The 239,056-nt window shown below is 43.5% G+C and overlaps 1 protein-coding gene across 1 annotated transcript; it reads right to left on the bottom strand.

The window, feature by feature from the left end:
- Positions 1-14,466: 14,466 nt before the first annotated feature.
- On the bottom strand, positions 14,467-189,415 carry Sv2c (synaptic vesicle glycoprotein 2C). Its single transcript, XM_057790024.1, has 13 exons — positions 189,340-189,415; positions 150,173-150,850; positions 109,632-109,812; positions 97,095-97,246; positions 49,934-50,067; positions 49,378-49,467; positions 46,023-46,133; positions 45,125-45,213; positions 41,844-42,008; positions 38,297-38,430; positions 36,588-36,791; positions 35,997-36,156; positions 14,467-21,877 (listed from the first exon to the last, which is right to left on the bottom strand). The coding sequence occupies exons 2-13, from the start codon at positions 150,750-150,752 to the stop codon at positions 21,694-21,696; spliced, it is 2,184 nt and encodes a 727-aa protein (XP_057646007.1). The 5' UTR covers positions 150,753-150,850; positions 189,340-189,415; the 3' UTR covers positions 14,467-21,693.
- Between the last annotated feature and the right edge of the window lie 49,641 nt (positions 189,416-239,056).

Raw genomic sequence — 239,056 nt, 5'->3', positions numbered from 1 at the left:
AGGAGGGCTGGGGGGGATGGAGCTCGGTGGTAAAGCACTTTCCCAGGATGCTCAGTTCTCAGTGAGACACACACACCCACCACACATACACACACAACACATATACACACACACAACACACATGCACATATACACACATACACACACACCACACATACACACATACACACATACCACACATACACACACACCACACATACACACACACACCACACACACACACACACACTCGAAGCTCAACAGGAATTTCACATTATAAGTGGTCTTGGGGACGAAAGGAAGATGATTTTGTCTTTCATTCTTGGGAATCCTCATATTCCCACCTTCCCGCTTCTTCCCTCTTCTCTGTTTCCTAGGGGGCTGAAGGCCTGCAGTTTATAAAGCTATTGTGAAAATTCTCCAACGTCATTCGTTTTCACTGCTTTATAATTTGAGCTGTGTTTGCAACACTGGGAACTGAACCCAAGGCCTTGCTCCAGCCGACCAAGTGCTCTACCATGGAGCCGCTCCCATCCCTTTGCTTGCTTTTTGTCCCAGGTTTGGAGATCTTGTAGCTGCGCAGTGTACCCTTGTTAGTTTTGCTGTGTGGATCACGATGGTAAAAACTGCTTAAGCTGTTTTTCAGGAACTAGTAAGAAGCTTAGACCAAATGGAAACCGCAGATCCTTCACGTTCCCTGACAAGTGTCTGATAAGCGACCTTTTGATACCAGAGGGCCTAAACTACATGCTCAGAGCAGGTAATGCCATTTGCTATGGAGAGCTGCCTAGCACACATGTGTAGGCCACTAGTCCTTTACTTTACCTCTGGTCCCCTGTCCCTGTCACATCAGCCTGCTTCTTTACCCCACAGAGTAGCTTGCCTGGTTGTAGACTTGAGGCCAGCTCTCCTGTCTCCACGTTGGCTGCTGTTTGGAAGATCAGTTCAGTAACAGTGCAAGAGGCAGGGCATTTTCTTATTGAGTGTATTTCCCCCCTCTGGCAGCCACAGGGCCCCAGGAGAAGAAAGCCACACACATGGAGAATTGTAGTGATAAGAACGGTGGGCTGCATTCCCACCCGGCTCCCACACGGCTAGCTTAGCCCTGGAAATAATTACACGGAAACTGTATTGTTTTAAACACTGCTTGGCCCATTAGTTTTAACCTCTTATTGGCTAGCTCTAACATATTGATCTAACCCATTTCTAATAATCTGTGTAACACCACAAGGTGGCTTACCAGGAAGATCTTAACCTGCGTCTGTCTGGAGTGGGAGAATCATGGCGACTCACTGACTCAGCTTCTTTCTCTCAGCATTCTGTTCAGTCTACTCCACCAACCTAATTTTCTGTCCTATCAGGGGCAAGCAGTTTTCTTTATTAATTAACCAATGAAAGCAACAGATAAATACAAGACCCACCTCCATCAGAGAATGGAATAGGGGAAATAGTAACTCAGGACGTGCGTGCAGATTTGTGGTTGTTCAGATCCTTCACCATTTTAAACAGACAGCTCACAAGAGGAGGAGCTTCACACACTGGAGCCTAGCATCTGAACAGCAGCAGAAGTCGAGGCTCTCACAATGCCGTCAACGAGAAGGTGGTTTCTGTTGGGTGTGTGTGGAAACTCTCTTGCTTGTACCTATTAAAGTAAGTCTCCCACTGAATCCACGAGGTTATTGTGGACCGCGGATGGTAGCACTTGTCTGTAATCCCAGCACTTAGGAAAGTAAAGCAGGAGGACGCCAAAGGCGAGCTTTGGCTACGTTACATCTTGTCTTAAAAACCAAGGACTGGGGATGTTGCTCAGTAATAATATAGGAGTGTTTGCCTAGCAAGCCCCAAATTATTGCTACCCCAGCATTAAGGGGTAGCGAAATCTACCAAAGTGAAGGCTAAAAACATATATCTTTTTTTTTTTTTTTTTTTTTTTTTTGGTTTTTCGAGACAGGGTCTCTCTGTAGCTTTGGAGCCTGTCCTGGAACTAGCTCTTGTAGACCAGGCTGGCCTCGAACTCCCAGAGATCCGCCTGCCTCACCCTCCCGAGTGCTGGGATTAAAGGCGCGCTCTACCACGGCCCGACTAAAAACATATATCTTTTTCTGTGTGTTCTTGTTGGAAGTCTTTGAAGAATTCGTTTGTTTGTTTAGACAGGCTTCTCACTCTATAGTCCAAGCTACCTACTATTTTCTATGTGTGCTCAGGATAACCTTCCACTTTAGGTAGTCCTGCTGCCCTGTCTTCCAAGTGCTGGGCCTGGCTTTGAAAATTTAGTGGGACATAGAGTCAAACTCTTCATGTTTGATGTCCTCTAGGTACAGCTATGTGTCAAAAGGACAAAGGTGTTCTGGTGTCAGGTAGAAGAGACAGTCCTCATGCATTTTTAATCCAGTAAACCCCACTCTGGATGCCATAGTAAGTCAGCAACAGAACAAATAGAGGGGACATCAAGGCAGGTGGTCCAGGTCCGCCTGCAGGCCAGAGGCGCTCATTCTGTTTCCTAGCAGTCTGGAATGTTAAATCTAATGTCTCATAGTTGAGTCCCTCTAGGATGGCAGCTCGTTCACCCAAAGTCATCCCCTTACTTTCAGACTTTCATCCAATAAGGTCCAAACAGGGATGCAAAGAAAGGCTCCACTCCTTACTTCCCTTGGGACAATTCCAAACTTTCTCCATCCCCACCGAGACTCCTAGTAAAACACAGTAGAGATTTTCCTCTGCCATGTCCTTCTCTTTTTAGGCAGCTATTCCCAAGAGCACTTATCAACACACTGCTTGTGCTAAAATCTTTCTTTTAATCTGTTTCTAAGGAAACCTGACCTAAGAAGGAAGCATGGTGGAAGGCCCTTACAGGTAAAAGGGACAGCAGGCTTGCAGCCCAGCAGCAAGCTCTGTCTAGTTGATGTCTGTGTGGTTGGGTGTAGAGGGAAGGGAGGCAGAAGGAGGTTGCAGGCAGCAGACCCTAGATGGCCTTGAACGTGTACTGAGGAGTCAAGTTTCATTCTCAGCTTGTTCATTCATCTCTTTGTGCAACAGATGCTGATCTTGGGTCCGCTGTGTGTAAGGTGTGGCCCAAGGTGCCTGACAACCATGTGACAGGGACCAGGGCAGACACAGTGGACTGGGGATTAATCTCTTTACTGTAAGACGAACGTGAGCGGAAGTGAAATTATAACCCCAACTTAACTGTGGGCCACAAACTGTCGCACAGAGGATGCTGGTCTAGAATAACAATACTTTACTGTGGGTCGCAGAGTCTGTCGCACAGTGGGTGCTGGGTTGTCATGACCACGACTAAACTGTGGGACACAGTCATTGTCACACAGTGGGTGCTGGACTTCCTAACTCTTCTCTCTTCTCTTTTCCCCTCTGATGGTGGCATAGCAGGGAACTAAAGATGCCACGTGGAGCATAGGGCATATTTACTCATTAGAATCAAACCAAAGCCCTCAGGGTTACTGTCAGGGGGCTGCTGGTCTACCAGCTCTAGAGAAAATTGCTAAAATTTCAAGATTTCTGCAATGTCATTTAGTCACTACCAGTTGTCAAAAGTTAAATTATGGAAATTTCAATGAAGTGAATTAAGTATTAAAAAGTGAAGATAGTGAACCCTCAGAACTTACCACTTCCAGGTTATTTTGGCTACCCTGACTGTTAGTGATGCCCTTGCAGTTGTTTCTACTTGCCCCATAGAAATGCGGTGTGAGGATATTGGCCATCTCCATGTTCAGAGGCTTCACACTGCTGGTTTGAAATCAAACCCGGCAGGAGTTAGACTGAGGAATTCACAGACGAGGCTGCTGAGTATCTACCCATCCGTGTCTGGCTCCAGCCCATTTGTGTAAGTAAAATGAATTAGGAACCGAATGCTATCACTGCTCAGATTGACAGATGCTCCAGAGCTCTGATGTTAAGCTACATGACTGGCATTTGTGAGCAGAGACAACATCCTCCGTCACTCCATTAGAGATGGCCAACATGCTCGGAAATACGGAGCTTTGAGTCCAAGACTGGCATGAGGATCTACATCCTAGAAGCCTGTCCAAAAAAAGAAGTTTTTTTGTTTGTTTGTTTTTTTACTTTTATGTTGAGTTTTTTATTCACCTAAGTTTCTTTTCTATTTGGTTGTAGAGGTGCCGTAACTCTCATCTGAAATGCTTAGAGCCAGAAGTGTTCTAGATTTTTCTTTGGGTTTTTGGGATATCTGCATATATGTAATGAGATACCTTGGGACTAGTGCCTAAGTGTGGTTACAAAATTCATTTCAACTATACGTCTTGTTTTTAAGGGTATTTCTTTATTATTATTATTTTTTCATCTATTTTATATACCAACCACAGTTTTCCCTCTCTTCTCTCTTCCCGTTCCTTCCCCCCACTCCTCCATTCAGAAAGGGGCAGGCCTCCCATGGGAGTCAATAAAGCATGCCATATCATTTTGAGGCAGGACCAAGCTCCTCCCCCTGTATCAAGGCTGGTTGAGGCATCCATGCATGGGGAATGGGTTCCAAACAACCAGTTCAAATGCCAGGGACAGGTCCTGATCCCCCTGCTAGGGACCCCCCCAAACAGACCAAACAACAGAACTGTCATTCCCATGCAGAGGGCCTAGGATGGTCCCATACAGGCTCCCTAGCTGTCGGTTCAGAGTCCATCAGTGAACTCTCATTAGCTCAGGTCAGCTGTCTCTGTGGGTGTCCCCTACTCCCCCCACTCCCCTGCCCAATCATAATCTTGACTCCTCTTGCTTATACAATCTCTCCTCCCTCTTGTCTGCTGGATTCTCGGAACGGCCCAGTGCTTGGCTATACACAGATCTCTTACACACTCAGTCAGGAGATGACTATTTATTTATTTATGATTTTTCAGGATAGGGTTTCTCTACATAGCCCTGCCTCTCCCAGAACTTGCTCTGGAGACCAGGCTGGCCTTGCATTCAGAGATTCTCTTGCCTCCCCTAGTACTGGAACTAAAGGCGTGTGCTGCCACTACCACATGGGCCTGATGATGATTTTTTAAATAACCTTTTTTGTTTCTTCTTTTCTCTTTTCAGGCTGTGGCCTGAAACAAGGGCTTAGTGTATCTAAGCAAGGATGTCCCACTGAGTCACACCTCCACTCTTATTTCATCTTTATTCAAGATGGACTACAAGAGCTAGTTCTGGGACAGGCACCAAAGCTACAGAGAAACCCTGTCTCGAAAAAACCAAAAAAAAAAAAAAAAAAAAAAAAAAAAAAACCAAGATGAAGTTTCATTATGTAGCCAAGCGGACAAACTTCTCCCTGGTAGCTCAGGCTGACCTTGAACTTATGATCCTCCCGCTTCAGCCTCCTGAATGCCCTGACTGGAATTACAGTTGTGCCCTATCATGCCTAACTTCTACTGTTACACAGTATTTTAAATAATTTTGTGCACTAAACAAAGTTACGCAATGTGAAATTTTTCACTTGTGACACATCAGGTCAACACTCCCAAAATGAAACTCTGGAACCGTACTGGTTGTTTTCATGTAGCATAGCTGTGACCCAAGTAACTTACTGATAAAGGGCTTATTCAATCTCACACTTTAGGACATTTCAGTCCATAGTCCTCGATCCTGAGCCTGGTGTGAGGAAGAAAAGTATGGAGCCTCTGGTGGAGAAGGGTTCTTACTTCATGGCCAACAGGAAACAGAAAAAAAGAACAGGATTGGGGACCACGCGTGACCTTCCAAAGCAAGCCTCTCAGTGGCTCACTCCCCCCAACTAGACCCTTTTTCCCAACGCTCCCACGCCTCCCCAAATAGCAGGCACCAGGGGGGACTAAGTGTTCAAAATACGAGTTTGTGGGTTATGTTTCACTTTCAGTTCCTAATTCAATCCAAAGCAGGAGTGTTTTGAAATTTGGTTCAATATGCTCAACTTGGATTAATTTTATTGGCTGGTAGGAGTTAACTTCTCTGGATACAAATCTTTTGTTGATCGAATTGCCAATGTCTCTGTAACTGGGAGGATCACCCTTTTACTTTGGGAATGCTGTCTTTTTTGACTTGCTGATGAATACCAAAGATGCGCAAAATAAATTCTGCAGAAGACAGATGGAAATGTGACATTAAAAGAAAAAAACATCAAAATTGCTAAGTTAAGAGCGATTTTGATCTTGAAGTAGACAAAGACTTATGATCTTTACGGCACTAACCTAAATGGTAAGGTTGGTAACTTAGAGTATATTGATGCTCAGAATGTTGATGTGTGTGTATGTGTGTTTGTGTATGTGTGTATGTGTGTGTATGTATGTGTGTGTATGTGTGTGTGTATGTGTGTGTATGTGTGTGTATGTGTATGTATGTGTGTGTATGTGTGTGTGTGTGTATGTGTGTGTGTATGTGTGTGTGTGTGTGTATGTGTGCGTGTGTGTGTTTCTGGGGATTGAGCCCAGGACTCCGCACACAGTAGGCAAATGCACCTCTGAGCTATGCTCTTGTTTTGAAATTAGGAATTTCTAAGCATCAGAAGACACAATTAAGAGAATATGTCCTGTCGATATAAAAAGTCAGGTTACATGGGGGATTGAGTAGGTGACTTTATGTTTGGATCCCCAACATCCACCTAAAAATCTGGGTGCAGTAATCCCAGTTCTAGGTGGGGGTGACAAGACAGGAGGATCCTCAGAGCTTGCTGGTCAGCCAATCTAGCCAACTGACAAGCTTCAGGTTTAGCGAGAGACCTTGTTTCAAATAACAAGGTGGAAAAGAGATTAAGGGAGACACAGAATGTACAACATTGACATCTAGCTTCCACACACCCACATTCACACATAAGCAGGTCCTCCCACGCATGTGTATACACAATAACACACACACGCACATGCACGCATGTTGTATACTTTAAATGCATGCAATAAAAAGTGTGTGTTGTGCACTTGAATTTTATTAGGAAATATGCATTCTTATTTTGAGGGGTGGGTTGACTTGGGGGGGTGTGGAATAATTTGTTCCTTTAAACAAGGTCTCTCAGTTTAGCTCAGGCTAGCCTGAAATTTGTGTCATTCCTTCTGCTTTAGCCATTTGTAAATACTGAAATTACAGGCAGAAACCTTCCTGTGTGACTGGGAACTGGACTGAACTTTTATTTGAACCGGACTGAGTTCATTTTAAACTAGAGATCAAGATCCTATCTCTTAGCCGGGCAGTGGTGGTGCACGCCTTTAATCCCAGCACTCGGGAGGCAGAGGCACATGGCTCTCTGGGAGTTCGAGGCCAGCCTGGTCTACAAGAGCTAGTTCTGGGACAGGCACCAAAGCTACAGAGAAACCCTGTGTCAATCCCCCCCCCCAAAAAAAAAGATCCTATCTCTTGGTGACACTGTCCTTCCTTTACCAGCCCCCAAATGCTCTGAAGGTTCTGACCACAGTGGGCTCCAGGCATATCACCAGTGGCTCCCTGGGTTGTCTTCACATCCGACAAGATCCTGTAACACTGCCTTGGATGCTGTTCCTCTCTGTAAATTATTTCTTCCACTCCTACCTTGTTAACTTTGCCTATTGTGAGGCAGTTGATCTTTGGCCCTTTTCTTGGCACATTTTCTCCCAGTGAGACTCACGCAGAGACTGGGGAGGACCTGAGCATTGTTCAAATGCTGTATCTAGCACACCTTTAAACCCATAGGACAAATGGCAAAGTCTTGATTAATAGGGGGAGGAGCAGGTTCACCAAGCCTTGTGCTGAACTGCAGGATGACTGGAGTTAGTAAGCCCCCCATATGTGTTAGGCACTCCTTTCCTCCCCCACTTAGCTGTCAGAGCCATGCCCCCATGCATGCCTATCCTCCTGTCTCAGGCTCCTAGGTGCTGGGACAATGGACACGTGCCACCACACCTGGCTTGCCATGGTTTTGGAAGCATTGGGCAATACCAGGATTCCACTACAATCTTGCTACCCTGTGTGAGCACTCTAAGGAGACTTGGCTCCCTGTAGTAGAAGCAGAGGTGGGTGGGGGTGGGGTACAGACAGCGACCTACCTCCAGAAGCAGATTTGCATCTGTACTGATGATTCTGCGCTGCCCTTTGCTGGGTGGGTGTGCGCCAGGCGCTCTGCTAGGCTTTTTCTGTACATGTTCTCCGTCTTCACACAGGCTCCAAAGAAATACAGACTGTCATCATTTCTAACACAGAGCTGCAGAAATGGATTTTTCAAAAGCGCTAATTTTCACTTCCTCCCAGCATAGCTGCTAAGTAGCAAGGTCAGGATTCAGACCACCATCTGCCCGCCCGCCTTCCAGACGCAAAGGGATGTTTACTCAGAAGCAAAGGAAACTTAAGCATCCCGCTCCTCCATTCGCGAAGGTTCCTTCTAGGGGCTTCAAGAAACCCAGCAGTTCACGCAGTCATACGTTTTTGATTAGTTTGCACAACTGGGAAGATCACAAGCAATAAAAAATTGTTTCCTTAATTGGCTAAAATTGCTTCTTAGTCTCACTCTGCCTTACTCCTTCAAATCTTGTCCCAGTGTTAGGCAGACCTGGACATTTTGGGGATAAGCCCTGCGGAATGAGTTGGGGAATAGTCAGTTTGGGTTCAGGGGCATATATGTTTGTGTTGCTCAAAGTCTCTTTGGTGATTGGAAGGGTTTTCCTCCCTGGCCTGGCTGGAGGAGTGATTTTGAGGCATACAAGGCTATCACTACTCATTTACCCACGTCCTGACTCAAAGGTATAGTGTTCCAGCCTGAATGACAAACACGAAAGGGGCCTAGAAAGTGTGTGGGATGTGGGGAGAAATGGGAGAACATGGAAGATTAGTAGAAACTGTTAACCCCTCTGGTCAAGACTAAGACCATTGCCACCATTTAAAGCCAAATTTAAAGCAAGCTTTAATTAAATATTGACCAGGTAGATGGTTTCTGGCCAGGTCCATAACCCAGTTCCCAGGAAATGGACCTGAGTCAAGGTTTGCAAGGGCTTAAAGTATTTCCCATCAGGTCAAATTAGGGGCAAGCATCCTGATGTATTTCCTCCCAGTGAACCTCCTGCCCACACGTGATCAAACAGGTCTAGTTAGTAGGGTCAAAGGAGTGAGAACCTGTGACTTGTTATCTCCCTAAACAAAGGCCTCCAGCATTTCAGGTACTCTCTGTCCTTGGGCAAGGGGCTTGCAGATCATGGATTTTTGTTTCATGGATCTCTTAGACACAGTAATTAAGACTTAAAATGTAATTTAGGCTCCCACAAAATCTGTCCAGGCACAGTGCCTCACACTTTGTAACCCCAGCATTTAGGAGGCTGAGACAGAAAGATTGCAAGTTCAAAGTCAGCCAGAGCTACACAGCAAGATTTGGTGTCAAAACAAACAAACAAAACAAGACTAGTAGAAAGCAAAGTTGAACTTTCAACATGGATGACAAAGTTATTGCTACATGAAGTAATGCAAAGAGTATATAGCCAAAAGTACAGAAATTAATTATAGAGGCATGTCAGGAAGTTAATGCAACTATTATTATTTGTATGGGTTTTTTTTTATAGTTTGCTATGTCTATTAGCTATTTGTAAACTATGGGGATTTCTTTCCACATTTTAAACAACTACTTTTACAATTAATTTTGTCTTTGTAGTTTTCTGGGAATTCCCCCTGACTCCCCCCCCCCATTTTTTTTTCAGTGTCAGAGGTTGAACCCAGGGCTTCAAGCATGCCAGACAAATGCCCACCTACAGACCTGTATTCCCAGCCCTTCTGCCGTTTTTATTAAAAAAGCACCCCCCAACACCACCAAACCTCACCCACAACCAGTTAAACAAAACCAGCCCCAGGAACTAGCATTGCCCAAACTGCTGTTCTTTGAAATGGAGACCACCTCCGAGTGTGGTTCAGAGCACTGAGGTTCCCAAAGGCATAAGCGTTCAGATGTTTGAAAGATGCTGCAGGTTTCAAGAGGGGTGCCCAGCGCAGCAAGGCTCTGAGAGAGGACAACCCACAGCCTGCAGTTGGGCTGTGCATGGCCACCGTTTTCGAGAATTAAAGAAGGAGCTGGAGCAGCTTTGATCACTAAACTTCCCTTGTAAGCATTTTAGCTTTCCTTCCAAGCCCACCTAAGCCTGAATTTGCTGATGGGTTTTCCTTTGAAATCTCCGTCCAAAGGGCACTTCTGTCCAAAGTGTTGCTGAGGTGAGAGGATGCTACTGAGTGCACATGAGTGATAACACTGTAGACACAGTTGCCTCTTTTGTCTTCGCTTTGGCTCTGGAGCAGGGTGGATGCGGACATACACTGGAGGCGGGGGTTGCAGATCTGCTTGGTGCATTGGACTGTGACCTCAGACTGCCCTACCTACCTTACTGTTTTCTGGCTCTAGGAATCCCTGAGGTGGCAGGAGCCTGACTGACTTTCTTCAGGAACTTGTCTCCTTTGTGGGGTTCACTTCTCCACCTGGTGTTGGGATTGCAAACTACAGGAAGAGATGCTGCGTATGTTGTACCCACGTAACAAAGGAATTGTATAAGTGGTGGCAACATGGTCTTAGCCATGCTCCAAGACCCCTGCTTTTCCTAGCTCTTCTTGTAGCCACCAGGGCTCAACCGCCTTGGAGGAAGCTTTTCAGGACCAGGGTGATGTGGGAGTCTGCGGGGCTGTTTTGCTCAGCGGCTGTATGATTCATCACTAATGTCTGGAGCAAGGAAAAGTATTCTATTATGGAAGCATGGTTTCCTGTGGAATTATAAAGAGGAGAGAGGCAGAAGGGGACAAACAGCCATGGCTGTAAGAACAGCCCAACACAGGCTTCACAGACTGGGGTCTGCCCTAGTGGTGTCTGTCTCTGGGTTTGTGAGTGCAGGTGGATTGCCCTCTCTTAACCTCCCTCTGCGTATTAACAGCTCATTACAAGTGTAAATACATGCGCAGAGCTTTTATGTGGCCAGAAGCACATTGAATCACATTCTAAACACACGTGGAAAAGTGTGACCATCCACAAGGACAGGGAAATCAGTAGCACTTGGGATAGGGAGATGCTCTGAAAGTGTGTTCTTTCTGAAGTCATAGGGTCATCCCCTCACCCACAGGACCTCAGAATGCAATTGTATGGAGATAGCATCTTTAAGTAATACCACAATGAGATCATTTGGATGGTCCTCGCCCAATACAGCAGACCAGTGTCCTCATAAGAAATGAGGACCCAGAAATATACTGATGGAAGCATATGTGAAAACACCCTTGGTGGTGATTTGTTATGGCAGACATAGCCGACTAATGTGTGAACACGAATGATCTGGTGGCTCCATTTAATACACATCAATAATCATGACAAGGCACACTTTCAAGACTATGCTGCCTTGTTGTGACCGATGGATTGCTTAGACACACACAGTGACAGTGATTTTGACACTGACCTGAATTGGGCTTGCAGACACTCTCCTTAGAACTCAGTGAGGACAGAGGATCTAACTTAATGGCACAGCACCTGCCTAGCGTGCAGGAGGTTGTGGCTTCAATCACTTGTAATGGTTGAAAATTAGAGAAGCCAGGCCATGATGGCATGTTCTTGTAATCCCAGCACTTGGGAGGTAGAAGCAAGATGATCAGAAACTCAAGGCTCACTTGGGCTACCTGATACCTCATCTCACAAAGGGATGAGGAGCGAGAGATCAGTGGATAAAGCAGTCACTGTGTGTCTTGTTAGGGCTTCTATTTCTGTGAAGAGACACCCTGACCACGGCACCTCTCATAAAGGAAGGCATTTAATTGAGGCGGCTTGCTTGCAGTTCAGAGGTTCAGTCCATTATCATCATAGTGGGACATGGCAGCATGCAGGCAGACTTGGAGCTGGGGAAGTAGCTGAGAGTCCTACATCTTGCAGGAAACAGGAAATGGACCATCCTGATTGCCTTGTGGCTTGACTCCTTCTTAGGCTACTTCTGAGAGTCCCAAAGCCTAAACCCTGTTGGTGGTTTTGTCAGTCAGCTGGAGGTGTGCAACGCCATTGAAGGGGTGCTCTGCTGTTGCATGGTGGGAAGAGAACATCGGGTCTTTGTTTTCCCCCAGATCCCAACCTTGTTTTCTCCTGTGCCCTTTGGCTGTTCTTAAGTGTAGACAATGGGGGAGATAGGTATGAATCCTGGTGTTGACTGAGGACCAGGTGCTAACCATCACCTTTTGCTTAGAAGGTTCCAGGTGTTGCTGCTGGTTCATGTCAGATGCTCACAGATGAGGCCATCCCAGCCTCCTTAGGCAGAAGGAGTTAGTACCACTAAAACATTCTTAACGCCTCTTCTATCTTGCCCTTGTCTTCCATGCCCTGTTTTTCAGCTGCTCCCCTAAGACAAATGTCCTAGAGCTGGGGGGCAGGGAACTTGAAGGTAGTTTTAGTTCGTGTTTTAAGTACTTCTCTTGTAGCTGATTGGCCTCTAATGGTTCTCTTGGTTTCTTTTCCTTGGAGACCCACACATCCCTCAGCCCCCTACAGTTCAGAGGAACTCCAGGGCAAGGCAATTCTCCTTCTTAATAAAAGCAAAAGGGGGATATGTTGGGCCTCATGAGGACTGGGCATGAGGCCCAGTGTAACTTCCTAAGCCTAACTTGAGTTTGGAGAGGCCTAATGTAACTTCTTGAGACTTGTTCGAGTTTGGAGACCTGTTTCTGGCTACCCAACCTAGGCCCATCTCTGCCTAGCCACCTATAATGTGGCAGAATACTATTGGCCCTTTTTCCTTGCTCCACCTTGACCCATCCCAGGTTTCTCCACCCCCAACACAACCCTATATAAGTCCCTGCTTGATACCATTAACCGAGCTCCTGCTTTGACAGACTCCAGACTCAGTGGGTATGTTTTTCCCTGGTGCCCAGGGGGGAGGACTGAGTGACCACACTCACCATCCCCGTTCAACCCCAGGGAGAGTCCAGCCATTCTGGGCTCTGCCCCAGCTCTTTCTGGCAGAGAATCCAGCAACCAGAGTCACAGGTGACAGTTGAGTGCCCAAAATATGGTTAAGGGTGACTGAACAACTGAATTCTAGACTGTAGTTAAGTTTAAATATAAATAGCACACATGGCTACTAGGATTTGACAGCCTGGCTCTAGTACTCATGGGTCACTCTCTAGTTTCTCTCAACTCCTTGCTCATGGAACCCTAAAGTGTCAGAATCCCTAGCTTCAAGGGAGGCCTGCTCTTCTCAAGCCCTGAGGAGACATGAATCTTATCTGCTCTAAGCAATATGGTACTCACAATCCCATTCCCCGGGACCGGTTTAGGAGTGTGCAGATGATGCAAATCCAGCCAATGAGGCAGGGAAGTCTACCGAAGGACTCACAATATTCTTCTCAATGTAAAAAGAACTCAGGAAGACGGAACAGTTACCTCTGCCCCTTCAATTATTTTACCAAGATGTACTATTTAGAGCTCCTACCACTATTTTGAACTCCTATGGGGATGAAAGCCAGCATACTACAGAGAGCTGTTCTAACAGAGGGAAAGAATCTGGGTCATCATTAATGTCAATTCACATTGAAATAACTTGACTGTTTGTAAACATTTCCTGGGACTGGGAAGAGCATTAAGAGTGCTTGTGATCTTCCGGAAGACCCAAGTTCAGTTCCCAGCACCCATACTGGCAGCATATGATGGCCTGTAACTCCAGCTGCAGGGGATCCAATGTTTTCTTTAGTTCTCCTCAGGTACTTGCATAAAATTGGTATATATTGACACTGACATATACTCAATTAGAAACCCAAATTCTTTGTGGGATGCCATGATATGAGCTGGCAGTCATGGCTACCTTGGAAACAGAGGTAGGAGGATCCCTTGGAGTGTAGCCTACCAAACTCAGCAAGACCCTAGATTAAAGAACAAGGGGAAACATAGGTCTTGTGTTAAAACCAGTAAAGTCTTCTTTGGCGAACAGTAAATATGAGCTTTTGTCGTCTTTGCTTCTGCCTCTAATTTGAACATAGTCAAATATAGCTTCTCTCCCCTCATTGTTCTCAAATGAATGTTCTAGCAGTCAATATCAATTAATTGGAGGCGATGTGCGCATAGAAATCTGTTAACTGTTCTTGCTTTAGGGTAAAATAACACAAGCATCTGTCTCACCACCACCACCCCCTACTCCCCCCAAGCATTTTCTTCACAGTGGCCCTAGGTAACCATTGGAAAGTATTCCTATAAAATCAACAGCACAACAGTACCCATGGAACCAGCCTACAAATGCAACTAAAACTGGCCTACACCAGAAGAACTGGCTTTCTCTAGTTCCAAAGACATAATGTGGTTCATATTTGTTCTTTTATTTTGCTCCTTCCCCTCCCTAGGACAGGGTCTCTCTATGTGGCCCAGGTTGTCCTCAAACTCACAAACCCTCTTCCTTCAACCTCTTGAACGCTGAGATCACAAGCTTGCCCCACCACACCCAGCAAAAGATGTGCCCTGACGGTTGTTTGTCTGGAAAGAAAGGCAGCCACACAGCAATCTTTATTTGAATATAATGGAGCAAAAAATGCTCTTTTATTCATCTGATGTACATTAAATATCTTTGTAGCTGTTACATGAACGATAGCTATCCAGCATATAAATGTATACACACTTTCACATGTGATAGATTTACGCTGTACACGAGCCATCCCACACGGAGCATGCCCTTTCACAAGGATACACACATGGCTGTCTTGGGACATTTGTGAAAATACACTTGGCCCAACATTTTGGCAATCGGAAATGAGACACAGAGGAGCATACCAGAAAGATGAGTTCACGGAAGGATGAGCTGAACTCGAGAAGGGGGCTCCAGAAACCCGAAAGGGGAGTTACTGAGGATCACACATGCAGCACATATATACAGTACAACAAGAGGGACTGGACCAAACAGCGGGACATCAGACACAGCTCCGAAAATAGAAATGGGAAAGACTACAAAGCCAAAACACCCGTACACCCTGACCAAGGACAGGACCACTGCCAGATCTCATTGCCAAAAGCAGGGTGGTGGAGTTGTAGCCTGAGCAGGCAACCTAGGTGGAAGCATGCCTGGAAGGACCTCTCTAGGGATTTCCTTTTAAGACATCGATAAAGAGCTCACAGTCCGTTCAGTGTGCTCCTGGGTCAAGCAGAGAATATACAACCACATTTGGGGATGCGCACTTAGCAGCTGATTTCCTTGAAGAAACACCAGCATGATGTTCTTCGCATGGCTGGTCCTATTCTGAGCCAATATGGATGCGGAAGGACGCCTTTGAGAACTGGCGTGAGTACTTGCTAAATCTTTCCTTCCCTTGGACTCATGGGTAATGGAAGCCCAAGGGTCTGTACCTTGGGAGGCCCAACCTCCCCCTCCCCCACCTCCCGACCTCTGTGAACACAGGGCTCTGTGCAGGCTAGCAAAGCACACTCCTGCTGAGTTGCAGGAAGCCAGGTATTCTTTAGGGCTTCAGACAATGATTTGATGGTAAATGTTTACCAGTGCCTGGGGTTATTGTAGGGGTAGGAGGAGTCTGACCTAAAGCATTTGTTACTTTCCTTGCTGTAAATGTGGATGAACTCAGTATAATGTCATTGACCCTGTCATCAAGAATATACATCCAATAGGACATGGTTCCATAGTACTTCCATAATAGAGGTATAGAGGCATACTAGGCATATATTACCTCAAGGGCATGGCTAATAGAAAAATGTAGCAAAATAAGTAGAAAGTGATGAGTTTTAAATATGTATTGCTTTAAAAATATAACTGATTTAATATTATTTAACTTTTAATGATGGCTATATTTCTCGACTGGCTTTCTTAAAATTTCTAAAGCTTAAACAACTGACTCCAGGGAACTGGGTTGAGCCTGTCCCCAGCCTTGGCTGGATTTAGATGTCACTGCCCCTTATGTCCTGGCTGGCCAGTCCTTCTCAGAGCTCCTTGAAGCAGCGGCTTAGGACTCTATATCCTTGCTGCCAGGGAAGGTTTTTAGCTTGGCATAAAAACTTACCTGAGTCTGAACCAAAGGCAGAAAGCTCTTGTCTCTTTTTAGTTCTGGATGTTCTTGGCTCCAGGGGCCATGCAAATATGGTAGGGCGGGCAGAGGACGGGCAACCTTTGTAGTTTAAGCACCTGACCTCCAGTACTGAGTTGGGATTTCTCACAGAATGCTATGCTCCTAGAGAGGAATGCTTTTTTTGTAAGCCAAGGGATGTCTTCTGACCCTCTGGTTCTATGCTGATCTTGTTAGGGTGTAGGACCAGGAGGACATCGGAAATCTAGACCTAACACCACAGAGAAACCCTGTCTCGAAAAACCAAAAAAAAAAAAAAGAAATCTAGACCTTTCCAGGGGGCCCATGGATCCAGCACCATTGTCACTACACTCCTTTCTCCCCAGGTTCTCCATCCTCTGTGTTCCAGAAAGGTAAGGACATGTCCATTCCTGAGTCCTGGTGCTTTGGGAAAGCTTACCCTCACCTTGGATGCTGCTAGGGTGAAGAGGGGACAAGAAGACCGAAGAAGGAAGATTAATGAAAGAATGAAAGTGAACATGAGCTGCCCAGAGGACAGAGAGATGAGAGGAAAGGCACCCATGGCTTTCAGAGGGCCAGTGACTACACTCTCTCTTTGCCCTGCCTACTTGAAGGCTCTAGAGCCCCCAAGATCCTCTGCAACAACCCCACACTCCATTTCAAACTGTAGCCTATAATCTCCATGGCCTCCTGTGGTCACAACCTGCTTTCTGCTGAGGCTAGAGAAGGGGAAAGTCGCTTTCGCTTTTGGATGTCCCCAAGACCGTGTGACTCAGTCACGAATCTCTAACACCAGAAAGGAAACATCCCCTGGGAGGGTGGGAGGAGAGGCCAGAGATCAGCCGCCAGCTGACAGACTTGCTGAGGCTCTGGAGAGAGAGCCTAGCATGCCCAGAGGGGAACACACTTACTTCCTAGCTCCCTGGAATAAACTGTTGTGGAGAAATGAACAGCTCTAGAAAGGCACGGGCTATCTTTGCTGTCAGCTCTCTTCTTTATATGATAGCTTAGTGCAATTTCCCATTGAGACCCTGTGAAGAAACACATGCATGAACGTGTCTTGTGTTCCCAGGACTGCTTAGTACTCCCTCCCCCAAAGACCGGCTAAAGAAGGTTTTCTTCTGTCACGTGTCACCCCGGCACTGCATAGTCCTTGTACCACCTGTTGTAGGCTATAAGTTGTGTAAAACTTAGAGACAGAAGACATTGACAGAGGCCTAACCCGAAATGTGAGAAGCTATGAGATTGTCTTGTCATTCTCCTGGCTCTCCCTATTCTTAAAGAAATACTGCAGAGGGTTAAGTATCCGCACACAGCCCAGTGCCTGAACACGTAGCACAATGGTAAGCCAGAACTTAGCCAATACACTCATGAAAGAAGAGACGGGCCTATCTACCCAACTCTCTTTTCTCCCAGCTCCACCCACTTCAGTCAAAGACCTAAGCAGACCCACAGGCTGCCTACCCTGAGGCTCAAACTACAGGGACAGCTAAGCTGCACCTGGGAGCCGAGAAAAGTGGAAGGAAGCCCTGGCAATGGCTTGCCTGTCGTTGGTGAGAGGTTGTTGAGAGGGGCGTGGCCAATAGTGACAGCAACAGCACAGTACACAGAGAATTGCCAGCTTCCTGACACAGGGAAAGGACCCACAATGCATCTAAGATCCTGACCACTTCCTTCTGTCAGATTACAGGAGACATTTTAACTAAAGTAGACACTTTGCTCAACAGAAGAACACGACGGAATACACTGGCCCCTTCAGGGTGCTCTGCCGTGTAGATGTGCTTTTGCTGTCCCCGCATGACTTTTTTAGGGGGTGAGGGCTGGTTGGTAACTAGTCTAAGTTTGGCACAATATGGGATTTAAAGAAACCTGATATACAGCCACTAGGCCCCAAACAATAGGTCAGTTGTCTACAATTCCAGGTGAAGGTCAAATCTAGACATTCCTGGCTTCGGGGCCTTTTGTATATGAACAAATAAGGCATCTTGATGAAGAAATAGGTAAAAAGCCTGTTTGATATAAGATAGAAGCAAACCGGAGAATATCATATTCTGTTTTGGTTGGCAGAAGACATCAGAAAGTATTCTCACGGAATGCTCTGGAAACAATCCTGGAGTTTAGAATGTTTCCCAGGTGCACTAATCTCATTGCTAGAACCCTATCGACGGAACACTGGACTCTCCCGCCATCACCACGCCTCCCACTGCCCCTCCCTTGATGCCCAAAGAATTCTGAAAACAAATAAGTTCTTGGTACAAACTTGAGCTCTGATTGGTGAGATTTATAAAGGAGCGTTTCATCTACCAATTTATGTCAAGTCATGGAGAAACATTGCTCCTGATAGCCTAGATCCGTTTAAGGTGATTTCAAGAAAACAGTAAAGTGGATGGATGGGGCTGGAGGACACAGCCTTTGCGGGTCTACCTCCATCAGGTTGTTCTCTAACTGTAGTGTGTCTTCCGGGGTTGTGCATTCCCTGGGTGGATGGCAATGGCAGTAGAGGGGCACTGAAATGAGCTACACTTCAAATCCCCAGGTGTGGGCAGCACAGACAACATAAAGACTGTTCTAGCCTGTGATACGAGGTCTTCCCAAGCCAACTCCCGCTCTCCTTATAGACTTGGTTATTGCCTCATTTTCAGAATGTCGCTAAGGTGGGCTTCCCATCGGTAGAAGACAGATACGATGAAGCTACTCTCATTTTCATTCCATAGAATCTTGGAGAATAAAATAGTCATCCTTTTTCTCTACAGATGGGGGAACTGAGGACCAATATGTCCAGTGACTTAATTCTTGACCTTTTGGATAAGATCATATGGATTCGCCCCAGAAAGATCTCTGCCCCCATTGATACTGTGTCTTGGGTTAGTACTCAGGAGTGAGATGGATCAGGAAGCAGGACTGAGTGTGAGCCTTGAGACCCAGTATGTAAAATGGAGCATCTTAGAGGAGTCACTGTGCCGAGCAGCTGATTCGCTATTGATTGTTTTGCTTTCTTTCATATTGAGAGGATTCGGTGATAGTAAAGCTGGGGAACACTCTGGACTGATTCTGAAGAGCAATGGGGGAAATCTTAGAAACGGAGTTCCAAATACAGGTACAGATGGGGCTGTTCCCTTTCATTTTTGAAATAACTTTCAGTTTCCTTTTGCTATACATTAAACAGGAAGGCAGATGCCTGCCCTGGTGCCATCTAACACTCATATAACGGGGGCTTCTGTTGACTCTGATGATTATGTCCTTTTAAGCTCTAATTAAACCCAAACAAGCCGCACCACATGCTTGGGAAGAAACGAGGACGTTGTCATGGACAATAAAGGTGATGCACAGTGAAAAGGCTGAGGGAAACAACATGGGAGGTGGGAAAGGTGGTGACCAAGAAGGTTTGTGACCACTGATTGTCCAGAGATTAGAAGAGTCCCTCTTAGGCCACCTGGGAAGCTTGGGGTAGATGGACAAGAACAGTTCTTCTGAAGGAGATGATGGCAGAGGTCTTACAAAGCAAGGTTCTGCTGGGTCATCTCATGCTGACCCAACCCAGCATCCAGATAAAGTTCTGCATAACTGTGTCTTACAGTTTGGAATGTACTTGATGTAGTTGGACTATAAGACAGAGAATAGAGACAATCTGATTATGCAGTAAGTTCACTACCACTTGAGAGTAGAGAAAGCAATTCCTTTGTATATGTCGGTATTTCCTTTGCGTGGGAAGATAAGGGATTCTTATTTTGCTTTTGTAGCATTGTCTTTACAGGCCGCATTCATCCAAAAGATCTGCTCTGGGCCCCAAACATGCTCCCCCCGCCCCCCGCCTTTTTAAAAGAAGACAAATCACGGGTAACTAGGAGGGGGGACCGAACCCACATGGACAACGAAGAATGTGAAAAATACTTTCTGAGATTTTTAAAATATGCATTTGTTTCCCAGGGATGGAAAAGGAAACAGAAGTGACTTCTGTTCTGGTCCCTGCTTTCAAAGCAGCCATGCCTAATCTTAAAGGCTTTCCTTTTTCTGGCACCTTTGCAGATTTTGTTCTGATATCCTTGGTGTCCTGGCTCTGAGTATCTAAATTATCTCCAGGGAACTACTCTCTGAGACTTTCCATCTTAACTCTAGGCTGTCCCCTCCACCAAGCCAGACTTACTTGCTGGGGACAGTGGATTAATGGCTTATGTTAATCAAAGAGCTTTTCACAGAATTCGAGCTCCAGGAGGGATCAGGGAATGTGGTAGGGGAGGGGAGACAGGGGGGCCTCCAGGGAGCAGGGCCATCTTTGAACGGAATGATTCGTGGGAACAAAAATTTCTCTTTTCTGGAAGCTCCAGGGCTGTGGCCAAGCAGGAATAGCAGGAAAGAAGCAACAAGGATCATCCTCCAACAAGGCAGAGGGAGTCAGAGAGAGAGGGGCATTTAGATATGGGACACATACTGGCTGTTATCACAGGCCGCGCATCTACAAGGAGCCTTCAGATTTCCAAGATGGATGAAAGAATGGGCTTGGGGGAGGGGCAGTCAGTGAGAGACCAGAAGGTCATTTAGCTGACAGCTGGCCCGTGGGAACGTCCCGCTAACCTCTCCTTCCACGCTCATGAAGATTCTAGAGGTAAAACAGACAGGCATCCACCAGAAGATGCTGTCCAGCCTGCTGGAGGGTTGCTCAAGAGAGAAGGGGGGCAACCCAGAGACAAGGCTGGGCTCAGACAAGGCTGGGAGCCCATAGCCGGGGAAAGCTGGAGGGACAGGACCTGCTGTGGAGATGGGGATTATACAGTGACAGTGGACAGTTGACCAAAGGAGGGAGGATGGTTTTGACCCTCAAGAAACAGTACTGAGAGAAATACCCTTTGGCATTTTTAAATGGCTTTGGTTGTGAATTTCTTGCCAGTTTCTAATTTCTACTGCCAATCACTGGAGCAGAGACCAGACAAGTGTAACAGAATTGAAGAGGCAGATGTGGCTTTTTAAGAAGTGGCTTTCTTTCCCTGCATCTGCTTTCTGGCCAATTCCGGGGCAGCTTGGGAAGGAATGCAAAGAGGGCAGAGGATCTCGGATCTTCAAACACTGCAATCCACCTGCCAAGTCCCAGATACTGTGGGGGCTGCAGCCTTCACATGTGTCAGGGCTCTTTCATCTAAAATCTGGTTTCGGCAGCTCAAGCAGGCTTTTGTTGCCGTCTGGGGTCAGACTTTAAATTTTTCTTGTTAGGAGAGTCACCTTGACTGTCCTGCCTGAAAGAGCCCCACGCAGGCATGCTTGGGGTCACACCCTGCTATAACAGCTAGAGTGTCTGGGTGTCCTTTTTTCTAAGTAAACAGGAAACATCATTCTGTATGGAAAAAAAAAAAGAAAAAAGAAATCCCTTTCCTCAGCACAAACTCAATTATGCCAGCTTGAACTTCCTGTTAGTCACACATCAGGGGCAGGGTCTATTTCTTAGGCCAGAACAGGCTTTTTAGCTTCTCAGTGTCAGTGATCAGAATCCCCAGGAAAACCTAACTTTTTGGGACATTTTAGGAACACTTCCACGGGACACGAGGAGGCAGGAGTATCACAGTTAGGAAAAGATAACAATGCCTGGAAAAAACAAAACAGTGCAAAGTCACATTGGAGGGGCAAGACGATACGCACGCAGCTACTCTTTACGTCACAGCAAAAGTTTGTGTTCTGCTACTCGGCTGCTTTTCTACACACAAAAACCCCTGCAGCCTTGAATCAGGCAGGAGGACCGACCCATGGTGGGAAGAGATGGCTTTTGTTCCTTTACATCAGAACCTGGGTTCGTGTGTCGGGCAGGCGCAACCCCACGAGTCCTCCACACACAAGCACGGTGGAAGCCAGCAGGATGGGGATTGCTTTGGTAATGCTGACCAAGGAGCCGAATATTAGGTTTCCCAGGACTGCCGCCGCTTTACAGAGCGCATTCAAGAAGCCGAAGCCCGTTGCTCTGCAAGAGAAAGAAACACGGACGAGGTTTAGAAAATGACACGCTGGAGTTCGGCGTTAGACCCTCATGTCCCGTGCAGTCATTTTCAGCGGTCTTTTAAGTAGATTGTGTTGCATATCGGTGGTGCAGATAATTAAATGCTTGTTAGCTAATGTGGAGGCAGAGAAGCCAGCTGTAGGGGGCGTGTCCAGTTTCCTGTGGACCTTCTTCCTACTGTAGGGACTCTTATTCTGGAAAGGAATTAAAAAGGTCGGTCTTGGTCCAGTGAGAGTTGGAAGGAAGGTTCTACTAAGTAAAAGTCAACGTCATTCTATATACACCCTCGCAGGATAGAAGCTGGCTCGCCCAGTTTCGGACACCTCCTGTGTCCAGGGCAAAGGTCCCAGGGAGTAAGACTGGGTGATCTAGCAAGTTCTCAACTCTAAATCAATCTCTCCCTCTCCCTCTCTCTCCCTCTCCCTCTCTCTCTCTCTCCCTGTGTGTGTGTGTGTGTGTATTGAGACGGATTTTCTCTGTTCTGGAACTCGGCTCTGTAGACCAGACTGGCCTTGAACTCACAGAGATCCGCCTGCCTCTACCTCCCTCAAGTGCTGGGATTAAAGGCATGTGCCACCATAGCCTGATAAGTTCTCACCTCTTTACAAAAGTGATTTGCTATTTTGTTTTATTAAGTGTCCATAATTTCAGTGATACCTGTATTTAGAAGAATTTTCAAATTTTGTCCCGGAATGAAATACAATGATATGGCAATGGGTTTCTTTAGACTTATTTTTTTCCCCCAATTTCGTCCTATTAGTTTTCTAAATGAATATTCTAGATTTTATTTTTTATACTTATTTATCTTTCATTCATTCATCTAGTGTGTATGTTCATGTGTGTTAAGATGAGCAGGGCAGGCTACCATGAAGTACATGTGGCGATCAGAGACCTTGTGGGAATCAGTTAGCGTTGAACCTGTAATCCTCCTGTCTCAGCCTCCTGAGAATTGGGATTCTAAGTATTTGCTCCCAGGTCAGTATAATGAGCTAGATTTTTTAAACAATTAAGTCAACTGAATTTTCAGGCATAATGGAGGTGTGTTCTCCTCTCTGAGGTACCAAGAAGGAGAACTGCCAGACTTTCATCCCTAATGCTGTTGGTAGCAGGAAGAAAGCAAAGACAGTCTGAGCATCTGTATTGTGGCGTGGCTGGGACCCTAACCATTTCAGAGAAGAGTCTGGAACATGTGTGTAGACATTCCTAGTAGAACACCTTTCATTCAGAAGTTTGAAATCCCAAGTGCCTTCCAATCTGAAAACTATGAGCACACTGGCTTTCCCATTAGTCGTGTCCATGGTAAGCTAATGTGGGGGGTGGGCAGAGAAAGAAAGGCAGATGTAGGAACTCTCTGGCCAGCCTAGCCAAAATGGTGAGCTTCTGGTTCAATAATAGACCCTGTGTCCAAAAGTCAAAAATAAAAAAGGAAAGAAAGCAGGGGAGTATGAGGAAATATGACACCCAATGTCCTCCACGTGTCTATGCACATAACATGCACACATCCCCTACATCTCTCTCTCTGTCTCTGTCTCTCTGTCTCTCTCTCTCACACACACGCAAACACACACACACGCTCATATTTTCATCAGAATTCTCCGTGGAGACAGATCTGAGGAAATGCTACAGAGATCGTTGTGGGGCCTAAAGATCTTGTCTGGTTTTTGTTAGCACTTAAGACACTCAGGCACTTAAGGTTTTCCCTCTTCTCTCTTCTCATTCTGTTCCTTCCCATCCCCCACCTTTTCTCAATTCTTTCCCCCCTTTCTCCCTCTGGGAATTGAACCCAGTGCCTCAGACCCACTAAGCCGGTCCTATCAATCACCTAGCTTTCCCCTCACTCCTGACATGTATACTCTTTGGAATACAAAAATCTTCATCTATTTAGCATTCATGTATTGGGTGGTTTTCTGTGTCCTAGGCAGGAAACTTGAATTCTGCTCGTGATTTTGTCTCCCGCTGACACTGAGAGCATGTGAGTTTTCCTCTGACATTCTACCAGTTCCTTGTGTTTTGGCCTCTCACCGAGTGTTGGCAGGGATTAGAAGCAGACTAAACGTACAGCAATTTTAGGATTCTTTTTCTTTTAACTCAGAGAGGAAGCTGAACCTTGTGTGCTGCAGAATGAAATGGTTAGTGTACACTGTGTATCTGTGACCGTGTCTTGTGTCAGTCTGTAGGTGTGGGGCTTCCCTTGACAACCACTCACCATAGCACATACAGTAGTGAGATTTTCTTCACTGTGTGTTTTCAGAACCTGAAAAGTGGATTGCGGCTCCTATGGAGCCAGTCACCTGCTCCTCCACTGAAAAGGAACCCATATCCCTAATCCCTTCACCCCTGAGCTCAGGAGCCCAGACTGGGTGCTAAGACACTTTACCAATGAGTTTGCTGGCTCACACACATCTAAAATGGAGCAGCAAGCAACGAAAACAAGCCCAAAATAAGTAGAGAGAACTCCTGCATGCTCAATGCCCGCCCCCACCCCCCGACCTAAAGTACAGGTGTAGAGAGAGCAAGGGTTTCCCTTCTTTTCTCACCCAGCCATCACCCAAAGGGAAGAGGGATATGGTGTGCTGCCTCTCTGCTAACTCCACCCTCTGCATGCCTCTCCAGCCAGACCTTGTTCTCAGTCAGTGCTTAGACACATCTTTAACACATCCGTCCTTATCCTATACAAACACGGTCCCTTCAGAAGCCAGGTCCCCATTCTATCCAAGTGCCTTGATGGATTAGCATTAACTAACATCATCTTTAGTGGACACTCACCATCAACACCCGACTCACTCTGGGTGTTGGTCCTCCTATAGGGATGTACAAACAGATGATGACCTTTGCCACACAATATGGCAGCACTCAGAAGACTGGTTCTATTGCCCTAAAAATCTGAGTGCCACCTCCCAAGCCCTGGCTCGCCTTGGTCCTTGTTTGACAAACTGTATGAACTGTCACTTCATCTTCTGGTGTTCAGATAAAGTACATCCTGCCAGGGAAAACAGCTAGAATGTGTGTGTCGCTGATAAGAAAAAGGAAAACATCCCCCTGCTATGATGAAGTCTTGGACACCGATGCTTCAGAATGACCCATGTAGGATTTACATCTAGACTAGAGGAACCATATGTCACCAAGCCATGACCCTCTGCTGTGACCCAGAACAGGGTATAAAAAGTGGAGGGCTGTCCCTTCACATCACTGTAACTGGAGCTGGGAACTGGATGACTTCTGGAGATGTCTGGGTGGCAAAGATGATTTTGGCACTGGGAGCATCTGGTCCCCAAGGAGTCTAATGGAGATGATCAAATCCTTATTTCTTAACAATCTCCATCTTCATTCCCCAAGCCGAGGCAATGCTTCAGGGGAAAATTCAGTGTCAGCATTTAAGAAATCGTGCCTGCCCTTCTCTGAGAGCATAAATTATTCCTTCAGATATCTGCAGCTGGAGAGTGGGATGCTTGATGCATCCGAGGCCCAGCTGTGTTAGGAAAACCGTCTCCAAAGCAAGTCTTCCTAGGGGCTATCTGCTTTCTCTGCAGTACAGCCTCCACTCATTTCATCTCTGCTTCTCCCTAAAGCAAGGGCATTGCTTCTGCCTGTCATCTCACGTTTACCACGTCCCTTGAGGGCGAAGGACTTGAAGCTCAAGGAGCTCCGCTTAACTTCTTAGCAGCAGATTGGCCCCCGGATTCTTTCTCAAACCAAGATGTTTTTCTGCCTCTTCTGGCCCAGCAAGCATCAAAAGTGGAGAGAGAACTCTCTCTCTCTAAGCCCTGCCCTCTGCACTTCTCTCCTGCCAGACTTTGTTCCTTTTTACTGCTTACACACATCTTTAACACATAAATCCTTTCCCTACGCTAACCACATTCCCCATTCTATCCAGGTGCTCACCCCCAAGGAGAAACGTGGCTGCTTCTTTGGAGGATTTCACCATTGAGTGGGTTCTAGTTTATCTACATTGTTTTATGATTCATTTAGCTAAATTTTATTGTATTATTTTATAATATATGGACACTTGGATGCAACAAGGAAGCCAGGAGAGCATGTCTAAACCTTTGGAACCAGAGTTAAGGCCATTGTAAACTATGTGTTGGGCGCTAGGAATCAAAGTCGGGTCCTCTGGAAGAGGAGCTGGTGCTCTTATTGCTGAGCCATCTCTTCAGCCCCATTCTATGTCTTAATGGAGATTGTGAAGAGATTGTGGCTCCATTGTGGATGGAGGGGGACTAGCACTGTGCTAACAGTCAGCTCCTTTCTTCGTACTTTGGTGCAGAGGGCTGCTTATGTTTCAGATGAAAGGAAGACAGTGAAGAACTGTAGGACTTCAGGCCACGGCTAGCATGCTTCAGGTACCAGGGTTAGCCCTGGCTTTAACATGCTAAATGCCCGCCCCATCTACTGATGAAATTATCAGGGAAAAAGTAATTGATGCACTTCACCAAGGTCTGGAATAGTGGAGTGCAGGCTCTGTTCACAGATGTCACCGGCTAAAAGGGAAAGGGAAGCCTTCTAGGCTGAGCTTCTGGAAGGAGCTTTTTCCTGCCGGCCCAGGGAAATGATCCATAGACGTTATAAAAAGAATATTCAAGACTCAGCATGGGGCATCTGGGAAAGTACAGGCTGTGCTTAAATCAAGGCTACATTTCGACGTAAACATTCATCTGGAAACACACAAGGATTTCATTTGTCTCAGAAACAATACTGTGAACAAGGGCTAGTTTCCCAGGTCAATGCCAGAGCGATTTTGACACTGAACCTGTTCGATTTCACAAACTGTAATGCTAACTGGCCTAAACACCCTTGAGTATTTGTAAAGCAAATTCATCTTAGGTGCACACACACACACCCCTATGTACATATTCTCCTATGCATTTATTTATATTAATTTAATTATCACTCATTAAGTACTTTTTAATTTCATTTGTCTATTACAAGGCTAGTCTTGAACTCCATCTTCCTGCTTCCATCTTTGAGTGCCGAGATCACAGGTGTGCACCATCATGCCAGGTATCAATCAATTGAGCGTCTCTTACATGCCAAGCACTGTCCTATGAGGCACTGACCACAGAACTGAAGGCTCTCTTTTCGCTGAAGCCGGTGAGGGCAGATGGTGACAACACACACACACACACACCATGTGCATACTTTGAAAAATGCCATTGGCATAAGGGTCCGGGCAGATGGTGGGGAATGTCTGACTTGGGGTGGGTGCAAACAGTGGAGATGTCCCGGAAGGGATGCATGAGAACAAGGCCAGCCTCGCTGGGACAGGTGGAGATCTTCCGGTGAAGGACAATATGAGGACAGGGGACTCTCTTTCTCACACCCTTCATTTGCTTTATCTCGTGGTACCTATTCAGTCCACCTTACCACAGCCCCAAAGATTTCTTTAATGCCAAATGGGCTATCTCTCTCCAGCCCTAAGCTCCTGTTTCCTGCCTTTGTACACAGCTGTTGCCAACCTAGGTTTAGGATGGCCGAATGACTGATCTAAGGTATGTGGTCAGGTATGAACTCTCTCTGATACCACTCAAACTTGAGCGCACTTGGGAGCTTTTCAAACAGCCACGCCACCAGGATATGGAGCACATGCCTATAAGCCCAGCACAAGGGAAGCAGAGGCAGGGGAACTGCAAGATTAGGGCAGCCTGGGCTACACAACAAATGCAGGACCAGTCTGAGCTACATAAGTGATTTCCTATCTCAAAGCAGAAACATAAAACAAAACACAACCACAATGACAAAGGCTACACTCACAGGGGCTCTGATTTTATTGCTCCCTTGGGGTTTAGGCACTGGTATTTTTCAGAAGTTCTATGACCACAAGGTGTGTCCAGGACTGAGAACATTGTTACTTTCCCAGGGATGTTTACATTTGAAAACTGACTTAGATGTACAATTAAACAATAAAGGAAACTAACTAGGAAAGAAAACATGCATCGCTCCTCCCCTTCGCCAACAAATCATTTTTTTCTCTCTGAATACACTTTGCCCCGTTTCCAGCCATACAAATTATCACAGACAAAGCTTTTATACAATTGATCTTTCTTTTTAAAAGTCACTGGTATGAAGTTTTGTCTCATGTTGTTTATGTTTGAATGTAGCACGTAACCATCATTTCTCTCTATGTTCCTTTGGCTAGTGAGGCTTTCAAATGTGGGGTAACACCGATTATCCTGCAGCTAACACTCTCAGATACACAGCAGACTTTGTGCTCGCTGGGGAGCGTCAGGCAGTATAGAGCTGCCAGGATAAGCACTGAGGATGATGCTTCGAGGACACTGGGAGCTCATGTCGTGTCTATGAGGTGGGTGAGAGGGGAGAGATGGGTGAGAACTGAGAGGGAAGGACTCCTCCTGGTTAGTGTAGCCTGTGCTACAATATATTGTGATCACCCCCACCAGAGCCTTCCCACTTTGTTTTGTTTGGTTCGGTTTGGTGTTTTTTTGAGACAAGGTCTCTCTCTCTGTAGCCCAGGCTATCCTGCAGCAAACCTGTCACAGCTTCAGAATTTGAGGACTCCAAGACACGAGCCACCACACTGGCTCCTGTTGCCATTCAGCCTCCTTTCCACATATCATAACTAGCTTATTCTGCCATGCACGGCCAGTTTCTCCCTAACTCAGTGTCTGCTCTCTCCTAGTTCCGCATGGTTGCTTTCTTGAGGCTTCTGCCTACACACTGCTCTCTCACTGCCCGCTGCAACCCTGGGCATTTCACGATACAGAGTTAGCTCGGGTAGGTCAACTGCATCTGGAGGGGGCTGCACAGTCTTTGCAGCTGCTCACTGTTAACCCTTCTCAAGGGTACGAGGACGCCTGTGATACTTGGAGAACGAGCAATTTCCTATGCTTCCAAGTATGTTAGAAGTAGATTTTTGAAGCATTCAAATGGACAATTTTGGACATTTCAATGGGTACTAGTTGGAAGATGTTTGTATATTGATGTCTTGTTTCTTGCAGAGAAAATCATCAGTCTGTATTCTCAAGTCAGGAGGCTAGGTTAAGTTGCTTATTCTTTGTTTCTTTATGAGTGGTGGGGATTAAACTCAGACTCTGGTACATGTGAGTCAGGACTCTACTGCTGAACTACATACTTGTCCTTTTTCTGCTTTCTGATATTTTATGGAGAATATTTGTTTTACTGAGACGGGTAGCATCTTCCTCAATGAGGCTACACGATGTTCAGCCTGAACCCCCCTCAATCTGTTTTCCTCACTCCCTCAGGTGGAAGAGAAAGTTCCCCATACGCTGTGGGCTGAGCAGACTCCCTAGGCTCAAGGTGGCTGTCCATCTCCGCCCAAGTCCCTCCCCACTCAAGAGGCTTCCTGTTGCTTGCACCTGCCGAAATAAAATATTACCATGAAACCTAGGTAATAATGAGAGCCTTTGTGTCTTATCACTGAATCCGATAAACTTGGCTAGAAAGTGTGGGCCTGGGCCAGGGGGAGGAAGAACAGAATGACCAAGAATGCTGGGCAGCAAATGGAGGTTCATCCAAGGTCAAGAGCCATCCACGCTGCTGTGCAGCCCAGCAACCCACGGATTTCTGGTTTGTTTTGTTTTGCTTTGGATTTGAGGGTTTGTTGCTGCTGCTGCTGCTGCTGTTGTTTTGATCACTAAATCATCCAGACTGACCTGGAACTCACTCTGTAGCCTCGGCAGTTCTCAGCATTCAACCTCTGATCTCAGTCTTCCAAGGGCTGGGACAATAGGCATGTGCCACCAACCCTGCTGGCTCCAGGAAAGCTTCCCGCACACAGACCCCAGACCTGTGCCTTTGAGACCTGTCCCTCCTGAGAAGGCAGGGACCTATGCCTGTCACCTGGCCTGAAACGGCACTCCTGAATATGACATCTGGGGTCGAGACTAAGGTACCCTAGACTTACTCTTGCAGAACACTCGGTAAAGTTAATGTGTGAAATACTCAGCCCAGCACCTCATTGTTGTCCAGTTCACAGATGAGAAAAACAAGGCCCTGGAAGGCAACATGACTTGCCCCCATCGTTCAGCTGATTTCTAACAAAACCTGCACCTGGGTTCTGAACATCTTTCTTTCCTCCACATGTAGTGGTAGCTTGAAAGGAAATGGCTCCTAAAGGTCACGGTGTCTCTTCACAGCAATAGAAACCCTAACTATGACATGACCGGTGCAGTGGCGGGAGCAGGAACACGTCCCCAGCAGGCAATGCTGTGTGAGGGAGGAAGCTGACAACCACAGGTGCAGAGATCAAGGACTACAGTGGTGTCAGTGGAACAGGGACACTGAGGGGTCAGCGGAAAAAGTCAACCAAACTGGTTTAAGTGAATTACTTCAGAAGTGAGGGAGCTTGGCCTCAGGCGTGGGGGAACACTATAGTCTATTCCCAGGTAAATTTTACAAAGATTATTTCCTTCTCTTTTTGTATGAGTTTTGTTTGTTTGTTTGTTTTCTGAGACAGAGTCTATGTAGCCTAGGCTGGCCATGAACTTGTGCACCTCCCCCACTTTGACTTCTAAGCTCTGGTATATGGACCACCACGCTCAACTTGAGAAGTGTATCTCATTCATTCAGCGAATGAAGAAGGCAAAGTCCTATTCCCCAGAAACCAATTCCTTCGTTAGTGTCAGATAGTAAACAGTAAACTAAAGTCCCATTGTCATGTGCTCAATGGTGTGGTTCACTAAGGAACAGCACAGCACTTAAAGGCAGTTCATCAGAAGTCAGCGGGCAGGCAAGGATTGCAGTAGGTGCATCATTCTAGAAGCTGGCATGGGGAGGGTGGGTTTTCATTGGTGATATGAGCAGGGCTTAAGACATGCAGCTGATTGGAAAGAATGCCCCGCCCTCAGCACAACGGGCAGTCAGGTATCTCCTGAGTCCAGCAGACTCAGACAAGTGACATGGTACTCTTGGTATGACTCCAGGTCCTAGAACACACATGCTCGATGAGCTTACAAGCCGGTGGTTGTGCTGTTACTACATCATGGTGTCTGTGCTGTGGCCCTTTCATGCCAGGACTTGTTCAGTACCCGGAGAAGAGAGAGGAGACTCCCCAGAGCTCACGAACTGGCTCGATGGATGCTTCCCTCATTTGCTTCTCATCCATCCCGTTTCCACGCATCAGGATTCGCTGGCACTACGCTGTGGTAGTGAGACTGGTAAAGGCAGTGTGTGCTCCCATCCCCTCACGTTCCCCTTCCTGAGACGGGTTTTGCTGCGTAGCTCAAGCTGGCCTGGAATTTGTATTCAGCCCATGGTCTAAAATTTGCAGTCCCAATCCTCTTGCCTCAGTTTTCCTAGTGCTGGGATTATAGACGCAGGCTACCATGCTCAGCTCTCCAGTGCTATGTTTAACTGCCAGAGACAGAAAGAACCTGACTTGTCTGATCAATGCCAAAATGTAAATGTACGGAAAAATGCAAACAGATATAAGGAGACGATATGGCGCACAGAGAAAAGTCAACCAGGAATACGTAAGTTGGTTAGGTAGCTCAAAGAGTCCTTCATATCAAATCTAATAAATAAGTAAGTAAATAAACAAACAAACAAACAAACAAATAAATAAGAGGCCATTATAGACCAGCAGAGGATGGGGTAACAGAGAGAATGCTGCAGTAGAATGACCCACTGAGGCACAGCTGCCTGAATGAATGGTCTCCCTACAGGCACCCATGATCAGTAAAGATCAGGGTTAGCGGTTGGCTGTGGGAAGGAAATGAAAATGCCTGTCTGAACTGGAACCGTCCCGAGGGGAGGGAGTTAGGGGTTTAACTCTGGCCGGTGGTTTGCGTTAGCCCACTGAGATCGAGAAAAATCCCACAGATCTGGGTGACAGCAGGGACCATCAGTACCAGCAGAGGTTAACCGGTGTGAACTGCCAGGGTTTTCCTTTCAAGCCTTTTCCGGGGTCATAGCTGAACTGTGCACACGTGAGAGCGCAGGAAGGAGGAGGCTGGGGAAAGGCAGAAACCCAGTGCAGGACTGATCTGTACTCTGAAGACAGGCCTGCTCAGGGACTGTGTGAGCCTGGAAGACATCACCTCCCAGGTGTGGCTCCCGGCCTGAGCTCCAGGGAGGGAAAGGCTGAAAGACTAGAAAGTGTGAGCAGAAGAACTCCGCCATGGTCGGCCACATGGTGGCAGCAGAAAGCCACTGACTAGATGAAAGACCAAAAAAAAAAAAAAAAAAAAAAAAAAAGGAAAATGTGCCAGAGCACACAAGGCCACATGGCTACACTTAGGACTTGTTTTGACAAGAAGAGAGATTAAGAAGAGAAGGTGAGGATGGGGACATTGAAATGTGGATATGTCCAGTTCAGCCCCTTCTCTAGCTGATTCCTTCTCATACCCTCGGGGCCTTGTCACCTGTGCCATGAAAGCTCTCTTCCAAAGTACCTACTCAAATGTCACCTACATTTCCTAGGAGGCAACCACAGCCTTCCTCCATCCCATCGTTCTCCATGCCCCTGGGTAGTTTTGTTTTTCTCTACAGCACTCGGCACCAGCTGATATTCTATGTCTACTTTACTTATCTAGTAGTTTATTGTTTTTTCCCAACCAGAGTGTAGGCTCCATCAAGCCTAGGCTTGCAGTCTGACCACTACTGGACCCCGGTGACTGACACCACTCTGGCCCATGATATGCATCCCCTAACTGTCTGTTGGATCAATTCGTCAGTGGCTCTATCCCCAGTTGAGGTATCTTTTTGCTTCCCATGTAAATATTCAAACGCCCATTGGACAGCTCTATGAAGCCACGGCAATTCAACCTCCTCTAAATGGAACTCATTATCTCCCTGACTCCAGTCGGAATGCTCTGCTCCTCCAGAGTGTCCCTGCTTCAACATGGTACAACCATCCGGTCGGCTGTGCAAGCAGAAACAGGAGCCTCCCTTGACAACTTCTTTCCCCCATTCCAATATATAGCCAATTATACAGTTTTCTTATCCTTTTTCCCCAGGATCCATCAACATGTGGGATTCTGACTTCTCCTTTTTCTCATCTACATTTTCTTTAGATCACATCTTCCTCTTTGGAGTGCAATGCAAGTAAGATTCCTGCCTCCTCTCTGGGCATTAGCATGAGCTCCCAACCCATGCCTGATTTTGTCTTTTTCTCTATAAGCCCCCTCTTATTGTCCTCAGGGCATGATCAATGGGTTGATCTCTGCGACTGAGTTTCTGCTGAATTTTGCTAGCTCTCTTCCTTGCTGTAGGATAATCCTTCTGTACACTGTGAATATATACTACTCCTCACTGGCTAATAAAAACTTGACAGGCTGTCAGCCAGGCAAAAAGTATAGGTGGGACAGCCAGACTGAGAATGGTGGGAAGAAGTGCAGAGTCAGAAGAGTCGCCAGCCAGATAGAGAACAAGTCGGACACACAAAATAGGATAGAGGTGAAAGCCACGAGCTTCGGGGCAGCACATAGATTAATGGAAACGGGCTCAGTTGTAAGAGCTAATTAGTAACAAGCCTGAGCTAAGGGCCGAGCATTTATAACTTATATTAAGTCTCCGAGTCAGTTATTTGGGAAGCAGCTGAGGAACAGGAAAACCCTGCCTACACAGCCTTCCAAGGCTTTTCCCTGCCTACACAGCCTTCCAAGGCTTTTCCCTGCCTACACAGCCTTCCAAGGCTTTTCAGGTGGCATTTCTCAGACTACCCTGCTCTTCTCATCTTCAAGTCAGACACTAGTCTTCAAAGAAACCCTCCCTGACACAGCAACCACCATGTCCTTTCCTCCCAGTGACCCAACCAGACCACACTGTAACTGTATACACAGGTAATTGTGCATGTAACTGACAAGTGGCTGTCCTCCATGGAGAGGAAACGTCACGCAGGGCTTACCCAGTTCTTGTACATCCAATTCCTTCCTGCCCTCTTCTGTCCTGGAGGACCAAGTGAGCACATGCAGCAAGCTCACCTTCTCTTTACTTGGTCTTTTATCTTTCCAATGACACAATCGGGGCAGGCTGGTCACAGGAAAGGTCTGCCCGACTCTTGAGTTTTTCTTTTTTCCTTTTAAAGTCAGTGCCCCTCCCCAAGAGAATGCTCATCATGCATCCTCCTATGAGTTATACGACCATAGAATTCTGTCAAACTCAGACAATGCAAAACAAATGGGAGGGAGTCTCTTAGAGCCTTGCTTTAACACAGAGAGCATGATATAAAATGTAGCAGTTAATGCCCAATGTTTTCATAGTGAGATGCTGATGAAGGAAAACTCAGTGCATTCACTACCCAGAGAGTGCACATAGGTTGGCTGGGTCAAGGGGATGCTGTGTGCAGCTCGTATGGTTCTTCTCAATGCCTAAGAACACGATAGAGAGTTTACTAAGAAGGTGAATGGCAATGTTTGATAAGCAGTATCTTAGGTTCTTGTGTTTTGGATGTTCTATAGGAAGTTAGGCATATGGGTACCAATACAGGTGTTATAAGCCAGGAAAGAAGTAAAGATGCTCTGAGGAATAAATTCGTGAGTCTGCCTTGTACCTAGGGGTGGTTAATAAGTGGAGAGAATGAAGTCAGAGGGATGACATAGGATCAGTAATGATCAAGACTGCAAATGTCTCCATGTAGTTCTTTTGGGGGGAGGGCTCCCTTTCTTTTCAAAAGCTACAGAATATTTCAGTGCAGAGGACTTTCAAGGCGATAAAACATGAGAATTTTGCATGAAATAAAAGATGGCATAGGGCATGTATTCCAGCTCATGCCAAATGGCAAAACAGGACTTCTAAGATTTAATATAATTATCGACTGCTGAGGTTCTACCCAGCCCTCTCTGATATGATGTCCAAAGTATCCATGTCTATTGTGGAAGCCTTCCTTTTAAAAAGAGTATGTGGGGGATGCTGGAGAGATAGCTCAGTGGTTAAGGGCTCTGGCTGTTCTTCCAGAGGATCTGGGTTCAGTTCCCAGCACCCACATGACAGCTCACACTGTCTGTAACTCCAGTTCCAGGGGATCTGGCATGCTCACATATACACACATGCAGGCAAAACACCAATGCAGATATAAATAAATCTTTTAAAAGAGCGTGCGCCTGTGTGTATGCACAAATATGAGTAAGCTACAGTACACTGTGGAGTCAGGGGACAACCTCAGGTGGTGTTCCCTCTTTCCACTTTGTTTGAGAAAGGATATCTAGGTTGTTCCCTGCAGCATGCACCAGGCTGGCCAGCCTGCGAGTTTCTGGGGATCCTCCCATCTTTGCCTCCCATCTCAAGCACTGGGTTTTCAGATGGGTGTTACTGTGCTTACATTTATTTATGTGGGTTCTAGGTCTTCACACTTGGCATGGCAAGTGCTTTACCCATTGAACCATCTCTCCAACCTCCTTCTTATAATTATCAATATATCAGGCTTTCTTCCAACAGACTAGAAAGATCAAGAGACACCTTCTACCTCTTTATAGTTGCTAGTACAGGTACCTGCAAATCTAAGGTAATGACCCTCACAGGACTGATAAGTACTCAAAATGAAGGCCAAGACAGGCTATTAAACTCTAATGTTCACTGTGACATTACAGCTCAATGTTATTACTAGCCAACATGTGAAATCATGGACAGAATTACATTTCTGTAATGTCCTATTAACTCCTGCTAGGAATCTTTTTAAAAGATACAAGCAAAATCTACAAGTTCATAAGCTAGGTATTTTGTGGATTTTCACTGCCTTGTGAGAGACAGTTTGCTTATCTCTGTAATGACCTTTTGATGTAGGATTCCCCTCTATATGCTATGAATATGTTTTATTACCATCGGTTAATAAAGAAGCTACTTTGACCTATGACAGTGTGGAATATAGCAAGGTGGGAAATCCTAGCAGAGATAGAGGAGGAAAGAAGGCTGAGTCAGAGAGACATCATGTAGCTGACGAAGGAGAAGGACGCTCAGAACCTTACTGGAAGGGCACTGTCACATGATGATACACAAATTAATAGAGACGGGCTAACTTAAGATGTAAGAGCTAGTCAGGAATATGCCTACATCACTGGCCAATCAGTGTTGTAATTAACATAGTTTTTGTGTGATTATTCGGGTCTGGGCAGCCAGGAAACCAACGCACATTCTCCGTTTACAACCTGTCAGTGGTCCCGCATCAGCCTACCTCCGGTCTGTGGGATACAGTTCCACAGTGACCACGTCGAGGGAATTCCACGCTGAGATGGTCAGCCCATTGTACAGACACAGCATGCCTATCATCATTGATTCGCTGGTGCCAAACCACAGGAAGAAGCAGCTGATCCCCGAGAGCACCATGGAGCCACCTGCCAACAGAGGACAAAAGATCAAGTGTTTCCTGTCATCCCAGTAGAGAGAGGACCTGTGGGTCTTGGAGTGCTCTCAAGCAGATAGTTCCATGGGGAAGCTGTAGACTGGGCTCACTAGGACTTAAGTTCAAGGGTATCCACCTGTTTGAATGTGACATTTACCAAAGGCCATCATTCCTTACTCATCTACTTAAATGGAAAAATACACACTAGTTACACATAATGAGTGTTTCAGTCTGTAACTCATGGGGATTGCTCATATGAAATGTAATTAGACACAGTTTTTACTACAGGTCAGTCCTAACGACAAAGGTCTAAGGGATTTTCTATGGATATGCATTCTAAAGGGACAGGGAACAAGGTAAGACACAGGTTCTCTCTAGATCACAGGGGCAGCTCTTTTTCTTTCCAGGAATATATGCACACACCTAGCATGGTTAAACGCCCAATTCTGTCCATCAGCAGAGCAGACACTATATTGCCTGGCAACACTGCCAACGTCCCAAGAAAGTTGACAAAATAAATCCAGTAGGCACTATAGTCATCGTCAAAAGTAATCTGGCATCCCGTCTTGTTGTGAAGAAATGAGCAGTTTTGAAATTCACTGTCGATGAACTTATATGGCTCAAAATCTGTAGAAACAACAACGAATAAAATCTATCAAGCTCTTGCCAGGCACAAGTGACAGATCTGGGTGGCAGCAGAAAGCCCACTGAGAGTTCAGCATAGAATCACAGTACTGCCAGCTCCTTGATGATCCCACGGCTGAGTGAGGCTGGCTTGACTTTTTGTGTCTCCTTGCTGGAGCATGAAAGCTAGTCTGGGACCTCACATTACAAAGTAGCAGCGTGGAGCTCTCCATTGTTGGATAAGGGACTGAATTAACTAAAGTTTCCAGTTATCTCCATTCCCTATGGTTGGCCTTTGCCAACCATATTATTGCTTACACCTTTACAATGTTACTTTACATTTACCATGTTACACAAAGACCAACGTCTTTAAAAGTAATAAGTCCTATATAATATGATTATAAAACAATTTGTCTTCAATTATGCATAGGCTGACCTCATCACTGCCATTTTTAGGAGCTCTGAGGCACACAGAAGGAATAGGACTCTCTTTGAGTCCTTGAAGCTGCGTTTATAACTTAAGGTCTATGTAAGATAAATTCACAGAAGATTGAAGGTCAGTGTCCAGTGAAGGTCACCAGCATCCCTTCTTTGCATCTTATTGTTGTTATTGTTGAACTTATCTCTCCAAGAAGGATTTTACATGTTGCTAGGTTCTGCTAAGGGAGCTCAGGGCAAAACCATCACCTTCCTTGCTGATTAGAAGTTTATCCTCTGCTCCCTCAGAACAGCTGGTCTTCTGGGGTCAAATGGGTTAGAAGACAACACTCGGCCTTATTCTTATTGGAGTTGGGGGTAGAACTGGCTCCTGACTGAGCGCCAAAAGGTAGGACTGCTCACAGGGAAGGCATTCATTCATCTTCCTTCAGTGTTCATGTAGGAAAGGGAAGGCATGGACAATACAGTCACATAGACCAAAGCTCCAAGGTTAGTTGTAACTAAGGTTACTAGGTCATTTACTGTGACCATATCACTTAGCTTTTCTAAGCCTCAGGTATTGGGAAAACCATCTGAGATTGCGAGAGTCTGATGACCTAGACCGGATTGTACACTTCCTTTATTTTTCTGGGAAGTTTCTGAAACTCCATTTCACACTTGGGGCTAAAGCATTCTAAGTTACTGAGCACAGCCACACACTGTTACCTCTGTGAACTGGAGAGCTAGACAGGTTTACTTAAGCCAAGAACCAGATTGTGAAATCAAGATTATCAAAACAAATAAACCCACAGGTTGATTCTTTGCTTTAAGAATTAATTATTCCCCCAGAGGCTATTTTCTTATTTTGTCAGCTTTGAAGGTAGCCTCTATATTAAATCCAAGAAAGCTAAACAATACCAACTTGCTTTTGATTCAACCTGATATGGGAAAAATCATTCATTCACACACACTTAAATCTCCACTTCTCAAGCTTCTGGCCCCAATGTCACATGATTATGACATCTCTGCTAAGACAGAGGCCATTTGAAGGCTCCCTGCTGCCGCTGTAAGTAGAGAAAGCTATACATTACCCGTGTTCTCAAAAAGGGTATCAATAAATGTGCAGTTCCTGAAGTAGGTGTTGACTGAGGTCACGTCGTCAAAGGTGCAGGACTTAAACACTGAATCTTTGAAAGTTACAGACTTGAACTTGACTCCGAGGAATCTGTACACACACAGATACAAAAAAATCCCACAAATGAACTGACTTTCATCTACTCGAGTTCAAAGCCAAGTCAATGGACTTAGATCTATGGTACCCTGCTATGACCATCTGTAAGTTATAGAGGGCACCTTGGTTTTTCTAGGCAGGCTACTTCTGCCCTTTTGGCTTTTTGGCTGCACCATTGTTCAATGTCATTTCCTGTCAGGAGAAGCAATGACATTTGAGTTTGTGGGTTTTTCACAATGATGGCAAAAGTCTTGAGAGCTGGAACTGTGGCTCTGGACTGTTGGATTCTGATCACTATCCTCTCCCCAGATTTTTTTTGAAAAGTCTCCATTGAGACTTGTGAATCTCACTTGAAGATGTGTTAATATCTGAACAGTATATTTTTACCTATATTTATATATTATAGCTGAAGAGATTAGACCTAGGAACTTGCACATGCTCAACAAGTGTTCTACGATTGAGTTATATCCCTAGCCCTCCAAGTTTTTTTTTATAAAGTCTGTTTCCTAAGTTTAGAACCTTACATGGATGAGCATGGGAGTTCTGCTTCTTTGTGGGAGGGATGGCTGACAAGGGTGAAAAAATGCACACTTATTTCCAGTAGTCTTTTCCTTCTAACAGTCAAAGATATTCCTTGAGCCAAATCAAAATATAAGAGCCCTGCTGACCTTTGGAAGCATGCAGAATCATGAAATGGGGTCAGATACATTTTTAAGGGGACTTAAAATACAATGGGGACTTCTCAGTAGTGGAGATGATAATGGGCTTTAAAAAAAAAGGAGCCTAATGTCGTAAAAGAGCCCGTATGGACTCACTGAAGCCATGGATGAGTGTGTATCAGTGAGCCTGATACCTTTCTTAGAGACTCAGGGTATTCCCAGAAAGCCAAAGAGAAGGGAATTCTTGTTGCCCCACCCTTAGCAGAGAAGGAGACTAACGTTTAGAGGCTTGTGAGCTGACCCAAAACAACCCACTCCGTGCTGAGTACACTCAAAGTCTATTCGCATCCGCATGCCCAGTTGCAGTTCTCAACTGAAAATGTACTGTGGCCTCACAGACCGACCACCTTCCCATTCCCCACTCCAGGAGCCACACAAAAGCTGTTAGGTGTGCTGACGGAGGCTGAAAGGGTTGTGAAGGTCGAAACGCTTAAAATGAACCTGAATCAGGAAAGGGAAAGCAATTTAAACATGTGTCACACACGGGGCATTCCTGCTGTGACATTCAATAGTTGGAGAAGGGGATGGTAAGCCTTTCCCCACTACCTCATGTTGTCTAGGGACTTAAAGAGGCCTCTGGACTCTCCCACAACAGCCTACATATAGAAAGGAAGGCTCCCTAGGTATCTGTGCAGGCCACCCAGAGAGTGTTCTGGGTCAGGGTGTAGAGGGTCCCCACTGGGGAACACACAGGGAAGCTGTCATTTAAAAGCCAGTCATCAGCAGGAGTTCAAATCTCTTTTGAAAGACAAAACCCTTTCATCTATCTTCTAAAAGAAATGTTTCTAATTCAAAATATATGTTTGCAAGGTTTTTCCTTGTTTGGGGATCCTAAAAGAATCCTCCCTATGTGTGCGCATGCGTGTTTGTGTGCATGAGGGAATGTGAGCATGTGGATGTCATGGCGTAAGTGTGGAGGATGGAGGAAGACCTCCGGCGCTGTTTTAATTCCTCCACCTTGTTGGAATAAGGTCTTCTTGGTTTTCACTGTACATAGCCCAGGCTAGCTGGCCAGTGAGAGTCCAGAGGTTCGTCTGTCTTCATCCCCATCTCTCCAAAATAGTACTAGGATTATAATGTACATGCGGTCATGTCTGGCTTTTTTTTGTGGATCAATCAGGCTTTCGTGGTAATGACTTTAAACACAGAGTCATCTCCCCATCCTGGGGTTTGGACTTCTGAGACAGATTTTGGGGATGGAGCCCAGGCTAGCCTCAACCTCACAGTCTTTCTGCCTCTGCCTCCCAAGAGCTGGGATGACAGGTGTGTGCCATCACATCTGGCTCAAGGAATTTACAGTAGAATGGTTAAAATTATCAATTATAATATAACCATTACACTGAACATCTAGTTTAGAATGTTAACAAATATTACTAAAATTATGACTGTCTCAGACACAAACACTATTTAAAAACATCCCCTTTTCCTGTTGTTGTCGTTGTTCTGAAACACCATATTATGTGGTACGTACTAAACTATGTGGGGTGCTGGGTACAAGCTCATTGTCTCCTGGCTCCCCACCCCCAGGGTTGGGATTACAGGCACCATCGCACCCACTGTATCTTAGAAATTTCTAATGGCAACATTTTTAAAATCAAATGTTTATTCCATAGTTACAGAATTTGATGCTCAAGGTTCTCGGAAACGCACATGCAGCCTATCAGTGGTTCAGGTGGGTGACTGAGGTAAACACTGTGCGGCTCGGGCTGTGAGCAGGTCTCTCCCTGTGGTTTATGTCTCCTAACGTGATGGTCCCCATTCATTCAAGTAGTATGCTTTCTTCTTTCAATTTCATAAATTTCATTATTGGAAAACTTGTTATAAACAAAGTCATTATACACACCCCTGAAAAGATGATTGGGCTTCTTATTAGATTGCTAATTAGAATAATGATTTCCCCCCACCATATGGGCAAGTATCCATTATCTAGGCCACAAGCATTTCACAAGTCTTTTTCATCTCAATGAACAGGATTTTGCCTAGGGCAATTTTGATTATCTTGGAATTTTTAAAAAATTTCAAAATTTGGCCCAGTGGTGGTGGTGCACGCCTTTAATCCCAGCACTCGGGAGGCGGAGGGAGGCAGATCTCTGTGAGTTGGAGGCCAGCCTGGTCTACAAGAGCTAGTTCCAGAACAGGCTCCAAAGCTACAGAGAAACCCTGTCTTGAAAAACAAAAAAAAAGTCATCATTCTAAAAATTAAGACAATTTTCTAAGCATGATGAGCTCCTATGAGTTCATATCAGCGGTTTCTGCTCAGAGGATTCATACATGACCATGGTGCCCTTGTCCATCTGTCTTTCTCTCTGAAAAGATGAAGCGAACCCACGCCCTGAGCTCCTGTCTCACCTAACGCTAAGAAGTAGCCTGGTCCTGTGCTCACCCTCGCTAACCCTCCGTTGTCTTCACAGCCCTTCAGGAAGCAACACAGTTTCAGAAGTGATTCCGTTGTTGTATTTTATTTAAATTCCAAGAGGCACACGATTGATTCAATGCCAGTTCTGAAGTAGTTTGAAGTAACTGAACTGCATCTCTTGAAAGTAGACTTTCAATGATTAAAATACACCCTCAAACAACTAACAATGCAATTGAGAACCCCACAGGTGTTGGTTATTAGTAACTGCACACCACTGTGAGGCCAGTGTTTGTCATGAGCTAGCACGTTATATTATGTCAAAGTTTCCTGACCTGCCATTGTCGTACTCCATTCCAGTGTGGATCTGGTTCTCCATGGTGAAGTTGATGCTGAAGTTTGCGTATTTATCTTTTTGCACGTTTTTCGTTAGCAGGGCATATTCGTCAGACTGCAGATGTTTAATGACATCAGGGAACCAAACCGACAATCCATAGTACCTGCAAAGGCAAAGAAAGGTGTGTGTTTAGCAGTGTACACAAGGCCACACGGGGCTCCTGACATAGCAGGGCGGCAGTGGCTCTTAGAAACACTTTCAGCTATGACGGTCACCTTGAAACAGTTGAACAAATCAACACACAGTAATTGATACGCTGCACTCTCCCCTTACAAAAACAAAGTAGAAAGACAGCTGGACCCTCCAGTCTGTAGTTCCTGAAGCCTGTAATTCTGAAGGGAAGCTGTATGAATCTCATCCTGTAACCACAGACAGTACTATGGTCTGAGTGTGTCCCCTTCAACACTGGGTGACAGTTGTGTGGCTGGGGCTAGCTTTTTGGAGCCCATTCTTTTTGGAAGAATACCTTGCTCAGCCTGGATATAGTGGGGATGGCCTTGGTTTTGCCTCAAAGTGATTGCTCGACTGTGTTGACTCCCCATGGGAGACCTTGCCCTCTCTGAGGAGTGGATGGGGGTTGAAGTGGGGGGGGAGAAGTTGGAGGGAACAGAAGGAGGGGAGAGAGTGGGAGCTGGAATTGGTGTGTGAAGTGAGAGATACGATTGTTTTTCAATAAAATAAATAGATGAATCAAAAAAAAAAAAAGGATCCTAAATCTTATGTAATGGTATTAAGAGGCAAGGCATTTAGGCTGTGGGACGTTGTCATGGCAACATAAATAGGTTGAAAAACATGGCATGTTGGCCCCGATGTCATTCATACCAACCTGGGCTCCGCCAAGAAACTCTGTCTCCTAGCCTGGTAGAAGAGAGCTCTGGGGTCCAGGAAGAGCTCCCAGGATCCCCTCTTTGACTAGTGGAGCATCAGTTTAGCTTCCAGCACGACTGTGACACTACTAGTCTGGAGTGGGAGACATGTTTCCCAAAGGGGCTCAAGGCAGCAGAAAGGGACTTTTGGGATTTCCTTCTCCCCCCCCTCTTTTCCCTCCCCCACCCTTCTCTCCCTCACAGGTGTCTTTCATCCTGAGACCAGGTCTCACGTAGCCCAGATGGCCTCAGATGTTCTATGTTGTTGTGTGATATTTTGACTGTATTCTGTCATATAAAGCTTGCTGGGAGTCAGAGGGCAGAGCTAGCCACTAGCTGACCTAAATTAACCATAGAGGTTTGGAGGACTGCAGACAAGAGAGGAGACAGGGAGCAGTAAGGTGGGGCGGAGAGAGGATCTTGGCCCTTTTGGATAGAGGAACGGCAGAGGTAGGAAGCGACTGGTGGCTGCTCTGCTTCTCTGATCTTTCAGGTTCTTACCCTGCTATCTGACTTCCGATTTTTTACTGATAAAGATTAATTAGATTAACACTTCACTATGTAGCTGAGGAAGGCCTTGAACTTCCAATCTGCCTGCCTCCACTTTGCCATTGGTGGGATTACAGGCTTATGCCAACCATGCTTGCTTTTCAGGGGCTGGGGGTCAAACCCAGGGCTTCACACACACCAGGCAAGCGCTCTACTAGTTGAGCAGCCCGAATATCCGGGTTTTCCCCGCTCCCTGTCTCATGATCGCTAACTGTGACTGTAAAAGCTGTGGCATGCAGGCAGGTCGTTCAGCCTGGAAGCCACTGACCACGTGTAGTCACTAAGGCCCTAAAATGTGGCCAGTCTGATGGGGGCTGTGTTGGTGACACCGTTTTCAAGAGTTATGGAAAAGGAATGTAAAATCATTTATTAATAATGTTATATTTATCACAGATACTACTTTGGACACAATGAGTTGAATAAAAGTCTTAAATTTAAATTTATCCATTCTTTTTCTTTTGCGGGTATCATGACCAGAAAATATCAAAAGGGATAAGTAGATCAAATTGTGTTTGCATCAGACAGTACCACTCTAATGTAGTGGCTTCCAAATTGTGATCCCTTTGCCTGGATCCATGTCCATGAAGCTGATCCAGGACATCATGAATCTGGAGAGGAGTGCACCAAAGGATTGTTCTGCTATTTGCTCCAGTTTTCTTCTAGTGTATTCCAGTGATACTAAGAGGCTGAGGGGAAGGAAGTGATTTGGAAGCTGACTGAATTCAAGTCCTGGTCTTGTCGTTTGCCTGCAGCATGAACTCGGGTCCTTTGGCTCAGTCTTGGCTTACCACACTTATGCTGACTACATAGGATCTAGGACTTCCATAGGCAGCTTCTCAGGTATAATGGGATGCAAAGTGCCTACCACACCAAGGGTACCCAAAAGACCAAATGAGTCATTAGAATCATCATCATCATCGTCTCCAGGACTCCCCATAGATTTCCGCCCCCATGCTCCTCACAGACTGTGCATCAGTGAAGTGTGAGGGTGTGGGTGGTCACTGGGCAAGCGATGACTCAGGGCTCCAGCACCAGTGCACTGCTCTCTAGTCAGAGTCACAAGGCAAAGACTTGAGAACAACAAGAAAAACACATCATCTCAGGAATCTACCACCAGCGATGCGGCATTTTAGCTGACGGTTTACTTATTCAGCAAACATTCAGTAGTAGGCAGCCCTGAGATATCAGGAAAGTGACGAAACTTAGACTCTGGCCAGCAATGAGTAAGTTACTCAGATAATTCACAGGGTACTGGCTACGTTGAGGACTTTCTTTGTTTATCTTTGCCGTTTTCATACGGAACTCTGTGTTAAGCTAATGGTAGGAGCTCAATGCTATTCATTTCCATCTCTCTTCTAGAATTATATAGTTCAGAAGTTGGGAGCGTTTACTTGACATGCCTCCCTTCTCCTACCTCCCAGAACTAGGGACGGCACCCACGACCTCACACATGGCAAGCGCTATACTACTGAGCTATGCCTCTAACTCTAAGCCTCCCAACCTAGAAATAGAGAATGGTCACATGGTTAACCAAGCTGCATAGAATGAGCTCCTAGGATCCCTGCCCAGAACATTCCCCTTTCCCTTCATCACACCTTGCTAACAGTAGGCAAGGGACCTCTGTGTTTGCTGTAGTTTACAGATGCGGAGAGAGGGAACCTGTGTGGTTAATACTGGACCCTACCAGGCATCGAGAGAGAGAGAGAGAGAGAGAGAGAGAGAGAGAGAGAGAGAGACAAAGACACAACTGGGAGTCACAATGTGACAGTTGATTTTGTCCACTGAGAATTTAAATGTCACTTACCCAAAAGACAGGGTGAACCAAACAATTGTAAGCTTTATGGTGTTTTCCCTGACTGGGTAGTTGAAGCATCTCATAAAAGTCAACCAAATCTGTGAAATATTGTATGGTTAGCGTTCTTACACAGTTACAGAGTGAACCCCACTCCCCATCCCTTCCCATCAAATTATAAAAGAGCCAAGTTTGCAGGGTTGAACGAATTTTAACTATAATATAAAGTCTTAGCATCAATACAGAAGCAAAGGCTGGAATTTTCTCCCTCCCTCCCTCCCTCCCTCCCTCCCTCCCTCCCTCCCTCCCTCCCTCCATCCCTCCCTCCCTCCCTCCTGTCCTTTCATTTTTCTTGTAGTACTAGTGACTGGACTTGGAACCTCAACTGTGTTAGACAAGTGCTCTACCATTGAGCTACATCCCCAAGCCCCCTTTTTTATTTTGAGACAGGTTCTCATCAAGCTTCCCAGGCTGGCCTTAAACTAACTTCCTTCCTTCCTTCCTTCCTTCCTTCCTTCCTTCCTTCCTTCCTTCCTTCCTTCCTTCCTTCCTTCCTTCCTTCCCCCCCTCAACTCCCCTGCCTTAGCCGCCTGGAATTATACTACCTGGAATGATAGGCCTTCATCACCAGGCCTACCTAGCAATGCTCATTTTTCAGCTTCCTGGAGGCCAACAGATACTGAGACAGACTTTCATTGCCCTAACTCCTGGCCCAGCACTTTCCTTCTTCAGGATGGAACATATTGGCTAGCCTCTGAGATGAGAGGGGTTCAGTTGCCTGGTCCTAGTGCAAGAGACAGGTGTCCTTGATAGAGTGGACAAGTCCTCCTTGTGGGACAGGCATAGTCAGTCTCTCTGTGACTACCCCCAAATGTCAGAAATTGACATGTAGAAACAAACTCATACTTACCCCATACAGTTCTGTGCGGATCCGAACAAAACACCTCCTATACCATGTTCCTGTGTCGCTCTCAATCTCAATCAGCTCATCAATTTGCTTGGGAGTTTTGATTTTATTTACCTGTGGACAGCAACAGAGTGCAAAGAGTTGAGTTCTCTTCCCCGAAGTTGCTGAATATAGGCTATTTATTTTAAGTGAGAAAAACAAACTCGGAACAGAAAGTGGTACTTGGTAAGAACTCTGCCTGCACACGAGAATACTGGCAGAGATCTACAGACCCAAAGGGCATCTGAGGGAACTGAATATGACTTAGTGATGGGGATCGCCAGAGAGAAATGGAGAGGGGGAGCAAGTGGAGATATGGGTCGACCAGAGACAAAATGCCCCCCTTTGCATCATCCCCATAAAGAGCCATGTCAGCAGGTGAAACACCAGAGACAGGAGCTTCTGCATGTAGAATTACTTTGCCTGGAGATTATCTTTTGTGGGGGGGCACTATTTATTTGATGAATTTGGCTTTTAATTGTAGTTGTTAATACTTGCTCATGCACCATTTATCCATAGAACATCACTATGACCTGTTTTTCCTTCACCCATAGGCTAACCCAGTGGTTGGCCAACAGACACTCACAGATGGCTACAATGGGAGATGTTTCCATGGTGAACATCAACCCTGACTCTTCAGGTATGTAAGAGAAGGAAAAGATGAAGATTCAGAGTAACAATGAATGTCTGTGACTTAAGGTGGCCGTTTGGAGCTAAGGAAAAAGAGCCACAACACAGGTGAGTGAGGCTTTCAATACAGGGAAAGAATGATTGGGGGAAAGGAGTGGGGGAGGGAGAGGGGGAGGGAGGGAAAGACAGGATCCTTGTTTTTGGATAAAGAGGACACAATAGTATGTATGATATTTTTCCTAGGGGCTGACTGGGTTTTTCTTTTTTTCCTTTTCATTTTTTTGTTTTTATTTTTTATTTTCAGCCTGCCCATATCCTAAATAGCAATTTTATTGAAGATACTGTTTGGAGGCTGGGTATCTTGCTGTCTTTCAAATTGTACTAGGCAGGCAGTAGTCCCTTTTGACTATATAAAATACACTGTCTCTAGTTAGCAAAAAACACTTCTGAGTTAACTATGGGGTTTCAAATAAAATATATGGGGAAGTTGGTTTTCTTTTGGAGACGGTATCTTACTATGTTGCCCAGGCAAATCTTAAACTTGAGATCCTCCTGTCTGAGGCTTTTAAGTGCTGGGTTTACAACAGCGTACAAACAATGTTGACTTTAGAGTTTTAGGTACCTTGGTGACATCTGGAGACTTTCTTGGTCTTGTGGTCCTTTAGTTTTTGCTATTATTTTTAACATTTTTTATTTTATGCATATGGGTATTTTTTTCTGCATGAATGTCTGTGAACTACAAGCATGTCTGGTACCTTTGAAGGCCATAAAAAGGTATCAGAGCCCCTGTAATCTGGTCACAGAGGGTTGTGAGCTACCAAGTGAGTGTTAGGAGTCAAGTCTGGGTCCTTGGAAGAACAGCAAGTGCTCTTAACCATGAAGCCACCTATCTAACCCCTTGTGGTTCTTTATTTTAAGAACAATGTTAGTTTGGGGGGTAGAAGGGAAATAGCTCAGTTAGTAGAAAGTTTGTCTTTCAAGGATGAAGACCTGAGTTCAACCCCCAGAACCTACATAAATGTCCTGGGTATGCTGACACACATGTAATCTCATTGCCAGGAGGTGGGGATCGGATTTGGGGATCTGGGTCAGGAAATCTAGCTTAACTGGTGTTTTCCAATGAAGGACCATGTCAAAAGATGAGAAAGGAAATCCTGAAGCTGGCATTTGAGGTGTCATCTGGTCTCCAAATACATTTGGACACACATGAACATGCACCCCCCCCCACACACACATAAGCACACTCTCACAATCATACATACACACAGTAATGAAAATGGAGGGACTATGGTGATGCCCAGCAGCCAAAAGCACCTGTTGTTCTTGTAAGGATCGAGGTTCAGTTCCCAACACCCAAATGGTGGCTCACACCATCTGTAATTCTAGTTCTGGAGGAATCAATGCCTTCTTCTGGCCTCTGCAGACACTGCACACACACAGAGCACACACATACATGCAGACAAAACACACGTAAACAAATAAGATGAAATGAATCTTAGGAAAGGTATTTGCCATTACATGAAAGTGCTATTGAGGATAATATGTAATACTGCTAGGTCCCTTACAGTCAGGTCTATAGAAAGGCTCTGCAAACCAGAACTGAAACTGACTTTTCCTGAAAAACATGTGATCCACTGAATTTATTTTGCTTGCTAGGAAACCTGGGGGACAGTCTTATGCTTAGGTTGCTGTTAAATTATTATTTATATATTGGTGTATACTTATATATCTATATATTTAGTGTGTGTGTGTGTGTGATACAAGTGAGCATTTGCAAAATCACTCATGAGATGAGAAACCCGAAGGTGTCAGGAGAAAGTCAGGATGGCTGGTGTGTCCTGAGTTTACAGGGTGGGACAATGCTATCTTTGTCTTCTTACTGCTCCTTCACACTCATACATACATACACACATTTATATAGCTTACTTTTATATATATATATTGTATAAACAAGTATCTATATATCACCATCTGTTCTTTATGGGGTGCTTGGGATGTGCTAGACAGGGGGCTACATAGGAGCATCTCCTGAGACCCTCACGGGACTGTATCAGCAGAGTGCTATTATAATTACTTTGTAGGTAAGAAGCTGAATGGCGGAATCTTGGCCTTATTGCTTAGGCTATGAAGCAAGCGAGTGATAGAGATGGGCTCTAAATTCAGATACATCTGCTTTACCTAGGAGACCCCAGGGCACCCTGAATTTCCTGGTTAAGCCACATGGACAAGCAAATTTCAGATGAGGTAGGAACAGTGGCTTGAGAGAGCAGAGATGGTGGCCCAGCAGAGAGGCCACCCTTCTGTGTCAGTAAGGTGAAGAGAATCTATTGGTGATTCATGCAACAACACCTCTGGTACTGAGCCAGGGGGTCAGAATAAATCTGAGACTAAATCATGGTCTTCTTGCTTACATTCTGTCTCTCAGGTTAATATTATTACTTAACCAACCACAGAGGCTTGGAGTTTTAGATAGGTGTGGGTAGGTGGGACCCTCTGCCTGTCTGTATAAATAAAGTTTTATTGGAACACAACCAAGGTCCCTGGTTTAGACATTTCTCTATGGCTGCTTTCTTTTGCACAGCAAAGACAGAGCTGAGTAGTTGTGGCAGAGACTGGCAAGGCCTTAAAAGTCTGGCCCCTTACAGAAATCATGTCAGAAACTCAAGGCTTCTCTGAGAAACAGACTCACCGTGAAGACCTTCTCGGGCTGGCCCCGGGCTCTCATGTTGGTATCGTGAATGAGCTTTAGAATCATCCAGGCTTCATCATGCTTTCCCACCTAAGAAACACACAGGCAGTCAGGGCTAGGAGCCAGGCATTAGGACCCTTTGCCTTTCAGTAACCAACCACTCTGAGTTTTCAGAGCACCGGGAAGGCCACTATGCAAATATGTTTAGCTCTTCTCTACTGAAGCACACGGGCCAAAGATACCACAATAGAACAGCTGTTCAAAGAATGTGCCTTCGGCTAGAAACAGCACCTTTTACAATAATGCTTCTTTTATTAAACAGTGAGCAATAGCCCTCTCATCGAGTGAAAGCTGCTCGCTGAGGGAAGCGCATGCGTGGTTTTGGCTGTGAGCCCTCTTTGCTTAAAGCAGTCTCCATGAAATCAAACCCTGCAAAATCCCATGGCAAGATGGGAGAATGCACCTCTCGAAGAGGCAGACATACTTCCCTGGAAACGGCAAAGATGCCTTGCCAGTGTGCAAGGATCACTCGTGATTCTGTGACAACAGGCATTACCTCCAGCAAGAAGCGAGGGCTTTCCGGCATGAAGGTGAGGGCCACCACAGAGGAGACGCACGGTAGTGCACAGACGATGACGAAGACCCGCCAGCTGTGGAACTGGTAGGCTGAGCCCATGCTGAAGCTCCATCCTGGAAAGGGACAGAGGAGTCAGAGCCCCTGTGCACTGCAGCTGGGCAAGTCACCATGTGGGGCCCTCGGGGATTCATTGGTCAAGTTCTACTGTCCACAGAGGGGTGCGCTGATCTACGAATCAGTTACAGTGGCCGGCTCAATTTAAGACCCCTTTCCCCCAAAGCAGTGCTGAGGATGAATGTGCCCAAAATCAAAAGGATCAAGATCTAAGCTTGGGGTACATGTAGGTTACTAAAATTAAACTCCAAAGACCAATGTGGGAGAACCATAATCCACTCTTTCCCATCTGTCTGTCAGGAAATGGCCTGCTGTGTGGACTTCATCATTCAGTTCCCAACCAGGTTTGGGGGTAGAATTCACATAAGCTTCTCTGTGTAGCCAACGCTGGCCTTGAACTCATAATCTTTGTGTCTCAGTCTCCTGACGACATTATATGTGTCTGTTGTTACCACACCAGATTCCCAACTAGGTCTGAGTTGGACATCTTTTCCTTGTCCTCCTTCTCCCTCCCCTGGCCAGGCAGAAGAGTGGCCTACTTTGGTGTCCTCAGCTGGTCACAGCCAGCCCTCCCACTGCTGGCCTTTGGGCTTGGGGACTTCAGGACTCTAGCATGTCCTGCTAATTTCTCTTTCAGCCTCTGCAGCTCTGCCAACAGTCCTTTCATGATAACACTTTTAATGGCCATTTGGGGGAAAGCTGACTTTACAGTGCCCTTATCAGAAACAAGGACTTATATCTTTACTCATAGACATCATAGAGAATAGCAAGGTGAATCTCAACTTTAAAGCAGCCAGTTTAATGTTGGGATTATAAAGATGGAAATTCTAATACAATATAATGAGACTATTCACATGGGCTAGATAGGATAAATAAAAATCCCTTCAGCAACTGGTGTTTGCCTGAATACTGAAAGTAGATCTCCAACAGGGTTCCAAATAAGACAGAACGAAATACATCAAATCTAATGGGAGCCAGAGCAGGCCTTAAAGATGGACAGAGGAACCGTGAGAGGTAGAACACCAATCTCCAGCATAGCTTGGAGAGTATAAGGCTTCTGTGAACAAAAGTGAGGTAGGCTTTGTCACCTCCCCAGGAGAGCTGTATGTTTGCCTTTTGTGGGAATCCTGGGAGACACTGGAAGTGACATAATCCCCAAAGCTACAAGCTAAAGTCACAAAATCTTTTCTGCTAGGATTCAAGATGGGATTGAATCGTGAACTGTACACTCACACTTATGCAGATGACAACTGGTCCACTGTGCTGTTGACAAGGGCCATCAACACCAGTGACATGCAACATTAGTTTTGTCCCAAGAATTTAAGATGGGAGACTATGTGGGTTGCTGAGTTAATTATGCCATTAGCTTTCAGGAAGCATGATTACTTTCAACGTCTCATATAACCTATATTCAAAAGTCTCACATATCCAAAATGCAGAAGAAACTCTAGGACAGAACAAAGGGACCATAATGTGCACATTTCACATGATCTTAGAGCTTCATATAAAGACTCTTTAAAGATCTCTAAACCTTATTATTCTCAACACTGGGAAAAAAACCCTTCGGTGACCGAGTTAAATTTCAGGTATAACACTTTCCACAGAATAGAGGGAGGAAGAACAAAGACAAAAGACGGAGGGCTCTGGTGTCACAGTTCAAAATTAGAGCTCACAAGGTGACCCTTTCAACGGAAAACAGGTCAAAGGGACTTAACTATGTCACTATAGTGGGTGGAGCAGAGCACTTCTGTGATAGCCAGAAAAACGACCTCACCCCCCATCAGAGCTTCTCGCGCTGACCTGCAGAACCCGAGAATGCAGATATTATAGGCTAAGGGAGTCATGAGTGTTCCTGAGTCAAGGATCCCGAGAGAAAGAAGCTGTCCAGTACGGTAGAGCGGGACCATAAGTAAATGTAAGCACCTTAGAAAGACAGACAGGAAGGCAGGGGAGACAGAGCATTCAAGTTTGATTCTATTACTGTGATAAACGTCACGACCAACAGCAACTCGGGAAAGAAAGGGTTTATTTATTTTCAGAGCTCACAGTCTATCAGGAAGGGAACTCAAGCAGGAACCTGGAGGCAGGAACAGAAGCAGAGGCCATGGAGGACCACTGCATACTGGCTTGCTCTCCAGGTCTGGCTTAGCCTGCTGTCTTATACAACCCAGGACTACCCACTCAGGAGTGGCACTGCCCATCGTGAACTGCGCCATCCCAAATGAGCCATTAATAAAGAAAATGCTCTACAGTCTCCCTTGCAGTTCAATCTGAAGGAGGCATTTTCTTAGTTGAGGCTTTCTCTTCTCAGATGATTCTAACTTGTGTCAAGTTGACACAAACAAACAAACAAACAAACAAACAAGTAACCAGTACACAGAGTGAGACAAAGAGAGGAGAAGATATGAGGAAAGCAGAGACCAGAGGGTCCAGAGATTTGAAGGTGCTGCATTGCTGGCTTCGAATACGTAGGACGGGGCCACCAGCCAAGGCCTATGGGAGACTAGCAGAAGCTGGGGATCTCAACAACTACAGTTATCTCCTGGAACTCCCAGGAGGCTGCAGAGGCTCCATTAGCAAATTCAAACATCAGACCACCAGAAATGTAAAAAATAAATTGATGTTGTCCATGGTCAATGTTTATTTTAGTGGCAAGGGGGACATGGCATACTGCGTTAAGTTGGAAAACTGTGTGTCTGCTCTCCTGAACTCCCATGGATCAGTGTCTCGGTTACACACCTGTCTCACAGCTGTGACAAAGCACCTGACAGACCAACTAAAGGGAAGAAGGATTATTTGGACTCGTGGTTGGAGAGATAGGTCCATTACGGTAGGGAAGGTGGGCAGTGGGAGCGTCTTGGGCTACGGCCCCACAAGATCTCTGGTTCCACTGTCGCTGCAGTCTGGAAGTAGACAGGGAACCTAGGTGGGAATCAGTCCAGACTGTAACCTGTGAGGCAGGCCTGGCTCCAGCAAGACACAACCTTTGGTGAGGCCCCACCTTCTAAAAGTCCCGTAATCTCCTGAAACAGCACCACCAGGCCTGGACCAAGCGTTCAGATGCATGAGCCTGTGGGGCCATTTCATAGCCAGACGATGACAGCCCACACCCGCTATGAGCTATGTTTTAAAATAGGGGTGAGCGCACTTTGCTGTCTCCCACAGCTTGATGTATGTGTGGCATGCAATGGCAACCCAACGTCACCATGGCTCTGTGAGCTGTCTGAACTGATCCCTGCTCCTAGCTGAGCCCACCTTCTTCGGTTGTTTTCCTTGCTCACTTAGTCCAGCCCACTGGCTTGTCTCCAGAATCCCAACTGTGCATTTGAAAGGCGCTCTGTGTGTGAGGTGAGTTGTTTTATTTTTGTCTCCGTAGTAATGTAGTAATCTTGTCCTAGCATTTGTAGGGATAAGCCCCAACCATTGGGGGCGTGTTCGCCTTGGGCTAATGTTTACTGATAAATCTGCCGGGTGTGATCCCAGCAGCCCCTTTTCTCTGCTTTTCCTGTTCTCCGTGGGAACCTGTGGTCCTGTAAGTCTATTTCCCTATTAAAGCTGTATATATTTTTATAATCTGTCTGCATTCATTTACGTCGTCACAACCATTGATATTTTCCCTTTCTGGAAGGCTCTGCCAGGATGTTCTGCCTGACAACTGCCTCCTCCATCCCTTCTAGAGCTCAGGTCAGAGTCATCTCCTCAGAGGAGCCGAAGCACTAAACTTACTCTGTCGTTTAGGCCACTTTATTGTCCAGATGAGCACTTGCTGTTGCCAGCACAGCCACGTTCCTGCATTCATCTCCATGTTTATTAACTAGCCCACTTCATGCCAAGGAAATAGGAACCCTACTTTTCTGACTCACCAAATACCCACCCAGTTCCCCTTGTCCCAAGTTTGCTCTGTGTGTGTTATCTGTGTGTGTTGTCTGTGTGTGTGTGTGTGTGTGGTGTATGTGCGCGTGAACATGTGAAAAATCACTGCAAGTTGGTGAGTACTCGGGTGTTGTCTCTTCCTTCCTTCCTTCCTTCCTTCCTTCCTTCCTTCCTTCCTTCTTTCCTTCCTTCCTTCCTTTCTTTCCTTCCTTTCTTCCTCCCTGTCTTTCTTTCCTCCTTCCTTCCTTCCTTCCTTCCTTCCTTCCTTCTTTCCTTTCTTCCTCCCTCCCTTCTCTTCCTTCCTTCCTTTCTTTTGTTTCTTCTTCCCATGCTGTTTCCTCCCTCCTTTCTCTCTTTTCCTCTGAATTCCCACTAAACAGAAAGTCAACTTTGATTTATTTTTGTCAATGTAGATAGAGCACAATATATTTATATATGTCTATGAACTTGGCAAGAGTGTTCTTCACCCCCAGATGCTCCCTGGTGCTGCCTATCCTTTGGTGGGGGTCATCTCCCTCCATCTAGGATCCTGGTGACCACTGCTCTCTCTGTCTCTTCTGCCCTGATGGTTTTGTCTCTTCAGAATGCTGTGCTAATGCAATTATACTATGGATTAGCTGTTTGTTTTTTGAGGTAGGGTCTTGCTGTACAGCCCAGACTGGCCTTGAATCCACAATCCTGCCTCGGTCTCCCACGGGCTGTGATTACAGGCACATATGACCACACTAGGCTGTATGTAACTTTGAGAATGTGGCTTTTATACTTCATATGATTCACTGGAGATGCATACAAATTGTCACATATGTTAGTGGGTTATAGAATGTTGGATGGTTCCCAATTTAGGGTATCAGTTTATTATTTATACCCTATATTAATTTATTATACTCGATTTATTAATAAAGCTGCTATAAACATTTTTTGTGCCTGTTAAAGTTTTGGTTTTGAATATATAAGGTTAAACACTTGACTCATATGTTAAGATTTATTTGTAATTTTTAATTATATTTTATATTTGTTTATTGATTGTGTATGTGTGCCTGTGAGCACTCACTTCTCTCACTCTCCCTCTGACTCGGGGGCTCTGGGAACTGAGCTCAGGTCGTTAGGCTCAGAGGTAAGCAGCTTTATTGCCCAGTCACCTCACTACCCCCAAGTATCTGGTTAATTTTACAGGAACACATTGACTTTCTCTCCATGGTGTGTTGCAGCTCTGGCTGATGCAAGCCTTCCCACCACTGTTTGTCTGTTAAAAACACCTTTATTTTCTGATACCTAATGAGTGTCGTCATGATTTGAATTGATTTTTCCTAAGATCTAGTGATCTCTTTGTTTCTTTTCACACTTAGACGTGGTTCCTACGTGTGCCGGTCACCACACATGGCACGGGGAGCCAGTCACCTCATGTGGCATGGCTCTTGCTCCAGGGAAGGTAGAATCCTGAGAAAGAGGCAGATTTGGTAGGAAACACGATGACACACGACTCCTGCTGGACCAGCTTATGAAGAAAGCAGAGAATGCAGACCGGATGGATGGAGTTGTCTGTTCTCATGAGGAATTTTTTTCTCAAGAGCTCAGGCCAAATTTCTTTCCTCATTCTGAACTCAGCACAAAGCAAATTTGGGAGTTTCTAATGTCCAACTGAGAAAGAATTAAAGTCTGTGCTTATGAAGTAGGCAAGGCCATCCAAGACTGATTACCCTTTACCTATTATTTTATAACTGACTGACTTAGGAGGGCGTGTTCTGGAGCAGTAGGAGGAGTCCTGGCAAGGGAAATGGCCACCCCTCTTCCCATGACTTGCTTACTTGAGTCAAAGATTCATAGAAATACCTTGGGGCCTGAGAGGAAGGCAGGCACCACAGAGGCCTTGAGAAATGACCTTGTGGCTGCCTTGCAGACTAGAACACCACTCTGTACTTTAAAGACAAAAGGAGAACGAAGGATTGGACCCCTGAGCACCATGGCTGCTCAGCCTTGAGTCCTCAGCTCTCCTGAGTACCATTTCAAGGAAGCTTAAATCTGAATTCCAGCTCCCTACAGAACCCTACACCGTGATCTCAAAGGAGGGCGAAGATGAGGCAGTGGAGTCAAACCCCACTCCGCTGAGAGAGCGGCTCGTGTGTCGAGCATGCCTGCACTTAATAAAATTGATTCTTTCAAATGAATCCCTATGTTGGCACCATGCTCTCTATTTTGTGTGTCTTAAAAAATGATTTTGCAAAGTTGATGTTTCTAATCGTCCTTTGGAGTTTGCTAAAGTACCCATTAAAATGTCACCCTGTGGGATTTATCTACAGATAATGTAAATTCCATGCAAGGGAAGACCTCAATTAAGGTGTTATGGAAGGCTGTTATAGCCTGGCTTTAATCAGTGTGGCACTAATAAAAGTGAGATGTCTCCTGCATAATAATCCAGGCCCTTGCCAGCTTCTGCCTGTTGCTGCTGCAGGGCCCTGTGGCTGCCTCCTCAGCTGCCTGCTGTTCAAGGAATACAGGCAAAGCATGTGAGACACACACACAGGACCCTGAATCCTACATTCTTTTCTAGGCTTTATCCTGGAAACTCTGGTATCTTGGTACCTACTTCACTGACCTGTTTTCTGGTCAAAAGTTATGTAATATAATCAACAAATCTATCTTTGTCCAGAAGGGAGATTTCAGGTTCAAGACTCAGATCCAATGTACTAAAAAGAAAAACTTTCAGTATTGTATAGGACATCAAGTAAATCATCTATGTATTTTCATCTTGGTATTCTCTCAAGGCACGGAGCAGCTGAAAGTCTCTATTAAAGCGGCACCAAGTTCATTTTCTCCAGTGAGAAAAAATGTGTGTGTCTGCGTGGAACAATGATCAGGTGAGTTTCTGATACTATTGCTACAGAAATAAAAATTCGTACCCTTAACATGTCACTGACTTAAAATAGAAAGTCTATATAATCAGCATGAAATATGAATGTCTGGCTAGCAACTCGGTTGTCAGGCAGCCAGTACCATCCGGGATGCTAAGGTTTAACAACTTGCAGCTGGACAGTCCTGCAACGCTGTTCATCTCTCATTTGTAGCAAAACCAAATAAAGATGAACAGATAAATCAATGAGGATGCTAGTGGGCAAACAGGGAGATAACCTACGGTGTAGCCATCTGATACAAACCATGTGGGTACTGGGCAAAAACGAGGCAGATCTTTCTGATGTAACATGGAAAATGTCCAAGTGGAAAGAGAAACGTCCCCACAACAGTGTGAATAGCAATGGTTTCATTTTTATATGCACATAAAACATATCATCTGGTCTAGAAAAGATGTGGGCTGCAAATGCACGAAGTTGCTTTGGGTAGTTACTCAAGGCAGGAAGCCGCTCATGGGCACGTTCTCTTCTGACGTTATTTCTTTAATTTGTAAACTTTACATAACCGTCTGTCGCTTCTCACTTAAAAAGGAAAACAAACCACAGTTGCAAGCCTTTGGCATTTGAGTGGCTCCGGCGCTGGGAGGAGGGGAAAGGAAAGCTGGAATCACAGCCGTGCCGTTATTCAGGGTTGGCATTTCTCGAGAAAGGTATGGATTCTAGTTGTGATCGACGTGAACACTGAGAAACACAAGAAAGCGCCAGAGACAACCCTGTGACTGTATATGAAAGAAAACTGTTTTTACTGACCTTTTAGTCTTGGGGGACACAGGAGAGGAGAAGTGGAGGTGATTTAACCAAAGCTAAGTATGTATGAGAAACCTGTATGGAATGCACTTTGTAAGATCATTAAAAGTACAATTTAAAAAAGAGCTCGAATACAGATACCCTGCGTGACTGGATGCCCAGAAGACAAGAGTTTTACTATTATTACTGGTTTTCATTTGGTATCTCAGGCTGGCTTCGAACTCACTCATGCTGGGATGAAAGGCATGAGGCACCACACCTGATCCAAATTAAACAAAATCTCAGTATGGGGTATGGGGAATGGGGCAATTCTGAGGAGCTACTGGTCAGGAAATCCCCAGAAATCCCAAACACAGCAGACTTTGGTTGTAGGACATGAGGAAATCAACATGTATCGGGTGGGGGGTGGGTCTGGAGAAATGTCTTAATGGAGTACTAGGTGCTGTTATACAGGATGTCACATGGATGCTAACAATCATCTGTTAATTCTAGTCCCAGGCACTCTGACGCCCTCTTCTGGTCTCCTCAGGCACTGCAATCATGTGGTGCACAGACATACATGCAAGACAAAATATACATACCCAATAAAAAATTAAATAAAATGAAAAAAATTAAAAGAACAGTTAGAGTTGGAACTGACCTAAAAACTTCCTGCTGGATAGCTTTTGGAGTGCTGGGTCTAAGAAGCGCTATGTAGGCAACCTGGGAGGAAGATCATCAATGTGTTTACCCAATGTTGAACTCTGAGCGTCACAATACTGACCTGCAGGGCAAGGTGTGCTCACTGGTACAATTGTGGCATGGATGTTATGGGGGTCGCCAGCTACTTTCTAATTGTCTTTGAGGCATGCTTGGCAGGAAACAGCACAAGCCTGGTATTGTAAACTGGTCAAAAGCCCATGGTCCAGGAGGTTACAGACCTCAGAGATGGGGGTAAGGGTATGTTGTAGAATATTATTTTAAGGTATGTTACCTTGGTTTATGCTGTGAAATATTTGTTTCCATGATGCAAAAATGTGTTGCATTCTTTTCTGTTGCATTTGTTTAACTCTGTGATGCTATATTGCTTTGCCTGACTAAAACACCTGATTCATCTAACTAAGAGCTCAACAGCTAGTAGCAAGGCAGGAGAAAGGACAGGAGGGGATGGCTGGCAGAGAGAATAAACAGAAGGAGAAAAAGAGAGAAAAGGAGATCAAGGAATGAGAAAAGGAGAAGAGAAGGACACCAGGGGCCAGCCACCTAGTCACCCAGCCACCCAGCCACCCAGCCACCCAGTCACCCATCCAACCACAGAGTAAGAGAGAAAGTCAGATTACAGAAGTAAGGAAAGAAAAACATCCAGAGGCAGAAGGTAGAAGGGATAATTTAAGAAAAGCTGATTAGAAACAAGCCAAGCTAAGCCTGGGCATTTATAAGAAAGAATAAGCCTCTGTGTTTGATTTATTTGGGAGATGGGCGGCAGGCCCCCCTAAAGAGCCAGAAGAATAAAAAGAGAAAAAACAACCAACAAGGGTACCTATTACTGTTGCTTTGCTAAGTAGACATATTTAGTATCAGACTGTTTCTAAGTATGTATGTTCGTACCCATAGATCCCTGCTGTTCTCAGTCTCAGCCAAAGAAGTTGCTTTTTGCTGTGGAGAGAAGTTAATCTGAGATTCATAATCGATCCAAGTGCCGGGAATAAGTGACTTGCCTTGCCGACCAGAACTGCGGTGGTAGCCTCCATTCCTTCCCTCCTGGTTGTGTCAACTACTGAACAATGCAATTCTATTTTCTGCTTTTCTCTAAAACATGTTCCTTTATCTCCCTCCCTACTCATATCTTGCCTGGACCACTTTAATAGACAAAGGCACAGTTGACCTAGATCTGCATGGCTGTGCCTGCTGATGGCGTATGTACTCATGCATATTATGGCTATTGCTCTGAGACCTTGAGCCCTGGATCAGTTCATGGTCCTCGGCTGAGGTAACACCTAATGTGGAAAGGGACCCATTCCTCTACCTTCCACTTCTTAGGACTGACCAAGCTCCTGCCATTAAGTAATTTGAATGCTGCTTCTCTCTAATGGAACTCACAACTTCTAGTTGGCTTGTTCTAGCTTTACTATATAATCAGGAGCATTCTGGGTAATAAAACTCAGATGCCAGGGGCTGGAGAGATGGCTCAGTGGTTAAGATCACTGGATGCTTTTGTACAGGACCTGGGTTCAGTTCCTAGCGTGGCACCTCATAATCATCTGTAACTTCAGTTCTAGGAGATCTGATACCCCCTTCTGGCCTCTTCAGGAACCACACACACAAACATGTGGTGCACACATATGCAGATAAAACCCTCATACACGTAAAATACAAATAAATCTCTTTTTAAAAAACAGATTATTTACCTCCCTAACTTAAAATCTTTTAAGGTGAGTTTACACAATCTTAAAGAGCTGGCCCTTTCTATCCTTCCTGTCTTCTCTAACAAGTTCCTCCAAACCCTTTGCTGGATTTTGTGCTCACACACTGGCACTGTATCTTCTGTTTGTTTTGGTTTGACTGAACAAGGTCTGGCTAAGTAATCCACACTGGCTTTCAGACTCACCATCCTGCCTCAGCCTTCTAAGGGCTGGGATAACAGGTGTGTACCGTCACATCCAGCATGCCCACACAGGTTCTGATCTGTGGTCCAGTGCCTAGAAGAGCGGTCATGTACTTCTCAATGATATCTAGGCCAATCCTCCCTTCCGGGTGACCTGGAAATACTCCTACACTTCAGTCTTCTATTGGCCAAGTAGGCAGAGCCTCTGTGAATTCTTCCTGGCGTACTGTGAGAAGTCTCCTCCTTCTCAGTAGCTTGGGTGGTCTATATATTTCCACAGCCCTTAGCAGGTGGCATAGAAGAAAGCCACACTGAAAGTCACCCAGAATCTATCTGGTGTCTGTTCCTTGAGGAGAAGCCCCATGCCTTATTTATCTTCAGTATGGTATACTCAACAAATTCTTCTTTAAATGATGACGAATTCAATACTGGATTCTTTTAAAATCAGAGTTTGTCTAGAACATTCCAAGTGATTTGCATGTGCGTGTGTGAGCATATGTGTGTGGGGTTGTAGAATAGAGATCAACCTCAGGCTTGGTTCCTTAGAAGCCATCTGTTGTATGTGTAATATATTCATATAATATGTAATGTATTATATAAATGGAGATAGTGACAGAGAGAGAGACAGAGACAGAGAGACACAGAGAGGGGGTCTCTCACTGGTTGGCTTGGAACTTGCTAAGGAGGATAGTAAAATGGGCTGGCCGTTGAGTCCCAGGGGTCTGCCTGTCTATACCTCCACAATGCTGGGATATGAGTGTAAACCAACATAGCTGGGCTCTACACGTGAGTTCGCACTGGTCAAACTCAGCTTCCCAGGCTAGCAAGGCAAGTCCTGTACCACTTGAGCTACCTCTCCAGCCTCAAAAGGAATTTATTTGGCAACATGTCTATTATACTTCTTCTTTTTCAACCACATAATTTTTCTTACTTTATTTCTAGTTTAGTTTCAAGGTGATAAGAAAACATGCTTGATAGGTTTTAAAATATTTGGAACCTGCTTTATAACATAGCATGTGGTCCAATTTAAAATTGTTCTATGAGGGATCAAAAAGAATGTTTGCTCTGTAGCGCACTTCCTCACGCCCTGAGGGCTGGCAAAGGTCATCAGCGGCCCATACAAAGGTGGGATAGTGTGACTTTTTAAACTAATAGGGATTTAAAGAATATGAATACCTTTCTGTGCGGCGCCACAACACAGCCGCAAAACCATCTCAAGATACCCATTTGCACATCAATGCACACACAGCCCAGTGAGGCACACCCCAAATGCGGCTGTGACACTTGTGTTTGCTGTAACTTTGTTCCGAAGAAAACCCTTTCCACAAACTTGCAAAATTTTAAAAGTTGGATAACTTGAATGTGGCCAGTGAAAAGTTACTAAGAGGACTGACCAGAGGAGAGGAGGTTTCCCAGCTGCTGGTGACTGGAAGCTGTTCTCCCGTCCTCACCTCCTCACCCGAGCCAGTCCAAAGCTCATCTTATCTCAGTGTGCGGTCTCTGAAGAAAATGGACTCCCTATGGATTGATGGATTTATTTTGTCATGGACATAATTAATACTTCCTCGAGCATGTATTAGTCTTCCTTTTAGAAAAATAAAGAATTCACAAGTCAGGAAGTCAGGACTGAACTCTAAGGTGCAGGGCCCTCAACATGTCTCTAAAGCATACTTTTTTTAGACTGTCTGAAGTAAAACCATAGTAGCCTAAATCAAGTAAATGGCTGGCAGAGACAGATTCACTTTGCCCATCCCTGATTTACGACTTTGCAGTAGACATTCAAGAGCTCTTTCTGTTCTTTCCACCCCTCTTCCTTTGGTTTCAGTATGTCGGCATCTACCCAGAGTAGAATTTCATCTCTGCTCTCTGGAAAGGTTGGCTATGGGAGCCATTAATCTTGGCCCTCCAATACGTTCCTGGCTGCAACCAACTGTGGAAATGATTGGTCCTGGTACATCCTGAGGAATGGTTTTCTAGGGCTACGGCGCCAGAAAAATCAGACCCAGAGTGACTTAGTCTGGGATTAATGCAGCCATCGTTCATTTGGCATCACTGGCTGCTGTTTATGAGGGATGATCTAATAACTCAGGGAGCCTGCAGGGAGAAAGCACCCCAGCGGCACAGGCAGACCGGTTCCCTGGCAGGGGAGACTGAAGCCAGCATTGGCTGAAATGCTAATTCCCAGTATATGTACCCTCCTTTCTTTGCAGACTGATCATGGTTTTGGGAAAGAAGCAGAAACCTGACCAAAGACATGGGTGGAGCAGACAGGCTCTGAAGAGTATTGATAGTACACCCATCACGTGCTGGACATCAAGGACATAGGTGGAGCAGACAGGCTCTGAAGAGTATTGATAGTACACCCATCACGTGCTGGACGTCAAGGACATGGGTGGAGCAGACAGGCTCTTAAGAGTATTGATAGCACACTCATCACCTGCTAGACACCCTCATGTCATTTTGTTCTATACTCCAACAATCCTTAGATGGTGGGCAGATAAAATCCAGGACATTGTTTAAATTAAAAAAAAAAAAAAAACAAACCTTAAAGCTCCCTCGCCCTCCCCTTTCTGTATATCTGTGCACTTGAGTGCAGATACCCACAAAGGCGTCAGATCCCCTGGAGCTGGAGTTACAGATACTTGTGACTTGACATAGGTGCTTGAAACCAAACCCAGTTCCACTGCAAGAGCAGGGGCAGGGTGTGCTTTTAACTATGGAGACAACTCTCTAGCCCCCAATTTTTTTAATGTGGAGAAAGGAAGCATGAGTATTTGACATGTAGTATTTGGGATATGCTTATACTAAAAAAAGTCACTTATCTGAAATTCAAATTTAACCAAGCATCCTATACTTACTAAAGCTGCTAACCATAACTCAGAAGAATCTCTAAGTTTGAAGCCAGCCTGGTCTACATATCAAGTTTCAGGACAGCTTAAGTTTTGGGGGTGAAGGAAACCACTGGAAACAGAAAGCGATGAAGATGCAATTTAACAAAGGGGGCTGTGTTCCAGTCCGAGCAACAGCAGAACTTAGCAGTTTCAGCCGTCTGATTCTGGCTTTGAGTCAAGGATACAAAGGGATTGTGAATGCTCCCTCAGAGACTAAGGAAAGCTGCTGAGACCAGGCTGGTGACAGGGATATCCCTGCCTGGAGGCCTAGAGAGACCACCTCGTGAAACTGTGAAGATGAAGGAAGCCTGGATTGTGCTGGAGATCCCAAGATGTTGGAGATGCCAGAGCCGTGGGATGCCTGCCAGGGAGAGCTACTAAAAGGGAGTGGAACCAACCCAAAAGAGCGGAGTGTGTAGTCAACAAAGTTGCCAGGAGCTGGGGAATCTGCATAGCACTGTGACATCAGACATGGAGATGCAGAGTTTGGACTTTGCACATCCTGTTCCTTTGGTGCAAGTATTTCCTCATGTTCCACCCCGATGGAATGGTAACGGATATCCTGCGCCATTGTATGTTGGAAGTATGTGATCTGCTTCTTCATTTTGATTTTACAGGAGATTACATTTAAGAGATTGTATAAGTCTCAGAAGAGACTTTGAACTTTTACAGACTTGAGATTGTTATGGACTATGGGACTTTTAAAGTTTATGACTCAGCAATCTCTGTCCTGGGTACCAATGTGAAATAAACACATGAGCAGCCTTTGGAAGACACTTGGAAGAGTGTTCAGTGAGCAGACCCTAAAAAGCAAAAGCTGGGAACAACCAGAACAGAATGTCCATTCATAGGATCATGGAGAAATAAATAGTGACTTATCTACACACCAGAATGCCATTTAATAATCAAAGAAAAGAATTACTGATAACGTGAATGTATTATTTTAAAAGCAATACATTGAACGAAAGAACTCAAAAGGTTCTATAGTTTATCTGAGTGAAGTTTTGGAAAAGACAGAGCTCAGCTTTGGTTACAGAAAGCAAACAGTGGCTCGTCTCAGGTGGAGGAGGACAAGGAGTAGAGTTGGGAGTCAGAGAATTGAGGGGAAGTGAGAATGTTCTACACTCTGATTTGGTGGCAGTCGCATGGAAGTACACACTGTCAACAGCCATTTACTCTCACATGTGGGATCTTTGTGTTTTTTGTACATAATTTATCCAGCGTAGAAGAGCAGCCAGGAGAATGGAGCAGCGAGCCTGCGCTCCCACAAGCCCACCAGGCTGCGAGACCAGGACGCCACACTTCACAGGCTACTCTGACCTGAAACATCATACATTCTATCTCTTTGAGTTTAGCCCTTTTTAGTTGGCTAGTCAAGTTTGCTTAGACTTGAAAAGGTATCCTTTTGCTTTTTACAGCAGAGGAAAGCAAAACTCAAGTGTCTCCCAGGCCCCATTGGCCATTGTCAGGCTCCCTACTGGATCGAGCCAACTGCTCAGGACAGCGGCTGAACCTGAAGGACAGACCAAGTTGTGGCTAGTTCTCCTAGCCGTTGCCTCTCTGACCAGGACATTCTGATTGGAATTGACTTCAGCAGCTTCTAGATACAGTTGATACAAAGAGTTCCTTCCCTGCTTCTCCAGAGTCACCCAGGGAGGGTGTGAAGAAGGATTCCTGCACAGGGTTTCTTCAAGCACAAGCAAGCTGTTCTGATCCTTCTGGCCTTTGGGAGTTCCGTGAGTGCTCTACCGTCAAACACCCACTGCACAGGCATATTCCTGAGATCACACACACACATTTTATATGCATAGTACATGCAATATACATATACCACACGGCACACATAAGCCTGCTACACACTATATACACACTATATCCACACATGTACCTTCTACACATATGCCACACAGTCACACACACAGTTCACTCACAGCACAGGCTACACACATACTCTGCACACATATAATACATAAGGTACACTATATATTCAGCATATGCACCATACATGTTATATGTAACATGCCACACAACCATACATTCCACATATTCTTCACATACATACAGGGCACGCTATATATAACAACACAAATATATATTATAAATATACAATATATAATCACAACACTACACATAGTATATACCACACATTGTGCATATGGTATGCACACACATTATAAAAACCGGGCACACACACACACACAAAGTTGGGTGGTAGTGGCGCACGCCTTTAATCCCGTTATTTGGGAGACAGAGGGAGGCGGATCTCTGTGAGTTCGAGACCAGCCTGGTCTGCAGAGCATGTTACAGGACAGGTTCTAAAGCTACACAGATAAACCCTGTCTTGAAAAAAAAACACAGGACACATGGTATACCAACATTCACTGCACACACATGTTAAACACATACTTCAACATTTGATAGTTGACACCACACACATACCACACGTTTATTACGCATGTTCAACATACACATACATGCACACACATGCACATTGTACAATATGCCATATCACTACATGTAGAGTGGAAACAACAGATTTGACACACAGTGTATGCACACACCAGGCACCAATGCACAATATATCACACAATGTACATACACACACACCACATGTGCACACATGAGCTACAGAGAATATTTCACTCCAGCAGCAGCTGTGAGTGTGAAGATTGATTAACAAGATCAGATATTATTTGACAAGATTAACCAATAAGCAAGAACAGCAAGGAATTTCTTTGCTTAATCTTGTGGCTCTTGAATTTTGGGGCACATAAGAACTGGCAAAGGCTTCTGAGTATTTCAAGTGCCTAGTTTGACAGCTAGCCTAAGTGACAAATAGGAGGCATGCTTTGATACAGACAGACCGAATGAGACTGGAGAAGAAAAGAAAGAAAGGGGGAGGCTTTTGGAGCCATTCTGTGGCTGGAGGGAGGCAGAAGTTCAAATGTAATTTTCAAGAGCAGGGAGCCGCTCTGTGAGGTAGCGTGTTTGCTAGTGTTTGTTTCTAGGAAGGTCTAAAAACATAAGCACTTTGTCATTGTGTGGGAGGGGGTGCAAATCTAGAAAGCTTTGGGGACAGGCAGGTTTTCTGTTGAGCAAGCTAGGCATGGTGGCTGAGGTCAGCTTGGGGCTGAGAATCATAGTGAATTCTAGACCAGTTTAAGTTTGGTAGTGAGACTGTGTCACAAATGGGGACAAAGGAGAGAGAGAGAGAGAGAGAGAGAGAGAGAGAGAGAGAGAGAGAGAGAGAGAGAGAGAGAGACAACTAACCAAATCAAAAAGATTTATGCTGGGAAATAAATTTCCTGGAAACCGTTTTCCTCTCCATAAGAGCTCAAGTCTACATAGAAGCAAATCCAAATGTCATTTAAAAAATACCCAGGAGACTTAGCTGGCCAGAATATTCAGAAATAACAAATAGAGGAAGCTCCTCACAAAGCTAAGTGTGAGAGAGAAGAACCACAAGAGACAAGATACCGATTAAGTCCTTGTAGGGCATTTTAAGGGACAGTGAATGGTGATGAGCTCTAACCAACACTGGAGGGCACCCCGAGCTCACAAGATACTCCCCCAACACTAGAGGGCACCCTGAGCTTACAAGACAGCTCCCAACACTGGAGGGCACTCGGAATGCAAAAGACATCCCCCCAACACTAGAGGGCACCCCGAGCTCACAAAACACACCCAAACACTGGGGGGCATCCCAGCTCACAAGACACTCCCCCAACACTGGAATGCACCCCAAACTCACAAGACACTCCCCATGAGTCTTGAGGCTCTTTAAAAGCTCCTCTTGATAGCTTTTACATGTAAACCCGAGAAGTCCTTTAAAGTAGGTCAGGCTTTGTGGATCTAAATGGGAAAAAATTAAAGGCAGAGAAACCCCTTCCTCTTTGGTTCACCATCATTTCCCAGGCTGTGTGCTTAGCCAGTTGCTGTCTCCTTAAATTCCTTCTCCTGGGGGCCTCACATCTTGTCTTTCAGCTCTGAGGCCTGGGCTCCACCTTGCTTCTAAGAATCTAAAGACCAAGCATATACTGTCAGGAGCAATGAATGCAGATACAAAACTTGGAGTGGGAATTTTTGTGCACCATATCATAAAACAACCAAGCATATCTGTGTTCCTGTCTTTTATGTGGTTTCAGCTAAACACACACACATACACACACACATACAATGTGTGTATACATGTATGTTCCATACATATGTGGAACTCAGGCTGATATGTGACAGGACTCTAAATGGCTCCAGTACTCGGGTTGATGAAAGGGGGAGCTCACATGCTGGGGCAGAGGTGAAGGGTTTCAAACCACGAGAGACAAATAACATGAAAAGATGGTCTCAACACTATTAGTCTTGCCTGCAAGTGTCTGGAAAGATTCTAACCACAGTCCAGAGACTACTTCAGGATTTCCTATCTGGGGAAAAAAATGGCTAAACAGGAAAAAATAAGCCATCATCATATCTCAGGGAAAACATTGTGGTTTTGCTAATCACAGGCAGAAAGAAACTTTAATGTAACTGGAATTTTACTATTTATTTATTTATTTATTGTTTTTTCAAGATGGGGTTTCTCTGTGGCTTTGAAGCGTGCCCTGGAACTAGCTCTTGTAGACCAGGCTGGCCTCAAACTCATAGAGATCCACTTGCCTCTGCCTCCTGAGTGCTGGGATTAAAGGTGTGCGCCACCACCACCCGGCTATTTTTCATTTTTTTAGACAGGGTCTGGAACTTACTCTGTATACCATGCTAACCTCGAATTCACAGAGATCTACCTGCCTCTGCTTCCCAAGTGCTGGGATTAAAGGAATGCACTACCACATCCAGTGGGGCTTTTTTTGTTTTTGTTTTTAATTTTTTGTTTTGTATCTTGACTTAGTGGAGTTAGTGCCAGGGCTTGATAATGATCTCTAATCATAGGACGAGGGATTGCTAGAATTTTAGTCTTCTGATTGCTATCTGACAGAGCAATAGGGAAAATGTCAATACCCAGTCTCTGATTAACAGAGAATTTTCTGGCAGTGAGTATTAAAAAGTGTAAGTGCACTATGGGCTGGGAAGACAGCTCAATGGGAAAAGTGTTTCCGGTCTAAACACGAGACCTGAGTTCTGGTGCCCGGCACCCTGCAAAAACGTTGGATACAGCAGCACATGAACCTCTAATCCCAGCCCTGGAGGAGGAAATGGACAGGGTCCAGGGGCTTTCTCACTAGCTAGGTTAGCTAAAAAGATAAACTCCAGTTCAGTGATAGACACAGTCTCCAAACAAGGTTAGGGTGGAGGTGGAGAGAGACTGAGGGAGACATTCTGATGTCAACCTCTGACCGGCATGTAGGCGTGCACTCCTTGATCATGTGCACAAAACATGTGGAACATACACATGCATCAACCACACACACATAAATACCGTAGGCAAAGTAAACATACACATGCATCAACCACACATACACATAAATACTGTAGGCAAAGTAAACATACACACGCATAAACCACACACACATAAATACTGTAGGCAAAGTAAACATACACATGCATCAACCACACACACATAAATACCGTAGGCAAAGTAAACATACACATGCATCAACCACACACACATAAATACTGTAGGCAAAGTAAACATACACATGCATAAACCACACACACATAAATACTGTAAGCAAAGTAAACATACACATGCATCAACCACACACACATAAATACCGTAGGCAAAGTAAACATACACATGCATCAACCACACACACATAAATACCGTAGGCAAAGTAAACATACACATGCATCAACCACACACACAAATACCGTAGGCAAAGTAAACATACACATGCATCAACCACACACACATAAATACTGTAGGCAAAGTAAACATACACATGCATCAACCACACACACATAAATACTGTAAGCAAAGTAAACAAACACATGCTTCAACCACACACACATAAATACTGTAGGCAAAGTAAATACACTTAAGATGGGGAGGCAGAAGGCCTTGGAAAATTTCAAATCAACCCCGAGTTGCACTTGCACCAGGAAATGGTTTGGACTGAAGTCACTGCGCCCATTTAGAGCTGCCCATCATTTTTCTTCACTCGGTAACAGTGGTGCTTCCCTTTCGGGTAACAAAACAACACGGGCAAGCATGACGAAGTGGAGCAAGACAGACAAAGAAATGGATCCACCCAATTTCATCACCCAGAGGGAAACACAAGCACATCTTGCATGTGATACAATTTTTAGCACTGAATTAATTAACGAGAGATTTAGCGACAGTCACAGGAGTTAGCTTCATTCATAAATATTCCCTCCCTCTTTCAAACACTAGGCATCAAAGCCAGCCTCTCACACTTGCTAGGCAAGCATGCCACTGCCGAGTCACACCTCAGCACACGTTAAGAGGGTCTTGCAATCTGAATCTTGGCTCAGTCTATTAAGAGCTCAGGTCCTCAGGATTTCCCACTGAATGTTTGCATTGCATAACTCTGACTAGGGGTTTCCCGCACAAATCAGGAAAGTCGAAAGTACTGGAGGAGTGAGATCAAGTGGGCAGTGCTACTGGATAGCTAAGCGAAGGCCCAAGGACTAGGGATTTAGGATTGGCTCCAGCTGGGCCTCTGGACTCAGCTTCCACCAAGCTCTCTCAAAGCACAGAACTAAGAAGGGTACGTCAATGCTCCTATTCTGCCTTGCTGAAGAGAGACTGTATTTCTACCTCCTGCAGCAAGATTAAAAGCAAACAAACAAACAAACAAACAAACAAAAAACCAAAACTTCCCATAAGAAGAAAAGAAAGTGGAGCCATTTGTACTCCTTTTAGCACCTGGCGATAGCTGGCTGCATATTATACCATACCAGTGGATACAGATATAGACTCTCACTTGGTGATAGTAAAGTCAGGAAGAAACATTTGTTTCACAAAGACAAAATCGTCATAGCAAGGATTCTGATTTCTGGGGTGAAAGGAGATGTGGGAAAGAACTACCTGAGAAGCTGTCCTGAGGGGTGGCCACAGGTGCTCATCGGGGCTCAGGTCGGAGGGAATGGCGCCCAGCTTGACGCTCAGCTAGTCCAGTCCCAAGGATTTAGCACCCCCCCCCATGCCACATTTCTAAGATGACACTAAACGTTTTCACCACAACTCTGGGTCTGTTTGTAACTAGATGAACATCCTCAAGTAAATCCATGATGCCACTTTTGTAGATGGGTCAGTGGCACCTGAAATCAGCCATTCTGAGCTGGTCACCAGCCACTTAACCATGGCGATTAATTCTTGAGTCAAAAGAAATTTATACAATTCCCCTTTCTCCCAGAGTTTCAAATTTCCACCTCCCCCCAGAATCTAACCGAAAAAAAGTATATTTATAGGCAAAAAAACCATATTTTAACAACTTTATCACACAACCTTCTATATTTTTCTGCAACTGACACATTTATCTAAATTTATGTAGAATTGTGTCTTGTTTCCACAGGCTTTCTAATGATTAAAGTTATATCAATCTAGCTATTATTATAATTACCATTTGCCAATTAAGCAATATATCAAAATACATTATATAATTGTGACAAGTTTTGAAAATAAGTTTTATGGTAATATTTTTTAATGCTGTGAGAGGGAGGATTTTTCCAATTTGTCTATGAATCCAGGAGTAAATATTAATTACTGTTAGAATGAGTGTTTATCTTGAACTCTTATTGGAAAAAGTGCACACAGTGGGAGGGTCTTGACTTGCAGCTACTCCCTTTGTTCCATTATGACGTCTTTAATGACATGATGCACCAGTTGATTTCATTGTGACGCTTTCTTAAAAGCAAAATTTAGAAACTGCTTGGCGAAAAGAACTCATTTACTGCGTATTAGAGGTGATCCCTTCCCACCGCTTGTCCCAACCTTATCCATGCCCCAACCCACTACACCGCCCCCCCCCCCGCCGCTTCCCATGGCTGGAGCCCAGCGGTTATTAGCCTGACGATGTGCACCTGCGCTTCTCGTGGTTCCACTTAAGGACAGCGTGCGCGGCAGCAGAGAGTCAGAAGATACACTTCCCTTTCCTGCTGTATTTGAATTTTGTTTGTTTGTTTGCTTGAGACAATTTGACTTTGTGGCTCAGGTTTGATTTTAACACACACTCCTCCCTCGAGTGCCAGTATTAAAAGCCATTTTTTGAGATGGGGTCTTATTGTACAGCTTACGCTGGCCAAGAATTCTATAAGTAGTCAAAGTTGTCCTGAAAGTCACAATCCTCTTGCCTCAGCTTCCCATGCACTGAGCTAAACTTGACTTTATGTTACTCTATATTTCTTGGTCAGTGAGTTTGGTCACTATTTTAAGGACCTAAACTTTCTGAGTTAACCTGGCTAACAGTCCTAATCCTGGTACCTCATGCCCTTGAGCAAGTTGCTCATTCTTTTGAATTTGTTTTCTCCTGTGTAAGGCGGAACTGCTAATGACATTGTTGTCTGGAGGCCTCAAGAAAGAAACAGGAGTGAGAGTGTTTAGAAGCTCCGTGTGGTGGTTCATGTCTGTAATCCCAGCACTTAGGGTGCTGAGACAGGGGAATTGTGAGTTTGGAGCCAGTCAAGGCTACTTAGTGACATCCCGGCTTTAAAACAGAATGTTCTGTGTGCTGGGGAGATGGTCCGGTGGTTAAGAGCACTGGCTGATCTTCCAGGGAGGCTGGGTTTGCTTTTCGGCACCCATGTGTTATCTCATAACCTCTGAACTCTAGGTTCAAGGGATCCGCCCACTTCTGCCCTTCTGTTGTCCAAAGCACTGCATGCACATAGTTCGCAGACATACATGCAGGCAAAACACTCGTATACAGAAAGTAACATAAATAAATGTTACAAAATCAAAGGTCAAGAGTCAGGTCCATAGTGATGGATGTCACGGGGACGGAAAATCCTTGCTAGTAAGATCACGAGATCTGAAGATCCAGGGGTAAAATACTGAAGGTGTGCATTGTGCTCTAATACTGCACAGTGCCTGCTCCAGAACCAGCAGCAAAAGCATTGGCTGGGAACATCTCTGGCTCTGTCCAGATCAATCCAATAAGAAATTAAATTCTGGAGAAGAAAATCTTTGCCGGCTATAAATCCAACAGAGGATTAGTATATAGGATATATAAAAGAGAACTAAAAGATACACTGGACTCAATGGGTTCTTAAAAAAATAAAAGGGGACTAGAGAGATGACTCAATGGTTAAAAGCACTTGTTGCTGTTGCAGAGGACCTAAGTTCAATTAGCACCCACAGGGTGGCTCCCAACCATCTGTGTGTGCTTCCAGTCCCAGGGGATCTGACACCCTCCTGACTACCAAGGAAACCAGACATGCATATAGTGAACATAACATACACACTGGAAAAATGCTAATACAGACAAAATAAAACAAATAAATCTTTTTTTTTTTTAATTAAAAGGACACGAAGTTGGAGAGGGGCAGGGATGTGGGAGTGGAGCAGGGGGCAGTTAGAGTGAGGAATTGGGGTGAATATGTATCAGCATGCTGCCAGATGTCCCTCTCTCAGTGATGCCTCTGCTAGCAGGAACTGAAGTTAGTCAAGACAGGGAAGGCTTCAGGGATGAAGGCACAAGGCCTATGAAGTAGTTGCTAGAGGGTAACTTACAAGCTAATGACTGCCCTTCTATGGACCAGGTTAAGAAGTCTTTTTGTTGTTGTTGTTGTTGTTGTTTCTTCTTTTACAGAAAGGAAACGGAATAAGAAGGAAGAAAACCCATCCACTGAGATGCTGCAGGAGATGAAGCTGTGCCAACTTTGTTACTAAGGACAGAGTTCTACTCTTTATCATCTAGTCTTCTGTTTTGTGCTATGTCAGTATATCCAAAAGCATCGCTCCTTCCTTTATTCCAGACTCCTTACACTGACCCAGAAGCCAACTCTAATGATATTGATCAAATGTAGGGGTGGGGTGAACCCCAATTCATGTGGCTCACACAGGAAGAACGCCTATAGTTGTTTTTCTCATTTCTCATCTAGTGCCTTTTTCTTCCAGTACCACCTGTTCAGGACAACTAGAAAAGGGGGGGAGGTGGTGGTTCCAAAACACTGCATTCTCATGGGGCTTGTGGTCTCTTTCCACAGCAAGTGGAAATTAGTAACTATGAAATGATTGTAGTCAGGTAGATCGACAGCAGCAACAGTAAGTCCCCGTGTCCTCAAAGACAAGAAGTAAGCTACCAGTCTGTGCACTTTCGTATAAACACCTGTAGGAAATGGCAATCATGCACGTAATACACTGCAGGTATTTTATTAGGTTTGTGCCCTTCTTGATCATATTTAAAGAGAGAAAAGGGATGTCAAACAAAAGAACAATGAAACAACATGGACGAGGGAGGCAAAGGGCTGGACATGTGTCGCTTGTTTCTCTATGAAAGAGGCAACCCTGTTTGATTTTTGTGCCTGACTTCTATATTTTGGAGGAAGTGACTTTGAAAGAACTAGAAGAATGTCCCACAGATCCAGTGTTCAGAATAAAAACCTCCCAATTGTGCAGCAAATGCCATCATAAGCCACCGAATGTTAATATTAAACCACCACCATAGGAAAAAAAAATCTCATTATCAGGATTGTGGCACAAGATTGAGGGGCTGAATGGCTGACTGAGCCGGCTGTGACTCGGGAGATTTATGGACCCCGTGGCTCTGCAGAGTCTTCGACTAGACCTGGCTTACCACTGCTACAGCCACTGCATGCGAACAGTCTGTGCACAGCCTCTTGCCTGCCACCAGCATTTGGATCACAGCAGAACAAGGCAGTGAAAGGCTTGTACTTCTTTACCTTCTGGCAGAGAAAGCTACACACGAGCATCTTCACAGCAGGAGGAGTCTGTGTCTAGCTCATTTTGTTATGGATATTAGTGATAAAATTAGTCATCTTACGAACCAAATAAAAGCAGCTGCTAGGATCAGCGTGATTATCCGGGCCTCAAATCTTATTGAGTTGCCCCTCAAACTGGCTCTAGATCACAATGTCACAATATTTTTCAAACCCAATCTTGACTGTTCAATGGCTAATGTGACCACACCATTCATTTCCCCAAATTATTTATTCCCTAATGCCTTCCTCCCTCTTTCTCTGAACTAACGCTGTCACTGTGGGAGGATGCAAAACAATAAATATTCCACATCTGGCATAGGTATTTCTCATTTGTGTGAATACTTTAAAAAACAACAATGGACCTGGAATAAGCCAAATCTGTGGGAGCAGGTGACCTAACATCACCACAAATATGGAATAGATGTTGACTTCATGCCGTCAGCCTTGAATCAGAACAAATGATGGAAGCCATTCATAGTGAAAATCAGGTTTCCATAGACATACATATACATGTGAAAAAAATGTAAAAATACTGCAACAGGCAAGGGGGGCGTAGCTGAGACCCACCTTGAATTTCATACCTGATTTGTTCATTTATAAAACATTAGCAGTCGTGTAGTCTCTCATTTGCATGTTTAATCTTAGAAGATAATAGTAATGGCGTTGTGGGGTGGTTAGAAGCTAATGTTTGGGGTGGTTTAATGGTCTTGAGGTTTTTAAAAATGTATTTACATTTTGCATATGAGTGGTCTGCAAGTATACTTGCACGCCAGAAGAGGGCCTCATACCCTGGTTGTGAGCCATCATGTGGTTGCTGGGAATTGAACTCAAGACCTCTGGAGGAACAGCCAGTGCTCTTAACCACTGAGCCATCTCTCTAGCCCAGGTCTTGAGTTTTAATACAAAGGAATAATGCTACTTTTGTTCACAGTTTTTAAAAAATTGACTTAAATTTAGAATTCAACATTACAGATTGATGACCCTTCTAGCAGACTTAACATTGACCCGTTCCTCCTCTCAGCACCTCTCTTCAGTCTCTGTACTCAGGAGTAGGAGCTGTAGGAAGGAGATGTTGCCGGCAGTGCTAACTCACAGCGTCCAGTGAGCACAGACCAGAGACAATCCCCTTGAGGAGTACACTTCTCTAGGTCTCTTCGCTGGTTCCCAAAGTCCACTTGGGAAAGTGAGCGATAGCTTCAGATTAAGGACTGTGCAGGAGTCACACCAATAGCTACAGTCCACGGACAATATAATTTAGCGAAAACATTTACCTCCAACATTTTAGGATCACATCTGCCACACACAACAAGTCCTGAGACAGTTGTTGTGTGGATGTTAGTTCCTCTTCTCCCCAGAGCTGGGTTCTGTCACCTCATTGTGAGGACTTCTGGTTAATCCTGCAGGTGTATTAGCTCCACTGGCCTGGCTTTTACCCAGTGGGGAAACGGGGACATCCTGGAGCAAAAAGAGTCTAAGTTTTTTATTTTAATTAATTAACTAACTAACATATTTATTTATTTTGATTTTTCAAAATAGGGTTTCTCTGTGTAGCCCTTGTAGTCCTGGAACTTGCTTTGTACACCAGGCTGACCTTTAACTCACAGAGATCCACCAGCCTCTGCTTCCTGAATGCTAGGATTAAAGATGTGTGCCACCACTGCCTGGTGTTTCTGAGTTTTTACATTTTCCTTTATTTACATTCTGCAATGGTCACCAATGCACATTTTGGTAAATAAATCATTTTTAATCATTTCCTCAGCCAGTGGTTTCAAAAGAAAACTAAAGATGCCAACTTCAGTCTCTTTGGAACTCTATCAATTTCACTCATCTGTGGCTATTTTGAGGGTATTCCACTAGTAGAAGCCTTAGTTTGTTTTAAACCATAGAGTTGGCACAGGTAGAAATTGTCATTGGATGGGAGAAATAAAAGTAGATTCTTATCCTTTTTTATTGTAATGGTGGGGACTGAACCTAGAGTCTTGTACATGCCAGGCAAGAACTTTACCACTGAGACACATTCCTAGCCCATGCATGTGTGCGCGTGCGTGTGTGTGTGTGTGTGTGTGTGTGTGTGTTGTGTGTGGGGGAAAGAGTCACAAGGTACAAGTCTTCTTGTCCCCAAGCAGGGAACTCAACACAACACTGTGATGTCTTGCTTTACTGAACACAAGCTGAGTCTATACAAGGTCCCCACACCCTGTCTTGTGCCTCTCGTTTCCAGATTTCCAGTTCACTGCTATTTCCCAGCATTCATCCCCATGTGATTCCAGGGTAACAGTGAGTCAGAGGAGGCCTATAGCTAAGGATGTAGCTGGTCAGCCATTTGGACATCCTGGAGTTGGAGAAACAGGTGTGGATGCTTGGCAGAGTGGGTCACTGAACAACTACAACAGTGCCCTGGGCAGAAGGAACACATGACTAGTACCGATTATTCAAGAGAACTGCTTACATGTCACTGATAGCTTTTTTTCCCTTAGAGAGACACTAGACAATTCTGACATGTAATAGGTTGGTCAATGCCAGTAAGTTTTGCAAAGGGAACTCTACATCTATAGGCTGTACAACATGAAGGAGGTGAGGAAATATTCAGAGAAATGGAAAAATCAAAACCCACATAGAGTTGTAAAATATAAATTCGTAAAATTGTATTTTTTTTCCTCCCTGTCCGTTTCACAGACAGTCAGAAAGCCTCACGATGGAAACAGAGATAGGAACTTGACCACTGCATGACAGATAGCTTTACGAAGAATGTAAGAAAACTTAAAAGATAAATATATTCCCCTAGAATCCCGCAGTCACAGTCATCTTTACAGGCTGGAAAATCATCTGTTTGAGCCCTATGTGTGCACGTTATCTCTTGTTCTAGTCCGTTCACACATGCACACACCCTTGCCTGCCTCCATGGCTGGAACAAGAGTCCTGGTTTAGCATTTACTGCAGTGTTTTAGAGAGTCATTTAGTAAACTCTCCTTGGTGATGAATCACATCTCTCCCTCCTCCTGGCTCCAATAACTCCATCCTTTAAGTATCTTTAGATCAAATGTCCATAAATCACTCACAGCCCCAAGTCAGCTCCAAATAGCTCATCATTGCAGTTGGTATGCAGACAAAGGAGCTGTCGTTTAGGGGACAGGCCTTCAGCCTCCATCTGCTCACAGTCACAATGCCTAAAACTTGGAAACCGGCCTTTTAAAGAACTTATGAGCTCATGAGAACACTTGTGAGCATGTGAGGTGTGCCTGAATGTTCCCGATGACCGCCATCAAAGCAGGCCTTGGTTAAACATAATAGGTTTCTATCTTAGCTTATACCCGCGGGACCTTTAGGAGCATCTGACGTGATAGCTTGTACAAACGGAGCTTGTGTCTTTGTTGCTGTCACTGCGTCCTGGTTTCCCTTCACACCTTACTTCTCTGTTCTAATAGGGTTAGTCCTTCATTTAAGGTCGGCCATCTATTTCATTCATTCTGTTCATTCATCTTATTCCCAAACACTCAGGGAGGACTCAGCACTGGGGACTCACCAATGGCAGTTTCTTAGCTGTACAACATTTATAAACTAATGAGAAACGCAAACAGAGAAATCTAGAGACTAATTAGAGCACAGCACAGTAGCCTAAATATGGGAGCTGGATAATGTCCTAACAGCGTATAATTGAGGGGAGCTAACCTAACTGAGAAATCTATGGGGAAAGCTGGCATGTAAGCTGAATCCTGAGGCGTGAGATGAAGGAGTCAGGGCCAAAACAACATTTGGAACTTGGCTGTCTTCTCTGTGCCATTTTTACACGAGTATGTTCACTACCAAGTGTTTAAGCATCTTGACTATCCAATAGAGCCATGCCATCCAGTATGCCATCCACTAGCTATCCATGGCTACCAAAACCCTGAAGTATGGCCAGTATGACTAAAGGACTGAATGAGAAGGTTTGGTGAATTCTAGTGAATTTATAGCTAGAAAAATGGCATTAATTTGGTTGTTTCAAAATTATTGAGAATGGTTGAAACACTTGCCAGAGATTGTCTTCCACCAAAAGGAATGTATAAGTCCAAGGCCTGAGCAGTAGAGGATGCCAGGGATGCTTTGAACTGTAAAACCTAAATACAAATGAAAGTTCGATTCCAAATTGAGGCAAGTTCAGTAAACTTGCCAGATTTGAAGACTTAGTGGCATAAAAATATGTAAATGTCTAATTTTTTATACTAGATGTACGTTAAAGTGGTTATATTTTAGATAACCAGTGGGCTAAATAAAATATTGTCATAATTAATTATATATAGCTTTTACTTTTAAAAATTCTTTAGTGTGTGTGTATGTGTGTGTGGGGTGTGGGTATATGGGTGTGTTATGACATGCATGTGTAGAATCAGAGAACAATTCTCCTTCTATGATGTTCACAGAAGTTTCTGGGACCAAACTCAGGTCACTGGGATCAGCAAGAGCCTTTACCAGCCATGTCATTTTTCTGAATCATTTCTTTTTACTTTTACCATGGTAGTTAGGAAACTGTAAAGCATAATTGTGGCCCTCACACATTCCCATTGGATGATGCCAGTCTGGACTCTGTCTCTTTGACAGCAGGAACTGGACCTATTAAAAGTTCTGTTTGACATTTTGCTCTATGTGCCTCAAATGATTGAGACTACAGTGGACAATGTTCTTGTTTGATGTTAATTCCACAAATATTTTCCAGAAGTCCATCACTGCAGGACCCATTTTATATCCAAGGGTCATATAACCGAATGAGACTAAGTTCTTGACTTCGTGGGGCTTTATTCTAACTGGACATACCCAGAATGTGTATTATAAATCAATGTAAGGGAACAGGGCCACGGGCTGGGGATAGGCTCACTGCTTTCGATAGGGTGATTAGGAATGGTCTCTTCAAGGAACACAGAAGGCAGTTCCTGGGGATGTCTGAGAGAAGGACACCGCAGAGGGAAATGCTCTTGGCATGCACACTGCAGAATAAGGCCAGCAAGGCTGCATCACCACATGTGTGTGAGAGTAATGGGTAAGAGGTCTGACCTGGACCAGATCAAGGAGGGTTAAGGACTTGACGTTCACTGCTAAGTGTAATTAGGAAACACTGGAGGTGGGGAGCCTGAAGCAGCAGAACAGGCAACCTGTATTTGTGAAGGACCACTCTGGTTTCTTTGTTGAGAAGGGCTATAGGGGACCAAAGTGCACCACAGAGAGACATAGGGGCCTTGGCACAGGTCAGTGGCATTTTATTGAGCATCTAAGGGTTACTCCAGGGAAAACAAAGACAGGGTCAGTTAACTGGATGATAGTGGAGAATTATCTCCAACTATTCGGAAGCAAGATGTCTTTGGCTTCTAATTCTGTACCTAAAGGTGGTCTGGTAAAGGTAAAGGCAGTGAATCCTTTCAAAGGAAATTGTCAGAGATTGTCCTCCACCTAAAGGGGGCATAAATCAAAGTTCTGGATATCCTGTGAATAAGGAGTCAACTCACGTATGCAGCAGAACCATTAAATAGGACCAAGAATTCCAGGAGAATGTCCTTGGTAAATTGTGGTATGAGGACAGGCCACCCAAGAGATTTCACTGTGTTGCCAGCGACACTGACAGGTGGGGACTATGGACAGAATCTGTGGCATGCACTGAGGAACATGGGCAACTAAAAACACAGTTACTAGCTTCAGGAACATCAAAAATAAACATGAAAATTCTGCTTAGCTCGACTGAAGCAAGAATGATGCAAGTTCTGATTAAATTGATCACTCCTCCCCCCAGTGCTGTGATGTAGTGACCGAGAGAGCAGGATAAAAACATCTTGGGGTGGCATGGCACAGGAGCACGAGTTTCCAACTTCTATCTCTGGTGCATAGAATAAGATTGTGTGTGACAGGCACATGAAACGAGAAATTGCCTGTTCACAGAAATTACTTATTTACTTGATTATTATTAGTGTGAAGGGTGTATATGTGTGTGCATGTCATTGTGCATGTGTGCCACAGCACATGTATGAAGGTCAGAGGACAATCTTTCAGAGTCAGGTCTCTCCTTCTACCTTTGTTTAAGTGGGTCTTGGGGATAGAAGTCAGGTTACCAAGTCTGTGCCTTTTCCCACTGGGTCTTTTTGCTGGCCTTACATAATTTACTTAAACAATGAGGCAAACACAGAGAACAAGTCTGAGATAAAAGCTGTCACCATCTTGAGTACGAAGAGGAAAGGGCAGAGGCCTGCTCATTTCATTGTGATCTCAATGAGGTGCTGGATTTTTAGGATGATGGACACATTTGCTTTGATTTTTAAAAATTAATTAGAAAGAGATAAAATGTACCTGAAGAACCTTGGAGCAGGGTATGGTGGTAAAGACATGTAATTATAACATGTAATTAATTAGAAATGGGTTTACTCGCCATTACCTCACTGTTTGTTAGTAAATCAGACCCATGAAACAGAGGCAACAAAATGCTTCATAACACAAGCAGCAGCCTCATAATTTCTAATTAACTTGGGAGGCTGAGGCAGGAGGATGGAGGTTCATTTTACCCCTGAGAACTGAACCAGCTGGAAAGCAAGGACTTCGTGCCTCTAAGAAAATGCAGTCTCCTTCGCTGAAGGGCAGCAATAGCTCTAGTTTCTAGGTTAAGAACATTTTGTCTTCTAAATACGCGTTCTTCAGTTTCAGATGGGACTGATGAGGAATGGAGGCAGTTCAGCTGTCTCCACTTTATTCATCTGAGGTGCAAAGGACTTGTCCTCAGATGTGAAGACACAGTGAAAGATGTCAAATGTGACTGGTGCGAAGTGAAAAAGAAACAAATGTAGATTTGTAGAAAGATAGTGTTTTTCTTTGGATCTGAAAAATACATCATTAGACTCATTATTGTTTTATTCAGCTTGTATATTTTTACCTGAATAATCATTTTCACTAAGCAAATGTCTGGTAGAACTGGCAGTCTGAGGTTTCGACATAAGCCACACACTGCACTTGAAGGACAGACTTCTTCCTGAGTGTAAAGCACACTGTAAATAACACCCATATTACAACATTGCTTGCATTTAATGGTTTATACTGATTTAATTTTGTTAGTTTTCTTTATAAGCTCAACATCTCCCCATAATATATTCACCATTTGATCATAAATGTCTCAGCTTGAAAAGGTTTTCTCTTATCACCATTGTACAGAAAGCTTTGCCAGTCAAGCTATGCCATGCCTTAGAAAAATCCACATGATAACAGCAAAGACACCCCATGCAGCCTTGCTCATCTTGCTGCCAGGACATGTCATGGTTATCTCCACATTCCCTAAGGATATTCATTTATCCCTTGGCTGGTGTTGTTAAGTTATCATTAAATGTTTTCTCTCTATTCTCTTATTTATTTTTGTTCATTTCTCTATGTATAAATCTCCTTCTGTCTTTGTGGACTAGTATTAGTCAAATTACACCTAAGTTGTTCATAATTTAAGAGCTCCCCAGTATATAATTTAATATTATAGAGAGAGGAATAGTTATTGAGGCTACTGCTTGTGTTACGAAGCATTTTGTTGCCTCTGTTTTATGGGTCTGATTTACTAATAAACAGTAAGGTAATGGTGAGTAAACCCATTTCTTTTTTTTTTGGTTTTGTTTTTTTTTTTTTTTAATTAATTAATTTATTTATTAAAGATTTCTGCCTCCTCCCCACCACCACCTCCCGTTTCCCTCCCCCTCCCCCAATCAAGTCCCCCTCCCTCATCAGCCCTAAGAGCAATCAGGGTTCCCTGCCCTGTGGGAAGTCCAAGGACCACCCACCTCCATCCTGGTCTAGTAAGGTGAGCATCCAAACTGCCTAGGCTCCCACAAAGCCAGTATGTGCAGTAGGATCAAAAACCCATTGCCATTGTTCATGAGTTCTCAGTAGTCCTCATTGTCCACTAAGTTCAGCAAGTCCGGTTTTATCCCCTGCTCAAGGTCCAAATCAGGAGCAGAAGGAGAGAGAGCACGAGCAAGAAACTCAGGACCGCGAGGGGTGCACCCACACACTGAGACAATGGGGATGTTCTATCAGGAACTCACCAAGGCCAGCTGGCCTGGGTCTGAAAAAGCATGAGTAAACCCATTTCTAATCAAATTCATATTAGAAGGAGACAGGAGTTCAGTATTGTGACCATGGGACCTGAAAAAAAAAATGGTTATGTAGGTAATAATGAGGGTTAGAGAGTTAATTAGTACAGGAAGGGTTTAAGCCAACATTTTTGAGGTATGGGACTGACAGCTTAATTTTGGCCTCAAAGGGCAAATCAGAAAGTATAGCAATGTTCACTGGCTTTAGGTACACAGTGGAACACAAACACACTGCTTTCGACTATGCTGGGTTTTCCATCTAAACTGATTGGCCGTCCTTGCCTCAGGAAAGACAATGAATAATTCTGATGAGGTCTGGCCAGCACATTGCAGCGGGCTGCTCAAGCTTTTCTCTGTTGATTACACTCGCTGCAGGCTGAACGGTGTGAAATCCCTCGCCCACGTCACCTCTCATTGTACATCAGGTAAACACAGGCTGCCCTTCTCATTGGCCATAATATACTGCATAAAGGAAGCTGCAATTTCCCACTAACGTGTGGACCAGAGAGAAAAGGGAACACAAACGAGCAAATCAGTAGTTTTCCCCTAAATGGAAACCATGATTTATGATGCTCGTAAGAGGCAAGGAAGCTTGTTTCTCAGGACAGTGGCGGAGATGCTAAGGGCAATCAAGGGAACAAAGCCTCAGTCAGGCTGGGATCTGCTGCTCCCATCTCTGTCCTACTGCAGGACAGGACAGCAAATGGGAAGGAGCCTCCCCTCTGTGGAGCTGTCCATTAGGAAGTCACAGCAGCAAAGGCTAAAACATCGGTCTCCTTGGAAGCTAAAAGCGCTAGCAAACACCTTTGCTCCTAGCGTTTTCCAGATCATTTTGTGTAAAACCACTACAGGCAAGCTTTGAACCTGTTGTGCTGCCTTTGATAAGGGGCAGGTTATATGGAGGTGTTCTTTAGCATCTGAGTTATGATTTCCCTCAGAAACACGCAGAGACTGGTATAATAATGGCTGCATTACTCGGTGTGAATGTTTGATACATATGGTTAATTTCGCTGGAGTAGAAAGGGCAAATATTAAAGTGCTGGGGCTGGGTGGTTTTAGAAACATACCAGGGGTTCTTCTAAACTATAGGTTTCAATACATTTAAATATCCATTGAATAATGCATTACAGTCCCAAAAATCCAACCAATATGCCCATATACACCCTGGATTATAACAATGCATGGTATGCTAAAGAAATAGGCATTTGCTTAAAAGAATTACATGTGCAGCTGCCTCTCTAACATAGCTTGTTTCTTGCTGTGAATTAACGCAACTTCACTGATGTGAAATAAAAGATTTCAAATACAAGATCAGAGGAAAAACCTTAATCATGGCTGCAGAAACACTGGCATCTTTTGAAAACTGACAAGCAATGTTACATATATTAGATTTAGGGGACACAAAGATTTAATGACCCCCCCCCCCGTCTCTGTAGTGGGTATATCTATGTCTTTTTCTTTTTCTTTTTTTGGTTTTTTGAGACAGGGTTTCTCTGTGGCTTTGGAGCCTGTCCTGGAACTAGCTCTTGTAGACCAGGCTGGCCTCGAAATCACAGAGATCCGCCTGCCCTGCCTCCTGTGTGCTGGGATTAAAGGCGTGTGCCACCACCGCCAGGCATCTTTTTCATGATGCAGATGAAACCCAGTTCCTGATACATGCGGTTTCCCACTGAGCTATAGTGCCTGTGCATAACATGATTTCTTTTCAAGATAGTGTTTCTCGGTAGCTATGGAGCTACTGAAAGTTGTTTTGAAAGTCCTGGAAGTTGTTTTGCAGGACAGAAGCTGTTCTAGTCAGGAGCAGTCTTGAGCACAAACCATCATAGCAGAGGCAGACGGTGCATGGCCCTGTAAGGAGCTGGCTCTACCCCCGCTTCCTGCAGTCATCCTCTGTCTGGCTAGTCTCTGAGGACAGCACATGGTCATGCGGTTTGATTTTTCTCGGCATCATAAGGTAAGGCCTCTGAAAATCTTCACATACCACCAGGGTCATTATCATGTAAGGTGTTTCGAACACCTCTGAGTGGGCCATCTCTGTCTTAAACTGTGGAGCAAAGTGAAGCCAGGACTCCTCCGACCCCCCACACTTCAGCCTCTCTTCCTTCCTGGTTCCTCCGACTCTTAAGTGACCTACAGGTTATGGGAACCTGCCTCCACTTAGTAACACCATTCCCATTGCAAAGAACAGAGGACTCCAAGGTGGTTCCCATGAGGCTTACTTCCTAATTCATAAAGCACCTGATGAAGGCGTGCTTTGTAGCTAGCGGATACAGTAGGGCTGATGAGCATCCAGGCCTTGACCCTTTGCTCTTACCCCAGATGAGCTCTTTTGCCACACTCCTCTCTTAGCCCAGGAGCTCTGCTGCTTCCAACCTCTGGCCAGGCACAAATGGGTTGCTCAATAAATTCTTTTCAGACCCAAAGCCCAGTGTTACATGATTATCAAATAACTTAAGCAAAGACCTCGCCCCATTATTGGCAAGGGACGCAGTTCTAGGATCCACTTCTTCTTTGGATGATTTGAAGATTTATTTTTTACACTTTGTGTACAAATGTGTATGTGTGGGGGTACGTGCACATGAGTGCCAATGTTCATGGAGGCCAAAAGAGGGCATCAGATGCCCTGGAACTAGAGTTGTAGGCAGCCATGAGCTGCTTCGATGTGAGGATCGAACTTAGGTCCTCAGCAAGAACTGTGTGTACCTTTAACTGCTGACCCATCGGTTCAGCCCCCATTGGATAATAGATAACTTAAAAAGGAATAGACTATATGTATGTATGCATGCATGCATGCATACATGTATATATGTTTGTATGTGTGTGTTCATTCTAGGGCCCTAAACCAATTTCCACATGCCAGTCACGTGGTTAAGACAGTCCATTAAATCACAGGGACGCCTAGGCAAGGAATAAGTACACACATGGCTCAATTATTCAACCCTTTCTATTACAAGATTGCACAAGAGCATTGTTTAAGATCTGACACAGTCACCCCACGCTGCTTCAACCAGATTTCCTCTTGTCATATTCTGTCTCCTTTGATTGTTGCCAGATTTTGAGCCTGACTTCTGCCACTTCTCTATCGATCAGGTTTACCGCCACTTTCCTGGCAAGTGTACCATCAGAACCTCAACCAACGCCGGTGTTTCTTACACAGCCTGCAGTAAGATGGGCTACACATCTGGAGAGCCCACTGACGGTCACACAGAAGAATAAGGAGTAAATGAGAAATGCGCTTCAATCTGTCCTCAGAGGAACTGTGAGGAGGTGTTCCAGAAAAGACCAAACAACTGCTAAGAAAGAAGTACCTTCCAAACTTGAACAGTTCCATCCCCTGCCATACTTTTGACCTTAAACCCTGTCCCATTTAAAGATCTCTTCTAATAAGGCTCCATTCTGCATGGCTAACTGCGCATCTCAGGCAATCAGTCACATAAGAACACTCACGAGTGTGCGTGTGTCAAATGGCACATTTGCTAAGATATCCTTGTATTGCCTTGACACCCTCTAAAAGAAACTCAGGACAAAACTATGGTACCTTGATTTTGACAGACAGCTTCGTACAATGTAATCACCAAATCAGGTTCACACAACATAATCACCAACTCAGACGATAAGAGAATAGCTCACTTGGCACCAATGTCTCCTAAGTTATATGAAAAAAAATTAGTTTTGGCTTTAGTTACATAAATGAAAGAATATTATGTGGCTCCAACCACCAGAGATGGGTAAACTCTGCAACTTTTTACCTTACCAACCTGGAGTAGTTAAAAGATAATTAGAATTTCTGAGGACCCCACCACAAATATGGAAGAAAAATGATATCCAAAGTTCAGCAACTTGTACCCTAAAGTACAAAGAAAGAATTCTCTGCTCTACAAAATTCCATTTCTTGCTTCCAAAGACAGCTCAACAACATTCATGAGTGTCTGAGGAATGATCGTGACTCACAAAAAGGGGCATTTGGGGATGGGCTGGCTCTTTATGTTCCTCCAGGTGGAAGTACACTTAGAAGCAAAACGGTTAGTTACTAGGACTTGATAACAATGCTAACTGCAAGCCTTGGGTGAGGGATCTAATTAGGTTAATGGTGAACTCAACCTAGTAAGGGTATTTTTAAAACACTTCTTCCCAGAGAACGGTGCCCTAACTTCCCATGTGTCTTGTCTATTTCAGAATATGGAAATATGCACAGGAATGGGGCATACCTTAGAGAGAGAATTATTAAGTTAGGCTTAGCAGTTTGTATTGAAAAATATTAGAAAATAATAACTCTAGCCCAGTGCTTTCAAAGGGTAGAGCTGCTTTCTAATGGCTGGCAGGTTTTTTGCTGACCCCCTTCTTTCTTTCTTTCTTTCTTTCTTTCTTTCTTTCTTTCTTTCTTTCTTTCTTTCTTTCTCTTTCTTCCTTCCTTCCTTCCTTCCTTCCTTCCTTCCTTCCTTCCTTCCTTCCTTCCTTCCTTCCTTTCTTTCTTTCTTTCTTTCTTTCTTTCTTTCTTCTCCCCCCCCTCTCTTTTGCTAAGATACAGTTAATGAACTGAATTGTGTTTTCTCAAATCCATAGCTTGAACACTGTATTATCATACGATTATATCTGAAGTTAAGGCCCTTAAGGCTTACCGAGGTAATAAGGATGAGGCCCTAAGCCAGCAGGATTGTGGTTTTATAAGAAGAGGAAGAAAGAGCCAGACCTTGCCTACTCTTGCCATGTGATGGTGCAGCAGGAAGGTGCCTATCTGCAAGTCGGGAAGATAGCTTTCATCAGAACCAACCCCCTGCTCCACTCCAGCAGCCTGCCTTGGACTTCTAGCCTTCATAACATGAGAGAATATTTGTTGTATAAGCCTCCCAGGCAGTAGCATCCCCCCATAAGGAAAATCAGGAGGCTGAGCTGACTAATAAAGAACGCACATGTAACCCACGATCAGAAGCTGGCAAAGCTGGATTCCTCTGCATAGTAAGGAGGATAATGTGAGAGTGGGGTCAGAGTCCCAAAGGAAGGAGAAAGCAGTTTCCGCTCTCATGCTGTGTGTGAAGGGGACCAGAAAGATCTCACGATGCTTTTGAAGGAAACACAGGTCAGGGGAGGATTTCCCACCTGTAGGCTACGAAGAGTGTGATACAAAAGCCTTTGTGTTTCTTATGAACTCTTCAGTATGATAATTTTTTAAAAATATTTATTTATTATGTATACAATATTCTGTCTGTGTGTGTGTCCGCAGGCTAGAAGAGGGCATCAGACCTCATTACAGATGGTTGTGAGCCACCATGTAGTGGCTGGGAATTGAACTCATGACCTTTGGAAGAGCAGACAATGCTCTTAACCACTGAGCCATCTCTCCAGCCCCCCAGTATGATAATTTTTAAAATAATAAAGAATCCTGCAGTTATCTAGATTTTCTTATGCAAAATGAAGCTTAGACCTTAGAAGGCTTGGCATGGAGCTAGGACAGCATCACTTGAGCAAGGGGACAGATGCCACCAGCCAGATATATACACTACAGGTACAATGATGCCACACACCTTCTGTGTCATCTTTTGGGGAAGCCTCCTAACTATGTTCCATCAGATAAGAGTTTTCACGCATACACACAGATCTGTGCTGACAGCTCATAGAGGGGAGTGGCTAGTGCACATCTAGTGAGTTACTTAATGAAGAAAGTTATTTAAGAAAGGAATTAAACCATCAGGGAATTCTAGAGGAGAAGGTTAGTGCACTATGCTACATTTTTAGGTGGTTAGAAAGAGCTAAAAGGTTTATTTTCAGTAAAATTATGAGTAGGGCACAGATTGTTTAAATCAGCATGCCACTTCTTTTCTCCCAGCATGGATAGAATCGGGTAAGCAAGCAAGCTACATAAATAGTCAGGGAGAAGCCATGGTTCCTGATCAGATAGCACATATACCAGACTACATAAGCAGTCAGGGAGAAGCCATGGTTCCTGATCAGAGCGCACACACTAAACCTATGAGTCTAGGTCTGGAGTCTTGCTCTAGGCAATAGAAACAAAGAAGGAACCCAGGCCTCTAAATTATCAGTTTCTGGGTATGCTGTTTTCAGCCATTCTGGTCATGGGGTAAAACCAGAGCAGCAGTTTGGAAAAGCAGTAATCCTATATCCTTGGATACCCGTGGACACCTTAAATGGAACGCTCTTTCCTAGACCCCAAGCACTTACCAAATGCCTGCTGATAAAGATAATCACAGGAAGGCATATCTCTGCATTTACCTTGGAGAGAGGAACAAAGGCCTAGCAGTGGAAAACTGTTTTCATATGTAGCTAGGGGGAAACCTATGATCTGAGGACCAGGTAAGTCTGATGCACTCTGAAATGCTGCGGAGGGACCACTGGCTGGAGATCTTGAGAACCTAGTATCCATCTACTCTAAAACCAACATACAAAGTCCTTGTTCACTCAAATGATACCCATCTTTCAAATAGTACCTGGTTCCTTCCTGGCACACATCACAATGTACAAAGCATCTTGTCTAAAGGAAGACATAGAGTAATTTATCCATAATGAAATCTCCTGGCAATAATTGACACACTAAAGCAAGTGGTACCTAGGAGGTTTCTATCTTGCAAAGAAAATAACTCCCCATGACTTATGAAGAAAAATAAAGCCAATAAAACAGCTAATTTTGACACTAGGTAATGTGGAATTTGTGGTAATTTTTCTTAAATTGCCTTTTCTTTTGGTCTAGGAAAATTTTGAGTTTTCTGATGGATCATGTTGGTTATTTAAGAGAAGATTCTCTTGGCTCCTGTTGCTTTCTGAGCCTGGTTCTCCAGCCTTATTGACCACCTACTAGGTACCTAGTAGCTTTCCCAAATATTCCCATTCTCTTCTGGTTAGTTGCAACTCCATGTTGGTCAATAGTAATAGATTCTAAAATGCAGGAGCATCCAAGATTTCACAGAGAAAGAATAAAACACTACAGCAGAGATGGCTCACTGTCTTCCCACATTCACTACACTATCCTTTTTGCTTGGAGACTATATTTCCCAGACTCTCTTGCAGCTAGGTAGGGTCATTTTTGATAGGAGCACAGGTATATCATATCCTTCTAGGTATCTACTATTTTGTGTTTCCCATAATATTGACTAGCAAAACTATGCCAGGAATGGTAGAACACTTGGAAGAAACTGGAGTCTTTGGTGATAACTATTGAGCTATGATAATGACTCTGGATTGCTTGCAGATAATCTTATGGAATAGAAAACAAGTTTGTTTATGCCTCCTGTTAGCTGGTTTTTCTTTACGTCTAGTCAATTCTAATTTTAACAAATGTGAAGAAATAAAATGTAGGAATTTGGACCCAGGGTTCAATGGCATCTTAAAGTTCTAAAGGAAATACCCAGTGATTTCTAGTTTATGTCCTCATGCCCATTTTAACTTTATGGTAGTGACCATCCCTGTCACCTGTTGCCCGATATTGTTACATCTTACTAACTGTACTTGACAGGAATTGTTTCATGTATAATCCTATCTTTTTCATGCAAAAGCATTGTTCTAGAAAGAGGTCTGTAGACTTCAACTAACTGAGGGAAGGATGACCCCTGGTCACAAAGCTGTAGTGCTACCAAGCAATGATGGTAGCACAGGAGCGTACAGTCTTGCATGTCGACATCAATGCAGATAATCACCATAACTTACATGCTTGCGTTTTATGTGTCCACTGAAAATAAACTTATCCAATGAGCATGAGTGGAGGATGAAGCTTCCAGGTCACTGGCATTCTATAATGTTATGTTCTCCAGATTCACTTCCTTAATTTAACTGTTAGTCCCACCCCCACACCGTACTGGACAGTGTCACATGCTTTGGCTCATTCTTGACCTTTCCCTGTAGTTTCTATGCTCACAGTAAACATAAACAATTTGAGTATCTAAGGTAGGAAGATAATCACACAGTGAATGTCACTGCCACTTTGCTTGTTTTCCTGTGGTGCTGAGGATGGGCTCCAGGGCTTTGCTCATAGAAGACAAGAAGTTCTATATCTGAGCTATATCCAGAGTGCCTTTATACCTAAATATTTCTGAGACAAGCCTTCATTAAGTTGCCCAGGCTGGTCTTGAAGTCACTATGTAGCCCAGGGAAGTCTTGAATGTACAACCCTCATGCCTCAGCATCGAAGTAGCTGGGATTACAGACTTACACCAACACACTTAAAAGTGGTTGCCACTTTTGAAGATTGGATATCTTCTGGGGGTTACCTGACTCTTACTGGAATGCTGACTGGAAGTGACACTGTGTTTATCAGAGCTCAATGAGGCAGTAGTATAGAGACTGATGTTACTTGTCACAATTCCTTTCTTCTGCAATCCAAGGGATGCCTCCTTATCCTCCCCCCCATCAGTGTGGTCTTCTCTCCCTTCCTCCTCAGTAAGATGTATTGATCTCATCCAAGCACAGTGTAATTTGGACAACATTGGGATGATGTGTGTTTTTCAGGCCACCGTCTCTCTGAGGCCGAAAGGGGCTGGCGTCCAGGATGGACTTGGACTGTGCTGTTTAGTTCTATTATGCTCACAGTGAAAGCATGAGCCAGACACAGCCTGGGGGTTATTGGGTGCTGAGTACAGTGTGAGTGAGCTCCTCATGCTGAAAATCCCCTCCCTTAGTTGACTGAGCATCCTTGCTCCTCACTGGGATGTACACCTCATCATCCAATGCACAGTCAAGCAGAGTGCCAGGAGTGTAATGGAGTGGACGGCACAGCAGGGAAGCAGCAGCCCCCGCATCCGGAACTCACTAAAAGCTTCAGGTGGGAGGACCAGAGTGATGAGTCAGCCCTGTTCCCATTTTCCCTGGAAGGTAATTGGGTTTCCATTAAATGATGATGTATTCTCATTGCTGGAGAGTGTGGAGGGAGACAGAGAGAGAGGGAGAGAGAGAGAGAGAGAGAGAGAGAGAGAGAGAGAGAGAGAGAGAGAGAGAGAGAGAGAGAGAAGCAGGGGAGTGTTGGGAGGGCTTTTCCATCGGAGCCATGTCTGCTTCTGAAAAAGCTGCTTGTTTCCACCCACGTTCAGTGGGAGACCACCATCTCAGCCAGAACAGCTGCCCTAAAACAGACAATGCACGCCGCCAAGGGTGGAGAGAAAGAGGAAGCTCTTGAACTCTGTTGTTAGGAACGTTGTTAGCATGGCACGGCTACCACAGACAACAGTGTAAAGATGCCTCAGGAGGTTTGGAGTTGGCTCAGCTGGTACAGAATGCCTTTCACCAAGCCTGCTGACCTGGTTTCCATCTCCATGACCCACATAGTGGAAACAGAGAGCAGACTCCTGTAAGTTATCACCTGTGCTCCGCCTGTGTGCTGTACTACACGTGTGTGCACATGCACACACATACAACAATAAATGAAAAAATAAACAAACAAACACAATATCTAAAAAATATGCCTCAAGGGTATAAAACTAGGTGAACATGGGGTCCAGCCTCTCCTGGGTTTACATCCAAGAAAATGGTATTAGCATAACAAATAGCCACCTGCCAGTTCCCATTTGTCACTGTGAGATTCACACAGGTGCTGACAAAATCAACCTGGGGCTGGCAGGATGGTTTAGTAGGTAGAGGAGGTGCTTGCTATAAACACTGGAGTTTGATTCTCAAAATTCATATGGCAGAAACAGAGAAATGATATGATCATTATGAACAGTATCAACATGAATATTGTAGTCCACAGATATAAACCATCATGGTAATAACAGCTTCTGAAACACAGGGTAAGCTGCCATGTTCCTTTATGTGCTGGTAGCCAGTTTCCACTGAGACCAGAAACCTGGGTTTGAGAATGGGTGCCCAGGATAGTCACACTCCCTACACCTAGTTAGTTGGTCCGGCAGAGGGAAGTGGGGCAAGGGGAAGAGGAGGGGATGGAGATCAAGGCAGGGCTTCATTGTGTAGCCCAAGCTATGCTGAAATGTCCTATGTAGCCCAGAGGGCTTTGAACTTACGGAAATCCTTCTGTCTCAGCCCTGCTTAGTGTTAGGATTATAGGTGTGAGATTTTATGCTGGAAACCTTCAGATATTAGCAACTACCCATCTCTGGGTAAGGTTTCAACTTTACCAAAGACTGATAATGTGAGGGAAAGTTCCATCATTATTTGATGCTGGAACAAAAACTAGGCCAATTCCATTATCTAGCATTAGCTTCCAGTATTAGCTCCCAACATTAGCTCCTAGCATTAGTTTCCAGCATTAGCTCTTAGCATTAGCAGCTCGTATCTTAACTCACCAGGCCACGAAGCCATCAAAACCCCTGGTGGTGTATCTAACTGCTCAAGAATCCTTTCAGAATCCTTGGACCAAACATAAGGTCTGCTTTGCTTGGAGACTTGTGTGGAGCCACTGTATCTCAGTGACATCAGGCTCAGGCTCCCTACTGATGGTTGTGCCCTGTAGGCAGGAAAGAAGTACCTGACATAGGGGCCGTCAAGAGAGTCTTGTGTGCATGAGCCACCCTAATGTGTGCTCTCATCCACCTGAAGCATATCTGCAACGTGGGAGCCGATTATCCATACTTTCCCTCCATCTGAGAAAGCCAACACCAAACTTCAGGTCACTGTGCTGTGCTCTCAAATGCATCCATACCCAGCCCTACAATAATAGCGGTCCTCAAACATCTCCTCAGTGAGAGAGGATGGAGAAGCGGAGGAGGAGCAAGTGACCTGCTCCTGTTTCAATGGGCTTCTGGATCATTCATACAAAACAGAAAATAGAGTGAAAAAACAGTGAAAATATAAAGCTTACCCCTAAACATTTAATGCTCTATTTTCTTTAAAACTACTTTTTGCATTTATTTATTTACCTTATGGTGTGTATGTCTGTAAATGTGTGTGCACCTTGGTGCCCATGCTGGGTTCAAGGGTAGCTTTGGTCAACTCTCTCTTTCCACCATGTGGGTTCCAGAGCTCTAATTCAGATCACGACAAGAGCTTTTATTGGCTGAGCCATCTTGCATGTATACAAAGTTAGGTTGTGAATATCAACTATATATAATTTGTATTTGTCAGTCATACTTACTTTATGCTAAAAAGAATAAGAATAAAGACAGCACTGAGTCCTTAGCCTGGAGGATCTGATTTGATTGTGGGAAGTAGAAAACTTACTGAAAACATTTCCAGAAAAGTATATTTTCCATAGATGTAGACAATTCTTAAGCACCTGGCTAGGGGATTCTGGGAAGGAGCGCACTCGAAAGAACCCATCCATAGGACAGCAGCCTCACTGGCAGATACCTCAACATAGGAGCTTCTGGATTTTAACTTTTCAAAAGCAAACAAGACTCTACCATCCAAGAGCACAGCAGTGACTCCGGCAAGGGTGTTTCACAAGATTTCCCCCTGCTGGTTCTAATCTGCAGACAGGGCTGACTGAGGTGATATGTTGTTGGCTCTACACTTCTGGCCATGGAAAGACTTCAAGAAAATACGGCCCCAAGATTTTAATATTCCGTGATTACTTTACTGCCCAGGTCGTTACTTCTTAAGGTTCCACCCACATCATCAAAATTAAGGTCATCCCAGACATTTCATTTTGTTGCATTCTCACTTTTCACAAGTGGCTTTGTGATATGTGACCTTCTACCATGACAGTCAGAGATGAGTTAGTTAGAGATGGATTAGTTTTGATAGACAGGTTAATTGTGGATAAATCAGTTTGTCCTTTTTGAGATTAAAATGACAGAGCTTGCATTCCTGTATATTAGGCACCGATGCATGGCAAAGAAAGAGGTCCTCAGGCCTTCAGGCCATGCACAATTGCAAGACAGGGAAGTATAAGGGCAAATCAGAAGAGCCGAATCCTTAGCAGGGAAAGCAAAAGAAAGGCAATGAGCAGCTTGCAGAAGTTAATACATGGCGTCAGCTGCATGGCCAGCAGATGAGACCCTGAGTGATATGATGGGAAGGGAGGGCCAGGAAGGGACCCAAGGAACCAAGGAGTTCCAGAGAGGTTTGGCTATAGCCAAGGAAAGGAGGTGTCATGGGAGGATAGGACAAAGGAGAGGCTGGCTTGGAGAGGGTTAAGTGGGAGCAGAGGAGAGGGAGAGAAGAGAAGAGAGAAAGAGGAGAGTGAGTGAGAGACAGAGAGAGAGAAAGACAGAGACAGAGAGACAGAGAGAAAGACAGAGAGAGAAAGAGAACAATCTCCCTGGAACCCATGCAAAAATGATGAATGGGGCTATAATTTTGCCCACCTAGAGGGCACCTTACTTTTTAAGGATTTATTTATTATTTTTAATAACTTGTATGTGTTTGTGTGTACTTGTATGTGGTGAGGGTATGTGCACGTGAGTGCCACCAATGCCCATGGAGGCCAGAGATACTGGGTACCCTTGCAGCTGGAGTTAACAGGCAGTTGCGATCTGTCTGATGTGGGCTCTGGCAACTGAACTCAGGTCCTCTGCAAAAGCAATATATATGCTTAGCCACTGAGCCATCCCACTGGCCACAAGCACCTTTCTCTAATGGCTAAAAAGGCTGTGCGTGGGTGGACCAGCAGTAGCTCTGAGAACCATGGTGAGTAAGGCTGGACTTGGCAGAGGGTCTGCGTTTACATTTCGCCTTCTCTAGTTCCCACAGAGTAACCTCTCAGGGGTCTTTCTTTCCATGTTAATCTGAGCTGAGAGGGGCCTGGACCCAACGCTGCTCTCCAATCTAAGGTTCTGAGGGTGGCTGAGGTCCTGAGGTCCCAGGTGAAGGAGACAATCTCTGCTTCCTTGGATGGTGACTAAAGACAGTTCTGAAGGAACTGGCCACACGAAGGCACCTTTGGCCCAGAATCAACTGGAAACCACTTGGGCCAGAATGCCATTCACAACTTCAGCACTTGGCAAAGGGAAGCTCTCTACAGACCATGATAATCCTTGTCTTGATTTTTGTTCTTGTTTTTAAATACAGTTTTGGCCTTTACATAACTTTTCAGGCTTATCAGAAGGAAGACTGAGACAACACAATATCTGTGCTCAATACGGCAAAGCAAACAACAGCACCTTGGGATACCCACACCTGTCTATGTGTGCTGGGGACCTCTCAAAATTATGCTTTATCATGAGAAATTGTACTGTTCTCAAAAGAAATAAAAATAGAAAATAAGCAAATGGATTTAAAAAGTAATCTAATTTGGTCTGGTTTATCAGATTTTAAGAACTAAGAGTAGGCCGTGCTTTTGTTTGTTTGTTTTTCAATCCAGGAGTCTGGATCCAGGTCCTTGGGCTTGTCCGACAAGCACTCTGCCCCTGAGACACATCCCTGGTCCCCCAGTCTGAAGTCATGTGTAGTTTTAATTTATACAGTATTTCTACTTTACAAGCATTAGCTTGTTGAAAGGGGTGGGAGAGGAGGATGGGGGGAGGAAGAAAGAGAGGGAAGAAGGAAGGGGAGTTAGTTTTCCTTCTTCCTGCACACTGAGTTTGATTCTTGTTGATTTCTGTACTTCACTGTTTGTAGATGAAGCAACTTGAAACTTGTGTTTTCTGAGACTGAGAGTATTGCTCAGAATGGGGCTTTTTATTGCCCATGGAAGCAGGCATGGCAATGGCTGAGGAGAGACAGATGAGAGGGTCTGGAGAGTGGCTAGGCAGTGTCACCACTTATGTGTGCCTGTCTATGAGACACAGTCTTGCTCCTCTCCCCGTTGAGTTGCCTGAAGACAGACAGGGCCTGGCTGACACAGAACTGACGCCTGTGTGCATCTGAAGTGTATGACAGTCTCAAGAGAGGTGGGAGGTCACATCTCTATAAACGCTGTTGATGGTTGATGTGGTCACTCTGGATAATGCCCTATGGAGTGTCTGTGTCCCTCCTGAATTGTGGGAATCTGACTTCAACCCTAAGTCAGGCTCGATAGCTACAGCAAATACATGAGAATGAGTGTGACAGAAGAGAAAAATGTTGGCATTGAGTGTACTATTGTGATTCCTGGTAGCGACTGTGGCGGATGCTGACATTGAGTGTGCTATTGTGATTCCTGGTACAACTGTGGCGGATGCTGACATTGAGTGTGCTATTGTGATTCCTGGTAGCAACTGTGGTGGATGCTGACACTGAGTGCACTATTGTGGTTCCTGGTACAACTGTGGAGAATGCTGTCATTTGATGGTACTATTGTGATTCCTGGTAGAAACTGTGGTGGATGCTGACCCTGACTGTACTATTGTGATTCCTGGTAGCAACTGTGGCCGATGTTGACCCTGACTGTACTATTGTGATTCCTGGTAGCAACTGTGGCTGATGTTGACCCTGACTGTACTATTGTGATTCCTGGTAGCAACTGTGGCAGAACTTCATTCTCAGCTCACAAGAAGAGACCTCACCCTCTGGAGTTATCTGGGAGATAGGGGCGTCTTTGTTTAGATGAGCCATGTTCTGAAGTGTTTCTGTGTAGAGTGGGTCACCAGAAAGACATACCACAGTTATGCACCCCATCCTCCGGTTAAAACCTGGGTTATTAACTGACCGTACCCATGAACTATGAGATTTGGAAGCTCCCTGCTGCTGAATGCATGGAGAATGGTGAACCTGGAGGAGGTGTGGTTCTTTGCTCTCCCCATATGTCGGCATCTGGCAACTCACTTGTATTCTCTGTAATGTCCTTGATAATAAATTGAGAAATTCAAGGTAGGCATATCCCTGAGATCTGTGAGCCATTATAGAAACCAGCTGCACATGAGGAGGAGGATTGTGGAAAGCTCCAATTTCTAGCTGGTCACTCAGAGGAGGCCTGGACTTGCAGTTGTTACCTGAAGCATCAGAAATGGGTCAGTCGTGTGGACCTGACTCAACCTGTGGGACCTGACTCTGAACCTAGATAGACAGTGTCAGAGATGGGTTAGCCCGAAGGAATCGCAGCTATGTGGAAAGTGGAGGATGGGGTGACCACCAACTCTTACTGTGCAAGACCAGCACTAGAGTCCTGCCTCTTCTAGCCACGTGCCCAAAAGACCATTTGACACGGTCTTTATACAGACCTCCCCATGGAGAGGAATACCCCCTGAGCATTATGAGTGGCAGACACCTGACGAGGACAGCACTGTCCCCAAGCCAGAGCTCAGGGCAGAGAGGAAGCGGATGGAGAGGGAAGCCGAAACATGGCCAGTCCCTTACCGTAGTGTGGGATGATGGCCCAGGCCATGGCTGACGCGTAGATTCCACCAATCATCCAGAACATGCAGAGCCAACTGAGGTGCTCACCCCGCTTCTCCCGGGCTAGGACTTCAGCGAAGTAGGAGAACACGGTAGGAATGGCGCCTCCAATTCTGCCAAGAGGTGCAGAGAACACATGAGATTGGGTCTGGGATAGCTAAGGTGAGGTGGGAGGGGCAAATCCAAAGCCAACTCTAGCAATGCATATTCTCTCCCATCCCTGGCACAGCAAGTGAGGTGCATTTTCTATCATTTTATAGTAAGTGTCCATGGCGAACACAGGTGCGTTACTGTCTCGCCCAAACTTGGAATTGCAATTAAGCTATGTGGGCAGAAGGTGGCAGTGGTTTCCCACTAATGTGGTTGACAGCTTTGCTTGCACTTTAGATAGGGGTTGTGCTCAGTGCTGGACAGTCTACGTGATATTTATTAAAAATCACAGCATTCTGGTGTTTTGAAAATAAGTACCCTAATTGATTCATTAAAGCGAAGAGAAGAACTGTGATGTGTCTCTCATCAATATGACTGTTGGGAACTTTGGGCTCTGCTGTAAATACCCCTAGGGGGCTGTCTGTCCCTGTTCCCTCACAGCAGGGCTGATGTGCTTTGCTGGCAGACAAATGGACAGGCTCACCTCCTAGATTGGTTCTAACCTTTATTCAGAGACAGGACAGCTGAATGAGCACAAACATAAGGGTTTGTAACAAGTATGGTATTTTGTTCATTCCTCTGTCTTAAAAATATTTTACTATATATATTTATTTGTGTGTGTGTGTGTGTGTGTGTGTTTGTACATATGTGTGGGTACCCATGGAGACCAGAATAGAGTGTCAGATCTCCTGGAACTGGAGTTACATATAGGTGCTTATGAGCCACACCCGTGTAGGTTCTTCCAACTGAACTAGGGTCCTCTAGAAGAGCAGCAAGCATTCTTAACCACTGAGCCATTTGTCCACCGCCTAGAAAGGGTACTTATAAGAGCCACTGACTGACTTGAAGCTATAGTGTGACTAGTGAGTAAACCATTCAAGTGAAAGACTCACTCACGTGTTGACACTACACAATGAAAATTTTGTCTACTTGCTGGGCAGTAGTGACACACGTCTTTAATCCCAGAACTCAGGAGTTCGAGGCCAGCCTGGTCTTCAGAACGAGTGCCAGGAGAGGCGCCAAAGATACACAGAGAAACCCTGTCTCGAAAACAACAATAACAATAAATTTTGCCAGAAGCAAAGACCTGTATTTTGAGATCTGCGTTTTGTTTACAGCCATCTTAAATTCACAAGTAAGATATTCACCTTTGCAGGCAAGTTCCAGACCTAGGACATTAGCCTAGTGAGACCTGCAGGCACCAGGCTTTTAGAAAACATTAGCATTTTCCTTTGTCAGTGAACAATCACAGACCCCCAGTATTTACTCATCAGCTAGGGACGTCTCCAGGCCTGAACTCCAGCAGACATGACACATTCCCCCCCCCCCCGCCCGTTTGCTATATAACAACTTCCAAGGAATAATAAATGGCGGTTTGATCAGAAATCCTGTCTTGCCGTCATTTTCCTTGTCTCTTGCCCCTCAATTCCTCTCCCCTAGGTTTATCAGGGACCACCATTCGTATCTTGCTGGTTGGGATAAAATTTGTCTATTCTGGCAGGCAAATCATAGATTTCATTCTAATTTCAAAAATTCTTGACTCTCTAAATTTTGGAACAACTGCCTCAGAAAGTATTACTTATATCTGCTTCAAACTATTATCTTAAATGTATTGTTTTAGGCCAGGTCGTGGAGGTGCACACCTTTAATCCTAGCATTCGGGAGGCAGAGGCAGAAGGGTCTCTGTGAGTTTGAGTCCAGCTTATTTACAGAGCAAGTTCCAGGACAGCCAAGGCTACACAGAGAAACTCTGCCTTGAAAAACCGAATATATATGTTTAAGCAAATATATATAATATATACAATATACACATATCACACACAAATACATATATATGCAATATACACATATACATATTGTTTGATGTTGGGTTGTAGGGTACCGCACTAGATAGAGAAGCTCACCAAGATGCTAAGCCTTCATTTTCCGACGAAGCAGAGGGGTTCAGCTTTCTTGGAAAACACTGACACCCAGCTAGCTCACTCCAGTTACTTTATTCAAACATAAAAGGTTAGATGAGGCTGTGAAAGGTTCCAGCTAATAAAGTTATCTTGCTCTTGTTGCCCATGAAAGCAGACAACCCACACAGATCTCAGTCCCTTTCAATCATGGCTAGCCGGGAGTGTTTAGCCAGGGCTGCCAGGAGTGTCTTAGAACCAAGGTCAGTGCAGCTGCAAGCTCTCCCATAGCACCAAGTGCAGAGTCTCCAGAGAGACATTTCTCCAAGGTTCAAATGGTCTCAAAACAATTTTTTAGCCTCTATTGATTAACTCAAACATAGCAAAGGCTTTGCTGAAACATTTCTCCCCAAGGCAGACACAAAGACTCTACTAAACATGTCACTTAAAGCTGGACATAAAGGCTTTACTTACATATCACTACATAAACATACATGTGTGTGTATATACACATATAAAGATGTGAAACAACACAGCCAGGGTGTGGCGCTACCTCCCAGAGATCTAGCCTACAAGTATGCATTCCTCCATTTATGGTACCATAAGGTAAATTGCTATTGACATTTCAAATAATGTAATGTCAAAGAGTAAAACATGTCCATTCATCTAGCAACTGATTTTTGTTGAGCCTTTAATACAATAAAGGACTATTAGTCATGCCTTCAGCAAATGCAATTTAAGGAAAGGTCATTTCGCAACAAATTGGCCTGACCAAATGAACCGCCGGATATATAATTCTTCACATTAACTGGGAGGTCAAATACAGCATCATTTTAAGTATCTGTCCCACTTACAATGATGCTTCAAGTCATCCACTAGTGGACACAGACAGACTGCTCTGCTCAGTGCATTCAGTCTATGAGCCATGAAATCAGTTTAGTAATCTCTATAGCTTCTTAGGAAATATGATTGAAATGAAAATATTTGATGGTAATTTAAGTAATAAGGAAAAGCTTAAGTCCATTCTATGAAATGAAAAAACATTTATGATGTACATTAACATATATAATTATATTCATTATGTACATATTTTCATGTGTATCAAAATGGGTCATAGTACCTGTCTTCCTTTTATTTCCCTCTCTCCTTTTACCTCCCTCTCCCTTCCTTCCTTGCTTAGTTTCCTGGTGCTTCACAAACCCCAGGACCTTGTGCATGCTTTGTAAGCACAATACAATATCCCCAGACCCACAGTGCATTTCTCGCAAAGAATCAGCAGTAAGTTCCTTGCTTAAAGCCTTATTTCCAAAATTCCTAATGGACAACTTCAAAAAGTATTCTGATGAAAGACATGGTGATTAACATCAGCCCACACATGGGCTGCCACCAGGTCCCAGTCTACCAACCAAATCCTCAAACAAAAAACATGCATGTGGTAGGCAGTGAGAGCTGGCTGGCTCCATACCACAGTAGACTCATAATTTTGCTTGGTTGTTTGGGAAGCTCATGCTAGGTCACTTTCAAAATTCAGCAATGTCTGAACAGGTTTTAGATGGTTTCATAGCAACACACAGTTTGAGTGGGAAATAGAATATTACCCTCACAAATCATGTCATGCTGAGTACCTGTTCTGTAGCATTGCTGCCCCTTCATGTGATGTGTGTGTGTGTGTGTGTGTGTGTGTGAGCTGTGTGTGTGTGCACCCGTGCACACATTAGTGTGCATGAATATGGGTGTGCATTTGGAGGTCTGACCTGGTGTTGGCCCTTACTTTCTGCCTGTTTGAGACAGAATCTCCGTGTTGGTTGGCTTGCCATTGCATATGACAGGGTGGCTCTCCTGCAAGCTTCCCAGGGTCTCATTGCCACTTCCCACCTCTCTCGATGCTCATGCTGTGCATTCAGCTTTCACACGGCTTTGGGGGATTCAAATTCATCCCCTCATGCTTGCACACATGATAAGGGTGTTTACCCACTGGGTTGTGTCTTTAGCCCAGTTTTCAGGGCAGAAAAGAATCTCAAGTTTTGACAGACCCTTCACATCCTAATTAAGAGTTCACCAGGATTCTGGACACTCTGAATGGGACAGGTATAACTCATACTTCATGAAAGCAAAATTGCATGCCAAGATACGTCAGGCACCTTGAAACTGAGATAAATGTATTCCGACATGGCTAAAAATTTAAGACTGCCTGTTAGTTTTCATTAAGTCAGAGTTAAAAAGAGAAAAATGTTATATTCAGCAATCAAGCTCATTTTTGATGCACTACTCTTTTCTAAGGTAGTCCTTTGTTCATGGATGACTCCCAACCTGTTTGAACACCAGGCTGTAAAGAACTCTAATTAAATGAATCTGAGCAGTTAGTGTGGGATGCTAGTCAATCGTTTGCAAAACTCTCTATTCTCTATAAAACAATCCAAACACCCACTCTCTTATAGGGGGCTAGCCATATATTTTAGGGAAAATATTATCACATTCTGTAGCCTGCTCTTTTCAGAGGAAAATCATCCCCTGTGCTGCCAGGTTACCTGTCTCTGATATTTCATACTCCATTCAAGGTGAAGGTGGAAACAGCCTGGTGTGTGTTTTGTCCCCTGTACCTGGCTCAGTGGGCACGAACCACGTATTAACTCCTAAGATTTTCAGACTTTTCCATGTTGAAGTAGGCACACCAGCTCCCCTGGACTGTGCTGTTCTGATGACTTAAACATCCTGAAAAGCAAGGGCCCTCACCCCTTCCAAAATCAGTCTGACCACAAAAGAAGCCGAGGACACTGAGATGCAAGTCCTGAGCCAGCACACTTCCCAGTGTTCCCGAGTCACTGTGTGCCTTAGTCATTGTGACTGCCCTTTCCTCAAATGCCTTGGTGGTCCTTATCGCAGAAAGAGTTCACTTGGGGCAGATCAGAAGGTGCTGGACAATCCTGATGGACATTCTAGAAGATTCTAAAACACCTGATCTCTTTCATAAAAATGTGGGAACTGCAATAATTATCATCAATAAAAATTTCTTGACAAGAGGCAAAACAGGTGCACTCATGTCTTGGAAGTATAATTTAGTTTCTACAAAACCTGACAATTACAAGATAAAGCTGCCAACAGCCTTCCTTCCAATATTTGCAAATTAAAAAAATAAAGTTTTTTTCTGTAGTTGTTTTACTGCAACTTTTTTTTTTGGTCAGAGTCTAATCAGAATTTACCATAAAGAAAAACAGCAACAATAAATATGGATCAAGAGAAGGTAGAATCCTTAGACACTGCTGGTGGTAATGTGAGTTAGTCACTGATGATAGGAATCAGTACTCTTGGGTTCCTCAAAAACCCGAAAATTAAACTACCACACACAATCCAACACTTTCACTTCTTGATGTTATACCAAAGGAGTCTAAGCTGGCATACCCCAATGGCATCTGCACATGCATGTCTACAGTGCACTGTTCACAGCAGTCCAGATGTGAAACTGTCCATCAGCTGTCAATAGACTGATTGGGTGACCTTCTTTTCTCGTGGAGTTGTTCTATTTGTGAGTGGATGAAGAAAGCATGGTGCATATTCACAACGGAGCCAGGTGTATTCAGCCATGAAGAAGGATGAGATCATGTGATTTGTGGATGGCAAAATAAATAAGACTCAGGAAGACAAATATGATATGTTTTTTCTCAAATACAGAAATAAATGAACAAAACAGTACGCTTAACACAAAAACAGAAGGAAGACACTCTGGGGGAGGAAAGGGGACTATGGGGGGGGGGCAGACAAGAGCTGGTGGGAAGGCAAATGCCAGCAAAGCACAATAATACACATGTATGAAATAAACGAAATCCATTTGCTAGCTGAAAAGGTCAAATACACGGGAAAATACACCTCATATTTGTTTTTGATGGTGGTGTTTAGCACATTAGGATATAGTTTCTGAGAACACATCAAAGATAAATATTTTGGTGGGCGTTCTCACAGTTCATGTATTGGTAGCTTTTAAAAGTGGTTTTGAGCCGGGCGGTGGTGGCGCACGCCTTTAATCCCAGCACTTGGGAGGCAGAGGCAGGCAGATCTCTGTGAGTTCGAGACCAGCCTGGTCTACAAGAGCTAGTTCCAGGAAAGGCTCCAAAACCACAGAGAAACCCTGTCTCGAAAAACCAAAAAAAAAAAAAAAAAAAAAAAAAGTGGTTTTGGTTTTTGTTTTTCTCCTTTGACCCATGGCTGTCCTGAGCTATCCAGAGGCAATGTGCATTGTTACAACTCAGGATGTGCTTCTGGCATCAAGGAGGTAGAGGCGTGGAGGATGCTCAGCATCTCTCAATAAACAGGATGGGTCCCCAGGAAGAAAGAATTTCACAACCCAAAACGTTAACGGTGCTAAGGATGAGAAACAATTACAGTGAATGGAGATTTAATGTGAAAAATATAATTAGTTTCATTTTAAAAATCCATAATGCAAGGATTGAATAATTATTTTTTATACTATTTGATGGGTGAGACATCCCTAAATTTCTTACCATGGAAACTTATTGTTCATTATATCATGATAGCTGTTATTAAAAGCTGATCAAGGTCCTTTCTTTGCAGAATCTGTGAGGGAATGTTTACAAAAATGAAGCAACCAGAACAGTAGTTTATAAGGAACTTCCTCACTATCAGACATTAAATACCTCTTACGAGCTTCCAACAATGTCAAATCTTAATTATCTGTGATGATAGGAGACACAGTAGGAATAATCATTGAAATCCACATTATACAGGGAGAAAACTATCCAGTAAAAAACTTATATAAATTTGCACAAATGAACTTGAATATTGATAACTGGCAGTTTAGAGTTGGGAAAATAAAATTTTAAATAATTAATAATACTAATTTTGGTAAGTAACATTAACCTTGTTTTTTGTTTTGTTTTTTTTTAACAACTATCTCTGGCTTTATTTTTCCCAGTAACTAAGATGAAGTCACAAATGGGACACTGGCTTAGCTCATGGGTGCTGAGGATGTGAGATTGAAGTCCGGAGTACTCCTATAATCCCAACACTCGGGCAGAGACAAGTGGACTGTGGGCAAAGAATTGACCAATTTAGCTGAAGCTGTACGCTCCAGGTTCAGTGAGAGATCCTGCGTTAAAAAACAAATACAGCAGAGAAACAATAAAGAAAACATCCAGACTTCAGTCTATGGGCTTCCCACAGACACCCCATGAGTGAGTATACCCACAAAACACGCATACATGTGTATACAAGACAAAACACACACATATAAAGAATACTTTAATGACTTTAATTCTAGCTTTTCCACAATGTAATTTTCAAATAATCCTTTACCTTTACCTTGCATTCTTGTTAGGAAGTGGGAAATTATGTGAGAACGTAATTGAGCAGGTTGAGGAATAACCGTAAAGCCACATGTCCCACATAGATGATAAGCAGGGTTCAGGAGTGGGCAGACCTGGCAGCTTTTATGAAGACAAGTATTATGGGCATATACAAAGCACACTGTATGGTGTAGACTATGCCAGGCATCACAGCCACAAATAACTCCCTTGGAAAATAGCCTGTTAATCCTCTCTGAGAATCAACAGAAAGGAGGGAAGATATTATGCTGCTGGTCAAATTACAAAGCAATCCGGAAGCAGTTGGTTACACTTTAAATTGTACCCAGAGATAGAAACAATCCAAACAACAGTTCAAAAGATGTGTGTATCTATTTTTAACTTTTAATTTCTTGAGGAACCTCCACACTGATTTTCATAATGACTGTGTTAGCTTGCATTTCCATATGATGCAACTATGCTGCTGTTGGCCATATACCCAAAGGCGTCCATATCTTACCACAGGGACACTCACACATCCATGTCTATGGCTGCTCTAGCTTAGATGAAAGAGCACACATGGCAAACTGTAGAGCAAGCTAGGTTGACACAGAAGATGAGGGTGCTATGCTGATTAGAAGGCACATGCTTGCTATAATAAATCAAGATAGAAGTAAGTGGGACAGGCACAATACTGGTAAAAGATCTTCTCGGCCAGTGGAGAAATTTAGTTCTCCAATTTCCAAAACCATAATAGAAAATTTTTGACACAGAAAGTTATTTTTTAGTACTGCATAAGCTATTCTTTTGTAGGACACTTGGTCATTTGAAAATACTGATTTGTAAACATAATCTGGGCGTTTGTACATTGTTAACCAAAGATGATAACAAAAATATATCAGTGTAACTCTTCTAACTTGTTTACAGTCAGATTGGTTCCCCTAAGCCTTTACATCTGTGGATACATATACACTTGCTGAAGCAGCCTGGTGCCTGGGGGGTGGGGATGGCGCAACACAGGTCAGGATGCTGAAGCTATCTTGTATACAAAAGCTCTTGTAGCTCTTGAGAGAAGAATGCATTCCCCCAACACCTAAATGGCTCTATGAATAAAGATAAAAGGGCTTATTACAAATATCTGTGAGAAATTCTTATAAAAGCACACAGATGCAATCATCAGTCACTTTTTGAAAACACCTTCTGCTCACCCTCCCTCTAGATCTCGCTCTACTTACCTATCCTCGGGTTACCTCCTGCTTTGTCCCTTGAAGCTCTGCATGAAGCAGACCACCACTTGCTAGAGCTGTAGACAAACATCACCAGATTCCACCCACAAGGGGCTCTAAGGATGAATTGTAAAGGGTGCAGATGGCTAATGTGTGGTCATGGGATGCTCTGAATGCGGAAGCTATTTTGCTCCATCCCTTTCCCATTGGGATCAACATTACCTTTACCACAGGGCAGGCTGGAAGATAAGGTTTGCTAAAAAAGATCAGCCTTGCAAAGGGCACTGTCTAAGACAGTACCTTCCAAGAGAAATACAGAGTGAGCACAGCCACATGTATAATTACGTGTTTTCTAGAAGAGATACTAAAGCAAGGGGAAAAAAAAATCAAGGTTAATCTTAATATATGCTCATTTACTGAGTATTATTGCTCAACACGTATTAACTGTAAAATTATCCATGGGATAGTACATTTTTTACATGCTCCAAGTCTTCAAATTACAGTAATAATAGATCTTTGCACTTATAATAAATACATTACACTGGGCAAGTCACATTTAAGGTATTTGGTAGCTACTTGTGGCCAGTTGGTTACCATGTTGAACAACAAATCTTCTAAGAAAACATTAATCCTCTGCGTATAGTTTTATTTGAGATTATTTTCCAGTTAAAAATATTTCAAGCATATGCTGGGAAAAGTCTTTCCATTGAATTTTCTGAGGTCAGAAATCTTTCTGAACAGATCTGTTGAAACACTTAGCAGCATCTATCCTGTTTGGGATGTGGTGCCACACACAGGCAGAGTCCTTTCTGGTTGAGTCTCACTTTCTCAATGTGGTGAGTAAATTATTTCTTAGGGGAAAACATTTTTGAATGGAAAACAGCATAGTTCTGAATCAGACTAAAAAACCAGAAAACCCAGAAGCTGTGGACCAGTTGGAAAAAACAGCCTGCCTGCGCTTTGAATTTCTAATTAAGGGAAAAAAATTTGAATGCCTAGATTTATTTTTGAAGCAGTTGTAAAAGTAAAGCTCATGGGAGAATCCTGGTTAGTGGCAAGGAATTCCACACAGCCACAGTGATCTCACTGACACCCGATCAGGTGATGGACACCATGCACAGGTATGAAGCACACGTGGCTTGGCTCCACTCACATGATTCTTCTTTTATTCCCAGTGCACAGACACAAAGAATTTTTACTGTCATTACTGCTGCTACTCCACTCTCCTCCTGACCAGCAGGCTCAAGAGTGCCAGGCCCACAGTGAGCAGTTTCCAAATCTGACATTGCCTGGCATCCAACACATTTTCATTCCCTTAATTAACAGTGACTGGAAACAAATAATTTAATTCTGGGGCAAATGAAAATGAATTAACTGTGCCAACTCCATTTCCCAGCTTTCTAATTGTCTGTAACAAAGGATAAAGAGGGACGTGTGTTGCCTTGGTGTGAGATTCATTTGAGAAAATAAAAGGCAGATGGACAATTAGTGAGATCCTATTCCTCACCCCAACAAACACTGGTGTACCCAGCAGGAAAATCTTTTTGTACAGAATAAGCATTTCAAGTCACAAAGATTATGTTAGTTGGATTTTTTTTTTTTTTTTTTTTTTTTTTTTTTTTTTTTTTTTTTTTTTTTTTTTTTTTTAAGAAGCAGCACTCAAGACTTGGCTTGGTGAAAAGAAAGAAAAACAGAAAAAAAAAAAGAAAAACGGAAATCTGAGCTTGGCAGCACACACCTGTAATGCCAGCACTTGAGATGCTGAGGCAGGATGACCATGTGCTGGAGGCCATTCATTGAGACTCATAGTGAGATCCTACCCAGAGTGTGGGGCAGGGGGACGAGAGCACACCGGGAACACATTTGGCCATTTAGAGACAGTGAAACCACAAGCCCAGGCAGATCTCAGCCTAAAATCAAACTTCCCCTGAGTCCCTGCTGCATTCACAGCAAAGACAACAGGAAGACATCTAAGCCTTGGATTTAGGAGGTCCAGGTGACTTAATTATGATGTTGCAGGTTAACAGGACTGATTATAGCCGATCTCGGTTATAAATCTGTAACATGCAGGGTGTGGTCTTGGTGACCCAGGACTTCTCTTCGTGTTCTATGGTTTGTGATGAATGGACCTGGTAGGCAGATGCTCTGCCCAATGAGGCTCTGCCACCGCCAGGCATATCTCTTCCAATGGAACACTCTGGAACCTTAGAGTCAAGCAAGCACAAGACAGAGCTGATGACTTCCTGGCCCACTGTGAGCCAGACTTGAGCTAAAATGTCACTGATCCAACCTCCTATGCTGACTGGCAGACTACCACGTCACTTTGGTTTACTGGAATCCAGTCAGGGGCCAGTAAATTTTGAGAAGCCCATCTTCTCTTTATTTATTTTGTTCTTGAAGCATAGCCATCCCCTTTGGAGGAAGATTGTGAGAGATATTCACAATTAATTTTTGCTGACATAGTGGTATCCTTCCTCACGGGGACTTGGCTTCTCCCTTATGCAAGTTCCAGGTCTGTAAAGCGGTGCCCACTTGGAAGCTGACTGAGGAGCCATGGTTGTTTTTAATAATTTCTTTTATTTAGAGTTTTGTTCATTTGATATGAAACATCTCTGCTTATACAGATTAAATAAGAATTTAACAGTTCTCTATTTCACTTCTGGGAACCGCATGACTCACAGACATCAGTCTACAGGGTCAGGCCACTGTGATCACACCTTGCTCCACTGAGCTTTACAGAACCTATCTTCCCTCAGGCAGTTAACATGCTGACGAGCTGTCCTGTGTCTGCAGGCTCCAGCCCTTTGGAGTGTGCCCAACACGTACTGATAATATTCCGAAAACTACTTGTGTAGTTGAGCGTATGTATGTAAGAGAAAGACGTGCTGGGGTCCTCTGATTTTCTTCCGTCGAATTGCGTCCTGCTCTGTAGGTTGTGATCAACAGCTGCTGGTAACTTCCCAAACTCATAAACTATCTTGCCTTCCTTATTTCATTAAAAAGAAAGTAGCTATAGTTCCTAACGGTATCTTGAAAAGATTTACTCTAAGTTGTGAATTGGGGGGCAGAAATTTATATTTCTACCATTTTTTTCCATATTAAAGTGGAGTTTTCAAACTCTCATAAACAGACCTTTGGGTTTTACACTTACAAACGGACCCTGAGTAAGTGCGTGCTTCGATCTCCTTCAAGAAAATAGCTCTATCATTGATGCTGCTGCACCCCCTCACATGGCTAGGAGTGGACTCTAGTTAACTCTACCCAAATCAGGAATTACTATCAGAACTTACTATGTTTTCTAAAGCAGCCCCTTTGCCCCCACAGTTAAATACACACAGGCCACCTAGACCAATAAAGCCACAGTACTTTTTTTTTTTTTTTTTGAGACAGGGTTTCTCTCTGTAGCTTTGGGGCCTGTCCTGGAACTAGCTCTTGTAGACCAGGCTGGCCTTGAACTCACAAAGATCCACCTGCTTCTGCCTTCTGAGTGCTGGGATTAAAGGCATGCACTACCACCGCCTGGAAAATCCACAGTTTTTGAGACAGCCTAGTCCTGTATTTAAGAGCAGTCCCTAAATAATGTGAATCGTTTTCATAGACACAGCTTTTTCTTACTTAAATCTCTAAAAAAATATGTGTGATTCTGAACATGTTTTGCTGTGCAAACAGAATTCCAACTTAAGCAAAACCAGTCCCTTCGAGCTAAGTCACAACACCACCTGGCACAGAAGCATGGGTGTCTCAGTACCTTCTGGGATTTAAATGTCTATAATTACATTTCCAAGAATCAACACTGTGGCTTCTTAGGCTGACACAAAAATAGTAGAAATGTGTTACAAGTTTCTTTCTCGGTGCTAAGATCTTACAGAGTGTAACTCTACAATTGGGAGCAAACACATCGCTATAAAATAGGAAGGAGAAAAACCTTACCCGAATCCAGAAAGCAAACGACAGAGGAGAAAGAAGCCATAGCCTTGGACAAATGAAGAAAGGAAGGCAAAGAATCCGTTGACAGACATGCAAATCAGGAGAGACTGCTTCCTGCCCACTTTGTCTGCCAGTCCTCCCCAGAAGAAGGCCCCCACCATCATCCCGAGGTACACTATGCTGCCTGCAACACACAGAAAACAAAAGAACAGGTCAGAGGTTGGGAACAAGTAGCAAACAGGGCACAAAACACACTCCAGCATTTTGTACAGGGAAAACACCTCTAAAAATGCGTCGTTAGGGATACAGAGATTAGCACATCGTTAGGGATAGGGTGATTAGTGCATCATTAGGGATACAGCGGTTGGTTGACAGTTTGGAAGTTAGCTCTACCAGATCTTTACCACCTGGACTCCTCAGAAGCACCCATAGGAAGTTATTTTTTTTGCCATCACATGTAGAAGATAAGCCGGTCACATTCCATCCCAGCCTTTTGAGGACGGGTATGCAGTGGGTGGGCATGAGAAATCTCACAGAACAATCTTGGAGTCTGACTCCAGGTTTTCACTTCTAGTCCAAAAGTCCCGGGTGTCACCATGACAAGGACAAGATGAGAAAGTAAGTCAAGGACCCTCCAAGGTCAAAGTGGACCTCCAAACTGTTTCAAAGTTCTGCTTACACCAATGGCCTGTGTTAAGGCCAGACCTTAACTCTTCTTGAAGATTCCATGTTTTCTTTTTAGTCTAGACTCTGGCCTTTTCTGTGGAGTTGAGAAAAGTGGACTTGGTGATTACAAGGATGAGACATAATGGATTCTAGCTCTCTGGCTCTTCTCATCAGAGAAGGTCTTTGGAGCCAAGAGCTCACTGAGACAAGGAACAGTTTGAGTACATCAAGAAATGTTAATGTTGGCTTCAACCCCTAAGTAAAACAAATGAAAACTAGGAGTTAGATGTCCCCCTTGTTGTCACTGTGAGTAGACACTTGATTTTTTTTTTATGGTTTCTTTATTTTTATTTTTTCTGTGCATTGGTGTTTTGCCTCCATGTATATCTGTGTGAACATGTTGGATCCCCTGGAACTGGAGTTACAAACAGCTGTGAGCTGTCATGTGGGTGCTGGAAATTGAACCCAGATCCTTTTAACTGCTGACCCATCTCCTCAGCCAGTAGGACTCAGCCAACCATGATAAGCCTCTAGGAGCAAACCACCCAAAGGAAGTTCTCAACTTACAACCATTATCACCTGCCAGTGTAGGACCCAGCCATGATAAGCTTAATGGAGGCCTGAGTCTCAGTAGTTTACCCTGAAGCAATATCCAGTTGCAGGAAGGACCACAAACTGAGATTACCCAAGCACCACCCAACAACAGATCATCCAAAGGAAAATCCTAACGTTCCAGCCGTTGTAGATAGGATCACCTGCCAGCACACATTCACCAGGACATCCCTAGACAAATGTCAGCCAATCAGGGGTTCTGAGCCTTAGAAATCTCTCACCCCCACCTTTACTACTATAAAAACCCAACTCTAAGTGAGCTCGGGGCTCTCCGATTATTATAATACATGGAACAACGGAGAAACGGAGTTTGCAAACACACAGAGAGACGGAGTTTGCAAACACACAGAGGGACGGAGTTTGCAAACTTGTATAAAATAAAGGCTCTTTGCTTATACATATGGGACTGGGTCTCCTTGTTGACTTTTAGGGGACTTCACGGATCTGGGCATAGCACAGCCCCTTTCTAAAAAAATATTTATTTATTTTTATTTTAGGTACATTGGTGTTTTGTCTGCATGTATATCTGTATGAAGTGTTAGATGCCCGAAACAGGAGTGATAGGTAGTTGTGAGCTGCCATATGGGTGCTGGGAATTGAATCCAGGCTCTCTGGAAGTGCACACTCTTAACCACTGAGCCATCTAATCCACTCTTTCCTAAGAAAAACAAACCTCCAGTAAACATTACATAAACCTTGGTGAGGAACCTAGGTGTGGCAAATGTTAGTTCAGAAGTCTCTCTCTCTCTCTCTCTCTCTCTCTCTCTCTCTCTCTCTCTCTCTCTGTGTGTGTGTGTTATGCAATGCATGCCTGCCAGCAGAGGGCACCAGATCTCATTATAGATGGTTGTGAGCCATCATGTGATGGCTGGGAACTGAACTCAGGTCCTCTGGAAGAGCAGACAGTGCTCTTAATCCCTGAGCCATCTCTCCAGCCCCGAGAAGCCTTTCTGAAATGGTGAAATGTCCAAGAGAAAAGTCACAAGTGAAGGTTTCTTATGTCTAGAAGGGGCAATAAAGAGATTGTTCCTTCAGCTTTTCATTCGTCTTTTCCCTTTCCTTCCTCTCCCTCTTCCTCTCTCCCTCCCTCCCTCCCTCCCTCCCTCCCTCCCTCCCTCTCTCCCTCCCTCCCTCCCTCCCTCCCTCCCTCCCTCCCTCCCTCCCTCCATCTCTTTCTCCCCCTCTATCCCCAAGATCCTAATGTACATTCATGGCTGGCCTAGAACTGACTATATAGGCCAGGCTTGCCTTGGTCTTAGCCCTTCTTTCTTAGCCTCCTTGGTGCTAGCATTTATAGGCATGAATCTCTTGGTCAAATACTATTTTTAAATATACATTCCAGATAGTCTGACATTGATGTAAGAAAGCAAAAAAAAAAAGTGGAGCTAATAATTTATTGATGGAGATTAGTTTGAGAAATAGTCTCTTTAAATAGTCACGGCACATAATGAGTCAGTATGAGGCTCAGTAGGAAAACAATTGGCAAGGCCTTCCAACCACCACACAGACTGTACACGTAACCATGGTGAACGGAAAGGGTCAACTGTAAACCAGACTCTTTCCTTACCAAAATCAGCTTCCCATCAGACTGGGATTCTGCAAAGAAGTGGACTGAGCCTTGTGTGTGGCAGACATCATTTCCTCTTTCCCCCAGGACTGGCTACACGCCCCCTGCTTCTCAATAGAGGTTACTCACATCGTGAGGTCCAGAGCGAGCCCAGAAGGTGGTTTAAAGAGCACATCCTCACAAAGTAGACAGAGTCATGGAGGAAATGCATAGATAGCCTAGCCCACATTGACAGCTTCAGCAGCATATGGAGGCTGGAGGCTAAGCTGCTCAGTGGTGGTGTCTGCATCTTTTAAAAAATCTACACATAAGAAAGTGAATGTCTAATTGTAAGGACCTGTAGCTTCTTGGATTTAAACACTTGAAAGTCTTTCTTAGAGTTAGGGGCCCAGAAACAAAGCCCCTCACCTCCTTAGGTCCTTCAGTTTCCTTCTGCCTGAAGAGAAAGTTGCCATGACAGCAAAACTAATCCCATCTCTCTGTGGCTCTCTCCTTTGCTCTGCTGTAGGAAGGGAGGGCACAACAAAGTGTGCTATCTGCATTCAATCAATAATCACTTAAATCATTTTCCTTCATTCCCTTCCACCTTCCTTCTCTTCCTTCATTTTCCTTCCTTTTAAAAAGGTCTCACTATGTTGCCCAGGCAGGTCTTGAACTCATGATCCTCCTGCCTTATCCTTCTAAGTATTAGGGTTGTAAGCAGGTACCACTGCACCTAGACTCCATTTACTTTTTCAATGAGAGTGATAACCCCTGCTGTTACTCATGCTGACTCTGCATCTTTTGCGTTTTTGAAGAACATGCCACACTTTGGCTCATTTAAACTTCACTACAATTTTGAAGAGTGGGTATTAGATGAGGGGACCGAGAGATTTTGTAGTATGATCAAACAGACAGAAAAAATGGCGCATTTTTGTCAGGCTAAAACCTGCAGGGTTCTCAGGATTCATGGTGTGTTGAAAACACCAGGCCTTGTGGCTCTGGATCCTCCATTGGGACCCTTTGGACTTCTCCTTGGTCTGGGACCTTAAGGGTTAAAACCTGGTGCTATAGGACAATGCCCAGTGCTGTGGAAACTACTCTGATTCCCAGGATACCTGTTACCAGCTCGGATGCCACCACTGTTATTTCTGCCAATCTCACCTTGGAACTACTTATTACGCTCAAATCAAGAACCAGATGGTATAAAATAGACGATCTAGCTCTTGAGCTTCTGGTTGACCTCAATTTGTTCCATTTAAGAGAAGTGAATCTGAGTGCCGGAGGCAAGTGTAGCTAATCTGGGTCCTTCTTTTCCCCTAGACTCTAATCACCTGTGACTCCCCACTTCCTCCGACCGCCTGCTTATGAAGTCATTTGGATATTCAGCCTCTTAAGAGAGAATAGTTTGTAATCTAGACAGAGTGACTTATCAAAAAGTGAGTCAGAGGGCAACATCCAGGCTAGACTTTCCGTGGCCTCCTCGGGGATAAATGGCCAGACCAGAACAATGCTGAAGCAAGCAGCCATCTTGGGGGGGCCACTAGGGTCCCCTATGTGCTCATCAGGATACTCGATCAGGATATTTTAAAGAGCATGTTTAAGGAGTCGTTTGGCCTGACCCAAAGCAGGAGGTGTGTCCTTCAATAGAAGAGTCAATGGGGGGAGGCTGTTAATTCTCACACAAATCCTGGGGGGTTCCTTTAAGAATGGAACGTGTGAGAGGAAAAACTTGAGATGGCATTAAAGTCCTCCACAAGTGGCTAGTTTATCACAAAGGCATGCAAGGTCAAGCTGCATATCCCTTCCTCTTTCACTCTGGTTAAAAGTGCATACCCTCTGAAGGTAGCATCTTTTGTGGCTTATGTTTGTTTAATATTGGCATTGGTAACTAGACTATTCGACCGGGCAAGCTATGGAAAGGATTCAGCCTACCAAACAGCTTATTTGAGAGAAGAACATAGAGATTAGAATTTTCACTTGTTGATCATGAAGTCTAGTTAAAGCCAAACATTTGAATGTTTACAAGGGCTTGGGTGTGAATAAAATTGTAACCGCTCAGAATGGAAGGATACATACTGTACTTTCCACTTGTGTCCAAATTGCTACTTTGTTTTCAGGGTATTGTTCAGGGAGTCCTTGAGAACCTGCAGTAGCTGTACACTCTGGATGTGCCCCGTGCATCCTCCCTCTCCTTTCTTCACCATGCTCTGCTGGCCAGGGTTAGACAGAGCCTTCGGCCAAAGGCCCTCTTTTTAGACGGGAGAAGACCAGAAGTCGCGAGAAGGCAGAATTTGAAGTCACTCCTTTTAGGCATTTGCTCTTCAAACTATGACCTTTGGGCCAAGAACTTTGATAGGAACACAGGCTCTTGCGCTTCCTGGGTCCTACTTGTTCACTTGAGCCTGACCCCTAAATGCTCTCTTTTATACTCATGTGGGTCTAGAAGTCCTCTTGGCTTGGCAAGCTTTCCACCTAAACATCCTCGGAAATACATTTCTAACATGTCTTGGGGGGCGGGGATAGGTGGCAGGATATTCTACCTCAGAAGACACAGAGCAATCAGAGCTCCCTGGGGAAGCTGGGGATCACAAAGGGGCAAGCAGAAGGCTTAGAAAGGGCTCCTATGCTGGGCATGGCTTCTCACTCCTTTAATCCCAGAACTCTTGGAGTTCAAGGCCAGCCTGGTCAACAAGAGCAAGTCTTCTCAGGACAGACAGGGCTGCAGAGAGAAACCCTGTCTTAAAATCCTCCTTTCCCCCCCAAAAGAAAGGGCTCCTTCCTCTGACCTGTCTTCCTCTGGACTGCAGGTGAGGGTCCTGTCCAGTTCTGGAAGAGCAATAGAAAAACGCCCTGGACTGTGACTTGGGTTCTTTCATCAGTTTATTTAATCCAGTGAAGCCATCAGGAAGCTGAACCTGGCCTGAGACACAAGCTCATGATCTCCTTTCCACGGCTCTGGTAAAGGCCTTTTTATTTTATTTTATTTTAGCCAGACTGTTGTCCTAGTCTTCAGAGAAGAACCCCAAGGCCCTGAGTGTGACGTTCCCATCCAGGCATTTTCTAAGGTGCAGGCTGGTTCAATTTGATTTAATCATAGCCTTGTTTCCCCCGATAAATATCACATTTCCATTTTCGTCTCTGCTAAGCTACTTTTGATTCCTCCTGACATTCCCTGAAGGGGGTCACATCTTTTTTTTCTGACGTCATTTTAAACCACATTTAAACAAAACAGAAAAATTTAGGAAACAGGCTACAGCTTTTTTTTTTTCCCTCATAGTAACTATCAATTGCTTTTAAAAATGATTTTAAACATTTTGGCTATCTCTGACTAACGGGTGACTTTAGAATTCACTGCACCATGAATTTAGAAATTGATTTTCAAGGAAAATTTTTCTATGGTGACATGCTAAATTTACTGGGGGGAAAAATCTCCATGAGACAATAATGATCCTATTAACCTGTTACATAGGGAGGGAAGTGTTTCTTATATTAAACCTTCTAAGTCAAAATGCAATGAATCATTTTGAATAAGAACATCTCTGGAAACGTTTGGAAAGACTACTATAATGTAGGCTGTTGTATTCAGAGAATAAAGAAAATACCATTATTGCCCAATTGTGCTCAATATTTCTAGATATTACTCCTTTCATAAGTAGCTGATACGCTATTTGCACAAAGGTGGGGTTTTCTCCTGCAAACCTAGGGCGTCCCTACAGTAGCAGCTCACCGATGGAGATGCTCTCCTAGATCTAACCTATCCAGACCTAACCTAACCTTCCCTCATCTCAGGCCCTCACTTCTGGCTGCCTGAGTTCCTCTCTGCATTGCCCAATTTTAGCAAGACTCCTGCTAAGCCAGCCCCCCCCCCCAACACACATACCAACACATGACATCCCTTGATATCTAATCAGGTTTCTCACCCTCTACCACCCTCAGCGGATGTCTAGGTACCCTAGTTTGCCTTCAGGAAGAGTCCAGCTAGACTAACGAGGTAAGAGGTCCTCTCGCCCTGCGATGTGTTCTGTTAGTAATTTTCCACCCATCTCTTAGGGTCCTTGGAACTTTTCTCTTTGGTTGTAAATTCTTATTTTTCCTTCTGGTAGTAATTAAGTCCAGCTTTCCCACTGCAGCTATCCCTATGCCTACTGTGAGGGTCTTGAGTACAACCTGCGTACTGTCTTTAAACAGTAATAAATGAATAACCTTTCGTTTGATACCATTTAGCCATGATTTACTTATCTAACTCACTGGATTAAACAGCCCACCCCCAACAAGCACACCGAGCCCCATCACTGGAAGCCTTCTGTTGTGACTCATCTGTCTGTCTTCTGCTTCCACTGCTGGCGGTTTGTGACCCCCAAAGGCGGGCTGCACATGCACTTGACCTGTTTGTTCCAGTTCTGCTTGTTGTTAATTATACATCTGCCTACAAATCAATCACACACACAGGAAACGTGAGTGTGAACGGAAAGGAAACCGTTACTAGGAATGTGAGCTCAGGACTTCAGAAAGAAGACAGAAAGGACTCAGTGCCACCAAACAAAGGTGAGCCACATAACTGAAAGAGACCAAGACCAAATGTAAGACTCCGTGTTCAGATTGGGGGTAATGTTCTCACTGTACATTAAGAAATTGTGAACCTGAAAAATCAAAGCTACTGACAGCTGGGAGGATGCAAGAAAGACAAGGGTGAGTTTCAGTTTGAAGAGCCCTTTAGAGCAAAGACCGCTCTGCACTCAAGGCTCTCAAATGAATGTAAGCAGACATGTTAAACACTTCATTTAAGGACCTGTGCATATTATACTTTGTATCAACTTTTCCATTACCAAATATCAGCCATGATTTAGTTAGATATGGCAACGCTTCATGAAGACATGCTTTGTGATAAAAAGAAACCAGACATACACAAGTCACTGGGACTGCCCCTGATGGCTTACTAATAGTTTTGTCTTATTGAAGACTATCAGAAGCTAGTGGAGGTCAATCCCACAGCTTATGGTCTTCCCCTCTCCACTTCCTTTAGCAAAGATTCTGGTTTGGATTTTCAGCCTATACTGGAAAAAGCCTTGGAGTGACGTCAAAGTACTCAAGCTTAGTTTGAGTCTGTCTTTAGCAACTGGTTGTAAGGTCTTAGGCCAGTCTCTCAGAGCCTCCCTGGGCCCAATGCTTGGGCGGGGCTGGGTGTATGGTTGGTTGTCCCTGCAAAGATGGCTTAGCCTCGTGCTTTGGTCTTAGGGAGGAGCTCTCCCCTTGCTGGTTTTTTCAACATCTTCACATCCGCCCACTGCCATGGAAACATCCACATCTGCTGCCCTGTGGACAGAGTCCCCAGACCTCCAGCATGTTGTCTGAATTAATACAGCCTTCCCTTGGCCAAACACCATCAGAGTCCATAAAGGGCTGATCTCAGTGGCCCCTCCCCAGCTGCCTCAGTTTACCCCAACTCAAAGCTTAAAGGGGAACAGGTTTCCTCTTATCTACAATTTTCAATTTCTATGTTCAAATTCTGTGCTTGAAGTAGAATTAACACAAAAATGTCAATCACGTTCAGCACTTCCTTTATTAGACTCTTCATTGAAAATGCTTACAAGTACCAAGTATGGTGCTACATACTGTGATCTGTTATCACAACACTGGGTTGGTGGAGACAACAGTATCACATGTTCAAGGCCAGCCTAGCTAGGTAGCAAGGTCTTGTCTTAGAAGTGATCCCATTACCAAGGCAATGGGTGTTGAGAAGGAGGAAAAGGGAAAACTTAAAAAAAATGTATTTTTGACTTAAATGCAATATTCTCTCTCCCCAATATTTACCATTCTGAACATTGCACCAGGCAACAATGAGTTAAGTGTGCAGGCCTTGAAACAAGTAGCCTAGATCTGTCTCTCTCATTCCTGGGCCTGTGGTCCTGGGTAAGTTACTTAATTTCTTTGTGCCCCAGTTTTCTCCTCAGTATAATGGGGCTAATAATAGTTCCTATCTCACAGGGTTTCTTAGGGACTAGATGGAATAAATCAGTTTCTCATCTGGGTGACGCACAATCGCTCAGCAAGCAGCAATGTCTAATGTTTTTGTTTGTGTGTTTTGTTTTTTTGGTGAGAGGCAGACAGAAAAGGGAAAAAGGAAGGGATGGTAAGAGCTGACAGGAGGAGGAGAGGCCATGTAATGATGATATCTAGCCTCCCTCAGCTCAAGGACAGAAAAGCATCCACCTGAAACAGCTCTGGAGAAATAATTTAACTTCTAAAATCCCAGATATACATATGTACATACACATACACAAACACACACGAGTGCACGCACCCATGCGTGCACACACATGCATCATTTTTTGCAGACAGAAACTTTAAAGAACTCATCATTAATAAGCTTTACCTAACTCTAAGCTCTCACTTTGTTTCTTCTTTTTTTTCTTATTATTCATTTATTCATCATTATTTTCATGCATTTACGGCAGTGCTGGGGATGGAACTCAGGGCCTCATACAAGCTCCCTAAGTCCCCTCCCACTGAGCTGCCTCTCCATCCCTGGTCTTCAACTGCTTTTGACAGTAGCCACTGGGAGGAGCTACTGTGTGCTCAAATACATCTATGGGCTTATAGAAAAATCAAATAAAACCAAGGAAAATAAACAAAAGACATATGAAGGAAGCAAGGAAAAACCTTTTGAATTTGCACTGGAGAATATTTACAACAAAAGTCAGCTCACCTCAGCTAGAAAGAACAGTAAATATCAGATGCCACCTACTGCATGTTTCTAATTCACATTTAGAAAGCCTGACATTTAAATGTGTCTTCAGTCAGAGGCAGAAGCTGCCTGCTTATGTGGGCAACACTGCTCATTTACCCAAGTTCACCTGGGCACTAAACAGCAGATGAAAATCAGAGACATTTTGCCCAACCAGTAAACAGGGAGACTAGATGGGAGTCCTCATAAGAAAGCCCAGTTTATTCTCCACTGTCCCTGATTAAATGGCTAGGATATAGCATGCTTGTTGAATAGGAGAGGCAGGAAAAGAAAAAAGGCATGGTCGTTAGGTCTAATATCAAAGCAGGCAATTGCAATTCGCTTGGCATTTGAAGGAATAATAATAGTAATAGTTATAATAACGATAACAGCATGTATTAAGAAAGAAGATAAATGCAAGCTGGTTCATATTTGGTCCCACACCAATGGACTCCTGCTCTTCAAGCTTCCCGCACTCTAAGCTGTGATCTGAGGGAGGGGAGTGGTGACCGAGTGCACTATTCCCAATCCAGATCCAACCAAAGGCGGCCAGTAATAGCTAATGACCATGGTTTGTTTGAATTGCTGCTGCAAGCTGGAAATCTTGCGAAGGATGAGGGACAGAGAGGCAAGAGAAGCTGCTGAATGTGAGCAGGACCCTTCAGATGCCTTGTTTGTTTCTGAGACAGGGGCTATCCCGCAGTCCAGGCTTTCTCTGAAGTCTGGATCCTCCTGCTTCAGTTTCCAGAGACTGTGGCACCGTGTCTGGCTTTTTCAGAAGGTATTGTAAAAGCTTCCTCAGAGACTGAAACCTACAGAAAAGCTCCTTAAGGGGGAAGGTAAACAACTCAAAATACCTTCAGGAAGTCCCTGAAACCAACCAGATTCACTAGGCCTCTCACTGGCAGAGTAGACACTAAAAGCTGAGAGTCTCTCTCAGAAGAGCAAAGCTAAGCTGCAAAGAAGGTTCTGAGACCAGACCAGTTGCCTAGGAGAAGCAAAAACCAGCTGAGCTGCCTGGAAGAGGTTTAGATCAGAGACACTTAGATAGGACACACTCCAGCCTGTTGAGCAGTCTGCAGGCTGCGAATATTCTCCAGATTTCCCAGTTTTCATGAGCTGTCACCCATGCCCGTGTGGGCCTTGGAGACACAACTGTCTAGAGTCATTTCTGCTCCTGTTAATAACTCCAATAAAACTCATTGGTTCACCAAGTTGGACTTTGGTGGTACTTGTATTTTGGTATTTCATGGCATCCGTATCTGGGGTGGGTAGGCAGTGTGTGCTCCATCTCCCCAGGGAAAGTTCTGTTACACAACAGATGGTTGTAATGCACAGCTAGACACAAAGCTGTCTTGAACGTGGCAGTGAACTGCTGAAGGGTTTCACACAGTGGTTCTGTGCCTACACTAGGTCTAGAAAAAAGGTATCTTTAAAATTTTTTCCATGCAATTTTAATGTGAAGATGGGTCTTTAAACCTTTCTTTTCTTGGGAGATTGAAAACATGCTAAAAGTAATTACTTGAAAATCAAACATACATTGTAATTAAAGCAAGGACATTATGCTTAAGGGGGAAAAAAGAAAGATCAGCTTAATTAACTCTATGGACTTCTAAAACTCTACATGGAAGGTGGTGGTGGTACTGAGTTTTGAGTCATGAATCAGAGGTCTCCCACATAAAAGATCCCTCCCAGGGAAGTTACAAATTAAGGGAAGAAGACAGTGTACATAGCTTGAAGGTACACAGAACAGAATATACAAGAATTCCATGCTGTTCATGTGTGTGTGTGTGTGTGTGTGTGTGTGTGTGTGTGTATGTAAAATTCACAAACAATATATTATTATTCGGATTTAAAAATGCTGTCACAACATGGATGAACCTAATATTATAGAAAGAGAAAAATCTTTAAATAGCTAACACGAAAGTTAATTACTGTCCTAGGGTTTTATTGCTGTGAAGAGACACCATGACTATGGCAACTCTTATAAAGGAAAGTATTTATTTGGGGCTGGCTTATAGTTTCAGAAGTTTCGTTCATTATCATCATGGCAGGAAACATGTGGCGTGCAGGCAGACATGGTGCTAGAGAAGGAGCTGAGAATTCTACCTCTGGATCTTCAGGCAAACAGGAACTATATACCATACTGGGTGTAGCTTGAACATATAAGACCTCAAAGTCTGCCTCCACAGTGACATACTTCCTCCAACAAGGCCGCATCTCCTAATAGTGCCACTCCCTATGGGCCAAGCATTCAAGCACATGAGTCTAAAGGGGGCCCTTCCTATTGAAACCACCACAATTACTAATAAAGACACTGGGAATCATTTATGGTTTCTTGTGGGGAACTAATGAAATCAAAGCCCTTGTGTTAGAATCACAAACTTTCTATAAAGAGTTGGGGGGGTCAATATTTTGCCCTTTGTGAATCACACAACTCTGCTGTTACATCACAGAACCAGTGACAGATAACACATAAACAAATGAACATTATTGTGTTCCAATAAAACTTTATATATAGTGGTGGGCTGAGTTTAACCACTAGGCTGTAGCTTGCAGTCCACTTCTGTCTGGCAAACAGTCCCCTATAGCAGATATATAGTGACTGAGAGTTAGAGTGAGTTTCTGAGATGCCATGAGAATCTTAAAACCAAATCAGGAGTGAGGGAGTATGAAATTCGTTTGAGAGTCACAATACAATAGGGAAGTTTAAGGAGAAATGTCCATATTTGGAGGGTAAGCAGGAAAATACGAATTAAAAAGAAAGCTGGCAAGGAGAGAAGAGAGCTGAGATGGAGGAGAGTGGAGGAGAGGGAAGGCCTCAGGATGGTGCTCAGAGAGTAAGAACTCAGGAGACAGCTGAGTTTGCCCCAGAACTCACTGGTGAGGTCTGAAAAGGAAATCCCAAGCTGTTGTCAATGTCAGTGACACTCACAGAGAGCAGATGATGAAAAGCGAAGGAGCAGGGAGGACAGGGAAACCGAGGTGCACATCACAGCGACCCAGAGAAGCAAAAGCACACAGCTGGATGGAAGGGAGGCAGAGCAGATGCAGTGGAGCAGAAGCACCCAGATGTGACGAGGTGCGTGAGCACCAGAAATGAGACCCTGAGTGTCATGTGGAGCCTCCTTACAGCAAACACAGGCAAATGCCCCTTCCTGGGAAGCGCCGGCCTCTTTGAAAGAATGATGCCATCACGTGCCTTGTTTCTAGACCACACACAAAAAAGCCAAGCTTATGAGAAAGTATTAATCTCCTCAAGATAAGAATAATGGAGGCACTGTAAGGGTTTCTCCAAGAGAAGGCTCTGTTATGTCTCCACAGTGACCAAACAAAGACTAAAATTTTTAAAGGATCTGGTATTTTAGAAGAGCTGAACAAGAAAACAAGTTTTCATCTATATGTGTTCCAAATCTCTTCCATATTCTACAGCATCAGAAGTCATGGAGGGACCAGGGTCCTCATCACTTAAGTCTTAGGATTTCAGTCCCTGGGAACCCAGCTCTGCTAGCCAGGGAAACAGGTCCCAAAGTGAACTCAAAGGTTAGCATAGTGCTAGGCCAACAAAATTGTTTTTAAATAAGTTACACAGATCATCTAAGACCCATTCCTGGGAAATTACCTACAAAGCCTTTTGCTCATTTTACCATTGTTTTGAAGTTTATGTGGGAGGCATCAAAGTTTTTATGTGTTAGGGAAAAAAAATATATCATCACTGTGATTCTCTGAAAAAAAAATCAGTTCTTTATACGATGTGTTTTGATCATATTCACCAACCCCCCATCTCCTCCAAACAGGCAGATAACTAGGTTGTTAGTCCAGGGAAGTGGATGTACAGATGCCCCTACCTAACCTATTTCTGTCAAGGGACGATGAGATGAACTCAGGGCAGCATTTCTTGACACCTGAGGTTTATTTTGTCATCAGTGCTGAAACATCAAACAAGGGCTCCTCTTTCCCAAACCATCAGAGATGGTGGTTGCTGCCAACGTATGTGTACCGCTATTTCACCCTTGGGGTTATGGTGCCACGCAGGTTTGGTTGTGGTTCATAGGTGTCTTTGTAGGATAGGACTGCTGATTATATTCCTATTTTGGAATCTTGCATAATGCTTTCTGGTACCACGAAAGCTAGTCCTCCGGGAGGAGTCTTTAATATCAGATGCAGCTTGGATTTTCTAGGGCCTGCGTCCGAGGTACATGGTGTCTTCATCAATAGGAACTTACCTTCAACCCCTGGGAGGGAACCAATGAGAACGGCATCACTGAAGGTTTGGCTCAAACAGAAACTCTTCATATACAGCTATGCAATTGGCAGGGATAGTGTGAAAATCAAATTCTGACTATAAAATCTTGAGTGTCCCAAGATACTGTGATATATTACATACTTAAGACTTGTTCCCCAGGAGGTATGATTCCCAAACGGATACCAATACAACAGACATTGTGAGAAAGCTCCCAGAAGCCCATATGGAAATGGAAAAGACAAGAACAATGATATGGTTCTTCCTAAGAGGAAGTTGCTCCATTTGAAAGACGGTCTTTCATTCCAAGGGCCTCTTCTCCCTCTTGCTCTCTGTAAACCTGGTTTCTGCCTGTTGTTATACATGAACAGAAACAGATAGAGTAGTGTGTGCTGGAGTAACTATTGTTAATTTTCAATTCTTTCTTTAGACAATTAGATGTCTTCCATATGTCAAATCCTCATTTTTTAAAAGTAGACTCTAAAATCCAAAAGACTTGAAACCACTAACATAAAATTCACAAAAGTAGGAGTAATGTTTTGGAAACATTGCACTCTGAAAAAGGGTTAAAGAAAAAATATCTGCTGTAGCATAGAACAGACTAGAATGCTTCCTGCATGCACGTCAGTGACTACACAACATGGAATTTTGTGGCATCTGTGTCTAGAGGTACAGTCTACAGTGTTTCTCCTCTCTTGGATCCTGACTGGCAAGTCCTTGAGCCAATGAAGTGTGGCAGAAGTGGTACCCTGTAGCTTCCTGGATAAGGTCATAAAAGGTCATGAAATCTCCACCATCTTGAGTCAGGCACATGCTCTTGGAGATTTACGCCTGTTTGTGAGTCAGTAGCCCGAGACCGCCTTGTAGATGCTACTAGTAGGTGCTCTCTTGGAAAGCCCAATCCACAACATTTTGCGTTTTTAATATTAATCATATATTTTATAATACTATATTATCATTTTATTATATAAGAATTTCATACAATGTATTTTCATAATATTCTTTCCAACTTCTCCCTTTAACTTCCTTAACCCCCATCTTTCATATCCTCTTTTTTTTTAAAAAATAATGAATCAAGTTTAATTTGCCCTTCCATAATTCTCCCAGGTGTAAAGTTAGCTACTGGAGCATGTTCAACCTACCAGGGATCACAAGCTTAAAGAAAACCGACTCTCCCCTTTTCCAAAGCCATAAATTGTCCATAGCTTCTCAGTTAGGGGCAAAGGCTCACAAAGTCTTCTTCCTCCATACTAAAGTGTTGATTGTCTTGATCTTACAGGTCTTATGCAGGCAGCCATACGTGCCACAAGCTCATGAATACCATGGTCCTGCCATGTCCAGAAGACACGGCTTTGCTCATGTCTCCCCTGATGTCTGGCTTGTACACTCTTCCTCTTAGCCTTTGTGGGGATTTGCTAAAGATGTCCCATGTGTGGCTGAACACACCACTGACTCTAATTCTCTGGACTTCTCTGATGAGATCTGAGAAGTTCAATAGCTTATGGTCCCATTGCTAAAACCTTGCTGGATCGTTATTCGTATAATGACGCAAAGTTAGAGGGCAAATCTCAGGGGGTTTTGTTTTGAGACTGGAGTCTCACTATGTAGCCCTGGTTAGTCTAGAACTCTGCATGTAGACTTGGCTGACCTTAAAGTCAGAGATCTGCCCTCTTCTTTCAAGTTCTGGGAATAAGGGCATGTATCACAATCACTATGCCTGGAGTGTTTTACACTCTAAGAAAGGACTATCATAAAGAAAAATATGCATCATAAACTACAGATGGCTTTAATCTTAAAGTATTTATTGAATTATCTGGCACTTCATGGAAAGTTCCCTAATTCCCTAGTCTGGAGCAACCTCTGTGCCTGGCGCCACAGCAAGGAGGACTGGGGTATCCCTTTTGCATTCCCTCCATCAGCATCACACATTTCAGATTCAAGGAGAGCACATATATTCCAGGACCATCATGCTCTTGCATTTTTATGCCTTTTCTCCCAGCATAAATGCCCCAAGCAGGGAGGTTTCATAAAATGGGGCCAAGGTGATAGCTAATTGTGACATCAGTGCTCATGTAGACAAAGGCTCGTTTGGCAGTGTCATTGACAATGTTGTGCTTTGCCATTGCCCTTTTTGTTCAGTTTAATCTCTCATAGGAGCCATCCAGCTCTGCAGACTCCTCTCTATGACCCTCTTTTGGGAAATTATTCTCTTCCAAGCGACCCTTCCATTTCTCCACAAACCAATACTACTATTCTACCAGAATGCCTTCTTTTCATTTTATTGTTTGAGAATTTCATGCATGCATACATTTTTGTTATCAGCATGGTTTTCTTTTTTTTTTTTTATTGAAAAAAATTTTCCGCCTCCTCCCCGCCTCCCATTTCCCTCCCCCTCCCGCCCCTCTCCCCCTCCCCCCACTCCTCCTCTCCTCCGTCTCCAGTCCCAGGAGCAGTCAGGGTTCCCTGCCCTGTGGAAAGTCCAAGGTCCTCCCCCCTCCATCCAGATCTAGGAAGGTGAACATCCAAACTGTCTAGGCTCCCACAAAGCCAGAACTTGAAGTAGGATCAAAACCCCGTGCCATTGTCCTTGGCCTCTCATCAGCTCTCATTGTCCGCCATGTTCAGAGAGTCCGGTTTTATCCCATGCTTTTTCAGTCACAGTCCAGCTGGCCTTGGTGAGCTCCCAATAGATCGGCCCCACTGTCTCAGTGGGTGGGTGCACCCCTCCTGGTCCTGACTTCGTTGTACATGTTCTCCCTCCTTCTGCTCCTCATTAGGACCTTGGGAGCTCAGTCCGGTGCTCCAGTGTGGGTCTCTGTCTCTATCTCCATCCATCGCTAGATGAAGGTTCTATGGTGATATGCAAGATATGAAGTCAAAGTATCTCACTACCTAGCATGCTGATAGACCTTTCTCAAACTCTTGAAATTCTACATGCTGCTGTCACTACGACTAGTTTCCAAGCAGCCTCAGCCTTGTCTGGTAGCTTCCTTAATTGGTACCTGGAGCCAGTTAAGAACCTTGTTATCATCATCTGTATTTAGTTGACATGACGTTTACCCAGGCCTTTGCTAATCTGACAATGGTTAGGCACATTGGGTGGAATCCCCTGGTACTAATGGGGAATATATCAGTTTTATTCTATCTTCTCTGATCCAGATGCTCTCTCATGTTCAGAAATGAAATCCTAACTGACAAGCCTAAGATAAAATACGTCTTTATAAACCTTTCTAACGTCCTTGATTCCTGGGGTCTCATCACTCTTTCCTCCTACAATTAAAGGGTTCTTGGGAATATGACATCATGTTCAAAGGCTAACTCAGAGGGGAGAGCCATTCTTGTCACATCAGTAATCAGGAAGACAGACATTTCACCACAATGATCCTGGGAACTGAGATGCTCCTAAATGGCTCACGAGCCAGCATTCCCCAACTGCTAACCATCTAATGCTCTTGGATTAGTTCATTTCCAGTACACATTCAGAGCTTTCTTCCATTATACTTAATGCCTTTATTTTGTTCTATCTTCTTTCATTCTTAGTGGAAATGCCTGACACAGGAACCACGTTAGGTCAGCAATGCTTTCTAAGCAGTTCAGTAGGGAAGAGTGACAAACGGGGCCGTCTGCACGTTCTTATAACACACACATTAGTAAGAGTTAACTCATCAATACCCCAAGATTAATCAATCAACGGTGCTTATAAGGCAGACTGATAGGGCAGGGCAGGGCAGGTGGGGTGGGAGGATGTCCCATCAAGGTCAAGGTCCTTGCTGGACCAGTATTTTCAAACTACTAATCTCCCTATGGACTGCACATTCACAGAGAAGGTAATTCGTTTTATAGCATATGAGAAATTTGAATAAGAACCTTTGTTCACCGAAATTTCTAGTACATATACATCAGAATGTAATTTAGGAGTGCAAGGGGTAAGAAGGGACAAGGAAAGGAAGATCTCTTGGTCTCATGTCACCATGAAGGTAAAACCAGTGGGGTGAGAAAGCCAAGGGAAAGCACAGGTATTGAATTCACTGCCTGTTTCCATAGCCTTCTGCATGAGACTCCTGAAGTCAAAGATGACCACTGCTCTTCATCCAACACTCCGATTAAATTACCCATTTAATTACCCGCAAATGGATCTAGGATGAATGTTTCTAGAATTTCGTGGAAATACTCTTTCTTCAGCCTGCTTTGTTTGTGGCTGGTATGGCAGAGAAGCTCTGCACAGCCTTGTCTGACCTATACCCAAGATGGGAAGAGGGGGATAGACTAGGAGGGGTTGTGCTGACAGGGGTTGAGTCAATTCACACTCAGAGGGTTAAATTACATCACAAGAGGTAGCATCCTATAGATCAGAAAGGGGCAGGGAAGCCACTGGAAGGAGGAGCCATCAGGTAGAGGGCAAGAAAGGCTTCTGAGTTGGGGATGGTGCCTGTAGTTTTTGAATTTTGATTCTATCTAGAAGAGTTAAGAAGCCCTGCAGTTTTAGGACACTTGTGTATTTAGGAAACTAGGGAGCCGCTACTGTATCCTAACAATGCGTTATAGATGAGGGGGTATTCTTTGCAAGGAGAAAGTAGTGAGATACTACCTAATATTCCCAGCCTGGGAGAGTCTAGCTGCCCTGAATATGACCCAGTCACAAATCTGGTCTCAGGTGGAAATCATTTTGATGCTCCACATACTGAATCCTTGCTTTCTCTGTGAAGTGTTTCTTCCAGGTTGGCATTATAAAAAGAAAGCTTTGGTGTAACATAGCCGATGAAGACTTAGGAGATGGGAATAGTGCACAGGTATATAATCCCAGCTACTCTGGAGGCTGAGTCAGGGGATTGCAAGTTAAAGTTAAAGGCCTTCTTGAGCTACATAACAAGTCTGAGAAGAGCTGAGCAGTTTAGAAAAAAGTCTGACTCAGGCAATGGGTGGGAGGAGGGCTGGGGTGTAGTTTCAGTGGTAGACTGCTTGCTAGCATACTCAAGGCTCGGGATTCAACCCTCAGAACCATAAGAACAAGCAAACAAAATAAGTGGATATTGGTCCCCAGGTCTGAAAGTTCTTCATCATCACCCATATGATCCAGGTCTTTATCCAGCTTTGGACTTAGTAGCCATGAGACTTCAGGCAAATTGTCTTCTCTGGCCTCAATTTTTTTTTAAAAAAAAAACAAACATCACAATAATGTCTTCTTCATAGTGTCTGAGATCACTTGAATGTGGTCTCTCATAACTCAGGCATTTGAGTACTGACTTTGTCCCCAGTTGGTGGAATTATATGGGAAGGACTGGAGGGATGGCTTTGAGGTTTTAAAAGCATACACCACGCCCATTGCCTGTTTCCTGCTTGCTCTCTGGGATAGGAGCTCTCAGCTGCTGCTCCAGTCACCTGCTGCTTGCTACTGCTGCTTTGCCATTAGGGACTCTTAGCCTCTGCAACTATAAGCCTCAAATAAGTTCTTCCTTCTATGAGTTGCTGTGGTTGCGGTGTCTTATCACGGGAAGAGAAAATAACCAATCCAGGGTTATTCTGAGGATTAACTAGTGTATAATAACGAGCTGTAATATATGCAGAGCTTTACCTGGCACACAATGACACTCAGACACACACTGGCCACTGTTGTCAGCCTAGGTCCCCCCCTTTGTTAGGATAAGCCAGTGCTACCCACCTTCATCACAAAAGCTTTGGATACACACATGTAACTCGGAGTATCGTAGAAGCTAGGTGGCTCACCCCACCTACATACAGCTCAGTCACATCAAGGCCATCAAGACTCAGAGCCAAGGAAAATACAAAGATGGAAGGGACCTGTGGATCAGGAAAACTACTCATTTTGTAGATGAGAAAATTAAAGCTAAAACTTGTTGTGCAGATAGTGGTATGTCAACTTGACATAAAAGAGGGAACCGAAACTAAGAAAATGCCTCCTAGATGCAGTGACCCAGAGCCAAGCACTGGGCCGAACACCTGGAGTTCAGCTGAAGAGAGGGAGGAGGGATGATAAGAACAAGGAGGGGTAGTCAAGAGTATGATGGGGGAAACCACAGAGACAGCTGACCCAAGCTATTGGGAGTTCACGGAGTATGAACTGACAACTGGGGAACCTGCATGGGGCTGAACTAGACCCTCTGAATGTGGGTGCCAGTTATGTGACTTGATCTGTTGGGAGGGGGAGGTGCTGGCAGTGGCACCAGGACATATTCCAGGTGCATGAACTGTGTTTCTGGAGTCCATTTCCTATGGTGGGATATCTTGCTCTGTCTTGATATGGGGGCAGGAGCTTGGTTCTGCCTCAAATTGGTATCCTGGACCTTGCTGACATCCCAAGGAAGGCCTTATACCCTCTGAAAAGTGAATGGGGGATGGGAAGAAGGGGACGTGGGGAAGCAGGAGAAGGGGAGGGCAGGGGAACTGGGTTGGTATGGAAAGTAAATTTTTGTAATAAAAAATATGGAAAAAATAGAAAATGCCTTTATAAGATCAGGCTGTAGACAAGCAAACAGTACATCTTATTAATTAGTGATTGATGAGGGAGGGCCAAGCTCATTGCGAGTAGTGCTCTCCCTGGGCTCGTGGTCCTGGGTTCTACAGGAAAGCAGGTTGAGCAAGCCATGAGGAGCAAGTCAGTAAGCAGCACTCTTCCATGGCTTCTGCATCAGCTCCTGCCTTCAGGTTCTTGCCCCGTCTGAGTTCCTGTCCTGACATCCTTTGGTGATGAACACACAGCGATATGGAAGTGTGAGTCAAACAAATCCTTTCCTCCCCAATTTGCCTTTGGCTACAGCGTTTTATTACAGCAATTTAAACATTTGCTTTGGCCACAGAGTGAGTGCAGTGTATTACGGACCCATGAGCTCAGTTCACGAAAGTGCGTTTCCCAGCGTCTGCAGCTACAGTCCACAGGCTAAAGTCAGGACTCTGTCAGGTCAGTCTCAACGTCTGCTTATTGTCAGTGTGTTCTTTTCAGTAGAAGGCTTCGCTGTGAGACCTCCCGAGTGCTGTACAAGAAGGCCACTCTACCATGATGCTAGGCTTGGATACACGCAGGACACAGCCATGACATAAATGTCGCTGAGAAAAACACTGGCCTGGTTGGCCATCCTCTCAGAGCTCCGATTCTGCTCTGCACAGAGGAGAACTCCGGTTTGTGCCACGGAGACCCGTGCCCTCCTCCTGCTCCTTCCTTTTGGAACGGGAATGTTTGCACTGCACTGCTCTCTCTCAAGGGTATATAGTCTGTTTTCTGATTTTATAGAGCTCACAGCCTGAGAGTTACTGTCAGCAACAAAGCAGACTTTGGACTTAGATTTTAAACTGTGCTGAAGCTGTAAGACATAGGCACTTTTGAAATTAGATGGAATGTAGTTTTCATTATGAGATGGCTCTAAGCTTATGGAGGCCACGGTCAGCTTGCTATGGTTCTGCACAGGTTCATTGACTCGAACGCTTGGTTCCTAGCTGGTGGCACTGGTGTGGAAAGCCGTGAAACCTTTGGGAGGTAGGGCTTGCTGGAGGAAGTGGCAGTGCCTAGGGGAGGGAAACCTGAGGCCTAGCCCCACTTCCGGTCCCATCTCTGTTTCCCAGGGCTTTGGAGACGTGAGCAAGCAGTTGTCATACATGCCTGCGGTCACAAAGCCACAGCCACCATGCCTTCCCCACCATCATGAACTGTATCCTCCAACTGTGTGCCGCGGCAAACCCTTTCTGCTGCACGTAGCTTCTTTTCAGGTATTTGGTCACAGTAATGAGAATGGCACCTTCTGCAACCTCCACAAAAGATGGCTTTTATTGTCATTTGTTGTGAGTCTCATTCCTTCGGGTAATATGAATGTTTAACTGCTCACATGGGGGATGAGATTCTAACTCCACAGTTGCTTCTTCCTTAGAGTGAAAACAATTCCAAAGACCATGATGGGGATACCCACTGAAACAGTCTACCTGAACTAATGGGAGCTCACCAACTCCAGCCGGACTGGGAAGGAACAAGCATAGGATCAGACTAGTCCCTCTGAATGTGGTTGACAGTTGCATGGCTGGGGCAGACTGAGGGGCCACTGACAGTGGCACCAGGCTTCATCCCTACTCTTGTATTGGCTTTTTGGGAACCTATTCTCTTTAGAGGGATACCTTGCTCAGCCTAAATAGAGTAGGGAGAGCCTTAGGCCTTCCTCAAAGCAATGTGCCTCTCTGAGGATTGGATGGGGATGGGGTGAGAGGATGTGTGGAGGGAATGGGAGGAGTGGAGGGAGTGGGAAGTTGGATTGGTATGTATAATAAAATAGATAGTTTGTTTTCTATTTTTCTAAAAAAATAATTAAAAAAAAAAGAGTTAAAGCAAGGGCAGGACCCCAACATGAACATGTTTCCCTGTGTGCTAGAAGTCCCGACCCTGATTATCTGAGTGACCCAAGCCTATGTAAACCACTCCTCGCTGCCAGCTTCTCCAGAAACAATGCATATAAAAACAAGCGTGCCAAAATCCAAACTAGGTCTATATCTGAATTAATAGCATTTCAGCAATGTCCATTTCCTGGTTTTGACAATATAGCACTGTTACATGAGGTGTTGTGTTAGCACTGGGGGTAGCTGGAAGACAGGTAAACAGGAACTCTCTGTGCTAACAGTCTTAAGCTTCATGTGACCTCAATAGTTAAGTTCCCAAGTCCTCTCCTTAACACGTCCCAACAAAGGGCAACAAATGACAAAGTGTCCAGAGGATAACTCATTTGCATGCCTTTTTAAAAATGAGAATGCCATATGAAATTAATATGAAGTTAGAAAATAAGAGACCTGGTTATAAAAAAAAACTGTGCTATATTATTATCTGGAAGAACACAAACCGCAAACACATAAAATACAGATGACATCCAACGTGTCACTCAAATCTGGCTGGTTTCCCTCCTTTCGTTTGACATATCCATTTTCTGTTGTGCAAATTGTTAATTCTTCCCCACTTGGACAGCAGCCCCCACCATGCATCACTCTCGGGTGGAATGTGATTTGGAGACTGTTTGAAAAGCAACAAGGCAATTCTCTAATGAGTTTGTACAAAGTTTTGTTGAGTCAGAGCAGTGACCCTTAATGCGGTAGACAATACTACTTAAAGGAAACGTGACACTTTTACAAAGTCATTCTCAGCCGGGCAGTGGTGGCTCACGCCTTTAATCCCAGCACTCGGGAGGCAGAGGCAGGCGGATCTCTGTGAGTTCGAGGCCAGCCTGGTCTACAAAGGGAGTTCCAGGACAGGCTCCAAAGCTACAGAGAAACCCTGTCTCGAAAAACCAAAAAAATAAAAAAATAAAAAAATAAAAAAATAAAAAAATAAATAAATACAAAGTCATTCTCCTGAGACTTGAATACTTAAGGGCTTTAAGGAAGAAAAGGGTCTTCACTTTGACTTGGTGACCGAAGTGGGCACAGACTCGGCCCATCTTTGAGGAAAGGAGGGCACATACAGGAGATACACAGTGTGACAGTGGACCTTCCTGTCAGCTGGACCAGGAAACGCCCATGAGACACACTTCTGGGCTCATGTTTCCTGCGGTAGGTAGGTAGGGAGGGAAGGGAAGACATACCCTAAACCTACTAAGCACTAGCCCATGGGGTAATGACCAAGACTGAATAAAAGGGGGGGAAAGAGGCACCCGATGAATACCAGCACCCCGTTTCTCTGCTTCCTCACCTGCCCAGATATGAATGAGCAGCCCTGCACTCCTTGAGGAGGCCCTGGTTCTTGGCCCCAACACTTAGAGAAAGGAGAGTCTGTCTGTTCCACACTCCATGCAGCAGTTACTGTAGTAAGGGTACTACAGGATGCCTACCAGTGACTAAAGACAATTACCTGTGACACCACTACAAAACAGAACAGTAATTTACAAACACAGCACGGGAAGCATTAACTAAGCACTTGAAGGGACTTGAAGGGAAAATTTATACCAGGGCTAAAGCATGAGCATTGCCTCAACTGCAAGAACACCATTACCTGACAGCGTCCTCTCCCATCACCATCACCATGGTGGCAAGATTTTTTTTTTTTTTTGTATCTTCGGTATTACAATAATCTTATTAGCCTACTGGCTCAGAGACCATTCGACTTTGAAGACAAGAAATGTAGGCTGCATCTGATTGAACTGACAAACAGGTTGAATTTCAAGTTGAAGAACTTGTGATGCAAACCCAAGGCTTTCTTGGTTCTGTTCTGGATTTTATACCGTCATTAAAATGTGACTACACTGGGTGGGAGAGATGGCTCAGCAGTTGAGGGCACTCAATGCACTTCCAGAGGACTCTTCAGTCCCCAGCACCCACTGGGTGGCTCACGAAGCCCTCTACTGGCCTGTGTAGGCACCTGCACACATGTGGCCCACATACACACACAAATAAGAATAAATCTTAAAATGCCACTGATCATTTTACTTGGGTTTCTTATAGTTTTAAGACTGATGCTGTTGAATTAGTTTGTTGAAATCTTGACCAAGGACAAATATCAACTTTAGAATTCCATATTACTTTCAGAGTGGGAATTTTGTATGAATTTTAGAGTTAGCATGTTAGTTTCTATAAAGAATCTGGCTGGAGTTGTCATAATAATTAAACTGAACTATAATCTGTAGATGAATTTTGGACTATTGCCACCTGCACATCATCATCTTCCATGACCATAATGCTTTTCTATTTATTTATGACTTCAATTTCAGGAACTATTTTCAGTTTTCAGAATATAAGTTTTTCACTGCTCTTTTTGATGCTATTAGGAATAAAAATTATTTCTTAATTTTAATTCATTTTAAGTGGTCAAATAATGACCATGTAATTAATTTTAGTTATTAATTTTGATTCTGTATTGATTAGGTTATATCTCTCCGAAGACATTAGAAGGTCTCATCATAGATGCAGTGAGGTCCTAATGGAATATTGCAGCTGTCAGGACAAGAAGAGTGATATGAAGTGTGACAATGGTCACGTGACAGCACAGGCAGAGACTGGACACAAGAAACTGAGGAGGGTCACAGGCGTTAGAAGGCGCGCGCGCACACACACAGTTAGGAGAAAAACGTTTTCATTGCTTTTATTTCCCAATGGGTAGGACTTTGTTACAGCAACCTCAGGAAGCCAAGATGCTCCTAACCTTGTTTTAGAGTGGAGTCCTGAAGATATTCTATAAAAGAAATCATGTCACCCCCACTCCTCCAATGCCTGCTTTGGGCAGTCCTGTCCACTGTCAAACTACTACTTGATTACATAAATGGTAACATTTCAGCAAAGGCAACTTTACGAAATACTGTGTTACCTATAACAGACATGGTTTTCCAACCCGAAAGAATCACTAAAGCAAGAGAGTAACACTCGTCCAAGGTCGCTGGTGTTCTGCCACCTTAGTTCCTCTTTATATTCTAGATGTGATTATTGACACACAATGGCACAGAATTACTAGATAATTAATACAAATTATCATCCACCTTTGAGGAAGACGACTGATTTAATTTTTTAGCTATTCCAGTCTATGCTACAATTACAATATTAAAAGGGGTAACCAAAACAAATACATATATACCAAAGTTGCTTATAACAAAATTTAAAACAGACTCATTTCCTCTTCCTGCCCTGAAAACAAAGGCATGAGTAACATTACAATTATTCAAGCTATATTTAGGAATCCACACAACACACACATACGCGTACTAACAACTAAAAAAGAGAAAAGAGACCATGAGTTTGAAAGAGAGCAAGGAGAGGTACATGGAAGAGTTTGGAGTGGGGAAGGAAGGGAGAAATGACGTAATCATATTATGACTTCAAAACAAAAGGTGTTTTGTACATTCTAATGAATTTAGCATTCATCCAATGACAGTGCTTGCGCCCTCTGGAAGAGCGTTCTCATCTCCAATGCCAGCCCCTGCTCTCCATGCTGCTCCAGAAGTCCTCTGCAGTCATAACCACTTCCTTCTTCCTTTACTCTTTCTTCCTGTTTATCTCCAGTCAGCTGAGGCTTTCCCTACCTTCAACCCACTTGTCTGATGAAGGGTCCCTCTTTCCCTGAAAGCCTCAACTAAAGATCCATCCCTAGCCCACAGCATCCTCTGCGCTCTTGCCTTCAACATGACTTCCATTCCTGCGTGTTCAGTTTTACCTCTGTCCCGAGGTCTCCACGATACCCATCGCTGGGGTTAGTTTCTCAGAAGGCCCAGAACGGGCTTCCCAAGGTCCTGCTGTTTCTCTTAAACAGCTTGGCTGGCATCTCAAATTCAATGGAAATTTTCTGGTCACCACTTTCCAGTTAGGCTCTATTGTATGTTAAGGGTCACCTGTGAGAAGATCCTCTTAGCTCCTGCTCTTCCAGCCCAGGGTAGCAGAGCATATTTCCACGCGCACGAGCTCCCCATCCTCCTGCTAGTCCTAAAACACCGATCTTTACTGAGGTTGCATCATACGGGCTTAAGGTCTGCTCTTGGCCTAGAAGCTCACCTGTTGATAAGGTCCATGGATGAACACTTCTCCTGTCCAGTTCCAGCGTCAGGCCCTTGTCAACTATTGCCAGGGCTGTTCTGGTCTGAGGTGTTTTGGCCGAATCATTGTCTTGAGTTCACCCCTCCTCAAGCTTTTCCAAAAATAGCGGTCTCCCAATCAAGAGTTCTCTGCCCACCAGTCCCCTGCCAACACACAAACCACTCCCCGCTAGCATCAGAATAAATTTATGTCAGACTCTCCAGGCACCGCGGGTCTTTCCAATTGCTGTCTTTTGCACATGCGCGACCTCAACTGAGCTGACCTGGGGCCCAGGATCACCATGTGTTTAATCCCTTGCTTTGTTTCCTGTCTCTAGTCCCGTTCCTATATTCCAAATTCTACCCACAATTCCAAGCCAAGTTCAAAATTCAAGTTCAAATCTCTGAGGCCCTTCTTTAACCCACACCTGCCTCAAGTAGACTAAAATCTCTGTCCTGTTCCTGCATTGTTCGGAAAACAAGTGCCCGCTGTGGAGAGTCTGTATCCAGTTGAGCTGCGTATGTCACGTGATAGACTGCAATGTCTTGCACAGATTTATTAAGGACGTGGTGGACAGACGGACTGGCCCCCTGCTGGTGTCCCTTCTGTGTGAGAAATGCTGTACCGAAAGGCAGACTTCCTACAGACATTGTTCATTGAACGTCTACCCACATTACAACTTTTAAAAAAGATTTTACTATTAGTTCTTTGAGGAGTTTTGTTAAACGAGTTGAGTTTTGACCACAATCATCTCTCCTTCAGCTCCTCCCAGACCCACATGCCCTCTCTTCCCCTTTCAGTTCATCTCTTTTTTATTTTACCCATTAAGTTCAAATTGTGTTGACTGTATTCACGGCTGTGTTGCCTTCAGCTGGAGCGTGGTAGACCTACCAATGGCAGAAAGGGTACTCAGTCTTCCAGAAGCTATAGGTTACCAGCAGCTCCTCGACTGGGGGTAGGACTTTATGTCCGCCCCCTCTCATGTCACAACTAGTAAGTAGAAAATATACAATAAAATGGTCAGAGGGCCCTGGGCTGGAACACCCACTTCTCACCTGTGTGACCTACCTCCAGGCGGGCATGCATGTTTGTGCGAAGCTGACACCCACTGCTGGACTATGTTTTGTTCTGGTATGTTTTGTTTTGTTCTTGATTCATTAGCTTCCAAACAGCTGGTCTGGCACAACTGTGCCTTTCATATTTCTGGCCTAACTATGTTCTTCCGAGAAAACAAAGTTACGAAAAACTCATTTAATTTCATGTGACTGGATAGGGAAGGCAACATCCGAAGGAATCATGTTATAATTACATCACCATGACACTAACACTGAGAAGCTATGTCCACAAAGCAAAGTCCCGCTGTCCCCTGCACACATGGAGCCCACACCGGGATCTGTGGCTGTAGATAAGGTTAGAGATGTGAGATCCCCCACTGTGGAGGGAAAAGCATGGAATATATAGTCACTATCCATTAGTGCAGGAGAACTCCACATCCTTCTGCCGTTGCCACTGGCTGTTAGAAAAACTGCAGTGCTAAGACTCACAAGCCGACTCTAGATCTACAGTGCCCAATTCTGCACAGTCAAAATATCCCCCAGGACTTGTGTGTGCTTATGGTTTAGAAACACCAGGAGATGGAGTTTTAAAATTTACCTTTGAATGAGGACACCACATGAGGTGCAGATTCCCACCTCTAGCCTAGAACCAATTCCGAAGCTCTAGCATTGGCTATGTCTCCAATACAGTGCAATAAGGGCAATCAATAAGGTTAAAACAAATGCTAGTCTCTCTACTCTCCCATTGCCAACACAACTAGTCATAGAATCACCCAGTTAAATTTGAATTTCAGATGGCCGATAAGTGATAAATTATTTTTAGTATAACTATGTTCCAAATATCACACATGACATTCTTATTTTAAAAAAATCATTCTATTATTTCTGTCCTTCAGATTTAACTGGGAGTCTGAACTCTAACTACCCCTTCTGTGGACTATCTGGAGGCAGAGAGTGATTGGCAGATAGAATGGAAGACAGTGGGCTGAGTTACGTAGCTGAAGGCTACTCCTAAGAGTTCCCACTAGCCTGTATACTAACTGGTCATGGATAGAACTTGACAAAATAAGAACGGCTTTCCCTCTGCCTCCCAGGAATATCCAAACAGGATCAGCAAACAGGCTGTAGGGACAAGAGTCTTCACCACAAGGGCCCTTTAGGAAGGGAAGCTCAGAGGATAAAAAACAGCCATAGGAGCCATATCCCAGTGAATAGGGAAGTTAAAATGTCAAAGCCTCATATCTACTTTGTAGCAATCCCAAACTCTCAAATCACCAGTTCTGACTGTAGAGAAGAAGCTGAAGCTGCGATGACTTGAGGTCTTTAACTGGCACACAGCCACCAGCCTCACTTGAGATTAGAGAAGATTTAAAGTAAGGGACCAAGAGCCGAATAGCCAACGTCCTTCGCCCACGTGACCACATGTCTGAACTTCATTTTTGTGCCTCGCTGACACGTGTCATGAGGCCCTGGTGGGGAGGTGGCTCCCGTTCACTAGCTGTCTGCACTGTCAGCAGGCCTAGCCATTAGCGCCTGGCACCAGCAGGGAGCATCAAGGGATGAATTAGGGACAAAGAGCAGCAGTGGAGAAGGAACGGAGGGAAAGTGAATGGCAGTGGCTGTGCCGAGGAAGGAGGGCGTGGTCTTTGTGCGTCTCTTTTGATTGTGTTAGCATTTCTGGAAACTAAAATTACCATATTATTTATCGCTGGGAGACAATCCGACCTTTCCCACTATTATACTGCTGCACCCTAAAAGCTTTCTGTTGGTTTTTGCCTCTGTCCTTTTTTCTTTTTTTTTTTTGTGAGGAATTTCGAAATTACATAAATCACCACTGATCCAAAAAAAAAAAAAAAAAAAAAAAACAGTTCTAGCACAAAAAGCATTGGCTCTGACAGAGGTGAGCTTAATTTATTAGGAAAAAAATACCTTAGCTAGCAAAAACTTCCATCCACAAGGGACACTTTATGATTACTGATCTGATTCCAACTGAACTAATAATTAACCCCAGAATGTCTGAGGACATATGTTGGTCCCCTCTGGCTTTTAAGAAGCATTTTTCATCTTGCCCAAGTCCTTCTGTCTACTCAAATGCTGCCTGAAGGGACGACCAGAAGTCACCACTTCAGCGTACACATGAGAGGTCAGAATGGCAAAACCGGGGCCCTGAGTTATCATGAAACTGCTTTGTGGGCTTTGCAAGAGGAGCCATCACTGACTAAGAGCTGAGCCCATCCAGACCCTGAATTTCAGGGATCTTCTGGCAACAGGAGAGAAAGAGTTCTCTCTCCATTCTTGTCTGTGCAGAGTGGCTCATCAATTCCATCATCCCCTTGAACGCAGGAAAGGGACGACTCTAGGCAAGATCTCTCTCTCTCTCTCTCTCTCTCTGTCCCTCTGTGTGTGTGTGTGTGCACATTGGTATATTTTTTGTTTGTTATTTGTTAAAGTTTAAGGAAACTAAAACATCTCATTTTATTTATTTTTGTGGAATGGCGCCAGGACAGAAACCTAGTTGCTCAGGTATGCCAAGCAGGGCTCTAGTAGGAAAGCTATGCTCCCACCCTGCTCTCCTGTTTGTGTTTCCTTGTTTGTTTGGTTTGGTTTTTGTGTTTGAGACAGAGTCTATGTAGCCCAACTTGACTTTCAACTCAGATTCTCTTGTTTCAGTACCCCATGTGCAGAGACTGTGCCCAGCACACCTACCTGAAGGTGGGCCTACCATGAGAATGTGTATATTGCAAGTGTCACACAGTGGAATAGAAGACATCTCAGTGTACCTACTGTGGGATGGAGGAATCCCAGTGGACCTACTGTGGGAGGGAGGACATCTCAGTGTACCTACTGTGGGATGGAGAAATCCCAGTGGACCTACTGTGGGATGGAGGAATCCCAGGGGTCCTACTGTGGGAGGGAGGACATCTCAGTGTACCTACTGTGGGATGGAGGAATCCCAGTGGACCTACTGTGGGAGGGAGGACATCTCAGTGTACCTACTGTGGGATGGAGAAATCCCAGTGGACCTACTGTGGGATGGAGGAATCCCAGGGGTCCTACTGTGGGAGGGAGGACATCTCAGTGTACCTACTGTGGGATGGAGGAATCCCAGTGGACCTACTGTGGGAGGGAGGACATCTCAGTGTACCTACTGTGGGATGGAGGAATCCCAGTGGACCTACTGTGGGATGGAGGAATCCCAGGGGTCCTACTGTGGGATGATGGAATCCCAGTGGACCTACTGTGGGATGGAGGACATCTCGGTGGACCTACTGTTGTATGGAGGGATTCCAATAGACCTACTGTGGGATGGAGGACATCTCAGTGGACCTACTGTGGGATGGAGGAATCCCAGTGGACCTACTGTGGGATGGAGGAATTCCAATGGACCTCCTGTGGCATGGCAGACATTCCTAGTGATACACGACCATTACCACTCTTCATTATAGAACCTTTGCATCAGCTGTACATCACTAGATGTCTAAGGTTTGATGTGAAACTTCTGTCTACTTCCTGTCCTATGACAATGAATGAGGCCTTCTGGACAGATGGATGGATGTTTTGCTGGCTACTTAGACCTTCTGGATGGATGAATGCTTTGTAAGCTACTTTGGTCCAACTCTTCTCTCATGTCAGAAACATTTCTCCTCAGGAGAATGCAAAAGGACTGGAGGACATGAGCCCCAGGACTATAATGGCGATAGATTATTACATCTTATTTTCTTGTTTGGCAATAATGAATTCAAATAAGATCTTGCTAGTATAGGTATACAGGCGTATTTCATGAGCTGATAATTTTAAAATTCAATTACAATTGAGGTGACAGCCAAACAGAGCCAGAGGGTGCATTCACAGCTCCATCAAAGACACTGACGGACAAAGAGACCATCACCCAGAGGACACAGCTGTGGCTCCCCAAACACAGTGAACAGTGTCAGGGAGCAAATCAACAATCTTAGAATTCAGAACATTACCCAAGATACCAATAATAAAAAACTTTGGAATAAACTTGGAAAAGAGAGAAATCTGCACCATTCTTTATTATTGGCTTAGACACCTAGTCTACACAACAGTGGACTGTGCTAACAGTGGTTCAAAGTACGATGCACAGTCACTGTGCTCTGCTCATGATCTAATAGCAGAAAATGGAGATGAAAAGATGGAAGGAAATTTCAGAACTGGTTGCCTTCAGAATATCAGACACAGCAATCTCCAATAAGGCAATTAAAACCCCAATGTGCTATCTGTTAGTACCCAGTGGAATACGGGAACATACGCAGGGATGCCAAGAAGTCAAGGTAGGGGTTCAGGCCAGAGATCTTTAGCCTGCCTTCAGGGAAACCATCCTTCCTATATGTGGCAAGCAAGGGAGCAAGGGAGAAAGAGAAATTCCGCCATCCAAGCGCAAACTGTAGAAACCAGAGTGGTTGAAAGTTGTGCATAAGGTCTCCTGGGCACTTCCTGCCTTATTTCTGACTTCCCCTTCCGAGTCTGATCAGTCTTGCTGAGTACTAGATGCTCAGCATGTGTTTTATTGGATGAATATTCTAGCCATCAGCAGAAGACACAGGAATGCATATCGATTTGTATAGTTGAGAGTGGACTGTCAAGCAAAATGAAAAAAATACACCCCATTTCTATGTTAAAAATAAACACTAAAGAGCCGGGCGGTGGTGGCGCACGCCTTTAATCCCAGCACTCGGGAGGCAGAGGCAGGTGAATCTCTGTGAGTTCGAGACCAGCCTGGTCTACAAGAGCTAGTTCCAGGACAGGCTCCAAAACCATAGAGAAACCCTGTCTCGAAAAACCAAAAAAAAAAAACAAAAAAACCCCCACTAAATTCTCAAAAGCATTTACTTAACCTAAAATTATTTAGAATTTAAACACTTTAAGAGCAACTAAAGATCAAAATAAGATGTCAGGTAAAATTTTATTCATAGGTATAAATATTTACACTTTGTTGGTCTGGTATTCTTGGTCAAGCTTTATTTTTTGCCAATAAATTTATCAACTCTTACTAATATTGTAGATGTTTAAAAAATTAATATGTAGTTAAAGTAGAATATTTTTCCAAAAAATGCAGGGGACCCTGTAAACTGTGACCCAGGATGTGACCTACTTTCTGAATGGAGTCTCCCCCAAATCCAACCATGCTGAGAAAACAAACACACATATCAACACGGTAAGGAAGGAGGTTCAGATATCTAACCTCACCAAGGAAGAGGGAAAAGAAATTCAGAATGCTAAATGGTCTGCTAAAATGGAAACCAAAATGGCTGAGAAGACCAGCATCAATGATGGCATGATTGATGACCACATTTCTGATGGGCAAATTCTAAGTTCCTGATACCTTCAGGTTGCCTGGGGCCCAGACTTAGCATGAGAGAAGCTAGCCACGGGGCTCAGAGAAGTGGGTAAGAACGCCTTCTGTGTGCTGTCCTCCATAGAGGTACAGATTGCCCTGAAATCAGATATGAAGAACTCTGACATCAGGCCACCTCTACTGAAGCCGGCTTTGGAAGAGAACAGCCAACATTTATATTTGTGACTATGTCTATAGAAAGTTGTCTCTACTAATGAGTTCCACTTAATGAAAATAGAATCTTATTTTAAATACATCAAGCCTCCAAAGAGGTGGTAAAGTGATAGAGCTCTCAGAGATGGCCACTTATGCACTCGATGAATATTTGTTGAGATCCTCATATAAATAAATATTGGTCAGGGCAAGGAGACTTCTGTAGGAGCAGAACACAGGAACCTAGTCTTGCATTCCCTCTCTTAGATGGCTTTGTACCAGGGGCTGATCTTACAGGTTAATTCTACAAGGCAACCAACTTTCTCATTTAGAACTTTTGCTGTGATATAATGCCTATGAATATAAAAAATAGAATACAGAAAATGTTGAAATGTAATGTGTGATTGCAATGTGATAGTTCACAAACAAAAGATCAATATATAGTTTACAGCTTGAGATACCCAGGTGGTATAACTTCACCAAGAATGCAGAGTCATGCATTCTTCCAAAGGTTAACCCAACCAAGAGACTTTTAAGTAAAAATTTTAGGGAACTGAAGGGAAATTGGGATTGAAAACACGTGCTCTATACACAATCTAAGCTGGTATTCAGCACAGACCACAGAACCAAAGAGAACCTTCCATGTTCCTAACTCCCCCTCAAGGTGATAGGTTTGCCTAACTCACTAAGGTACCAACATCTGGGGAAATACCATGGTTCCCCAAATAAAAGGAACAGAATTTCATGCCTTGGCTTGATCTGCACACAATGGTCCATCATGGCTCCCTGATGATACACTAAGCCTTTTTCAGCACCATTGTGGCAGCTAAAGTCACCTAAAGCCTGGATAGGGTATTTAAAGTAAGCTGGGCTTGGAGACCCAAGTCTGTAACCTCAAGTGCCCAGGAGGTCAGCAGGATGATGGAAAGCTTGCAGACTGCTCAGACAATATAGGGAGCCCAAGAGCAGCCTGAGAAACTTAGTAAGACCCTGCCTCAAAATTTAAAAAATTGTTAAGGGATTGGGCATAATAGCTCCATGATAGAACAATTAGCTAACATACACATGACCTGGGTTCAATAAACCTCCTCTCTCTCTCTCTGTCTCTCTGTCTCTCTGTCTCTCTGTCTCTCTCTCTCTCTCTCACACACACACACACACACACTCACACACCTTACATGTCTATTACAGATCATTATTTATGCAAATTGAGTTACGTTGGAGATGAAAATGAATTTACTCTGATAAAGAATCAGAGAAATGCCAGAGAGGGAGAGGCCATCTCAGTCCTCTTAACCCTGACCCCCATCTCCAAAGAAGGCTCCATGGCACCTAAACTTCTGTGGATTGTGCAGCTCAAACTTTAGAAATGTCCACTGGCTCTGAATGAAAGAGAATTTTTGTGTAATTAATTTATTTAATTAAAGAGGATTTAACTTGAAGAGAACCGTAGTGAGGCATGGAAGCGCCCTGTACCTCTGGCTGTTACCTATTTCAGAGCCCACATCTCCCCAACTCTTGCCAAGTTGTCCACCCCTCACTGGTCCTCTTAACCTTCCTGCTTAGCCTTGATCTGTCTGCTTCAGCTTGCTTTTCCAGAACCCCCCTCTGCCCTTCTGGCCCTGGCCTCTCTCCAGTCTCACAGAGCGACACCTTCACAGCGACATAGCTTCCTCTGTCTTGAGTCTCCGTCACCTCCACCTGCCATCTCCTGCCTCACACTTACCATCCCCTACTTCAAACATTTGCATTTCTCTCCCAATTCCAACCTGTCTTTCACACAGCTAATTAGCTCAGGTTTTTGTGCCGTTGTGTATTTGGCACAAGCTGTTGCATTAACCTCCAGAGTGACCTTCACGCTTGCAGAAATGTCTGTCATGGTCAACACTTAGCAGCATTTGTGATGCATCTGAGGCTTTGATAACAGTTATATTTAGATTTTTCTCATTTAATACTACCAGTAAAATCTAGTAGTCTTTACTCCTAACATGAAGAGATAGCCACTGAGGAACGGAACTGTTCAACCTACAATTGTGAACTATTTTACTTCAATAAAGTAGATTTTTCCAAGTCCTTCTGACATTTTACATCTCCCATCTCTTTCACTTCTCATACTGCAGCCAGAGCGACTTCCCCAAACACTGATCTAGGATAAAATCAATCCCACTTCCTTGACATTAAGGTCCTTCACAGTCCGCCTACAGCTTGACCTCAGTCAGCTCCAAACTGCCACCAGACCTCAGCCAAACCACGCTCCCAGCAAATGCCCCACAGTGTCCATACGCTTTGACAGCTACAACATTTCCCCAGGATTCCACTCTTCTCAAATGCCCAGTTCATTCTTCATTATCCTCCAAATACCTGCTCAAATCTTCCATCCTAGATAAGTTTCCATACGCTCTCAGAGGCCAGCCTGGTGAGTCTGTGCCCCGAGAGACTGCAGCACTGTGCTCGCTGTCAGATGGAGAAGGCTGTACTAAAACTCACCTCATTTCAAGTTACACTGTGGGAAAAAAATCCCAAATGGAAAAGATCTGAAAATGCTCCATAAAATACTCTCCAGTGTACCTTAACAAGCACCCACTCACAGTGGGGCTCAATTAATGCCTATTGAATTAAATGTCATTGTTACTTCTGTTTTTAAAAACTACTTTTGGGGCTGGAGAGATGGCTCAGTGGTTGAGAGCACTGGCTGCTTTTCTAAAGGACTCCAGTTCAGTTCCTAGCACCCACAGAGGCTGTCTCACAAGCATCTGTTAACTCCAGTTAGAGGGAGTCTGACGCCCTCTTCTGGACTCTTTGGGCACTGCACTCATATGTATACATCTCCCATCTATACACACATAACCCTCTCCCATATACACCTAATATGTTTTTAATCTTAAATTTCTGACAGTCTCATACACATACACAATATCTAGTGGCCCTACTAGTCCTCTTTGCCTCCTTTTCTCTCCCTTTCTTTCTCCATGAACCCCCTTTCCTTCCCAATTAGCTTCCCTCTGGTTTCTCCCACGTCTAGCAAACCTTAGCAGTCAACATTGCCTCCAGAAGAGGTGTGGCCTCAAGGGCACCTCCTTTATTCTTGACGGAAGTATGAAGGGCCTGATCTTGTGTAGGTAGCCATAGATGCTACGTGTTTATGATTTGCAACAGCCATGCAATCTCTGAATGGTGGCATCCCATGGTACTCTTTCCCATCTTCCATTTCTTCTTCTTACTTATTTATTTATTTGACTTGGTTTTTCGAGGTAAGGTTTCTCTGTAGCTTTGGAGCCTGTCCTGGAACTAGCACTTGTAGACCAGGCTAGCCTTGAACTCACAGAGGTACGCCTGCCTCTGCCTCCCGAGTGCTGGGGTTAAAGGTGTGCGCCACCACCACCTGGCCATCCATCTTCCATTTCTTAAACTCTCTCCTCTCCCTCTTCTCTGATGTCTTCTGAACCTTGGGAGGAGAGTGTTTCCATTTTCCTTAACATGGTTTACTCCTTTACTTTCCCTAGAACCTGGTTCTTCCCCAGTTATGCTTTTTAAAACTCCTGTCCTCAAAATTATCATGTCCTCAAAAATATCACTGCGTGTGAGATTTAAAGATTATAGCTACAGTTTGCCTCGAAAAGGACAAAGAAACACATACAGGATGCTTAATGATTAAATATTTAATATTAGTTATCAAGGATGTTCTTGAGTTTTCCAACAATTTTGTATCTAACACGGCCACAATAATGTTTTGATTCCTGTATACTTAATTTTGGAACCCTACCAAGAGAGCCATAGAGCTAAAGATGTGGAGTCCTCTGATCCTCTAGGATGCAAGAAGAAGGAAGTCTAATGAGCGCGAGGCCTGCCCCACTGATGCGGAGGGGAGGGAAGGGCAGCCAGTAGATGCTGTTCTGCACTGGGCTGGAGCTGGGGCCAGACTGCAGCTCGAATGACCACATCTCATTACAGCTTTAGGACACAGTGTGCTTACTCACTAGCCTTCGGGTGGGAAGGAAGCCAGCCAGGCCCCAGAGGACACCGTCAGGAGCGTTTGTTTGCTCTGAGCCTCAGCAAAGGACAAGAAGGATGACTGGCATCTGAGAGGACCCTGCCCTGTAACCAACGGCAGAAAATCTAACATCTGTGGTCACGTACCTAAATGCCGACTTAAGGAATTGGTAACCCAGTTCTATGTGTTTGTACAGAGCCATTTTCAGCAGCCAATAAATTCATTTCCAGATTCCAAGGCTCTGTCTTTGCTATAAGACTAAGCATTATTTTCAGGAAACCACTGTCGCCCTGGTGAAGGCCGCTGACACTGTCACCTTAAACACAATGGCTCCTAACTCTTCGGTACTTCATCCATGATAGATAGAGAAATAACCTAAGGACATTTCAACCTTCCCTAAAGACCCCAAAGTGAGACCGCACAAAATGGAAATTTCCTTCCTGCTAAAAGCTGTGTTCTGCATTTCCTTGCTGACAAAGTGCTCTCTTCCAGGTGAATCAATGAGTTAATGCTTGCTAGCGCCCATCTTCTCTTTAGACTTTACTCAGGATCCTGCCCCCTAATGAGCGTGCCCGCTTTATCTGCGCCCATCTTCTCTCTATGACTTTACTCAGGATCCTGCCCTGTAAGGAGTGTGCCTTGTTTCCCTGGCTGCTGATACTTGCTTCCTTGTCCTGAGAATCTGCAGACATGTCTGCTTCTCCTTTCTAGACTCTAGTTTCTGAGGGTAGATCAATCTTCTCCATCTCCCTATCTCTCTGTCTTCCTTTCTGTTTTTCTCCTATATTCCCAATGGTGTCACTCTGCTTCGCATACCATAAATGTTCAATAAATCGACTTTAGCAATGGGGGGTGAATTACCTTAAAGGACAACATTTACTCCTGCAAGAAATGACTCATTAGATAATTAAATATTTACACTCCCTTCTTCCAGTCCAATTAACAATGTTATCTGTGCACACAGACAAATGTACACACGGTACGCCCGAGTTACCCTGTCGATCTTTGGGCAAACACAAAAGAGAATCAACCCCATAAATAATTAAAACATAAACTGGGTCATATTTTGTATCTGGTTTTCTTTGAGAAAACTGACATGGCGCTTTGTAGCAAATGAAAATTTATTTTGCAAATCCATATCCACAAAATGCCACCAAGCATGGGTCACGCATCTTTCTTTTCTGGTTTTGATCCCATTGCTATGACTTAGCGTGGTAATTATATTACAAAGCCATTAGCCAATGAAATGAAAATGGCAAAACAATTTAAATGCTTGTCTAAAGAGACTCTGTTAGACCGCAATTATGAGTGAAATTACAATGGCAAAATAATTGAAATGCAAGTCTGGAAGACAGAGCCATGAAATCATAAAAACCAGCTTCCGTGAGGGACTCACACCCTTGTGAGTCCTGAGGGCGCAGTTGCAGGGCAGCTATCACAGACAGATGAAACAATCCAGGAGCCTCTTCTTTTGCCTTGCTATCTACACTTGCCAATGCCACCTGCAGATGTGTGTCATCACTGGGTGCTGGCTTCTATGACAGATTGATACGGGAACCCTATGCAATGTTGTGCACGAGATAAAGGAAGAAGGGCAAGTCTGGTGTGCGTTTTCCTGCAATATCTCCAATATAAAAGCTGGTGCTATAGCTTGAACAGGGTTTCCTTCCAAATTTAACACTTCAATGATTAAGTACCGCTGTGGATATAATTCTTAGGCTTTGACTTGAAACATTCTTCTGATACATCCTTTGGCAAATCTTGAAAATTTCCTGACCAACCAGGCCCATACTAATACATCTGCCTACCAAAGGAAAAGAAAACCAGCAAAATCAAAACACAGTGTCAGATACAAGAGATCTGCTGAGAAAAACCAATTTGATGACTAGCTAAGATGCCTCCCCTGAAGCACAGTAAGGTCTGCCTTTGAACACACACTTGAGTCTATCAGCAAAGACAGGGAAGTTATTCACCAGTTCCCACCTGTGACCCTTCACAGTCTGCTTTCATGGATCCAGTGCTTCCATTTACACAGGAGGAAATAAACATTCTCTCTCTCTCTCTCTCTCTCTCTCTCTCTCTCTCTCTCTCTTTCACACACACACACACACACACACACACACACACACACAGGAGCTAATTTAAATAATAAAACTCTTTAAAGGAATTAAACAATCCTCTCCTTTGTGACTTTCTCTTGTGGTGCCAGAGAGAGAGAGCTGGAAAATGACATCTAGCCACACACAATTTCTTTGCATCAATGATTATGCCATTATCTAATAAACAACTATGTTCTTAGTTTCTCAAGCTTAGTTTATAGAAGTCTCCTGGAAATACAGACAGTAGTATTCTGATTGTTTATAGATTCTGAATTGTGTAAAATTTTTATCCATACAAGCATGTTCTTTGAGACAGAATTTTTTTCTTTCTTTTTTTTTTTTTATAGATTTCTTTATTTTGTGCAGATATGAGTGCTCTATCTACATGTATGACTTTATTCCAGAAAGGGGCACCAGATTTCACTATAGATGATTGGGAGCCACCATGTGGTTACTGGGAATTGAACTCAGGACCTCTGGAAGAGCAGCCAGTGATCTTAACGGCTGACCCCTCTCTCCAGTGCTGAGGCAGAATTTCTAATAGGAGCTTGAAAATCTTTCTGACTTAGTGTATCAAGTAGTTGACATGGGCTCTTAAACTGTGTATGTCTGCTCCTCCAGCTTACCTCAAGAGAATGAACTACCTCTCCACAAAAGATCCTTCTGTGTATGCTGAACTGAATATAAAAACGAAATCTGTTGTCTAGTTACTTTACAGAAGTCATATCTCAACATGTAAAATTGAATTATTAATAGCATTTGAAGTCAATTTTAAAATCATATTAGAGAATGAAGTTTGTCCAGTTTAGAAATGAAGGTGCAAACCCTGAAAACAAATTTAAAATCACCTACAGAAAATTCTATGTAGAAACAAATTAGAAAAAAAAAAACAACAACAGGCAAACCTTCTCATAGATCATAGGGGAAAAAGTATCAGAGTTGTGAAACTAAGTGATGGTATTAGATGTAATATCTGAAATCAACACTCACAGGTTTCATAGAATCGACCTCTATTTAGAAAATTATCAATTGAGTTTCCTATAAAGATACTGGCGATGGAAACCAGGGTTCTTCACGGGCTCGGCAAGTGCTCTACCGCTGAACTCCATCCCCAGCCTTACCTTAGACATCAGTAAAGGAGACACCAATGCAGGTCTCTACTGCCATGTACCCATATGACACACACTAACATGCCGGTAAGTGAAAGGCCGTATCCACAATGGTGACCCACAAGATTGTATTTGCTAATCATGTCAGAGCTATGTGCGTGTGTAGATTTTATAACAGTTACATATCAATTAGTGACAACCTTCTCATTAAATGACACATGACTTTTGCTAGAGTAGCTTGAAATATATTTCTCTAACTTACTTTAAAATGCTCACAAATAGGCTGTATTGATGAATATATAAAACATGAAGAAATCGTCAGAAAAGTTAGCTACCGAACCCAGGTAAGATTCTGTACAGGTAGCTCATGACACAATTTTTCTATTTTGTTTTTGTACTTGTAAGGTATCTTATTAAAAAATGCAGTGCTCTAGATGAGTGTTATTTACTCTGGGCTCCATAATTAAAAGCGATTTCAGAGCTGTCTTGCTGACATAAAACACTCACCTAGCCATCCGGATCCTGAATTCGGTATGCAGAGGTCTGTCTCTGCACTGGGTAGCACGAAGCCCACCACGAACACCTCCACACCATCCGCCATAAGAGCCATACCCAGGACAAAGAAAAGGGCCCATTGGAAACGACCATGGCCACACTCCTGGATTATCAGCTCATACTGCTGGGCCAGCTCTTCCTCGTCAGCCCTCCGCTCTGACTCCAGCTCCCGGCGGTCCTTGTACTCATCTCTTTTGGGCTGTCCCACCGACACTATACTGTCCTTCCCCTGGTTCATGCTGGGGATGCCCTGGTACTCCCCTTCATAGATCTCATCCTCTTCATCATGACCCTCAGTGGCCTCACTGGAGCCCTCGTCCTCGTTGGCCTCCCCGCTGTAGGTTTCTCCGGGAGGGTAGTAGTCATCGTCATCCTCTTCATCCTGGAACCGACTGTAGGACCTCTGGGTGTATTCATCCTGGGCCCGGTCCACTGCCTGGCTCACCTTCTTCACTGTTTGCTTCTTCACCTCTTTGGCAATGTCCTTGGCACCCTTCATCAGTGAGGTCCTATCTTTGTAGGAGTCTTCCATGTTGTCTCAGCTGATGGCCAACGTGAAGCAGGGGAGTGTCCACGAGTGTTCAGCAGCTCAGCTCTAATGGCATCACTCACCCGTGGTTCCAAATAGATCTGTACGGGAAGAACCAGGAGAGATGCTCATTATTCATTTCCTTTCATTTTCCATCACTCAGCTCTTGGCCCCTTTTCACTACTCCACACTGCAGTAGACAGGCACAAAAAGGCACAGCATGTACTTTTCTTCCTTTGCTTGCACACACACATGAGCACACTATGCTGTTTCTTTGCTCAAGTGCAAACCGCACCTGGAGTAGCTAGCCAAGGTTGCTACTGTAGTTTTTATTTTAAAGAACTTTGCTCGTAGGGTAATGTTGCTGAGGTATTCTACTGAGAATGAAGCTAACTTCCTTCCACCTTTTAAAACACAAACAATGCATCTCAAAAGGCTTCCCCATGACTCAAAGATCAAGGAAGCTTGAAGAGCCGGAGGTGGTGGATGACAATAAGAAACTTTTATCCCGGAGAGAGCAGGACAGCTACACAAATAAAGTCATGGTGGTTGAGACAACATGCATAAAACCTGGAAACCTGTGCAAGCTGGAGCTAGAAAAACATCTCAGCATGGCATGGGGGGGATGCGGAGGGGAGGAGGCAGGGAGGTGGGCGGAAAGTCCTATTCCTAGCTGAGGAGCTACTAGTGATTAATAGCTACTGGGAGGAGCAGGGTTAGTTTCAGTTAAAATTATGACCTCCGATGGGACAGCCATGTTTCAAGACAAGCCCTACACCTGAGTATTTGGCCAGCACACGCTGGACGCAGACTGGATGAGTCTTTTTAAAAGGGGAGGGCACAAAGTTGGGTGGGTGAGGAGGTAGGGGTGAGTCTGGGGGAGCTGACGGAAGGGAATGATTATGATCAAAACACACTGTAAGAAATTCTTCAAGAATTTAAAAAATATTTTTAGAAAACCTGTAAGGCTATATCCTGATTCACAAGACACACAGACATGTACAGACTCACAAGACATGCGTGTATACACAGTGAAGGCACAGCTGGACGGGGACTAGAAGAAGCCCCCATCTCTCATTCTGTGCCCTGAACAGCTCATTGGTCAGTTCTCAGACTGCCTTTTCCCTGCCCCCACACCTGCTGTCCACCAAAGTCTCCCAAAGGCACTCCACATGGGCGCAAGCGTCTCCCTTCCCACTGCAGCTGTGTCTGTCAGAAGCTGACAGCTAATCAAGTGAGTTTATGTGGAATCACAGAATTAGAACACGCATTTTGTTTGCGGAGGTCTCCTCTTTCAGAGCTCACCACGGCCCGACAGGAAGAGGAAAGCCCGGGCGATGGGCCTTCACAGCTCCACCTGCAAGTCCTCCAGGTTTATCTCTGCTGTTCTCGAATGCAGACATTTGATGGTGGATATGTAATTGATGGCCCGTTAGAAGTGATGCTTCTTTCCCAAGCAGGTCCTTAGGGGCAGCCTTGTGCCAGGGTCCTCCTTTCCTTCTTGCCTCTGCTTCCCTGCCCTACCACACACTGGTGCCATGCTGCTCTCTCTGCCTGATCGCGGACTCACAGACAGCAGGGTCAGCTAATCACAGAGTACAACATCTGGAGTGCCCCTAAAAGAAACCCTTCCTTCAAAATCCTCTTAGATACTTGCAGTGATGACATGCTAACTAATACAAAAACCACACTTGGGTTGCAAGCAGTAGTTCTCAGAGTGACGTTTACTCACCAGGTGTGGCCGAAAGCAAGGCTCACAACCATCTTAAAACATCATTCACGTTTTCAGAGAGTGATCCTTTATTTCTAAATGGATTATGGTGTATAATACATACTGTGCACCAGGCTCTGCCTGCTTCAACTGAAAATTAAGATTCATTGAAAAACCAGTGGACTAGGGAGATGGCTCAGTAGTTAATGCATTTTCTGCATGAGCAAAGGACTTCCGTGAGATCCCTAGAACCTATGGAAGTGCTGGGTGGCGGCATGCCTGGAACTCCAGTCTGCAAAGGTGGAGGACAGAGAACCCTAGATAATGCTGGCTAGACAAATGAGTCATGTCTGTCAGCTCTGGATTTGATTACGAGACCCTGCTTCAAAGAAGAACGTGGATGGCTCATCAAGGAAGACTCCCAACATCAACTTCAAGCTCCCACATGAGCAGGTACACATATGCCTATGAACACACGCACAAGCACATACACACACTCACACACACTCACTCACACACACACACACACACACACCCTGCAAATATGCAAATGAAAAGGAAAAGAAAAAAAGAAAACCAAAACAAATTCAGTTGGTTTAGTGCATACTATACCAGGTATGTATTAGCATTTTATGTTCCCCCTTATATTTTTTTACAAACTCTTTCAATCCTATAAACATTAGGGCCTCCATCTTTCAGATGCAAATACTAACGCAGAAAGGGATGAGCAAGTCGAGGACCACAGGGCTTGTCAGAGCAGCTGGGGCTCGCTCTCAGCTGGGTCTGAGCCCAAGGCTTGTGCCTTCACCTCATCCACCTCATCCGGTGCTCCCATTGGGGGTAAGTGCTCCGGCCCGGATCTTTTCCTCCCTGCACTAACATTGTTTCACCACCTCTTCTCCAAACTACACTGTGGGCTCTAAAAGGAAAGGAGTTGGAGTTGTTAGTGAGATCCTTTCATCAAGGATAGCTTTCAATGGGTAGCAATTCATTCCCAAGTGCGGTCTGATTTGTCCACAGAAACAACCACAATACAGTGGCTGTCTTTCCAAAGACAAAATGGTGACATTAGATAAGGTGTAGTGATCAAGAGGGCGGGAGATTCAGCAAGGCCTCCAGACTCCCACCATCTCCAAAATACACATGATGACACCCTGTCTTACTCAGACAGAAGTAACGCCTGAGGCTGCTCCCCACTCAAGTATAAGGTTCTACCCTTTCGCACCTCCACACCTGTCACGTGTCAGCTAAGGGCAGCTAGGGTGACCCTGAAATGCAGGTGCTCACAGCTCTCTGCACAGAGGGGAAAGCAGATCCAGCACCTCGGATGCAGTCCTCTGGAAGACAGCAGCAGGCACTGGCTTGTGGAAACAAAGGCGCAGAGGGAAGCTAAAGCACAGTGGGGGAGCGCCAAGAGTGCGGGGGTGGGGGGGCACAGTGAGCTCACCATCATATTTCTTCTATTGGCCGTACTGGAGATCTCTGCAAACACTCTGACACCAAGGAAGAGCCGCAGTCGTCACGTTTTGTGTAAATGTGTTGAACCAGAGAACCCACAGCTGATTAATACTGTATCTTTAAGGGTGATATTTAAAACAAATAGCTTATTGAGTACTACTCAGCAGTAAAAAACAATGACTTCTTGAATTTTGCATGCAAATGGACGGAAATAGAAAACACTATCCTGAGTGAGGTAAGCCAGACCCAAAAAGAGGAACATGGGATGTACTCACTCATATTTGGTTTCTAGCCATAAATAAAGGACATTGAGCCTTTAATTCGTGATCCTAGAGAAGCTAAATAAGAAGGTGAACCCAAAGAAAAACATATAAGCATCCTCCTGAATATTAACCTTCATCAGGCGATGAAAGGAGACAGAGACAGAGACCCACATTGGAGCACCGGACTGAAATCTCAAGGTCCAAATCAGGAGCAGGAGAGAGAGCACGAGCAAGGAACTCAGGACCGCGAGGGGGGCACCCACACACTGAGACAATGGGGATGTTCTATCAGGAACTCACCAAGGCCAGCTGGCCCGGGTCTGAAAAAGCATGGGATAAAACCGGACTTGCTGAACATAGCGGACAATGAGGACTGCTGAGAACTCAAGAACAATGGCAATGGGTTTTTGATCCTACTGCACGTACTGGCTTTGTGGGAGCCTAGGCAGTTTGGATACTCATCTTACTAGACCGGGATGGAGGTGGATGGTCTTTGAACTTCCCACAGGGCAGGGAACCCTGATTACTCTTAGGGCTGACGAGGGAGGGGGACTTGATTGGGGGAGGGAAACGGGAGGTGGGGGTGGGGAGGAGGCTGAATTCTTTAATAAATAAATAAATAAAATTAAAAAAAGATGTTTAAAAAATAAAAAATAAAAATGTATACATAATTAAAAAATAAAACAAATAGCTTTATATCAAATGACATGTGATATATTCAGTGATACACACATTTTGCACAAATAGAGAAGGGGTAACCTCTACATGTGGATGAGAGTTATTCTGACAAGCGTGGCGTGTGTGTGCTGAGTGTGTGTTTTTGCTTTTGGTGCTTCACAAGATAGCGTATATCTAGTAATGTCACATCGTGTTTTAAAGTTGCTTCACACAAGCTCCCACAGCACACAGCCCACATGCGTGAACACATACGCACACTTACACATCCATGCACACACTCACATACACACACACTCACATACACTCCCACGTACACACATACACACATTTCTGTTTCTCCACAAAGCCCCCACCTTCAGCATTTCCCTCATCATCACTACCATAACCAGTTCCTGGGATGCTCCCCTTCTCTAAAACTTGCACAGGTCTTCCAGATGCTCGACAGTGCATCTTTCTCCTATGTGCCTTCCCAAAGATTTAAAAACACTGTACTCTCACTGCATACTGGTACCCATAATAGCAGCAATCTACTCTCTCCACAGTGAATGTCAGGCCAGAATGGGTTACACAGCAAGCCTTTATCTCAAGAGAGAAAAATGTCAAATTGAGCAGACCCACTCCAGAGCTCACCCTGTGAAGTACCATATCAACTACCTTTTAGCGAAACTGTGAGCGTGCTGTGGAAATGAATCTTTGGTAAAAGACAGCACCACCCAGTAGCCTGGGCATCATCTAGACTTTCTGCAAATGCCTGGCATAAAGGGATTGTGCAGAGAGACTCACTATGAAAGGACTCAGCTCCCCAAGGCAGGGAGAATAGAGGAATAGAGAGCTGTTATTGAAAGCACAAAAGGTTTCAGTTTTTACAAAAAAAAACAGTTATGAAGAAGGACCATGATGACAGTTATAGAAGAATATAAATGTACAGCTACAGATGATTAAACGGAAAACTTTATGCTATGCTGATGTTATAACAATAAAAATACTAGAGAAAAGAATTTTAAATATATTTTATTAAATCTTTGAAAATTTTATATTTTGTGTTTTGATCATATTCACTCCAAAAAACTCTTCTTAAATCCACCCCCATTTTAAGTCTTTTTTAAAGAAGATATTATATATATAAAATATAAAATAAATATATATATAAATATATATATAAAGAAAATTTTATATTTTGTGTTTTGATCATATTCACCCCAAAAACCTCTTCTTAAATCTACCCCCATTTTAAGTCCTTTTTAAAGAAGATATTACTTCATAACAGATATCCTGGGAAAATTATTTGGAAATTCAGAATCACACACACACACACACACACACACGAGAGTGAGTGTGTGAGAGAGAGAGACACAGAGAGAGAGACAGTGAGAGACAGAGAGAGAGAGGTATATTTCTACAATCCAGACTCTTAACAATCAGCAGTTCCGCTTCCAGCATTTCAACTGTGCAGAGGCAGGAGCATGGAGCAGGAGCACGGAGCAGGAGCACGGAGCTGGTCAGATCACACTGAACACACGTGTTTGAAACCCTGTTCAGATCCCTCTAACACCTTTAACTCTTTCACTGTGAAATTCCCTACTTGTTTGCTCAGTGGCTATCTCAAGCCACACAAGACTTCATCCTAATGTGGAGTGGGTTTCGGCTGTCAGCACACCTTTGAGAGTAGCAGTTCTCAGACCTGGGGATCCCCAGGAAATCCCCAAGATTATTCAAGGACACTGTGAGGTTCTGTAACAGCAGAAAGCTGTTGTTTGGCTTCATTCTCAAAAGTCATGAATGGATAGCGACCTTCTGCAGGAGTTGCCCGGTAAGTAGTAACGCTGCTGCCCCGGTTGCTAATGGGACGTGGCCTTGCAGAGCACAAGGATCATCAGAGCAGTGACGCCATTCTCAAGTTTAGTTTTTAGTATTTGATCAGTAGATATAATCACACAGACAAAATCTTGCTTATCATTAGTATGATCTGGAGTAAAAGGAAGTCTGAAAACAGCAAAAACAACAACACAGACTCACTCTTACAGATTCCTTTTAGGTCAGGATGTGGCCCTTCCTATGTGCTTTCTGTTTTTCTCAGAGGACTTTGTGATTGCCTGTGATACAGCCCCAAAGGGTGACAAACGGCTGAACTAGTTTGCCTGTCATTTGCTCTCGGTAGTGCTGGATTTCCAGTTGTGCACAGATGCTGGATTCTGGGGCTTTCCATCTTGCCTGGATGGTATTTTCTAACCACTGTCTATGACAGACAGCTGTAGGCTGTCCTTTCTCCCAGGTATAGGTGGGCAGTGTGTTTCCAACTCCTAGCTTGCCTGCTAACCACACGCGAGTCATAACTTGTGACACGGCCTCAGTCCCCATGCTATCTTTGTCTTCTCTTTTCCTTTTCTATCCCCTGAGGATTTCTTTGACATTTTGGGATCAGCCATTTATTATTTAAATGGTGTTTTGAAATATTAACTAGGGCATGGATTAGGCTATAGGGTAGGGGAGAGGGGACTGGAAATGCATTCAGTCCATCATCTTGGTCCAGAGGTGGATATTTCCATAACCTGCTTTGATATTGAAATTTTCTCTAGCTTTTAAATATTATTCTACCATTTTAATTTGCATTGGGCTATAATTCACCTGACCTGTCTCCTGCCATTGGGCAATTAGGTTGTTTTTATTATTTTAATCTTAGCAGTGTGTACTGAGAATTCCTGAGGTCAAAAGGAAAACCTAATTTTGGCAATTTAAAAACCCACTGAATCCAGGAAGACTAAAAAGGTTCTCTATTCTTCTGTGTTCTCCCCTATACAGAAATTGGCATTGAGATAAACAAAAAACATGTTTTGTTGTTTTAAGTTACATCTGACTGCTGGTAACATTTCTCGTGAAAATCTTCATCCTGTGTCATTCTCATTTTGGGCTGACAGCAGGTTGGTGGTCACCACCAGAAAGGCATGTCGGCGCTCTATCCACCAGAATCTATGAGGGGTATCATAGCTGGAAAATAGGTGACCAGATGCCCCAGGAGAATCCAAATAATCCCCATTATGAAGAACACTCATCTGAAAGAAAAAAGAAACCTGATACATGCAATTCCTACTCTTTAATAGCAGAGAGGCGGTCACTCACTTCCATTAATTGACCAACGACATTCTGGCAGACGGTTCCCCAGCATTGAGCAACTGCCAGACTTGAAAAGGGGCCCTCTGTGAATGTGCCTCTTCCACCAGGACTTGGGAATCATGAGAGAGGAGCTCAGTGGGCAAAGCCAGGAGCCAAGTTCCTTCCAGGAAGCCTGGGCTGGAAGACATGGTGCTGGGGTGGGGAAGAGCAGCAGATCCCTCGCTGTGACTCTTGCTTCTTTCCCCGGGGATTAAAAGATCATTCACTCAATAGTTATTAAGAGTCTGTGATATACCAAACATTATTTTAGGAGCTCAAAATCAGAGACTAAATAAGACACTAAGTCCCTGGCTGTATAGACTTTCCTCCTCCGTCGTCACAATGAGACAAAGGAATGCACTTTGATGCAGCAGCGAGTGCTAGAAAAACAAGACTCAGAGCAGTTCATGCTGATGTCTTATATGGGTGTTCTCCAAACAGGAAAGGAACACTTTGAGTCACAACAACTACACATAGCTAATGGCTGCCCAACATGATGATTCAGCGCTACCCAGTGTGGGAGGGAATTCTAGGACAAGTGGTCCAGAGAATGGTGATTGGAAGATGAAGCTTGAATAAGAGCTCACTATGGCCAGGATGTAAGTCATGCTATTACCCAGGGGCTCAGACACAGAGAACAGCACGCAAAAGCGAGGGCCCTTAGTCAAGAAAGGCAGGGAAGGTGGGTAGCTAAAAAGAATCAGGGAGAGAGAATTAAGAAAAGTGACTAGGGACAGATCATCAGGGGCTCTGAAGGTTATAAAAAGAGCCTTGTGTTTGAGTCTGAGCTGAGCATAGAGTAGGCAGATGCATTAATTTATTAGTTCGTTTTCCATTGCTATAAGAAAATACTGTAATCTAGCTACTTAATAGAACAAAGAAATTTGTTTAGCTTGGAGTTGAAGAGGCTCCAAAAATGTAGCTCCATTTGTTCAGCATCTGGCAAGGGCGTCTTTAGCCATGTCAAAACAATGACAGAGAAGCAGGGAGGAAATGACCGTATGAAGAAGAGATGCCAGGGTAGGACAGTAAGTTGAAGTCCAGGGAGGAGCCAGACTTGCTCTTTTTATGGTAACCCACTATTGTGAATGCAAACTCCCTCCAGGAGGTCAACATCAACCCTCTGATGGCAGTGTTCCAGTGATGCAATTCCTTCCATACTCCACGACTTTCCAGCCAGTACTCTGGGGCAAGCTCTTAAACCAGGAGCCACATTCAAGCCTTAACAGGAAGTGCCAGGAGCTAGAAAAATATAGCTCTGCGATGCGAAACAGGGATTTCCTTTAGGACTTGACTTCCCCCAGTCATCAGAGACAGAACCCTGTTCCTTGATCTCGTGAACTCTGCCCTTTGACATTTGCAGACATGTTTAATGGGAATACAACCATCTCATAATGAATCAATGACTTCCAGGTATTTAAGTCCTTAGACGTAGGCTAGAGGGAGGAGGACAGTCAGATGGAAAGTCAGAGTGATCAAAAAGAAGCCCGGTCATGCCTGGTAGCTACTCTGTAAGTAGTGTGACAAAATTGGGGTCATTTATTCCCTCTTGTTTGCCTGTTGATGGAAGCAGAAGAAAAAGAACTGAACATCTTCTGTAAATTAGACATGTCTACCCTGTGTGTTTAAAGGCAGCTGTAGAGCCAGCCAAATACTCACGTGAGGAATTATTTTAACCCAAAGATGGAAAGGTACAAATAGTCATGTTGCCCCATCTACTATCTTAGTGCAACAGGCGAACAGTTGCTCCCAAATCTTTACCAGAACTCAGCGTTCCTCGAGGAAGCAAGTGGCTCAGACATATCAAAATGGTTTAAGTTGTAGACATAAGTGGTAATCTTACTTATGGGTCAGAGATACACGTGGGTTCCAGCACTGCTGCTGCTCTCAGTAGCCTTAAAGCTACATCAGCCCGGTGAACACTTGTTTACTTGATATTAAAGAATGGAAGAATGTACCTAGAGTCAGAACTCCGCCCTCACAGCAGTGATGTGGCAGTTTCCCTTCTAGAATGGAAAAAGTGATGATGCTATGTTGGGTGTGTCCTGCCTCACCCTGAGAGCATGGGTGGGGTCAAGGAGCTAAGACTCATTCTCCCTAGGGACTACCATGGCCATGTCCCCTAAGGTTTAGCCTACAAAGGAAAACTCTAATAAGCATGTCTGTTTGTCTGCCCAGCCTGTTGCAGGAACCAGGGCAATGTGATGAGCCTATTTGTAGAGCTTTTTATCTGTTTGTCGGTTGCATAAACCAGACAATGTGATGAACATATTTGTAGAACTTTGGTGCAATTAAAAGCACAGCCAGTGTATCAAATCGGTATCCTTCCTACTACACTGATGAGAGCAAAGAATTTCCCCAGACCTCAGTTAAGTGTCCGACCCTCAGAATGTCAATAAGATGTGGAAACAGAGCTACCTAGGTCTCCTGTGAGCTTCTCCCCTCACTGCCAGGAAATGACATGCTTTCTCTTTCTGCTTTGTGTAAGTTTTACTTGGTAAGTATTTCCTTTTGCCAGGTTCCTGGAGATAGCAATGAAAGCAGCTGCCTGTGTTTACTTTGGCACCACCTGAGCACGGGGACAAAATCCCCTGGGCCCTGTCCCTATGGAATGCCCACGTCATTGTTTCCCTTGCTTGTGGCCTCTAGAAAGGAGGTGTTAGAGTGTCCCTGAACACCTGCACAGGTACTCCATGGCTCTGGGGAGGAGCAGCTTTGGGGCCAGGGAGTTTATTAATGCTCAGGTTCCTCACAGAGCATGGAAAAAACTAGAATACTGGAGCATCACCGTACTGGATGTTCTGTGTTTCAGCCAGGGTTAAGCTGGTGCATAGTAGCTCTGTGTGCTGAGAAACAGGCTTGGAGGTAGGTCTTTAGTTCAAGGAACTCTGGTGTGTGTGTGTGTGTGTGTGTGTGTGTGTATGTGTGTGTGTGCACAAATGCATGCATGCATGTACATGCACACATGCACAAGCAGACTAGGAAAAACAACATAAGATGTTAAGGGAACCACTGAAAAGAGTGCTCTCCTTTCTATTTTTCCAGTAAAGTCTTTACTGTTCCGGGAGAAGAGAAATGCTAAACTAATTCACTCACAGCATATAAATAAATGATGGATCCAAAGCTACAGAGAAACTCTGTCTCGAAAAACCAAAAATAAATAAATAAATAAATGATGGAGTTCTTCTCCCTCCTCTGAGCCATTTCTTCCTTCCTCTCTCCTTCCCTCCTTTCCTTCCTCCCTCCCTCCCCCTTCCTTTTTTCCTTCCTTTCTTTCTTCCTCCCTCCCTCCTTTCCTCCCTCCTTCCCTTCATTTTTTCCTTCCTTCCTTCCTTCTTCCTTCCTTCTTTCCTTCCTCCCTCCCTCCCTCCCTCCCTTCCTCCCTCCCTCCTTTCCTTCCTTTGTTTTCTGTCATTTCTTTCTTGAATGTACAATTCAATGAAATGTCTAAGTTGTGAGTATTTAAGCTCAGTGGTTGGCTATAGGACAAGAGGAACTTCTGGGTTTATGGTCTTCTACCTAGGGTACTGAATATTAATTATAGCCGTGCACAGGAACAGGTCTACTCCCAAGGCAATAGTCACAAGAAAAGTCAGATTTTGTATTCATATGATCCCTAGGTCAAATAGCAAAACACAATGTGAGACTTTGGCTAGAAACCAAAAACACAGTCTTTCTTCCCCTTAAGGGTTAAGGCAACCTAAGGAAAACTGAATTAGTCTTTACAGCATATGAATATTTCACTCCGGAGAAGAGACTATTGTCCTAGTCAGGGCTTCTATTGCTATGATGGAACACCATGACCAAAAGCAAGTCGGGGAGGACAGGGTTTATTTGGTTTATGCTTCCATATCACTCTTCATCATCAAAGTCAGGACAGGAACTCTAGCAGGGCAGGAATCTGGAGATAGGAGATGATGCAGAGGCCATGGAGTGAGTTTCTTACTAGCTTGCTCTCCACAGCTTGCTCAGCCTGCTTTCTTATAGCACCCAGGACTAGAAGCCCAGGGATGGCACCACCTACCATGGGCTGGGCCCTCCCTTATAAATCACTGATTAAGAAAATGCCTTACAGACTTGCTTACACCCCGATTTTCATGGAGGCATTTTCTTAATTGAAGGCTCCCTTCTGTCAGATGACTCCAGCCTGTGTCAAGTTGATAGAAAACAATCTAGCACAAATATGGCGAGGAGCAGAACACAAAGAGCCACTGTGCCCAGAAACTTCACATAAACACAGACACTAAACACACTTCCTGAGAGCAACTTCTGCATCTGTTGTCCGTGTCTAATCTGGCCTTGTCTCCATCCCCTGATCTCTCTGTCCCCATATTCTTATCACTGCATCTTCTGTCCTTACGTGGATGACATAAGTCCCATTTTACTTCTGGAGCTGGAAAGTAAGTTACTTCCATCATATATCACCATTATTTCAAAAAATCAAGAATTTTAAAAACCCTACTGAAAATAACCTAATGTTGTTTTCTCATCTTATGATTATTTGCTGACTCCCCCCTCTGTTAATCAAGTGGGGCAGAGCCCACCCCAAAAGGATTTCCTATGGTCTGTAGAGTCAAACACTTGCAAAAACGTATGAAAAACAAATAGCTTTAACATTTTCCTACTTGGTTGTGTAACCTAAGTGTGAATGACCTTTTCTGCAGGTCTGACTTTTGCATACTTTGCTTTCTGTAAAGTTTAAAAGGATCTTTAGATGCTTTACTGACTTCAAAAAGAAAATATTTTAGCTATGGGTTGTGTCACATGCATATAATGCCAGCGTTCAGAGGGCAGAGGCAGGAGGATTACTGCACTTTGAGGTCAGCCTGTTCCACATAGTGAGTTCCAGGCCAACTAGAATTTCATGATGAGACACTTTATCCAAAAAAAGAATAAAGAATTTTTAAAATGATTGATCTTAACAGAGCCATACAAAAATTAATTCTGCTAAGAAAACTGATTCCATTAAAGGGCTCCTTAAGTACTCTTTGTATATTTTATGGAATCAATTCTCAATTTTTTTCTCATTTAATTATATTTATTTTAAATTACATGATGCTTCTTTAGTTTGGATGTCCTCTATGTATGGGAACCATGTTCATCTTTTCTGTGTCATTCAGGTTTAGTACAAGTGCTTCAAGTTGGTGCTTATGTGGTCAGTTCTTCCTCACTCAACACAGTGCTGAATAAATGTGTCACTTGAAAACAATCATTTACTTGTTATATTTAGATTGTGACTTTGTAAACTCTGATTTTGTAAAATCACTGATGTTTGCTAAACTGTGTTTAGTAGCCATTATACTTGCAGAGGTAACTGTATACAAAACACTTAGGTTTACAAGAGAAACAAGATTGTATCATTGTCCAACGCCAGAATTAAGCAATAGCTTAATTCTCGCATTTTTGCAGCCCCATTTTACACTTGAAGAAGCTTTCAAACGTGCTAGGCATTTCATTTCTGAAGTGATCACCAATTTTCCTAAGAAGTCAAGTATCAGAGTTTTTTTTTCCATTAAACTGTTTAGTGTTTTTTCTGTTAGCCTTTAATCCCTTTGTGTCTTCATTTTGGGAAACCTATATTAGTTCAAGGGTGCAGCATATCTCTTAAGCTCTTGTTAATTTCTGAACATCTTCATTCTTTCAGTGTTTGGTGTGCACTGATAGACTTGTGCTTTGTGTCAGGTACACTTCAGGTATAACAAGGAAGGTCCCTGCTTTGTGGAGCTTACATGCTAACAGTGGACAAGCATGACATAAAGCCCTCGCAAGAATCCAGGCTGTGACTACCAATTCCAGCATGACTCAAAGGTAGGTTTGGAGCCGAAAGACAATGTCTTAGTAATTAGTGTGCCTGCTGGCTGGAGAAAAAAGATGAGTACCGAGAAGAATTGTCCTCTGGATTTAGCTTCAGTTCTGCAACCAAATAAACGCCTAGAGGAAGTGCTGTCCTGTTTGTTCCTATGTGGAGGCAGTCAAACATTTCAGCACTCTGGTCAGCTCCTCGGCCAGTTCTGACAGACTGCTAATGGTGATAGCAAACTTGCAACCATTCACAATGCACACGCTGCCACCTGCCATAGTATTTACTCCATTGATGGCCCCTCTGCAGACTTTTACTATAATAACTACAAGTGAGTTAAAGCAGTCTTGGAAATAAATATAACTGTATTCCAGTAAGATCCCCATGAACCATTAAAAACAGGTGGTTAATTTCAGTCTAGTTTCTCTGGAGGTAAAGGAGGAACAAATGAAAATATTAGAGAGAAATTCAATAAATCTGGGGAAGAAAGTCAATACAGATTTTAGAGACGTGGACACATGTGTGAGACCTCACTGAGTTCTCTGTTTGCTTTTAGACTGAAATTTCTAAAGCAAACTGACACTGTGGATACTAAAAATCATAGAACATAGAGTAAAAACAGAAATACTGCAAAGCTGCATTTGCTATTAGGTACTTCTGTGAATCTTAATTAAGCAAGTTAGTTGAGGATAATACTTAGATTGCTATGTTGTGATTTATAAAGGCATCTTCATTTTTCATAGAAAAGCAACAACGCATTCTTAAGCTAATGGGAAATTAAAATACTAACAGTCAAATTGGGAAGAAAAACTGCCCAAATTGTCCCTCACCATTAGTTTCATTTGAAATTTACGACATTCTCTTACTTCTTAGGATTAGTTTAGTGCATCTAAAATAGACAGCAAGACAGAGTTGTAAAACTCCTAACAGAGGAAGCAATGAAGCAAGGCACTCCCGGATCACTGCAGCACAGCTGATTAGTATAAGCAAGCTCCGCCATGAGCTACCGCCTTGACTCCTTTGTTCTGAGTTTCAGTGAGACCAGAAATTGCATTTTTACATTTGTGTTTCGGCCCCCAGAGCCTGAAATCCCCCAGAGGAGCTTTCATACTTTACTAAACACATGTGCCGTGGGAAATGAATCTAACTGGTGTTCCACTGGATGTGTATCTGCTCAAGCAAAACTGGGAGAAACATTAGCTATGTGCATTACTTATCTTATTTTGGAATAATGCTGGTTTCTGATAAATATCAAAACAGAAAGCCAATAATTGGATAAAAACTTAAAATAATCTAAAAACAAACAATTAAAGGATTTGTGGCCCATTTGTGGTGTGTGTGTGTGTGTATGTGTGTGTGTAAAATAATCTTTTCTATTTGATGATACTTTTAAACAGTCGTTGCAGTGTTTTAGCAGAAGATTTAAAGTTCAAAATAGAAAAGCATTTTCTTTAAAATTGCTGACAATGACCTCACTGGTGAAGCTGGCCATGTTGAGTTTGATCCTGAGATCCACATGGCAGAGGAGAGAACAAACTCCTATAAGCTGTCCTCTGACTTCCATGTGTGTGTGCTGTGGCAAACATGTGTGCGCGCACACACCACACAAATATTTTATCTACTTATTTAAGTAAGTGACTGCAATTAAAATATTTTTAAAGTTTTTTTTTTCAGTGAGGGTCTCTTTATGTAGTCCTGTCTGTCCTGGAACTCACTCTGTAGACCAGGCTGGCCTTGAACTCATAGAGATCTGATGTGGGAGGTACTTCTGTCTATGTGTTACTTTTATTGGTTAATCAATAAAAAAACGGTCTTGACCTGATAGGGAAGAGTAGAGCTAGGTGGGGAGAACTAAATGAATGCTGGGAGAAGGAAGGCAGAGTCAGAGAGAAGCCATGGAGCCCCACTGGAGACAGACATTCGAACTTCACCCAGTAAGCCACAGCCTCGTGGCGATACACAGATTAATGGAGATGGGTTAATTTAAGATATGAGTTAGCCAGAAATACACTTAAGCTATGGCCAAACAGTATTGCAAATAATGTGGTTTCTGCATGATTATTTCAGGAATCTGGACAGCCGGGAAAGGAACAAACAGGCTCCTACAACAGAGATCCAACTGCTTCTGCCTTCTGAGTGCTAGAATTAAAGGTGTGTACCTCAATACCTGGCAATATTTTCTTTTCTGAATTTACTTGAGAGTTTAGCCCACATGGATATATGCATACTATGTGTGTGCCTGATGTCTACAGAAGTCAGAAGAAGGCATTGCATCTCTGGGAACTGGAGGTACCGAAAGTTATGAGCCACCATGTTGGTCCTGGGAGTGGAACTCAGGTCTTCTGTAGGAACAGCAAGTGTTCTTAACCACTGAGCCATCTCTGCAACCTGTTCAACCAAATAAATGTGGGCATGATGAATTATCCTTCTTAATTTCTTTTGTTGTTGTTGTTAGTTTGTATATGTGTGTGTGTGTGTGTTTGTGTACACAAATGTGCATGCATGTGTATGCAGAGGTCAGAGGTCAATGTTGAATGCCTTCTTCAATTCCTCTCCACTCTATTTTTTGAGACAGGTTCTCACTCTGAAACTAAAGACCACTGATAGGCTATACTAGCTATCTAATTAACTTCAGTGATCCACCTGCATCTGCCTTGCCAGTACTGAGATTACAAATTCATGCCACCACATTTTGCTTTTACATGGGTTCTAGGTTGCCAAAGGCAGGTCCTTAGGCCATGTAGTGAGAATTTTACTGTCTGGTCAATCTCCCCAATCTTTCTCATAAATTTCAACATGCAATTCACTAGTACTGGTTAGATGTGGTGCCCCCTGCCTGTGATCCCTGTACCCGGGAGGCAGAGGCAAGAGACATTGAGAGTTCAAGGCCAGACTTAGCTTACATAGCAAATTCAAGAGCACTTGAGACATACAGTGAGATCCTGCCTCAAATGGCAAAACAAGTCTGAGGATGTGCGTCTATGCAGAGGGGCGTTGGTCTGGGGTGCTGCTTTCCTGTAAAGTCTTTGTTTTAATTTAAGTCAGAATAATATTGGTCTAAAAAATGAGTCCTCCTCTGCTAATTCCAGAAAAGCTTCCAAAAATAGATATTACTTTATTCTAAGTGTTTAGTAAATATACATTAAAATTTTAGTTGCACATTTCACAAAGAACCATGAGGATTAGATGAGAAAAATATATTTGCCATTATAATTAACCTAGTAATCTAATCTTGTATAAGGAGCTAGCATCTCAATAATAGCCACAGACTGTCTTTATGTGCCATAGGCTGAAATGCAAACCCTTGTATGTTGTTCTGAAGTGATGATGCCAGCACCCAGAGATTAAACAAGACCCGAACAAAAAGAATTTAGATTTCTTTGCAACAGTAATTATTCACCCAATTAGGACATAGTTAAGAATCACTAATATTTTAAGAGAATATCACTATTCTACTACTCAAAATATTGCTTCATAATTATTCTTTAAATTTCTGTATGCTCAATGAAAAACGCCATTTCCTAGAGTTGTGGAGCTGGGGGTAAACTCAGATGCAGATGAATAATATAACAAGATTCCTTTTCCCTGTGCACATCTTTCAATTCGGTGGCTACACAAAGGCACCTGGACTAAATGAAGGATGTTAAATAATGGATCAAAGGTAGTGTCATTTTGGAAATCTATTAAACAACATGCTGAATATTTTAGCAGTTTTAATTATGCATCATTACACACGCCATTACCTTTTCAGACATCCATGTATGGTTTCGCAGATTTCGACATTCTAACAGAATGGGTAATGGAGCAGTGAAGCCAACCAGGTGCTATAACAAAAGGCATTTGTGTAAATGTCTGATAGAATATTAATGAACCAAACTAATGGGAAACATTTTAGCTCTTCCAAATGTTAAGGCTTCTGCTGGCTACGAGTAGAGGATAACTCGAGCTTCCACAACCCTAAGCCAGTGAGGATCACAGACACGCATCAATGAGGACCTCATAAATAAAGCCAAGGTCATGGTTCCTGTTTGATTAAAAAAGAATATGTTTTGAGCAGCTCTCAATAAGCTTACAAGTAAACTGTCTAAGCCAAAGTAATGTCTACAATGCTGACAGAGCAGCACAGAACACTGAGAGCTCTTTGGCTTATGGGCACACACACACACACGCACATACACACACACACGAATGCACACATACACACACACACACTGTGGCCTTAAGTCAGTAGTGCTTACTCTCTGGTCTCTGGATTCTGTCTCTTCTCTTGTACAATATACACCACTTGTGCCAGGCTCAGCATGACCTTCTGTATCTACAGGGGGTCCTTCATGAACCCCAGCAAAAAAAAAAGAATATTCATGAATAGGTTGAGGACACAGTGCCTCAGTTATGCACTGGAAGGCATTTCAGTCAGACCTGGGAAGGAAGGAAAACTTCCTTTTAGTCAGTCAGGAAGGATAATGGGAATTAGTTAAGTGAGCTGCTGTAAGGGCAAGTAGGACTTTGTTCAGGAAGGCAATAAGGACCCAAGAAGAGTGTGACACCAGCAGAACCCCAGGAAGTTCAGAGTAGTTTCTCGTGAAGATGGAGCCATTAGTGATCTTTAGCAAAATAGACATCACACATTATATTTTACAAGATAACTCAGATGAGAAAATGATTTAAAGACACTAATCATATGTCTTAGCCTAGATACTGTTGTATTAATTCAAGTGAGAGGTGATGGACTGAGGCTCTGAGAAAATGGAACAACAGGTGCCTAGCAGCACAGCCAGCATGTCCCATCCCTCCTTTTCTACTAAGCCTCACTGTATTGAAAAAGAAACTCTCCAAACACCCTAGCGGCTGTATGGAAAAACCTCTCTACAATAGGCGAAGTACAAAGAAGCATTCTTCCACGTGTCCACAGGGAAATAAGCAACCTATTATACTTCTTTTTTTAATCACCTACGAATGTTATTCTAATAAATGTTGATGCAAATGCATTTTTGTTCTGATTTAATATGTTTTGGTTAACTGCAATGAGTTTTATAACTAATCTTAGCAGAGGCTCCAGGTAAAAAGGTGGAGCAGAATCTACTGATGTGGTTGGGCCAAGGAGAAGCGGGGGGGGGGGGGGGGATATAGGAATAAATAGACTCTATTCAAGAAAGAGAGAAAGCTTCAGAACTTAGTGGAGGCCATGCTAGAATGGCTTTCTTTGGTCAGTCCTGGAAATATATGTCTAAGTAACATTAGACAGGCTGAACAGGTTGTAATTAGTGTGTGTGTATATATATATTAAATATATAAATGCAATAAAAATGAATGAAAAGAGGCTATGAATTTTCTAGTGAGCAAGGAAGGATGTGTGCAAGGGTTTGGAGGGAGGAAAGGAAAGGCAGAAATGATGTCATTATATTATGAACTCAAAAATAAAAGAGATAATAAAACGTGTCTCTGAAACAAAAGAATGAGATAAGCTCACGTGCTGGTAGAGAATTTAAAAATGCTTTTACTAAAATTTTGTTTTGATACAAAAAGTTCTGAGGAAAAGATAAGTGAAATATCCACAGAGAAGCCAAGATGAACACAGCTCCTGGGATGGTGCTCCCCAGGGAGAAGGAAGCAAAGCCTCCTCCAAAGGTGAACCTGGTGGCCCTGGGGAACAAGAGACCAGCAATGCAGCCCTCAGAATAAGACCCCAGCCCTCACAGGCCTTGACCACAGTCACAGCTTGCCTGAGATAGAGATTTCTCTGACGATCAGGTCAGCAGTAGAGAGGAATATGTCAACCCATGTGACCCTCGGCTGTGTCCAGGCACTATCTTGACAGGAGACCTTTCAAATGGTTTAAAACTCAGCTACCTTAGGAGACTGAGACCATCCACAATTCAGGAAGCCTGAATTTCTCTTGCCAAAAGTCCCAGGCTGAGAGAAGACCCCGGCACTTGTAGAAAGGGACAGGGTCAAGTTGAAAAGTGCAGGTCGCAGGCTGGGGCAATGGAGAGCAGCCTTGCCTGTGGATGCTGAGAGCCGATGTCATCAACTGAGAATAACAGGGGGGTTTGATAGTTCCGAGCCTGAGGGTGGTGGATAGATCAACCTCTAGAGCTGTATGTCTGCTCTTTGCACACTGTAAAGTGAATTTCTCCAACAGGGTGATCGATACTTAGATCTTCCAAGTATGAAGATGGGCCCTCCACCTTTCAGGTCTCAGTGCTGTGACTACTTCCTACATGACCAATGCATTTGGGAGACACTAACAAGCCTGAGCTCTGGCCACCTCAGGATGTATGATCTGAGAATCTCAGAAGGGTGAGAGAACCTGCCCAGCTGCAGACTGTGATGCCAGGTATGAACACTGATGATCCCTGGTAAGCAAATAAGGGAAGCTAAAAATGTAAAGATTGCTTGTCCGACGTCAGGTACCTATCCAAACTCAACACTAGTGTAAGCAAAAGGGGAGTTCACAAATTCAAATGTGGCAGTGTTTGTTCACATTTTTGAGTGTAACAGCTGGAGGAGGAGGATACATCTAGTGGGTAGGAGTAAAGGATGCTGTTACCCATTTAGCAATGCACAGAACAGTCCTCACAAAGAATTACCTGGTTCCAAATGTCAGCAGAACTGAGGCTGAGAAATGCTGCCTTAAGCAAGTGTTTGATGGCAGCCTTTCAGTCTCCAAGGAATTGTGGATGGCTTGTATTGACTCTCACTCTGAATTATAGCATAGATAAATTAATGCCCAATTTGAGCATCTCACCACGATCCATATGCTTCTTGCAACTGCAGGCTGTATTCTAACCATCTCGCTTTCCTAAAAATAGGCGAGCCTTGTACAAGGGAGATGCTGGCTTGTTGACTGAAGCTGTTGACTGGCTTCCCCATCTTTCTCCTGTGAGACAGGAGTACCTCAGACAGGGCTAGACTTGCTACATAGACCAGGCCAGTATCAACATCCTGATCCTCCTGCTTCAGCTTCCCAAATGCTAAGATTACAGACAGGAGCAATGGCACCCAGATTAAAATCTGTTGAAATGCCTATTACATTTTTAAAAGAATATTCCAATTATCTACTCAAACCTATTTCATCCAATTCTGTTAAGAAGAGAAGAAAAGCTGGCCATGATCTTTTGTGTATTTACCCTTTAAATGCTTAGGGACAGTTATTAAGTCACGTGTCCGTCTTCCCATCTCCACTTAAAGTCCAGACTTTTCATTATCCCCCAGGAGCAAATGTCTCCTCCCAAGGCAGCAACTGGTGGTTTTGGTGCTAGTGTTTATTATATACTGGGATGTTACATTCATTCACTTAGCAGAGCTGTGGCTTACGAGCTAATACGTGAATAAATAACTAATCTTGACCTCCAGTGGATTCATGGAAGCTTGCCATGAGCCAGGATTAAACATTAAATGCTACGAGCTATCTAAAGCTCCTCTTTTCATGGTTATCCCAATATTTGAAAGAGATAGGAAACACTGACTAATTTTACAGTTAGCTGACATTATAAATGCTCGCCAGGCATTGCACAAATGAAATATCCTGGACGATTTGCTGGCAAAGCTGTGTGTTAGAGACTTTGGGCACATTTAAGAATCCAAGCAAGAGCAGGAACGTACATTGATCCCTAACTTCGTATTTCATGGTTTTTGAGCCGTAAGAAATCAGCCTGCTTAAGGAGTAGACACATGTTGTGAGGAGGCACTAGGAGAAGTTTAGTTTGGGAAACAGAGGGCAAACACAAACGACTAGAAACTGACACAAATCCCTCTCACATCACTGGAGGGGAAGCCGAGCTGCCTGGATGAGGAGCCCAAATGGCCTTTGGGTCAAATATTGGCGTAATGGCTGACACTTCAAAAGGCAGACATCTCGATTCCCAAAGCTGTCCGTCAAAGAGACAGGAAAAAATGTTACAAAGAGAGGTTTGTGCTGTCGTATGTCAGACAGATTGAAAATCCATGGTCTGTTCTCCTGCCAATGCGGGAAGCCACCCTTCCAAGCAGAAGAGCAGTGTGACCAGGAGACCCTGGGGAAGGCAGTTAGCTATGCTGTGGCTTTCGGAGTGAGGATGCTATAAACCATCAGCAAATGACAAGAATAAATACAGACAGCACACACATACACACACACACTTATACAGCAAGCTACAAGCACAGTGTAAGTAACTTTGAAACATCGCCAAGATTCTCAATAATTTAGGTATACAAACAGATTTTAATGTTAGACTAAGATCATTTTATGCTTAGATTTGTAAACTTCATAATATCTAATTTCAAAATCACATAGTAACTATTTTTTTCTAACGCATCAGATGAGGTATGATATGAGAAGTATTTCCCATCTTATTTTGGAGTCTCATTAAACAGATTTTATGTTACACCAAACATCTGACATAACGACCAACCAATCAATGAAGTAATAATAAGATAATATTTTATAATATGGCAATAACAAGAAGGTGCAGATTGTCTCTCCCATCAAAAATTAGGATCCATTTGCAAAACATTCCTTTAATCTTGGCTTAGCTATGCAAGTCTCACTTTCAGTTACATTGATCATAAGCATCCCTCCTCAGGCCTGCTGGGAAGCTGGTATGACCCTTTATATGGCTTTGTTTGGTTGGTTTAATTTTTTTCAGTTACTGTCTCTAAATACAAGCTAAGCTTTTTCTGCACAGACATCCATACTCCAAAGGGTCCACCATCACTACGTATTCAGAGTCACAATAATGAATGTTTAGGAACACAATTAGCTATAATGAATTTATCAATAAAAGCGGAGGATTCTGCCCCCCAGTAACACCGCCAGCATCCATAAAGACTGGGAGTTCTTTTTTTTAATGTTGAGAAGATCATTTTTTTTCTTTTTTATTTATTTATTTATTAAAGATTTCTGCCTCCTCCCCGCCACTGCTTCCCATTTCCCTCCGCCTCCCCCAATCAAGTCCCCCTCCCTCATCAGCCCGAAGAGCAGTCGGGGTTCCCTGCCCTTTGGGAAGTCCAAGGACCTCCCACCTCTTTCCAGGTCAAGTAAGGTGAGCATCCAAACAGCCTAGGCTCCCACAAAGCCAGTACGTGAAGTAGGATCAAAACCCATTGCCATTGTTCTTGAGTTCTCAGCAGTAAGACTGGAAGTTCTTATCATACTCCTCATGGAGATAAACAGGCCCGCAAAAAGGCAACAGCTCTTCAGCCCCACACCATTCTCTCAGATCATCTGATTTCTCCCTTCTGAGTTAGCCTTAAATTAGTCTCAGCTAACAGTCGTACCCCCCCACCCCCCCAACCCCCCACTCCCCCACCCCCACCCCCCTACCCCCCAACCCCCACCCCCCATCCCCCCCACCCCCCCACCCCCCACCTCCGCCACCCCCCACCTCCGCCACCCCCCACACCCCCGTCTCTTAGATCACAGTAGGAAACGGAGCTGTCATCCAAAGGCAGCGCTTCTCAAACTACAGCGGTCTACCGACCCTTTCTCAGGGGTTGCGTATCAGATATCCTGCATATCAGGTATTGACGTTACAATTCAAAACAGTAGCAAAACTACAGTTACGAAGTAGCAACGAAAATAATTTCAACGTCGGGGGTCACCACAACATGAGGAACTGTATTAAAGGGCCACATCGTTAGGAAGGTTGAGAACCATTGCTCTAGAATCTCTTCTAGAATCAATTTAGAATCATCCCCCCCCCCACCCTTCCCTGCCCCACCACACCATTTCCAGAAAACCCAGGCAATGCATGGAAGGGGGAAGCTACCTTGTTGCCTCTGGATCAGACGAAGGCAGAGAGCAAGCAGCAAGCCATGATATAGAATGTTCTAGTTCTAATCCAAGTCAGAATCCAAAGGCAGAAGATCAGTGGCTTCACCATAAGATAGTTTCATGTAAAAAAATGTTTCTTATTCAGCCTTTTACCCAATCTGTTAAACAAGATCTCTCCTCATTAGGGAGTACAGTCTGCTTTACTTAGTCTAAGGATTCAAATGGTGACTAGATATGGAAATATCTTAAAGACACACCCCCAAATAATGTTTAACCAAGTACTTCACATCCAAGGCCTTGTTAAGTTTCCACACAAAGTTAACGTCATAAGGCTTTATGATTCCGCCTAATTTCACGAAGTTATGAACTGTGTGCACATGGGAGGGACCCAAGCATTAACCTGGTGTCTATTATTACCAGGAAGATGCAAGGCCCCAGCCTTCACCTCGGGGAAAATCCAGAGAAGCTCACTGTAGAACAGAACAGCTAGCCCCTGCCGATCCACAGATTAGTCAGGGTAAAGGCAAATCACTGATGCTGTTCACTATGGACTTGAGGGATGGTTGTGTAGGTGGCATGATTGCAGACAGTGCCCACTCTATCCAAAGGGATTGTTTGCATTTTCCCCGAGTAAGAAAGACAGTTCAAAGAAGAATATTAAAAAAATCAAGCTGAGCCGGGCGATGGTGGCGCACACCTTTAATCCCAGCACTCGGGAGGCAGAGGCAGGCGGATCTATGTGAGTTCGAGACCAGCCTGGTCTACAAGAGCTAGTTCCAGGACAGGCTTCAAAGCCACAGAGAAACCCTGCTTCGAAAAACAAAACAAAACAAAACAAAAAAAAAAATCAAGTTGAAATCCATCATGTTGTAAAGGGAGAGACTGTTAATTAGGAAAAGGAAACAGTAGGTAGAGTCCAGGGAAAAGAAGTTACCCAGGGCTATATAAATACACAGTGCTGAATTCCAGATATATGGAGTTCTGGGAGTTAGAAAAGCCCTTCAGCAAACCATACCAATGTTTGTGTCATGGAACTTCTTCCCTAACTAAATTCCTTCTGAGGACTCAAAGAGGCTAAGTTTCCTATATTCTGAAAAATTAATGTAAGACAAAACAAACGTGTAACAAACGTGAATAAAACTCAGGATTTTGAAAAAGTAAGACAGTTGCCCTCAAGTGGCAAATAACAATGTGTTTGTCTTTTGATTATAAAGACACCCAGCCTTTAATAATCTGGAAAGACAAAGCTAGCCCATGAGTCATTCATTTTCATCAGCATTTTTGTTTTCAGTAGAATTGATTTCTATAAACTCCGAAGGTTTAAAAATTAATTAGGCATATCTGTCACCCTGTCTGGTCACAAATGTTCTGATTATTTGTCAGGATTTTATTCAGTTGACAATGAGAAGCAAGGATCAGTTCTGAAGGACTTGTGTGTGACGATGGGCACATGGCCCCATATTCTTATGAAACAAGATTAGGTGCTAGATAATTTTTGTATTTTTAAAGGTCTCTAGATAAATCCACTTGACTTGGCAACATTCCAGAATCTCTATAAAAATTTACCTGAATATTAAGTACAATGGAGAAAATCCAATTAAATATATGAACCAGGACATCATAAAACAAACAAGCAAAAAAAAAAAAAAACTATGATGACAAATGGCTCTTCAGGAAGTCCAGAAAACACCTGGATAACATTGATAAATTTCTTTTTTAAAATGCCACACACCAAAGCCAAGTGAGAAGAAACTAAAAGCCGCAATAGTCTGTATCTCGAAGGGTACTGGTGTACCAATAAAAGAGGCTGAAAAGGACAAATTTATACACACATTCATTAAAAATTTTCAGCCACTTAGAAAACAAAGGAGGCTTAACCACTCAGATAACACTAAAACCATACACATCACAGTGGTTCACGTCTTACTCCGTCTTACTCAGCATGAACAGGGAACGCCCTTCCCTAAGATCTCTTCCCATTTCTAAACAACATTATGCTGAAGATCCTAGGCTATGAAATAAGAAAAAGAAATAAAAAACCATGAATATTGAAAGAGAAGGGGCCAGTTAACTCTCATTGCAAGCAAGTAATTTCTACTGCACATAAAACATTGAGGAATCTATGAGGGAAGAGCTAGCATAACTAATAAAAGAATTGACAAAGGTTGTAGGACACAAGGCCAGTAGGAGATTTAGCTGTGTTTCTTTACACCAGTAACAAAAAGTGGAAAATAGAGTTTAAAAATATTACTAGTTCTTTTCATAAATGAGAAGATTCAGTAATCTCAGGTGTCAATTCTTTCTAACTTTGCATAGTCAATGTGACCTAGTCAATACCCCACCAACTATTCTGCCGATGCCAACAAACATCAACATTCAATGTGGAAAAAACGAACCCATGTCTATTGCTCCTGTTCAGCTCAGATCTGGGCAGCCATGTTGTGAGACTTGACAGGAATAGTATCTGACATTCTTAGGGGACACAATCTCACAGCAAGCTCCCTGAACCTCTGGCTTTTACATTCTTTCTGCTCCATCTTCAGCAATGATCCCTGAGCCTAGAGGCCATGCATTTGAAAGAGAACATGGCTGGTATACAGGAGGGCTGGAGGCAGCAAAGTGAAGGGAGAATTGATATGATTATAATCTCAAAAATCAAAAGAAATCATTTTTAAAAAGAGCAAAGTCAGGGAGTACCTTCTACTTAACTTCAAGACTTACTATAAAACCTACAGTAGAGTGTCGGGAAAAGATCTGTAAACCTAGATCAAGAGACTGAACACAAGAGACCCCAAGATAATCTTTTTAGTCAGTGATACTAGACAATTAGACATTATTTTGGGAAAAAACCACCAAAACAAAACAAAACAAAACAAAAAACTAGATACAGACTTTTTTGTATAACAAAAATTGACTGAAATGGATCATAGACAGAGATATAAAACACAAAGCTACAAAACTTCCCTAAGCAGCCTAGAATAAAATCTACCTGACCTTGTGTTTGGCAATGACTTTTTAGATACAGCAGTAGAAGCATGATCCAGGAGAGCCAAGTGACAAGTTGAACTTCATTAGAATTGAAAATGCTTGGAGCTGGAGAACTGGCTCAGTGGTTAAGAGCACCTGTTCTTGCAGAGGACCCAGGTTTGGTTCTCAGTGCTTACATGGTAGGTCACAATCATCTGTCACTCCAGTTCCAGGGAACCTGACACCCTCTTCTGACTTCAACAGTACGCACGTGGTACACATACATGCACACAAAGCACTCATATACATACAATTAAATAACTAAATCTTTAAAAAAAAGAGAGTTTAAAATTCTGTGTATGACTCATCTCACGCGTGAGGTGAGCAGAGGTTGAGCGGAGAAGGGAGGTGGGATGTGGGATCTGACGAGGCTCCCCACTGGATCCTCAAGGAAACCCACTTCTCCCTGGCTGAGACAGCCTCCAGCATGAAAGCAGAACCATATGAAACACTGCTAGCCTTGTGTGGCTCATACGAGCCCCAGGATAGGATTCCCTCTTTTAAGGAGGACTTGTAATGCTTCAAAGATTTCTTCCAGAAGATAACCCAGTAATGTCATCGAAAGTACATTTCATTACCAAGATTTGTCGTCCTAATGCAGTTGAGCTTGGAAGAGGATATTGGGAAATGTCTGAAGGCCAGAGGTCATACAGTACTGCAGATCTATTTTGTTTGTGATACATTAGCGACTGATGTAACACAGTAACAGAGACCAACAAGCGCAAGCCCTAGGAAAGCTGGGGTCTGAGCTCTGCTGGATACCGTGAATAACCGCTACTCTGATGACCATGTGATCTGTCCTGCTCTGTCCAGACTTCTTGCTTATTATTAATATTATATTTTTATTGACAGGGTAGTCCTTAAAACATTGCAGAAGAAAATCCCAGGCATTGGCAGATCTTTGGTAGTTAAATGTACATTAGAAATGTATGCCTTCCGGTTTCTCAGAAAATTGGGAATCAGTCTACCTCAAGACCCAGCAATACCACTCTTGGGCATATACCCAAAGAATGCATACTCATACCACAAGGACATTTGCTAAACTATGTTGATAGTAGCATTATTCATAATAGCTAGAACCTGGAAACAACCTAGATGCCCCTCAACCAAAGAATGGATAAAGAAAATGTGGCACATTTACACAATGGAGTACTACTCAGAAGAAGAGAAAAAAAATAACATTATGAAATTTGCAGGCAAATGGATGAACTATAAAAAATCATCCCGAGTGAGGTAACCCAGGCCCAGAAAGACAAACATGGTATGTACTCACTCATAAGTAGATATTAGACACAAAGCCTACAATTCACAACCCAGAGAAGCTAGGAACCAAGGAGGACCCTAAGAAAGACATACATGAATCTCCCTGGGAAAGGGAAATAGATAAGATCACCTGAGTAAATTGGGAGCTTGGAGGGGGGGAATGAAGGGTGGAAGAGGAGTAGGGAGGGGAGAAGGAGAGGGAGAGGAAAACATGAGGGATTGGGAAGGTTGAGTTGGGGGAAGGTCAGAAAGGGAGAGCGAGGAAAGAGACATCTTGATAGAGGGAGCCATTATGGGGTTAGCGAGAAACTCAGCCTAGGAAAATTCCCAGGAATCTACAAGTATAACCTCAGCTAAGACTCTAAGCAATAGTGGAGAGGGTGCCTTAACTGCCCTTCCCCTGTAATCAGACTGATGACTACCTTTAATGTCATCACAGAACCTTCATCCAACAACTGAGGGAAGCAGATGCAGAGCTCCACAGCCAGCGCTGGGCTCAGTTCCTGGAATCTAGTCATAGAGAGGGAGGAGTGAAAAAATGAGCAAAGGGGTCAAGACCATGATGGGGAAACCCACAGAAACAGCTGTAGAAGCTCACTGATTCTGGAATGACAGCTGGGGAACCTGCATAGGACCAAAGTAGGTCCTCTGAATGTGAGCAGAAGTTGTGTGGCTTAGGCAGTCTGTGGGACCACTGGCAGTGGGACCAGGATTTATCCCTACTGCATGAACTGGCTTTTTGGAGCCCATTCCCTTTGGAGGGATACCTTGTTCATCCTAGATAAAGTGGGGAGGGCCTTGGTCCTGCCTCAGGTGATGTGACAGACTTTGTTGACTCCCCAAGGGAGGCCTCACCCTCTCTGAGGAGTGGATGGGGATGTGGTGGGTGGAAGGTGAGGGGAGCAGGAGGAGGGGAGGGAGAGGGAACTGGGATTGGTATGTAAAATAAAAAGATTGTTTTTTTTTTTTAAAGTGTTAGGTATTTCTCTTAGATGGGCCTCTCTGCTGACGCAAATAATTCTAATCAGACTAAATTAAACTGAATTAAAAGATGTCCATGTTTAACGAAATGCTCCCAGGTGGCCCTGGGAAAGCATATAGAGGGAAAGAGAGAAAAGGGGAGACCATGAAACCCAGAGACCACATGTTCATTCTCTGGGGGTCAGTTTAAATAGTCTGTGAGAGTGGTCTTGACCTTCTCTGGGGAGGGGTTACTGTTTGGTGGGCTTTCTTGACTCTCCCTGGGGAGCGGTCTTATGCCAGGAGCTGGGGTGCAGCCCCCAGGCAAACAAAAAGGGAAAAAAAAAGAAATGCATGCCTTTTTCTTGCCCATTGACAAAGAGCCTAGAAGTATTTGAATTAGAGGGAATGATTTAAGGGCTCTTAAAAAATACTGAAAATCTCTTTTATTTTATTCATTTCCCCTCACATGGCTTAAGTAAAAAGCTCTGAATGAAGGCAGTCGCCAATTCTGTCCTATTTTGCAGGAGGAAGTAGTTTTAATTTAATTTTAAGGGCTCCTTTGCCGTTTCTCTGGTGTTCTAACTGCATTTACTAAAGCAGTCGGCTGGTTCTTTAGAATATGTTTCAACTGAATAGAAGCCGAGATGAGCTTAGACAGACAAGCTCCATTATTTGAAGATAGGAGCATCAAACAAACACCACAGCCCTCACAAACAGCATTTGTGCCTTCGCCATCAAGTGCAGGTTCGCCGCCTTCAAAATAACTTGTGACAATTTCACACAACTTATCCGGGAACTTTTATAAAGCCTGCAGTTTTAGCAAGAGCGTGTTTGCTATTCTGAAGAAAATGTTTTGTCCTTTGCAAAAGACAGTAGAGAGAACGAAGAGTAACTATCCAACTGATAAAGGACTGGTATCCAAAAATAAGCAAAAACTCTGGAAGCTCAACAGTAAGAAAAACTTCAATTGGAAAACGGTCAACAGCTCCGAACAGACACCAAACTAGAAGGTATACAGATCACAAGGGTATGAAAATATGCTCCGGCTCCTATGCCATCAGAAAATCTGTAAATTAATGGACCCGCAAGACACCAATGTGAGAGTGGAGAAAGCCTGGGTGGATGTGGGGTGTGGAGAACCCTAATGCCTCAGACCATGGGAGCAGAAAGCAAAACAAAAATTACAAACAAAAAACTTCTCCCTGTGACTCAGGGACATGGAAAAGCCATCTTCTGGCCAGAGTATGACAGTTGGCAGTGTTTATAGAAGCTATCAACCAGAACTGTGTCCTGAGACTGCTCCCCTGCAGAGACCTCCTACTGAGACTTGTTAAACCTGCTCCCTGTTCACCCTGCACACCATAAACCCACCTCCTTATTCAGCCCTAAGTAAATAAACCTGCTTCTCCCTTCAAGCACACAAAACAAGTAGACTGAGGCTCTTGACAGCAGTTGGTGCCTATAAGTCTACATTTTGATCAGTTGTGGATTTCTGTAATAGTCTCCATCTGCTGCAGAAAGCCGTTTCCTTGATGAGGGGGTGAGGACAACACTTTTATGTGGGCGTAAGATAAATATTTAGAATGTAGTTATTAGGGATTAGTACTAATATAAGAGCAGCAGCTGAAGGTTCTCCTCCGAGAACCATGACCTCACTAACTCTGGGTAGGTGGCTTAGTTTCCAGTATGAGACACCATTTCCCTCTGTTGAGCAGGTCTTATGCCTATTTAGAGAGCCGTTGGTTACTGCCAAGGTATGAGTGCCACTACTGCACCCTTAGGGTTCCCATGCCATGCTGGTCATTGCTGTGGTTTATGGGCATCATGGAGTCTTCTGGCACCATGAGTCTTCAGGGAGGAATCTTTTAGGTCCAGCTCGGGTCCTCTGAGTCCTGTGTGACATACATGGTGTCTTCAGCAATAGGGACTTAACCTCCTACCTCTCAGGTGGAAAGTAAAGAGCAATAGTCTATGATGCTTTTGGGGTCCCTTGGACAATGCTGACTTTTAGCTCAAAGGGGGAGGGGGGAATAAGTCTCCTTCCCGCACATGATCTTTTCCAACTTACTCCCCAAAGGTGCCAGTTTGGGCTTTATTCTTCCATGCTTTTAAATGTATCTCAGTTTCTCTTGAATAAAAGCATATCATATCATTTGGTCAAAATTTGTTAAATTTTGAATGTTAACATGTATCCAAATTGGTTCCTGCTAATTACTGCCCCTCATTCTATTCATTCCAATGCCAGTATAGCACTTCATGATTCGAATGACCCAAATGACCTGATCAGCCTCTGATGGACATTTATGTTATTTATATTTTTTCATTATTGCAAATAACTGAGTGCTGATGAGTCATCTCAATTCTCTGATAAGTCTGAGCATGTCTAGAAGGGGGGAGATGAAAAGATCTCCCAGAAACCAGCTCTTCCTAACTGAAGAAGGTGTCACACTCTCTAGGATCCTAAGATAATAGGGCTGCATCAGAGGAGACAATTGACCCCAAGCACAGAGCACTGTGTCCCTTGAAGTGTCCTCTCGCGGGCCCCAGTGTCCCTTGAAGTGTCCTCTGCGGGCCCCCGAGCTCTCACTCATTCTCTGATCTCCCCAAGGACGGGAAGAGCTCCCGGTCCCATCAGCAGGTTCTATTAATACCACAGAGAGGCCGTGGAGAAGGCTGGGAGGTAATCCATCATCGTGACTACCGGGAGCCAAGCAGGGAACAAGGGCGACAGGGAGCCAAGGCTGAGGATTCCAAGGAATGGTGAGGAGTCTCTGAAGAGGCAAATCCTCTACAAGTGAAGTCAGAGCAGAAGCAGAGACATGACTCTGGGTCCTAGAGTAGATCTCCATTTTCCCTTCCCCTTGCTGTGGCCAACAACAAACCAATGTGCACGTCACAACTGTTTATTTGAAAGCTAGTAATCTTAACGTTTAAATTACTCCAGTGTTCGGCGCAGACAATAATGTGTTTAATGTACATTAACGAGAGCACGTAGTCACGTGCCGAAAACTCGGGAGAGAATGCCAGAGTAGCCAGAGCATCTCTTAAGAGCACATATTCAGAAATAAAGAGAGAGAGAAAAAAAAAAAGAACGGGCATAATGATATGCTTAGAACTATTAAAATGGATGACTTTGGGATTGGGACTGTAGCTCAGTGACAGAGTGCTTGCCTAGCATGCGTGAGGTCCAAGTTTCAACTCTCAGTATGGGGAAAAGAAAAAATGCCTTTAAAGAGGCTAGCCAGAGCTTGAAGTGACAAAATAGGTGGCCCTATCCATGAACTGCCGAGTGTTTGGCTCTTTCAGGCAGCAGAGGCGCTCTTGCCACGTGACCTTCCTGACAGATTTCAAACAAAGAACAAAGTATCTTGGAAACTTTGCTTAGGAACATTTCAACCCTCCACGACCACTTATTTGTAGGTTTTCAAACCTGAATATCGGAGAAGACAGAATCTTAGGAGCATGCTACTGTATCCCTGTAAAGGTACGCCTGGAACCTGAACCCCCACTTTCTCTCCAGTCACAAGGGCAATGATGCAGAAGGGAGATCCAGCCATATTTCCTAAGGAGACACCACAAGCTTCCAAGGCTCCTACGGCTCTGGGTGCTTAGAGCCAGGTAAAGGCAGGCACAGCACAGAGGGATGGACACTGGAATTGGGTGTCTGCTGATGTGCTCCAGTTTAGGGAAAATCACAAGGTCTCTGAGCAGCGAGAGGCCTGTGCCATATTAGAAACAAACTAAATATGCACACATATTCTCTGTGGACATTCTCTGTATATGCACACACATCATATGATTAGGAAGGCCCAGAACCAAAGAAAGCATGGAGCCCCTTGCTCAGAATTTTAAAAGACAACAGGACAGCCAAGCCCTAAATGAAGCACACCTTTCTAAGGTGAGGTGCTGTGTGTCTGCCTATGGGGATACCTAAGGACAGGGGCCCAGGGTGTGACCGCTCCAGGAATTCACTCTCTTTGAGAACAGAGTGGTTGTAACCACACAGCTAAAGCCTTGAGAATCTCAGGAAATATTGTTTGCTTCTGGGAGTGCAATTTTAATGAAGAGAGAAGGTGATTCAGTCACTAAAAAGGAATGCGCTTCCTTTTACAAATATTACATGAGGAGAATGGGGTACTTTTTTTAAAATTCAGCATGCAAAGTAGAAAAGACATCTTTAAAATTACAGCACCTGCCTATGAATATTTCACATATGCCAGTAGTATTTCATATATGCCAGCAGTATTTCATATGCCAGTAGATTTCATATATGCCAGTAGTATTCATGCCTATGAATAGCATGCCAGGAGTATTTCATATCTCATCACACGCAACCCTAAACACTAAAAAACATCTTTCACAGCAAAAAAGAATGAAAGATCAGCAAAGTCAAGAAACTGATCGTGATTGTACTATTTTTCTCCCCGTGACATGTTTTAATCATTTGACAGTATTTCTTAAACTCGGGGTACAAAACAAAGCAATGGCCTCTCCTTAATCTTGTCTTCAACCTCCTAAAGTTTAGTGAAAAGAAGCAAGGACTAAATAATATAAAATAGTGCTTTTCTTTTTTCTCTCTCTTTGTGTATGTGTGTGTATATTTTGTGTGGGGTGTGCGTATGCCAAGCACATGTATGTACGTGTGTGTGTGAGAGAGAGAGAGACAGAGAGAGAGAGACAGAGAGGCAGGGAGGGGAGAGAGGGATGGAGTGTGTGAGTGTGTGTGTGTGTGTGTGTGAGAGAGAGAGAGAGAGAGAGGGAGAGAGAGAGAGACAGATAGAGAGAGATAGTCGGGGAGGGGAAAGAGTGATGGAGTGTGTGAGTGTGTGTGTGTGTGTGTGTGAGAGAGAGAGAGAGAGAGAGGCGGGGAGGGGAGAGGGATGGAGTGTATGAGTGTGTGTGTGTGTAGTCAACATTATGTCTTTCTCAATCACTTTCCATCTTACTTTTTGACAGAATCTCTTCCTAAACTGGAAATTCATTACTTCAGTGAACTCTAGGGATCCCCCTGCCTCAGCTTCCCCAGTGCTGGGTTTACCCACACAAACCACTACACCACCTTTTATGAGGATCCGAACTCAGGTCCCCATGCTCGCACACCAAGCACTGTTGCTAACTAAGTCCTAAGTCCTCAATTCAGCCCCTTGCATTTCATTTTTTTAAATGGTAAATTAATAATCTTTATACACAAGATTGCCTGGATTTAGCAAATAAAAATACAGCATGCCAAGTTAAATTCATAATGTCATGCAAACAACAAACAATATTTTAATGCAAATGCACCTGCTGTGGTCAGGTGGTGTTGTCTGCCAGTTCATATCTGGAATTTTGTCTCCAGAATGACAGTATTAACAACTTGGGTCTTCAGGGAAGCAACAAAGGCGTGAGGGTACTGCTATGACAAGTGGATTTTATGCCATAAAATGTAGTGAGAACAAGCCACCTTGTCCCTTCTGTCACGTGAGCGCTTCTGTGACTAACAGATCTTCAGTATGCCCTGGGCTTAGGGGCTTCTTGACCCTGGACTTTAAACCCACACAAAAGGCCGGGTACAATGGCATGGACATAGAATCCCAGAGCTGAGTAGGTGGAGACAGCAAGATCCATGGAGCTGTCTGGCCAGTCTAGCTGAACCAGAGTTAGTGAGCAATTGGTCCCCCAAAACAGGGTGCAGATAACATAACTGAAAAGACCCAAACCCTGACCTCTGGGCTCCATGTACATACACACATGTATGTGTAAGTACCTGTAAGTAGGAACAACAAACAAGAGAACAAGAGATACTGGTTATAGAAGAAAGAAACTGGCACCCTTGTTCATTGCACAACAGCATTGCTCAACTTGTGGGTCATGATCCCTTTGGGGGTTGAATGATTGTTTCACAGGGGTCACCCAAGACCATCAGAAAATGCAGATTATTTTCATTATAGCTCATAGCAATAGAAAATTACATTTATGGAGTAGTAGCAGAAATAATTTTATGGTTGGAGGTTACCACAACATGAGGATACTGTGTTAAAGGGTCACAGCGCTAACAAGGTTGAGAACCATGGTTTTAGAAGGACCACTGTGGATGCTAGTATACCAGTTCCTAAAAACATAAAAAATATAATGAATATACGATACAGCATTTCTATTTCTGGATATATGCTCCAATTAATTGGAAGCATGGTCTCAAAAGAACAATCATATACCAAGTTGGGAGATCGGAATTCATAATAGTTAAAATATGAAAGTAGCCCAAGTGTCCATTGCCGAATAGACCAGCAGAACACGGTCTAGGTTCACAATGGGATATCATTTGACCTTAGTGATGGAGGAAATTCTAAAACATATTAAAACATGGAGGGAACATTTGGAAATTATGCCAAGAGAAATAAGACAATCACAAAAAGTTAAATGACACACAATCCCATTTATATAAAACATTAGTCACAATCATAGAGACAAAAGGTGGCATATGGATGTTAGCAGCTAGAAAGACAATGGGGAACTATCATTCAAGGGGTGCAGGGTTGGAGTTTTGGGAGGTGAGAGAGAACTTCTGAATGGTGGTGCCGATGAGGGCACAACAGCCTTGATACTAATCCAGCTCATGCCACTAAACTGTACCTCGAAGATGGTAATACTGCATTATGTTACATTTATTTCAGCACAGCTTTTAAAAGTGGGGAAACCCCACATAAAGTAGTAGTACTCCACAGAATATCTGCAAAACTAAAAGATGAAGAAGTGAAATATTCAGCCCATTTTAATTGTGAAAATAACAGAATAAATAAACAAAGAAAATAACAATATAATGCACAATTTAAGCTTTAAACATGGCTGCATTAGAAATTAGGCTACACATATTCTAAAGGGCACAACACAGAATTGAATGGGCCACTTTCTCTACAAAAACAGAGCTCCATGTAAAATTCAATGAGTTAATAAAAATATGTCTTATATTCTACTTATAAACAAAACTCAAAATATAACTCATCATCTATTTTCCTACTTCCTGGCCTGAAATACTTTAAGACTAGAAAGGACCAAACTACCCAATTCACCCAATCTATTTATTTACCTACTTGCTCAAGAACGTAAGTAGCTGTGATATGCAATGGTTTTTAACTGGCCCTCATGGTGGAGGAAGTGTTTGTAATTAAAAAAAATTGGTGTCTTCTTATACTATTAAGATATTTCTATCAAGAGTTAAAATGGTACCCTCATCCTGTTGTTATCCTTAGCTGTCTCAAGAAAGACTCTCAATCTGCAGCAAAATTTTACATGGGATTCTCAATTGTAAAGAGATTTTTAAAAGGAGAAGAAATACAAAACCATTGCAGTAATGTATGAAAACTGCATATAGTTGGGGAGGAGGGGAAGGGGGGAGGAGGGGAAGGAGGGAGGGTGGGTGGGAGGGAGGGAGAGACCTGCCTTTCAGATGCTAACAAACAGACTTGAACTAAAGGCTCAGTTTAAACAGACATGTGCTCCATGAGCCTGTGCCAGACAGAAAGCCCAGCCTTCAGGAAGCAGGACAGCACATTGGTGGATTGTGGTTTCTCCCCTAATGCAACTGCATAGACTCTAAAGAGTATTTTCACTATGACCATCACAAGAAATCCACTACTAGGTGTGGTGAGATGAACAGCAAGAGTGAGCTAGCCAAGACGACACACTGACAAATCAGATGTTTCTATAAAAAAAAAAAAAACCTGTCATCAACAAATTTATTTCAGAATAAGAGCTCACATTCCTCATCATAAGAAAATGGGTTTTTATCTCTGTGAGCCTGGTCTGCAAGAGCTAGTTCCAGGATAGGCTCCAAAGCTACAGACAAACCCTGTCTCAACCCCTGTCCCTCAAGAAAAGAAAGAAATTTTTTTTTTTGGTGGTCATGTGACATCTGGCATATCATGACATCTTTTCGGTATTCTCCCTGAGGTTAAGAACTGCACCTTGGTCTCTGAAGCATCATTTTCATTTAAGGAACTGACTGAACAAGCAAAATTTTTACCTAAAAGCTCTTAGGTTAATCTACTGGTCAGGCCGGAGAAGCGACTTTCCCTGCCATGGAGCCATGACAAGCTCCCTCACCCAAAGCAGTCAGATGTCCTCCAACCCTTCCTTCCCCTCCCGCCTTCTCCAGACAGCAGCTAATGGCCTTTGCTTTTAGTTTAGTGCCAGGAAAAGACCGTTGTCTGCGTGTGTTGACACTGAACGCCAAATTCCATTAAGGTAACAGTGCTGGGAAAGTCCCCATATATTTTTTTTAAGACTGTTTTCTTTTCCCCCGAAGGGGTTTATTTCCTGTTTTCTGTTCCTACACAGTTTCTGCTTCCAAGGCTGTCTGAACACAGTTCCTTGAGGAGAAAGAGGTCTGCGGTGAGCTGGTTTTCACCATTCTTTGCTCTGGAGGACAGATGGCAGCCATAAGGTACCTGGTGACCAAGCAACATATCTGGAGACACTGGGCAGCCAGATCTTTGTCTAGGTTTCCTGACAATTACATTTCTCCCTTTCCCCTTCCCCCTTGCTAGGCTGCCATCCCCTTTATCCCTTTTGTCACACACACTGCAGATATGGGCTCACTCAATCAAGTGAGCTATCGACTTCCCAGAATGTGGCCTTAAAGAAAGAAAAAAAAGGTTGGATTTTTAATTTTCCATCAATGAGCGCAAAATCAGCAGTGCTTTTAGCACGCATTTTCATGGCAAAAAAAATGCGTCAAGTTATTTACTAAACCATTCTCAAATCCCACTTAGACGCCAGGCCTCTGCCTAAAGCCTCAAGAAACGGACTGGTGTTAAAGAACCTGATGAATTCAAACACGAAAGCTTTCCCTTGAAACTTGTGGCGAGCACTAGGCCTTTCGAAGCTGGCTAAGATAAAATTAGTAGGCTCTGAGATACTGGCTCTCACTAAGAACTAAACTTAAAAAACTTAAAAAAAAAAAATCCATAGTCAAGCAGGAAGGAAAGGAGTCCGGCGGGAGAAAGGAATATCAGGGCATCCCTCTGAGACTTAAAGGATGCCTCATCTCTGGGTACCCAGGGGAGCCCTGGGGCTGAGATACCTTTCCAGCGCTCTCACTGTGGTGCACTGCGGAGCCCTTCGCCTGCCAGCAGCCTCTGTCCTGCCTGGCTTTCTCTGCCGCCCCTGCCGCAGTCTATCCTCCCACCCCGGTCCCCCAGTCTGCTGCTTTCTGCACAGGGCGCGCCGCGGGGCATCCATCACTCCGGAGCCTTTGACGCACACACACGCGCTCCCAGACAGACTGGGTCTCCTAGCCCTCCCTCCCGCTGCGCCCGCCCCATCGCCGGGCAGCACTTACATCACGCCCACACGTAGAGGGTGACGCGAGCGCCCCCCACCCTCGCTCTCGTCCAGGCGGTACCTACAGAGCTGGTGACTCAGCTCCTCCCTCTCCGCCCCCGCGCGTGGCGCCTGAGGTTCCCGCACGCCCACGGAGATGTTCCTTGCATCTGTAGTGGGGTGCTGGCTGCCCGAGTCAAGTTTATTCCGGTATTCTATAATCTTCCCGGGTCAGTCAGAGGAGTCCTAGCTACGCGGGAGAAAGTACGCTCAATTCTCGACCCAGTTTGAAGTAGGAAAGTCCACCAAGAGAAAATGGTGGGCTGTCGCCCCATTTCCTGTTGGCTTTAAATCAAGAGACCTCGGTAGTAGCAGTTGTTGCTGTCATCATCATCATCACCACCACCACCACCACCACCACCATCATCATCATCATCATCATTTTTATTGGGGGCGGTCCTTCTCCCAAGAACCCCTCACTCTTAGATGCGCTTTGCTGCGCCAGGCACATAGTGGACGCTCCATAGTGTTTTGCTGAATGGAGGTGCAGGGTAAGAAGTGTGGATTCTTACAAAGGGCCACAGCCCGCACGCTTCCCTGCTCTCAGCCTTTTGGTGCGGGCGTACAGATGCTACTCGCGGGTTTTGGGGGATTTGTAGAAGAGTTTGAACATTCATGGGGTTTCCATTAGCCTCCCGTAGAGTCGACCGCGACTCCCCATGCTTTCCCATCACCCGCACATCTGCAGAGGGATCCCCGCAGAAAAGTTGAGGTTGCAGTGATGGCTTGGTGATGGCGGGCACTCCTGGCTGCCTGATTTGAATAGTCTTTCCTGGCCCTCCTGAAGCCCCCCTGTCCCCCACCCTGCAGTAAAGAAACCTGGAGACGCCTGCAGGAGCAACCCTGAACGCCTGCTGCTGCCCACCCACCTGCCCCGGAATCCCAAGCATAGCGCGCCTTTGACTTGCCACAACCCAGTAAACCGGGGGCCATTCCGCTGCCTCCGTGAGATTTCCCCCTCCCCATCCTAACACAGGGGGCCAGCGAGCAGCCTTCCCCACCTGCAGCCCCTTTCCTGGGGCCAGAACAGGCAAAGTTGCGCTAGTTGCGCTTTTGCAAGGCTGCAAAAAGTTCCCTGACTGCAAAGCTCGGTTTCCTGGTGCAGAAGGGGAGTCTAGCAGAGAGCGATTTTTCGCCAAGATTGCGAGACCCTCCTTACTCACCCTGAGCCGTGTCTGCAATGCAGCCGTCGCCGCGCGCGCACCCCCTTCACTTGCTGCCCGGAGCCGCCTCGGTCTGCCACTCTCTCCTGCAGCGCGCTCAGTGGTGACTCCTTTGAACGAGGCAGCGACGAGAGGAGGGGCGGGAAAGTGGCTCCGGGCTGCCACGCTGCGGTCCTCCTCCGCCTCCTCCTCCCCTTGATGCTGCAGTGGCGGGCGGCGGTGTGGCGAGAGTACAAGCGACGCGCAGGGAGGGAGTTACAGCGCGCGGGGGAGGAGGGCGTTGTGCAAGGCTGGACGAGCTCCTGGTGTGATGCGGAGGCGCTGCTGAGGTGCGGGTCCCGGGAAGGGGATGCGGTACTTTTGGAGAAGTCTGTAGCCCAGGAAAAGAGAAAGGTGCCAGTGCTGAATTAGTCACCGGGTGTGACTATGCCATTAGCACTTGGCCGCCCTTTGGGCCGGGCCCCCGGAAGGCACAAGGAAATTGTTGATCATTGGAAGCCAGTGCTCAGAGAGCGAGGCTTTTGGTCAGTTTTTGGGCCTGGAGCTGGTCAGTTTCGACTTGACTTTCAGTAAGTCAGTAGGCAGGAGCTTATCTTTCCCCTACCTCAATCTCCATGCTGGTACACAGTCGAGAAGAAACTTGGGGCATAGTAGAAGCAACTTCGCGCGCGGGGTGTGTATGTGTGTTTCCAAACCAGGAAGGGCCAGGCAGCAGAACTGGGGGAACTGCTTAATATTAAAAGAGAAAGTCGCGAAAATGTTGCTGTGTTCCCAGGAATGCCTTTTCCTGCAGAGGGTAAGAAACTCCAACCTCAGCCTCACCTAAGCTCTGGAGCTGGACCACCAACTGAAATTCATCTTCGAGGCCACACCCAAGCACCTACTCTGCCTTGGCATGGCAGGGCGTCTCCCTCCTGTCACCCCCCATCCTCGACCACCGGAAGGGACGCAGTGAGAAGCGGGACATCCCTAAATAGGAGACCTTCTCCGCGCTCACAAAGAACTCATGGGTTTTGGAAGGGCCCCGCGGGCCGGTGCCCATCGCGCAATCACCTCTCTTGTAATGGTGTCTCGGGGTGAGAGACAAAGCGCGGCGCCATTGGAGGCTGCAGTGGGTGGAACTCGCAGGCACAACCGCTCCTTCAGTGTACTCCATGCGAGTAAACAGCCTGCATGTTTGAATGGTGGCGGGGGCGGGGGCACTGGGGGTAAAGGCTTGGCGGTGCGGACACATGTGTAAACATTGTATGTAAGTGTGCTGGAGAAGAGCAAGCAGGCTTTGCTGAGAGCCATAGACGCCGGAGGGGACCACGTGGCCGGCCAGTGACAGTGATATGCAGGGTTACACGTGTGCCACCATTCAGGATGCAATGAAGAGAATGTGCCCAGTCCTCAGCCTCTGGCTGCCCCTCCTTGCAACTCTGGAATTCTGAGACTCAGGATTCTCAGGTCCCATTGAATTTGTTAAGAATATACAGGAAGGATGTCCACCTGAGTGAGTTAATGTTTACGCCATCCAATCATCTCACAGTACCACCGTAAATTGTGGCAAACAGCAAAACATTTTACCAAAACAAGAGCCAGACAGGTTTTCAAAGACCACCCCAAAAAGTGTGGGTTTTGCTAAATGATAACATTCCAATGATCGTTTCTCAAATACTTACCCTCCTGTTCTCTTAAAATATGCCTGAGTGTTGGATGCGGTGGTTCACACCTTTAATTTCAGCACTGGGGAGGTAGAGCCAGGTAGTGGATCTCTGTGATTTAAAAGGCTGCCTGCTCACATTGCAAGTTCAAGGCCAACTAGGAGTACATAGTGAGACTCTGTCTCCAAACAAACAAACAAACAAAAAACAAAACAACATCAATAAAGAAACTGTGAGGACAATATGATTGGTAACATTTTTGAGAGAAGACAAAGTCCAAGACTCGAACAATCAAATCTAATGGCGGAAGTACCGCCCACTCTTCACAATAGCAACTTAGCACCATCAACCCGTGAAGAGAAAGTGTCTATTTGCCTCACAGCCTTTGAGGTTCCAGCCCCTGATACACTGTACTGGTTTGGGGTCTTGGCAAGGGAGCACACCACAGTGGGAGCATGGGAGAACCTACCTCACTAAGACCCAGGGAGCAAAGTGAACAAGGCAGAGTCCAGGGCCCTTCAGTTCATTTTCTGTCGCCCAGTGACTTCACTTTTTCCAATAGTGCTACCTTCTAGAACAGTCCTTTAACACGTGTGCCTTTGAGGGACATGCGAGATCCAAACAATGCGACTCCCCCAAAGGTTTGCACTATGATTCTGGGGGAAAGCAGAGATAAATCTCACTACCATCCGTTGCAGGGGACTGCTGAAGATGTTGCTTTAGCTTAAATGAGCCAAGAGAATGTATTCATGGAGGAGGGATAAACACATTTATTTAAGAAATTTTAGATAAAGCATGCTGTAGATATTTGCATCCCCAAACTCTGTTATTTTGCATAACTGATTTAAAACAGATGTGCAATTATGACACCAGTTTACTAAATGACTGGTAGACGTGCAAATTGCGTCCCCCAGAAGTGGATAGAAATTCTTTCTGGAGGAAGTTTCATTCTAGAAACCAAAAACTTCCCCCAACAAAAAGTGGGATAGCAGTGAGCACATGATAATGAACACACAGACTGTAAGGGTGTCCCCGTGAAGGAGCACTAGTTACACCGCAGAAGAATCTGTAGACTGGTCACACATTTTCCATGACCTGAAGGAGGAAAAAAAAAAGGTTTAAAGTCCTGACAGGGAATGGGAAATTGTAAGGAAAGATCAATCGTGCTTGAACAGGCACTCAACCTCTGTCGCCTCTACTGTTCGTCCTCCCAGCACCCATCCGAGGGTCCACACACATAAACATACCCTACACTTCCCTGATTGTATTGAGGGATTCTTCCTCTTTTAAAAATGTGGTGTCCTTTTTTTTTTTTTTAATTTGGCAATACAGCTTCATGCAAAATGCTAAAATCATTTTTCTTCCTATTTTACAGAAGAGCTTGGAACATCATGGATATATCACTCCAGAAACATGGTGCAACAAAACAGAACTTCCAGATAGATACAGAACTGCTTGCTTGTTCTTGGATTTAGTGGTTCAACAGTGGAAATCAAGAAGGGAAGGAATGGGAACATTATTTTATATAACCGATTAAAATAAATAAAAGACTAATAAATGCAATGTTAATGTATGTTATCCAAAAGAGGCAGTGTCTTGACTTGGAAAGGTAGTTGATATGTCCAAAGGATTTGGAACTTCTATGACTGTAGGGTCAGAAGTAATCCCTTTCTGTCAGACATGATTCTACTCATTTCTTTTGCTCAATAGCAAGGTTCTTTAAAATTTGTAACAAAATTAAAGAACACTAAATCCCTGCAAAATTGAAACACTGTTCTGTGACTTTTCAGGGGAGATGTGACTATCTATTCTCCCCCCCCCCCCCCCCCCCGCAAGGTAGAGCACCAACTATAGACCAAAGATGCTCTCATTGAAGGCTGGTGTAATGAGCCAGTGAGGTTCTGGGGTTCACCTGCAGGGGCGAGGATGATTCAAAGCAACTGAATCATGCAAAGCCCACCTTAGCACACACGATGCCCAAAGAAAGCTGCATCCCTAGAGTTCCCTGCACACCTCGCAGGAAGCTCTGTAAATGAAAACTCTGGTTCCAGAAGTTATGTCAGCTTAAGTAATGCCAGGTGGGGTCTCGTGAAACTTAGAACCCTGTGAGCTTCCCGTGGCTCTTAAATTCCAGTAACATCCTGAGCTTTTCAGTGCTCTCACCTCCCACTAGGAGAGAGTGTTTCAGTTAGGAGGAAATAGCCATGCCACACAAATGCTGTCTTTGGAAGCTTCTAAATATCCTTCCTGGCTAAACTAATCATTTCTTTCAAAGTTTCACAGATTCAAGTACAGATATGTTGCTTGCTGGACCAGGGGGAAATGTCCTTGTAATGGCGCCCTGATAACATCAGCCATCTGCCAAGCACAAGTTTTCCCTTGGCAGAAGGCTTCCCTTGCTCTTTCTTGATTTCCCCCAGTATAACACCAGACTCTACTGCCATCTTCTTCCTATCATATATTCTAGAAATACTGGCCCAAGGTGGGACTCCCACAGCAAACTAAGATCTACTCTGGTTATGTGCTTTAGAAAGTATGCAGTATCTAACTTCCTTAGATTGAGCCAATCTAGTTCTGCCAAGGGGCCCCAGCAACAGCCGCGGTAAATGACATTAAGGTGTTTGCGTTTCTGGTCACAGAGACATCTATGTGAGGACATGGTCTGGAGACCCTTCGTGACTGCTCAGAAACCACAGAAGAGATTAGTCTAATTACAAAACACACAGAAGTGGCAAAGCCAAGTAATTTCAAAGAAATCAAGTCAGAAATGGTATCTCGCAGCCAGGACAGTCTTCCTTCCACTGGGGGCCATGCACTGCTTTCTTTTCAAAGAATCCATCTTAAGTTAGAGCTGCTTGTTCCTAACTAGAAGCATTCTTATGCGCACACTTCCCATATACTCCCAAATAAAAGTACCTAGTCCTAGCACAACTTGGAAGTGCCTACGAATTTGAGGTGAACTCTATGCAGAGTTCACTTCTGTTGGGAAAACAAGAAAGATGTGTCCATCTGTCATATCCCAGTATCTAGCACAGTTCCTGGATCATGGAAGGCATTTGGAAATAACAGCTTACAGCCAACATGGCCTCAGGATCTTAGCTAGCAAAAGGGAACCTTTAGAAGTCCAGATGGAAGGCTGGAAATGAGAAACACTGGCTCAGTGAACATTCAACTTCTGGGAGAATCTTTCTGCTCAAATGGACAAGAAAAAAGCTTCCCCAGACAGATTCAGGGAAATCTAGGAGGCCTCTAGTCAAATGGGTAGCTCTGGGAGGAAGGCACATGTCACTTAGCACTCTTGCTGGGGTGGAAATGAGGTGGAGAAAACGCCCACGAGAGATTCTCTTCAGTATAAAGAGGAAAAATTCGATGTGTGGAAAACTCTCTTATGGAAGAGATGCAAGGTGGATTTTGGAGCACTCCAAGCTGTTCAGGGCTGTGCTCTGGGTGTGTTTGTGGGGACGTAGCTGTTCTCCTTCATATAGTTTGTCACTGTTTATCTGCATGCCTAGAATAAAGTCAAATTTGTCATTGGATCCATGTTCAGCTTTAGTGAATACAGCGACTCCTAAGATGAGGGGGCAGAGTGGGGAAGCAGCCCCTGACATCCAACGGGGAAGACAAAGCCAGAGCCTCCACACAAAGCATTGCCGGGGCTCATAGTTGGTTGGGAACAACTAGAAGCACAAATGAGAGTAGGGCAACTGACTGCCCCAAACTTCTCAGTTAACTGAACAGGAACAGCTTCGAGGAAAGAGCAGATTCCTTCAAGCCAAGCAGCCATTGCCACAGACAAAGTACAGAACAAGTTGCTCATAACAACTATCTATGACTTAAGACACCCAGGAATGTCAAACACTCATTAACCTTCAAATAATGAGGATAAAGACTTCAGCGTTCTCGTCTGTGGAGAACAGTTTTGAGGCCTCTTCTTAGAGTTGTCTGTGGGCTAGGATTCTGTTGGTTGCCTACAGCAGCCATGGTTACAAAGTCGCCACACAGTGAATTTCTTTCCTTTCCCTACCGTCTCTCCTGCTGGATGCAGCTTTCCAGCAAACTCGGTGTACCAAATCCTAAGATGACGCTAACTCACCAGCCAAGCAAAGGCATCTGTAATCTGGCTCCAGATGTCTTCTTCAGTTCTTCACCCAGCATTTCCAGTCTAAATTTTCTACCTTAGACATCCTGGACATTTTTCATAACTCAAAGACCCACTAAGTTTCTCTGCCTTCCTTGTCTACACTCATGTGAGGTACACTGTCTGAAACAACAAATGTTACTTTCTCTGGAGTGTTTGAGAGCCGTTCTTGGCTAAAGTGTCCTGTCTGGCTCCACACTCTAATGGCTCTGAGGTCCTACTGCATATATGGAGCTTATCACTTCCCAGCTCGGTTATAAACAATTCTGCCTCATTTCCTGTAGTGCAACACTGCGAGGGCAGGAGCATCGGATTGTGAACAGCATTAAAGCCCGTATACTTCAGCCAACACACACAATATGCCTTCCACGAGAGTGCGCCTAAATGCCTTTGGAGAACAATTCATCTTCCATGTTCCTTTTTGAACTTGGCTTCCTAAAATAAGGATTTTCCAAGGGTCTTCCCATGTGTGGGATTATAGCCTGAACATCTGAAAAGCTTCTTTAGGAGGCAAATTTGCACAATATGCTTGAGAAATTTCCTGCATCCTTAAGTTTTTCTTTGGTTACAAAAAAAAAATCTCTCATGGTTACCTTTCATTTCTCAGTGACTTTTACTGCAGCTATGAACACCACACACACACACACACACATGCACACACACACACACACACACAAAGTATTTTCTGTATAGCTCAAATCTGAATATATGCACTGGGTCTCTCTCATTTTCCCAGTTCCATCTCCCTATTTAGCATCCCACGACAGGTCGGCTAACACATTGAATTCTATTAAATTATTTTCCTGTTCAAAGGAGAATTATTGCTCCCATGTTCAGAATCTGTCTTACATAATCATTCTGCTCCAAATTAGTGTAACACTCAGCCTTTCTATTTTAATAATAGACAAGCTGATTTCCTTATATGATCTAGCTATTAAAATGCATGTAGTATACTCCTGGGGAGAGAGGTTCACTTCTATTTTTAGGATGATCCGTAGGTATTGGTGCTGACCAACTTTTAGGTCACAAATGGCTTCTTATTTTAAGAAGCAACCAGACTATGCATGTTAAAGATGGAAACATTGGTATTAATAGTTGGTCTAATTTGTTTTCTTCTTCCTCTGCATTTAGACTAAAGCTATTCTCTGCTGACCAAAAAAGTATTTTAAAACTCTTCCCACCCCCATATTCACCTCTCTATCCTCAGTCTCAAGAAGAGGATTCTGGTATCCTATTAACTGTTTCCTAAATAACAACACATCCTATATGCAAATTAAATCTCCCATGATACAATTGAGGTCATTTATATATAAATTGGAAGTCTCGAACCGTAGATGCTTTTATGTGTTTTTTTTTTTTCTCCACATCCTTCTTATGGTTTCCTGTAGATCTTAAGAAAGTAGCTCTCTGTTGACCAGGGTTTCTGTCCCACCCAGTCCTGCAGTCGTTTAGTCCCAAAGAAATACACAGAGGTCTACATTAATCATAAACTGATTGGCCCAGTAGCTCAGGCTTCTAATTAATTAATTCTTATAACTTATATTAGTCCATAATTCTTGTCTGTATTAGCCACCTGGCTTGGTATCTTTTTTGGCAAGGCAGTTACATCTTGCTTCCTCTGCAACTGGGTCACGACTGGAGACTGAGCTTCCCTCTTCCCAGAATTCTCTTGTTGTCATTGCCCCACTTCTACTTCTTGCCTAGTTGCCCAGGCTATACTTCCTGCCTGGCTACTGGCCAATCAGAATTTTATTAAAAATAATATAAGTGACAGGATAAATGACCATGGTCCCACAGCAGCGCTCCATCTTTATGACTGACAGGAAGTCAAATCAAGTTCACACCAGGCTATTGCCAATGCCAAGAAGACATAGGAAGGCTCCCTATGCAAGTCTATGTTGTGGTTTAACAAATGGCTATTTTTCTGTCTTCAGCCTCATAGAAGACCTTGCTTCAGGCACAGTAGACAAACACCTGACAGAATATTCTAGACAAGAAGCCCATTGGTTCCGTAGCTGTCTCTGTGGTAGGATGCAGGGGCACTTCCACTCTGCTTGTCTGAAAATGCTTCCATATATGCTGGGCAACTGCTGAGAATTCCTAGAAAACTGCCAGAAGCTTGTCTGAACTCTGTCCCAGTCAAGGTTTGTGGGCAGCGGAGATCTGATTAGAGTGTAGCCTGGTAAATTGCACCAGTCACACTGGGCATTATGCCTGGTCCCTCATCTTAGTATGAGGTAAGGCCAGGAGCCTGGTTGTGGGCCAGGGCCCTAGAGATCTGGGCTGCTCCCAGATGTGGGCTAAACTGAACTCCAGGCTTCAGAGCTGAAGAGACAGCTCCAAGGATACAGCCAGAGTGCCGAGCCAGCAGTAAGAGCAACTGAGGCACCTGTCTAATAAAGCTGTCGGAACTAGGACCAGGGATGAGGCCTGCATCAGGGAAAGGATGAAAACAAGAGATCACTAACCCAAGGCTGACACAAGCCAAAGAATGTGTGGAACTAAATCATAGGCAGACTTGAAGAACCACAGGGAGAAGAATGACAACCGGGAACATCAGAGGCTTAGCAACAAGGTTAACACTGGTGCAGAGAAAGACACTCTAAGGCAAGGGACATTGCAATATGTTCTTCTGTACTCCTCTGACCCCAGCTAAGCTGATGATGTGTCGTGAGGGAGTAGTTTAGACAGAGGATCCGACATCCACTCAGGCAGATGACCTGTAAGAGGATGACAGCTCTTGTTCTCCTTGGCTGAGCCTCAGAATATATGGGGTTGACACAGAAACTCTGCACCCTGATTCTTGGCAGTGAGGGACCACAACTTCTAACCTGCTACTGTTCCTTTCTTTCCAAAAGCCCATTGTGCCTTACAAAGATCTACCTATCTACAGAAGTCCTGAAACCACACCCTGTATCCACCTGATGCTACTTGGAATGTCACATCCCGATTGCATTTCATTGCTTGTCTCCCTTTGTGCCTTTCTATGTCCCCACTTTGCCAGCACTGTTAATGCCCTTTTGCATCTGTAATGTCCCATCAGGTGCATAGGGACACTATGAGAAACACTGTTCAGATGGCGGCCAAGGCTTTGGTCAGCAGTCAGGGAGTCTATCTTTTTTTTTTTAATTAATTTATTTAATTATTAAAGATTTCTGCCTCTTCCCCGCCACCACCTCCCATTCCCTCCCCCTCCCCCAATCAAGTCTTCCTTCCTCCTCAGCCCAAAGAGCAAGCAGGTTTCTCTGCCCTGTGGGAGGTCCAAGGACCACCCACCTCCATCCAGGTCTATTAAGGTGAGCATCCAAACTACCTGGGCTCCCACAAAGCCATTATGTGCAATAGGATCAAGAACCCATTGCCATTGTTCTTCAGTTCTCAGTAGTCCTCATTGTCCATTATGTTCAGCGAGACCGGTTTTGTCCCATGCTTTTTCAGTCCCAGGCCAGCTGGCCTTGGTGAGTTCCCTATCTTTTAAGAACCAAGGAAGGTTTTTTTTTGTTTTGTTTTTTCTATTCTTGGGAGCAATAAAAGTTAATCTGCAGCTATAAAAATCATTGATTTTCCAGGTTGTATTTTCCTCCCTGATAGAGGTTTTTGGCTAAACCTCTTCCTACAAGATTTGGAGTGGGAACAAATAAGGACATAGACAAAATTACTTTGTCAGGAAAATTCCTTTTATGAGGAAATAATTTCCTCTTTGTTAATTATTTTGAAGGATAAAGCAGACACCCAAACAACACAGCAATTTCAGCTGTGAATTCACATTACAAAGCCCAGAATAAGAGCAAAGCTAACTGAACTTGTCACACTATAAACCTGCAGTTTTAACTGGGATGAAAGGATACTTGAATATTAGGAGGAAACGTATTGACAATATTATGGGCACCTAAGAAAATCTTTCAGCTAGATCCCATTATGTGTTGAAAGGTTAATCTAATATTTCACGCCAATACCTGGTTCTTTAGAAATTCAGAACAAAATTATGTACTTTTCAGAAAAGTGGTTTGACCTAGACCAGAAGGTCATTCTTCAGTGACAGGTTTCTGAGAGAGAACCAGGGGATGAGGAGTAATAAAGAAGACAGGAAAGCTGGGGTCAGGAGGTTTTGCACAAACAAGTTTATTAAGAAGTACAGCATTTTATATAGAATGGTGAGGAGTGGGGAATGGAGCCATCATACAAGGGGGTGAAATCAACAGGAAGCTGATCACACAATGTTGCACAAAGGGAACACAGGACATTTCAAGTGCATCCCACACTGAGTACTCAGAGACTTAGGGCTGATAATTCTAGTCTATTCCTGAGGGAAAGTCATGCTCCTAGGAACTGAAACTATAACCCCTTGGAAGCCCAGGCCTGAGCCCCAGCCTAGACCTTGCCAAGTCCACCATTGGACAAGGACACGGAACTCACAGTCTCTTTGTTCTTTCATCTGGGTCCCTGAGAAAGCCTTGGGTTGACCAGGCTCCCAACAGTGGATAGTTCTAGAGATCCTATGATGTAAGATAAGGCAGACTCAGAAAGACAAATAACTCTTATTTTCTTTCATATGTAGAATCTAGATTTTTTAAAAATAACACATAAAAGCAGGGGTGGGACAATTTGGAAAGAGAAAGTGAACCAGCAAGAATGAGGCTCAAGAGAGGGTATGGGGAGGTGAACATGATCCAAATGTATCATATTCATGTATGAAAACATCATAACTCTCATTACTTGCAATTTTTTAAAAAAGAACTTGAGGTGCCATAATCAGCTCAGCAGCTAAGAGCTTCTCCTGTTCTTCTAGAGGACCCAAGTTCGGTTCCTAGCATCTATGTTTAGCAGCTTCCAGCTGCCTGTAACTCCAGTGTCAGAGGATCCCAAGCCTTCTTCAGCGTCCTCAGGTCCTGGACTCATATGCATGCACACCCACACATACACATACGCAGGGGGCATAAAAGAAAGGAAGGAAAGAAAGAAAAAAAGAAAAGAAACTGAGGTCTAGAAAAGTGCAATTCTCAGGAAGATGAATATGCAATATTATCCTTATTGAACATTAAGTGTATCCCCCTTTAAGTCAAGACTGAAATGAATGAACAGCATTGAACTTAATCTTACAAAAACTAGATAATGAAATAAAAGTATGGAACAAAGACTTGATATTATGACAGCAGAAAAAGGCGAGGGAAAATCATTGTTATTATCAAGGCTGCATATGTGTAAACATCATGAGAAAGTTAATGAAGGAAATGGTTGAATACAGATAAATATCCCCAGATCCCGATTTAGACTCCAGATTGGCAATAATTCATTATGGGATATAATGGGGGGGGGACCATTTATAAAAACAGGAGAAAATTTGAAGTGGACAGAGAAAATTTAACAAGAAAACTGAGAACCACACAAGCAAAAGCATAGAATTTTATCAAAAGATTTAAAAGTTGAATATATGGAAACATACATGCTTAAGTGGGAATGTGAACGTTTGAAGATACCTACTGTAATTTAGATGTTCCCTGCAATGTCTCTTATTTGAACACTTGGTCCCTGCTGAGGGGTGGGCTCTAGGTAGAATTTCACTGTCACTGGTGGGGGTGGGCACTTGAAGATCCTTAGCTTGGTCCCACTTCCTGTCTTCTCTCTGCTTCCTGACAAATGACACAATGTGATTGGTCAACTCACACTTTTGCCAAGATGCCTCCCCCACCTCATGAAGGCTGTATCCCTTCAAACTGTGAGTCAGAGAAACACTTCCTTCTTTAAATTTCTTTGTGACAGGTAGTTACTTATAGCAACTAGAAAAATAACAGCATATTAAGCTTTCAGAGTTATGGCTTTTAACAAGGCACAAACTCAAAGGACTTTGGGAAGAGACTATCTTAAAGAGTAGAAGAGTGCTCAGATATGTAAAATGAGAAAAGATTGTTCCAAAAAATAAACCTAATTAACAAAAAGAACGAGGCCTGAATTGTTTAGGCATTTTGGGGGTGGCAAGAGAATGAATATGTTTGCTCCTAAACATAAAGGTGCAATAACTAACTCCATTTGGTACTAGCCTGAAATAGTTTGCAATCCCAATGCAGATAAAATCTGGCCAAAACATACATGAAAACACAAGAATTGTACAATGATGAATCAGTCAAATAAGTTAGCTCTTTGGTGGAGAAAACCAAGTCTGTATCTTTATTTCATTAGTTTTTCCAAAACAAGTTTCAAATGAAAAGTTTGTTATAAAACCATTAGCTAGGTGGTGGTGATGCATGCCTGTAATCCCAGCACTCGAGAGGCAGAGCAGGAGGATCTTTGTGAGTTTGAGGCCAGCCTGGTCTACAGAGTGAGTTCCAGAACTGGCTCTATAGCTACTGAGAAAACCTATTTTGAAAAACCAAAAAAAAAAAAAAAAAATTAAATACTAGATTAAAAACTAAGTAACTATTTCTCAAACCTATTGATAAGTGAAAAAATTTTAAGTTCAATTATCAAAGGAAAATATCATAAATATTGTGATTCGTGGCCTGAGTGCTTCCAAAGATACCTTGGAAAATTTGTTTATATTATAAGGGAAAAACAGGCAAAGCCAGAAAGAAGACTGAAAACATCTACAACAAATCTGAAAAAAAAAAAATCCTGATAACCTAAGTAGCCCCACTTTTACACAAATCATGGAGGGAAAATAATGTCCCATTAGGTAAATGAATAAACAAAACGAAGTGAAGTTCTGACCCACAACAGAGGGACCATGAAGAGTAAATAACAAGCATTTAGTTTCACCAACATCCAGCACAATATAATTTATGCTTACAATATATTATTCCTTTTAAAAAATATTTTAGGTAAAATTATGAACTAACACCATGTATTTCTTCTTTAGGGGCTTAAATCAATAAAAAAAATCAGTAGAATGACAATAGTTTCTTAAGGAAAGAGACCTAAACAAGGTCGAATTCAAGCCTCCCATGACGCCGGAAGTGAGTTGTGCTTGGTTTCTGAAACATTCAGTGCCCAACAGCAAGAGGACCATCTAACTATGCGACACCATTGGAGTGTAGATGCCTGCTGATTGCAAAAAGCACCGTCTCAGCTACTTTCCCTGTAGCTCTGATAAAACGCCCTGAGAAAAGCGACGTAGAGGAGAAAGGGTTGGTTTGGCTCACAGTTGGTGGTTGCGGTCTGTCATGCCAGGGAGTCGCAGCAGCAGCAGTGGGAAGGGGCTAGTCACATGGCGTCCACAGTCAGGAAGCAGAAAGCCATGAAGGCGTGTGCTCTGCTTGCTTTATCCTCTACACAGCCCAGGATCCCAGCTCAGGGAATGGTGCCACCCACACAGGGCAGCTCTTCCCACCTCAAGTAAACTTACCAAGATAATCTCCCACAGACATGACTAGCAGGCTGTCTCCCAAGAGATCCTAGACCTCAGCTAGTGGACAGTTGAGATCAACTATCTCTGGTACCTCTTTCCTCAACAGTGAAATTCTTCCATTTTTTTGACAGAATTTTTATTTTATTTTTGATATTATAATTACAGTTCTCCCTTCCCTTTCCTTCAATGTTTCCTTCCCCACTCTCTTTCAAATTCATGTCCTCCTTTTAATTCATTGCTATTGCATGCATATACGCATATGTATATACTTACTTATTCTTAAATATAACCTTCTCAGTCCATAAACTGTTACGTGTATGTATGTTTTCAGGGCTGATTGGCACTGGATAACCAATTGGTATGTTCTTTCCTGGGGAAGACCACCTCTCCTGCTCCCAAATTCCCCCACCTCTAGTTCTTTGTTCAGGGTTGAGCCTCATTGGTTCCCCCTCCCTCTTCCATTTTAGCATGTTCATTGGTGTCCTCCTTGTTTAGCTTGTGTTTTAGCAGTAACGCTGGTGAGTCATTATGGGAGCAGCCTCTCTGACATTACTAGGAGACACAATCTCAAAGCAAAGTCCTGATCCTCTGGCTCTTCTTCTACAGCCTTCCCTGAGCCTTAGGTATGGGAATATTTTGTAGATGTATCCATTGGGACTAGACTCCACAATGCTGCTTTTTGACTAGCTGTGGTTTTCTGTGATGGTCTCTCTCTGTTACACTGAGACACTTCCTTGATGAGGGCAGAAGACTGCACTTATATGTGGGTATAGGGCAAATGTCTATACACTGTTGTTGTGGATTATGCTGGTTTAGTATACTGGTGGTTATAGATTCCCCTCCGATAACCATGATTTCCCTAGCACTGAGGAGTTGGCTAGGTTTCCAGTACCAGGCATGGTTTCCCTCTTGTTGAGTGAGTCTTAAGTCCTGTTAGAGAGCTGGTGGTTACCGCCAAGGTGTGTGTGCCACTGCAGCACACTTAGGGTAATTGTGCCATGCTGGTCCTTGATGGGGTTCATAGGCAGCACAACTGGGAAGGGTTGGTTGTTAGCTAACTTCCTCCTTTGAAAGCTTGCATGGAATCTTCCAGTACCATGAAAGCTATTCCTCGGGAAAGGGCCATTCAGGTCAATCCTAGCTCAAGGGTCTCCGGGTCCTGATTCTTGAGGACATGGTATCTTCAGCAATAGGAACTTACCTTCCACCTCTGGGGGCAGCCAAAGGCAACACTAAGAGGCAGTGCGCTTTGGGAGTCTCTTAGAGAGCCCTGGCCAACAACCTAAAAGAGAGCTTCTTGTGTCTGGTATTGTGGTTTTGGGTAGGTGGTCTTTGGCTCTTGGAAGGAGTATTATATATGTGTGTGTATATATATGTATAATTATGTGTATTATGGGTTTTACTTGTGGGGTTTTTTATAAATAGTTAATCATATGATTTCTTGGGCTTTTTCAGATATCCTTCTTGCTATTTTACCCATCTCCCTCCATATTTTGTATTTGCATCCCTCCGCCTCCTTAAGGAGTCCACATTTTCCATTTTCACTGTCATATCACTTATGTCCTGCTATCTGTCCCCCTTTACCCTCTTCTTATCTTCTTCTGCACTTTAAGGGGTCTCTGGCAAGAGCAACCAGATCCACAACTAACACAGAGTGCTGTGTGTGAGTCCTTGTGGCTGCGTCCTTTCATACAAGCCAAAAGTCAGTTGCTCTTGAAAATAGAAAGGAATGAATAAAATGAGACCTGGCAGAGCACCGGCTATAGATCACGCCTCGGTGTGCCTCTGACTGTGACTCACACAGGCTGCACCATTTAGAGCAGCTAAGGAGGAAATTTGCAGTCTTCTGTTGAGTGTAGTAAACCTCCTTTACAGAGCCCATTCCAAAATGGAACCCCCACACACACACAGGAGGCTCAACCACAAACCCGTACAAGACAGTGTTGTGTCCATCATGTCGTGACACCATGAAACTGGAACCTGCTAAAAGTTTATGAACCGAAGAGTGGCTCGGAATACATGGTGTGCCTGCGTGACAAAATATGCATCTGTTAAAATGTCGCCAGTAAAGAGTTCCTAACAGCAAGGAGATCTTGAAAATTTATTTGGAGAAAAGTTAGAGGCCATGACAGTGTGTGTGCAGTGCAGTCTCCGCTGCAATCAGACAAAGGGAGCAAGAATCTGAGGCCCTTGGTTACTTCATTGTTCTGTGCTGTTGATCACAATGAGATATTTATTTTAAATAGAGAGAATAAATTTAGAGTCACGATACAGACATAGCTTACCTGATGGTTATAATCACTGTGCTTAGTGTGCCCCACTATGTGCATTTTGTCTTCATGCATGGGGGGTGAGGACAAGACCCCTTCTTGTCTTCAAATGCTGAAGTTTTCTGGCCTGCTGCCATCTCGCGCCTTGTCAGCAGCTTCCTCAGGGGATTTCAGGCAGAACATCTAAAAATAATTTTATTCTTCATGGTTAGCCACAGGTGAGTTGAGTAATGTATTCTGGGAAAACTTGATGAGACAAGGGCATTATGACATTTTAAAGGCCGTTCATGTTCCTTATTGTCTGACATTACACACACCAAAAATTCAGATCAGTTCTTTGGTCCTACTCAAAATCCTGTCTTCATGTTGCATGCCCCAATTCTAGAGAGCCAAAAGGCAGAGATTTTTCTTGCCCCAGGGATGCTGAAAGTATAATATTAAATAAGTCTATCAGCAATAACGAAAACAAACCACATATCAAAGACAGTAATAAACTGCAAGGTTCGTTTCTCTTTTAATAATTTTTTCAGGCCTGATATTTTAGACGAAAAGAAAGAAGAAAGGAAAATAGCTTTCGTGCTGTTCCTTTGATTATTCATAAGTACATCATGCTTTGAATTTAGTTGTATTTGATCTTAAAATCACTTTCAAATAGAAAAAGCAACAGTTAAAACATGCTGATATTTTCAGAGCAGTGATATTTTGAAAAGGATAGGATGGTTTCAACCTTCCAGTTCCTGCCTAGCTATAAACACATCTTCTCCTAGGAGGGTTTGGCAAAGGAAGGTGAAGTCTTGGCCCTTTGTTGAGACCTGAATTAAAAATGCCTGGTAGTGTGAGTAGGGTAGGGCACAAACCCCCAGCACAGCCAGCTGTTTTTAAAATGTCACAATGCCCTTGTCTGATCAAGTTTTCCCAGAATACATTACTCAACTCACCTGTGGCTAACCATGAAGAATAAAATAAAATAAATGTTTGTTCTTTTATCTGCACATGGTGCTGTTTCATGTTTGGTTGGTTTGCATGTTTGTTTGCCATGATCACCTTTGGGAGTGGCTCCTTCACACTGGAAGAGACCCTGTTGAAACACAGCTTCTAAGTGATCCCAGGACTGAGCAGTGAAAAAGGCTTCACCTGAAGACCCGGAATCTGAGGTCTCCCCAGTCCCTTTTCATATTTCTATTCCATACTACACCTCCTAAAGTCTATGTTATTGTTAATTTTCCTTCCACATTCTACCACAGTGAGACCTGTTATTACTATTATTCAACAGACAACATAGTGGCGTAGATTAAGGATTGCCCCCTATTCGTGTGTTTATGTTAACACATCTCAAGCATTTTGCTGTTTTCCTTCATTAGCGATAGTCTTTTCTTGCTGCTAGTTCCTCCTCCTCCCCTTCCTCCCTTCCTTCTCCCCACCACTCCTCTTTATCCCATTTGTGTATGTTTTTGTCAACAAAGCTCACTGAGAGCTGGGTATGTCTGCCTCACTTTTCTGAATTATTTTAAGGGTATAACATAAAAATATTTGAAAGTTACTTAGGGCTGGCAAGAGTCTCAGGAGGTGGTTCTGAGACAAGGTACGGTTCCCTTTCCCAGGGAAATGCAACCAATGTAACAACCCGAGTTTGATCCCTGTGATCCATTTGATGGAAGTCGAGAACCAGCTTTCATCTGTAACATGAAGGGTCAGCTTGTTGGGGTTTCTGTCCCGCCCGGTCCCCCAGCCATTTAGTCCCAGCGAAAATCAAACAGAGTCTACATTAGGTTATAAACTGACTGGCCCATTAGCTCAGGCTTCTTATTAGCTCTTGTAGCTTATATTAACTCATTGTTCTTATCTATGTTAGCCACACGGCTTGGTACCTTTCTCAACAGGGAAGCTCACATCCTGCTTCTTCAGTGATCTGGGCTGGACAGGAGGAAGAGCTTCTGTCTTCCCAGAATACTCCTGTTCTCATTGCCCCACCTCTACTTCCTGTCTTGTTTTTTTCACCTATACTTCCTGCCTGGCTCATGGGCAATCAGCATTTAAAACATGATTAACAGAATACAGACATCCTTTGTCCTTTTACTTCAACATGCATACCATAGCACACACAAACACAATCATAAATGAATGTAATAGTAATCTTAAAAGCTATGTACAGCATTTCAAACAGATTTTTAATCATTCAAAGTAAAATAAGAAGAGCAAGGTGATTAAAATCAAGTGTAAGGACCTAACAGACAAAATTATAAAATCATAGTGTTGAATAAAAGAGAGTCTTATGAAAATAAAACTGCACCAACATCTCTCAGTGTGTTCTTAGCTTAAAATAAAAGAGTGCAAGACAATTCAGTCAGAAAAGAATCTATGAAAATAGGAGATGTCACATCCAAGACCTCTGAGAGGATCACAGTGACAGGGTTAGAGCAGGGACTTAGCCTGAGCGTGGGTTCTGTCACTCACCCATTGACAGAAGGCCAGAGCCGGCATCTCCACTGCATCTTTTCTGACCTTCATCAGTACCTGGCTCTGCGTTCCAATGTTGTCTTCTGAATCAGAGCTTGTCAAGAAGGCATCCTAGAATTGGACATACCTAGGACACACACCTAAGCCTTTGCTTTAAGGAAAACTGGGAATACTTTTCTAGCTTCTCCATAAGAAGGATAAACCGCAAAGATGTGGAATCTCAGAAATGCCTGGCCCAGCAGAGCAAACTGAAGATGAAACCACCCACGGCCTTAAGCAAAGAGGTGGTTCCACTTTCAGACTGGATTAAAAGTTCACACATGACGAGTTCATGGACAAATTTTCCTGCTAATGTAAGTATTTTCCTAGGTTGGGTGAGATGTTTGTAAATTCGGCCAAAGCATGAAGGCAGTGTATACTATTGTGGGAAACAGTTTGACATGGCGCACAGAGGAGCCTCCTCTGTATTTCATGTCATGGAAATCTGAAGTTCTCCACACCTCACAAGACCCTTGCCTAGGTTTAATTAAAAGCATCCCCAGTGTCTTGGGAGACTGGCATGATTAGAAATGTGATATTACTTGTTATCCTTTTATCTTCAGCTTGACCCAGGCCTGCACTTGGTCTTTAATAAAGAGTCATTCCCAGTTCTCATATATGCAGTTCGGTGAAAACTGAACACAGGAAAATTACATAGATTTTTCTTCAAGAACAACAAAACCCTCATCTTCAAGTTCATGTAACATCTAAATCCTTCCCTTGTCCCTCCACTTCCTGATACTCTCAAAAACATGTCAAAAAAAAGTTCTTATTAGATAAAGACAGTGACCTTTTATAAACATTTTATAAATGTTTCAGAGAACAATAAACTATTGTTAGATATGGGAGAGAAAAATTTCAACTATTTTAAAATTTATCCTGTTCTTAATACTGTTAGGATAAAAATATGAACTAAAATATGCACAGCTACCTCTGAACAAAAATTCCCATTTTGTATATGACACTGACATCATTCTGATGGTCACCTTTCTCCATTTATAATTCTCTTAATATGTGTTTATTTCAAAATGTCCACAAAAATGTTTTAAGTGAATGAATACAGTAGTAGCATGAAGTTTGGGGACAGCTTTCATTATACACTAGATATTCTATATAACCATGCTTATATACTAGAATACACTAGAAACTCTGTATAACCATGCATTTACACTAGATAGTCTATATACCCATGAATATACACTAGATATCCTATATAACCATGTATATACCCTAGATATTCTGTATGACCATGCATGTACACTATTCTATATGACCATGCACATACACTAGATATTCTATACGACCATGCACATACACTAGATATTCTATATGACTATGCATATACACTAGATATTCTCTATGATCATGCATTACACTAGATATTCTGTATGACCATGCATGTACACTATTCTATATGATCATGCACATACACTAGATATTCTATATGACCATGCATATACACTACATATTCTATATGATCATGCATATATACTGGATATTCTCTATGATCATGCATATACACTAGATATTTTATACAACCATGCATATACACTAGACATTCTATATAACCATGCATCTATAGAGGGCTCCAATGCATATGAGTAAGTTTCCAGTCTCCAAAAGTAAGAGCACAAAGAGGAGAAGTCCTCTGACTTTCCACACTGTAGATGTAACTCTAAATCTGTCCAGAATACAGGACAACCTGGAGTAGAGGGAAGAAGGAGTCTCCTTTTCATTCTGACATGAAGATTTCTAAGCTAAACTAGGTGTTCCTTTTTGGAATAAAGAGGCTTTAAGAAACTGTTAGGAATTAACACTATGAAATAATCTCAATTATTCAATTTTGGTAAAATAGTAGAAACACTTGTCTAATGTTCAACAAGCTGGAATATTTGTGATTGCTCATGAACATTGGGAATGGTTGAATATATTTATGTATAGCATTCCAAACGAATAGATGCACAATATCACAGCAGAATATTATAAAGAAGTACCACAGGAATTTTACGAAATCTAAATGTACTTAGTATTCTGAAATGATTTTTAAAGTATTTTTGCATAAATATTTATTTTTAAAATTTTGTGTGTGGGTCTATTTTGCTCACACTCATGTGTTTGTGTACCAAGTGCATATGCAGTGCCCTCAGAGGATGGAAGAAGGAATTGGATTCTCTGGAACGGGAGTTACACATGGTTGTGAGGTATCACTTGGATGCTGGGAGCCAAATCCAAGTCCTCTACAAGGATAACAAATATTCTTAACTCTTGAGCTATCTCTCCAGTCTCTCTTATTTGTATTTTAAAGAGTGGTTAAATTTGCTTTTCGCCATACTAATCTCAAATTTTGACTAATAGTCATATTCATATTATAAGGCAAATGATCTCTCAATTCATTCTGCTCCAAATTTAACGCTGTAATTATGGAGAAATAGTGTTAAGTGCTCGTTGGAATATTTTCCCTCATCTCGTGAGAAATCCTTATTCTATGTCTGCATTCTAATAAGCAGTTAAAAGTATGACTGTGCCAATATTGACCTTTTTTATTCTAAGCTGTTGCTCCATAGAAATTAGAATTTAATCATCTGTGACAGTTGGAATAACTATACCTGACTTTGTTCTGGGATGGTTTTTGGTGAGAAAGTAAGGGTTAAAGAGGGCATGGTTAGATTAGAGGTTAGATTGGGTACCCTGGCACCCAAGCAATAATGAGTTTGTTCCAGGGCATACGGAGACATTTGGGGCACTCCAAGGTGGATGGAATAACTGAAATGGGCTCTACATTGCAGAGAGCATCCTTCTTTCATAACCAGATAATGGCTGGCCTTCTCACAGCTGCTTCCAATGACACAGGTCAGCCTTTAAATGTTTGGGGGCTTTGCTTGGTACCTTGCCTCTCTCCTTAACCTATTTTCTCTCTGCACCCATTTTCTTGGCATTAGTCCAGGTAGAATGTCTGGCGCAAGACAGATTTATCAAATACAGAAACAAAAACAAGAGGAGAAATAAAATGTGCCATAGCAGCTTCTCCGTGTAGAATAAACTTTAGCCACACTTAAAAGAAAGATTCTCTTTAAACTAAAGATATGGCCATCAAATTGTCCCTATAAAATGTTACTCTGTGAAAGGACACAGTGAAGGGGGCTCATAAATACTAGCCCTATTTCAAGGAATGTAGTTTCCTGTTTGTCATAATATTCCATGTTGGCCTTGAACGTGATCATACTGTGCAGTTGATGTGACCTTGGTTTCACTTATACAGACTGTTGCTGAGTACAGTCACAGTCAGTTATGTTGTCTGGGCTCTCTAGTCCCTAACACAGAATCCCTGAGTAGTAGGCACTGCTGTGCACTTCGGGTTATAAAACTGAGTCTAGCAGATTAAATAGCTTGTTCAAGGTCACACATCAGCATCACACAAAAGTTTAAAATTGTCATGTGGAGCATTTATGCTGCAACTCTGGTTATAGCATAATGCTAGTTTTATTTTTAAATCACTTAAACTTTAAAGTAATTATTAGTCACTAGTAATTTCTATTTCTAGAGTAACTCAATAAGCAATGTTAGATTTAATCCTCATCATGGGTGATAAGATGTACAGAGCAGAAACTGGTAACTTGTTTATGAAGAGTGGAAGCTAAAACCCACTAGTCACAAACTGAATGGATACAGAATCCAGTGGTCTTTTCAAATCATACCCTACAAAGCCCATTTTGAAATTAATGCCCACCCCCATGGCAATAAAGGAAAAATCGAGAACTTTGAAAAGTAGTTCAGTCAGTAAAGTGCTGTTATGCGAGCATAAGGACCTGTGTATGAGCCCCGGAACTTGTGTAAAGAAGCTGGGTGTATTGGTCCATACTGGCAAAGCCAGCCTGGGGAGGTGGGGGCCAGTGGACCCCTGTGTTCCCTAGCTAGCGAACCTCGCTGCCTTGGCAGTTTCAGGCCAATGAGAGATCCTGTCTCAAAAACAATCAGTGCCCGAAGAATGACACAAACTACACCGGAGCTTGTCCTCTGGCCTCCACATGCACAGCACAGGTAGCCCCTAACACACGTGCACACACACACACACACACGAACAGGTGCACACACACAAGAGGCTACTTTAAAACAAGAGGAAATAAAACGAAAACACAGCCCACTATGTATGTGTAACACAGTGATCTCTAGGCCAGGAGTGACCAATTCTTTCTTTTCTTTCTGATTACAAGCGACTAAGTCATTATAGAAGTTTTTCCAGCAAAATGATTGTGGATGAAAACATCACACATGATGTTCAGTTAGGAACAGCTCAACCTCACCATGTCACACACTTATTGATTAACTTTCTCCCCGTCTGTGACAATAAGTTGATCCAAAGGACATTGGTCCTTCTGCTTGTTTTGCTTACTGATAATGATTACTATTGCATTGACTCTTTCATTATCACTATTTCAGTTATGTTCTTTTTCAGACCCTAACTTTCCTTGCTGAGATTTTTCCTCCATGTTTTTAGACTCTCTCCTCCACTTACCGTTCAATCCAGTTTGTTAACATTTTTGCTTAGGTCCTGAGTTGATTTTCTTAGTTCATTCATCTGTTTGAATACCGGTGCAGTCATTTATCCTTTTAAATGTTTTGTGTTACATTTGTTTGTTTGTTGTTTATGTGTGTGCCACAGCATGTGTGGAGGGCAGAGGACATCTTCCAGGAGTTGGGTCTCTCCTACCATGTGCGATGCAGGGATCAAACTCAGATTGTCAGATTCTGTGCCAAATGCCTTTTCCTTTTGAGCCATTTGTCCTTAGAAAATGTAAGACTCTAAGATAAATTTCTGGCATTTAAGCTTATTATTATCTTTGGTTTGTGACCTGGTTGTCTTGGTTTGTTTCTTCGGATTTGTGTTTCTTTTTTGTGATTTATGCCTCCACTGGGGTGAGCGTGTCCTCTAGTTTTTAATCTTTCCCATTTCCCCACTCCTTTTTGTTTTATATTACACGGTGAGATCTTTCACTTGGCTGAGTGTTTCTCTGCGCTATCTAGGCAGGAAGCAGACATCAACGAGAGTGTATTGGTTGCAGAGCAGTCCTGGCTGTGTATGCACTAGAAGACTCCTGTGTGCTTCACCTGGACCTGTGATAGGGTCAGAGCCAGCGGCTCTCGGCTGCTGATGGGAAAAACTGTAAATTTTAGGGTTTTGTTGGAACTATGGATATTAATAATTAAGGAGTGAAATGAAGAGAGAACGGGAAATGCAGGAGCAAAGCACGAAAGGTTATGTGCCAGGGTAATGAGAGACAATAAAGAAAATACCACAGTAGATACAGTGAAAGAAAGACACAGACGGAAGACTCGTCAGGCAAGACACGAGTTAAAACAAAACAGCTATGTAATCTAAGTACAGATATGCAAATAGATTAAAATAACAAATCAAGTGAAATAGATGCTGTGAACTCAGTTTTTCTTCCTGTTTGTGATGAATGCAATTTTGCCTCCCTCCACGACTGGTCTGTGGAGCAGGCGGAGGGAGGGGATTATTGTTCACAATAATTATTGTTCACAATAATCCAGACCTGGTAAACTGGTACGTTATTTCTACTGGGATGAATTTGTATGGGAGACTCTACTTTTCTCAGGAATTACCCAGTCTAAATCACACACCCTTACCTTCCAGTTCCAGTCTCACCCATGGTGCTCAGGGTGTGTGTGTGTGTGCACATGTGTGCGTTGCGTGCGTGCCTCTGTGTGTGTGTGTGTGTGTGTGCTGTCCACATGAGGCTTAGGTTTTTTGTGACAATGACTCTGGAGAATTTTGAAAGATCTGCCTAGTGCCTTTCATTTTGTCCCTTGTAACAGGTCTTTCTTTGGACAACCAGTTCCCGAATAATGACATGGAGACTTTTTATTAATTATGAAAGCTTGGCCTTAGTTTAGGCTTGTTCCCAACAAGTTCTTAAAACTTAAATTAATCCATTTATATTAATCTCTATTCTGCCACATGGCTCCTCAGTACCTTACATCCAACACTATGCATTTGGCTGGAAATCTCTTGCCTTAGATTCTTTCCCAGAGTTCCTATCTCTGCCCGAAAGTCCCACCTATCCTCTCCTGTCTAGCTATTGGCCATTCACCTCTTTATTAAACCAATCAGAAGGAGCCTTAGGTAGGTGAGGAAGGACAGAGACACATCTTCAAGAGTGTACAAAAAGATTATCCCAACAGTCCCTGGGTGGTCTTCTCAGCAAGACCGCACCAAGCTCAGCTCTGTGCCCCTCACATTGCTGTGTTGCTGCCCACCCAAGACAGTGGCAGAGATAGGCTGAGGGATTGGGGCTCCCTCCCTGACTCTTCACTGTAAGGTGTCTGAGGAGAACGTCACCTTCAAGCTCCAGTGTGCCATTCTCCTGTCCTTATCACCGCAGTCTGTGATGCCGCAATCATTCTCCACCCATGGTGTCCACATCCATGGCCCAGTCAATCTCTCTAGTTCGCTGTTCTTTCAGCAGCCATCTCCAGCCATCACTGACCTCATCTTCTCCACAGCAGGGTGGGAATATGGGGCCACGAATTGGTTACGTCTGCTGGCTTCTTTGCAAGGCTCTTACCAAGGTTTATTTATTTTCTTCAGCTCTCTCTCATGGGACTAGAGTCTATTATTTTTCATTCTAATTCATCATTTCTCTGAGTCACACAGAATTGGCTGCTAATCTAATATCTTAACCAGATGCTTTAAAATCTTCTCAGTGATTTGTGTGAATGTGTTATAACTCTACCTTTATTAGTTACATTAGCTCCAAATTTCCATTTTTCCCTTGGCTATGTTTTTAAAAGCAGGAACAATAAACATTTCAAATTTGTGTATGGTCATTTATAGGAACACTTACTTTGTGATTTATTCTGCTCATGATTGGATTTTTATTCAGACAAACAGGGAAGTTTGGGTGCATTTTTTTCTGTGGCTTTTCTTATGAGAAGTAACTTACGTATATTTGATGAGCAAGAGGAAAATCGCATCCTTCCACATTTCAAATTCATTTTGGTTTTCGTTTATTTTTAAAATTTTACTTAAAAATTTATGATTTATTTATTTTTATGCATATGAGTAGTTTGCTTGCATGCATATATGTGTGTCATGTGCATACCCAGTGCCTGTGGAGGTCAAAGAGGGTGCTGGGTTCTCTGGAACTGGAGGTATGATTATGGACTGTCGAGAGCCGCCAGGCCCTCTGCAAGAACAACAAGTATTCTTAACACTGAGCCCTCGCTCTAGCTCCCAGCTTTAGACTCTTACCTAATTTGTTATAGATAATTTCTTTTCAGAACTTTAATTCTAGAACATCAAAATTTTAAAAAAGTTTAGTAAAGAAGTGGAGATTTACAAAGAGTTTATTTCCTTTATCACTGTTCTTCGTGTGGTTGGGCATGTGGGTTGTGCATGCCACAGTGTACATGTGCAGGACTGGGGACAAATCCCAGCTGCTAGGTTTGCTTAGCAACACCTTTATCTGCTGAGTTCTTTTGTCGACTCATAAATAGGTTTTAATATTAAAGTTTTAAAAGTTATGGAGATAAGGAGTTGAAGAGGTGACCAAGGAGTTAAAACTTGAATGGAAAAAAAAGAGGGAAGTCAGTGAGTGACGAGTAAGTAATGAACAAATAGGGAGGGAGCTCCGCTCTCTCACTGTGGGAAGGTCCAGGAGCCCCACAGTCTTCTGCACTTGGAAGCCGGCACTTCTAGCTCATGGGTCTTTGGACCTGGACTGAGTAATACCAGCAACTTTCTGTAGGTGGCAGATTATGGGACTTCAGTCTCTCTCTTTCTCTCTCTCTCTCTCTCTCTCTCTCTCTCTCTCTCTCTCTCTCTCCCTCCCTCCCTCCCTCCCTCCCTCCCTCCCTCTCTCTCTCTCTCTCCCTCCCTCCCTCCCTCCCTCCCTCCCTCTCTCTCTCTCTCTCTCACACACACACACACACACATTGACAGCTTATATTGTATGTATTCATGATACACAGAACAACACGATATTGTGAATTATATACATACTGTGTAATAACTTTAGCTAATTAACATATGCATTAGGTCACATAATTATTCTGAGGTGTAATAACTATCTTACACAATTTACTTACATTACTTCTATGGGAGAATATCATTAATAGCAAAATTCTTTTTTATCAATAACATATGAGTTTTATGGATTTAAACCAGTCAGCTTACGGGCTTTGGTCTCAGCTTGCAAATGACCCGAGTGCTGTCACCAGCAGGGTGTACAGACACTTGAGGTCCATTCACAACTGTGGTTACATTGTACACCCCGGAAAACCCGCACTGCAGCTCTAAACCACCACCTAGATCAACCTCACAAGCATGTTGGGAGAGAGCAGCCAGACAGGAAAACAACAAACTGTGATTCCAATTATAGATATGTTCAAACCAGGCAAATAGATACCCTGTTACCGTGGCTCCTGTTGGGGCCGACAAACAGTGGCTAGAAGAGTAACAAGGCAGCTCTGAGGGCTGGAAGGGTTCTGCTTTTAGTTCCGATGCTGCTTATTTAAATGCATTGTTCTTGTAAAAAGTCTGCCAGGCAGGACACACAATCTTCCCACTTATTCTATCCACTCACCATGCTTCAGTCACAAGCATACACAGATTATGAGAAACATCCCGGGGAAGGTCCATTAGGTTGAAGATTGTGAAACAATAATAATGGGAAAAATCTCAGCTCATATTCTTGAGCAGATGCAGAGAAGCACTCGGTTCAGAAGAGGATTGGAAAAGAGCCAGAGCATTCACTACAAACTGTAAAAACTTCCCTAATGGGTAGAGGCACGGGCCGAGTGCTGAGACTGGACAGGATGAGTGAGGATGGTCCTGCAGCCGACTTCCATAGAAGGACGGGAGAGATTGCTGCTAGGAGCCGCACCCCTGGGACAGACCGAGGCCTGTGTCTCCACCCGTAAACACATCTTAAGAGCGGTCTTCTGGGCTCAGAGCCCATGCCTTCTAATCTGGAAAATGCCGTCTTGGCAGCTCCAGTCCTTTTGAGAGCACTGCTTTGTTTTTTTTTGTGTGTTTTATTTGAATGCTTGTGGCTCTGCGGAGTTCAGTGGGTTCTTAGGAAACCTTGTTCTACTCAGTAGGAAGGCCTTTCCGAGCCTGTTTCCAATAGTAAGTGCTTCCAACAGTCATACAAATTCAAGCTGAATAGCCAATGTTTTGAAACAGATATGGGCTCATCTCTTTAGAGTCCCTCTATGATCAAACCAGCCTTGCTCCCTCTTTAAAGATTCAGATCTATATACATACTAGCAATAGTATTTGGACCAAACAGGTTGTGTTTATATATTTACGAATACATATATGCATGCAGAAACATTTATATATAAAATAAATTATATATTTAGTATATATAAATATATAATTATATGTAAAATTATATGCAATATAAACACATAAATTATATAAATATGAATTATGTGAATATAAATTATATATAATATAAGGATACACACATATGATGAAAGAAAATTAGGCCATGAATTTGAAAGACAGCTGAGATACAGGTAATACCTGGAGGAAGGAAAGGGAAAAATATATTTTCATTTCATAACATATAAAAAAGACACGTGAAATACCACCTTCTGCAAAGCCCTCCACACAACCCTTCCAAAATGCACTTTCTCACTTACTTCTTTTGAACACATCTGGATTTTTATTTTAGCATTTTTAAAGGTTGATGACATCATGCAGTAGTATGGTGGTCTTTGGGTGGGTCATAAAAATCCAGGTTTTTCAATTTCCTTGAATTTTCCTTTTTGCCAATTACTAGATAGGGTTGTTTTGATGATTAGGAATGCCTATGAGCCAGGAGATGGCGGCACATGCCTTTGTCCCCAGCTTTCGGGAGTCAGAGGCAGGCGGGTCTCTGGAGTTCAAGGCCAGCCTGGTCTACAGAGTAACGGAGAAACCTTCACTCCAAGAAAAAAAAAAGAAAGAAAGAAAGGAAGGAAGGAAGGAAGGAAGGAAGGAAGGAAGGAAGGAAGGAAGGAAGGAAGGAAAAAAGAAAAGTATGCCTGTGAAGTATCTGACATATAAGAAACACAAAAATACATCATTTCCCCTTATCTGATATTTTTCATGAATCTGTATCACCTTATTCACAAGTTCTCATTAACTAAGTTCAGTGTTTAGTACTCATAACACATCACAAAGTCTCTATATTCATTGCTCTATCTGCTAATGAGTTCAAAACATTCAGAGAAGTCACTGCAACATCCGTCATAGTACAACATCCATCATAGTACAACATCTACCATAGTCCAACATCCATCATAGTACAACATTCGTCATAGTACAACATCAATCAGAGCACATTCAGAGTACCCTGAGAACAGGTGATCTCTTCCCAACCCATTCCACCCAGGGACCCAATGTTTATATGAATATATTAATAGAGTATTAAATAATGCTAACTCATTATAATTATTATTAATACCATCTTTAGCTTTCAGAAGTGCAGGGGCCTCCTCCAATGCACAATTTAGACTATGCCAAGAGAGATTAAGGGGCCTTTCAAACAAGAGGCCTTTGAGAAGAAAATAGCAAGTCACCATGCTGTTAGTACTAACGTTTAAAGGCAACCCTAAATAGATGTAAATAATCAAGTGAAGAGCAACCAAAACTTGGCATTAATAACACAAAAGAGCATCACCATTTTGGCCCTTAGTCAGCATCTTGAGTCATATTAGTTAATTTGTAGGTAGTTTACCTTAAAGTTGCAGCTAACTCATTCAATAAATTCTTAAGAAAATGAGAAATAGAGAACCAGAGAGTTCTGCCTGAAGCTATTAGAGGAATTTTGTTGTGTGTTTTTTGTTTGTTTTTTGCTACGGGATGAATGGTCAACGCATACACATAAAGAAAAGCTCAGACAAATCACAGGGAATTATAAATTAGAAAAATGTTTATATGCCTTGTGGTATTTGGCTTCACTTAATGAAGTTTCCCAGTATAATAAGTCTAACGCTGTATCAACTCAAAAATAAAACATGCACTAGCTCTTTTATGAGGAGAGAAAGGTTGGGGAAATATTCAGCATATAAAGTCTATTCAGTTAGGAGGTGTAGAAGTCACAGTATGTAATCAATTGGAACTTGAGGTCCTTCAGCCTGATTTTGAATCTGGGTTACTAGTTACACGTATCTTTTGACAACTCAGTCTCCTTGGGAGCTGAATTTCTTAATAAGAGCCAGAGAGAGAGCAGACACAATTTTTCATACCTACTCTTGGAAGTGATACACCAGAAAGAACTTCCGTTGTGTGTTACTTACCAGGCAGACCAGTCCAGTACTTCACATAAGATTCATAAGAGTTATAAGCACCAGGCAGTGGAGCTTATAACTCCATCTTGGAGACTGGATACCAGAGGTGGATAACATGATAAAAGGCATTATTCTCTCTAAATGGGCTTTCTACAGGGGTAGCTGGGACCTTAGCCTCAGGTAGTTAGGTTTCCAACAGGAATCACGTGGCAGGAGCACAAAAGAACAGACAGAAGACAAGACAGAGGGAGCTACCAAAAAACCCTGCACACTAAATTGGGAACCCAGACTTGGAAGGATATTAGACATGTTTTTGAGTAAATGAACCCTTAACATGTCCTTGAAGTAAGGACTTGGACATTTCTGAAACCTTTCCCATATGTTGGGTGCTGAGCTAAGTATTGTACATACATCAGTTCATTTCATTCTTACAGTAAGTTGACAAGGTGAGTCTGATCTTCATCTTTTAGATGAGTCAACCAAAATTTAGTAAGCTTGAATAACTTCCTGAAGTTCACGACAGTAGACCATCTGGATCTCAAAAGTAGGTCTGGTTGAAAGCCCGTATCCTCAACTCTTTCATCTGTTGTCATTGTTAAAGTCCCCAGGGAAAGCATGATTTTAGATGTTCTAAGGGACACCTGAGTGATGTGCACTAAAGGACTGACTTGTACTCAAGATTACCTTCATTCAGAAGACTTCTAGATGAGCAATTATGTAAACAGTAACAGTGGCTCACAGGAGCTTTCAAAGGCAGGGTTGAGAAGTCAGCACGAGAGCTGGTGGGTTCAGCTAGGAAGGTACAGCAAGGTCTTTGGATTTTGAAGGCTTCTTAAGATAAGGCTAGCCCCTCCCCCACCCATGAACAGTGCCAGTCCCCGTCCCCCCCCCCCCCCGAAAACCAGTACGGCGGCTTTAAAAAGAACCAGTGAGGAGCAATGAGAGAAGACAAAATCCCCACCTGATTCAGGTCAACAGAACCAACTCTGGTGCACAATGACGATGAGGAGGGGGTTAGGTGGCAGATACTGCACCCAGTTTATTCTTCCAAACACTTTTTAATCATCTTCCACCCTTCATAGGCCAAGGTTAGAGTACTCTGCTGTGTCCCAACTCAGGCCTCATCCTTCAAGGATTCTTTGGGCCAAAGGCGCAAATGTGCCCACCCATTCCTCATCTTTACATCCTTTGGTATGGGATTCGTTTCCCAAATGTTCCAAGCACATTTGTAGGACCCCATGGTCCTCTCAACAGGGCCCTTCTCTTAATTTTTTTATACTCAAGGGGCTGGGGAGATACATATGTGAGTAAAATGAAGCTGTTAAAAAAAAAAAAAAAAAGGACCTGAATTTGGATCCCTAGTTTCCATACAAAGGCTAGGTATTGTAGCTCATGCATGTAGACCTGGTGCTAGGGGGTGAAGGGCAGGAACAGGCAGAATTTTGGAGCTTGCTGGCCATCCAGTCTAGCTGAAACAGCAAGCCTGAGGATCATCAGTGAGAGATTCTGTTTCAAAAAGAAGGTGCAGTGTGATAAAGGGGGACAGCTGACATTGACCTCTGGCCCCCAGGCATATATGCACAAGAGGCACACACCCATATACACATGTGGACACACCTAGATACCACACACATACACACAGAGAGAGGAAATATCCAGCTTGCAGAATGTTTCCTCCCAACCCCCTTGATCATCCTCTTCATGTTTGTTTTCTTTGTGCTAATTCACACATATACAAAATAGTCTTCACAGAATTCAGTACTGTGCTGCTGATCAAGGGACTGCTTTAATTTGTCAACTGAAGACTATTTGTACATCTTCTAGTTAGTGACATCCAAGTCTGCGGCATTGTTTAGTATCCTTCAAAATAAAAAGCCCATACAATAAATTCTCTCTATAATTAAGTGTAAAGAAATATTGTAAAATCTGTAACGCTATCTGTAGATAGACAACAGATGAGATTTACACACATTTTAAACTATTATTTTGTACATTTTTGGTGTGCATTTTACTATTGAAACTTAAAATTTAGAGAGGAAATGCAGGTAGATGTATATACTATATTGTCAACAAATTAGTGTGTAATCACATGTAGACATACCGTGTCATTCTTTCTTTTGCATGAAAGATATCACTTCTTTTTCTGATTACTTGTATCTTGGTGGTGGCAGGTTATACAAAAATCTGTGAAATGGGCCTATGGCTGTGTGACCTAGAAAGGACATGGGCACACTTCTAGTCATTACTGCGCCGTTCCTGGCTCCATCATGAGTATTGCTGTTCTCTAACCTTTGATTTCTTATTTATACAAGGAATGACTTGTGCTAGTTAAGGTTTCTTCTAGGCTTGATTTTCTATGCACTTGATTTTCTGTGCACTTGATTTTCTGTGCACTTGATTTTCTATGCATGATCACATTTTCATAGTTATATTATATAATAAAGTATATTTATAATTGATATCATTAAAAAAAATCCTAGATGATTTCTTTAAATCATAGGAGCAAACAAATTTAGATACTTCCTGTTTCAGCAAAGTTGCCTTGGGTCTTTTGAACTAAGGACTGAACTACCTTCCGTTTCACCAGGCCCTGGCCAATCACAAGAGTGGAGCCAAGTCCATACCCTCAAGGAAACCAGGCAGTTTTGTGGAGACTCAAATGTAAATATTTGTGAAGGACTCTAGGTACTTTGTTAAAGTATCAATCAATCAGAAGTGTCAATCGGGGAGAAAGACTCATCAGCATGGTAGGCGGGCCAGCCCCCCTAAAGAAAGACTCATCAGCAAGGCCACGGGGTTGGGCCACCTGGAGAAGCCTCAGCAGCACAGCAGGCAGGGCAGGCCACCAGGGCAAGCTTCAGCTGTGTGGCAGGCTGCAGCGACAGCAGTGGCCTCCTGAAAAATTCTGACCATTGGAGCCTCAGCCTGAGCCCCACCTGTACCTGGAGGAACCAATATCTGAGCTTTGGGCCCTTAGACACCTGGAGGAACAATCAAAAAGGCTCTGCCCTGCTAACACCTGAAGTGTTCAATGGAGTCACACCCTCAGCTACACTAATTGGAGGAAAAGAAACCCTTCCTAAAACACAGGCTCTACCTGTTCTGATCGAAGGAAGAGATGGGTAGACAGCAGGGTAAGAATAACATAAAGACCTGAACATCCCAACGCAGATGAAGTAGAAAAAAGGACCTTAAAAATAACTTTATGAAGATAATTGAGGACCTTGAAGAGGAAATGGAGAATTCCCTTAAAAAGGTGAAAGAAAAGATAACCAAGCATTTGGAAATTGGAAAGCAATCAAACAGGTGAAAGAAATGGTTCAAGACTTGAAAACTGAAATATAAACAATAAAGAAAACACAAACTGGGGGAAAATCTGGAAATGAAAAATCTGGGTTAATGATAAAATGGCAGTGCACAGAAAGGGAAAACATCTTCACCAACCACAAATCTATGATCTCCAAAATATATAACAACTCAAGAAACTAGACACCAAAAGAACAAATAATCCAATAAAAATGGGATACAGACCTAAACGAGAACTCTCAAATGGCCAAAAAACATGTAAGGAAATGTTCAACTTTCTTAGCCATCATAGAAATGTAAATCAAAACAACTCAGAGATACCATCTTGGTCAGAATGGCCAAGAACAAAAATACCATGACAGCTTATGCTGGAGAGGATGTAGGGTAAAGGGAATGGACACTCCTTCACTGCTGATGGGAGTGCAAACTTGTACAGTCACTTGGAAATCAATATGGAGGTTTCTCAGAAAATTAGGAAATCAGTCTATGTCAAGACCCAACAGTACTACTCTTGGGCATATATCCAAAGGATGCTCAATCATACCACAAGAACATTTGCTCAACTTTGTTCATAGCAGCATTATTTATAATAGTTAGAATCTGGAAACAACCTAGAATGCCCCTCAACTTAAGAATGGATAAGGAAAATGTGGTGCATTTATACAATTTAGTACTCCTCGGTGGTAAAATATGATGTCTTGAAATTTGCAGGCAAATTTATGGAACTAGAAAAAAAATCCTGAGTGAGGTAACCCTGACTCAGAAAGACAAATATAATATATACTCACTCATAAGCGGATATTAGACATAAAGCAAAGGATAAATCAGCCTATAGTCTACAACCCCAGAGAACCTAGACAACAAAGAAGACCTTAAGAGAGACATAAATGGATCCATTTATGAAGGAGAAAAAGTCAAGATCTCCTGAGTAAATTGGAAGCATGGGGGCAGGGATGAGGGTGGAAGGGGAGAGGGAAGGAAGGAAGAGGAGTGGGGAAAATGTATAGTTCAATAAAAGCAATAAAAAATATCCAGTCTGAGGCATTTCATTATAGCAACATAAAAATAAAGTATCAGTCAACGTACCAGTTTCAAAGAATAAAACAGTAGGTGAGATGAGCAGTAAATGTAATTAATATAATCTCTACTGTCAACTCATTAATTCAAGCTGATTATTATTGAATGTCACTCTGACCATTAACAAATTAGTATCCTGTCGCAATGTGACCTGGGTAATAATAGAGACATTGAATACATTAAATCTTCTGGCCGACATTTATGGGTTCATTTTTTAATATAATTACTCTGATCAGCAGATGCTGGAAGAGGATCCAGGCCCTTGAACAAGAACAACAGTTTCCTCCTCATGGAAAATGCATGTGACAGTGTCACCTGGTGATGATACCCAACAGTAGACCTGGGTAGCTGGACCTGGCAGGAGCCAGGAAAGAATCCAAGTATCCATCAGATGTTAGGAAGAAGCGGGGAGCTTGTGTGGTATCACAGTTCAGGGGTATTCATTGTGTGGGGAGTAGGTATATCACCAGCAGGGGCAGAGGTGCAGACTGTACGAAGAGCTGGGACCGTGTGTGCACTTGACTGTGAAGGCAGGTACCACATCTAGTGGCTCTGTGCCTGAAGCAAGGGAAGTAAGAGGCAGGAACCAAAACATGATCCAGTTAATGGGGAGGTTGAAGGAAGAGCTCGGTGCAGTTCCTGCGCCAACCTGTAACTTGGGGATCCATAAGCCTGTGAAAATCAGATCACACGAAAGATTAAATCTACAAATTTGAAAATTCAAGTTTTCTCTCTAAATAATTTTAACATTTATATGGTCTAGTAAGCCAGAGTATTCTTTATTACCTAACTTATTTGGAAATGGCCATTCTTGCTGCTAAATATTGTTAAAAAGTTTTCAAAGTTTTGTGTTTTTATTTTTATTTTATTTTATGTATATGAATATTTGCTTGTATGTATATATATGCACTATGTGTTTATAATACCCACTGAAGTCATAAAAGGTCACTGGATCCCCTGGAACTGACTTTATAAGTGATTACAAGAAACAATGTGGGTCCCAGAGACCAAACACAGATCCTCTGCGAGAACTGCTAGTGTCCTTAACCCCTGTAAACATTTTTAATATTTTTAATACCACCTATGGGAGGAGCCCTAGACTGGAATGGACACAACGTTCAGTGGTTGCCTCTATCACAAAAAGAAGTTCATTTCTAAGATAGATGACCTCTGGATGCAGTCAGTTAGATTACATATGCCCAACCACACAGATCAGCCTCCCAGAATTCTCAAGTGATGGCCTCGAGCCATATACCCATCAAGGCTGGTCTCCTCTAATGCATGTGACATCATTTTTAAAGTGAATCAGCAGCACTTAGTTCTGCTGGCCCCTTTCAAAGGCCCCTATTTAGACAAAGACGTAAACTTTCCCATAGAGACCTACCTGGGAATGAAAGGAGTCAATTCTCTGACCAAAACTATCTGCTTTTCTGGGTTGTTGATCCAAACCCAAGTATGTAAATAAAATTCCCTAAGGCTATAGGCAGTCTTTTGATGACTGTATATATTAAGAATTAAATTCTTTTTAGTTATGTTAAATCTACTGGAAGGTCTTTTGGTTTTGTTTGTTGTTATTTTGTTTGTTTGTTTTTAAGAAATAGGTAATCATAAATCCTTCCCTTACGAAGTGATCCCTCCTCAAATTGGGGCCCAAGGTCACCTGGATGGAAATCTGCCTCTGGAATTAGGATTCTACCCAGTGAAACTCTAAAGATGTTACTGATGTTGAGACCACACCCACTCCAGGAAGTCACTGCAGAGACAGTCTAGCTGGTGGTGCTGCACATAGTTCTAGTAAAAAAGATGGCATTCTGCTGACTTTTACCTTAAATAGCCTGTGGTAAATGGCTTTGAAAAGGAAGGACAGATGCAGATTAAATTGAGTATCTTTGATTTCAACTCTTGAGCTTATAATATACCATGTATTTATTTTCTAGTCCCTGTAGTTACATGGTGTGTGTGTGTGTGTGTGTGTGTGTGTGTGTGTGTGTTTATAAGAATCCTGGATTCTTCTCTGTTCACGTCCTACCACCCTAGTCAGGCAAACAATAATGCTTTGATCACACAGAAACCAGGTAGAGAAAAAGCAGATAAAAACCACCTGACCTCCATTTTCCTCATCTTTATCAAATACACAAGTTCTTGATCATCATAAACATTCCTCTGGGTTTCCAGCTGCAGGCATGTATTACAAACAGTGTTGCAAATTGTGCCCATAGAAATTAGTAGGCTTAATGTTTCAATATGAAGAATAAAATTTGGGTGACCCCCCTAATCACAGACTTTTAGTAGATAAAACAACATTTCAAAGGATGTTTATTACAATACATTCTCTTACTGAAAATCTATTTCCGATGCAATGGGATGTTTAAGATGTTAGACGGAGCTTCTAAAAGGCCCTTTTCCTGCTGTGAATAAAGAGCCTGGCGACTTGTGAAAGGCTTCATGCCATCTGAACATATTAGTCTCCTGGCTGCTGGGCTCAGAACAATCTCTGTGCCTCTTTGCTGAATGCTCCCTGGCAGAATTCCCAGGCAGGAATGCCCCACAGCCATCTGCTCTATCTCTGGTACCCTCCGCATTCCAGTGGGGCAGCAAGTTCTCCCTAAGCGCTACTTGGTTGCTTGGATTACTACAAAAGGGCATTGTAAAAAAAGAATTGCTATATACTCAAGGCATGTGATCTGCTTTTATGTTGTGATATTTTATGATTCCTTGCTGCCCTGCATTTTCAAGTGGATTCTGCTCTTTATTGTAAACACACACAGATGGGGTGTTGAAGGATAAAGGCAGAGCGAGAATAATGGCTCCCTGAAGGCAGTGCTGAGGGGGAGCCCTTAGTGGGGAGCTCAGTCTTGTCTCTGCTTTGCTATGAGCTCAGGTTACAACTCTGAGCAAGACATTCCATTTTTAGTTTCCGTGAATTAAAAATTAGTTTTTCCACAAAAATCAATCCTGTGAAATGCACAGGCGGCACTACATCTAAAAGCAAATTTAAAAGACAAGCAGTTTGCTACTCCCTAAATCTATTCATAATACAGACAGGAAAAGGGTTAGTATCCCTAACAAAGAGCTCCTACAAATTGGTGAAAATAGAAAAAAAAAAAAAAAAAAAAAGGAGCCATAGCCTCTACCAGGCACCAGAGGCTACAATAAAAATTATCCAGTGCTTGGTACAAGTTATTTCTTTTGGAATTGATGTTCAGCAAGGTCCCATAGACTCCCAAACATTACAGGCCATTGTCATTACTCTTGGTTACCCTTCAGAACTTGACAGCAAAATCCTACTGCAGGAGACAGCAGAGAGTCTTGGAACTCAGAAAATCAAGCTGGGCCAGATTGGAAACTTTATTGTATTGACCAGAAGATGCCATGGAAGCTATTAGAGGGGAAACATAATCACTCAGATCCATCTACAAACGTTCTGAGCTATAATAAAGACCGCCCAGGAAAGACATGCCCACTGGTGCAATAGTGGCACAAGCATCATGGAAGCAACCAAACAGTTTCTGATTGAAGACAAACCCCACTCCATACCTAGCACCTCTACCAGGCCAAGAACCTATGGCTAGACAGATTATAGACCCTAGAGGAGAACCTTACTAGTCCATTATGCTGGTAAACAGCCATGCTATTGAACTGATTCTTTTTTTATTATTATTATTAATTAATTTATTTAATTATTAAAGATTTCTGCCTCTTCCCCGCCACCACCTCCCATTCCCTCCCCCTCCCCCAATCAAGTCTTCCTTCCTCCTCAGCCCAAAGAGCAAGCAGGTTTCTCTGCCCTGTGGGAGGTTCAAGGACCACCCACCTCCATCCAGGTCTATTAAGGTGAGCATCCAAACTACCTGGGCTCCCACAAAGCCATTACGTGCAATAGGATCAAGAACCCATTGCCATTGTTCTTCAGTTCTCAGTAGTCCTCATTGTCCATTATGTTCAGCAAGACCGGTTTTGTCCCATGCTTTTTCAGTCCCCGGCCAGCTGGCCTTGGTGAGTTCCCGAAAGAACATCCCCATTGCCTCAGTGTGTGGGTGCACCCCTCGCAGTCCTGAGTTCCTTGCTCGTGCTCACTCTCCTTCTGCTCCTCCTTTGGATCGTGAGACTTCAGTCCAGTGCTCCAATGTTGGTCTCTGTCTCTGTCTTCTTTCATCGCCTGATGAAGGTTAATATTCAGGGGGATGCTTATATGTTTTTCTTTGGGTTCACCTTCTTATTTAGCTTCTCTAGAATCACGAATTATAGTCTCAATGTCCTTTATTTATGGCTAGAAACCAAATATGAGTGAGTACATCCCATGTTCCTCTTTTTGGGTCTGGCTTACCTCACTCAGGATAGTGTTTTCAATTTCCGTCCATTTGTATGCAAAATTCAAGAAGTCATTGTTTTTTACTGCTGAGTAGTACTCTAATATGTATATATTCCATACTTTCTTCATCCATTCTTCCATTGAAGGACATCTAGGTTGTTTCCAGGTTCTGGCTATTACAAACAATGCTGCTATGAACATAGTTGAGCATATACTTTTGTTGTATGTTTGGGCATCTCTTGGGTATATTCCCAATAGTGGTATTGCTGGGTCGAGAGGTAGGTTGAACCCGACTTTCCTGAGAAACCGCCACACTGCTTTCCAAAGTGGTTGCACAAGTTTGCATTCCCACCAGCAATGGATGAGAGTGCCCCTTTCTCCACAACCTCTCCAGCAGAGGCTATCATTGGTGTTTATGATTTTAGTCATTCTGACCGGTGTAAGATGGTATCTTAATGTTGTCTTGATTTGCATTTCCCTGATTGCTAAGGAAGTTGAGCACGATCTTAAGTGTCTTTTGGCCATTTGAACTTCTTCTGTTGAAAAGTCTCTGTTCAGCTCAGTGCCCCATTTTATAATTGGATTGATTAACCTTTTACGGTCTAATTTCTAAGGACTTGTTATACACACAGATCAATGCAGCTCATCCTTTTTCTGAGAAGCTTCTGTTGGCAGTAGATTCTGAGTAACACAGAGACCCACAATTAGCCAAGGTGTGGAGAATAAGAGAGTGTAGAGTACTCACACTTGAAGGGAACATATACACTCCAATCTTGTCGAAGTCTCAGGGATCACTGTGGAAGAGGGGGAAGAATGAGTGTAAGGGTCCAATGATGACTATGAGGAAACATCTGGGCACAGCAGGACAGCTGCACTTAGGAACTCACGGACAAAGCCTGTGCAAGCCCAAGCCGGACCACACTTCAGTGAGGACGTGAGACTTAGGCATGAAATCCCATCGCTAGCTCTGGAGCTAATGGCAAGCGTTAGCTACTAGAAGAGAGAGACAGAGATATTCTTCCTACAGGTTATGATCCCTGGTAAGTCAGCTACTATCCAACATAAGACTACACATTTAGGAATAGTTGGGCAGCACAAACTGATCTGGAAGGATTGTTTTCTTTTTTAAGATTGCACAGAGTTGGAATGATTGGAAAAGTGGTGAAATAGGGAAGAGCTGAAGGGAAATAAGACAAAACCATTTTGTGTGAAACTCTGAAAGGACTAAGAAAAAAACAGAAAAAAAAATTGGGCAAAGGTAAGACCAGGTTTCATGTAAGACAAAAAGAACCAAAATGACATTATTTTGTGATTATTATAAGAATAGAGCCTCTCATTTACAAATATGAATCATTATGAACAGGCAAGAAAAATAAAAATCAAAGCCATATGTAGGCATATCTTTGCACATCTAATAACAATGTGGAAAAATATGTTTTTTATCTGCTGATTGTAAGGAAAGTGATACTTGAGATGCTACGGTGCAGGTGAATTGCTACAAGTTATCAGGATGTGCCTGACAATGCTTTGCCTATTCTTATTTGTTGGAATCTATCATGTAGAAACAAAACATTAATTTTTGAAGATATGTATATAAAGGTTATTATTGCAGAGTAAAGAAAAAAGAAAATAAGAAAATAACCAAATCAATGTTGAGAGAAACATGGTTGAATAAGTATGCTAGCGGCTCTCAATCAGGAGTATTTTCTCCCTAAAGGTAATATCAATAATGTTAAAGTTGAGAAATCTATATATGTGTATTTGAATGTACATGCGCATGTGCATGCCTGTGTCTGTAAAATGCTTGTGTCTAGAGGAAATTAACAAGTTAGTTATAGCAAACGGTGGCACTGCTTACCTTGAGGAGGTGTGCAGGAGATGGAATGGTGTGGGGGGAACATTTCCTGCGCGCACACACACACACACACACACACACACACACTCCTAGGCCACCATTAGCTAAATTGGAAGTCCATTAAGCACTGTTGAAATGATCATGTTTCCTGGCCACATTTGATATTTCTTACATCAAATATCACAGATCTAAATATTTTAGAAGAAGGTAGGTTTCTCTCCTTAAAATTATTCTTTGGAAAAGGGTAAGCTACCTCTTGTTTAAATCCCTACAAGGTGTTCCATGGCGTGGAGAACTCGCACTGCTCTGTTTAGACAACAAAGGGATGTTCAGAGGGGAACAGAGTCACCCAAAGGCTCAGGGTAGTGTTTACACAAGTCACCCGAAAGAGTCAGCTAAAAAAAGATACAGTGGCTTTAAAACACAGAGCAAAGAAATATAATTTATATTTATTGGTTTATTCCAAAAAAAGCTGAACCTCATCTCTGCACCTATTAAATGTCATTATACATAAGGCTTCTGAAGCAGTTAGTGGTTATGTGGGTGAAAATGGGAATATAAACATTAGCAGTACGGCAATCGCTGGACGGTGTGTCCCTCACCGGACAATGTGTCCCCCACCAAACGACGTGTCCCAGTCTTGTGTTTTGGCACGGATGGCTTGGGAAGTAAAATTTCCAGTGACAGAGTAATGTATGCAGACTTTTAAATTTTTCTGTGTGAATCTCAAACAACTCACCTGAAAGTGTGATTCCCACTGGAAAATGAAAGTGATTCAAACTACGGCAGAGTTGCTGATTCCGCAAAAGCATCTGAAGTGAGTGCATCAGACAGACAAAGGGCATGGAATATCTGAAGCTAACATTGGTCTGTAAGTGATTTTAGATATGTGTCTGTTAGCAAATTCATGAGTTATCACAACAACAACAACAAAAAAAAAACCACTTATGTGTTCAGAAAGATTTAAGAGTAACTGGGTTTCCAGAGAGTGCCCATGACAAGCTGGTCACTGAGGGAGTTCAGATCTTGCTATGTTTGACGGCATCATGCCTTTCTGTCTAAGGAAAGATGAGGTCACCTGGAAAAGGGGTACATTTTGCTTGTGTAGAGAGAGAAATCAGTACAGAGAAGAACTGGCAGGTGAAATGGAGACGAATGCTCTTGCATGCCTTCTGCTTTTGCAGTAATAGAAGGCTGGCATGGTTGAAAGAGACTTTGAGTGGCGTGGACATGAACCTAGGCTTGGCACCTCCGAAGTGTGCACAGTTCTATTCTTCTAGCATCTGCCATTCACAGGAAGCCGAGTTCTTGGGATGGCATATAATAATTTAAAGCCAAGCGGGCATCTGCTGGTACATCTCTTGTGCACAGAATGACATCCAGGAATATTTATTTAATGCAGATGTTAGGTATTAGGCACTGGAGAGCGAGTGGGAGTCAGGGGAAAGTCGTCTGAGTGAGCCTCCAGCTCTCAGCCTAACCTTGCCACGCTACAAAATGGTGTCAGTTAAATCATTGCAACCCAGGCTCCTGGGTTTGCTCGATAACATGATTAATGTCAGCCTTGCAGACCGGGGACTAGAAATAATCCAAGAACAGTATAGGAAGACACACATGACACTGATAATTTCAGTGATTTTTGTGATGTTCATTTTAATTTTAAAAACAAGATTGTGTAACGTCTATTCACCAAGAAGATTCTGATAGTCTCAAAGCTTCCATCCTGATTCTACAGCCAAGCCACCTCTGCGTATGAAGTTCTGAGACAAAAACCTTCCCTGTGATTTATGCGATGGAATGAAATATAGAGCAGTTTTATATGAATCATGGCAAAATATCTTCTCAATTATAGACAACTTTTTCAGGAAAGAAGTGTTAATATTCAGGCTTCTGTGCTGGCCTGACCTTAGGGTATAGTCCACAGCTGTAGGCACTATGAGCACCTCCTGTGCACATTCACTATGTTTCCCTTTAAAGGGGCCCTGCCCATCTCCCATATCTCCCTCTTTGTCTCTCTGTCTGTCCTTTGCTTGCTCATTCTGTCTGTCTGTCCATCTGTTCATCTGTCTCTTCCTCCCTTCTCTTCTTCTACTCCTGTCCCCAGAGACTGGTCTCCCCACTCTCCTCCCCCCTTTTCCATTCAGTTTTCCCCAATAAAAAAACCTCTCCACCATGTATCACAATCCCTGACTTCAAACTCTACTACAGAGCTACAGTACTGAAAACAGCCTGGTAATGTCATAAAAACAGAATGAGGACCAATGGAACCGAATCAAAGACCCAGATATTAATCGACACACCTTAGAACACCTCTCAACAGAGGAATCTAAAATGGCTGAAAGACACTTAAGGAAATGCTCAACATCCTTAGCCATCAGAGAAACGCAAATCAAAACAATCTGAGGTTCCATCTTACTCCTGTAAGAATGGCCAAGATCAAAAACACTGATGACAACTTATGCTGGAGAGGATGTGGGGTAATGGGAACACTTCTGCATTGCTGGTGGGAATGCAAGCGGTATAGCCACTTTAGATATAAATATAGTGATTTCTCAGAAAATTAGGAAACAACCTTCCTCAAGAAGCAATACCACTTTTGGGTATATATCCAAAGGATGCCCAATCGTGCCACAAGGACATGTGCACAACTATGTTCATAGCAGCATTGTTTGTCATAGCCAGAACCTGGAAACAACCTAAATGCTCCTTGACCAAAGAACTGATAAGGAAAATGTGGTACATTTACACAATGGAGTACTACACAGCAGAAAAAAAACCAACATCTTGAATTTTGCAGGCAAATGGATGGAACTAGAAAACATCATTTTGAGTGAGGTAACCCAGACCCAGAAAGTCAATTATCACATGTACTCACTCATAGTGGTTTTTAAACATAAAGCAAAGAAAACCAGCCTACAAACCACAATCCCAGTGAATTTAGACAACAATGAAGACACTAAGAGAGACATACATAGATCTAATCTACATGGGAAGTAGAAAAAGACAAAATCTCCTGAGTAAATTGGGAACATGGGGACCTTGGGAGAGGGCTGAAGGGGAGGAGAGAGGCATAGAGGGGAGCAGAGAAAAATGTAGAGCTCAATAAAAAATCAGTAAAAAAAAATGACATTCATAAAAACCTTTCCACCTGAGTTCTGTCATGTGGCATCTTTCTCTCTTGTGCTATTGTTTTTAAATTCTAACAAGAAGTAACAATGATGTTGCCAGAAAAATAAATATGTAAAGAATCCTGAGACTTCTCCTGTATTGCTTGCCATTCCATAATTTCAAATTATGCTCAGTTCCCCAATATTAATTAAACCCTTACCGTGTAAAACATATTGCTGCATATTGGGAACAGTGAGATAGATGTGAAGAAAGATACAGAGGGTGCATTAGAGCTGTCGTGGAGACAGCTGAAGGGATGGATAAACATTTATCTATATCACGGTAATTGAATAGGAATGTGCTTCTATTAATAACAGAATGCAATTTGTTTCTAGAATGGACACTCATTTATTATGATCAAGCATTTGCTCTTGCAGGGCTTGGAGATGTTGCATTAAACCCGTGCGATTCACATATTCAACTCTAAAAACATGCTACAGTTATCTTGGCTGCACTCTCTTCTCTTTCCTCACTGACACTTTCTCCTGAAGGACACAGCCATTGTCCTTGATGCCTGCTCAAGCAACTTCCTGTCACTTTTCCTTTTGCTGTCTTGTTCTCAACACAAAGTGTGTAGGCATTGTCTCCATTTCTCACATCCCATTTCCCTTTCAACCCGCCACAGTCTGGTGTCTGCTCTTACAACATAGCAAAATCCCTCTATGATCAACAAATGGTCAGCAAATTACTATATTCAATGGTCTCTCTAGGCCTACAGCGTATACAATATCTTGACAGTGTTGACAGTGTCCCTTCAAAACTTATGGCTCCCCAAACATCATTTCTTCTTCCCCCCACCCGCACTGCTCAGGATTAAATTTTGATTTAGTCAAGTATTCTCCCACTGAGCTGAATACAGCCCTGTTTTACTTTTGAGTTCCCCTAAGTTGCCCAGGCTGGCCTTATTGGGATCCTTCTCCCCAGGCTCCCCAAGTCACTGACTTACAGATTTACTCCATCAGGTCAGATTTACCTTTACCCTTTTGTTCCCTTCCCCATTATAAATACTTGAGATCCCGATCATATTTCCTACTCATCAGGACATCTCCTGACACCATACTTACACATTCCCACCACAGATCTGACATCCAGGAAAGCCTGCCTCTCATTCACTAACATCCCCCATTTCATGCATTGTTTTCTACGAGTAAAATGTACTGTAAAGACAGACTAGTTTGTTTCAATTAGTCTGTAGAGCACCAATCATCAGCTTTTAGTGTTTCTTAGGGTCCATGTACAAAAAGTACTTTTCCTTGGAAGAGACACCCAGAATTCCTGTATAAACAGCAGCACCTTCCTTTAACTGCTCCTCTTTCTTAATTCTTTAACTTTGCCTCAACTTTGCTTCACTTAATTACACCATTAAAACAGACACATTAAGGGAAGTTGCTTTACCACTGGAAAGTCATTGGAAAGCCAAAAAGTGTCCCACAAAACATCAGATTTAATCTTTATGATTAATGTGTTGTGGAATTTGGATTTAACCATTCAAATATCTGAATAATGGGGTGCCCATAACACTTATAATTCGTGCTACTCCATAAACACCTTCTTAAACAATGCTAATTTTGTTATATTTTTGTTTGGAAAAAAATCTTTTCTACTAATATTATCATTAGTAAGTTTATGGAGACCACAATTTGAAATTGTAAGGGAAATATAGGTCTGTGATTATGATTTTTCTTGCAGAGAGAGAGAGAGAGAGAGAGAGAGAGAGAAGTGGGGGAGTGTCCATTTCTGTTTCAACTTGCAATTTGACGTATGAACAAAACAGATAACTAAAGGCACACTTCCCTTCGAATGAAAGGTATGGGCTAATTGTGCAGGGAGAGGAGTTTTTAGCAGCATTGGGTGTCAGGGTTAAGAGCCTCTGGGATGGGTTTTCAGGAAATTTTGAAAGCCATGCTACAGAACTGGGAGACCCAGGAACCCGCTGCTTCTCCACAGTCAGAAAACCACCAGCTCCAAAACAGTGCTGCCCCTGCCATGGCCTGAAGTCCAGAGACTTTCACAACACAATGAAACATCAGAGCAGATTCTTCTCTCTCACCTCCCCAGACCCGTGACCTGTGAGGAGATGCCAAGATCAGGATCTCTCCATGCACACGGCTTCCTCTCGCTGCTGCTTCCCTGATCCTGTATTGGGGCATCCCTCTGGCACCTATACAACGTCCAGAAGCTCTGCTGCAGAGGGCTTAGAGGGGGGTGGGTTTGTTCTTTCCCGTTATCCTCTTAACCTCTCAAGAGTATACTCTGAAAAGCCATCTTAGAAACAAGTAGCTGTGACTGAATGCAGTGGTGGTTTGAAAGAACATGGCTCCCAAAGGGAGTGACACTATTAGGAGGTGTGGCCTTATTAGAGTACATGTGGCCTTCTTTGAAGATGTGCGTCACTGTGGAGGCGGGCTTTGAGGGCTCATATATGCTCAAGCCACACCCAGTGAGACAGCTCACTTCCTGTTGTCCTAGGATCAAAATTTAAGGACTCAGTTCCAGCACCATGTTTGCCTGCATGCTGCCTTGCTTCCCACCATGGGGAAAATGAACTAAACCTTTGAACTCTAAGTGATCCACCACAGTGAAATGTTTTCCTTTAAAAGAGTTGCCATGGTTGCGGTGTCTCTTTATAGCAATATAAACCCTAAGTGTGTCAGAAGTTAGATGGTTTCTCGTGTTAGCTCCAACATAATGAAGTTTCAGGACAGACTCAGCTACACCATGAAGATTAATGAAGAAATGCCAACATCTTACTTTCTAAAATTAAAAAATATGGATTTTTTAAAAACAAAAATTAACTCATTATTATTAATAAGGTCCACTGACAAATGGCAGTTTCTTACCAGACTTCATATTGCATACTTGGTAGGAAAGTAACACAACGCTGGAGGGAAAGCTAGGAACCTATGCAGGGAGATGAAGGCAATGACTGTGGCATAGGCCTAACATCAAGTTCATTTGTCATGATAAAATTATAGGGAGCTATTTCTAATCAGGTAAAATCTAACTACCGCTCCACAATGAGTGAGAAATTACTGTGGAAAGGTTGATGAGGTACGGTAATAAACGCAGCTGCATTGATGCACACTGCAGGTGTGCCTTCTAAGGATGCTGATGACATGCCTTGCCTCCACCTGCTGCACCTGGCAAGGGTCCCTTTGTGAATGAAATGGGGATGGAAGAAAGTCGTGCCTTCACGGTTTCCACAGCCACAGCAGTCATCGGCAGGCAGTGCTCCCTTAGCTCCTCAATCCCAGGCGAACTGGATTTAGAAAGACATTTGTCGTGTAATTTCTACACTCTAGTGAATAAGAGGCTACACCTTCTTTTACTCGTCGTTTCTCCATAGGAATCCTGGAGGGCTGCCAATCCTTACCACCTGTGCCTCTTTGCAGATGGAGGAAGGTTCAGGAAGGATAATTTACACAGGTTCATGGAGACAGTGAGACGCTAAAAGGCTTCAAATTCAAAGTGTGTCTGAACCTGTCATGGGATGGAACTATTTTTGTCTGCCTAGCATTCTTCCTCTTCTTTTGATGGACGCACATGTAGGGTCCTGCCTCTCTTTGTCCTCAGTTCACGTGGTTTGGATGATTTGGTTACTGCTGCAGAGATTGGTGTGGGATCTAGGGTTGGTCCATAAGACCATAGGGGGCCCATATAGAGTGGTGAGGAATAACACGTGAGTCAGTTGTTCAGAAAGAATTACATTTTGTTTGTTTTTTGTTTTGTTGAGAATCAAAGAGAAATTTTCATTTCTATTCTGCTTCACTGGATTGTTCTAAGCACGGGCCTCAAAGGCCACCACTTTCTTATTAGCAAAAGGCAAAGCCTTTCAAGAATGGGGCCAACACAGTGCAAAGCAGAGAGGATGGATGCATGGAAAAAGACCAGCCTAATTGTATGTTTTATAATTGAAAACCCAGACATCCCCAACCCAGAGAACTCAGACTTTTGAAGCAAGAAAATGAATTCTTTTACTTCCTACACTGTAGATAGTACATATCCCAAACACCATCTTCTGTCCATTGGATTATACTCCTTTAAGTATCATAGCAGAAACTATCTCCATAATAAAATAAGATTAATATAATAAATCTATACATGCATAGCTTATGGTCATGTGACTGTGCCATCTAGAAAACTTAGGCCTCTTATCTGCTGCCACAAGAGAAGAGAGAAAAAGAACTCAACCCTTCTTTCCATTATTCCTACTATACACGAGAAATGATGCGCTCATTGCTTCTACCCACATGTGACCCAAACCAGTCACATGGTCTCAGCCTTAACAGCCAGAAACATGGGAAGCAACAGTGAATCCCAGGGAGCATTTAGTGAGGACTGACACTGGTTATGCCCTTGTGGTGTTTTGAAGCAAAGAATGAGGATGCTGGTGTGTCCACTGATGAGGCTCCACCTACAGGAAATCACATTTCCAGTCATTTAGTAGGCTATGTTTGTCTAGCTGTGTAGCTCAAGCTATCCTTGAACTGGCCATCGCCTGCCTCAGTCTATAGACCTGTGAGATTGTAGGGGTGCATCACCATGCCCAGTTTGGCTTTGTTTTTAAGCCTTTCAGATTGTTTGCAATAAAAGCAAACATTAAGATATCCTGAATCTGGTAGTTTGCACTTGAGGAGAATAGATTTTAAATTAAGCTATTTTTTTTGTGTGTGTGCAGCAGAACCTCCTAAGAGATTGGAATTAATGTTACAGGTTTGTAAGCCCAGACTTTACAATGTTAAGGCAGGGGCATTGCAATTTCAAGGGTACCCTGAGCTACATGACGAGGTCCAGTCTCAAAGCAAAAATAACAAAAGACAAAGATGGGAGCTGACTCAGCAGATAAAGTGTTTGCCATGCAAACATGAGGACCAGAGTGTAAGTTCCCAGCATCCATGTGAAGGCCTGGCAGGGAAGATGGCTGGTTTATCCATTAACGTCATGGTGGGAAGCATGGCAGCATGCAGTCAGACAAGGTGGGGGAGAATTTGCTGAGAGTTCTACATCCAGACCTGCGGCAGCAGGAAGAGAGAAGAGAGACACTCTGGACTTGGAATAGGCTTTTTGAAACCTCAAACCCACTCCCAGTGACACACTTCCTCCAACAAGGCCACACCTTCTGATCCTTTCAAATAGTGCCACTCCTTGGTGACCAAGTATTCAAATCTATGAGCCTATGGTAGCCTTTCTCATTGAAACCACCACAGTATGTGACATGTGTTTGGCTGGGTGTGCATTCGATGGCCATCCCCCCTTCATCTTCAGAGCTCCAAGTGGGCCTGCCTTGTTGCTTGGTTAGCCTCACTTACCTGTGTATAGAAGACAGAACATTCAGATGTGAAGATGTGATTTTACAGAATTATCAAGGGCAGGTTCTCTTTAAGAAATTTGAACTCTTAAAACATGTGTTGTTATAAGGGGACTGCTTGTTTGTTTCCTGGCTGCCCAGCAGCTCAGATCCAAAATAATCACACAGAAACTATATCATTTAAAACACTGCTTGGCCCATTAGCTCTAGCTTCTTATTGGCTAACTCTTACATCTTAATTTAACCCATACAATCTGTGTATCACCATGTGGTTATGGCTTACCAGGTAAAGTTCCCAGCATCTGCCTCCAGCAGGGCTACATGGCGTCTCTATACTCTACTCCACCTCCTTTCTCCCAGGATTCAGTTTAGTTTTCCCCACCTACATCTGTTCCCTGCTCAGGCCCAAGACAGTTTCTTTATTAACCAATGGTATTCACAGCATACAGAGGGCAATCCCACATCACATGTGTGGGTTTTTTCAATGCAATCATGCTTACTGGAGGTGACACTATACTTTAGACAGTGTTTTGAAAATCTGCGTTGTTGGTTGTTGCTGTTTTCTGAGTTTGATTTTTGTGGTTTGTTGCTATTATTGTTGCTACTAAAATAATTGGGATGCCCCACTGGCAAAAGTGCCACTTTACATTCACATGTATCATAATCTAATCATATACATATATATATGTAGACATATCCAACATAAATGTTATATATCAATAAAAACTTGAAGTGGTTTTAAGATTTATTATATGTTCAAGGTTTCAGCTATCATAGAAATGCACAGAAGATTGCTTTTTGCTCAGCAATTTTTCCAAAGGTTTTTATTTCTGAAAGTCACGTTATCTGTGTCAACAGTGCTTGTAATACTGTCTCATACAGTGCATCTCCAAGTGCATACAAATACTTGGAGACACTAGCCTCCCAGTGTACTCATGCTTGCTTATTTACATATCTGAGTCTATATGGTTACATTATATTCGCTCTCCTCTTATCTCTCCTTTTTAACAGCTGCTAAGTGTGTTTTAAAATTACAGGGTTGTCATAATATATATGAATTTGGAAGTAGAATAATAAAAGAACTTTGAAGTAGTTGTTGGATTTAATAAGGTTGAAGCATGATAGGTTTAGGTGGCATGGAATGATACTTAAAAGCAGGGTGTTCAGGGATACACAGGTTTGAACCCAAGGTGAGTTCTAAAATACAATCTTAGGCAAAACATTAGCATCTCTAAATCACACTTTCTTCATCTACAGAATGGGAGCATGTCCTACACGACTTTTTGGAGGGCCAAATGTGGCAACTAGCAATAGACTACAGCTCCTATTTCGTATGTCCTTACTACTTATGGAGCTTGAACTTCAGGGTAAAGCATAAAAGCCAGAGCAGAAGAATTTTCAAGATCGTACCTGGCTACCACATCTTCTTCTTTCTCCATTTTCCTTGGTGGGGGAGGGCTCTATTTCTTCAAATTCTAGTTAAGCCCTGTAAGTCAGC

This window comes from Chionomys nivalis, chromosome 15 (assembly GCF_950005125.1).
Source record: "Chionomys nivalis chromosome 15, mChiNiv1.1, whole genome shotgun sequence".
Taxonomy (NCBI): Eukaryota; Metazoa; Chordata; class Mammalia; order Rodentia; family Cricetidae; genus Chionomys; species Chionomys nivalis.
Note: the sequence above shows the minus strand (reverse complement) of the source record. Positions and strands in the feature narration are given on the sequence as shown.

What these genes read in the sequence shown, in the direction of transcription:
- Sv2c (XM_057790024.1), bottom strand. Translation starts at nt 150,752, where the DNA reads ATGGAAGACTCCTACAAAGATAGGACCTCACTGATGAAGGGTGCCAAG. An exon ending in GGCCATCATCCCACACTACG is followed by an intron (nt 50,068 to 97,094) that starts GTAAGGGACTGG and finishes GTCCCTTTCCAG; the next exon opens with GATGGAGCTTCAGCATGGGC. An exon ending in AGCCCGAGAAGGTCTTCACG is followed by an intron (nt 46,134 to 49,377) that starts GTGAGTCTGTTT and finishes TGCTGTCCACAG; the next exon opens with GTAAATAAAATCAAAACTCC.